This window comes from Chlamydotis macqueenii, chromosome 2 (assembly GCF_036417535.1).
Source record: "Chlamydotis macqueenii isolate bChlMac1 chromosome 2, bChlMac1.mat, whole genome shotgun sequence".
Classification (NCBI taxonomy): domain Eukaryota; kingdom Metazoa; phylum Chordata; class Aves; order Otidiformes; family Otididae; genus Chlamydotis; species Chlamydotis macqueenii.
This window is the reverse complement of record NC_141557.1, coordinates 45,389,225-45,626,607: the sequence shown is the minus strand read 5'-3', so window position 1 is coordinate 45,626,607 and position 237,383 is coordinate 45,389,225. Positions and strand designations below refer to the sequence as shown.

The window sequence follows — 237,383 nt, the reverse complement described above, 5'->3', positions numbered from 1 at the left end:
TGATGACCCAGTGGCTCTTTCAGATATCGTTTTCTGGCCTCAGAGCCACAAGCCTCATTGTGATCTGGAATGCTGTTGGATACTGAGTACAGGGAAATTAAGGTCATCTACAAGTGAGGTTCACTGCATGGAAAGAAGTTTTGCTTGTGTAACTTCAGAGAGCTCAGCTATTCCTCTGCTGGGATGTATGTGCAGCTGGCCTCATGCAGAGATGGTACACATCTGCCAGCATCGCTAGTGCTGTTGTTTTGGCCTCAGGCTAAACCCAGCTTCGAGACCTAAAGCTGTGTGCACCTGTGGTCCAGATCAATGTCCCTTCAGCTTCACACACCTCCACATTTCTGTGTCCCAGGGTCCACCATGCTGCACACACCTCAGACTCCCAGAGACTCTGTGAGATGCAGAGAAATAGTTCTGTTTAGGCGATCGCAGGATTTAATTTTCCCAGCTCAAACTGCATGGGGGGACACGAAACCTTGGAGAAACAAAAGGTATCTTATGATACCCTGACCTGTGCAGAATTAGCCCTGAAGTTTGGGAAAAGACCATTTGTGCTGGCATGGACCTCTAGTTTGTTTTGAAGCTCTTTTGTAAGTAGCTACAGACTCATGAACCTTGTCAAGCAAGTTCTTAGATTTGTCTGTAGAGTCAGTAAGTGGTGGAGCTAGACCTTCAGCTGCCATAAAGCAGTAAAACTTCAGTGAAGGCAGTGAATTTGCACTGATTTACATTGGTATAGCTTATAGGCCACAAGAAGAAGAACCCAGTTTATTCCTGAGAGTGAAAGATGTATTCTGTGGAAAGCAGATACAAGAGCTAATGGTTAGTTTACTTACTAGGAGATCCTTATCATCATATTATTTCAGTCACCCATCCTCCTTTATGGTGTAACAGGATTGATGTGGTTCAGAATGGCACCTATTAACTGTTTTCATTATCTTATTTCTCACTTTTTTTTTCTCCTTTCCCTGGCAGACATTATTCCCAGTCAGGCATATCCAGTGCCGCTGGAGAAGGCTGGACTCTGGTTTTGTACTATCAGTGAGTGAGTTCCTGGCTGATCAGAGAGAACAAACACTGCTCTCACAAAGGTGTCTCCAAATCCTTGGAAGAGACATCCTTTATCTCTGGGAGCATCTTGTGGAAGCAGCCCAAGAAAGACAGATGCGGAGCTGGGTCACACATCATTGCAAGAAGGAATCCAGCAAAGGAGTTTGTCTAAAGAATAAAAGAATTACAGTGAATAAGAGTGATGAGAGCAGGAACAGTATAATTTCACCTAGGCAAACTGAACAGCAAAGACTTCAGCAAAGGCTGATGCTCTTTTAGTGCTGAAAGCTGATGTTATGGTGATGCAGCTAAAGGAACAAGTCATTTCTCCCCTGAAACCAAACAAAATGCTTTAGGCTTCTGCCTGTTTTCATAGCCTCACAATTTTTTCTCTATTTTTAGGAATAGAAGGAGTGCAACAATGCTAGTAACAGTTCATGCATCTGACTGCTGCTATGGGAAATAGATGGAGGGGGAAAGAAGTTGAAGGGCACAGAGAATTTGCCAAACGGTTCCTTGGAAGGTGGCAAATAGCCCGAACAAATCCAACAGAGCTCATACATCCACCTAACTGTATGTTGCATCCTGCCCAAGCACTTAGTCTTTAATTACATGACTGTTTTTATCTTCAGGTGGGAATCCAGTGCTTATCTCTCCCTCTGGATTAGGGAGGGAGGTTTGTGCTGGCCACATACCAATCTCCTCACATGGCTGCAACACAGAGATCAGACCCTTCACACCAGCACAACTCTGTGAGAGCCCTTTAACTTTCCACACCAACTCCAGCCTGGTGTCACCAGTCCCTCCAAAGCCCCCCTTCCCCAGGACTTCCTGGGGAGGAAACACAGAGAAGGTGTCTGTTGACATCTGCCCAAGTAGAGAGTGGTGGGTGAGAAGGACCAGCAAATATCATGGGGACATACATGTTTTGCACAGGTATCAGAGTGGTCTGGCCAGACAAACGGGTGCTGGCAAAGCAAGAAGCAGCTGATAAAGCCAAGTTGTGCAGGTCATTGCAGGTCTGGTAACTCAACAGAGTGAATCTTAGATTCTTCATTTAGGTTAGTGCAAGGAAGCAGGGGGGAGCAATCGTCTGCCCTAGCAGTTGCCTCACCAGGAGAAAATACAGTAAAAATTGTTTAAGTTCTAGCTGTACTTTAGAAAACAGTTGCAATGGTTACTGCTTACCTATTTTGCTAGAGTTTTGTTGTCCCCTGTGACATTAAGCCATCTGATTTCTCTTTGCAAGTTGGGAACATAAACTCACCAAGGACAACAAAATTTAGTAGATCTTTTCCTTGTTTCTGGCTCACACCGTGAGGCTGGATTGCAGCTCTTGTTGTTGCCAGTTGAGTTCTGGCAGATGGGTTACACTTGGAAACTGAGGTTTCCAGGACTAAGCAGCAGCTGAAGAAGGAGTGTGAATACTGAGATTTGGAATCAAGCACTAAATCTTTTGGAAGACATCGCCATTAAAGATTGTCTGTTTCTTTACTGGAGTGGTGTGAGAGGCTGCAAACTTGAAGCTGTTTCCTGGAGACCAGACACAGAGCAAGTCCCCTGCCCAGCTGGTTAAACCCAAGCAGAAGATCCTACAGGCTTTTAAAAGCTCTGTTAGATGACTTACCAGTCTCTTACACAGCTGCTTATTAACTGTTCTTTCCAGTTGCCCATTACTCAGCTAGAAGGAGTCGCATAGAGCCCAGCAGCACAGCTATCAAAAGCAGACCTTCTGTTGCTGGGTGTGCTCAGCAATGTCTTTGTCTATCTACTGTAGTAAGTCCATGAGAACCAGAGTGTGCACTGTCATTCCAAGACAGACTGTTGAGAAAGCACTCAGTATCCTAAAATCAATATAGTTTTGCTAATTCTGGATCATCTAGATCTATTTTGGAAGACATTGTACTGTGAGCATCACACCTCTGTGGGCAATTGAACGTATCAGCAGTGAAGTGTAACAGTTTATAGAGTTCCAACATACCTATGGCAAAAATCTGTTGCATCTACAGCATATTCATGTCAAGACCTCAAGAAATCTGTCCCAGGGTCTGTGAGCAGTGTGGCACTCGAGCAGTGCCGGTGCTGCAGTGCTCTCAGCGTTCCCTTCCGATCTAGCCTGTGGTGCCACCCAGCTGAAGCTATAACTACGTTTCTTTCCAACAGTGGCTTATACTTTCCATGAAAATGAAGCAAAAGGACAAGTAACAAGAATTACCACTTCCCAATTCTGCTGTCTGAAACAGGGGGCAGCAGATAATCTGGCGGATCAGGCACTTGCTTTCTTGAGTCGTTTTGCTTCTCTCAGAGGAAATTGTAAATGTGCTGCCTCAAACCCAGATACCAGTGTGGGAGGAGTGTTTGTGTGTTTTACATCACAAAGAGTCTCCTTGCTTGGGCGCTCAGGAAAAGATGCCTATTGCCTTTCTCCAGGCTAGAGCCACAGAAGGGACTCAAATGCCCATGGTTCAAGAAAGGGCAGGTAGCAGATAAATAGTCTGCTCTGGGCTGCCCCCATTAGTCTGAGGTACATGGAAAGTACAGGCAGCAATGTCTGCAATGCTTAAGGTATAATTTCCAGCCACTGCTCACTTCCCGCACATCCCTATGTCCTGCCCCTCTGATCTGGTAGTCTTTATCCCTGGCTGCAGGAGATGCTTGACCTGTGCTGGGGGTTAGTGACAACTTCAGCTTTCAGAATCTGGTCAAGACCTTGTCTCAAGGAATAGCTGTGCATTCCGGATTTAGTCAGAGTTTCTCAATCTGCCCATGAGCAGTGGGCCTATCCTGGCAAGCTACTACAAATAACCATTTTGGCCTCCACAGTGAGTGCTCCATCCTTTCTGGATGTTTCTGTACAGAGCCAGGGACAGTTGTAGATAGTAGCTGATCTGAATCACTGGAACTAAGACATCAGAAGAAACACTGTCATCTGAATAGACTCAAGCTAATCAATTAATATAAATTAATTTAAGCAGAGAATTAAAACGAGTAGTGAGAAAGTAGTAGGAAACACGTATCTGACTCCAGTTAGTGGCTTTGAAATGCTTTTGAAAGTCTGAGTTATGCACTGGGTGCACATACTACAGATATTGTAGTTAGCAAGGAGACGCTGTGTCTGACAGCTTGTTGGTGGGCAACCACTCAGAGGTCTTTCTGCATGCACCCTGTTGAGACCTGCCTGCCTCTCTCCTTGGTTCTGGGCAAGCTCCGGCATAGCTTCCTGCTCCAGCTGGGAATTGCTTCTCTCCAGAGGATCTGCATCTCTGTGGAAGCATGTTATCACATGCTGTCACCTCTGCACACCTTCCCTTCCCAACATGCCACTGGAGTTTAGGCTTGAATGCTCCTCAGCATGTGGTCTTCTCAAGCAAATCCACAGGTGAGCTCTGTAGGGAGGGGACATGCATGCGAGGATGCTGAAGTGAAGGAGAAGGAGGAAACAATTTCTTGCACCACTGTCATTTCAACTTTGAAAACTTCTTCGGAGTCTCTGGAGAATTAAGCCAATTAAATTGCAATCTGGCAAGCCTACAAGGCATCCCCTCCTTTCAACAGAAGTCCTTTTCTGAGTGACATGAGCTGAGTAAGGGAAGACTACACAGACAGGAGCAGCAGCAAGTTGTTTCTAACTGTGTAACTGCAGTGTTTCCTATTCTTGTGCACCGTCAGTGACAGGCAGTATTTTTTTTTCAGAAGCAAATACACTGAAACTAGAGAAAACTCTGATTTCTACTTTTGCAATCAGATGTGGTAACATCTCTGAACTTTTTTTTCCCCCCGATTACCTAAAAGATACTGTATCAGAATTCAGAAAGATGCAGTCATTCTGCATTTTTTTTTTTGCTTGGAAAAGAAAACAGATATGGTTGACACTCCCAGTGTGATATTCCTTAAGAGTACACCACTCCAATCAGCTAACATTTGCCCAAGCACTTCCAAACACAGAAAAGGCCCTGCTAATGAAAATAACTGCTTATTGCTTGTACTGCTGCATAAAAAACATTTGCAGAGATGCCCAGGAAGCCAGAAAGGCTACTACAGGCTACCACTGTGATATATAGCCTACCCCATATAAGTCCTTTTATTTTACCTGCTGAACTCTGCACTGAGCCAAGCGACTGGAACCTTGTAGTTGCTGCTATTCATACCCATACCAGCACAGGGCTAGAGCTTGTCTTCCACTCTTTGATTTGCAGACCACCAGAGGTTGAGAATCAGTCTCTTCCCTGGTCGTGGTGAAATGTGCCAACTTGAACATGGCTGAAGTCCTTGCCAACCTGTAGGTTTTGGTCTGTGTTTTGTCTCAAGATACAAGAGAGCTTTTAGTACTTGGTATTTTCCCCAACATGAGGAATCAACAAGTCATCTTTCAGCCTTCCACCTTTGTTAAAATAAGCTGCGTGAGCTATGTGTCTTGGTATAAATACTTGAACACCTTCATGGATCTTTTCTACCCCTCTCCATTTTCTTCAAAGGCATTTTCAAAATGAGACCAACAAAATGGTATGCAATACACAAAGGACAGTCAGTCAGTATCTCGCACCTTCCTATTTATGTGTACTAATCCTCCACTTATACCTTAAAAAATTCTGCTAGCAAAGGTTTTATCATGTGACTACATTAAAAATGCTTGTTCAGTTGCTAGCTCATTAGAGGCCCAAGAACCCTTTCAAGGATGATGTGATTCTGCATCCAGTAACTGTAGCCCAGGACTGGGTGCATCTTTCTTCCCACCACAACCCGTTACAAATTGTTGTGCTGTCACATTTTGTCAGCAAAGCAATTAAACTCAATTTCAGACCGCTGATCAAAACACAGAGTGATGCTGGCCTCACACCAACACTTGCAAACCCCACTAGAAAAAAAAAATGGTTGGATGACAATTCCCCACTAACAGGTAGTTTTTGAGCTGTTGGTTAGGCAGGCTGTAAGCCACTTAATAGGTGCTTTAGTGACACTGCAAACTGCTCATTTCTTTGTGCTGCTCAGTACCATCCCCTGTGACTTCTGTAGGATCTCAGGAAATCAATGATGTGGGGTCAGTCTCGGTGGGAATAGAAATTATGCTTGTGCTTTTGAGAGGGGTGGTGGGGGAGCGGGGGGAGGAATACAAACTAATTTATAGTTCAGTATGGAAATGTTTGCTTGTCAAGAGACATTGCCCACCCTACCCTCATATGGGGCCTCCTTTGCCAGTCCCATCTCTGCCCACCCATCTTCTCTAGCCATCCCAAAAGCCATTCCTCCAGTGGCCTGGCAGCTTGCACTTTCCTTTGCTCTGCAAACCAGACTTAGAAAAAAAACTCCATTTACTTCCCATTTTCAGAGCTGCACTGGTTGGTCACCGTGAACCCACAGACTGAAAAATGGCATTGAAAATGATCAGTCTCCACCAAGCCATACCGTGGCAGTGGCCATCTTCCAGTAGCCTGATACTACAAATGTACAGGACCTTGACACGTAATTTCAAGTGCTGAACAAAATTTCTTACTGAGGAAATTAGCTGAGTGGATACCAAACAGAGCTACCCACAGGTCAATAGGCAAAGACACACTGGATGTGTTTCTGAGTCAAACCATGTCTGTGATTAGCTATGACGTACACCCATGTGATTAGCTATGACATACACCCATGCGCAGTGATTGAAGAACTTACTCTCTGCATCTCTTGGCCTATCAAACCCATAAAGTATATCAGACTCTACCCTCATCTTCTAGAGCTCCTGAGTGTAACCCAATTCCTTCATTACCACCTGATTTTCTTGTCTTCTCTCTCTACTGATGACAGCAATCACATTTGTCCGATTCTCCAGTCAGAACCTTTGACTTTCTCTATTGCAAGCATCGCTTTTCTGACTCGCCCCAGCTTTGTCCTTGTGCATGAAATGCTGTTATGTGATAAGCAGTCAGTGCTTCTGTGGGAAAGGAGTGGTGCATGTGGGCTTGCCTGTCCTGATGTATCCCACTGGTTTGCTCTCTTGCCACCTCACTTCTCATTCATTTGTCCAGGCCACCTGTCATAACTTGCTTTTTCACCTCTACACCCTTTGAGATGGCTCTGCTGCCAAATAGGTACAGTGCAGGTGATCCAGCCTCTGGGTAAAACCTTAACACAAAGCTTATTTAACAGGAATCACATCTTAGAGTGCACTGTTTATCCATGGCACCTTTACCAGAATTTCCCTTAATGAAGGAGCTAATATTTCATTGACAACCATTTGCTGAAGAACACGAGCTTCACCCTCACACTGGCAAATCTTAAAACAGAGGAGTAGTTCAAACGGCCTACAGTCAGCCTGCTGCCAGATCAAGGGCTTTATTCTGAATTGAGTTCCAATTCCTCATGGTGCCAACGCAACAAAAGGCACTCAGTTTATTAATATGAAAAGAATAGCTCCTACTTCAGTATATCTTATTATCCCGGGAAGGGAATTCAGGCAGTCTGCTTTATTATGTTTGATGGCTGATATTAAACTCGTCAGACTCAGTTGTAAACTCAGACACATTTAGCAATACCCAGATATTAAAGGAGGCCCAACATTGTGAAATCTCTTATTCACTTTTGATTTGCTGGGTAGGATGAGGAAGATCGCCTTCTCTCCAGTTCTCCCCAGTGCCCTGCTCTAGCTGAAATCAGGTGTCTTAAGGGATGGGCCCTAATGAGGACAGCTATTGGAAACTCGAGGTCAGCCATGTCAGGCCTGTCTGAATTTACAAAAGCTGGCATGTTTATGGTGCTATTGGTACTCAAAAGACTTAACTGCTGTTTTGTTTGAAAGAGAACGTAAAACATCGACAAATACCCATCGGGATCACAGGACTCTCTTATCTCTTCAGAAATGTGTCTCCTTTTCAAGGCTTCCTACCTGCTGAGCAGAGGTATTTGTCCTCATTTACCAGGCTGGGTTTGAGGTCTTCAACTCTCTTCAAGGCATTCTGCCTCTTCCCCTCTTTATCCTCTGCTCATGAGGAGTTGCTGCATCCTCATGCATCCCATTCCCAGAAACAGTTTCCTCATAAATCTTCCACATCATTCCTGGAAACATATCTACTGAGTCTGGAGTGGCTGCATGGCCCAAGTGGAATTAAATATTCCTTCCCACACAACCCACAGAAGATGGAGCGGTGGCACGACTGGCAGCAGTGACCAAGAAGTCAGTGCTCTGCCTGGACAGCCAGCAACTTCTGCAGTACTTCTGCAGGGAAAGCTAAGTGGAAAGCCACAAATCCAAGAGTAAGTGCTCTTTTAGGCAATAAATGCCTAAAACTCACCTCACCACCAAATGAGTTTTTATGTTGCTTCCACAATGAGCATTGAGGCTAGTGGGTTTTAATGGGTGTTTAAAGGGTAAATTGAGGGACAATGACACACAGCATTTGAGCACACAGTGTACTGCTTTCAGGGCTCCGTACCTGCAGGTTAATCACTGCAAGCCCAATTCCCACTGGGAGCACACATATACCCAGCAGGACTGCTGTACTGGTTCCTGAAACAGAAGCCAGGATACAAGCAAATCCGCTGCTGACATACAGAGCATAATTGGAAACCCTCAGCCTAGCTGCTCGCTCATTAATAAAACCAGATTCATAATGTACCTGGCTCCTTCTGCCTGCTCCTGGTCTATAATTAGCAACTTGTGCGTAGGTAGCTGCACTGGTAAATTGCTTCTAGTCTTCAGTGACAGTACCTCGTATCCATGAGAAGGATATGGCAAAGGCACAAGGAATAGGGATAAATGGCTACAATAATGCAGAAAGCCGTTAGCACTAAACAGCAACAATGACCCTTCATATCTCAGTACTAGCTCTTCCTTCATTTGTATGAGTAAATTTGTTGGAATTATGGACAGATGTTACGTGCCGGGAAAGGCAGGCACTGCTCAGCAGTCGAGCAGGCTCCTTTTACACAAGTAGCACTAGTATTGAGTTTTTACCATTTGGGTCCCCAGAAAAAAGCCTGAAAACTGCTGGGCTGGCCCTGGACTGGGGTGCTGGGCTGCACAGATGCGCTCTGCCTGGCTCAGGACTGTTAGGCAGCAGTTCACCTCATCTTCGCCATCTGAACAGGCTGCTCAAGCCTCCTTGCTCTTCGATTCAACAAAATCACACCACTTATGCCCTTGAGAGTGCATTGCCCTTGATCATCTTCTTTCATTGGCTTTCAATGAGACATCCCAGCAGAGACAGTGGCATAGTCTGCCTTGGGAGTTCTGCCGGTGGTAGCATTACCCATGTGAGGTCCCGCATTTGTATCACCGTAGCACCTGCAGTTCTCACAGGAGGAGATGTGACTGAGACTCTTCTTTTGGCCTAAGATCCTGTTGTTACTCATCCCTACGAGGTCCTGCCACTGTGGACCTGAGAGGTGGTTCACACAAGGACATTTGAGCTGCCTCTAGTTAGCGACTGCATGGGGAATAATTTCTCCCTGCTTTTGGGCAGCTTTAAGTGAGTTGGAGCTCTACTGTAGAGAAATAGAAATGTTCATAGGTGTGAGAACATCATTCATTATAATTCATGGGAATTGTCATTAAATCAACACATCCTCAGGTTCTTTAAATCCCTAAATCTGTTGCTGGGAAAAAAAAAATCAAATCTGTCTAGTCTTTTTGATTGCAAATGAATGTATTGAAAGTGTGCCTCGTTCTCTCTGGGAAATCAAAGCCTGTTTGATTGAAGCTCATTTTCACACAATCAGCCGATGCAGCTCACACTTTAGACATTTTCAAATTCTTTTTACTTTTCCAGAAAAAAAAGACATAAATCCTGAAGAAAAGTGTCTTTCTCCAAAGTCATCTGTCCAGGCTTTTACTCTCTTACATTTTTTTTACTGCCAAACTTTTGATTAATAAGATGAAAAATGGTGTATTTTTTTAGATGACAATAATGGGATGACCTTTCTCTTCTGACTATAAATGCAGTAATAAAAAAGTGTTTTGATGGTAAAGAATTAGATAGATAGGTGCTGATAATACAAAAATACTGTAGATTTATTTTGTAAGAATAATGCCTAAATCATGCTTCGCATTTTTCTTATAACCTCTCAGATATTTCATTATGTGTCAAGAGTTCTGAAAATCTTTTCCTTCTTCTGTTAGCTGAAAACCTAGTGCTTTTTCTGCCTTGTGTCTCTGATGTTTTGCTTCACAGTGTCACTTTAGCTGGAATGGTATTTTTGTCTTGCTGCAAAGCATTGCTTGATGCTCGCCTTTCAACCCTAGGAAGAATTCTTATTTGTAATTATTTCAAAAGTTCAAAACTAATTTAAAATGTGGGGAGCACTTGGAAAGTGTAAAAGAAAAGTTCAGATCCTGAAAAGGATAGGAAAGGAAATAGGAGGGGATGTGATAGAAATATAGTTCTGCTATCATTTAAAAGATAGCCATTAATAAATAAAAAGCATAACAATTGATGCAAAGTTTCCAAAAAATTTAAGCTTTATGCCTGTCAAGAGCGTGGAGGAAGAATTTTCTGAAATGTTACAGGGACATGGACATGCAGTACACCAAACTTACGCATGAGAAAGCTTTTTAGAGCCAAACAAATGCAGACAGAAAAAGAGAGAGAAAGAAAGAAAGAAAGAAAAAAAAAAACTACTTCATTTTCTTCATTAAAACCTTGGAGCCCAAAATATTTCATTGAGTTACCAGAAACACCACCAGAGGAAAAGTCGAAAGAGAGACCTGTCAGATTAATGCCTGGTGACAAAACGTATGACATGGAAAGAGACAATCAAAATAAATGGGTATGGTCACAGACATCAACACCAGGCCAGAGCCTTCTGTTGATTCAGGTTAAAATATCCCACAAGTGCTTACCCTTCAGAGCTGAAAAGAGTGAAATTAAGGGAGTGCCTGCAATGTCCCCCAAAACCCACATTTTCTGCCATCTGTCTTCATGGGAACTTCTTTTGCTTTATGGGCAAGTGCTGCTGTAGGTCATTTTTCTGGCATTAAGAAGAAACAAATTACAGGTGCTCCTACTCCCACCAAAGCTGCTTGCTGGGGAGTCCCCACTGCTGCACCATCAAACACTGCAGCTTGTTAGAGCAGGAGGAAAAAATCAGCCTGCGATGCACAGCCCTACAGCCCAGCCAGGTGAAATGGCCAAAGGAAGCTCACTCACCTGAGAAGGGTAGCCTGCTCTCCAGGACTTGGCTGCATTTTACATTTAGTCACGTTATGAACATACAAAACAAATGACAAAGGGGAGGTTGATCTCTTTATAGGACTCTATTTAATCTATGTAAATTTTAATTCCATTTATCTTTTAAGTATGTAAATCTATATTAATTTAGTTCAACTGATTGGACCACCAGGCCATGGCACTGTCACAATCTCCAACTGTTGGAGGTCTTCTCAGACCTCTGAATGACTGTTGCTTCGAAGCTGGGACTTAGAGGCTCTGAAGACCTACCTCTTTTATGAGCAAAACGTCCCTGTGCTGTGTTTTGCTGGGTACTACAGCCCGGCGTTCCCTGCTGTCCTGGAAACCGTGCAGGACTGGGGCTGGCACTGAAAACCAAGCACATGTTTAAACGCGTGATGGATTGAGGGTGCATTTTGTCTGCTTTCATTTGGACCTTCCTGCTGTGTACTGCTCAAAGTAATGCATGTTCATTCAATACGGTGGAAAGTAATCTGAGCAGACATCAGTAAGGATACAATGCTAAAGAGTAACCTCTGAAAAGCCCATCTGCACTGACCCACTGAGGTGGACTGGATTTTCCATACATTGGTAATTAACCAGTATTTCATCCAGTGTAATTTTAATTACCTCACTGATACACAATAATCTATATTTCTGTCAGATTATTCTGAAAACAACTTAAATTTTTAACAATTGTAAAAACATATTTTTTATCCAGAGAGGTAGCAGGCACACAGCAATGGTGCTTTCTCTCATTACATTATTCTTGTGGTCTTTTCCACAAATGCCTGTGTGTCTCTTAGGTATTACTTTTTAATCATCCACCCTTATTACATGTAGTGTTTGCTCCTTTTTCATCTTATAGCACAGAGCCAGAGAGAAGGCAATTAAAATTCAATAATTGTGCCGTGCTTAGACACTCATTAAGTAGTCATTAGGTAGTCTGGAGACTCATTGTCTTCATGAGAGTTCATTTCCTCACTCTCTGTGAATCTCCTCACCCCAGTATTAGCTGGAAACAGCAAGCAAGAGGTGAATGTGAATCCAGAAGGGTTGGTGAGCCTCCTGGCCCAGGCACAAGCACTCTGCTGCCTCCTGGACACCCACCACCTGGGATGCAACAAATCCCTGGGTCTTCTCCAGCAGCACCAGGGGGATGCTCAGGGCTGGGGCTGCTCTGGCTGCCCCTCGTCCTGCCCTGCTCCCTGTCTGGGACCGATGCACCCTGACAGTGATTCTTGTCCTCCTCAGGTGATATAAGGACCACTTTGATGCCCTGGCTCACGCTGGCTTGACTAACACCCCCTCCCAGAAGCACAGCCCCTGGTTGCCAAGATGGTTTGTAGAAGGACGTGCTTCTCAGCAAGAGTAATTGGCAAAATCAGGCCTTTAGGGAGTCAGAAGCATTCGCTGTCAGCACCAGCAGCCAAGCTTCTGCCAAAAGAGCATTCAAAACAAGCAAACTTCATTTTGAGGTGGGAAAAAAAACTTGCTGGCCAAGACAGGGTGGCAAGAATATGCCACGGATTGTCAGATGCATAAAGGCATCAATAAAATAATGTTCACACTCAAAAAATTGTCTTACAAAACAAAAGTAGCAGCCTTTCTTGATTACAAGGATTGCCTCTGGACAAAGAATAACAGCATCTGTTCTCTAAACTCTGTGCATCTTGAGTTTGCTTTGCTTTCTGTCCTTGAGGAGGCAGGGAAGAGAGAGGACAAGACAACTGAGACAGTTCAAGCTAGGAGGCCTCCACAGCAGCTTTTAGGAGCAGTAGTCCACTGGAGCTCATTGAGAGCAGAGGGAGCAAACCCCAATGCATTGTTTAAGACTACCCTCACACTACTGACCCTTTACAGATGCAGTGGTCTCTACCCGAAAAAGGAGACTTTGACATGAAAAAAAATTAAAATAGAATACATATTAGAGATGCTGACGGAAAATAATACAGCCCAAGGGAATATCCACATGCCACGGTACAATAAGGCAGTCCCTGAGGGGTCAGCAAATACCAACGGAGGGAGCAGAGCAATTCACAGATTCCAACCTTCTTCATAGCACTCTGTCACCTCTGCAGCACAAAGGTCTGGCATAGAATCACTTAATGGGTAAATCCACCACCTGCACACTTGCTTGCATGGCCAGAATCTTATTTCATGAAATAATGCATTTCTGTATGAAAACATAGACATATTACAATGCAGATAAAAGAAAACTGGACCCATAGTTGTACGAAACCAGAAGCATTTGCATGTCTTCTCTTCCTCTGACTACTGGACTTGAGGTCAAGGTTTCCTGCTAGGATTTCACTCCTAGTCTCATTCCAGATACTTCAGTGGTCTTCAGAAAGTCATTCATTCTCCCCTCGTTCCCCAACCATTAAGGAGAAGGTGCAAGACAAGTCTGTACATAAATATATTTGCCTTTGCTGTTCCCAGCTCTTCTTATGTGCTTATACCCAGCACATCAGGGTTAAGTTATCATCAAGGCAGTCACGTTCCTGAGCAGTAATGATCAGCAGCCAAATCAGCATCTAGGGACTGTATTTTCATGAGGATTCTACTTACTATAGATAATCATATGCAGAAAACTTTCTGTTGGACCTCTCTCCATTGAAAAACACAAGTTTTCAGAGGTGGCAAAAATAAAGGGTTTTCCGTTTATGGAGTGTTGTGAACACATATTACAAACAAAATATGAAATCAAGTATACCTACATCCCTATTGCAGCTGTCTCCAAATGAACCTTCTGTTTAAGTCTTTCTTCTCTTGCTCAGTAAATTCCTTCAGATAACACTGGTTGCACCTATAGTGCACTGAAAGCTCAGTCTTGGAGTTATCTGTAAGCCTTATCTTGCTATCTCCTACCTTATTTTTACTTCTATATGCTTGATTCTGCATTGCCCCAGGTAGGTGTGAACCTGGAGAGTCAGCAGTTGTTGGGGGTGAGCTCTGGCCATGGCGGCTGCAGGTTTGTGGTCTGGCCCTGAGGACATCTCAGAGCTGGTCTTCACAAGGCAGCACCCACAGAGCTAGGTCCTGTAGGAAGGATGGTCCTTTCCTGCAGGCAGAATTTTCAGATACTGTAAAAATGGAGTAATTCAACTTACAGAGAGGGGACTCTGATGCCTTCTAGGGATTATCTGGCAGGTCAGCCATTTCTAAGAAAAGATCTACTTCTTGCTGGGACAAATATAATTGGTCTGCCTCCTAGTGCAGCTGTGGACAAGACATTGACAGCTCTACTTCCTATCAAAAAATGTAAACGTTCTTTTTCCTTTTGTGGTTCAAGCACCTTTTTACCAGTTTCAATGCCCCAAAGCATTAAACAATTACTCACCTCACTTCCTTTGTTTGCAGTATCTCTACATCAAGTAATACAGCTTGTAGCACTTTTAGGAGAGTCAATAACAAAGCAGCGAGGTTGCTGATGCCTGATACTTCTGAAGCTTTTGGACCTACATATTTGTGTAGGTCAAATGGGACCTTTTATGAAGCCCCATCCACAGCAATCAAATGCCTTTACATTTATTTCCTTATATTTACTTCCAGCAGCTCTGTTGCTTTGTTACTGAAGATACATGATACTAACAACCCTGCTCCTTTATTTCAGATTTCTACTAATGACCACCAGCAATAGGATTTTACTGGAAATGAACTTACTTGTATTTCATATAAATTTTCACATAGGAAATGTATTTCATAGAATAGTTTGGGTTGAAAGGGACCTTTAAAGGTCATCTAGGGACTCAGTCTTTTCTTCATGTTAAGCCCTTTTTCTCCAGAAAGGAGAAAAAACATGAAAATTAAAGTGTATCTGATACAAGATCCGATCTTTTAAGAAGGTTTTTTTTTCTTTCATGGCAAGTTATTCCATTTGTCCAATAGATAATGTAATGAATTTAATCTGTTTCTCTGCCTCAAACATGGCCTTATTAGGTTAGAAAAGTACTCTGCACTTCTCTCTTTGTAGATTGATCTGTTAAAGGAAGAGTAAGGCCTATTAAAAGCCTGACTGGGCTCAACCATTGCTTAATGGACTTTATGGTACAGTGACTGTTTTGTCAAATTCTGCTTTCTTGAGACCTTTTGCTTTTCTAAGGACCTACTGATTTCTAAGGATTCAGTACTTGTCCTGGTTTCAGCAGGGATGGAGCTAATTTCCCTCTCAGTAGCCGGTGTGTTTTGGATTTTGTGTGTGAAGGATGTTGATAAACACACTGATGTTATGAGTTGTTGCTAAAGAGACCAAGGACACTGTCCAGCTTTCCAGATCTCACTGATGTGCAGGTGCGGGAAGCTGGGAGGGATATAGTCAGAATAATTGACCCAAACTGGCCAAAGAGAGTAGTCCATGCCATAAGTGTCATGCTCAGTATATAAGTGGGTGTTGGCTGGAGGTGAGGGGTATCTCTGGCATCCCCTGCTCTCTCCCTTTCAGTCCTTTGCTTGCTGCTCGGTTTCATTTCAGTGATTGCTGCTTGGCATGGGCTGTATTGGTCTTCGGGATATTGGATGGTGAGAAATCATGCATTGTTCATTTTGTATATTTTAGTATCCTTATATTTTGTTATTATTGTAATTTTCCTTTGCTGTTCTAGTAAACTGTCTTCATCTCAACCCACGAGTTTTTCTTTCTTCTCAATTCTGTCCCCTATCCTGCTGGGGAGGGGGAAAGCAAGCAAGAAACTCTGTGGTGACCAGGGCTAAACCACAACAGTACTGGACTTTTTTGTTAACTCAAAATTTACTACTTTCTTTTTATACAAAACTTGACTACAGAAAAACAATTACTATGATAACCATACACCAAGATGATCAGCTGTTACCTTTAATATTCATACCGCTGCACCAAATGCAGCTTCCCCAAGCTCAGCAGAGACAAGTCTATCTGGCACTGCAGCATCAGCCTCTCTACCCCAGGGTGTGTGAGCTGTTCCCTGTCACAATTTTTGATTCATGTGTCTATATACATTTTTGTAAAATCTCCATTGATCTACTTAGTCTGAAATAGTTAGGATCAGTGGAGGCTCTAATCATTTTTAGTCGTAGGCGACCTCAAGAGAAGATCTGATAAGAGATGTGTATGTGTTTGCCCACGCATGCATAATGCAACAAAGGTTTACGATAACAGTATCACACAAAAATAAAGAACAGTATATTGCACATTATCAAGATAATACTAGTATGATGAGAATATTTATATGTTGGAAAACAGAAAAATATGGCAACTGTCTGATAAAACACCTTGTAACTTTTTCTACAGACCTACATGCCCATCTCTGCAACACTAGGGATAGCACACAAAATCCCCACTGAAGGCTGCTGTTGTGCTTTAGCCCTCGTCACCACACAATTGCTCGTTCTCCCTCCTCCTCCCCAATGGAATCAGAGAGAGAACTAGGAAGAAAGGAAAACTTGTAGATTGAGAGGAAGACAGAATACTAGAATAGCAAAAAAAAAAAAAAATTACAATAACAACAAAATACAGGGATACTAAAATATACAGAATGAACAATGCACAATTTTCTCACCACTTGATGTCCCAATGCCTGCCCAGAGCAGCAATCATAGAAATAAAACCAAGCAGCAAGCAAAAGAGTGCGAGAGAGGAATAATCCCCCACCCTCACCAACTCCCACTTATATACTGAGCATGACACTTACGGCATGGACTACTCTCTTTGGCCAATTTGGGTCAATTATTCTGACTATATCCCTCCCAGCTTCCTGCACCTGCACATCAGTGAGATCTGGAAAGCTGGACAGTGTCCTTGGTCTCTTTAGCAACAACTCATAACATCAGTGTGTTTATCAACATCCTTCACACACAAAATCCAAAACACACCGGCTACTGAGAGGGAAATTAGCTCCATCCCTGCTGAAACCAGGACAGCTGCTTACTGTGCAGTTGCACAAATGCAGGAGGCTTTTAAACATTTCTAAAAAAATAAACCAGAAGCCAGCTACTGAAGAGGTTTTAGTGAGCTGCAGAATCAAGTTGAACTCTTGATGCAAACCCTCCCCAGGGTACGGAAGTCAGAATGACAGAAGAAAAATTCATTGGGTTTTATCAGGTTCTGGTGGAGATAGACCTCAATGTTTCTAAAATAAGAGGTGGTCCAGGTCTGGATGATGCAATTTCAAACCCAACAATTTACTGAGAATTTTGGAAGGAATGAGACCTGAAAAATATAGGGTTTTATTGGAAAATGAAAGTAGAGACAAAGGCATGTAATGCAACCTAATGCTTTTCTTGATTCTGTCATAGTTTAGCCCTGCTCAGGATCAAGCTACACAGCCTTTCACCCACTCCCTGCACCCTTCAGGGGGATAGGGAGCAGAGCTGGTAAAGAAAAGAAGGTAAAACTCCTGGGTTGAGACTAAAAAAAAAGTTTAAGAGAAAAACAGAAGAAAAAAAAATAGAGATGAACAACAAACAAAAAACCTCTAATAACAGAAAATACTCAAGCATGTAGTTTACAGTACAATGGCTGATGGTAGATCCTGATGCCCAGCTTCCTCCCAAGTAGCAGGGACCTCCCCTCAGCACCCTCCTCACTGATATACTGAGCATGATGTCACATGGGATGGAACAGCCCTTTGGCCAATTTGGGTAAACTATCCCAGCTGTTGGCTAATTAGTAACCTATCCCAGCTGTGTCCTCCAGCCACAGGGGCCACCAGCTCCAGTTCCTCTCCCAGTGCAGGTGAAAATTGACTCTATCCTAGCCCAAACCAGGACAAACCATCAACAGAAACAGTAATGTAAATATTTCTGCCAAATCCATGGGATTTATCTCTGTGTTTTTACTGCAGTTCAAAGACAAAAAAGTTTCCTGGTGAGTTTAATATATATATACATTGCCTAATTGTGGTTTGATTGATGGGAAAAAAAAAACAAAACAAAAGCGCAGTTTAAAGCATAGAACCAGTGAAGCAGTAACCTCCAGATCCTCACATGACTGGAAGGCCATACTGTAAAAGGCACTGTGATTTCTTTTTCATGTACAACAAGCAAAAGTTCTGTTCATCAGAGAGCAACCATTTCCCTGAGGGTAATGTGCATGGCTAAACCATGTTTTCCAGGCTTTAAGTGTTGTCCTTTAATGATCTCCCTAGTGTTTGAATGCCTTAGAGAGCTTGACCCATTCCTATGCAGCTCTTTTTTCTCGCACACTGCAGGAAAAAAATGTCTGATGAAGTGTTCCTCATTAATAAAAAGGAATTGATTGCTTACACAGGCTGTTTTTGAAGTTTTTGTGATCAATCACTCTGAATCACAGCCAAAGGTTAAGTGCAGTAGTCAAGATTATTTCCCTCTGACATTATTCTCACTATGTGTTAATTACTTATTATTTGCTTTATCAACTTTTTAGTCCCTGTAACATCCAAGCACTTCTCCTATATCTTGGGCTTTGGCACTTCTCTTTTTATATGGTCTTAAATGAAGCCTTGTGCAAAAAAAAAATATGGAAGCAGGTACACAGACACAACATTGAAAAGGATAGGGACTGTGACTACAAGAAGAAGAGGAAAGAAACTGAAACCTAACTGAGAACCTGTGCTTCAAACGATCTCTCCACCTATGGGATCTGAATCATCACACAGAAGAAAAAAAAAAGTTTCCCTTCCTCAGTGAACATCATAGTGGATTTTAGCCTCCAATTTGTAACACTGTGTATTCTGAATAAAAGGTGAAATCAGACATGCCAGAATCTCCTGTTACTTTGAGTTGGAAGTATAATGCCACATCTTCTGTAGCTGGGCACATCCTTTGCTTCCTCAGTTTGTGTTGCTGCTGAGATAGATTTAAGATGGCTCTACTCACCTTTCCCTTTGAGTCTCTTAAAGCATATCACAAAGATTGATCCGTAGCACTGCTTAATTTACTATCAATACCAGTATCCGTAGCTGTAAATAACTCATCTCAAGTCAAAAGCAATTTTTTTTTATATTCATATCATAAATTTATTTTAATTTATTTTATTCAGTCCCTGAGTCCTTTAAGAATTGTGGCACAAAAGCAGGAAACATAAAGATTAGGATAATGGTTCGACGCCTAAAATTAATTTGGTCCACAATTCATTTGAGATTCTTTTATAGATTGTACCACTTTATTGTCTTTTAGTATTTTACACAGATGGATGAAGGAGCTCAGAATGCAGAATACAGAAGGAAGAGGTAGAAGGAAAACATCAGGTGTATAATCAGAGCATGATATGTAGTTGAAATCAGCAAAAGTGTGATGCATATGAAGAAGGGAGCATAAACACTAAGAAAAAACACTGACAGTAACCATGTGAAAACAAAAAAAAAAAATCAGTTTATTGTTCCATCTGTGTACAATGAATTTGATCCAAAACTCTCAGAAGTTGTTGTAAGGGTTCCTATCCAACATACTCAGCTATAGCTCAGGCCTCATGTCTATGTCTCTATACATACACACATGTACAGTGTATGGCCAGACATCTTTCTGCCTCTATGGATATACATAACTACCTCTGTGTATGTGAGCACGCATATATGTATAAAATATACACATATGCATGTATTTTCACAGTTCTTTTGAAAGTCACACAGATTAAATTCAGTCCTTTTGAACAATGAGTAATAATAAGACAACTAGTGGTTGAGTAACCATACATATACATGTATGTTTAAGAGCAAATCTGCCAAAGTACAAAAAAAAAATGGGCTTAAATGTCATGAGGACCAGTTAGCGCAGGAATGAACAGCAGCTGGAGTCTAATCCTGCACCATTTCCATCAGAGGCAGCTTTGCCAGCGATGCTCTGAGTGCAGGACTGATGGCTGGCCAAGGCCCAGGAGAACACCTCTCTATAAAGTACTATGCTACTTTCAGCAGTTTCCTCCAAATACCTCCTGTACTTGCTTGCTGGCCTGAAGAAGGCAGCTCAGCACCTTTGCTCCTCCTTGCCATTTCCAACACTGTTACCAACACAGTTTATAGCTGAAGACGTGCTTCTGAAGCCTGTAGCTGCTCCTCAAAGTACAGAAGCTGGTCCACTTCAAAGCAATCGCTTGCCCTAGAAACCAGTTTCTCCAGATGTCTCCGGATCTCCTCCTCACTGGCATTCTGCCGTCTCGCTCGCTTGAGATAGCTGTACACAGCCTCAAATGCTTCCATTCCTAGCGTCCCAATGGCAGATCTGGGGATAAATATTACATAAAGTCAAGTAAAAGTTAATTCATATTATATATTAATACAAGCAATAAGTAGAACTGATTTTTTTTTCTAAATGTTGTAGCTACCTTTGATTAAAATGACACAATGATGCACATTACTTGTCTGGTAGTACAAGGAACTAAAGTCTCCTTGGGAATTTCTCTATGATTGTTTGTTATACAAAGAGCCCAGAAGCCATAGTGAAGGCATGGGAAGCATGACCGTCATCATTGTTACAAACCAAGTCTCCTCATACCGAATCTGACATACTGTTTTCTCTACAGTAAGCCCAGTATATACACCTGTATTACTGCCTCCGGATTTCATCAAACCAAAAGAAGCAACCCCAGACAGCCATGCATCCGTGGCATTTTATGTGAACAAACCTATTTCAGGATTCATTGTTTTATTTTAGCTTCTATCAAATAACAAGGAAAGCATTGCACAAGCTCAGCATGAGCTAACTGTCACTTTTTCCTTTACCTACAGCACTTTCCTTTTACAAGAAGACAGATCTGTAATTCACCAACAAAGAATACATTCACAGGATCTTAATGTTGATTTTTTAAAAAGATCCATTTGCAAACTGCAAGACAATGAACAGCACTATTTTTCTCTAGAGGCAAACGTCTTTAAATTCATGTATCATAAGCCACAGGTAACACAAAATTTTCCACTCAGTGATGGTTTCATAATATTTTGATAAAAATATCGGAGTAATTTGCCTTCAGCATATCAGAAACAATCTGACTGCTCTGCAGATGTCTGCCACAGGGTTTGTGTTGTTTTCTTTCACTAAACTTTTATACGTTAGAGCAGTTGAGATTTGATGGTCTTTTAGTGTCAGACTTGCACATTTTAGCAGTGATGATGCCCTTCACTTAGTTAGAAAGTGTGCTGGACTAATTGGGATCACCTTACAGGAACACCTAAAAATGTCTTATTTCAGTTACGCAAAGTTTTAGTAAGCAGCCTTTCCTCTTACTAGCATTTTGCTAGGATTTCGAGAGTATTTAGGTGGGACAATCATTCCTTTTTCAGGAGATCCATCCTGGCATGAAAGCCTCTTCAGTAAAGCTTCCCAGCATATCTGGATAAGGTTTCTCTGACAAACTTTCTTTCCATACTAAAATAAACTAATGGTATCTGAGATTCTAATGCTCTCACATATATCTCCAGCATTACACATACTGTGTCTCTAGCATGTTAAAAGATTTGATGCCTTTGCACTTTGCTTGGTGGTAATTCTTTTAGACAAAAAGGAGGTACTAAGGAAGCGAACCGCGGGGAGCAGGCAGGTTTCATGGCCCGCGCCCGGGGCGGAGAGCGGTAGGGAGCCGGGACACGCTCAGCTCGTGGCCACACCAAGGATCGCCCTTTCTGAGCTGTACAGGAGTAGGGAAAGGGATCAGAGTTGTCTCTTGGTGCCACCATTAAAGCTTAGCACTCTAATACTCTGCGTGTGGGTTCAGAGGGAGAACGCACAAGACTTCCCAATGCCAGTTTAAACATAAATCCCTCCATTCTTAAAAAAAAAAATTGCAAAGAATTTTACTTTGTTTCTCAAATTTCATTTGATATTCAAGCATACAATTTCCTCAGCAATACAGAAACACTTCATTAGCATGTAAGAGACTTCTGAAAAATCCTGTTGGTGTATATAGTAGGATCTACTGCTGGTAAAAATGGACAATACACCTAATATGGGGGTTTTTTTTCCCCTAAAGGATATCCTATATGACTGCTCTGATATCAAAAGGAGGCAACATTTCTCACATCACGCCTGCTCCTCGCTTTTCTGCAGCTGGGTCATGCCCAGCTGTGATCCCCCTTCAGCTATACATTACCCCTCCTGCTGGCTCCTGACACAGAGGCAGATTGGGAACCTGGGGCTGAGAAAGCCAGGACCCGGGATCAGAAGCCCTGGCGCCAAGCTGGAATCTCTGCAGGTCCAGACCTGACTCAGTCCTGCTGGCCATAACTAGAAACTGTCCTTTTTTCCTACCAACAGTGCTTTTTAGGGGAAAAGTAAAACTTTTGGAAGTTATTAATTTTCAGACACTGGAAATGTAGGGCTAAATAGAATAGGGATTTTTTTTTTTTTTTTTAGCAAATAACATACATTTCTTCATAAAACTTCACACAAAATATCACAGTATTTCTTTCCGAAGGTTAAAAATGAATACATGAGAAGCTATTTTGAAATCACTGCAACTTCATCAATGCCTTTACTGATTCCTTTCTCCCTCTTAGACAAGTATGTTTAATTTTTTTTTCAATCCTGTCTGTTTAAAGATGAAAAATTAAGCAAACACGTACCTCAGGAGTATTGCCTCTACTAATAAATGTGACCTGCAGACTTGAATCATTTCAGTTAAGCTTGGCAGAGCATGCAAATCAGCTAATCAGTATAATAGCTGATACAACAGAATTAGGGGAAAAGAGTTCCTAGTTTGAAAATTAAGGGGTAGGTAACAAAAATTATAACCTGCTTTTACAAAAGAAGACATCAGGCTCTGTTTGAACTTAAGAGCTGCACTAATGTGAGTCTTCTACTGTACCATGCATTTTCTGTGACGGAGGCAGAAATGTGGGATCTAAGACAGTAAATATCATATAGATGTTACTGAGTGAATCTATCATCCTGATGGAAGGAGGAGGGAAGTGACTTGCTGGAAGGTGAGGTTTGCCTATTGTGGCCCTGATCCTGTGCTGGGGGATAGTTTTCCATCCCTGTGAAGTCCTACAGAGGCACAATTACGTATTTTGCACTGCCCTTCTGTTTACAGCTGCTTCTATTTCACATGAAACCTGGGAGATCTGCATTTACAGTTTTGAAATGGATGAAAGCCTTACCATGAATGTGCTCTGAGAACAAGCACAGAGCTCCCATTTGCATTTCTATTTGGCCTTTTCTTCTGATTTACTGGCATTTCCTCTCTTTGTGTTATCTTATAGCCCACTCACCTACAAACTCACTATTTTCCCCCGAGAAATGAGCCATCACCACTTTGTCAGCCAAGACTACACAGCAAAGGGGATACTTGACATCTGGGATTTCATTACTCTGACAAGCTCTGTGGGCCGGAACCCCATCCCACACTGCCCTAAATTGTTTTTCACTATATTGAAATCAAAGGAGTTACATCAGGCTCTACCAACCAAGGGTCTGACCCAGGATAATATACACCACTGTGCTTAAATGTCATAGCTCAGATTGTTCTTTCTTTTGTTTCCCTGTGGTACAAAGGCCTGGGTTTACAGAGGGATTCATTGCTGGGATTTGAGCACTGTGTTTCCTAACTTTCAAGCACCTTTTTCATGCAATGAAATTAACAGCTCTGCAGTTGAACTCTTAAGTTTCCTCTGTAATGCAGGCACCCCAAAAAGGCATCCACCCAAATCAACAGCCCACCCCAACTGAAGAAAGGCATATCCTAAATCTGACACCTGTCTGGCTTTAGTAAAGTTGGGAATCCCCTCTCTCCACCCAAGACTTGCAGCAATTCAACATCACCACACAAGCACCCAGTTGTCCCCTTTTATCCTCCAGCCCATGGTTAGAGCCATTACCCAGACAGTTGGAAACCTGGGGGTAAAAGGAGATTCAAACCCACACCTCCCAGAGCACCTCCCAGCACCCTTCAGATCAGGGGATGAAGGACTCTTCTTCACCTTCGTTCTAGTTTGTATGAAAGCAGAAATATTGGACCAGAAGAGAATGAGCAATGATGGAGGGTAACTCTGGATAGACTGAGGACCAAGCCCTCCTGGCTGCAGAGAGCAGTCCCAACGCATAGGGCTGAGGGCCTCCATAGCCTGGACGCATGCTGTGACCACCAGCCTACTGACTGGACAGCAAATATTACCAGTTCGCACAGTGTCATCCATGGAAGATGTGGTTTGAAATAAAATACCTCTCACTTCCACCTTTGGGCAGCACACAATCCATGCCTAGAGAAAATTAACTGGAACAAGTCCCAAAGGCAGACAAGTTATCTGATTTGTGGATAATGATGGGGCTTTGGGCAGGAGATAGGAACTTGGTTCTGTCAAGGGTAAGGTGCTTCTGAGTGTGTGAGAAGCAATATGAATATCAGCAAAATCATAGGCACTTACTGCTTTGACTCACTGTCAGCATTAGAGGGGAGCTAAGCAGGAGCCTTGAGAACTGCAATTTTATACACATTTTCAGCGTGCCTGAAAATGTTCCAAGTCATTTAGTGGATCTGGGCCTAAATGAATTTATCAGGCTATCTGGTGATTTGCAGTTGATTTCCTATGCATCAGTGCAAAATTACTAAAATTTGACAGTATAATAATGTTGTGTTCTCAACTAGCTGAGGAAGTTGTAAATCTTTCCCCGGGTGAACAAAGAATTTTCTATTATTCTGCAGGTTTTTATTTTGACTATTCTGCTACTAGCTACGTATTAACATTTCCTTTCCAGTCTGAAGATCAATTACAATACACCTACCTTTATGCAGCACTGACAAAAGCCACAAAACAAGATTAATGCTTAAGTTTGCGCTCCTCCGTGGGCGTTAGCAGCTGGGTTAATATCTCTCAACAGCTTGTCACTGCCTGCCTTGAAGGATAACTATGACACAAATCAGCAGCTAAGCGGGTTTTCAGCTTCTCACTTTCAAATGTCATTCGGTATGATAGCAACAATCATTTAAAACCATCCTGCTCTCCCTCGTCCACCCCCAAAGGGAAGCGGCACTTTTTGCTGGCAAACACCCGGTTTTCACTGGTGCCTCCGGGGAGCTGCGGTGCGGTCCATGCTGGGGAGTAAGGAGAGGCTCCGCAGCTGCCGAGACACCCCGCTCTGCACGAGCCACCACCGAGTACACCATGAAAGTCCCTCTGGATCTCCCATCAGCCATAACATCTCACCTCTGCCATAGCAGGCAGCAAACACACGACTCCTAAGACAACCACAGAAAATTCAGTCATTTCAAAATACTAACGTTATTCACGGCTACCTCTACGTAAACCTTAAAAAAGAAAATTTCTGTACATGGAATATCCATTCCAGTGGGCATTAATTTATCCTTTCGGATGCAGCCAGGCTGCCTGCATCCTACACTAACAAGCATATTGTAAAGTAGGAGGCAAATCTGCCATGATTAGGGCTCACGGGGCATAAAAGCAAGTGCAAGGATCTTTGAAAGAATAATTTCAGCAGATTTCACTAAATTCTGTTCTGTATAGCTCAAGTGTATCCCTATGGAGTCCAGCAGTATTACTTAGGTTTCCCATCAATACATCCAACTTCAATTTGTCCCTGAACATGCTATTTCTAACCATTTATTTATTAACCTTATATTTCTCTTTAAAACACAGTACAATTGTGCCACTTTGGAGCTCACATAAATCCTGGTGAAAAAGATTGTTACATTTATCTCCTGAAATGGCTCTGCAAAAGAATCAGGAAATTACATATCTTTGATCTCATACAAAATATTGTTTTCTAACTGTACCAGAAAATCTTAGGATATCTTCTACAGCATCTCATGGTTCAGTAAACAAACAGGTTTATCTCAGTTACAACACAAAAGGTCCCTTTCCTCTGAAGTTATCTTCCTGTCATTCTGTATGTTGGTATTTCTGACTATGAATGATTAAAACTTCTCTGAAACTTGAAAGAAACTGCTCTGGGTTCAAAACTGCATTTGCAGCAAAGCTTGTCTGTTGCTCTATAAAGACCCTTTGAGATCTGCTAGGAGAAGTGCATTGTAAGTTCCATAATTTATTTTTTTTAGGAACTTATTTCTAAAGGTAGGGCAATACCTTTCTAGTTCTGACAGCTGTTCAATCTTGGGAATGTGAAAAGTATGGCAAAGATTAAGAAAATGGCTTTTTTTTTTTTTAAAAAAAAAAAAGCACAAATTGCAAGAATTATTATATAAAAGATAGTAAAAGAAAATCTGAATTTTAAATATTAGCCCCTACTTTCACCTTCAAGCCTCAGTGGACTTTGACTTTCATCATATTACTGCTGAATGAAAATTTCTTCACTTGAAGACACTATAATAATTTTCATAATTCATCCTTAATTACTTCACAATTTCTGAATTAAAGCACCTTAATTTGATTGCAAACAAAACTCTCTGATGTCCTACTTCAAAGACTAGCAAAATCTAAAGCATATTTAGGACATGTTTTCCCATGAGTTAAGCAGGATCTTATTATTAAAAGCTGTAGATACACAGTTGAAGAAATATCAACAATAACATTCTCCATGCATCTAATTTTCTGGGATAAATGAATTTGTAAAATAGTAATTGAAGCTGACATCTGCTCTTGGATGAAGCGTGAATTAGAATTTAGAGCTGCTAGTTGAATTCTAGCTACTACTAATTTAGAATATAGTTTGTCATAAGAGCAAATATTTTTTTTAATTTTTCCCATAGGAAAAAAAAACAAGTCACAACAAAACATGGTCAGTTAAATCAAACCTGAATATTGCAATTTTTTAAATCTTTACTATATTAACAAATTTACCACTAATACTTAATATGAGAGAGGAAACGAGGTTGCTCTCAGAGCTATTCTTCAGCAGGCAAGACAGGTGAAAATTACACTGCTTAGTGCACATGAAGAATTATCTGAAACACACTTCCCCAGGATGCAGTGCCTTTATACACACTCTGAGATTGATTAGCCTTGCTAAAATTATTGTAAACAACATCCTGGTTTTTAACAGTGTCATGGTGTATGATGAGTCTTTGAAAAGTCACCAGTTTAACTCATTCAGCACCACTGATCAAGATCAAGAAAAAAATTCAAAGCACATTTAATATATACCTGATGCCATCTACTTTGTTTATCGATGCATTTGTTTTAGACAGATCTATCTAAAGAGCAGCACAATATACTGCTGCTTCTTGAATGTGGGCATGCAAGGATACAGTAGTTATCTCTGAAAAGTCAATAATCAGATACAGTTATCAAAGAGTTTAAGAGTAGGAATATAAATCCAATTTATTTTGTTCAGTTGTGTGGTAATTCAGAATTAATGCTGATTTCCTTTTATATGGCTTGAATTTGGGGGAGGTCTATCCTGATTTCAGGTCTCGCACCAAGATGACAGTTAGAAAACTAACAATTTGCCCACCAGAGAAAGGAAAAGATACAGACTTATGCATTTCAATGAAACAATCATCAAATTACATATTTTTGGTCAGCCTGAGCATTGTCTTTAGCCATATTTTATTACATGTTAATATTGGATGTAAAACAATGCATTTCTGAGTTACCAAGAAGTCAGTCCCATCAAAAGCCTATCAACACGTCAAGCATGTCAATGGAGAGATTAATGTAATTATCTGGTATAGAGCTGGACAAATCTTGATGGAAACATCACAAACCCCCACAGTTCATTCGCTAATAAAACCTTCAGCTGGGCTTCTGTACTGTACAGCAGCAGAGGGAGATAAAGCAGCACTCAAGTGCTGAACTATGCTAAATAACCACACGAGGTTATAATAAAAGTAGTAATTCTTTTAAGTAATCAAATCAAAAAGATTATATATGTATGTATATATGTACACATAAAAATATATATTAATACAGACATGAATAACTGTGTAAAGTTTTTGTATATCGAACATTTGGGCTTAGTTCACATCTATATCCACTAGAAGGGACCTGACGGTAGGTGGATTAAGAACATAACTTCTTTCAGGTCCTTTTCCACATCTGTAGCCCTGGAAAAAGTTCATGGCACAAAACATGATTAAGACCAATTCATGTTCTGACAGAGCAATACCATACCACACCATACTGCAGAGGAAGAAAGATCTATGATTTTCAGAAAGGCCTAGAAAGGTTTATGCATTCAGCTTCTCCTGGCTCTTCATCAAAACAAGACAAGCTTTACAGAGCTATTTAGGTATTTAAAGACACAGATAAGAGGTCTAGTCCTTTTATTCTTTTCCTAAAGAATAAACATTTAATACCTAAACACTTTTCAAAATAGGACCCTGGTCATTCCTCTGTCTCAAATTTCTTGGAAAATCAAATAATACTGCCTCTAGCTGCCTGAAAATATGGCATATAAAAGACTAACGAAGATTTCTATTAACATTTACAGAATCATAACAATCATAATACAGTACCTAAATTATTTGTTTCCGTTAGTAGATTCACAGAGATAAAACCCAAGCTTGCTTTGAAACATGACCGAATTGGAAAAATTACCATTAAGCTAAAGTGTATTTTATCAATACTCAGCTCTTCTCTTCAGGATCAAAATTATTTTTCTGCAAAAAAGAAGTTAATGGAATGACATGTTTAAGGTGTTACTTTAAAATTAAGAACAAGGTTAGGCCTTACAAGTACCAGTATCCTCGGGTTTTGTCCCAGTCTCTGGCCATGTCTGGTTACTGTAAACATTGTATAGTTGGTTTGGTATCTCCAAACACTGAAGCCCAACAACTCATGAAAATAAACAGCTCAGCAATGAGGTTCACTGCAGAAGAAGACAGGCCAGTGACACAGCCACCTCCAACGCTGCTGCACACTCAAAAGTGGTGGCTGCTCCCTTTGGAGTGGTGGCAAATGCCGTGGGTTTGGTCTGCTAATCTCTCCTTCACACAAAATAGTTTGCAGGTTGCCCAGGTCTCTGATGTTTTACCCCATGGGCTATTTCACATGATACCAACTCTGCATTGCTCACCTCCTTCCACGTGGGGAATATGGGATGTGTGCCTTAATGACTCACATATACAAAAGAAAGAAATCACCATGTGATGACGGAGAAAAAAACATGGTGAAGGAAAGGAGGAAAAGTACAGATTTTTCATACAGACAAGTACAATATTAGAGCAGCAAGCAGATGAAGACAGAAGCAACATGGGAAATGGTAAATATCAGTAGCCCTGGCAAGGGTTTGGTGAATGCCCTTTGTGTATTCCCTACCTATATTTCTCCCATGTGCCTCTGTAAATCTCCCAATGCTGCATCTAGTAAACACTGTCAAGATTCTTCAAGTGGTTTTGTATTGAAAACAGACTATACAATTAATGTCGTGTGAAAGCATTCTCACATTTGCAAACTATTGACAAAATGAAGGCACTAGAAAACTCAATCTATGTATTATATATGCGCAGCATGAGAAACTAGGGAAATCATGCTTTTGTGCAAAACAAAAAGATGTATTAGTCTAATTCTCCTAATGTTTTGAGTGTTTGGGGATATTTGACATTTTAAAATAAGTGAGTCTATACTTAAAATGTTATGTGTTTTGTTACTGAATAAAAACTCTCTAGTGCTAAAGCAATTATGATGTTACTGTCCACTTCCTAAAAAATCCTTTAAAATTCAGGAAAAAGAAGGGCTCATGAATCTACGACATACAGCTCAGTAGAGAAGCTGAAAAAGTCTGAGTTTTCCTTACATATCTAAGTAAATTCACAAAATCTTATACTGTGAGGTTTGAGCTTGAGGTTCAAGTAACATGCAAAATGAGCACTAGGATGAGCATCCCAAGAAAATACATCAAAGTTGAATTGCACCCTTTTATATGTTAGCTAATAGATACACTCACTCTAGCTACTGATTTTACTCACTTTATTCACTCCAAAGTGCTAAGTAATGCTGCTAAGAACTGCTGAAGTGATGGTGTGGCAGGTGACATACTCTTCCCATCCCCAGATGCCAGATGGAGAGGAGAAGTATAAGCTCCTCAAACAATCTACGACTTGCAAGAAATACAAGTACAGGCAGAAGCAAAGCGAATGGTCACCCAGCCTAACTTTATACACTGACCTTAGCTGGCTGCCACCTTCGGCAGCAGCATGAGGGAAACAAAACTCTTACAGGTAAATTCAGAATAGGAGCCTAAAACATGCGCTCTGAACTATCCTGTGTCTTTCCACAAAGAGGGCCCAGAGAAGTTCATAGGCACCTAGGAAAGGTTGCTAGAATCGGGCTGTGTGAACATCTTCCTGTACAACTACTTCATTCAATGCCTGATTCAGCCAGGTAGCTGAATATTTGTGCCACCGTAAGCACCTGTTGTCTTTCTGAAGACAACAGACTACTTGTGTTTAACGTTATGTCCATGCTGAAGTATTTTGCTGAAATGGGGCCTCAATCTTTGGCATCTTTACAAAGACGACAAATGAAGCATCTAAACATCAGTATTTGTGGCCAGCTTTACACTGAGATACAGCAAATAACCTAGTATTGATTCAATTTAGGCTACATAGCTGGGGGCTTCAAACTGGAGACTACTTCAGAGAAGCCAACACGTTCTGTATTTCAGACTGGTTGAAAATCCAAGAACATTTGAATTAGTGACCTGGGACTTTAATATGTAATTCCATTTTCCATATTCATCGTGGTTGAACAATACATACACACTGTTTTCAAAAGCAAACAAAAAAAAATATATGTAAAACATACTGTTGTCGCCAAATACCTTTCAGTAGCAGCTGTTCAATTGCTACATTGCTCGTAGCTGGCAGGGCAGCACATGAAGATCTATATAATCAGCACGCTCCCGTCTAACAATTAAATTATGGACCACTTGCAACCTTCGCTGGGCTCAGGCATATTGGAATTGCTTGCGAAGAATAAGAGAGGCCCTAAAGCTGAACAGCCACTAAAATTGAAGGCAAACAGCTGTGAAACTCTAAGCACATTGAATGAATACCCTTGACAATTTTAAAGATATCATAATTTCCACCTCATACATACAGAACTTCTGTCCCATTACAGCAGGGAAACAGATTCAACCTGCAAGTATGAAACCTAAGGTTTGTTAATTCAGTTGCCACTGCTTTCTGTGTGATTCTGCACTAATTAGGCGGAAAAGGAGAAGCCACTAGTAATGAGCCATTTCTGGAGAAAACCGGATCTTATCAAGTATTTTCATTCACTTGTTGTATGGAAGCTAGGCAAGGTCTGAATTAATACATGGGATTTTCCAAGATTCACACCTCTCTCCACCTACCACGCTAATCTTGAAGATGTAGTTTGATGCATCTGAATACCCGGGATCACAACTGTTCCTGATGTAAGGATGAAATGCTATGTGCATAAAGTCTGAACGAGAACCAGGATAGTACCCTAGAGAAGCCTTGAAGATTAGGACCCCATGAGGAATTGAGCAGTAGCTTTTAAACTATCATCAGGAAGATATTCACAGGATAACCATCTCCAGAGTGCCTCAGTCCTTTTGGAAGAGAGTGGAACTTTGACTCTTTGGGTGCTCTGAGATTTTGTCTAGTTTTCCCTTCCTGGATTATAACAGTCTGAACCACATAGCTAAGGAAGGCAGAAACAGATGGCCAAGACAACAAAAGAGGCAGCCAGATCTTGCTGTGGAAGGGGCAACAGTATGGACAATGGGAAGAAGATGAATGAAGACCCACAGAAAATGCCTGGGGAGTTAGACCATCAGCTCCAGCTTCAGCCTTGAGGGGGGACTACTACGTCTGCCACAGAGGACTCCTACACTCCTGGAAAGTACTCACTGCCTCGCTTATCTTCATTTCTTCTTAGGCAGGAAAAGCCCAGGATTCATTCACTCCCACTTCCTCTCTCTGTTGTTGCTTTGGGACAACAACGCCGCACAAGCTGGGAGTGTTCACTCACTTCCCCCTGACAGGAGCTGAGAACCAAGTTCCCAGCTTGGTCATGTAAAAGTGGGTTCAACTCCATGTTCTCGGTTAGTTTTACTGCATTCTCACTTCACTTGCTTCTAAAGCAAACAGCAAAACTGAAATACTTCAGACCTTGAAATCTGGGTCTGGAAGGTAAGTATGCGATTATCTTGAAAGAGATTAACAGTAAAAGAAAAAAAAACTCATTGGCTAAGATGTTTAATGTGTTCCTGTAGTGAGCTCATTTGCTCTTAAACAATTAAGAGATGGAGAATGGCCTTTAAGAAGGAGGTATGAGAACGATTGTGACAAGGAAGATGAATATGTAAGTAATATTTTGGCTTAGCCCATGACAATCAAAAAGCTACAGTTATGATATAAGATGTCTTGGGATCAGCAGACAGGAATTACTAGCAGAAAATTGAGTGCTGAATAGAGGCATGTATAAGAGGAAACTTCATGCTCAAAAACATTCCAGGTTCAATACTCTCAAGAATAATGTCCTCTGTTCTTCTGCAAAAAACAGTCATAGCTCAGAGAGTGTCAATAAACTTCCTTACCACGTCTCTTGTCTGTGAGAAGATATCTTATTCCTCATGCATGTTTACATCATGACACCTTCAATATGACAGTCAATGGCAACTAGAAGGTCACTGAGAATTTTTTTTATGGAAATTAAAAAACCCAATTAGCTTTTCTATATTTGTTGCTTTTGTCTTCACCTAAAGTTGCCCTCGATGTCAATAAGAAAACCAGTTTCAGAAGGCTCAGAGCCGGCCCGTAGGAAGGTCCACAAACATCTAATAAAATACTAAATCAAATAATCAGTTTCTTTACTGCAGTCATTAAAAAATGTGCAAACATAATTGTACAAAAAGTCTTCTATACCTTAGGTATTTTTAGAACTACTTATCTTAAATAATATCCAGGGTCTATTCAAAGACTTCAGTATGACCTTTCTTCCTGAATTTTTAAGATAAACTGTACATTCGATGGCAACATCACAAGCACAAGAAGCATATATGCACACTGCTCATGAGTCTAAACGATTAGTGTCATGAGCATTCATAGGAACAGAATAAAAATAGCACCAAATGCCTTTTCTCCGTGACTTCTGAAAGACGACTTTACTTACACTCAGCAGGTGATGATGAAGTCCTTTGCCTGATCATGGTATGCTGCTGTGTGTAAGACTTCAGGGACTGACTAAGAGGTGCTTACTGCTGTGCTAAAGGATTTTAATTTACTTAAAATCTGGGGCATAAAAGCCTTTTCCTTTTACTGACATACATTTTATTGAATTCTAAACTGCATATTAAAGTTCATGGCTATTAAAATGACTCACTGTATATATTCATGGATAACTCCACAAAGGAGCACAGAACACTCTGTACTAAGGTTTTTTTTCCTCATTTCGTACATTTTCGTTTCTCTTTACATTTTCAGGAAAGAGAGAACAAGATACAGATTCTATTCCATAGCTATTCCTTTATTCAAAAACTAGTTTTACTCTGTTAAACACAAATCGTGATTTTACAAAGCCAAGAAATGAATTTTGACTATAGTGCTGAAGAGGCTTCAAGGAGAAGCCTCCATGCCCTGGACTTCTGGGATACAAATACGACATAATATAGGGAGGTGGAATTGTGAATATAGCCAACTGCACCAAACCCCCTAATAAGGCTTGTTCTTTTCCACAAACTTCTGCACACACTTGCCTTATTTCTCACCTTTCCTTTTCCATTTTAGGTCATGAAACCCTGCACAGACTTGCGATGTCAAGCATGCATCATCATAAGACTTTCCACAGGCTTCTGTGCTTCTGCCAGGTTCTTCATTGTGGTCAAATTGTCACTGAGGTGGTCAAAAACTTGGAAAGAAGGGCCTCAGAATAAGATGGAGCAAGCTGAAAAGAAGCTGAAAATCTTTTTCAGCTAGAGAACTAAACAAGTTGGGTCTGTCTCTTTTAATGTAGATTTTTACCTCTTTAGCCTCTTACAATGCGCAGTGCCAAAACTTCTGACATCTTGTAAAGAAGACTTTGACAAACTGTATAGAGCTCAGGGGAACAAAGGGGAATAGATGGTATAGCAATTTGATCTGATTGTGGAAAAAAAAAAAAAGCTTTAGCTTGAGGAGTTGTTTCTGAAGACCAGCGTAGTTCTTTTCTGAGACACACCGTTACAACGTCTCTAGAGGGCAGGATTGGTGGAACTGACATCAGTTTTTCCTCATGCACACCTCTGGTGAAGATAATTTGGCTTTGGATAGCATATGAGAGTAGAGCTTTTCAGACTGAGGCATGTACCAAGTTACTCAGTACCATAGATGGGAACCACAATGAGAATTAGATGGTGGCCACGACAGAAAATAACAAGAAACAGCTTCTCTTGTTTCCTGCATCCAACATGATTCCTCAGCCTAAAATCCCAATATGGGGAATACAAGTCACACAACTCTAATTTATATATTTGCTTGACTTCCCACTGTTAACATGCAAGGCTGGGAAGGAGATAAACTTTGAGGCAGTTAGATCAAGAAATAAAGATTTTTTTTTTTTATCAACACTGCAGAAGATCCCAGTATCAAAATGCTTAGTACTGAAGTAGAAGTTTTTGTGGAGAGAATGAACTCCACTTCAAAGGTAAAGTTAAATCTCTGCTGCTATAAACTTTATAATGAATACTGATACCAAGTATAACAAACTAGAAATTGCTGTCACTGAACTGGGCGATTTTATCATGACTTTTACTGAGAGGACAGTAATTCAAAATGCTGGAACAGAGTGCAATGGGTATTGGAAAGAAGATGCCAGGGAAAATACTCAGGGACTGTAGTGAAGAAAGGTGATGACTGAATCATAAACACTATCAGGCTGTCTATAGGTTAATTCCTGAGCGTTTTTTTACTTAAAAGAGAGAACAAAGGACTCCTACCCACCATTTTCAATAACATCCATGGCTTCCTTCTACATTCCTGTAAGGACTTTTAGCAAAACTTCCCTCTCACATGAATACAGGTATAAAGCCCTGCACAAGAATACAGTAGAAGCTACCTAAATTGGCGCTCTGACAAACAGCAAGTCTCTCTACTGTCAAAGAACGCATTCAGTGCGGCACACTGCGATGACTCAAGCAACAAGCACATCACATCTTGTCAAGCAACTGTCCTGCTGCAGCTGTTTGCAAGCCCACATCACTCACACGTGTCAATTAAAAATGCCTAAAAGGCCTTTTTGCTGTTACAGTCTCCATTATTTTACATGAACTTGCCATTTTTTCAGAACAAATGAAAGACTTTCTTTCATTGTTACTTGTAATGTGTAGGCACAATGCTTACTTTCTGAGCAATTCATGACATGAGAGTCTCCTTCATCAGAATCTATTACTGCTAGCATCTGAAAATGGCCCCAATCTGAAAGCTTCTTACTTCTGTTTCTATAGTGACTTGCTACCTAGACAGATTTCAATGCACTTCCATTTTGTCTCCACTGCTATCCTTTTCTGTTTCCTCATCAGAACTCCAGCTACTCAGGTTTTTTAAGACAAAAAACCCCACATTCTCTCTTTCATTAGAAGCTGTCAACTGTAAGACCCCACCATAAATGTGTGGCTTCCTAAGTAAAATTGAATAGCATTAGATTAAATTATATTAGCCTTGCCTAAGCAGCACTGGATGAAGTATATCACATCACATGAAGTCTGCTGAGGGATGAGTTGAGGGATAAGCAGAGCAGCTGAGGCTTCGTGCATCATTCTCCAGCCAGATGTTCTTCCTTCTTGCCACTGAAAACTCCCCCACTGTGCTCTGTGTGCAGATTGGCCACGTGTAAGACTTTGCAGAGATCTCCTTGTGTATGGAGTATGCTCACTCACTTGTTTCTTAACACCATAACTTCCAAGCAATTAACATACTAACTCAACTTTTACATATTCAGAAAACGACAAGGTCACAGTATGCTTAGGAGAGAGGGCAACAACCTGCATAAATATATTGATAAACTTCTTTAAAATAGCTATTATAGTGCATAAAAGGAGAGCTGTACCTTTATTTACCAAAAAAAAAAAACCCCCAAAAAACCTCAAAACATACTCCTCCCTCCCCAGTTTGTTCTCTTAATTAATGAAACTTGAAAATTGTTCATGGGTGTGGTCTGCTGAAAGCTCTTAAGGTGCCAGTTGGATTGGTCTTTTGCCCTACAGATCAAGCTGACTGTTCTCATTCAGGAATTAAATGACTAGGAAAGTGTTCCAAAACCACAAAGTCCAATGCATTAAATGTCAATTACAGCAGTTAATCAGGCTTTCAATGAACATATCATAGACTCATAGAATAGTTTGGGTTGGAAGGGACCTTTAAAGGTCATCTAGTCCAACCCTCCTGCAAGAAGCTGGGACATCTCCAACCAGATCAGGTTGCTCAGATCCTCATCCAGCCTGGCCTTGAATGTTTCCAGGGATGGGGCATCCACCATCTCTCCGGGCAACCTCTTCCAGTGCTTCACCACCCTCATTGTAAAAAATTTCTTCCTTATATCAAGTCTGAATCTACCTCCTTCTATTTTGAAACCATTACCCCTTGTCCTATCACAACAGGCCCTGATAAAGAGTTTCTCCTCATCTTTCCTATAAGCCCCCTTTAGGTACTGGAAGGCTGCTAAAAGGTCTCCCCGGAGCCTCCTGTTCTGCAGGCTGAACAGCCCCAAATCTCTCAGCCTGTCCTCATAGGAGAGGTGCTCCAGCCCTCTTATCATCTTTGTGATTCTCTGGATCTGCTCCAAGAGGTCCACGTCCTTCTCATGTTAGGGGCTCCAGAGCTGGACGCAGTATGCCTGGTAATTCCCTTGAGTACACAGTGCATTTGGCGCTGTAGTTAGTTTCAAACGGTGATTGGCATCAACGTTGTTGTGGTTGCATTGATTTTCTTTAGGGGATTCACTTAAATAAGTACTAGTATTAACTGTTTGAACTTACTTGTATTCTGATAGCATCCACCATATTGCTGGCACTACCCACTCACACAAGAGAAAACTGCCCTTTTTAAAGAATTTACAACCTGAGATCAGTTGAATGTTGCAACACTGCAAAGAAAATTTGAGTTCAGAAATAATACATAGCATTATGATCAGTACCTAATTTAGAGCACAAAAAAAAATCTTGGAAGGCCAGAAATTACTGAATCAAGATAAAGGCTCACGATACATTAACCAGTACATTTTAGAAAGGAAACACAGATCTTTGTTTTATTAAGACACTGAAATATTTATTAATAAAGCTGTAGGTTCAATGATGCTGAAAGCTATTAGACAATGAGCTTCAAAGGGAGCTGCACATGTGAATTCCTGTCTCATTTGAAAATCTCAGCCAACAGCAATCATGTTTGGTTTAAATCATCATATCATCATGGGAAACAAATCCATTAGTCTTTCGTTCCAGGCAAGAATGAAGTGTGGCTGAGGGAGAAAACGTGGTGGGAACATGGATATCTGCAGGTGATTCATGGGCATGTGCTGAGCTAAGAAAGAAAGCAAAGTTCAGAATGACACCAACAGCAGTGAAGGCAATCTAGATCCTGGAAGGATGACAGTGATTGTGCAGATTACAAGAAAACAATCAGAAGTGACAGTCAACCTTCGTCCTCTGTGGAGGCAAGTAGGAATCCAGTCTGTAAAGAATAACTTATCATCCACTTCTTTTTGTTGAAGGGATTTTTTTGGGTGGGGTAAAAACACATGGCTTGCTTTGCTGTGTCCTGCAGTTTTTTCAAATCCATCCTCTTTGCCTGAATCTTGGTAACATATAGATATGCTACTTACTCCCTCATGCGTTTCAGTCTGGTCTCGGCCATAGTGCTGTTGAGAGCTCTGAATCCCTGGGGCGTCCCTGGAGACACTCCGGTGACAGTCCCTGAGCCTACAAATCAATGCACAGACACATAACCTTATTCATCTTCATACCCTGAGCTCTACTGCAGAGTCAAGGGCAGTCAGAAGGAGAAAGACTATTCCTGTTTCTCACAAGGTAGTGCCACATTAATTAAAGATGAACTAGATTATTAAATGCACATTAAGGGCAACTCCTTTTGGAGGGACAAGTAGCTTTGTAGCTTAAAGGCACCAGAATTGTAACAACAACTTTCCTTCTGTGTAGCATACAGGGAATTACATTAGAACACAAAGCACAATCACTTGAGGAATTGCTGGAACAGTTAAATATTCAAGAAAATGAAATTTGCTTAGACAATATCTATTTTCCTCCATTGTTCTTCTGCTTAATTATAAGAGCAAGAACTTTTTTCCTAATAGGCAAGTCTCTGCTTTAGCTTGATCATTACCATAAACCAAAAGCATTTAACTTACGACATCACTTTCCCCTTCAGATGAAGGTACTGTTTTTATGTATGCATATATACATGTTAAAACATCTCTGCATATGTAAAAACATATATAATGTAAGAAATATACATATACACACATGCACAATCTTTCTGTTTGCAGGCCTCGTGGGCTGTTGCAATATTTAAGGACCTAATGCTCAAAGACTGCTGTGGTATTCATCCCCAGGAATACAGGAGTGCTGAATCACAGAGGACTGTTAGGGTTGTCAGCTCAAATATCCTGCAATTTCATGTTGCCATTCCATCACACAAGCCCTGCTTAGCCTAAGGAATTTGTTTATTTATTGCCCCTATTGCTCTCATTGGAAGACAATTCCAGATTCTCACTGTGACTAAAATATCTCCTCTTCCCTCTCTCTCTTCCCTTCAAAGCTTCTTTATTGACCAGTATACGCTAATTTTTCTCCTGTGCCAGTCCTTTTCTTTGGCTTACTCAGTCCCTCCCTTTTGCATACTCCTTTCATTTCTTTATAACTGGAAAAAGAGATCTTACTTCGCATTTCAGTTTGCTAAGCTGAACAAAGCAGCTATTTTAGCTTCTTCTTGCAAAATATTCAGCTTTAGGATTTCACTTCCCAACAGAGGTGAATACGGATCATGGTGGAACTACATCCTGCATAAATGTGTGGGCTGTGGCTCACAGCACCCAAGTTCTGAACAGATGCAGGAGGGCTCCATATAGCACATGAACAAGCCAAAAGTCACACAAACACGTTAACACAATGCCTTGCCTAAATGAATACACACTCCCCTCCTAGCAGGGATTTTTTAGCTTGTACTCAGCTCAGGTTTAGTTCAGGTTGCCTTAACGTTGATCACATGCAGCCAGACGAGCTTGCAGTGACCTTCCCACCTTCCAGTATAGACACCTCCAAAGAGTATTGAACGCTTCCCTGGAATCCATAATCATGGCCGTCTCAGGAGTTAGGTTCCTGCCTTACACGGTTCTAGATCTTGATTACATAAGGCTGACTACTGAGATTCCAACTTTCTGTCGTGAGGGAGCCTACTGAAGCTCTCACAATAAGTGTCTGCTGGATTCAGAGCTTTGCTGGATTCAGAAGATAGGAAGCCGGCTTGAAGAGAGATCACAGAAGAAATGTATTTCTGACTCCGTTATCTGGCTATGAACAAATGATTTGACTTTTTAAAACATTTTCCTAACTTGTCTTTACACCTAATAGCTAACAGTTGTCTGGTGCTTAAGTATTACAACTGAGGTGTAGTTAATATTGTTTAAAAGATGAAGAATGGCAAGCTCAGTCATTTGAAAAAATTACTAGCAACCAATAAATTCACCCATTGACATAAAACACATTTCCTGATAACTTTCTGTAACACTACACATGCATATCCATACATTTTTGCACAGAGTCTGTAAGCATTCAGTTACCTTAGCAGCCCTGGAAAATTCAGCTGTGCTCAGAGTGGCCCTGAGGAAACCCCAAACGCTGTATAAAGCAACGCTCATGACTTACTGGGTGGCATGCTCCTCTCTGAGTTGGCGTAGAATTAAGGTCCAGATGTGGGGCTTTGGGGCTTTGAAAGCAATAAAAAATGGAAGCCCTGAGCACTCTTAAGAAAGAGTATATTTAACCACAGGCCTCAGCTAAATTCTGGTATTACTATTATTACAGGATATATCACTGTAATAAGAGCTCAGCATACTCTTTCTGTTTAGCGGGTTCAATCTATTTATTGCTACGATATCTCCTTCTCCCCCAACATTTCGTTATTAAAGACATCCTTCTTGTTTTTTCAGGGATTCCAGGCTAAATAATTTGTACTTTGTCTACTTTCCATATTGGCAGCTGGTCAAGCAAAACTTATTCTGTACATGAAACTAGTATCTATCTTCCTCTCCATTTAATATGATTTTCTGGGTACTATGAGGCAGCTGCAGGGACTACAGATTGAAGCATGCTGCAAAGATGTGGTTAGTAATAAAAAATATGACTTCTTACTGCTAAGAGCTTTTCACTTTGCTGCTACAACAAGCCTCAAAAATTTTTCCTGGGGCGATTCATAACCCACGCCAACTTCTAGATCAAAGATATTTTCTTAGAAGCAGTTACTTGACTAATAATGTATTTTGTATGCAGTTTGCCTACCCATACATCAACACAGAACAAGGAACTATGCTTGTTCAAAAAGTGTCCCAATAACTATTTGCAATTTTTGTGCAATATATCACTCTTGATTCATTAAACAAAATCAAATTAAACAAGAGCATTGATTTTTCAAAAACATGTATTGCGGCTTTTTAAACGTATTTCAAAGACAAATACTTTCCCAGCATCTAACCCACTACTGCAGAGAGCAACAGAGGGCAAAAGGACAAAAGATCTGAGTTTATAAAAAATACAAAGTGACCCAACTGCCTCTAACCTTCTCCTCCTTTAGGCTGAGTACATTTAGCAAATTGTTAAAAACAGGTTTTCAAACTTCCTTTCATTTTGCAGTTCTTTCCTGGGGTGTTCCAAATTTTTCAAACTTTATCAGCATGGACTATGTTTTTTTCAAATATACTCGACATGGAACTGTATAACCAACCCAAAACGAATCTTGTACCACACTAAAGCACTGGTATTTACAGTGACTCAGTGGGAACTCTTGAGGAGAAAACTCAGTCACTCCAAAAGTCCTTTTACCCTTCAACACTGAGGTTTATACTAAAGAAACTCCACTTGTGGAAAACAATGCATATTTATTGCATCCACAGCCCTTGCTGACACACACACAAAAAATCTAGTTTTATTCTACTCAGATGTTCTCTAACAGCTGATTGAAATGGCACATAATTTTTTTATGATACCTATAACAATGAAAGACACTACAAGAAATTATGGCCAGGCCCTATTATTACCATGAAATCCACACTGTTTTCAGAAGCAGCCATTATAATGATATTGTAGCTCTGTAGACCAGTGATATGGTATTGCCACCATGAGTTTGCAAGGCTTCAGGCTTTGTCTGAACCTGTCTTGACCTGCCAGGAGCTTTGATTTAATTGCTTAAGCTGTAACAGCAGTTCTTCTGACAACCAGGTAGTTGTGGCTATTGAGTTTTATTTATTTTAGATTTTTTTTTTGTAGCTTAACATTGGAAGAACTTAAAATAGTAAACATTTAAACTTCCTTGGTGATACTAGCATACAATGATAAAATGGACCCTAGCAGATTTATTTTTTATTGTCATTACTTATATTTGTTTGGAACAGATCATACAAACCTAATTACTAACTCAGCTTGGAGAAAGGCTTTAAGTTTCAGCACAGACTACTCAGAGATTTTTTTATTATTAATGCACAATTTAATTCTTTAATATTACAATTTTAAAAGGGATCTTCTTGTTCTTAATACTGAAAGAAAAGGAAGAAGATAAGAGTCTCTTTAATACTAAGATTTTTCAAAAATACCACTGTTTGTCTTTGGCTAACGCTCTAGGTTATTCCCAGAACCCTCATGACAATTCCTCTCTTTCATTAAAATAACAAAATACTGAAGCATAGAGCTAAATTTTGTCCCTATTTCCACTTCTGCGAACTCACTGCAGACAATGACGATGCAAAAATATAGCCAAGTGCAGAATAAGACGACTGTGGGATCTCCATTAGTGTGAAGACAAACCAGATGTGTATGTTCCTTCCTTCAGTCCTAAGGATCTTTTTGACCCAGAAGGTGACCAGATATGATTCAGCGGCTACAAGACTGTGATGGCCACAGCTTTGATTACTCCCTTTCACCCTTTTTCTTCTTTGGTTTTTCTCTTCCTATCAGTCCATGCTCACGAGCAGGGGTGAAACAGAGCTCAGCACTAGAGGAACCTCTACAAGGAGGATTTCCCAGGCTTCCCCTAAATTCTCGTGTCAGGGCCACAAGATAATACTGAGTCGGGTTTATCCTGATTGAATAAGTGTAAATGAGGCAGCTAAACAAAACTGTGGCTCCCGTGGGAGCCTTTGGGAGCTCAGCTGGGCTTTAACGCAACCTACACACAGGCTGCTGCTGGCACAGTTCAAACTGGTGGTCTTCAAGGACTATGACTACATGAACCTCAGTAAATAGCCTTCTTTTATATAAGTTTTCTTTTTAGCTTTTAAGTAGAACACGAGAAACCAGGCTTTCAAACTCTAAATTTATAGGGAGAACTAGCAGAAGATTTTAGGATTAAATTGCAAACTTAAATTCTCAATTATTTTTCCATGCCTGTAATGAAATACTGTAAAATAAAGTAAATAATATCCAACCCTGGATCATCATTTAAAAATAATTTTAAATCTTTATGGTTAACAGTCCTAGAAACTATAAAACAACCTACATATCCTTAAATATTTTTCTCTGGAGAAAAGATGGCAGAAGCCAAGTTTTTAAAAGCTTCTGTTACACGTTCCACACTTCTAACCATCACGCTTTATGGCTCTATTATTTTCTACAGAAGCACTTAACTGTGTATGCCTTTTCTTTTGGCATATTTATAAGTCTCTGCAGTAGATTAAGGAAGCAATTTTCAAGAAGATCACATTTTTTTGAGTTATTTTGTTGCAAAATGGAAATAATTGAACTGTGATGAATATAGACTGCTAATAACTGTTGCTATTACATTTAAAGAAGATATATATCTTACCCAATGAGCTATTATTCAGGACACTCTCCAAATACTTGACCATTGCCTCGATATCACTGTCCTGTAGATAAATGAAATAAGGAATAGCATTAGTGTGAGCACAAGCTTAAATATAAACACCATGTACCAGAGGTATGATCCCACAAACATAAAGGATATCACTTACACCAACGAGCGTCAACCCTACACTACAAGGAGTCTACATTACTCAGGACTTTTTCTATGTTTTCTTCACCTAAAACACGAAGTTTGGGAATGATGTCACATGCAAACAATTATTTACTTCAGATTCCTTGCAGACCACAAGTCTGTAGAACAACCGTGCATGGAGTTTGAAGAAGATATGTTTACTGTAGAGAGTGGTGTGCAATCTCTGAAAATACATCAGCATTATATCATCGGTTAGTCCTGGAATATCTAAAACAATATTACATTGAAAAAGGCAAGTATGTACTTCTTAACTATGCCAAGATTTCTTATGCTTATGATAGCTGCACCCTGCAAATTAATACTTATGTTTCATGTAACTGCATCTATTGACATATCTAGTATCAATGACTAAGTCAAAAAATTTTAATCAAGATATTTTAGCACTTTTCTATTTCAAGTATTCTGTGACAAGACAGATGATTAACAGTTTTGCCGTGATATCTTTCATGTGAAATGCTGTTTGTGTACACAGATGAAATTTAAAGATCTGGCCATTAAGCAACGATTGTGCTCCAGGAAGTAGATCACAATTTTATTAAAGTCCAAGAGAAACCCGGACTCTGACTTTCAAGAACCTGCTGCCATATCACATTTGACAACATAGCATTTCTTGACTATTTAAAACTGAAAGTCAAAAATCAGATTTTTTTTTGCTGTAAAACTTGACAAAAATCTGTATTTTAAAAAGTACTGGGAAGCCTATGGTTTTAAAATTTAAAACATTAGAATAAAAAGAAATAATATTGACCTCAGCTCCTACAATGGACATCTGCTTTATATTTCTCTGTGGTCTTACTCAAAACTCTCATTTTAAGTTTCTCAAACTGAGGAAATGCCAGTATACACTAACAGGATAACAATAATCGTTGGCAATGACTGTTAGCTGGTGCAAGTGATGGATGCGCGTTATCTAACTTCTCATCACTCCAAGTTATTTCATGGGCTTTTGTTTGAAACAGGCTCTGCTATTTTAGCTGATGTTTGCAAGATGGGAATCAGCTTCTTGGTTGGCCATTTCCACTGATAACCCAAAGGCTCATAGGTCTGAAGGAGCTTTTTTTGCCCTTTTGAGGCAGCTTGTGGGGTCCTGGCTGGATAAAGTCAGCACCAGGGTTTCCAGTTCTGCAGCCCATCCAAAGCGCCTGCGTTACCTCAGATGACAAAATTAATCTGAACTTGCTTAACTGGGGCTTTTGCTAGTTAGCAGTAAAGTGCCCAGGAAATGCTACAGACTGCATTACATTTATGTATAAAGATATTGAATTAAGACAGACAATATTACAGATACAATTTCTCTATATTTGTATTTTAAAATGATTAAATTAACCTTTAGGACTTCACTTAAAAGTTATTAAATATTTTTCATTCAAAACTAAAATTTGATATTACTTTTCTGCTAATATAAATTAGTAATTATTTTTATTTTCATTACCACTAACAGTTAACTGAAAATCTATAGACAGACAGACAAAAACATGGTAAATGCTCACATACAATACTAATTCAATTGCTTTAATAAAACCATTTTTCTTTTTTAATGGGATAAAGACTGTAATTCCCAAACCTTTGACTTCTCACACAGGACACCATATTTACTCCAAATCTCACAGAGTTTATTTTTTTCTCATTGCATTGTAAGACAAAAGATCACCACTTTGATCACCACCAGTTTTTGAGGAAACTAGCTGGCTTAACTTGGCTATCTTGAAATAAAATTTCAATGAGAAAGAGAATGTGTTTTTCACACAGTGGTAAATAGTTGAATAAATGGTTAATCAAGTCACACTGAGGGAGAAATTGCCCATGCCTTTTCTCCACTTGAGTTTAGCAATCCAAGATTATTTTAGCTGTTTTATTTAATATGTATTTAATGTATTTCTTTAACGTTATCTTTTTTTTTTGCAGAGAAACCAAAGCTCTACAGAATAGGCAAAGGACTCTGACAGATGCACAGAAGAGAGGCACTCTTAGGTGTAAGAGCCAGCATGGATGAGTGCTTGCACATTTCAAATTCAGAACAAACCAACCCCTTTCTAACAGCAACAGGCGTGTGTTAGGAATGTGTGATAGTGGAGCATTTTTTGGGGTGACAGCACACAGCCCACCCACAGCTGCTGGAGCTATGATAACTTCTGCCAGCTGATTATCTGGCTTGACAATCTCAGAAGTGACCTGGAAATTGAAAATAGGAAGTTGACTTTGTTTTAATGAAGAGGGTGAATTTGCTATTACTGTGACTAAAAGAAAACACAAAGAACAAGGTGACAAACTGCACTAAAAAGCATCCATTAGCATCTCAGCTAAATCAAAGCAAACGAAACCTTCACTGTGTACTAATTTTTAAGATTAAACCTCTCCTAAGCTTCATTTTTTTTTTTAGAATCAGTTTCCATTCTCTTTCATGTTTTCCCCCTAATTAGAAAACATTGTTCCTAGAAAAAAAACATATGGAAAAGAGCCATTGGCTTGAAGAGAAAGAGATCTGGAAAAGTAATTGGCAAATTGCTGCTTGAAATCTGGCAATCTGCACTTCTGCTCCAAAAGAGAGGCACAGAGGACACTAAATTCCAATGCTACAACCAAGATGAGAGGTCCAGATGTGCTCAGAGTCTAAAATTGGTGGTAATTCCGCATTTGCAACCGAACAACGTAGCTGAAAACACACAGGCTGAATTTAAAGATACCAACATGGGGAAAATAGCTGTCTCAGCTCCCATCCTAAACCTTTAAAATTATATCGTTCTAGTGCCTATCTCCACCTTCTTAACTGAAGAGGTGTTGCATCCCACGTAAGGCCACTACTTCTCATTTTGTCTTGACATCTGTGGGAGCCTAATATAGCTTGAACAAATAGCTCAGGTCTCTTTCTACATCATGCGCTCCAATGTGTTGTTCAATTTGATGACTTTTCGGACCCCATGCAACTGCACGAACATCAGAATTTTTTTTAATCATTGTTTGAAGTAATGGGGTCACCAGGGAGCACCACCAGGTGCAGCATTTCTGCACTCTCTGCACAGAAGTAACCAGTAAAGCAATCTTGGCATTGGAAAATGGAGAGATTTGCTCAGATTAGGAAGGTAAATATCTTACAAGTCCTTATCCTGTGTTGCACTAGAATGACTTCTTTATTAGCACACACCTCCAAAAGCTTAATTTATGAAGGTATCTTTGAAGAAAGTGTTTAAGAGTATGAATCCTACATAGAAATAGGAGTAGGAGTTTTTGTATTATAAGTAAATGACTGTAGAAGCAAACCCCTGCTATATACTAGCAAGATCAAATCTATTCTGGTAGGATTTGAAGCTTATTATTAATATCGAGCATGATCCCACCTACCTTTGAGTGGGATTCATCTCACATAACTGTTGACATCCAGAATGAAGATGTCCCATGCATGCTAATAACTGTAGATTGTTTTATAATCGCCAGAGAGACCTCTCAACAGTTTCCATCTATTCTATGTTAAATGTTTACACCAAAATAACATTATTCCGTAAAAATGCTTCCTTACTTCCCCTTACAGTACAGACCTTCCATTCAGTTAGTTCAGACATAGGTGTCCAGATCCGCACAGCTAAGTTCAGTCTGCTTTGACCTCAGACTTACGCAGAATTTTTCACTTGAGAAAGGAAAAATTGAAAATTGTGCTGACTTCCCAAGAAAAAGAAAAGGTGGTTATGTCAATACCCAGAAATGCATTTCTGTTTTATTTAAGGTGCTGGGGTCAACATGAGAAAAAAAACAAAAATAGGCAAGTAGTTTCTTTGATAGAGGAAGTCCTAAAAGGCAAATGGTCACAGTTCCCAGTCAGTTTGTGCAGGGCAGTTCACAGAGGGTTAATGCTCTGTGGGTGCACAGACTGCTGGTAAAGCAAAGCCTCAGGGCCATTGGGGCTGGATTCAGACAAGAGGTGCCAGTGGGACAGCTCTTCCAGCCCACCCTGACAGTTCTTGTAAAATGAGGGAATATCGCTACTCAGATCTGACTGCCAACACCTAATTTATTCTGCATTACTGAGAAATCTAATTTTATCTTCTGCCCTTCATTAATTCTAAGCAGCAGTCTGCCTGTTCAAAAACACTATTGATTGACACTTAATGATACTGTCAATGAAAGTTGAATGAAAATTTTTACAGGCGTTCTAAAAAGGAAAAAAAAATATCTCAAGAGTCTGACGAAAGTCAGCAATAATTTATTTTCAAGAGTATCTTATGGTAGACTTTCTGGGCAACAGAGAGTTTGCATGTCTCTATGTTATGGGTAACATAGACCCAGCAAACTGAAAAAAAAAGCATCGTCTTAGATATTCTACTGATTTACAATTGACTAATAATTTATTTAGACCAGTACCGTATAAACCAATCCTGAATTTTAAAACATCCTGTGTGCTTAGTTTGAAAGCTAGGAGGATATTCCTAGATTAAAGGCAGCTGTTTCTGAGTAAACTTCATATTTAACTGGTGAGAGAATTTCAGGACTCCCTGCCACCATGGTAGAAGTAGAGTTCTGATTTCTCACACATTTCATTTTTGCCTTAAAAACTACATCTTAAAGAAGCTATTAGTTACAAATTTTCAAAAATCAGTACAAGTTATTTATAATTTAGTGAAGAGTATTAGCACACGTGGTTAGTTCCCTAAAATGCAAAAGACATCACACTCTGTTCTGCCAAATTTGCACATGAACTCAGAATGACACATATGACCCTAAACAGAATCAGATAGTACCAGTCAGAGATACTGTATGCAATGCTTTAAGTTGGTGTCCCAGAGGAGAAATTAATTGTTCCTGAATACCTTAGGAAGATCCATTTTCAGAACTGACTTGGGCATTTAAGTTCATTGATTTCACTGAGGCTTGATCACTGGAGACAAGACTCATCTCAGCTCACCCTGAGCAGATCTAAATTAGGTGCCTTTTCCAATAATCTTCAATCTTCTTCACACTGCAATCCCTAAGACTTTCTTGTAGCAGCCTCAACTGATAAAGCTACTTTCACTCTTTCAATAATAAGTTTTCTCTTCATTGACACTTTCTGAGATTCTTGGGAAAGTCTTCAGAATTGCTGAAGTCTTGCAGTTGTTTAGGCTCCTAGACTATTCACACTGTCCTAGAACATATGTCTAATACAGACAGGAAGATGCAGCAACTGGAGGTACCTATCTGTGCCCAGGAATTAGAGCTGGAACTTAGATCTTATGCTTGAAGTATAGATTCAGGTTTAACTTAATTTACCCATAGCTAACCGTTGAGAGAATCCCACTTGGAGTGTTTTACAGTCACAAGGAAGTTTACTGACAACAATCCGCCTTATTACTTTCATGGGAGTATTATCCTTAATCTTGAAGGAATTCAAGAATCTTTCTCATCAATGTCTCAGAAGAATACATACACCTATAATTCATTAATGATATCGATATACATACACGCTCCTAACAAACTCAAATTTCAGTAATGTCAGTAGGACAAAATCTTGGAAAGAGCTTAATTTTCCCATAAGCATCAAGCGTATACTGTTTTCCCAAAGGTCACATATACCTGGTGATTTGTCTTAGAGACCGTCTGTGACACTTCTACATCCTCCTCCTCCTCTTCACTGTCTTCTGAACAGGATTCAAACTCCTCATTATAATATTCTTCTGCAATTTTTGGATCTTCAGGGATTTCTAAAGGCAATTATGAGTTTAAAGTATATAGACAGACAATATGTAAGATGTTAAAAAGATTAAATGGATTTTATATCACCCATGTTATGTCACTAGCAATCCAATCTGTAATTGAAATCAAGGGATAGGTTCTCAGATGACATGATAAGCACTGTTAAAGCTGTCTACGGCAAAAGGTCAGATCTTCATCATATGTAAATTAATGACCTCAAAGGACCTATATTGATTTTGGCTTGAAATCACTGAACCATAGAATACTTCAGGCTGGAAGAGACCTCATGGGATCATCTGGTCAAAGCAGGGTCAGCACTGAATTTAAACCAGCTTTCATGAGCTGAAATTGTGTTTGCTTTTCTCTAACACACATAGCCCGTGGCAAATAAAACTGCTAAGCTAAAACAGAAAATAATACATACAAGGCACATATTTGTGTGTGTGTGTATAACAAAATAGAAGACATTGGTGTAAAGTCAAGCTACATATAGTTGGGTGTCACGCTCTCTCAATTTGTTACTATCCCAAGTTTTAGTAATAGCAGTGAGTGCAATACTAACATAGCCAATGAGCCTATGAAGTACAATAATTGTTATTAAAACTCAACATATTCATCACATCATGAAAGACACCCCAGCCACTCAGTTCCAGGTGCAATCCTGTAGTATTCCTTAAGTAAGGAGTTAGTGAAACAGCTAGAGGTCTGATGCATCTGCTTCGGTGAGCTGTCCTTTCTCACCAGAAGCACCTCAGCTTATGCTGAATTTTAAGCAGAGGCTAGACTGTGGTGACTATTTAAATACAAACCAGAATCCTCACTTTTCTAGACAGTAAGTTGCAAGGCAAAGAGTTGCCCATGGGAGACACGGGTCAGAAGCAGAAGACAAGGGAGCCCAGCTCACCAGCCATCCCACCAGTACCCCTAAGCACTCTCAGAAAGATAGTTCAAGAGCTAACCCCCATGCTCTGATTTTAGGCAGTCCCTTACTGACTTATCAAGATAAGACACACCAAGTCCAGGAACAATATTTTTACGCTAACAGTTTTCAAAAAGAAAATGTTTGGTATCCATCTTTGCCTGATATTATTAAAAGAAATGTTAGTTGAAGACAAAACCAGCTTAATATTCAGCTGTCATAAATCACCACAGTCCTAACTTTAGCTAATGCTGATTTCCACTATTCCCCCCAATTAAGTCTACCACTTTAAAGAAATATAAACTAACTTATCTTAAATATTATTGCATTGAAACAAATTATATTCAATAATATGCCATTAAAAATTCTTAATAGATTTTTTTTTTACTTGTTTCACACAGATAAAAAAAAGAAAGGATTTAAACAAGGGAAGACGATTGAAATCCATTAAAAGACACTGGAGTTTGGGCAGGAAGAATAATTCTAGCCTTTAAGGCATAAGAAAGAGAATCTACGAAAAAAAAAGTGAAAATTTATTTATCTGCAGCACTAAGTGGTTGAAGCTCTCCTGTTGAGATATTATCTCTACTATCTACTATCTCAAGAGTATTTTTAAAAATACTTCCTTTTTTAATAAACTTGATTTACCTTCAAAATGCTGACACATTTTCAGTAAAGTTTCTCTGTTTTAAGATATTTATGGAAGCTGCATAACAGCACCATCCTCCAGTGCTTCAATTTCTAATCCTTCGGGGTTTTATTTTTCACTTTTCTCAGTTTAAAAAAAAAAAAAAAAAAAAAAAAAAAAGATGATCAATGGGGAGAAGAACCCCATCAACCTAAAAACTTTTTCCCACAAAAGAATTTCTTATTGTGTTTAATTGTTTGAGGTCTACAAAGTGCCATTTGACAGAAGAGCCAAACATTTGATTTAAAAAAAAAAAACTTAAATATTATTCCTGTTTAGCATGGGAAGAACACTACTAAATTAAGATACATTTCTTTTTCCAGAGAAAGTGAAGATTATTTTTCCTATTTTGTAGAAAGGCTGTTATTCCTGTGATTAGTATAACTTTATTAGGTTCACCTACATTCTATCTATGTGTATATATGCATTCAAATACATATGAATCAGCCTATTTATTATGTTATAATGCAAATATTGGACTACACTAGTGTTTCCCCAAGTCGTCTTCTCTTCCTACATTCTGTATTTGTTTACCATTGTACTAAAAAAATCAATCCAACCAAACACGGTATCAAAATCAGTCTTTTTACTCATAAATGTAACTTCAAAAAAACCTGCTCTGGCTACACTAATGCTCTATAAATTGTGAGTAGCCCCTGACCAGCCAAAACTGCTGAAGGCTCTGAAATATGTGGCAGGGCTGGCACTGCCTGTATCCCACTTCCATGCCAGCTTTTGCATCCTTGTTAGAATTGCTCGCTTTACCACTTGTGATACTGTTCTGATGGCTATTTATATATGGCCAGTTAATTCGAGCTCAGTAAGACAATTTAAAATGCTAGTTCAGACACTAGAGATCTTCCAGGGTACACAAGTTTACTGGCCCTGATTCAGAAACTATTCCAAGTGACATTTCTGAAAGAAGACAGCATGTCCAGTGGATGGGAACTTGGGATTTAGCTAATATAAGTCTTTAAAACTTCTTTTCTCTTTAAAGAAGGCACCTTCAAAACATCAACACTGTTTGACTAAATGGTTCCAGTAACAGTTCCTTGAGTCCTACTAAGTAGAGCCCACTCCCAGCCATCCATGTGCTACAGATGCAGAGACACATCTCTGGTTCTCTGATGAATTGATCTCAGTACAGAACAGCTTATTTAGTTGAGACCCAGGATCAGCCAAATTTCAAGAACACATAAGCCAGCTTTAGTAGAGTAGATATCATCAATCAATGCAGCGAGCTGTACCTGTGCTGGCCTAGTAAAGTCTAAGTGCAGACAACTTGAGTGAGCTGGTATTATCAGCTCAGGGCAGGCACTGCCAGGGGAGCTTGGGCCTCACGTGCTTCCATTTCCATGTCTGCAGTCCATCCTCCAGAATCTTCCCGTGATCCTGGATATGTCACACACACACCCCCAATTTCCACTAACCACATAGCAAAAGGCCAGTTACCGCCACTATCCCTGAACATTACTGGTGCAGTTGCACACCCCAGCAATGTAGCATAGAAGAAAACTCCTTGGTTTATGCTTTCAGAGGAGTAGTTTTAATTAAAATGTTGATCTTTTGGCTAGGTCTGTTTGACTTTTGTTTACACACCTTTGCAGAGCCTAGCGTAAACTCCAAGGCCAGGATCTTCACCCTGTCCTTTGCTCTGACATGAAATAAAACTTAAGCCTATTTGTGCCTGGAAGGTACTTCGGTAAAATGTGATGCTAGCGAGGTGAACACAGCACTCCTGACCCCGTGCCCAAGCACAGCGGGTCGAGATCACCCCATTCCTTGCATGCGACAAAGTCACCCTGTGCAGCATATGTGTAGTAGGCAGGGACTCTGCTTTCCTCGCATATCCTTGGAAAAGAAAGGTGATGGTGACATCCAATATAAAGGTTTCTAATACTGTGCCAGCTGGTAAAGCGTACAGCCTGATGGCCACAATGCCTCTGTAATATAGCTGTCCCTCAGATACCTGCTCTCCCTCTGATAGAGCACACATATTTGCTCCACATGGAGCACAAAGGAAGGCCTCTACGGCTGCTCCTGCCTCCTCATGCCCCCCCCTCCCCCAATCTGTCAGTTGATCTCTGAAAATACATTGCATTTTATCTAGCCATGCATATTGCACTAAGGCTGGTCATGGTACCTTTTATTTGCTTACAAAGCACTTCATTCAGAACAAACTCAGCTATTGCTGATATATTTCTGAGCGGCTTGGGTGAGGCATTGAGACACTTGATTTGCTATTTGATACTCAAAAGAAAATGAGCTCTGAATAGTAGCATTCTTTTTAGATTTCTTTCTATATATTACCATGACATTAATAGTGGAAGAAAGGGTAGAAACACATTATGTAAAAAAATCATAAAAGCACAGTTATTTCTCAAGACAACAGAAAACAAAGGAATGCAATACTTGTAATATTTTGCTTAAATCCACCAAGAGCTTGTTCTAGGTATCATGGTAATTTGGCAATAAAAACAGTTTTCTCCAAAGAGATGAAAATACTTTGATAAATATCTTTAATTTTCTCTTCCCTTGAAGTCATACTTATAATTGGTGCATTGACGCAGCATTCTCACATTCCAGTGCATGCAGAAGACAATAAGTAAGGCCCCTTTTATTTAAAAAAAGGAGCAGAAAAAAAGAAAACAGAATGGTATAACATATGATCTTTTTTACCACTTGTATTCACAGTAACAAAGTCACACATGGCTCTTAAGGACTACTGTACTTTTTCAATCCCAAGGCTTCATGGCCTATGTGGAAAAAGCAGATTTTATCAACTGTCACTTTGCCATCTTAAGGGAAAAAGTTGTTATAGTTTCACGTAGCTACACCCTTCGGTCTGCACAGTCCTACAGACAGCGAAGTGAGGAGCAAAGCATTCAACTTCTCTGACAAACATGTATTGTCATGAGATATAATGCACTCTTAATGGTATGGAGACATGAACCAAGACACTGAAAAGCAGTGCTATATAGCATCTGTCATGGGCTACCACAACTCTGCTACCACACACTGCCACAGAGAGCTTGAAAAATTAAGGAGAGGCAGGACATGGATACTTGCACTGCTCCCCTTGCAAGGCTTCGTACAGGAGCATCGCTGGGGACTGAGGCAAGAGCAGAGAAAAGCATTCCTCTGCCTTCTGCTTCTGCATTGCGCTGGGCTGCAAGACAGCCCACCAGCACAACTGCACCAATAACTCAGAGGTGCCCCATGTGCTTTCCTTTCTGTGGCAACTCATCAGCGGACTCCAGCTTGATCCCATCCGAGCAGGCACTACCTACCAGAGTAAATGCTGCTGCAGTTCCCAAACTGGGTGGGGAGCTGGAGCACCTAGGTGCAAGGAGAGGAAGGGAGAGTGGGGTCCGTTCAGCCCTAAGAAGGGATGGTAAAGGGGAACACTTATTGCTGTCTATTAATATCTGCTCAGAGGATAAAAGGAAGATGGAGCCAGACTCTTCTCAGAGGTACATGGTAATAGGACAAGAGGCAACAAACACCAGCTGGAATATCATAAATTACAATTTGACATCAGGAAAAAAAAAATACACTTTTACAATGAGAATGACCAAATACTGGAACAGGGCTTAAAGAAGCTGTGGGAGCTCAATCCTTGGAGGTGTTCAAGATGTGACCAGACAGAGCCCTGAGCAACCTGATCTGATCAGACTTGCTCTGAGCAGGGGATTGGACTATAGACTGCCAAATGTCCTTTCCAACCTAAATTATTTCATTATTCTGTGGTTACAAACTTTTTAGAATTACACTAGATCCATTTGTGTGTGTGCACATATTTAAGATACATACTCACAAGCTAAGGAGAAACTTGCCTGTTTCTGTATGCCCCTGCAACACGTACACATCCTCACAAATCACCAGCAAAAGGAGATGGCGAACAGGGCTGGCCAGCACTCTTCAGAAGAGTGCATCAGTTATCACCAAGGGAGAAGACAGAAAGGGATTGCTCCTTTCAAGGGAGAAAACAGAAAGAGCTGAAGCATTGTCGCTAGGAGAGAGGTTTGAAACATAGAGACACGTTTCCCTGAGCTACATAGTCCTGAATGAGAAATTTGACTGCAAAGAAGAGCAAGGGCTCTGCGCCCTTCTGCAGTTCAGGTCAATACTCATATGATTAAGAAAAATAAGATAACTCCATTATTATAATTTAAGTTCATTCATATTGGTTTGGTTTTGTTTTTTTTTTTTTTTTTACAGTTCAAGACAAAAAACTTCAACTTTAAAAGTTTCCATCGAAGAGAATCACCATCCTTTGGTTGGCTCTAGACTAGATACGCACTATTAAGCTCTGAAACTTCATTGTTCAGAAAGTCAGTGGAAGCTTTTGTCTGGCTCTTCTAAACTAGACTGAAAAAGACTCTCAGAAAATGTGTTGTTTAAAAAATGAACTAAGGGATGTAACAGGACTTTTGTGCCCACGAAAGTCTTGTACAATCCTTCTGGCTGAGCACAAAAGGACTATGAAGTCATTAAAAGAATTACCTTCTGACATGGCCATGTACAGCATGGAAGTAAAATAAAATGGGTTGTTCTAAATGAAAACTAGAAATATAACCAAAGTTAAACATTAATATTTTATAATTCTCCTTTTAGCATTTTAGAAAGGAAAAAAATTTCACTTCACTTGTGGGCTTCACTGAGTGATGATTTACCTATTATGAAGTGTCTAGGAAAAACAGAGACAGAGGATGTAAATCAGAGTAGCCTTATGGGGATCTTCTACTACTTGATGTTAGAAATTAAATAGCTAGTTCAAAATATTTTTCCAAGGAGAAATTACCTTTTCTTTAACCAAAATCAAACGTCCAAGAAAAATGGTTTATTTGAAGGTCACAGTTCTTTCCCCAAACCTTCCACCTCCCAGTGTTTTATCAGTATGTACTGAGGCAAAGCATTGGAGGAAGAAAGGAGATGCTAAAAAGAGTTGTTAACAAAAATTAACAGCAAGAAGGAACACTTTCATCTCATTTTTCCCCTAATTTTCTGAGTGGTTTTGTTTGGTTTTTTTTTTCTTCTGATTTTCTAATTGTCGTGTATACAGAAACAGGATCTCTGGCAGGGAGTGACAATTAAGATGGTGCCATGCTGCCTTTCAAGCACAGTTTAAAGTTCAGCAAATCTAAAATTTTTCCAAATATTCAGAAATCCTTTTAAAGTGCTGGATGAATGAAGAGAAAGAGCAATAGACCGATGTAGTCAGTATCAGGGAACACTTAGTGAGTCTTGGAAGCCATTTCCTTTATGCACAAAGAGGCCCTATTATTGTAAATGTTGCCCTATCATTTGCCTAGTTTCCAGCAGGAACAGAGTAAGAGCTGTAAATTAAAGGAAAAACGACCACAAAGCTACCTTACAATATCAATTTAAAAGTACCTTAGTCCTTGAGTTATTGGAAACTTTTTTTGATCAGTCAAAGCATACTTTCAAATAAAAACTCTGATTTCCTGCTGAATCTGGCAGAGATGGCCTGATACTTTCCTTCCCAACGCTGTCATCACACTGAAAGGGAACAACTCCACATCTTAATACAAAAAGTTGCCCCTTAAGACAGTCACTTCCTTCTCCTCAAGATTCAGTTCAAGAACACCGTTTTTAAGACATAAATAGGGGATATTTTCACAATCAGAGCTTACTGAAAGTGCAGAAAACAAATGGGAAAAGTTGAAATCCAAACGTGATGTAAGCAGTTGTGCGCATGAGACTCTGGATGTAGCAAAGATATGAAATACATTTAATTTGGATATAAGCAGTAATACAAGTTATATGTTGGACAAGAACAAAACCAAGTAAATTATTGCAACCAAGTAAATGTAGGAAAAAGTATTGAGATCTTAAATACCTAGATTAAATTAACTGGTGAAAGTAAACGTGTTTGCTAGATTGAAGGGCTCCATGGAGCAGATAAAATAGCAGGAGAACATATATCAAGCTCTTTCATTGCTGTCACTTTATTTCCTCCAGCTAGATATCTGACAGTCACATGCACTGAAAGCTAAACTGGTAGAAACTGCAAACTAATTCAGTATTTACAGTTACTTTCTGAGCAAATTCCATCTCACTTGGAAATGGCTCCAGCTTCTTCCATCACCATATAATTTGGCACAGGTCCCCAGAAATGCTGTTTAGTTTGATAAGTGAGCCAGAAAGCTGCAACTACAGGGTGGACTGGGATTCCTTATTGAGTGTTTTTCAACACCATCCTGTTCACAGATGCTTTGTTTGCAAGTAAATGCCTACTGCATCTTTATTTACATTGGTTTAATCTTGAGTCTAAAATGCACTGTAAAGTTTTATTGCCCTGTAAATAAGACAAGCTGGAATAAAACCTAGTATCTTTCCAAGGCAGATTTAAAACACTGAAATTATCTGAAAGTATCTACTATAGACTAGTATATAGTGGGTTTGGGGTTTTTTGGTGTTTTTTGTTTTTTGTTTTTTTTTTTTACAGATACACTCTTGGTGCATTTGATTCTAATTGCTTCCTAAATTCACACTGTGTTTTGTAAATGTTATTTAACATAATGCTTTGGAAGAAGCAAAGGAGCTTCCCATGCAGGTTTTAAAAAGACTTAGCCAGAAAAATTAGCCAAACTAAACCAATATGAAAAACAGATCAGAAAAAAGTAGGAGCTATAGAGTAACGTAATTTGCTCTCTTCCCATATGTTCAAAGTGTTTGGGATTTTTTAATAACTACCGCGTAAAGACTTTATTCTGCAAGCTTCTCTCTGGAAAGCTGTAAGAGTAAAATTTCTTGTAAGAAGTAAGCCATTAATTTTTGTGAAGCTATGAAAAGATATAAGCAGCTAGGCATACCGAAGAATACAGAGCTTTAGAAAAGATTTCCTGAGGAGGTTATGAGTAGAGTTCTATTCCTGATGGTCCCCAAATAAGCTAAAGCATTTGAGTAAAAACTTAAACATAATGGACAATGCATAGAAACCTCTACATAGAGGTTTCTAAATTACCATAAACACTCAACTCTGAAATGTCATAAAATTCCCAAGAATATCTCTTTAATTTTATGGTTGCCCTCATGGAAGAAGGGTTTAAATGGGGAGCTATAGCCAAAGCAAGAAATCAGCTCTCCAAAGGCAATACTTCTAGGGAAGAACTCCTTAAACAAGAATAATAATGCTTCAGTCAATTAAACAACAACAACAACAAAAAAAAAAGGTACTATGCGAGAGCCTCAGGAGTTTTGTCACCCCGTATGCCAAGGACAAGTGAAGGACTGGTAACTGCAAATGCCAGAACTAAACAGGCAAGTTTCTCTCAGCAAGCATCCCATGGTAACATCTCAGCAAGTAGCAAGTCAGGGAACATGCCTTATCCTGGAAGCACGGTAACCGTGTGAAATGGGAGAACAATGGGTAACCCACAGTAGAAGTTACTCCAACACTGTCTTCTTAACTGGGACAAGTCTTTCTCATTACAAAGGATACTATAACAGTAATGCAGAAAAGTGCTTAGTGCCACTTATAAATATTATGCTGTTCTATTTTGACTTGCCAGACTGAAAAACAAAACAAGACATGATTTTCCTAAATCCCTTCCAGCAGTGTGATTGCCTGCATGTTCATATTTAGGACTATTACTCCATTACCCGATCAGTATGTATAAGTACCATTTTACAGGCACTAAACAAAATACACATGTACAGAGATGCTTAAAGATGTGCTCAGAAACATTACAGGCTTTTATTCTTACAAGATTTAAAAAAAAATACCTTGAAAATCCTTCAACAAAGCTTGTAAAAATAACGGAGTAGAAAAAAATCCCACAATATTTTATAGTGAGTGAACATTTCCTATTTGAAAGTCAACTGAACTTTGCCCACTTGAAATTCAAAGTAGTATATCCATAACTTACAATTAGCAAGGGAAATATAGAAATAATGTATGCAATTACTGTGATGTACTTAGCTATTTTGGAATTGTAATTAAATCAGGGGTTTGCCAGATGTAACGTATCGCAACATAATAAGCTAAGGAATATAACATGTTATAATCCTTGCTGTATAGAGAAATAAAAAGGAATATAATAAGGATCAGAAAGATCATATAATATGTCCCTTTAATTTATATGCCTTTAATTTTTTTACATTCTTTTTCTGCACAAAGCATTTAAATACCACAAGTAGTTAGCTTAAGCTATTTTGCTCATTTAACTTGACCCCTTCCCACACACAAACCTGTCTATTAAGAGCAGAGTAGTAGTTTATGCAGCCCCAGGGCTCTTACAGAAAGGGATGCGAATGCAGGTGAAACCCCAACTAGTAATGTATTGGCAATCTAAAAATGCAAGACAATTTTTTTTTTGTTTGTTTCCCTTAAGTCCAGTGTTGTTTCACTGCATTGTCTTTTTAATTCCAGGCACTTAAGTGCTGCCATGTCCTTAGAAATATGGATGCATTTGTATATATAATTTCTTGAATATTGTTAAGAACAAAAATCTTTCCCAGTCTTGTTTACCATGTCTCATCAGCTGTGAAATTGATATGAATATAAAGTGGCACTTTTAGCCAAGAATGCCAGTGCGTGGCTTTACGTTTTCATGCCCGTTAGACTGTAGCTTGTTGAATTTAATGCTCCTTATGGCTCCTCTAAGAAGTATGGGGTTTTGGTAATGGAGATAGCTTTCAACCCAGTGTCTTTCAACTGTAAAAACTGATACAAGTCAGAAAGATCAAAGATGATGGTAAGGAAATGGTAGGTTTTCTTGCATCCGTAATTGCACTGAGCTCTCTGGAAGCACTTTTAGACACAGTTTATGATTTCGTAGCCAATTTCAAGGCAAGTTCTACTGTAGAAATTTAATCAGAAACCTCGTACGTTTAGCTATTACAGCTGTATAACGGGATTATGCCTTGCTCTTCATGCCTTTTTCAACTGCAAAGACTGAGTTTCTCCACCTAGAGGAGTTTCTATGTAGTAAACTAAGAAACTTCAGATACTCCACAGTAATTTCCCACATGGATAAGTACAATGCACGCTCTGATAAAGGTTTCTCTAGATTCTTTACAAGTATATCCTCACAACTACTGTTTCCTACTTATTAAATATCTCTGCAAACTTAGAGCCAGTCAACAGGAATCAAGTTGTACGCTGAGTTGAGGGGAACTATGCTGTAAAGTCTGGCTTCATTAGAAGATATTGTAACGAAAGCAAAAGGATCTGCACTTTAATAATTAATGTGATGTAGTGACACGGCTGCAATTTTCCATCCTACCTAGCGTAGTCTGTGGTAGCCCACCAAGAAAAGCCACAGTGGTCTAGCAGTACTACAAAATCCATGGAAAAGATGACCCTCAGCATCGGAAACTTCTCTCAATATCCAGTCCCCTGGAAAGATGGGCATCTGCCCTTCTAGTTACTTTTTATATAATCAGAAAAGTAGACTATGAGCTCAACAGAGTTAATTATTAGATGAAGAGGAACTATATTGCTATATTAGAAAGCAATGCATTACTTATATGATGTTTCCGGTAGCTCTTTAGAAGGAGGCCACATCATTAAACATTAAACATCTAATGAACAGCTGGAACAGCCTCGTTCTAGCTGGCACAGGAAGGCACTGATCATATTCATCCATAACATCAAGGCTAGGTGTAGCTCATGGATCTTTTTTTTTTTTTTTAGGTGGTGGTTGATAATTTTTGCTCATGTTCTACAAAATAAATAATTTTACTCCAGCTGCACTCATGATCATACATGGAAATGAGCAGTTAAATATGGACAGTTCTTTGTTATAGCTTTTTTTTTCTTGTAAATGAATTGACCTCTAGTTGCCAGCCCGATAATATAATTTGCCTCATCAATATTTTCACAAAACCGCTACTGAAAGCTAAGTACACACACTGAACACAACTCCAGAAAAATGTACATTGGCATATCTATCCTAGTCCAAATGGAGATATTCTCTACAAAGAAATGGTTCAAGAGGCAGGGTGGGGGAGAAGTGATGTTAACCAATTCATTGAAAGGTAGCTTTTCTTTTTGATGACAATCAGAGAGGATGAATTACTTTTTCCCTAGGTAAGTATCAACAAAAATAGAAAATACAGATATAGGTTTATCCTGATATGTTTTGCATTACCCATTCCTGCTTCAGTGCTTTGATTTGCAAAATATGCTTTTTAATATTCATAAATAATTAATCCATAAAATGAGCTGGAGAAATGTAGCAGAAAAGAAAAAAATCCAAATCAAAATACAAAAGGAATTTACTTATTAAGCATCAGCAGTTTTACCCTGTTCCTTGAGAATAAATGAAGTGTACAGATACACATACATATTTTCAACGCACAAATATTTGTATTTAATACTGACAGGGGCTCAGTGTCTCTGAGTACAATCTCTGTATGAAACTTACTTAGCTCTTTTGTTTCTTGCTTGTACTTGGAGAAACTGGAGATAGCAAAGACATGAACATATCTCTAGCAAAGCAAAACTGTTCCCAGTAGTACAATATATTCTTAACTGCTCTGTCCACCCTAGTTTTAAATTATTTTTATGATGACAGTTCCATAAATTCCTGTACACATAAGATGGAGACATCAACATTTTCCAATGAATATGAAATGCAACTATAAAATATCTTTCCATAAATATCTCATTATCAAAATACAATGTCAGCTGTATTTCCAATTAACAAATCTAAAAAATTGAATGCAGATTAAAACTATTATGTAAAATACTTGCAAATGAGTAAAGTAGTTTTTCATTGGTCTGTATTTACAAAGGTTTACATTTACAAGGCATGCTTTAGTGGTCTAAATAACTGAAACAATACAGTAAGAATATATACAATTCTAATGACACACTCAACATACCTCTTCAGTCATTTACTTAACATGGTTAATAATTATTATTAAAATATTTTTTCTAGCTGACTCTTTCTTAGTAAGTCTGTTGTCTGTCTTTTTAAAAATAAAGGGAACATTTTTTACTCCAGATTGTACGAGTAAAGAGGCAAAACTGTTAAGAAACATAGTAACTTAAGAGAAACAGAAATTTAAAGCACATTTTTAAACCTTCACTAGTGCAAGGAATGTTTCCTACCCATGACTCTCTGAAGATCTCCAGTGTGGAGAAAAGTAACAACCAAAACAAGAAGAGTCCTTTGCTCTAGCATGCATGCAAAACACAGCTAAGTCAAGGAACTGGAGAGACAAAGTCCCAGAACCTGAAGATTTACAGAGATATTCCTTAATAACCCAGTGTGCCTGCCTCCTTATCCTGCTGCCACTGCATGCCAAGAGGATGTCCCATGCTTGTGGGATTATGAGTTCTCACGACCAGCTAGACTGATGTTTTAGGAAAAGACATTTATTTCCCTGCAAGCTCACCCATCACTGCAGAGCAGCTCTGCTGGAGTTAGTACCCACAGCACTGCTTTCCAGAATCTAAAGTGGCGTGCATCACCAATACAAAGCAGGACCAGGACAGTACAACAATATACACTGGGTGACCCTAAGAACGGGAATGATGGAGAAATTTCAAAGAACAGATTCATAAGCTTAAGCATTAAAACCAAAATAAGGTATTGTAAATTGGGAGATAACAGCTTGGAAGCATCTTAAGGAAGGAATAAGGAAGGTTCAGGTATGCTAAAAGTAACCAGTGTTAAAACATATGAGTAATACAGAAGTATTATAGAGAGGTATTACACAGAAGGATATTACTGCTACCTACAAAAAATATGAGGAGAATAAGCAAAAGAAGGAAAAGACCTACTCAAGATGCGAGGGAATAAAGCAATACATCTTAACAATGTTGGCATGAAACAGTCAGAAGTAAATGTAAAGCCAGAAATAAGAAGTTCACAAGCACTGCAATATTTTGGCCCAGGAACAGCTTTCTATGCAGAGAAGCAGTGGGAACTTTTTAGAGTGTATAAAACAGGTCAAATTCTTTAAGAAAGGGGCAGTGCAAGTAGATGCCTATGGCAGCCACAGTCTGGATTGGTGGTCAAACTGATGCTTGTACTTTTTCCATGGAACAGAAGCAAATGAGGAAAGTGGTGGGATTGGTGGACAGGGCTTTCTCTCTAGCAGAGCACCAACAAGAGCCAACATAATGGCTCTGGAATATGTGTGTTTAACACACTGCTTCCTCCCTTGGCTCATTAAACCAAAAATAGCATAACTTGCTATTCACATAACATGACTTGCATTTCACTGCTGCCCACTCCCAGGTTGAAACTGGATCCATTTCTTCTTGAATGTAAGTAACGCAAGCACAGAGGATTTTCAAAGTTATTTCTGTTTGCAAAAGCTCGTGTTTCTTTGATCTCCTCCCTTCCGCAAGTTCTTCATTTTCTGCTGAGGCACGGAGGATGCTGCAGAACATGTGCCCAGAATCCAAGAAGGGAACAGAGAGAAAGGTGACAGCATGCCAAGGTGCTCCAGCCATCGCAAGATGGTCTGCCTCAGCAAGTGACATCTGATCAGCCAGATTTAAAACCCATGCTCTCAATCAGCCCCACAGAACCCAGAAGTGTTCCCAGTCTCTACGAGAAAAGAATAAATCTGCATAGAATAGCTGGACAGCACAGTAAGGAATATGATGTTGAAGAACTAACTGAATTTTTTTTTTATTGTTAAAAAATGGTATTTACATTGCCTGCAACATTTCTCTGTAAAAATATGATTCAGAATGTTTCTTTAAGTTTCTAAAGAAGTTGTTGTACCAACTGCCAACAATCTGGATGAACTCTTTCTGTAATAGATGGAGTTCATCTCAACATCAAAAGCACAGAGTCCACTGAGACCTCTTTCATACTCCAAAAAATAAAACCTGCTTGAAGACTAACAAATTGGTCAGCAATTTGTGACTTCAGACAACTCTTTTAAATGTTCCTCAAGTGCACAGGGGTGCTAATTGGAATGAAAAAAGTTCAGAAGATCATTGCAGATTACATAAAACAAACATGGAGAGAAGCTTAAACTTCCTAGCAAAGTCTACAGCCATTAAATGTTTTTTGCATTGCTGAAAATCATTCACCATGAAGTCCAAAACCCCAAACTGTCATAATGATTTTCATTTGTCTAACTACACTGCCTTGTTTTTCCCAACTTACAGTAAATGTAACTACCACTGCTAAATTTGTATCAAGATGTGATGTTTTTGAAATCACTTACTAAAGCTTTGTGCCTACTTGAGCTTTGTATTTGACACCTTCCCCAATGACACACAATGGTGTTTCATAATGCTTTAGATAATGTTCAGTGAAAGCAGAGTCTAAGGTGTTTTGCTCCCTGTGCCTCTCCTTAACCTTTTAAGAGCCTGGTCTTTCAATCCTCCAAGCCTTGCTCCTCTCTTCTGCTCATGTTGCAAATTTTTTTTAAGAACTGCAAGATACGAGCCAAACACAGTTTGAACTTTCTTCCCTACCTGTTGGGATTGGGGTACTATGCCTAGTTGTTCCCCTACAGCTTTTCCCATTCCTAAGAGGATTTTTTAGGTCTGCCCTGAAGTAACTTAAAGTCTGCTGCTGCTGTGCCTCCTCAGCGTTCATGAACAGACTCTGTCTCCTGCCTTGTCTCCCCTTCCCCAAAACCGTTTTTAATTATTATTTATAACTAGGGAGCTTGTTAGCCTGGTATTTGCTGTCTAACTACTTCTGCTAACCTAGTATGGGTTAGCAAGATTTATTAACATGTAAGACAACTTTACAAAACAACTTTGTAGCCTTGCTTCTAGTTTTCTTGGTTTTTAAGCTGTATAGCCCATTGATCAAGAATCAAGTTATACTGAAAAATCAACAGCTTGAACTGCTTCTACATTTTCAAATATAAAGGTGCCATTAATAACTCACTTAATAATTAGATATGTAGGACATGCATGGTTGCACTGAAATGTTTAAAGAAATGAAGCATATGAATACTGAATAGAGTGAGTAACAGCTTTGACATTAGCCTCAGGAATAACAAGGTATTCACAAAGCAAAGAAGAGAAACCATGTAATTTCTCTTGCCCATCCACAAATTCTTTCTCACAAACCCACCACTTCAATGTCAGAGACTCTGGCAAAAGCAATTAAACACGTACTCAGTTTTGTACAATGGATTGACCCAACTTTCGCATCACAGATATAAATGCATCTAATTTATGTCATTATAGTTTAACAACTTAATGACCTCTAAAGGCAGAAGCATAATTTCTTTCCTTTCAAGCATGTTGTTGTTTCCGTTCCCCTGGTACATCTCCCACCCATACTTATTGCTTTCTCTCAGTCCTCTATTTGCAAGCTTCCCTACCCTCCCCTCAGGATGTACTTCGACCAGCTGGGTTCTCTCCTACACAGCTCATCCCTCTTTATACTGTGAAATAGCAAGCCAACCACGTAGACATAAATGAGGCTACATTGAAAGAAAAAAGCCATTTGCTATTAAAAAAAACCCTCCTCCACCACAAACAAACTGATTTTGATGCCTTTAATTTAATGGTGTATACCTTCACAGACGTAGATAAACCAACACTAAAAGGTAGAGCTATTAAAGAAAAGTAGTTTTCAAACATAAAACTATATTAATGCATACTTGCAAGATTCTCATCTGATTAAAAATCTTTCACCATAATAGTGCTTAGACAGTGATTCTTAAATATTTAAGAGTATGACATTATTCCAGAACACTGTAGAAACAAAACATAAGTGTGCTCTCAAAAATATTTTCCTCATTAAGGACAACATTTCCACTGTCTGACCCATTTTGAAAAGCTTGATTATTTGTTCATCTATCTACAGAAAAGTACATGTTACATAGTACTTCATATTCTTTAGATAGTAGCGAAGTATTTGAGGACAGTATAGATAAGCACAGTTTAAATAGTTTAGATCTGCTTTTCTCATTGTTACAGATTAAAAAAACAGCATGAAAGCATACCAAAAGTGCAAACACTCTGAATTCTGGTATTTATTTTTGCACTGGAGAGATAATTTAGGAAATGGTTTTCTAACACCAGTCATTTCATATGAGCTATTTCCTTCTTAACTCAGCATCTTATCTGGAGAAGGTACGTTCACCTGTCGCCTGTCACCCTGGGAACATAGACCTCCTGCCACGTAACCTTGCTGTACCTCTGCTGTACATGCATCCCGATAGATTATTTTCCTTCTCTCTTTGCAAATTTTTTGACTGCTTTACAAGTCTGAATGCTTTTTATATCACTGTTTCCCCACCACGGATCAACCAGAAGGGACAAAATCAAATCTTGCTTTGTTTATAGGAAGTTTCATTTCAACATCAAATTTTGAATTCTTACCATGGTCTGTAAGTTCAGACATGCTGAGTCGACTTGATGTCTCATTTTCACTTGGTTCATCATGTCCTACAGACACATAGTTGCATGCAACTGGCTGAGAATGAATTAGGGGTTTTGAAGTCTGCTCATCAGATTCCTTAGTCGAACAAAGCAGCATGGAGAAACAGGTACAGTTAGAGCTTTCAGCAGGATCACAATACAATGGTTGCCCTGACCTACACAACTGCTGGGACTCGTATTAGGCAAACACAAAAAAAAAAATCCTAACTTTTTCGTAGATGTTCAGTAGTGACTCAGCCAAGAGCAAAGACAGATTTAACTTTTTTTTTCTCCAGACACAATGGGAAATAGGAAGTAGGCTGCATGCAAAAAAAAAAAGGTAGAAGACAAAGCACTGACCAAAACCTCATTATTTCTGTGATGCTTTCAGTGACTATTTCCAACCTGACACTGTTCTCTCTATGATAAGACATAGTGCTAGAATTGAACAGGCCCATCTTCTGTTGCAGATAGCTTAAAAGCAAAGGACAGCTTACACTGGGAGTCATTCCAAGACTTCATTCTTACTAAAAAGTCAGTTGAAATGTTAATATTCTTAACTGATCCAATGAAAAGAACCCATAGTCATGCCAAATTATTGTTTAAAGGATTACTGTTCTACACTTATCTTGAAAATGAATGCATTTTGAACTCTGATGTCATGCAGACTGTCAGTAAGTACATTTCAGAGAGCAGATATAGATTTAAGGGTGATTTTATAAAAGAAAATTGTGCAATGAATAGAGAGTTTGTCAAACTGTTTCGGAGTAACTGAATGCACTTTCTCTCATCACAGATCCACAGGTTCAGCTAAAGAATCCAGACTTTGACGCATTTCCATATTATCAGTCTTAGAACAGGACTGTGTCTGTAGTGCTAAAGAAAGCACATAGGAAATGGAAAAGTGTTGTACATTGAATGTGCATAAACAAGGCCTCTGAAACAACAGCCCATACTTACATGTAGGACATTGACGTTCAGCTGCTGAAAATTACGAGACCTGAATTCTTGCATTCTTTTGATATTTTCTTGATATTTTTCTTCTGCCAGCTGTCTGTAAATACAGAATACTAGTATTTAGAATGCAATATCAGGGATTTCACTAAAGGATCTTCTAGAAATATATGTGGAAAAGTAAATTCCATAGTCAGACTGCCAGGATGCCAAACGTTCACACATCTACTCAAGTGAGGTTAGTTTTAGTGAACTCACAAAGAGATTTCAGGCCTTATTTCCAAATATTATTATATTTTTCTTTCACAACTTGCATAATATAATTGAGAAATGGCAAACTATTACTCCCAGTCTTTTTTCTTCCAAAGATGTTAAATACTTTGGACTTCATTCCACCATGTAGTCCAGAGACTTTTCCACTGAAGACAGGCACACAACACTTGCATGCTATGAACACTTCACCTGGGGGAGAGTTGGTAACTGCGTTTTTCTGTATGGGACTACTTAAGCCAGGTGCTATATTAAGCAGCTCTTCCAGTTCCCATTACTATATTCCCTTCCCATTCATCTCTAGATTTGCACTGCTGAAAGCAGATCTCAAGTCTGAGAAGGTACTGGTTTTGCACTGTTTCAAATACTTTCAACAAGAGTGAGCTGCCAGTAACCCAGAGCTGCACATAGATTAAAGATTCATGACTGAAAACAAGAGTTGAAGATTAATAAGTTGCTTTTATATTACAAAACGAATATATTTAATTTTGTTGCTGGAAAAATCTAAATAGAAAACACTAAAATGCAAGAAAGTAAAAAAAAAAAATGAAAAGCAAACTAGAACTATCCTGTAATTAGTATTATTTCCTAATGGCCATTCATTTTGAAATAGTGCGAGACAGACTTCCTATTTATAAATTTCATTAAGTGCAAAAATTAGCCTACTATATTACTGAAAACATCATGCAGAAGAGGTGTGGTTTCAATTCAAGGAGATTTTTTTTTTTTAATGAAAATAAATTTACATACCATTGCCTGTATCAAATGCAATGGTGAGCATCAGGCAGACAAAAATGCTGCTCAGATATATTTTCCAAAAGGTGATGAAGGCCTTTATTTTTTTACTTGTAGCCTTTGGCACAAGTAATGCTAGGATGTGATTTTACTAAGCATTTTCACTCAACTGCAATTACTATTGATTTGCAGGTAGACGTAGCTGCAGAACCTCTGAGGCCATAAATTCAGACTTCATGTCACCTCACAATATTTTCCTCTACTAGGACATCATTGCCTTACTGAATTGCTTACTTGCTTTGGCACAACAGGGTCAAGATGCAGATTCTCATGATAAAAAATAATTATTTCCTCTATTACCCTCTCTATATAAATGAGTAAACATTTGTTAATTTACATTGCACTTTTCAAAATTCTTTTCAAGAAAACATTAAAAATTAATTAAAAATGAACGTGGTGCTTTTCTGATTTTCATTCATACCAAATAAAACATTGAGTACTTTTAACTGGGAAAAAACAAAGTGTGTTGTCAAAACAGTATACTCTTTTTATTTAAAAAAAGAATCCATGCATAGACATATAGCCTTCCAGTTGTTTCTCATATTCCACTCAGAAACGGTACTGATACCCTTTCAAATCTCCCCTTTTATTATGTCCTACTGTCCTGGTTCTGGCCAGGATAGAGTTAATATTTACCTGAGCTGGGTGGAGAACTGAAGCTGGTAGCCCCTATGGCTGGGATAGTTAACTAATTAGCTAACAGCTGGGGTTAATTTACCCAAATTAGCCAAAGGGCTATTCCATCCCATCTGACATCATGCTCAGTATATAAGTGAGGAGGGTGCTGAAGGGAGGCCCTCCTAGTTGGAAGAGACTGGATGTAGAGATCTGTTGTGAGCTATTATACTGTATTTGTGTTCCATCACTCTATTGTTTTCTTCTGTCATTACTGTTAAATTTACTTTTTGTTCAATCTCAACCCGCGTGTTTGGTTTTTTTTTTTTTCCTGGTTTTCTTTTGTTTGTCAAATCTCCTCCTATTCTCTCGGAGAGTGGGGGGAGTGAGAGAGAGACTGCGTAGTCTGGTCCCCGTTGGGGCTGAACTACGACAGTTATTTTGGCGCCCAACGTGGGGCTCGAAGGGTTGAGATAATAACAGATCTGACTTTTTTTTCTTTTTTGCTTGAAACAAATTTGTTTATACGTGCTTGTTGTATTGGTTGTCAGTTATTGGTCATGATGTTGCAGTGGTTGGTTATGTTGTTGTATTGTCTACGCTCCTATATGTACTATGTGTTCCCAGTGGTGGTGTTTATCACCTCAGGGAAAATGATGAGAATTATCCTTCTGTTATACTATGCCATATACATCTATGACATGGTGACATCAATGGCCTTAGAGATAAATTGGTATTCCTATGTGGACAGCTTCCCAAATTCTTTCACTTCCAGGGTAGTTAAGCCACTTTTTGAGAACTTTAAAGATCTGGGGGATATTCAAGCCACTATGATGTTGTTGTTATGTATTTTGAATGTGTGCCAAGTCTTGTCTAGAGCTGCAAACCCACTTTTTGGGAATCTCCTCCCGAGATTTACCCTAAGGCAAGATACTAATACGTGGCATGGTGTGAGGGAGAACAAACTGACCTGCAATGTAGGTACTCAAACCCCAGCAACAGGCATTGCAGCTGAATCAGAGGGTGAACCTGTGCTAGTTTCAGTTGCCCCTGTATCCAAGAAGACTTGGAAGCGGAAGTCAGCTCGTTTAGTGAGGGAAGAAGAAGCCCCTTTTAGGACGGAGCAGGAGGAAGAAGAGGAAGGTTTATTTGCTACATGCCTAGGAAGAACTCGGCAGGCAGGCTCTTCCTCAGGGGAAGAACTCCTAAAGGAGACAGTGAGCACCAGATTTCTATCCCTGAGCGAGCTGCGAGACATGCGAAAAGATTTTAGCTGTCATCCTGGGGAGCACATTATCAGCTGGCTGCTGCGGTGCTGGGATAATGGGGCCAATAGCTTGGAATTAGAAGGCAGAGAAGCTAGGCAACTGGGATCCATTTCTAGAGAAGCAAGCATTGACAAAGCAGTTGGAAAAGGGACACAAGCCCTCAGCCTCTGGAGGCGACTCCTGTCAGGTGTGAAGGAGAGGTATCCTTTCAAGGAGGATATAATGTGTCATCCAGGCAAGTGGGCTACCATGGAGAAGGGTATCCAGTACCTGAGGGAATTAGCTGTGCTGGAGATTATTTATGATGACCTGGACAATGATCAGTTACCTAAGGATCCAGATGAAGTCAGGTGCACACGACAAATGTGGCGGAAGTTTGTTCGAAGTGCACCATCATCATATGCCAACTCATTGGCAGTTATGACCTGGAAAGATGGAGAGGAAGAAACAGTGGATGAACTGGCTGGCCGACTCCGGCAGTACGAGGAAAGCCTGTCTTCCTCCCTAAGGGCCTGTGTCTCGGCTGTGGAGAAACTATCCCAGGAGTTCCAGCAATTCAAAGCAGATATGTCCCATTCCCCACCGGTACGGGCCAATATTTCAGCTATTAGGAGTAAACGTTTCCCTGCTCAAGAGAGATGGTTTACGCGGCGAGGTACCCTGTGGTTTACCTTGCGTGACCAAGGAGAGGACATGAGGGAGTGGGATGGGAAGCCTACCTCTGCCCTAGAGGCGCGGGTACGTGAGTTGCGTGGAAAAACCATTGCAAATAGAAGTTCTCCCCGGAAAATTGTTGCACCAGTCTCCAATAGGGAGCGTAGAAGGAATAGCTTTAGTTCTGACCCTCTTGAAGGGACCTCTCATGCATATTTAAAAGAAATGAATAACGAATACTGTGGCCAGGATTAGAGAGGCCCTGCCTTCAGCCAGGTGGAGGAGAGGGATAACAGAGTTTATTGGACTGTGTGGATCCGATGGCCTGGCACGTCAGACCCACAAGAGTACAAAGCTCTAGTGGATACTGGTGCACAATGTACCTTGATGCCATCAAGATATAATGGGGCAGAACCCATTTGTATTTCTGGAGTGACAGGAGGATCCCAACAGCTATCTGTATTGGAGGCTGAAGTGAGCCTGACAGGGAATGAGTGGCAAAAGCACCCCATAGTGACTGGCCCAGATGCTCCATGCATTCTTGGTATAGATTACCTCAGAAGGGGATATTTCAAGGACCCAAAAGGGTATCGGTGGGCTTTTGGTGTAGGTGCTTTAGAGATGGAGGAAATTATACAGTTGTCCACCTTGCCTGGTCTGTCAGAGGATCCTTCTGTTGTGGGGTTGCTGAAGGTTGAAGAACAACAGGTGCCAATTGCTACCACAACTGTGCACCGGCGGCAGTATCACACCAACCGAGACTCCCTGATCCCCATCCATAAGCTGATTCATCAGCTGGAGAGCCAGGGAGTGATCAGCAAGTCCCACTCACCTTTTAACAGTCCCATATGGCCAGTGAGAAAATCAAGTGGAGAGTGGAGGTTAACAGCAGACTATCGTGGCCTGAATGAGGTAACACCACCACTCAGTGCTGCTGTGCCAGACATGTTAGAACTTCAGTAGGAACTGGAATCCAAGGCAGCCAAGTGGTATGCCACCATTGATATTGCCAACGCGTTCTTTTCAATCCCATTGGCACCAGAATGCAGGCCGCAGTTTGCTTTCACTTGGAGGGGCGTCCAGTACACTTGGAATCGACTGCCCCAGGGGTGGAAACACAGCCCCACCATCTGCCATGGGCTGATCCAGACTGTACTGGAAAAGGGTGGCGCTCCAGAGCACCTGCAGTACATTGATGACATCATCGTATGGGGCAACACAGCAGCAGAAGCTTTTCAAAAAGGGGAGAAAATAATTAAAATCCTCCTGAAAGCTGGGCTTGCCATAAAACGATGTAAGGTGAAAGGACCTGCAAGAGAGATACAGTTTTTGGGGATAAAATGGCAAGATGGGCGTCGTCAGATTCCAATAGATATAGTCAACAAAATAACAGCTATGGCTGCACCGACTGACAAAAAGGAAACGCAAGCTTTCCTGGGCGTTGTGGGTTTCTGGAGGATGCATATTCCAAATTATAGTATGATTGTAAGCCCTCTGCATAAAGTCACCCGAAAGAAGAATGATTTTAAATGGGGCCCTGAACAACAGCAGGCTTTTGAACAAATTAAACAAGAAATTGTTCACGCGGTGGCTCTCGGGCCAGTCCGGACAGGGCAAGAGGTAAGAAATGTGCTCTACACCGCAGCTGGGGAGAATGGCCCTACCTGGAGTCTCTGGCAGAAAGCACCAGGGGAAACTCGTGGTCGACCCCTTGGGTTTTGGAGCCGGGGATATAAAGGATCTGAGGCCTGCTATACTCCAACCGAAAAAGAAATCCTGTCGGCATACGAAGGAGTTCGAGCTGCTTCAGAAGTGATTGGTACTGAAGCAGAGCTCATCCTGGCACCCCGACTGCCAGTGCTGGGCTGGATGTTCAAAGGAAGGGTCCCCTCTGTGCATCATGCAACGGATGCTACATGGAGCAAGTGGGTTGCACTACTTACACAGCGGGCCCGAATAGGAAACCCCAATCGCCCAGGCATATTAGAAGTAATTACAGACTGGCCAGAAGGCAAAGATTTTGGAAAGCCACCAGAGGAAGAGGTAACGCGTGCTGAAGAGGCCCCACCATATAACAACCTCCCAGAAAATGAGAAGCAGTATGCCCTATTTACTGATGGGTCCTGTTGTATTGTAGGAAAACATCGGAAGTGGAAAGCTGCTGTGTGGAGTCCTACACGACGAGTTGCAGAAGCTGCTGAAGGCCAAGGTGAATCGAGTCAGTTTGCGGAGGTGAAGGCCATCCAGCTGGCTTTAAACATTGCTGAACGGGAAAAATGGCCTGTGCTCTATCTCTACACTGACTCATGGATGGTGGCAAACGCTCTGTGGGGATGGTTAAAGCAATGGAAGCAGAGCAACTGGCAGCGTCGGGGCAAACCTATCTGGGCTGCCACTCTGTGGCAAGATATTGCTGCCCGGTTAGAGCATCTGGTTGTAAAAGTACGTCACGTAGATGCCCATGTACCCAAGAGTCGGGCCACTGAAGAACATCAAAACAACCAGCAAGTGGATCAAGCTGCTAAAATTGAAGTGGCTCAGGTGGATCTGGACTGGCAGCATAAGGGTGAACTATTTTTAGCTCGGTGGGCCCATGATACCTCAGGCCATCAGGGGAGAGATGCAACATACAAATGGGCTCGTGATCGAGGGGTGGATTTAACCATGGACACTATTGCACAGGTTATCCACGACTGTGAAATATGTGCTGCAATCAAACAAGCCAAGCGGTTAAAGCCTCTGTGGTATGGAGGACGATGGCTGAAGTATAAATATGGACAGGCCTGGCAAATTGATTACATTACACTCCCACAAACTCGCCAAGGCAAGCGCTATGTACTTACAATGGTGGAAGCAACCACTGGATGGCTGGAAACATATCCTGTACCCCATGCCACTGCCCGAAACACCATCCTGGGCCTTGAGAAACAAGTCTTATGGCGACATGGCACTCCAGAAAGAATTGAATCAGACAATGGTACCCACTTCTGAAACAATCTCATAGATACCTGGGCCAGAGAGCATGGCATCGAGTGGGTATACCACATCCCCTATCACGCACCAGCCTCTGGAAAAATTGAAAGGTATAATGGGCTGCTGAAAACAACTCTGAAAGCAATGGGTGGTGGAACCTTCAAAAATTGGGATAAACATTTAGCAAAAGCCACTTGGCTAGTCAACACTCGGGGGTCCACCAATCGAGCTGGCCCTGCCCAATCTGAACTTCTACATACTGTAGAAGGGGATAAAGTCCCTGTGGTGCATGTAAGGAATATACTGGGGAAGACAGTCTGGGTCATTTCTCCCTTGGGCAAAGGCAAACCCATGCATGGGATTGCTTTTGCTCAAGGACCTGGGTGTACTTGGTGGGTAATGCAGGAGGATGGGAAAGTCCGATGTGTACCTCAAGGAGATCTAATTTTAGGTGAAAAGAGCCAATAATTTGAAGTGCTTGATGTCGGTTACTATACAGTACTGTATGTCATTATCTAGCTATTATGTGTCCCTCCTTGCTTCTTCCTGCTCCACGCCCTGAGATACTTATGTTGTGTCAAAAGTATTATAGTAAAATTGTTTATACCAACAAAGAATGAACTTTAATAAAATAGGAAAAATTGCAGCAGTGATGCAACCAGAACTGGCTCTTGCTACTAGCACCTGCCAACAGATCTTCAGTCTCCAGACTATGAACTTGCTAAGTCACTTGCACCAGACAGACTACCTGAGGAAACACTGTGTCATCTGTCCTATGCTGAGAGCCTGTTATGACAGATGGAGCCCAAAGTTATGGACTGGATAAACTCAACAGACCTTTTGAAAGGATGGACCATGGACTAAGAGAGTTACATCTGTGTGTCTGCATACAAGTAGATAAAAGGAAGAAAAATTTGATGATTAATTGGAAAGTGTAGGATCTGGGCATGATGTAGATGGTATGGAATAAGGGGTGGATAATGTCCTGGTTCTGGCCAGGATAGAGTTAATATTTACCTGAGCTGGGTGGAGAACTGAAGCTGGTAGCCCCTATGGCTGGGATAGTTAACTAATTAGCTAACAGCTGGGGTTAATTTACCCAAATTAGCCAAAGGGCTATTCCATCCCATCTGACATCATGCTCAGTATATAAGTGAGGAGGGTGCTGAAGGGAGGCCCTCCTAGTTGGAAGAGACTGGATGTAGAGATCTGTTGTGAGCTATTATACTGTATTTGTGTTCCATCACTCTATTGTTTTCTTCTGTCATTACTGTTAAATTTACTTTTTGTTCAATCTCAACCCGCGTGTTTGGTTTTTTTTTTTTCCTGGTTTTCTTTTATTTGTCAAATCTCCTCCTATTCTCTCGGAGAGTGGGGGGAGTGAGAGAGAGACTGCGTAGTCTGGTCCCCATTGGGGCTGAACTACGACACCTACTCACTTAAGAAAACCTCATAAATCATGAAGCCTTTATAACATGTGCATTACCCCTGTTTGACCATTTGATAAGACTGTCCTCTGAGCTATTAACTTCTACTAGCAAATCTCTTGGGCCAAAACAATTGACAAGAGCTGGATTGTAACCAAATATCCAATTCCTCAGACTGTGCAATCCTTAAAAAAAGAAGTCACTAGAAAAAAAAAAAAATTCTTATTGTAACACATCTGAAAATCTCTCCTGTACTTATTTAATCAGTAACACAGTGCTTAAAGGATCAGTTTTGGGCTAATGTTCTGACTTTTTTTCCCTACATAAACTATTACTGTGATATAACTCATTCAAAATCCCCATTCACTTTGACCAGCTGAAGACCCTTTCTATTTTTATTTTTACCTTGACAGTTCTAACTCTCTCTTTAGACTCTCGGATGGGGAAAACTGCATGGTTAGGGCACAATGCTAATGTTATGCTGAACTTACTTCAACCTCTTTGCTTTCTCATCTGCAGCGTTTAACTTTCTCAGCCTCATGCGTTCCCGCGGTGTCATTTTCTGTACCTCAGACAGTTCCTGCAGAGTTCGCAAATGAACTTTCCTCTGCCTGAAATTGAACATATGCAAACCCATCTTCATATAAAAATGTAAATACCAGTATTTTGATTTGATATTGAAACATAGTGACATTTCAAATGGAATAATTAGAAAGTCACAGGTATTATAACAAACTAAATAGACCTTAGTTTGGAAAGCAAATACCTCTTTTAAATTAAAATATTTAAACTTAGACTTAGATTCGTGAAGAACGTGAATAATTTCAGGTGAGAATGGAAAAAGGTAAGTCAGCTCCTTAAAAGAATAAATGTTGAAGCACGATGAAATATTTACCCTGTCAGGCTTCATTATTGAGCATATTCCAAGTACAAAGGCAGTCTTTTAATGAGAACCACAGAAAAAAGCAGTATCACCCACACATTTTACATTGATTGTTACAAGCTGTCTAGAACAAAAGAGAATATTAATGTGTCTTTAATGACAATTATAATGTTGTCCTCTTGAACTTCTAGTCCTAATCAATAACAACAATTCCCTGGTAAAATGGTTTCCATCATCTCTGAAAGCTGAGCATGAAATACTGATATATGTATCTCAACTGTATTTACCAACATGGGAGAGTAATATCAGAAAAAGGATATTAATCTCAGATTTTTATCTTACATCCTACAGTAATTACAAAAATTAAATCGTAGTTTTCAATGCCTTGGCAGTCATATTTCATTTGCATCACTTTTCCTATTGTTTATACTTAGGATACCAAGTATTCATTTTTGCTTGAGACAAACTCACTTCTGATCATCTAAGAGCCCAGTTTTGTAACCATATAAATTGCAACACTCCTTCTGGACTATCATTTTGAAATCAGGATTTTAATAAATGAGAAGTTTTCATTATGCTTTTTAAATGTTAGCTATAGAGGGAAGTAGTGTAAAGATATGAATATTAGTGTGAAACATAAAAGACTAAGGACAAAGACAAGAGGACCTCAATTATTCATAAGAATGGAACTAACTCATCAAGTATGAATAATGGAGACATATTTCTTGTCCCCTGTAAAAAACTCTAATTTAAATTATAAGAACCTCTTGGGAAAAAAAGCCATTTTTCATCCAAGTAGAAACTGAACTTCTATAGCTTTATGCTTACTTAAGTATTTAAAATTTATGACTTGCATGGGACTGGAATAAAGTCAACCATTAGAGGCCTTTAGTAGAAGAAACTAGACTCAACTATACATGGCAAAAATAATTCCTAGTGAGAAAAAAAAATCATAGATATAAAGTAGCAATGATCAAGGAGAACACCATAACAAGCGGCTCCTTATACACTCACTCAGACTAGAGTACTGCTTCATTACAGGACATATGGGAAATTCACGATGTTTAAATTATTTCTCCTCTACTTTTCTACTCTCTATCATTTTTCAGGTATTTTTATTTCATTTTACCTACCTCTTTAGATTCGTGATTGCAGAAATTATTTCACATTTTGCTTACCAGTAGCAATACAAACAGGTAACAGTCTCATAAATACAATGAAGGTCAAAACAAGATTATGACTTTATGTATATTCCAAACATTTACCCAAAAAGAATCAGACTGCAGCACATTGAAGATAAGTCATACTGAATCTTTTCCTAGGATTTTTTTCTCAAATTGATGACCTGAATTTGAAAATCTCAAGGTAAGTTTCCATACTCAAACAAAACCAGTTGCTATCCATTGCTCCACAATCTTTAGGACCTCTGGACCTCTGCACAGAAGTAGTTGACTTTCTATTTCTTCCTTTCCTTTTAGCAGAAGTATATTAACATAATGTTTGTAGTTAGAACTTGCTCTTCATCTTAGAGACTACAGACTTGCTTTTGAACAAGAATAGTTACAGATTCTCGGATATACATGAATATTCTCCCTATATGCTAGCTCTGGCAATATATGATGTCCATGTGGAAGGTGATAAGACTCAGCACACTCAAAATAATGACAATGGATCAGGGATGGAACATAGTATATGCCACAAATAACAGAAAGTGGTTTTATCAGTCTGTTGTAGAAGCATCGGGATATTTGAAGTCTAGGTATATATTTTGCAGGTAAAAATACTGCTTCCTCAAAGCATCTACAGTCTTTTGGTGCATATAGATAATTTGAAATCCTGTACCTACAAAATAAAGGCATGGCTTAGAAGTTTCTGTAAGATTCTCATACTTCAGGTTTTAATAAGCATTAAGCTCTCAATATAATTCAGAGAGAGTTCGCACAGTATTTGGGCAAGATTTCAGTGCCCCAAAACTATTTAAGGTATATCTCTGAGGAAGAGCTCTGCAGTTAATTATATTTCATTTGAAGAGGCAGGAATCCATACACAGTTAATCGAATCAACTCAAATACAGCAGCCACAGACAAAAGATACATTGAATATTTCCCAGATAGTGCATATCTACCCAATTCTTTTATTTCCAGTGTACTACTAGCAAAGGGTTATTTCTATCAGAAGCAATCACATAGAACAGTAAAGGAGCCAAAAATCTGACAGCAGTTTCAGCCAGCTCCATTTGCTGTTATTTATTAGATAGTTGTTACCAGCCATACAGGTATGATTTATTATTGCATTTCACATCTATGCTTGCAAAGTTCAACGACCTACTTATACTAAAGGTACTTATTTATACCAAAACAGAGAACTTTGGTCTGACAAAAAGACAGATATTCATCTGTCAACAATAGAGAGCAAGAACAGAAGTGACAGGGTGGAAACCCAAACCACAATTTCTAGAGATGAGAGCTTTACAGATACACTTGCAGTAGTTAAACATGGTAAAAAAAAAAGATGTATAGAAGATTTTGCAGTGCTGAATTCCTCTGTCTTTACTCTCCTTTCTTCCTACCACTGGTACTAAGTAACACTTTCTTTAGAAAAGCTGAAGTTGGTCACCTCTCCTGAAGGGATGCTTGCAAGTAGCAGAATTGGCAGCATCTGCAAAATGACCATAGCTGTAAAACTGTGGGTCCTCTCTGAGAGCAGAGGTCACAGAAAACGAAGGGGAAAGGCCTATTCCTCCAAAGGCACTGCTAATTCTGAATTGGAGCACAGGCTTCTTTATTGCTGTTACCTAATAATTCAAAAGAAATTTCAGATAGCTGTTAATCTTGACAGTTATTTAGAGAAAATATGAAGCAGGGATGTCCATTGCATCCATGCAGAATCACAAACTCCTGATTTTGAGTGTGCTAGCTCCTGACAGAGCAAAACCACGTACAGAAACCTCAGGGACAGGAAGCAAAGGGGACGGCCAGGTGCCATTGAAACTGCAGAGCTAATTTACAAAGGCAAGACAAAATTGTATATGTTGACATTTGCTTTAATCATTGCAGCATTGTAATTTAATGCAATTAATTAATTTAATATATATTCAGTGCCTAAAATAGAGATCACGTGCAAAGGCACTACTGATGTGAGAGCCAAGAAACATCACTAGCCTTCATTTCTCACTGTAGTTACAAGACAGATATAACAGATGTATTAGCTGAATATTAGTTTAAGTGTATACACTTTCAGTTCTGTGTCGTTTAGGAAACACAGCTTTCACATTCAATAATTAGTAGATACTCAAACAGCAGCACTATAAATGATCATGACAGAACTAAAATGATGATCTAAACCTTCAAAATGTAAAGATAAAGTAATAATTTACATATGAACTGGTACTAAATTAACATATGCATATACTACACATGCATGTGCAATTTACACAGTTATATAATAAAAATATTTGACCTGCAAATCCTTTTTTTCCCCCATAAGTCTTAATTATGAATCTCACTAATGTTGCTCTTCCGTATTTCTGGGGAATGTGCCCCTTTAATCTCATAATCCTTTGCATTTAACACAAGTGTTTACAACATTAGATTATTTGGCAACACTGTAAATTCATATACTGTTGCCCATAAACCACTTCAAAATACTTACACAGCATCAAAAATGGGAGCAGCTTCTTTCTGCCAGTTAAGTGCCTTGTCATTCACAGTCATGTTTGTGAATTTGCACTGTATATTCTGCAAGGAAATAAAATAGAAGCGATATGAACACTTGAGGTTAAAGCAAACCAGACTCTTCAGCTATTACCCAATACCGTCCTAATGTAAAAACTGACCGAGCAGTTTCCTTTCCCGCCTTCCTAGAAATTCAAGTAATACATACACCGAAGTAGGGACCAAAAAGAGCAAGATGCACTGTTTTTCATGAAATCTAACCAGAGCAGTTTAGAGATTATATGTACCCAGGCCCAAATGATCTGCACTTGTTACACATAAATCCCCATTGTTCTTATTGCTCCTAACCTTTGAAAGGGGACACATTCAGCACGTAAAGTGACAAGGGCTTCATTTCTCACTGCCTTGCTACCTCAGTCATATTTGTAATTTAGCTCTGAAAGTCCTCTGGATTAATGTTCCCATGAACTGCTATCTAATTACCTTTTTTCAACACATTTTCTCTGCCTCCACTCTGCTTTTGCAAAATACATACTCAAACAGTAAGTGTACAGCTATAGTTTTTTCTTACATACCTTTAGCTGTTCATCAATATAAGGGATTTTCAGGATGTCTGCTGCTGCTGGTCTCAGCGAAGGATTCTTATTTAACATGCTGAAACATTAAAAACCAGAAGTCATAATTAAGCAATTTTCCACATTAACTTAAAAACCTGGTAAACAAGAAAATAACATACCTGCACAGCACAGCATTCAGTTTGCTTGGGTATCTATCAGGAAGAGAAGGTGTATCACCTTCTACAATTTTTAATACAACAGACAAAAAATTGTGTCCAGTAAATGCATGGTTCATACAGCACATCTCATATAAAATGCATCCCAGAGACCTTGAAGAACAAAATAATAGGAATAGCATAAATAGTATTTTTGAAAGTAGCATACATGGTGACATTATAGTAAGTAAAATTACAATTGTATGCCCTTTTCTCCTGGGAATATGATATTTCATTATCATGTTATCCTTTTCATCTGAAATAATTCTATTCATATCACAAATTAGTAACTTTATAAATAGGAAACATCATCATTCTATTTCCATAAGTGCAGGCACAACCTTAATTTTATATATATATATATATATATATATATATATATATATGAACAAAATAAAACCCTATTATATGAACTAACTTTTAAGTGTCAATCGTTAAGTTAGGAATGAAGTATTTTAATTAGTGACTGACTGACAAAGTAGTTTAGTAGTGTTTGGACGTAGCATTTTTTTAACTGGTTTTGCAAATTAATTTCTGACAACAAACTGAGGCTAAAATTCAGGTTCAAATTAAATAACGCCAGCTGCAAATAACAGAAGTATCTTCTGGTGTGATTTCACTCATTTGGCTATTCCAAACAGATTCCAAAATTGGTTTGGACTCAAAGAATTCTCAAATTTTAGATGACAGCATTATTTCCTCAAAATTTTATTTGGAGAAGAAAAGACGAAAATGGAACTTACAGATCTGGAGACCTAGCTGAGAACCAATGTCAGTTTTAAATCATTAAAAACTGGGAGGAATGATTAAAAACAAAGAATTTTTAAAGGGTCTCTGTTCTACCATCACCTTATTTGCTGGCTTTTATTTACCAGTCCTTAGGGAGATCATAAAAGATCACCAGGTTGAACATTTTAACCTAAACACTCTCATAATAATTTATAAAATAACTATTAATAACAGTTTGCACTTCAACTGCGTTCTGTCTGACAAATGTTTTTTTAAAAAAAAAAATAGGAGAGTTGAGCTTCCCAGGCTTTGAAGGATGCTCAGGACTCTTTCAGTTTGCAATCAGAACTGAGGGACTCGTACGCGATCAGGGTCATAGAAGACGCTGGTGAGAGCCAGCTACAGGACCAGATCCACCTAAGTAACCAGCTTAAGTATCAGAGCAAGTTTACTCTTAATGTAGTATTTGATTGTGGTATTTATAAATTACAGTAGCAGTATGAAAATAAAGAATAGCAATAATAAGTGGAAGTACATATAGGTGAATGGCTTTGCTGAAAAGGGTATAAACACTATCTTTGAAAGCAAATCACAAATAAAGTTTCAATTACTCGTTTTGGTTAAAGAAGACAAACTGATTCACTTCATCTGGCAATAAAAGAATAAGAGCAAATAAATTTAAATCTGAAACCCAGGCTCTACACATAATGCAAAGAAGGAAGGGAGAGAATAGAGGGGCTCACACACTGGTACTTTTCAAAGCAGTATGTGAAAACAATTAGCAGAACATTTTTGCTAACAACTGCATTTTTGCTAACAACTACTGAGGTACTTAAATAATTGCCTAATTTTTTTAAGACTTAACTGTCAACCGGCTTCCAAACTTCCCAAATCAGTAAGCAGTAACACAGAGATGATGATCTATATTTATGACGTATGTTCAAACTCTGAAACACGATAATTACTACATGGGAAAATACTTAAAAAAAAAAAACCACAAAAAAAACCCCCCCACCCCTGCACACACAGCATCTAAAAGCACCAAACAAAAATGGAAGCCAGCCAGAGGGAAGAAAAAGGAAGGAAAATCCTAACCTGACAGACAGTACTACAACTGCTTTTTGGGGAATCAATCTGTTTCAGAGGCTGCTTGATTCTGGCAGCTAGAAATTGCTTAATGAGCCATTAGGAGCACAGGATTTGCCACATCAGGGAAGCCCATTTATTCATCTCGTTTAGTACTCTGACTACACCTGAGGCTTTGGAGGAAGATGAAAAGAACAGCTAAGGCATTCTGCTGCAGCCGGGGCTGCCAACAGGCTACCCAGGGAAAACCCCATCTGTCCTATCAAAGACAAATAAAGGGAAAAAAAATAAAGAAAAATGAGGGGAAAAGAAAAAAGTTTTTACTGCAAGATACAATTCTTTGAAATGAAATAAATACCTCCTAAGCTGAGAAATGCTGCCCTAGGTCCCAGAGCAAGGCTATTTCTTCCCAGGACAGCTGCCGAGCTGCCATTGCGTGAAGGAGTTACCACCGAGCTTTTGCCTCAAGACTGCATTTCTCAGTTGTGTTCCTACAGTCCTGGGCTAAGCATCTTGTTAGGAGCATATTCAGCAAGAGAAAATTGCTTCCTGATTCCCATAAGCAACCTGCACATGACCCAAACATATCACTTAATTACTTTTATAATCTTAGCTTATATAAGTGCCAGTGTTACAGAATTCTGAAGTGGTCATTAAACTACCCAGCCAGAGCATTTGGTTTGTCGGCTCTCTCTGTTCACGAATAGGTTTGGCAAAGGTCCTAAGCAGCACTTCATTTCAGCAAAACTGATGTATGACCATTTCACATCAAAGCCACTTACACTCAATTGCATCATAAAATGTAGCGTCTGGACAGGCTTCAGTGTATTCTCTACAATGTCGACTGACAGGCCTCTAGCTTCCCCTTCTCAGGAGAAACTGCCCTGAGGTTTTTGGTGATACTTGTTTACATAAGCATTGCTGTCCTTTTAACATCTTCTGATCTTTTGTGTGTTATAGTCCTTCAAACGCTGTAAGATCCAAGGTAGCTTTTAAATTAAACTCCAAAAGCCAGATAATCTAAACGCATATCCCCTTGTGGCCTATATCTCAGCCTGATCATACCTGACGGTCTTAAGAATTTGCTGACTCCAGAGTCTATGAGGAATAGGTACATGCTCATGTGTACCACCACAACTCTCTTGGCCACTGCTTTTCAGGTCTTCACTGCTTTTAGTGCTATTTTTGGTAACTGTCCTACACAAAATTTGGCAGCAAAAAAAAAGAAAAACAACCAAAGCAATTTTTGGATTGTTAATATTAAAGAAAAAGACAAATCGGGGGGAAAGCACAGACAAGCAAGCACAATTAAAATTAAAGTCCCAAGATCCGTGGGGTAGGAAGTCCAATTTACCCAAACCGTACAGACAAACCATCTGTCACAATTTGACAGTACTTGATGGAAGACAGAGGCTACTGGATTTAAATATGACTGTAACATTGCTTTGTCTCTGGAAGACAAAAGGGAAGTTATACCTCTCTTGTAAAGAATTTGCTAAGTCTCTAAGTGAAAAAAAGTACTTAGTTTTTCAATTAAATTATTCTGTTATCGTTTCTGCTTCTGAGATAATTTGTAACATATAATATGCACAAATCCATTGAAAAGTTCCTGGATGGAGTTTGCCTTATATGCTTATAGCTTTGAAAAGAAGAGAAAAATACTAATGCTGATAACTGTTTGCATACATTTTATCTCATCCACTCAGAAACAAAATACAATATAGTTAAAACACCCGCTGCATGGACAGGCACTAAATCTTTGCACTCGAGGACCTATACGGATCATTGGCAGACTCCCAGCCTGTACAGATTTCAGTCTCATCTGAGAAACCTCAAGCTCTCACAGTCAGAAAACCTGCAAAAAACTACAGGTGCAATTCAGCACCAACTACTAGTGCTAGGCAAATTGTGGTAATGTTATTCAGGAGCTGAACAGGGAGACAGTTTCTGCTAGGACGGACAAGAGTGATGCTTAATTCCCAGTATGAAAAAAATCAGGACCTAAACTGATGGGGAACCCTTGTGCCGATGAAATCCTTGTTTTCCAGAGAAAAAGAAAAGAGATCTCTGGGGAAAAGGGAACAGCACCTTTTAGCTTTAGGACCATTTGCAGGAGTTATCATTGACCTGTTTGGTAAGTCTGGGCTTTCTAGGTTGCATGAAGATAATGGAAAGTACAAAGGTATTCCTGTTCAGAAAACCTCAGATAAAAAGTGAGCACTCACCCAATGCATTAGTAAGTAGTCACAACTGCCCTGAATGCACTAAGTATCTGCTTTTAGTTCACTCTTCCCTGGAAAGAAATGTTTTCATTTTGTTTAAACAGTTCTGGGAGTTAGAGGATGCCAGTTCTTTTCAGCCTAATGTCACAGCCTAATGACATGAAGCCCAGGTCTGTTTGGGCTGGAGTGATGATTTTTAGTCACTGCATGGACTGAAATAAAAGCTGATTAAAATTGTTACTTTGTTGGTAGACTTTCATGTAATCCCCCTGGATCTCTGACTGCTTTCTTAATAACATTGCTGATGGATCTCCATCTGCATTTGCGGTGCTGGGGGACCTGTTCTGCCATGATTCTTCAACAGTCTTCGTTGGATGACATTGATGTAATCTGAGTAGATTCTGACCCACTATTTCCTACCAACAATATTTTTTAAAAAAGCCCCGCTCAGATAACAAAATAAAAAACACACACGCCTTGTAAAACAAACAAACTAATAAGCTAAATCAGCCTAAGGCAAAAAGATCTCATATATACACAAAGCACATGTGGACATACAGGGACTGAGTCATACCTGTTGTGTCCCCATAAGTACAGAGACGGTCAGGCATTTTCCAACCAAAGAGTGTTTTATTGGAACATGAACTTAGGCCAAACAAGAAGTCTGGCGGCTTTGTCAGTCACAGAGGTTTGATGAAACTTTTGCCTGGAAGGGTTTGAAAATAACCCAGCTGCTCCTCCTGCACATCAGAGCCAAGGTCTCTGCTCTGTTTGACTCAGACCAGAAATGCTAACTGTGGTCCCTCACACCACCGAGGACCATCTTAGACACCAGGCTACTGCCTATTTTACATGGCTCCCTCTGTGTTCTGTGTTCTACAAACTATAAAATACTCACAGTCCCAGAGAAACAGATTGCAACCATGTCCCACCATGTGACTTCACCTTTCCTGACCATGTCAAAGAAATGCCTTAAAATGAGACACACAGTCTTCACCTTGCTTGACACAAGAATGCAGTGCCATAGCGCTGGTGGCATGGGAACACTGCCTGACCCCCAGCACCAGTGCCAGTCCCACCATGCGGTGCGTAAGGCCAGGAAGGGTCACTAGGACTTCAGCACAGCAGTGCCTCTGTGCTCATGTAAAAGTGAGTCTCAACTGCCAAATGTATGAACACACATCACTTGCTAATCCTCCACCCGTCCTGGCCTCCTGAACGAGTCACTCTCTCAGTTCAGCCGCTGGCGCTGCGCTGACTCTTCTCCATCTGCCAGCTCCTTAGGGGGAAGCACCGAAGCACAGAGGGGTCGGTGAACTCCTGAACTGAGACCAGCTCCGGAGGAAGCTTCTCTCCTGGAAAGGAGAGGAAACCTCAGACTGTGTCATCTGCAAAGGCCTTTTACTGCCTGGCCAGTCCAGGCTCAGGGGTGGCAAGGAAAACATGGATGTCAATTTTAATTTGCCTTCTGTGAATTAAGATTTGGCATAAAGCATGGAATAGCAAAGAACTCCAGCTCTGAAATTTTAACTGAGGACAAAATAAATCCTGCTGCTTCTCTGAGCCTAATTGCAGGACTTCTCCTGTATGTAAAAAACTGTAAAATATGAGGTTTTTCCCATCTATTGACCTCGGGTTATAAAGGATGATATTTTTTTGCAACAGCTGCTGTACTGTGAATATTCAAGCCAGTTTCAGAACATTTCAGTGAACTTGAAAAGCACAATGTCTCCTTAGAGTACATCATTAACGGAGCGTAAATCAAGGTCTTTCTAATGAACAATGATTAACTGGACTGAATAGTGAGGGGACCATGATAATTTAGTGAGACAGCAATAATTGCTTTTTCTAGAAGATACTTTACATTTTCTTACATTTAATATGGGAACACTTGTAACTCTAAATTTTTGTGTGCAATATTTTGAGTCCTGCTAGAGATCAGAAGGACAAGCCTGAAGAGAGAATGTCACTTCAGGTACTCATAAGACTTGAGCAGCTTCTTGATGAGCAACTGAACTTCCTGCAAAGTGGCACAAAGATTTCGTCTCACCTGGAGCCTCCAGAGTGGATTCCCCTGTATGCTCAGGGATCTCTCATGTTTCAGCTCCCATTAAATGGGACAAACGTAAAAAGAAAAAAAAAATCAAACATAACAATTATTAAAATATTAAATGAAGAGATGAAATGATTAATGTATCAATCAAATGTACGAGTCATGGTAATTGACAGGTCCTGATCTCGGCTCAGAATGAGAAGCTCTTTGTGGGCTGGGGGTCTAGTGGGTCCGGACATACTTCCTCCTTAGTGCCCCAAGAAGCTCCTAATGAAGGCAGTTCCAAGCTTGGATGAGTGCTCTGGGTACTGCTTTGGAAAGATTATAGGTATAGCAGAAAGCTAATAGCTAGTGACTTGTTCTAGCTGGCGTGGGAGGCAGGCAAGGCAGGGCCATTTCTGCTATTTTTTAAATTTTGAAAGGGTGATCAACACACCAGCTACAAATATACAGGAGAAAATCTTGCTTTCATTTACTCTGTACAACTTTAACGACTTATATGGATTGACACTTGCAACAATGAATAGAACTTAAATATATAGTTTACATTTCAACTGCAATAAAAGAAATTATTTGCTACAGTAATAGAGCACAAAAGGCAGATTTTCTTGTCTATTTACTTGTTTTGACATACTCTGAAATCTCTTCTCAATATATTTTTATTGACTATATGTATTAACTGGTATTTGTTTTGACACAGATGAACAAGAGAGAATCTGACATCAAATCCATGTCAGTTGAGCTACACAGACCGTGAGATGAGATTCCTGACACATCTGTTGGCTGGATCGAACATTCTAACTGTGAAAAATGGCTGCTGTGAGTTGAAAGTACAGATGACTGTTCTCAACTTTTAGCATTATATCTTACAGTTACAAAAAGGCAGAATTAAGCAGAAACTAGAGTAAATTATCAAGTAACAAATTACGTTCCAGTGGTCAAGTATTTTAAGAAGGAAATTTTCTGATTTTAAATAGTCATAAAAAAGGAACCTTCAGATCAGCATACCTACAGAAACAAACACCTCTTAACAGAAGAAACAAAGAACACTTTATAAGAAAATACTATGACAGAATTTTAAAAACACAATAATTTTCACCATCATCATAAAACACAATGAGATGTTTTAGGACACACATATAAACAAGGTACATATTTTCCCCATTCCAAAAACTATTCTTCAGCTTAGCTTGCAGGAATTCGAGCACATCTAAAGGTTTCCACAAGTCTTGCAACAGATCTCAGGTTCTCAACTTGATTCTTTAATTATCACCTCAGAAGTCTTGATCTCAAGAATTTGCACCAAGTGTAGAACTCACATTTTTCTTTCTGCCTTTGAGCCTTTTATAGAACAGAGTGCCTTTTTGCTTCTCTCCTAACACTGCAGTTATTCTCATTTTCAGCTCCCTTTCCAAGTACTTTGTTCCTTTTTGCATTTGCCAATGTTTTTCAGTTCAGCTCCTAAGAAGGTCCTTCTGCTTCCATCTTAGCCAGAAATCACTCTTTCCTCATCCACTTGGAAGCTTTACATTAAGTTGCTTCTCTCCATTCATCATTCTCAAGATGAGGAAGAAAAAAATTTTCCCCTCCCTAGCAAAACCTGAACTTTGTCTACAGTCACCCTGTGTCATGGCATAGACTGGACCTGAACCTGACTCTACTTTGATATCTCAGATAACCCATAATAATAATAAACTACATGCTTCTTAACACCAAAGAGCACACCTTGCACCTGCAACATATGAGACAAATGTCCTGGAATACTTTTAGTGGAAAGTGTGAGCAGCCTCCTGAGGGAGCCTTTTTAAAAAAAAAGAAAAGTTCCTAAGTAAAGTCAAATGCTGACCTAGAAAATAAATGCCTAGTCCAACTGAAATAGCATGCTGACTACTCACCAAATATCAGATTTTGTGTTATAACCCTGGTGCTTCAGTGCCTCCGGACTCATATAGTATGGTGTCCCAGTAAATGTAGTTGCCAGATCACAGGAACCCATCAAAAGACGAGAAACTCCAAAGTCACCTAAAAGTAACAGCAGAAACAATAATCTACTCATATAAAGTCCACAAATCTGTATTTATTCATACAAATTCTTTGGGTTTATTGTTAGACATGATAGAATGACTGTACATCCAAAAAAACCTGCCAGAATTTTAAAATATGGAAAAAACAATTTTCTGTAATTCTTCAAAATAAAAACACTAGAAAATCATAGAATTATAGAATGATGTAGGTTTGAAGAGGCCTCACAAGGTCATCTGATTCAAATCCCTGACTCAAAGCAAGGCCAACTTCAAAGTTACATGAGGCTGCTCAGGTCCAGGTCCAGTCAAGCTTGGAGCACTCTCAAAGTTGGAGATTTCATTGCTTCTCCAGGCCCCTTTTCCTGTGTCTGACTGTCAAATAAATGTCTAACCACAAATCCAAATTCTACATCAGACATGACTTTATTCAAACTTCCTTATTGACAAAATTTCTGCTAGACTGTTCTATCATACCCAATATATATCTTTAACAAGTATGGAAGTCTCACCAATTTTCAGAAGATTATTTTTCAAAAATATATTTTTGGCTTTCAAATCTCTGTGAAGTATTCGCCTGGAATATAAAAGAAAATTCAACCTCATCCACCTTGAAGTATTCACAGTCACGTATCAAATATCTCAAGTATTTACCTTCATTCCTTTTCAGGAAGGCCAGCCCACCACTGCTACAGTCTAACTCTGTAAGTGACGATGCACAGATTATAGCATTAAGGAGCTTCATATAAACACAGAGGTGCATTCAGACCCATCCACACACAGTAGGAGAGCCTAAGCAGCCAGGATCAGCTGGGATCCCAGGTGGAGAATACAGATACAGGCTTAACATGAGCTGCAGAGGAAGGGAGAAAGGCAAGTCTTCCTATCCGACTCTTCTTAAAAGCATTATGTGTTATTTTATGCCCAGAGAATGAGATATGAGAATGAGATATCTAAAAACAGAATAAGGGATGAGGAAAGCAGCAATAACATTCTCAAAGCTCAGGGAACTCTCCATCAGAGAAAATTAATTACTTGAAAGACAAACATGTATATAGACTAGGCTAGTAGTTCAAACTTTTACAGCAATGGTGTGGAAGATAAAAGAACTTTACAAAGACAGAGATCAAAAGGAGAAAAAAAAAGAACAAAGATTTAACAGACTCATTTTTCCATCAAAAACTGAAACAATATCATAAGCTACACACCATGTGGGGACAAACAACATCTTCTCAATTTCTTGAAATCTTTATGTGACAGTAATTCTCCAGCCCCTTAGGAAAACAAAATATCTCTACAGCATACAAAACATGTTCTCAATTAATTCTTGTTAATAAAGTTTCCAAAAGGGTTCCCTACAATCTCAACTAAATTAAAACTCATCTGCTTTTAAATAGCTTGACAACACACAATATTACCTATCCGCTCTGCTCTGGAGGAGGAGGTTAGAACAGCATTTGGTACATACTGGCTACAGAAACTGTATTTGCTAATACAAATGCAGTAGTCATTCAGCCATTTAGAACATGTAAAGAAAGCAACTTTGCTTTAAGATTCTTGAGATGTGGGGGGGGGGAGGGGAAAACAGACACAGCAATAGCTTTTAATTGTTCTTGAGCAATCCTCAAGTATTATCTCAAATTTTATTGAATTATGAAAGTCTTATGCACTGAGATACTGAAATTATTTCCAAAACAGTTTCCATATTAAGACTGGAAAATACATATTCTACAGCACAATTTAAATAAGCAACATACTTGAAAATAATTTTTACAAGAACATAAAAAAATTGTTAAATTCAATATACTTACATCACAAATGGGAAAAAAATGTGAAAAATAATTACTAGAAGACAGTGTATTACACACGTAGACTGAGCATGAAACAAAAACATTTATATTGTTATGGGACATAAAGAAAATAGTTCTTTATGGTTCTTACAGCAATCTTTCCAGTTTTTGTCCTGAAAGTTATGCTTGCAGAGAAAGGTTTGCACATTGGGAAAAATGAAAGTTTTATTCAGCATGCCTCCACTGATGTTTATAAATAATTTGTTCTCTATCTGGCAACTTTCCTGAGGAACACATGTACACTCATCATACATTACATCAGTAAGGAAATTAAGCTAAGGTGATATTATTATTTCATAAGCCTAATATATACACATAGTTTTATATAACTCGTGTTCTGTTAACTTAGATTCATATAATCTTTCCTTACCACGCATGACACAGAGCCTTTGAAAGAACTTCACTGAGTTAGATTTTTCTTGCATATTGTTGTTGAGCATTGGTGAGATTTAACCTTTTTTTCACTATTATTATTATTATTTTGTATAAATATAACCACAGACTCTTTGAACCTAAAAGGTTCCTGGATGTCTGTGATTTGAATAACAGGTATCTTGAAGTATAAAAACTATCCAGAAAGCTTTCAGTAGAATAATATTTGAAAAGGAGATGAAGAGAAGATGTTTATGTCACATTAGTTTGAATTACAATGCAATGCCAATATAAGCTTGCAACATATTGATTAAAGTCTTATGCACACTATTTGCATTACCAATAATTACAAGATGCTTTTATATATTAATCTGACTAAGAAATACTAGGGGTGATTCTTTGGAATTTTCCATAACAATGTCTCTTGATGCAAGCCACCTTCTTCTGCCAGGATATGGCAGAAGATAAACAAGTTACAAGCTGAAACCTTAACCGAAACAACTACTTTAATTCTAGTAAGAAATAAATATTAAGCCTGCATTGTAAATCCAGTTTAAGACAGAGTGTGACTTTTTGTTGTAGCAAGAGACAGACCGATAAAGGTAACATGAATTAAATGGACTCCAGCAAAACTTAATCTAACTTGACAGTCAGTGAAATAGTTATTGATATTTTGGGTTGAAATTAACACTTAAGGATAGTTTCAAATTTGGCCTACAAATATACCCATACCTGTCTATGTTCTACAGAGTACCTGCTTGCTGTCTCACAGTCGTAAAAGATCAGCACGAAGCACTGAGCAGTGAGCAGCCTCCTTGAATAAAGCTTCCTCTGCAGCATAGTAGCAAATGAATCTGATTGAAGCTGAAGCAGTTTACTGCTGTGAAATATTCAGCAATTAGTTTCTCTTTCCTCTATCTGACAAACTATTTAGAGAAGTAAGAGGTTCTGGGTAAGTCTGAATCCTGTACTAGGGAAGATAATGCAAAATCCAGATGAAGTACTTGGGCAACGCCTGCTATCCTGTAGACTGAAAGCAACAGCTTTGCTTGCGTAAGTGGCAACCTTATAAAAATCTCTTGCGTTGGCATACTGTTCATAAAGTTTAGCAAAGTGATGGATAACGTAATGGTCAGCTTTATTCAAATTGAGGTTAAAAGAATCAATTGCCTGATTGCTGTGGGATCAATCTTGTGCACTGATATGCGATGGGCTACAAGTACGCCAGAGAGACGGGATGATGGCTTCATGCCAACTGTCTTCATCTAGGTAAGACCACTGAGCTATATTGCCACTCCTTTACTTTCATTCTAGATAATTTAGCTTTCAAGTTTAAAATTTAAAAATCCTTCCAATTATGCAAAATAGCCAGTAGATAGTATAACGACCACAAGATATTCATGCCCCCTTTGGGATTTATGAAGCATAAGTAAAAGACAGAATGTCCAATCTGCATAATCTTTATTACCACAGGAAAAGACAAACAATCTGAGGCAGCAAAAAAGTCCTGGTTTAAAATAAGTTTCCAGCATAAGAGTTTTCAAAAAAGCTCAACTAAAGCTGTGTAAGAAAGGCAACCAAGTGAACAGTCTATGTCTAAAACCAGAAATAATAATTTTGCTGCTCTGGAATAAGAACTCCCATCCATAGCAGCTGGATTTTCTAGGGAACGGCATGAAGACATCTAGCCCACAGATAACGAACACCTCAAGCTTTTAATTCTAGGGAAAGGGGTTTTGGTTTTTCTTGCATTAGAACATAGTTCAAAAATACATTACAGTTTTCTTCCATATTAGTACAGAAGAAATCATGTATGACTCCTCTATATATAAACAGAGGGCTGTAACTATGTTTCAATAATTCAAATTAATTTCTGTAAGTAGTTTTAAATTCTTTTAAGGCTAACCTTTTTGATTTAAGCTATTGTTTGGCTCTAAACCAGTAAGGTAAAGATTAAATTTTCTAAGTGCATACAGCCAAATAACACATAATATAATACAGGAAATGCAAATAAAAATAAAACTGTCAAGTCATTTGTACGTGTCTGGAGAGGTGCTATTAAATAGCTATGATTCAAAGAGAGAAAATGAAACACTTTTGAAAATTAAATTGCTGCTTTCACTGGAGAATTAAACTACTTTTCAGGAAACTCTGTAAATTAACATACATATTTACCAAATAAAGTTTATTTATAAGATTTTTTAAAAAATATTTATTTGAGAACAAGTAAAAGATGAGAAAAATAGAGAGAAGAGTAGGCAAAAGGGACCTATAGGAAAACAAGAGATAAAAGAGGCACGAGGAAATACAGAAAATTAAAGACAAAAAGAATAACTTATACAATAGAATAGTTCAGTTGGAAGAGACCTACAATGATTGTCTAGTCCAACTGCACTGTTATTATTATTCTGCATTACTTTGCACAATGCATCCTCTAAACACATTAAAGAAAGGATTTCACCAAAAGTGGACATTCCAGATTACCAAAACTTTTAATGATAAATTGTTAAATTGGAGTTCAAGAAGGGAGGAAAAAAAAAAAACAACACAAAAACCCACCAAAACCACAAACAAAAAACCAAATCCCACACTGTTAGTTTAGTTAAACAGTCAGGATTTTTATTTCCATTTCCCTCTGTCCTTTTGGCCTGAGGTAGATGCTGAAGAGCACAGCATCCCACGAGAGCTCTCCTTGTTGTGCTCCCATCACTGCAGCCTGCGGAAACAGCACTTCATGTGCAAGCCCTAGATACACTGGCATTTAGGAACAAAAACGCTCTTGCATTCTGGACAGCGATTCACTCTGCCCTTTTCCCTCTACACTTTGACACTGTAGGTGGAAAAACTCATTAGACATCTATCAGTTTAGGTCAAATGTATCCCACATACTTAACTTTAGCTCAACTCAGAAATTACTGTTCTTGGTGACAAGTGACTATCTCCACCTACTGCTCTGTTGTAACTCAAGTTCAGGAAGCCAAATTTGGCCCACACCCTGCTGTGAAAGATATATGAAATAGCTACAACAATTTGGTGTTCTCACTTTCAACTCAGTGCATAATAATCTTGTTTTCTGAGTACTCACGCAGGATAGAAAAATATGGATTCTAGTTTACATTCAGCTTGAAAAAAAACCTGAATTCTCATCTCCAGATGAGATGTACATGAACGTAACCTACTCTTCAAACATAAACATCTTCTCCCCCTTGGCTGTATTAATAATTTAGGCTATTATTTTAGGCAGATTAGCTCAACTCCCCAAAACATGCAGGTGATCACAAACATCCTTAGCCTCTGCCAAGATAGTGCTTGCAGCAATGACGTTCTTATTTCTAAAAGTTCAATAGGAATTATTGTCCAACTAGCCCAACTTGGCAGGATGAAAAATCGTGGACTTTTGGGCTACAATGCTCTTTAGAAAGGATTCTCTGTCTTGTTCATTAACGTGACATTTCAGAGCTGCCAATAGGCAAAAGCAACAGGGAGGAGTCAGAGGAAAGGAGAAGATGCTCCTTTAACTTTGGGTTAACTTTGACTGGCTCACTGTTTCTGAAAAGCTGGTAGGAAAGGAGCCTGGTATTCCCATTTGCTCGGCCGTTCCTCCAGCTTTCAGTGTGGGTGGCAGTGTGCTGGGCCTTCTGCTCCTGGCTCAGCAGAGCACTCAGTCGCCCTCATACCATGTTAAATAGTCTCATCTACCTCAAAGGTGACAGCACTGGATGATGTGGGAAGGCGACCAGACAGGCCTCATGCACATGTCCAGCACACTGCCAATGAGGAAACTGTTTAAATCACTGAAGTCAGCCTGCCTAAATCACATTGCAGGCAAGAACTACACCCATGGAGATGACTAGGTAGGTATTCACCTCTATCTACCGCTGCTCAAAATAAGTGTGATCTCCCCACATCACTGAGTGGATGACCTGCAGTATTTTTTTAGGTTAATCTTTGATGTGCTGTTAAAAGTAATGTCTGTTTTCAAAGAATGTATGTATGTAACTTCACTGATTTTAGTGGGAGTACCTCAAGCATATATATTGGATTCTTCACATTAAGTATCTGCAAGACATCCTCGTTGACTCCCTTTGATAAAGCTGACTTTGTTTTAACCTTTTAATCCATTTTCTTCTAACAATATTGAGCTATTTCTGTTGTGCTAAATTTTTCACTTGGCTCTTAGAAAGCGTGTCTAATACTGAAAGACATCTACCACTGCGCTGCTAAAAGATAATAATACACAATGTTCTTGCAGGATACATAATTAATTACACTTTAGGTATATGACATACACTACAGTAGTTTGGTGAACTGGACTTTATAGCGATACAAGACAATCCATACAGTTTCATCTCTGTTTGAATATCGGCAACTAGTCAGTAAGTCTACTCACTCCCCTCCCAAGCTAAATGCTCTCATATGAAATGACTGTACCTTTCATGCATATAGTTGACTCCGAGTAACAACTGTATAAACCAGTCTATTATCTGATTTTGAGTGAATATCTTCCCAGATTCTCTGTACTCTTGAATTTTAAAGTCTAGATCTCCACCCTGAAAAATATCACAACATATTTGTACATTTAAAGTAAGTTTTTAAAATGTCTTCTCCTTCATCGAAGTACAGAACTCCACCTTCTCAGACCTTCAAGCTCCCTACCACGTAGTCTGTAAAAGTTAATGCTTGCACATGAATTCTGAACTCTCCCAACATCAAAAGCATACACAACTGAGGATCAAAATGAGATCAAGCAGTCTAGCTGCATAGAGAAAGTAGGTCAGTTTTCTCTTAGCATTACACAATATCATCAAAGTTGTCACTTCATGCCACCCAACTTCAGACATGTACGTCTGAGCTGGTCACCTCAAACTCCCTTTATAGTTAACACAAAGGAACAGGCACCTGTACAGTGCAATTATCTCTGCCATTAGCTGTCTACCTTAGGAAGGAATGGATCATGTTTAGAAATGCTGTTTCTCTACAAAGGTTTATGATGAAGGCCTACAATGAGTGGCTAATATGTAGACACCTAAATCAAGTAAAATAAATCAGTCTCAATTGGTCCAAATAAGTTTATAAATTTGGGAAAAGCATTTCTACTTAAGTCAAACGTTGCACAGTTAAGAGACACTCTCATTTATGATGCTGAAATAACCATGTCAGCATCAAAGAAACGATGCTGTTCTCTTAAGAATTAAACCAGGGTCTCTTTAATTATGACACTTTGTCCCTCTTCCAAACTCACTTTTGTCAGAAACAAAGCAGAATTAAAGCTTCAAGAATCTGTAGCATGTGTTACTGTAAATATTTCATTAAAACTACACTAGATCTTGAAGTAGGACTAGAAATGGAGTAATATGACACACAGTAGGCAGCAAAAATAAACCAGAAAATACATACAGAAGACAACTACTTAAGTCAGACATTTGGAAAAATCAGTCGAACAGCATGATGAAAGAGGTTTTTGAGGAGATTTATACGAAAACTGTTCATTTTGCTAAAAAATAGACAGATGGTTGTCAGCTGTTTTTTTTATCCAGTTTATAAAATAAATTGATTTTGTCTACAAGAACACACATTAGTGGCAAGCACCGTGTTGAGGTGAGGAATCCCAGACCCAAGAGACTGTGAGTCTCATTGTACTCTAGCGACTAAGTGTCTTACCTCAGGACAGTTTATTCTCCATAAATCATTACTTTTACGTTATATTGCACAAAATCAGAAGTGCACATAGAATACACAAGAAAATAGTTTAACCTGTACAACTGCACCTGTATCACCATTTCCCAGCATCAGCCCTTCCCTTCTCTGCACTGTTGACTCTCAACATTTCACAATCTCTTCAACATTTCTTGATTTTTCTGTTCCCAACACATACTGCTGCTACTAAATAAGCAGGTTCTGTCCTTGAAGATCCATAGATTTCTGTCCTGTACTTTGACCTGAATTTACAGTAATTTCTATGGTTCCTCAGGTTCTAAGTTACAACATTCAAGAGTGAGTGTATTAAAAACAAACAAAAAAAGAAAATATGTTTTGTAATATATGAAAAACGTGTCCCCTGACAATGTCCTGCAATTTTTAATTGAAATGTCTGAATCATCTCATTCACTAGGGAAGGGAACATGGCTGCAGCTCTCCATCTGCCTCCCTGCTGCAGCCCAGAGAGAAGCTCTTCTGGGAACTTGGAGTTCTCAGCAGCTGCTTCCCCTTTGCAGCTCCAAATGTTCAACAGCTTCCCCCCAGTTGCTTGCAGCAGAGCAGAGGAAGGAAAGAAAAAACGTTGCTGAGTACTCTGCTGCTCGGCAACCAGATGGGCTGTGTCTGAGCCTACTCACACACCTTGAAAACAATGACTCACCTATTCCAGACAGCTGCCCCAGACCATCCAGAGCCAACTGTAGCAATAGTCCAAGACTCAGGGGCTGTTCAAACGTGTCAGCTGGCTACTGGCCACAAGAGACTAGGTACTATCCACCTGAGGATAGATGAAGCGCAGCAGGCTCCAATCACCATTTCTCCCTGTCCCAACGTGTCCTCAATCACACTCACAAATTGCCATGAAAAATGCAAAGAAAAGAAATGTAGCACCTATAGAATTAGGCCAGAGGGTACTCTCTTAAGTTGAGGGACATTTTCTTCAAAAGGTCTAACGAGAATAAAAGCAGTTGAATAAAGTGCTACATGTGCCCTCAAGTAACTGCATGGATTTTTACCTTCAGGCAGAGAAGATTGGCCTCAAAGTCCTACAATTAATTTAACCTTGATTTTGTGTCTATAAAAGGAAAACAAAAGCATATCATAAATGATTTGCTGAATGAAATATTGCTGCTGTGAAACTCCGAAGAAGTTTCTTAACCCAATTTTCCTTTTTGGAAGGTCAGTATAATGAGCTTATAAGGAATTTAACAAATTAAGTACATAGGGAGTTTCCAAACTGCAGTTTCTATTTAAAGGTCAAGAGTATCAAATACACCAGTAACTTATTTAAAACAGCTTAGCATGTAGAGCTGATAATGTGAACAGGCACTGATTGCTTTAGTTATTCCATTTACTCAGATTTCTTAGCATTTGTATACTCACATCACAGCTGAGACCACAGGGAAGAGACAGAAGTAATTGAGGGAAAGTACAACTAGCTCTGGTTTATGATGTATTAAAATGATGCAATTTTTAAAGTAACTACTTCGTTAAAACTGTATCTTATTGAAGTCCATTTATGTTACAAAATGAAATCCAAGGATCATGAAGGCATTTATGTTTGAAATATGACTTATCTGACAATGTTTATATTGCCTGTAAGATTTTGGTTCAGGAAAACTGCCAAAGCAGCTCAACAAGAAGATCAAAACAAAATAGATTTTATACTTCTTTTCTATAATTTTGAGTGAATTCAGTTATAATAAAAGATGTTGAGCTGAGCAATGGACACCAACGTTCTCTTTTGTTCACAGCACAGGTACAGCATGGGCCAGCTGCACTGGAGGCTCACTCTATGCTAGTCATGCAAGAATGAACAAAGTACTGTGGCTAATGAACAAGTCACAGTACTTTGGAGAAAACAGAATAAGGCTCAGAGAGTAGTTCTGTTTCCATGCCAACTTAATGTTTATTCTTTATTTTGAGTCTGCCCAAGAGTACCAATTACTGCCAATCTAGTAATTATGCTATGCATGAGAAACTGAATACACTAGACTTCCAAACAAGGATCAGGTAGCAATATATTTTTTTCTTATTCTCAATTTATGCGTGATTTAAACAGACAGCTTTTAAGTAAAAAGATCCAAATTTCACCATATACAAAGGCAGGTTATAGATAAGTACATATGAAAGTATACCTTCTGGAAATACTCCCACTAAAATAGAAAAGAAACTTCATAGCACCAGGCAAAACCTTGATTTATACTTTCCTTGTCTGAACATTAGATCAAATACATCGTAACTGCTTAAATGTGATGATACTACATCATATATACTTTGCAGAAAGAGCCAGAAGCACATGCTAGTGGACCCACTGTCATTCTGGCCTGACCTAGCAGACTCAAAACTGAAAAGATTCAGCTGCATAGCCAACACATCCATTTCTTCCTCCTTCACTTGCCTTGCTCTAATACATTCTCATGTATTTGAGTACACAGCTCCTGGATCCTAGGGTAACTCCACACCAAAGTGTTTTCATGCAGGGTAGTTTACATTGCCTGAATAAAAAAATTTCCAAGGGGTGCTGCAGCAGCTTGTGATTACTATGGTGATTGCTATCATGCTTTTTTAAATTCACCTATAACTTTATTCCAGACCAAACAAACAAACAAACAAACAAACAAAAAGCAGTGGACCAAAGCCACTAGTCTAGCTCTATAATGCCGCTGCAAGAGGCTCATTTATTCCTGTAGGTTTAACTAATCTGGTTTTGGGCCACTTTCTACCACCAGTAGAGAGAAAACGAATCTTAGTGTGTGGGAATATCTGTGCGGTTAGAATAATCCTTCAATTTTGAGCTCTGCATTTCCAAAAGAGTTGGCAATACCAAATTTCACTCAAGTGCAGCTGTCAGACATTCGGGGAATGATGCAAAGAGCTTCTGCACAGGTGTTGAAACAATATGTGAACAAATATTCAGATTGTATAACATAATTTAACATTTAAGATTTAATTTTTTAAAATCCCAGCACTAAATAGGCATTTAATCGTCATCTAAGAAAGCTTCTAAGGAAGCAATGACTGGCAGGAATAGTACTTCTTTAATTATTCACACCAAAGCTGAATGCTTGAAAAAATGTGATTAGTTAATACAAGTCTGATTGGTGGACAGGTAACCCAGTAGTCCAAGTCATTAGCTCCCAAAACATTTCAAATGTCTAGCAGAGCACAACTGAAAAGTCTGCAGTTCCATAAAAAGATTGCTGTATGTAGAACAGATTATATCTTTTAAAACAGCACATCTATATTTAATACAAAGTAGGCACTTGTTTTATATAAACTCTGAAAAAGCTGGCTTAAATCTGTATAAATTCTTATTTTAAAACCTTAAGACAGATTTAATCAAAATGTTTTTAAATCAAATGCTGGAGTAAAAAAAAAGCGGTAGCTATACTACGGTATATCTTGCTTTAATACTTTTCGTATAAACTCTGGTCTTCGACTCACACTATTCTCCACTTCATAAAGCCAATGCTGCTACCAAACTCATCATCCATATGATCAGGGTTGAGCTTCTTGCAATCACTTCCAAATGACAAGCGGGTTTTCCCTTGCTCTTTGACATCAGATGTCATACTCTGCCCCTGTACTCCCAGTTTCACCCTTTCTTACCTAGCAGTCTTACATATGAGGTAAAACCTTTCGGAGTTCACCCACAGATCCAGTAATGTGTCTGCATTTAAGCCTTTCTTGTAATACTGATTTTAGTGAATGAAATTATCTTGTGTTTAAAATTTCCTCTTCTCTGGTTTGTCAAGTGAGCAGGTAACATTGCTTATTTGAAATATGCCTAATAAGTAGCAGGTGATACCACAAGTAAGAAACAAGAATAAAATTGAAATGAAAACGTTAAAGAAAACTGGGCTAGGTTTCTTTTAAGACCCTATTTTAATACACATATTCTGTAAAATTTCTTCAAAGTAACCCACAAGTCTCACCTCACAGTATTCAGTGATAATGCAGAAACTATCTCGCTCCACAAAGCTTGCATAAAATTTGACAATGGCTGGATGGTCTAATTTGGAGAGTAGCTGTGCTTCCAGATTTGCTTCAACTGTTTCATTAGGCTTTAGGTCTCCAACAGATATTTCCTTTAGAACCTTTCTAGAGGAAAACAAGAAATCTTTATATTAATAAAAATAGAAAAATAAAAGATCACATAATGCTCAAAAACCCATCATAACTTCTTTGAATGCAAAATAACAACATTAACCAAGTATTTGGCAACATGAAATGATGAGGCAAATATGAGTAAACAAAGAGGATGCATTAAAATGCAAATACATATGCTAGTCACCACAGCAATTAAGCAACTTTTTAAAAAAATACTATTTTGAAGTATTTTTCCCACTAACTCCCTACTGCGCTGTTTTCTTCATGACATGTTTTCAGTGCTATGGATTCGTGCATAATGATAAATATAAATAAAAAATCAAATCTAAGTCATTTCAAACCTACTCAGAGCATAAGCTCAAGATTCATACATGAAATAAGGAGTAGCAAGAAACGGTTCGGTTTTGCTGCTTCTGCCAAAGTCTCTCCATGCAGGAATGAGAAAAATCATATAGAGGGTAGTATTTCTGTGACTTTTTTTCAGGTGATAAAATCAGGACACCTATTCTTTTTCTAAAGATCAGCCTGCCCTTCACCTGAACACCTAAGTGGAAAGTGCAAATCTGGATTTGTGGCCGAAACCTAATTCTACTGTTTCAAATAACTATATATTTCAGTGTTTAACATTTGTTTTGGGAGGCCCTAGACCCCCTGAAGCTGAAAAAATTAAAGAGATTTTTCATATTCTTCAACATGTGAACATGCCGTAGGATAAATTGTTGTTTGGACTTAGCTCTAAACAGTACCTGGAGTTGGGGAGTTTGCCATCAACTTGTCCTGGAAAAGAAACCCTTAGTGCAGGGCACTATGAGGAAGCATATTTTGCTGAGATCTTCTTGATGAAATATTTTTAAAAGGCATACATCACACACAGGCATGCCATTTCCATCTACTTTACCAGCCACTGAAGAATAGATCATTTGTTATAAGAAAATTCATAAGACAATTTCTTCCTAAATCTCACACATCAGTTTCTGACTAACAATGTATGAATTTTTACATAAGCTTGCCTAATCCCCATCTGGCAGTGTGATGAAAAAAACATGCCATTTGATTTTTCTGCATCTCTACAGACAAGCTTCATACTACGCAGACAGGTAATACCTACTGCAATCTTCTCATCTTCGGTCGACATGGCGACATTATTCCTTCCTTCATATAGATCATGTCACAGAACTGACAAACAGAATGAGTCCTTGTTAAACATCACTTAATACAAGTTTCTTGTATACCCAAGACAGCAATAAAAGCCTGATGTGTTGCTGTGCAGGGATAACTTGTAATCTTAGTCACTCAGTAATTTTGATGCTGTCATCAGATGTCAGAAAACAAGACAGGTGTTTTTCTTATTAAAATTCATTCCCAGAAGAATAAATCAGAAAAATGCACTTTTTGTAAATAAGGTACTGATTTTCTGCTACACAATGCTAATTCATATCCAGAGCTTGAAGTCATTTGCATCTAGAAAGAAAACTTTTGTCATGCAATCAAGATTCAGCATATCTGCATTCCACTGGTGTGGACTGTTTCTGCATATAGATAAGATTGGATTTTACTGTATTTAATATGAAGAAGATAACTGGATACTTCCTGCAAAGGTGTTAATATCTACTTTAGCAAATACACTCAAAAATTTAAAATACATACTTTAAAAACTTTTTATTGATTAAGTATTGACAAAGAAGTTATGTCAGAGTCTCAGAAGTCTCAGAGAAAATGGACAAGTGGCCAGATCTGAAGTGGCTCTTTTCTGATAACTTCAGAAGAAAAACAATAAAGCTAAAAGTCTTCAGTCAGAACTTCACATATGTAAATTAACTACACTTTTCAACACATAAAGCACTCAAAGAAAGCTTAAATTGACTCTACCTTATTTCAGTATTTACACAAGTATTTTCTACCTTCACAGGCAGCTAAAATGGGCACTTTCTGTGATTTACAGGACTCCTAAGATAACTCAAATTTGGCATCCCTGGTGATGTCAAATAGGCTGACAAATCCATAAGCAGACAGTCTTTCTGCGTATCAAAAAAAAAAGGTTAGCAATCATAAGAAACAAAACAATTTTTCTTAGCTAAACAATCCAAACAGTATTTCCCCCCTACTAAGAGAATCCAGCTCTACACCTCAAAGGAGACAAAGTGTTTCTGTTAATGTGATTCAACTTGTATTTTAAGGTTAGATTACAATAAAGAGCACGTTATCACTCCTCATAAGTCAGCTATAGCATTTGTGTATCATCTGCTGAAAATCTGCATGCATTGAACAGTTTAGAAACATTTAGTCAGACTACACAAAGTATTTTAAACAAACCTTTCGAAACATGTGACATGAACTTTTATTATGGACATTGGGAATAACAGACTCTCCTGTTAAGGTTTTGTCAAGACTCCATCTGGAGTATACTGGTCCACCCGGAAGTCAAGTTTTTTCATAAAACTCATCCCTATATTTTCTGCCACTTGGGCTCAAGTATTAAGCAGGACTTTAAGAGTCCAAAGCTATTTGGATAAAGTAAGAAATACTAGATTTAGATGGCACATACAGGAAAATAGATAAAACCTGTAAAATGTGGATGTCCTCCAAATGCAATAATTAAAACTATACCTTTTGACATAATGCTAAAATACATGTACTAATTTAAATTTATTCATTATTACAAATTTCACTTAATTTAGAATACAGACACATAAGCAGATAAGACAAAATGTCAGTGAACACACATCAACTAGAAAACTTTGTTATACAAGGGTTAGCAGATATCTTGAATTTAGATAACCTCTGAATTTTAAACTCTGTGAAAAAAAAGCAACCTAGCCTTACAATTTAATAGTACAAAGACACTTCGAACTTCATCTTGAGCTGAACACAACTGAAAGTGTCTTCTAGTGGACGCATTTGCATCTTAAGAATAAAAAGCACCAGCTGTCACTATTTACACCCATGCTGGAGGAAGCTGGGTCTGGTACAGGTAACAGCAGCCATACCCCTGGCGTGGGAAAATATCACGAGAGATAAGATCACTCCCAAAATACAGAAAGTGTCCTGCCTCCACAGTACCCACGTCTCAGCAGGCTCAAGACTTTCCCCAGGAACACCTTCTGGCTTCCATCAGCAAAACCTTGCCGGCTTGCACTGTCACGCTTTGAAACGCAGCCAGGCCAGCACACCATGTCTGAAAGCGCAATAACGTGGAGCAAATGGGGATAAATAGAGCAAAACTTAAAACAAGAGAAAAAAAAAAATTAAGGTGGAATCCTCCAGGATACAGACACCCAATGGGAATCCCTTTTTGAGCTTTACTAGTGACTGACAATATGCCACAGCAGCTTTTATCTCAGTCTATTTGCACTGACCTAAAAGTAAATGTTTTACAACCCATCTGGTATTTGTTTACATTGATGACATACTTTATTATTATATAATTTGGTTTATAGGATCAGATGCAATTCTTAAGAGAAGACAGTCTTCCTCAAAACACACTCTTTATTGAGTAAACTGCAACATGTATTATTGACTAGGTACATTTGCTCGCTGATAATGAAATAAAAGAAATAGAACTCCTTTAATGTCAAGAATAAATAGGTCAAACTACCACAGAGAGGGTGTGCTCTAGGAAAACATGATCAAAATTTGAAGGTTTTAATTAAATAGAAACTTCATTTTACACATGCAGTCAGTCGTTCAGTTAATTGCAGCCTGACATTAGCAAGAACTACTGGCAGGTAATTAGTGTGCAAAGCTGGGAATTTATCATCCCTTTCAATTTATATTTCCAAGTCATCCTGAATTCAATATGGATAACTGTGGCATAACTCATAACTGTGTACTGTACTTCTATCCACTCTCACCTTTGTAGGACTACCTCTTTATCCTGGCAACTCTGCCGTACAAGGACCCGGTGCAATTCTGCAAGAATGTATCACCTCATACTGGCTCTGTAATCGGATGTGAAACTGGTCATAAACAAGAAAATTAAAAAGAGTGCCTGTCTAATTAATGATGTCTTAAATTCTGTTTATCAAACGGCAAACAGAGAAAGTATGGTACCACAAATGGGGACCAAAACAAAGAACAGGCAACAACCCTCATGCACAAGTCCTGTCTGCACAACAGCTTCCACTGTATTAAAACTGTTTGTTTGGGAAATTCAGTAACAAGGATACCATCTGTATACAAACAAGACGAAGTCACCCATCACTACTGCTTCTTACGGTCAGTTGCTTTGTAGAATATTACACAGTTGATTGGATTCGCACGACAGCCACAGTGTAGTTCTAAAATAATAATTTTAAATTTCTGTTGATAACTTCCACACTAAAAGCATTATATTATTGAAATCTAATTTTTGATACATAGTCCTGACTGTCCCCAACTTAAACTGCCCTTTCTGTACAGTTCACATCTGGATATTATAGATTCCTTTTGATTTGACATTCCACTGTGCACATGAGGTACTCCTCACGTAAAGTAACTTGCCCACTGTCAGGCGTTATTGTTTCCTCACATTTCCTTTCAGACCTCTCACATTTGCACATCCAGCTTTTATTTGCAATTAAGATATTTTACTGATTTTATATGGCACCCTACTGCCTGGAATCTACTTCCCTCACTTAGGCTGGTCTTCTAGATCCATTGTAATTTTCATCTTATTCTTACACATCATACATATAACTATTCTTTTATTAATAATCTTACCAGATTGCTCTACCAGATGTCAGTGACTGGCTTTCCTGCAGTTTACAGGTGAGTATCAAAAATTCAAATAATAACTCTTCGCATTTTATCGATTATATTTGGAGCACCAGTATCTGCATATTCAGATAACGTAAAGATATTCATCCATCTATCACGGAAAGAAGGAGTGGGTGAAACCATAAAACGAAAAAACTCAGTATACACAAATCAGTCCTACCTAGAACTGACACTTGGTTTTAGTTAAGGAAAGAAACACTCACAGTAAATTAAGAGCACTAGATTTCGGTGGGAAAATCAAGAATATTACCACACTTCCAATGAAAAATAAATATTGAGTGCTGTTTGCTATCCCTACTTACATATACATGCATACTCATTAGCCAAAACATTTCAAACCTAAGTATTACTATATAACTTCTAAAATCAAATCTTGGGTTCCTTTTCTCATTCCCATGGCCATTACTATCAGCCAAGCCATAAACACACTTCAATCCTAAGTATTGCTGCACAACTCCTTAAATCAAATGCTGGGCTGCTTCTGTCATCCCCATGGACACCATTGATTTATTAGAAAGCCATAACAATTGTCAAGGATTGTTTTTTCCTATCCTCCAAAATAGCCTATTCACGCTGTTTAGGAACATTCATAAACATCGAAAACTAATCCCTGCATTAACCACTAAGAATTCAATTGCTATATGAGCACTGTAATATCCGTAGATGGATTACATATAATCTCATTTTCTGAATAAGCACTTTAAAGAATTTAACAGCACTTAAATATCTTTGAATGGTGATGAGATTCATAAATTTACAAGTGAAATGGATGATTCACTTTTCATTTCCATCAGCGAGTCACAATTATAGCACCTACAAACAATTTTTGAGATGCCTAGTTTCCAAATGCCCTAACATATGCACGAACACTGAACAGTTCAGCTCATGATGTAAACAGTTTATGGTTATTTGAGAATTAACAGTTCCTAATTAGTATCCCGAAGAAATTAGAATATATTTTCTGGGACAAGATCATGAGAGAGAACACTGTTGAAATAATTTAGCTTCAAGGAATACAGCTTATATCATTTTCTTCTGCACAGAGCAAAATCTCATGTATACAAAGGGGCATACTTCAAATTATTTTTGGTCAACCATATGTGCCAACATTGGGAAAAAAAATAATAATTATAAAGCAAAGCAAAGTACTTGTGTTATCCTCCACAGAATTGAATAAGCCGTATTACTACTGCACAAAAGTATTCATTAATATTATTTATTTAGATATTCACATGTATTTATTCTGAATAATTATTTGGGACACTTTGGGTTGTCATCTACACTGATTAAAATTACAAAATAAAAGTGGACATTGATTGATAAACGAAGACTTTTCCTCTAAAGCCATGTTTTTGAAACCTATAATTTTTTTTCCTCAACAGAAATGAAAAAATAAAATGTAATTACATTTATAGCCTATTCATATATTTCAGCTCTAAATCAAATACTAATTCAGGAAAATTATTAAAAATTATTATAGGGTACGGACTTTCGTAAATGTACTGTAAATGTAAATGTACCTTTTTTTAGCAATACTTTATCTCTACATGTTGCATTATCACCATCTACTGTTCATTCATCCTTTTTTCTACATTCTAGTCTTGTTTAAGAAGGTAATTAAATGTCATGCTGCCACTAAGCTAAACAGAATTTGAGAGAGAAATGTGACAAGGACTAAATAATTTGTTTATTCTCTGTATCTTTGAAGACATAATTTCATCAAACATCAAATCATCTAAACCAGGCATTTCTCCATTGCGATTTCATTACACATACTGGATACATTTCACTGTTAACTGCTCTCTGCTAATTAATGTTCCTTTCAGAAAAAAAAAAAAAAAAAAGAGATACTGTTAGAGAACTCAAAGCTTGGATGCAGCATTTTGTTTTCAAGAATTATAATATGATTAAACACCTCACAATTGCCATATTACATTTCTTCAACTTGCAGCCTTGGGCTACAGCATCTGCCAAAAAGAATTGTGCTTGTACAGGAATTAGTTTCAATTAGAAATGTTGAAGAAAGACCCTCATAGCACCTGATCTATATGAATCAGTTTACAGAAAACAAACAGTTTTGAATAGGAAGCTGTGAAGGGAAACCAGAGATGCTACTCATCACTATAAAAATCCATTCCATAGAAATTCAACTAAAACATTTCCTCATGTAAAATTTAATTGGTTCTTTCCTGAATGTAAATATATTTGTAAGCAGAATTATGTTCCTTTCAATGTTGCAAGGATATTTATGTCAACAGTATTGTCCCTTCAGTGGAACTAATTCCCATAAGTAATTTAAATACTAATTGCTGCAACTTTAATGAGAAAACTCACTCTTCCTACACGCCTCTTTCCAGCAGGCATCTCCTTCAATGTTTATTTCTGCTATGCATGGAATTATCTGTGGTACAAAAAGGGGGTGAAGGGGAAGAAAGAGATAAAAGGACAGTTTATAGTTTTACAAAAGCATATTACTAAATAGTCTACAATCAAAGGCAAAGGGAATCAAGCAATGCTGAGAAAATTAATTGTGCATAACATCCATTGTTAGATAAAAATCTTTTAATACTTTCTAGCCCTCCTGAGTATGATACCATGGTCTTAGAAATCAGTGAAATATGGGCAATTCAAAAATAAAGTAACTACTCAGCAACACTGAAAAGTTATTTTAGAACACATGAAGGGCACACCATGCATGTAAGAGAAACAGTGAACTAGGAATTACATTTACTAATGTGTCATATAAGCACAAAAAAAAAAAAGAAAAATGAAAAAAAAAAAGAAGGAAAAATATACTGACTGTTCAGTAAATCCAGAATTCATTCCACCCACTGCAGCAGTTTTCTTATTACAATTTACTGAACGCAAGAAAGAGCCAGAAGGTCGTTCTGCACAGAAAACCCATGATATCCTTCACTCAAACTTAAGAGAAAACACCTTCCCAACAAGGGTAAAGTGCCACAAGATACAACAGGCATGTTCAAATATTGCAAAAACATACTGTATTTTTGAGGTAGGTGGTCACAGTTTGACCTGAAGTAATAATGCTGTACCCCTCCGTTTTCTTACTAAAGCTAGCTTAATAAACATCAGTTTTAATAAAATGCATGAGACAGAAGTGATCTCAAGGCATATGCTTGATGACAAAATCATTAAATTCTATTTCTGCCATGCAGCTCAAAGAAGCAGTAATTTACCAACAATGCCTTACAGACAATACTCCATTCAATGTTGAAAATAATGCTTGTAAACATTTTGAAAAACAATGAACTTAACCATCAGCACCACTCACTGCCTGTACACAAGATCACAATATGGTGGATGCTGCAGCACTGAGCTCCCAGGAGCCCAGCTCTGTGGGGGATGAGATTTAAAGTAAACTCAAGAAATATTTTCTTTAATGAATTCTACCTACCACTCACATAAATTAAAGACCTAGTTAGAATAGACTCCAGTTAACTAAACAAATCCCATTGAAAATGAAAAAGTAGGCTAGTGAAAGAAAGGCATACTAGAGGACAAGGGTGGAAAAAAAAAAAAAAAAAAAAAAGAAGAAATAAAAAAACCCAGCAACAACAATACCACCAAAGCTCAAAAACATGACTGAGCAGATGTAAAACTTTTATCAAACATGGCTGCAGAGCATTTTCACAGGCACCTGTGTTACACCAGCTGAATGAAAGGTCCTGAGATGTTCCAAGTACTCACTCTTTCATTTGAAATAACCCACAGAATATCAAGTTTTACATTTTTTGAAAATGAGGGAACTAGAAACTTTAACAAAGGAATGGCTTATGCAAAGGCCTGCAGCATGGCTGTAGCTTTAAATTGCCAAATCTATCGCCAGCACGGGCAGTATAAAATCTCACATCGGTGCTCTCTGCTGCTACCCTGCAGCCCTCACTAGAGACTTATTCAGCACAGGGACTTTCCAAACTTTCTTAGACTGAGCTCTAAATAAATTGCTCCAGTGTGAGATGGTCCATTTCTTGGATTGATGTGTGCTATAATCATCAATTCTGTTGTTCTACCAATTTTAGCAGAGCATCCCTCTGCAAAGATGTGCGTGCGTCTCTTTCCATAGCTTTGTGGTAGCTGTGTCTAAGTGTAGCTTTACTGGAGAGAGGAATGCGGAGCTGTAGGAGGCTCTAACGGTAGCGCCTGTCTTCTGTACCTGTGTTGCACTTTGGCATTGTCACATTCTCACTACAAGATAGGTCTGTAGCTCCTTAACTCCATGTGCCAAAGGCTGGTGAGGAGCCCTACAGTGCTGTACTGGGCTGCAGGAAAAGCTGGGTACTGACAGGGATGCAGGAAGTGGGGACTAAAGCATCCTCCCACACAGTCTCCAGTGAGAACTTCTTTGAATGAGCCCAGTGTTATCAAACTGGACTCTGAACCAGTATTGGCCTGCGCTAGAAATTATCTGAAACAATTGTAGCTGCAGCTGCCTACCACAATGGAAATAAAACGTTTACAGTTTCACTTTTTGGCAACTTCCATTTGCAGGTACGCTCTTAAAGTAGGGCACTAGAGCGTCAGCCACCGTTACAGAGGTTTCAGCAAGGACTTTGGCGCTTACTTAGCTAGGTCTCGCCTCCAGTAGCATTGTTCGCAGAATGTGAAAGTCATGCTCAACCACTGGAGTGAAAAGCTCATGAAGGCTAACTTCTTTAGCTGCTCTAGCAAAATCAGTAAGACCTCTCTGTCAATGCTCTTATTACCTCCTATTTGGGGCCAAGAATATCTGTACACCTTAGCAGCAACGGCAGCTCAGTTGACACACAGTAGCCTGAGCCTTAGATGAAGCAGCAGAGGCACCTTTGACTGAACCCAGCAAAAGATGGTTCACTAAGAAAAGCTTACTTAAAATAAGCAGCAATCAGGAAGGTCCTATAAAAAAATCCACCTTTATTCCATTCCCAAGGAGATCATGAATGTCTGTTCACAAATCTAAAATGATCTGATGGATCCTAATTTTAATTTCTAGTTTTTATTATTAAATGAGGGAGAATAATAAAGGAAAAGAGCACAATTAGATGAACATGCACACGACAACTGGCAGGGAGTCATCTGTTACTGTTTTAATCAATCCAGCGTCAAATGAATTGGAATAGCTTCAGAGAAGCAAACAGGCAGCAAACACAGGGATTTAACAACACAGTAATCTGCTGATTGTCGCTCGGATATTCTTTAGATTTTATTTCATTTGTTATAAGAAGTCATAAATAATTGAAAGTCATGTGATAAATTATTCAGCTAAGTGCACAGTTTCCAAGGAATCATAGCATGAGTCTGGATTAATGGTATAAGGCAAGTCACACGCCGAAGTTGAGCTGACACCCCACAATTACCACACACAGGAGCAGTCCAGGGAGTTTGGCACTTCTCAGCGTGTGCTTTCCACCATGGGGACCTATAAGCACCTTGTGAATATTTATGAACTCAAAGTCCCTACTGCCTACTGTGTACTTCAGCTGCTTGCCCATGCATGGTTATGAATTAGTGAAACTTAACCCAGAGCTTCACTTGGCACAATTGATTAGGATATTCATTATCTATAAGCGATAGCACTACCCTTCAAGACTACTCCTGAATGTAAATCTCTACAGACTTTGTCTTTAACCATAATTACCTGTTATAATTAACTGATAAACTGCTCATGGGGACTGGGATTGAAGTGACTGCAGGCATATTACATTTGATGTAAAAATGCTGCTACAATCCTGCTACTTCCTTTATACAAACCAAGTTATCTAATTATTATGGGAGGTCTAGGTCCATGATGTCCAGAAACAAAAGCAAACTCCTTAAAAACTGAGACAGACTTTTGCAAAATCACATGCGAGTCAAGAATCCAGGTAAAAAAAAAATAGCCAAACACCTGCAGACGTCCTTCATTTTGAAGGTGAATTGTAAATTAAAGTAAATTTTCTCTGAATGTACCAGTAAATTAAAAGCTGTAGGAACACTTCATTTACACAAATTCACACAAACTGTTTTCTAGACACAATATTGGAATGCCTTCCTTCTCTTCATCATTAGAGACTGTATTTGAGCAGATCACTGAGATGGCAGAGTTTTATAAGACAGCACTGGCTTGATAACTACTGAGCTGCTAAGTAAGTTTCACTTGTAACTTTGACAATGAAATTGGCATTGTATTCACACATACAGGTGTGACTTGAATTTCCTATCAAGTAAGATCTAATAAGCTTTAAAGCATTTGCATATTATATCTTAGCAAATAAATGAAGGTAGATATTAAAGATTAAGTAAACCAGAAAGTTGCAGAAGAATTAATAGTTTAATTGTGCCACCAGCGTTTCCAATTTTTTCCAACTGTCCTAAGTTCAGTAGCCTTGTCTACCACGGAAAAAATTGCCTGTCTAGCAATCTCAGGAAGTTACCACTACCATTCAGTTTCAACGAAATCTGTTGGAAGAGTAGCAATTTCAAGGATCTTAAGATGACCTTATTTAATCATCTAAGTGGGAAGTGCAAGAGCCTTAGTGACCCCTGGATCTGAAAAGTTACACGTTATTTGAGCTACCAAATGGCCAGTGTATGTATACCAAACATTTACCTGTGCATGTGCTCAGGGACCACCATGGTTTGACCTATATTTTTTCCAACCACTAACTAGGGAATACAGAAGGAAAATACAAATATTGGAGGGATACAAGCAGGAAGGGAGAAGCTACAGCTACAATTACAAGAAGTAAAAGAAAATGGGGGACATTCCAGAAAAAGGAATGTTGTCATAACGTGCGAAAGCAGAGCTTCTTGTGGTAGGATAAGGGGACAGAGGATGCAAGTCTACAGGAAACTAGGCTTCCTTCCTGCCTTGCACAGAACAGCCTGTTTCCAAACTATAGAACTGGCCCCCATGATATTAGGCTCACATGAGGATCGAGCACTACAGTGCAACTAACGGTTCTGCTAAGTTTAGCAAGATCGAGATATCAAGGAATGATTTCTCAAGCAGTGGTTCAGTTATTCTCCTGGCATACCACAGCCTCACTACAAGAACACAGGCAAACTGTTTAACTTCCCTGTTTATTGTCCATTTGCAAACTGGATAAAAATACTTCACAGCTCTGAAAAGTGCTTTCAAGACCCAGAATGGAAAAGGTGCTAAACGCATGCAAAGTCTCCTTCTTTAACAGACAGTATTCCATAGTGGGCATACATGGGTCTAGAGAAGTGACTGAGTAGCACTGTTTGTCCTTTGCTAGTAACATTAAATTACACACATGTAAATTAAAAAAAAATTACACTCGAGTACAACTTCTTTACTGGTGCAACTTTACAAAAGAAAAAGAGGAAAATGAACAAAAATGCATAAGAAGTATTTTTTAGCCAAATTAAAGCTATCATTTTTTCTTCTTAAAAGAGTTAAATTCAGACCCTCTAAAAATTTGTGAAACTCCACTAATGGGCAACTAGAGATGTGCATCCCCATCTAACATACCTAAATTCAGTTCAAACCCTGGAAAAGATTAAAAACCTCAGCAAATATTTGTAGGAGCTACCAATCCATATTTGGACTCTAGTTACCTATTAGCTAAATCAGTTTGCAATTTGATGTAAAGATTTGCCAAAGCTCATTTTAGAGACCACTAGAATGGAAAGACAGTGTCAACATTAAGTAATTCAGTCTCGGTTTCAGTGAATGTACAGTCCCTGGCTCAAAACTAGAATATTTGTAAATATCTAACAGGGAAAATATCAAATAATACACAAACCAAGCCATTCTGCGTAAACTGGAACTAAGAAGCTTGCTTTTGTACAAACATGACTCTTGTGTTTAACTGACTTTAGGGTTTACGATTGTATAAATTCTAACCATAGTTTCTTCCAAAACTGGGGGAAATTGATGCTGTCTCTGCTGTGTGGATTGTCTAGCACATGAGAAATCTCTCCTAGTGAAGAGTCTCCCAGGTTCTGGCCTTTCTCTTTATGAGGGCATTCATTTTGTTCTCTACTGTGCTGTCTCTTTTCACATAAGTTGCAGGAACTTCTATCTTTGAGATATTAAACCCTCAATCATACTTGGTGAGAATCATCTAACAGGATCAAAAGCTCTTGCAGAAGATGTACAGCAGATGGCATAACGTTCTACTCAAACATGGAAGTCAAATGTCACCTTCCCTAGTCATAAATCTAAACCCAAGAACTTGCATTTTTCTTTTTCAAAAATCATTATGAAACTCAGAAAAGTTATTCATCACATGTCTACACAAAGCAGGTATCTCAGTATGAGATAAGTGTGATCCTTAAGTTCAACAGTCAGTCTGAAATAACTCCACGGTGGCATCATCTCACTCCAGAATACTAATCACCGGTTTGGTTTTCTCCCTCTCTACAGTGAATAATAACCTTGGAAAAACATAAAACACAAGCAATACAAGCAGAGGAGCTATTGGTCAGTAAACTTAAATGTGAGTAGAACCTATGAAAGCATACTTAAGAAGATATGATGGCTTGTAACTATTATTTTCTAAAGGATAACAGAGTTCATTGACACAAGATGATGTATTGTATGACTAGAGATCTTCCTGGCTTAGGCATCCAGGTGTTTAGCTATCACTGTAACTGACAGCTCTTTACAGCAGTATAGAATTTTCCAGTTGAGACAGGGTGGAAAGGCAAAATGAAAATGAAAAAGGTTTTCAGAGGCACCTAATAAAAAAGAAGGCAAAACTATAGCAGTCACACAGGACCATGAACATTAAAAGTTACCAAAAAATACAACTTACAAAAAATACAAATTAAGAAGTTAAAGAAACAGGCAAGGAATGTGTCATACAATGCAACACTGAAGAGGGACTTATAGTAAGACCTACATGAGCTACTATATTTCTAGTACTTTATAACATTATTTTTAGAGTATGCAACTCAACTATATCACAGTGGATGTCTCTGATCTAGTACAATCTCAGAAAGTCAGTAATCCTGATCCCATCCATACACAGAACTGGAGATCAGCATGAAGCTGGCATTGCCTGCCTGACATACATGAATAGTTTTATGTTAAATAAGTCTGTTCACTTGAGGCACACCTCAAATGATCAAACCTCTCTTCCTCCTAGCTGAAGCAACTGTGTGCATAATAATTCACTCACCACAGCTAAGATCCTTTAGGGGTAACAAAGTACAACATGTACCCCAAAACAATGTCTAAAATAATGCAAAAGCTTTGCTGAGCATACATGAAATTACATGACAACCATTGTTAGTCTCTTCATTAACTCATTCTGTAGACATTGCGCTAATGGGATACTGAACAAGATATAACCGGACAGCTTCTGTACCAATATCCAAAATGTTATTCCTCTTGGAAATTTCTATTTTTATGATTTATTCCTATGCTCTTTCACGGTGCTTTAGACTACAGAAATTTTCAGGAAACTATCTGTGTCTGAGTTCATGCTGTATATAACATACAACAGAAGCAGTAACCAGTACAGCTCCATAAAAAGTTATTTTCTGATTTGAAAGTAGTGTTGAGAATGTGACTTCTAGTATATTTTACCATCTTAAAACCCCAATATTTTTAAATAGAAGAAAGTATCTACACTTTATCTCATTATGCAACCCGAGCTTTCATGTTCACCCAGGCCACTGTGTTTGTCACCTAATAGTATGAACGTGATAGAAAGTCGGGGGAATCCGTACGCCCAGCTACATTTGAGGGTCAGAAGGAACGAAGAATAACTGTGATACACAAGTACCCTCTAGTGATGAAAGGATGAACTACAGTATTATATTAGCACTTGCTTCTTAAGTTTTGTTGCAACCACAAAAAAAAGACTGATAAAACAAAAAAAAATATATTATTTGATACTCAGCCTCTGTGAAGCTGTAAACTGATGTAGAAGGAAAACATGTGAAAGAATTATGTCTTTGCTGCACATTTATTAAAGCAATATTGCCAAGAATGCATTGCCATAAACAGCAAAAGTGAGGCACAAATTAATCAGAAAAGGCCCTTTTATCATGTAATTGCTGATTAACGTGTCCATCAGTGAGGACCGATAGACACCCATATTTAAAAAAAGACTGGCCGAAAAGCACATTGATAAGATGTTTCACGCTTTAAAAAGTCTCACAAATTTTATTGGATTAAACCAGAAATCTTCACATTTAAATCTCACTTGGTGTAAGCACCAAACTGATAGACAAACACAGTTGTACACAATAGGAAGTGCAGTCAGTAATACATTACCCAGGCATCCAACTTGAAACTCACATACAGAAACGTCAACACTCTGAAAATGTTATTTTGTCTTTATGGATTCAGAATCCTAAAGGGTTTATCAACCAGAGCGATGAGATCTGTCCAAATTCAGGCAGGTTTAAAAAAAAATAGTAAAAAAAATCAAGATTTGTTGGCAATTGAGAAAAAAAAAAAACAAACAGTGCTATCAGTTAGGTATACTGCAAATGGAAATGTGTTTACTGGAATTTCTATAACTATTCCTTCTCAGGTTTCATTCAGACAACTCAATTATAAAAAAAATAGGATATCAACAGAGTTCAGTTTCTTTTGAGATCTCTCCAACAATCTGAGTCCTTATAATGACACAGAATCAATTCCTGACAGCATCCAATTAAGTATTATCAAAAAACTTACCCACAGTACATAAATAAGAAATCATCAGAAATTAAGAGGGAAGTCCATTAAAATACATTGAGAAATTCTGACATTTTCATGCTCCCTTTAAAGGATCCATGCTTTAATGTACCTTTAAATCTAACAAAACATTGTAGAGCTAGAGATTGCAGTAGCTGGACCTGATTAGACTAAGGATTCTCTTTTTCCACATTTTTTTAAAACAAAAACATCATGTTCGTGAAGATGGATAAGTATGGGATGGAAGGCAAATGCCCAGTACTTCTGTAAGTTTTATGAAGAAAGAATTTAAAGAACTTAGTTTATTTATTAAATACAAAGAACTTTAAAATAAACTATAAAATTATATTATACACTCATATTATATATCGACCTAATTATGAAATGACAGCTTATAAATTATAAAGCCTTTAACAAACAATTTTGTTACAAAGAAGAACAGCAAATTTGTGAAACCTGGCACATACCTTTGTCCTGCTTTTTGCCAGGACAATGATAAAATTTACCTCTGTTCTGTCTTTTCCACAGCACATATCTTACAGTAACAACTTGACCAAGGTATGACACTAGGGAATAGGTGAATTACATATATTTTTACTGGTTTTATTATTTGTTATAAAGCTTCAGAGGTGTACATCACTATAGAGATGAGGGTCTGAGATTTTCTATCTACCTCCACTCTGTCTTGCACAAGTAAATTAAAAAGGACTTAGATAAAAGCACAATAAGACAGACATATCTGATAAACTATTTTAAACAAAACCAGGTTCGGCTGGAATGCTGAGTCAGCATAAAGTCTGCCTCTATCTTAGGTCCTCACTAAAGTTAAACAGCTAAGGCTGCAACATAACACCAAACTGAGAGATGAGACACAAATATAAAGAAAACATCTACAATGCAAGAAATATGTTCCAAACATTTTTATTTAATGTATGTGAATGGTTTACTTACAATTCTTCTCCTTGTTTTGCTTTTCTGTCAGAAACCAGATATACACTTCCAAAGCTTCCATTGCCAAGTTTCCTCTGAATAGTGTATCTTCTTGCAATCATAGCATCTGAGGAAGCAGAATTAAATCTGGCAACAGTGACATGCTTAGCAGTTTCTTGAAATTTCAACATTGCTCTGTGTAACAGAAACTACACAAATTTCTCTAGAGTGCAGCTTTCAAATCCTTTTACTCTTCCATGGATGTTCACAGGAAACACTTGAAACAGAAAAAAAAAATCATTTGTCAAAATCATTTAATTTTATGGCAGTGCTTATAGTGTTCAGCTTGCAGCAAAATCCAAAATAAGGGGAATCACTAGTTCGTAAGCTGTAGGCAGCAGACTCCATAAAGAAACTCCAGATAATGTAGATGTGACATAGTTAGCCTTCCTCTAAATGAACCTCAAATTAATTCACTGAACTGATAACACAGGGGAAATGAAATCTAGGTGCTTATACATTAATTTAAAATTTCAAGTGCTTTTTGCAAGGACAGCTACACCCATATCTCACCTGACAGTTCCCCTAGATATGGCACTCTTCCTCACCATCTGTCTTTATACCACCACAGTACCCAACACCAAAAACATCTGCATTTCAGGATACAGTTTCGTGATTTTTGTATATACTGAAGCATCAGTACTCCACACATACTTTGAGTTCACTCCCATAAATAACTACAATGCTGTTTTCTCTGCTCTTTCATTTGCCCCTTAGATTTCACCATCTGTTTCGGTGCTGACCTCACAGCTTCTGCGTGATTCACTAGTATCTTCTGCAAATTACAGCTTCACGGCCACCCACAAGTCTACATGGCTTCCAACAAAATCCAAGTCTTCCAGAAGTTCTTCATTTCTCCTTCGCTGTAATAATTCTTTCTTGACCGACCTTTCTAACAATTGCCTGCAAAGGCACCCTCTAGTGTTTCTACGGCTTTCAGTAACTGAATATGAGTTTAGAATAACTTTGTTTACTCAACCTTCCTCATTCTCAAAGATAAAGGGTAGGTGTTTCACTGCACATAATAAAACAACACTGCTTTCATTACCTTGCCTTTATATAATGCTACCTGCTTTATTTGTGCTTGAGGATCCTGTGGAGCAAACAAATATGTCCCAAGATCATACAATCAGTACAACTGATATTACTATCTATCAGCACTGCCTGCTGCGGTGCAGTGTGCCCACACTGGCTTTGCTCACCACAGCATTTTAACATCAATACAAACACATGAAAATGGGACTTCTTTGTTGTTCAGGAAGAGAAAAAAAGAAATTCCTTAATTTTAAAAGCTGTATAACTGCTGGTTCCAAGTCACTCTCTTCACTTCCTAACAAATGTGGAGCCCAAATGAAGATTATAAATCTATCTTACAACAATTCTGTGTGTGAGTGCAAAAGAACCTAATTTAATACCATCTGCTGAGCTGCTGTCACACTGTCCCAAAGAGCCTGACATTGCAGTATCACTATATCACGAAACATAGCCAAATTTTAATTACTACAAGCCACCTTAACAAAGACACAAATCATGTATGTTTTCTAAACAAAAGCACTCCTGAGATTCTGTTTCTGGATTCTCTTTCAGATAGCAACAGTGACAAAAATTTTAAAACGCAAATGCCAAGCAAAGAATGTCGGCTAGAAAATTACTTCTTCTGTAACTCCAAGTCTGTCTGAAGAAGAATAAATGGATCATGTTGAGGTGTGGGGGAGGGGAGGACAGGAAGATGAACTCCATAAAATATTACATTGCCAGTTCTGGAAAGTTTACATGTTTTTCATCTACTATTCTATTCTGCCAGGAAGTGCCTGGTTTATGGATGCCTTCATAAATTCCAAATAGCATAGTTTTGAAAGATGGAACCTTTAGAAATAACTACACTTACAAAAACTGCTGAGCCACCTATTCCTTTTTTCTGGAGAAGAGTCACTGCTCACCATCAAATTTTCATAATTACTTGTGCACCAGGAATATATCACAATACTTTACACCACTATGCCACACTTGAGATGAAGTAGCTAATTGTCATGCTTTATTTCTAAGCATGCCTCTCACCTGCTACTCTCTATGCTTCAGTTTCCCTGTATATATACCAACAGTAATAACTATATATAACTTTGTGAAATGCTTTGATATCTACTGCTGAATAGTGTTGTAAGTCAGGAGCCAGTGGTGCTGCAGGTACATTTTAACGGCACAGAAAGGCAGATTGCTGAGCCACTGCATTTGAAATAAATACCCTGTAAGAGTCAATGGACTCTAGAGCCTGGCTCAACCATAAGACCGAGTGGTTCTTTGAGAAGTATACAAACTGGCACCCTCACTCAAAACTTTAGCCCAACCTTCCTAGCATTTTTTACCAGGGTCCATCTTCTCCCACTGAGCAGGTACCTCCCAAGCAGCAGTATATCAATTGCTTTTAGTTGTTCAGAACAACTAAAGATAACTCAAAAAAATTAACTCTCCAGCTCCCTTTTCCTCAAAAATCCCAGTACCCTCTACCCGCCTATCCAGTAACACTCTGGTAACAGTTTACGTTCTTAACTTTCTCCCTCACTCTACCCCCTTCCAGAGCCTGGCAGACTGCTGATGCCAAACTAATGCAATTACATTCTCTGGATCATTTTTTTACTTTTTTTTTTTTTCTTTCTTGTCTACAGTCAAGTCTCCTTCCTCTTTTTTTTGTTGTAACCTAACACAAAGTTGTTGGTTAGGGTTTCATAGTTCCACCCACACATGCTAGGCGCACAGCACATCCACGTCTTGCCCGACCTTCCTTTTCTTATATAAGAAAGATACTGGTTTTAATTTCTTTTATGTAATCTTCAGGTTTCCTTAGCAACGCTAACATACTCTTACACTTTCTGCCTCCAAGATAAAACCTTCTTTGCCAATCAAGGTCATTTTCCAACTCTATCAGTTTTTCTTTTTATTTCTTAAGAATCCCTGTGCTACATCAACATTTGCCACCTCCCACCCCTTGCAGTACGAATTCCAGAGTTTTGATATTTAAACTCCAAATGTCCTCAGTATTTACCACCTTGATTTTTTTCCTGCCAATGACTTCACTGGCCTGCTTCTTTAAACTTTCTGAAAATTAAAAAAAAAAAAAGGGGGAGTATAGCGGGTTTTTCTCCTTCATTTAAAAAAAAAATAATTCCTGAACACTAGCTCCATTGTTATTTTCTGCAACATCTTTAAAAACCTAGCCAAGTCTAAAGTAACATCACCTCAGCTGGCACAGCTTTTTATTGCGCCCAGAGAGAAGATAACTAAGAAAGATTTTATTAAGAGTGTCAGTGGCCAAGGAGCTTGCAGGTGATGGTAAAACAAGGTCAAATGTATTTGACTATCAAAGAGGCTAATTAATATCTCCCTGACGCACACTGAGGAAGCTGAGAAGCCCCAGGATAACCTCAGGGATGTCATTACCCTGTTAACACACCGTGCAAGACTCAAAATCCACGCTCCGAGGGCCTGGGGCACACACACACATGGGTATGAGGTGCTCCTGCTTCTCGCAGAAGGGCGAGAGCGGCCTGCTTCCAGCCGGGTCCCCTTCCTCGCCCCTCCGGGGAATGACGGTGCCTCCCGGGACCCCTTTGGGCTCGCCGGCAGGTACGCGACCTCCCCACCGGCTCTCTGCCCCTCCAGCGCCCCCGGCTGCCGGGGCTGCCCGATGGCGAGGACTACCCGGCCCTCAGGATCCACCCCCGGCTCCCCTCTCGGGACGGCCCGAGGCAGGGCGCTGCCAGCCCGGGGCAAAAAGAGGAAGCAACCGCTTCTTCCACAGCCTCCTACCTCGCCCGGCCTCGGGAGCCAAACCGGGCTGCGCGGCGCCAGGCCCGCGTCGGCGGCTCCCGTCGCTAGGAGACGCCGCGGGCGCGCACCGGGAGCCAGTGGGCGGGGAAAGAGGAAAGCGGAGCTCTGATTGGAGGACTCCGCCCTGTCGCTCTGGTTCCGCTTCCGGCGGCGTGGCGCCGGTGCCGGAGGAAGGCGGGGGCTGTCAGCGCCGCCATGGGCGTCCAGGGCCTGACGGGGTTCGTGGAGGAGCGCGGGGCGTTCTTCACCGAGCTGCGGGTGAGGGACACCAAGCTGGTCATCGACGGGAGCAGCCTCTACCACCGGCTGTGCTTCGCTTCCACCGCCGACTTCCGCCACGGCGGCGACTACGGCGCCTTCGCGGCGGCCGTGGGCGAGTTTTTCGGCAGCCTGCGGGCCTGCCGCGTCTCCCCCTTCGTGGTGCTGGACGGCGGGCGCGGCGCCGACGACAGGAAGCTGCCCACCTTGCGGGGCCGAGCCTCCGAGCGGTTGCGGGCGGCCCACGGCCTCTCCCGGGGCGACGGCGGCTGCTTGGTGCCGCTGCTGACCCGTGAGGCCTTCGTGCAGGCGCTGGGCCGGCTGGGCGTCCCCTTCGTGCAGTGCTTCGCCGAAGCCGACCGGGAAATCGCCGGCCTGGCCAACAGCTGGGGCTGCCCCGTCCTTTCCCTCGATAGCGACTTCTGCGTCTTCGACCTGGCGGCCGGTTACTGCCCCCTGAGCCACTTCCAGTGGCAGAGCGTCTGCGCGGGAGAGGGGGAGCGGGGCTGCTACGTTCCCGCTCGCTGCTTCTCGGCGGACAAGTTCTGCAGGCACTTCAGTCCCCTGAACAAGAGCCTGCTCCCTCTCTTCGCCGTCATGAACGGCAACGACTACATCGATCTGGGAGCTCTCGAGTTGTTCTTCAGCAAAGTGCGATTTCCGAGGGGGTGCGCGGCGGGGAAGGGGGGGAAGCACCTCCGACTTCAGGGACTTCTGAACTGGCTGGCACAGTTCGCCGGGCCCACCGAAGCTGTCGAGAGTGTGCTGCAATACCTTAAGAAACACCAGAGAGAAGAAATAAGGGCGCTTCTGTGCGCTTCCATGGAGGATTATACTCCGTCTGACGTGAATCTTGAGGACTTTTTTCAGAATGGGAAGTACGAGTGTGAGGCTGCCAGGAAAGCAGGCTTACCACAGTGGGTACTCGATGCTTTGGCAAAAGGTAAGCTGGCCCCCTTCATCAGCGATGCCCTGATACTAAGAAGTACCTTCCTCCATGTTCAGGTGGAGAACATGCAAAGACCTAGCGCACATAGCACAGCTTTGCCCATTCGACAAGTTATCTATGGACTGCTTCTGAAAGTATCTCAGAATACTCAAGCTGCTTCTCCAAGTAAGCAGACCAACGAGCCGCCAGTTGTATGTGAATTTGACAGACTCCAAAAGACACTTAAAAAAACGTTTGTTCCAGCAGCAAGCCTCCCCACAGATTTTTGTGATGATCATTTTCCTTTGGACAAGTTAATGGAGGTAAATGGTTGTCACAACAGATCATGGTTAACTGTTTCACGAGTGAGAAAACATAGTTGGGACTCGCATTTGCCAAAAGGTCACTAAATGCAATGCCTGAAAAAAAGCCACCTCAATAAGTACTTAATACAGAAGTACCTGCAGGGCTCTGAGCTTGGCCTGTGATACTTAAGAAGCTACATAGATTGCCTTTTCTTCTTCCCTTCCTGCCCCCACCAAAGTGTACCAACATAAGTTATATGAAAAGTTAGTTGTGTGCATATGTAGTACTACCTAAATTTTCCATTCTAAGCCCTTCTTTCAGCCTGTGTACTCTGTTACACTAATACTTGACTTCGTAATTATAGGAAGGAACTCAGTTTCATGAAATTTCTTAGAAAAGTGCGGTTTAACACTACAAAACTTAATTTACATTTGATCAAGCTATGGATGTTTCGGAGCAATGTTCTGAAACAAAATATGACCCATGTTTTTCTACTAAAAATACCATTATTTCATGTATGAATCTTGCAGCTGCCCAGGAATTTTACCTGATGCAAGTACACATCCTGCTAGTGCGGACATCTGCTGCTTGCAGACAGAACAGCACCTGAAAAACAGCTTATAATCGAAGGAAAGTTGTACTAGGTTAGTTCCAGTCACCATTAGCAATTCTATATATTTAAATTCTAACTATTAAGAGTGTAACTCTTGCTGCGAATGGAAAGTGATCTCCCATTCCCAGAGTTATGTAACACAGGTTTTGTATGCAGTAATTTCTGAAACATCTGGAAATACAATCTATTACTTTTAATACTGCATATTTAAGCCACATGCTCTATCCATTCTGGCATTCAGATCAATTTTTAACATATCTGTGTGTGGGCTGTGCTGTATTTTTTTTATCGTTTGCTGGTGGCTATTTCATACAAGAACCAAGTCTGTCGCTACTATGACCATGAAATGCTGCAGATAGCTATGGTTCCCAAGGCCTACATACAGTTTATTTTATTTTACACAGGTTTATTGTTAAAAATCTTTCAAAGGAGCAGTATGCAAACACTTAAGAGTTTGAAAAATTCTGGGTTTGGATTTTAAGAAACATTAATGACACCTTAATTTGGTCTCAGTATGTATGCTGTTTAATGAATTTGAGTTTCCGCTATTTTAGTAACTCCTTACTAAATATATGGGAATTACTAGTTCAACAGAAGGTTAGAAGAAGAAGGGTTATTCTGTTCAGTAGAACGCAAACTGAAATTTCGCCTATTTCAGTTTGCGTTCTACTATGGGGATATCTGCCTAAGAAATAGGCAAAAGCATCCTAATCAAGTTCACAAAGCACTCTAGTTACTATTAAGTAGCCTGCTGCAATTCTGCTGCATGCATTAAGTTATGGACGAAGTTTATAACACCACTTTTTAGAAGGTAAGTAGCACAGCAAATAGGGAACACAGGCTAGGAATTAATACATTGCAGGTAAAAAAGTGCAAGCTTCACACTTAAGATTTCATTGTGACTACAGCTAAGTGTGTTTTCAACATATCAAGAACAGACATCTCCGTTACATCTCTCAAAGCAAGTGTAACTTCTCAGAGGCACAAAATGAAGGGATATATATATATTTGCCATACCAAAGTAATTATAATGCATTATGGTCACAAGATTTTCCAAGCAAGTCAAATTTTACCTAGGAGTTTAAATTAAGTCACCTGATTTGAAGACTCTGAAACCTTTTAAAAATCTAACCTCGGGCAATAATTGTAAAAAATGACATTTATCCTTCTACCTAACAGTTAACTGTGTAGTTTTTTGTGGTGGTTTAGCCCGGATCACCACACAGTTTCTTATTCACCCTGCCCCTACCTAGTGGGACAGGGGAGAGAAATTGGGAAGAAAGGAAAACTCGTGGGTTGAGATAAAAACAGTTTACTGAAAATACTAAAAACTACAAAGCTAACAGGGTATAAGGATATTAATATATACAAAATATACAAAATGAACAATGTACAATTTCTCACCACCCGATGTCCGAATGACCGACGCAGCCCGTCCTGAGCAGCGATCACAGGAACAACACCGAGCAGCAAGCAAAGGGGGAGAGCAAGCTAGCAAGGTAGAGGGAATGATGCCAGCAAGCAAGAGAGAAGAAAAGGATGCCAAGGGTGCCCAAACGGATACCCGACAAGGAAAGAAATAACTGAAAATGATGCCCCCTCCCATGGGCAACCCCCACTTATATACTGAGCATGACGTTTATGGCATGGAATACTCTCTTTGGCCAGTTTGGATCAATTATTCTGTCTGTCTTTTGCCCAGCTTCCCGCATCTGCACGTTAACGAGACTTGGAAAGCCAGACAGTGTCCTTGGTCTCATTAACAACAACTCGTATCATCAGAATGTTTTTATCAACATTCTTCACACACAAAATCCAAAACACACCAGCTACTGAGAAGAAAATTAACTCCATCCCTGCTGAAACCAGGACAGTATCCACCCCTTATTCCATACCATTTACGTCATGCTTATAGATATACACACAGATATCACTATCTCAATCTATGAGCTATCCCTCCAAAGTCTGTTGAGTTAATTTAGTCCATGACTTTGGGCCCCATCTGTGATAGCAGTCTCTCAGGGCAGGAGAGATGGTATGTAGTGTGAAGTTGTTACATACTGCATCTGGAACTCATAGCTGGTACCTCTGGCGTGGCTGGTGTATCACGTCCATGGTCTGCGAGTTGAAGATGTTGATCTCGAGGAAGTTGTTGGTCGCCAGTTCTGACTCCATCACTGCTGCACATCGCTCGGTTTCATCGAAGCTTGTTCTTCACTGTTGAGTGTGATTCTTGCTGCACTACCTCTGATAGAACATAAAAGAACTACAGACATGATTATATACAGTTCAAATTATTGGCTGTTTTCACCTAGAATCAAATCTCCTTGAGGTACACATCGGACTTCCCCATCCTCCCGCATCACCCACCAAGTACATCCAGGTCCTTGAGCGAAAGCAATCCCACGAATGGGTTTGCCTTTGCCCAGAGAAGGAATAACCCAGACTGTTTTCCCCAACATATTCCTTACATGCACCACAGGAACTTTATCACCATCTACAGTATGTAAAAGTTCAGATTGGGCAGGGCCAGCTCGATTGATGGATCCCCGAGTGTTGACTAACCAAGTGGCTTTTGCTAAATGTTTGTCCCAGTTTTTGAAGGTTCCACCACCCATTGCTTTCAGTGTAGTTTTCAGCAGTCCATTGTACCGTTCAATCTTTCCAGAGGCTGGTGCGTGATAGGGGATGTGATATACCCACTCAATGCCATGCTCTTTGGCCCAGGTATCTATGAGGTTGTTTCGGAAATGAGTCCCATTGTCTGACTCTATTCTGTCTGGAGTGCCATGTCGCCAGAGAACTTGCTTCTCAAGGCCCAAGATGGTGTTTCGGGCGGTGGCATGGGGTACAGAATATGTCTCTAGCCACCCAGTGGTTGCTTCTACCATTGTAAGCACATAGCGCTTGCCTTGGCGAGTTTGTGGGAGTGTGATGTAATCAATCTGCCAGGCCTCTCCATATTTGTATTTCAGCCATCGTCCTCCATACCAAAGAGGCTTTAGCCGCTTGGCTTGCTTAATTGCAGCGCATGTCTCACAGTCGTGGATAACCTGTGCAATAGTGTCCATGGTTAAATCCACCCCTCGATCACGAGCCCATTTGTATGTTGCGTCTCTTCCTTGATGACCTGAGGTGTCATGGGCCCACCGAGCTAGAAATAGTTCACCTCTGTGTTGCCAGTCTAAGTCCACTTGGGAAACTTTAATCTTAGCAGCCTGATCCACTTGCTGGTTGTTTTGATGTTCTTCAGTGGCTCGACTCTTGGGTATGTGAGCATCTACGTGACGTACTTTTACAACAAGCTTCTCTAACCGGGCAGCAATATCTTGCCACAGTGCGGCAGCCCAGATGGGTTTGCCTCTGCGCTGCCAGTTGCTCTGTTTCCATTGCTTTAACCACCCCCACAGGGCATTTGCCACCATCCATGAGTCAGTGTAGAGATAGAGCTTTGGCCATTTTTCCCGTTCAGCAATGTCTAAAGCCAGCTGGATGGCTTTCACCTCTGCAAACTGACTTGATTCACCTTGGCCTTCAGTGGCTTCTGCCACTCGTCGTGTAGGACTCCACACAGCAGCTTTCCACTTTCGATGTTTTCCTACAATACGACAGGATCCATCAGTGAACAAAGCATATTGCCTCTCATTTTCTGGGAGGTTGTTGTATGGTGGGGCTTCTTCAGCACGTGTCACCTCTTCCTCTGGCGGCATTCCAAAATCTTTGCCTTCTGGCCAATCTGTGATTACTTCTAAGATTCCTGGGCGATTGGGGTTTCCTATTCGGGCTCGCTGTGTGATCAGTGCAACCCATTTACTCCACGTGGCATCAGTTGCATGATGTGTAGAGGGGACCTTCCCTTTGAACATCCAGCCCAGCACTGGCAATCGTGGTGCCAGAAGGAGCTGTGCTTCAGTACCAATCACTTCTGAAGCAGCTCGAACTCCTTCGTATGCTGCCAGTATCTCTTTTTCAGTTGGAGTATAGCGAGCCTCAGATCCTCTATATCCCCGGCTCCAAAAGCCTAGGGGTCGACCTCGAGTCTCTCCTGATGTTCTCTGCCAGAGACTCCAGGTAGGGCCATTCTCCCCAGCTGCGGTGTAGAGGATGTTTTTCACATCTTGTCCTGTCCGGACTGGCCCAAGGGCTACTGCATGAACAATCTCCTGTTTAATTTGTTCAAAGGCTTGTCGTTGTTCAGGGCCCCATTTAAAATCATTCTTCTTTCGAGTCACTTCATAGAGAGGGCTTACAATCATACTGTAATTTGGAATATGCATTCTCCAGAAACCCACAACACCTAAAAAGGCTTGTGTTTCCTTTTTGTTAGCTGGTGGAGCCATAGCTGTTATTTTGTTGACCACATCCATTGGAATGTGACGACGTCCATCTTGCCACTTTACTCCTAAAAACTGGATCTCTTGTGCAGGCCCCTTGACTTTGCTTTGTTTTATTGCAAAACCGGCTTTCAGAAGGATTTGGATTATTTTCTCCCCTTTCTCAAAAACTTCTTCTGCTGTATTGCCCCATACAATGATGTCATCAATGTATTGCAGATGTTCTGGAGCTCCACCCTTTTCTAATACAGTCTGGATCAGTCCATGGCAAATGGTGGGGCTGTGTTTCCACCCCTGGGGCAGTCGATTCCAGGTATACTGGACACCCCTCCAAGTGAAAGCAAACTGTGGCCTGCATTCTAGTGCCAGAGGAATGGAGAAGAACGCATTGGCAATATCAATGGTGGCATACCACTTGGCTGCTTTTGACTCCAGTTCATACTGAAGTTCTATCATGTCTGGCACGGCAGCACTCATTGGTGGTGTAACCTCATTTAGGCCACGATAGTCCATTGTTAGTCTCCATTCTCCATTAGATTTTCGCACTGGCCATATGGGACTGTTAAAGGGTGAGCGGGACTTGCTGATCACTCCCTGGCTCTCCAGTCGACGAATCAGCTTGAGGATGGGGATTATGGAGTCTCGGTTGGTGCGATATTGCCGCCGGTGCACCGTGGTAGTAGCAATTGGTACCTTTTGTTCTTCAACCTTCAGCTTTCCCACAACGGAAGGGTCCTTTGAAAGTCTGGGCAAGATGGACAGCTGTTTATTTGTCTCCACGGTGGCTATACCAAAAGCCCACCGGTGCCCTTTTGGGTCTTTGAAATACCCACTCCTGAGGTAATCTATACCAAGAATGCATGGAGCATCTGGGCCAGTCACTATGGGGTGCTTTTGCCACTCATTCCCAGTCAAACTTACTTCAGCCTCCAATACAGTCAGCTCTTGGGATCCTCCTGTCACTCCAGAAATACAAATGGGTTGTGCCCCTTTATAGCTTGATGGTATTAGAGTACACTGTGCACCAGTGTCTACTAGAGCTTTATACCTTTGTGGGTCTGATGTGCCAGGCCATTTAATCCATACAGTCCAATAAACTCTGTTGTCCCTCTCCTCCGCCTGGCTGGAGGCAGGGCCCCTCTAGTCCTGTTTGTAATATTTTCTATTCACTTTCTGTGAATATGAATCAGAAGTTCCTTCCATAGGATCAGAGGTGAGATCAGCCCTTCTACGCTGTCTGGGGAACTGCCCACTGGAGACTGGAGCAGCAAATTGCCTGGAAGAACCTCCCTTTGTGATTGTTTTACCTCGCAACTCACGTACACGTGCCTCTAGGGCCGAGGTAGGCTTTCCATCCCACTTCCTCATATCCTCTCCTTGGTCACGCAAGGTAAACCATAGGTCATCTCGTCGGGTGTACCGTCTCCCTTGAGCAGGAGGAGGATGAGGTCTTCTTCTAATAGCTGAGATATTAGTCCGTGCAGGTGGGGAGCAAGAATCTTCAAGTTTCTCACACACCTCAGATAGTTTTTCTAACAGTTTTTCAAACTGGCTTTCAGATTTCTCAGTCAGTCTTTCTATAGCTGAGACACAGGCCCGCATCGGGGAAGAGAGATTGTCTTCATATTGTCGGAGCTGGTTAGCCACTGCACGTACTGGTGGCATCTCATCATCTTTCCAACTCATTGCTGCCAATGAGTTGGCATACGATGATGGTGCACTCTGTACAAATTTCCGCCACATGGGTCGGGTACATTCAATTTCATCTGGATCTACGGATGTCCGTGGGTCATCCAGGTTATGATAAATCAGCTCCCGAACAGCTAATTCCCTCAGAAACTGGATACCTCTCTCCATGGTGGTCCACTTGCTTGGGTGGCATACAATATCTTCCTTAAAGAAATACCTGTCCCTCACACCTGACAGGAGTCGCCTCCAGAGGCTGCAGGCTGCTGACTCTCTTCCAATTGCCCTGTCAATGGCTGCTTCCCTAGACAGAGATCCCAGCTGCCTGGCTTCCCTGCCTTCTAATTCCAGGCTACTGGCCCCTCTGTCCCAGCATCGGAGCAACCAGGTGACAAGTTGCTCACCTTGATTACGGCTGAAATCTTTTCGCATATCTCGCAGCTCACTCAGGGATAGGGATCGGGTGACTACCTCCCCTTCTGTGTCTCCCTGATCATGTGATGGGCCTGGTTCATCATCATCTTTCACTATGCGAACTGATTTTTTGGTATATTTCTTATGTACAGGGGCAACTGATACTGGTGTGGATGATTGGTTTTTCGGTTTCTCTTTGGTACTGCTTGCCGAGGTTTGAGTAGCCACAGTGTCTGGCGTGGGGGCTGAAGTAATCGCAGTGCCCGTAGCAGGGGCTGGGGTAGCTGCAGCACCTGCCGTAGCGGCTGAAGTAGCTGCAGTATTTGTAGCAGCAGTTTGAGTAGCCACAGTGTCTGTTGCGGGGATTGGAGGAGCCATAATACTTTTAAAAAACTGTTTAAACTTCATCAATATCAAGATCTGAGATAGCTGCAAGAGACTTGTCACCATGAACATGGTGGTAGGGGTATAAAGAGGGTATTCAAAATTCTCAAAAGCTGTTGAAATTAGCTTGGTGAGGTGGGGAAAGCTGTAAACAGATGTTCCCCCCGCGGCCTGGCTTCCCGGAACAAAACAACAGGTATAGTTCCAAACAACACCCACAAGATGGCTCCCGAAATACCCGGGTGGAGCTGCCTCTGCCTCCTCGCTCTGCACACTGCCCGCCGCCATTGAGTACAGATATGAAAATGGTCCCGTTACCAGCAATCTCACTAGACAAATCAGTGCCGCATAGCACAGCAGAACGATACCTTTGATCCAACACACATCATTGATAAAGCGTGCACAAACACCGACAAACAGAAAATACGGCAAGTAGGGTGCTATCCAGTACAGCTCTAAAAACAACTGCGAGAACAAATAAAATAACATTGTGCCCAGCGATGACCAAACCGGCTTAATGAACACTTGTAACAAATCTGTTTTCAACACACTGTGTTCAAACCTGTCCTTATCTCAACCCTTCGGGACTGACCGGGGCTTGAACCTTGGATCCTCAGACTAAGGTCCGATGATCTCACGACTGATCTAGTGAGGCCCCTTCCAGCCCCACGTTGGGCGCCAAAAAGACTGTGGTGGTTTAGCCCGGATCACCACACAGTTTCTTATTCACCCTGCCCCTACCTAGTGGGACAGGGGAGAGAAATTGGGAAGAAAGGAAAACTCGTGGGTTGAGATAAAAACAGTTTACTGAAAATACTAAAAACTACAAAGCTAACAGGGTATAAGGATATTAATATATACAAAATATACAAAATGAACAATGTACAATTTCTCACCACCCGATGTCCGAATGACCGACGCAGCCCGTCCTGAGCAGCGATCACAGGAACAACACCGAGCAGCAAGCAAAGGGGGAGAGCAAGCTAGCAAGGTAGAGGGAATGATGCCAGCAAGCAAGAGAGAAGAAAAGGATGCCAAGGGTGCCCAAACGGATACCCGACAAGGAAAGGAATAACTGAAAATGATGCCCCCTCCCATGGGCAACCCCCACTTATATACTGAGCATGACGTTTATGGCATGGAATACTCTCTTTGGCCAGTTTGGATCAATTATTCTGTCTGTCTTTTGCCCAGCTTCCCGCATCTGCACGTTAACGAGACTTGGAAAGCCAGACAGTGTCCTTGGTCTCATTAACAACAACTCGTATCATCAGAATGTTTTTATCAACATTCTTCACACACAAAATCCAAAACACACCAGCTACTGAGAAGAAAATTAACTCCATCCCTGCTGAAACCAGGACATTTTTAAAACTTAAGTAGTATTTTAAGACATATCTCCTGTTCAGAGTATCTGTGAAACAAATACATTTATTGAAAACATGAAGTATTAGCTAGTTTAAACACAAGCTAGTTTGCCTTTTGGAAATGGCTCACAGCAAATAAAGTCTTACCTTTATTTTTCCACTCCAATTTTTTTATTTATTTTCAGGTGCCCATGCCATGCTGTCAGATGCTTTTGCTGGAGACTCTAGGAGTGAAAATGAGTTTCCTAGAATCTATCCCCAGTCACTTACAACTCCCTGTTGCTGTAACGTGTTACTGGATACGTTGTTCAGAACCTAAAGTTAAGCTGCATCAATTGAAGGCTTTACTTCTAATGATAGTATCTGGAGAACTGCACAGGATAACAAATGATCCAGGTATGTCTCCAGATAATACAATTTTAGATATTCAGGTACTATGAAAATCTGTATCATAATTCAGTTTTCTTCCTTTATGGTAAGTTGTCCAAATTTGCATGAATTGGCATTGATTTACGCTGTATGCTGAGATGTCACATTCTTTGCATTGATACAAAGCAGAGAAGCAGTTCTAGCCATCCATTTAACATTTTATGTAGGTAAAAAAGTGCTTTGCCATCTTGTAAAACATGACTTTGCATTTATAAATGCATTCTTTAGGATTAAAAGATTAATTCAGAGTTACAAAAATAAATTAAGCTTAACATACTCATGCATCGAAAGAGAATAACTACTACTGATGCATTCCAATAGACACTTTATTTCTCATTTTTTTTCTAAAATCATCTATACTTAAAAATGCTGCGTTGCTCATGCACCTTTTATCTGCTTGTGCACTGAGAGAATTGAATTTGAAAGTACTAAGTAAGTTATCACACAAATTATTTCAGTAATATTTATGCCTATTAGAGTTATGATGGTATTTCCTCTGGGAATCCTTCATTTAATGGCAAAGATTACACCTGCTAGGGTTCTAGTTTATAGAAACTGGACTGACAGGATTGCCACTTGCTTCCCAAGTGGCAGTGAGATGGAAATCTTGTTTGGAATTGATCCACTCACAGAACAGCATAGAAATTACCTAACAAATAGAATTCCTGATTTTACAATTTCAGATTCTCACAAATATTCATACTAGAATTTTTACTCAACTTCATGCCTTAAAGTTCTGTTTGAGACATTTGAAAACATTACTAATGCTTCAGGAAATGGAACTTGGAGGTTTGAAGACCATTGAAGAACATTGCAGATACCTTTCATCCTGTTCACATCAGAACATTTATTTACATGTCATTTTTTATTTATAACCTAGATCCCACAGTTTTATGTGCTGAAGATGACAGTATTGCATATAACGAATTTCTAAAATGGAAGGAAAAGAAATTGCAAAATAAAGACTTTGATTTAGATGCTGCACACAGTTTTTGCCAGTGGCAGTGCTGTCTTCAGATGGGATTGTATCTCAACCAGCTGCTTTGCACTCCTCTCTCTGAGCCAGACCTAAGTAGGTAAGGATGTTTCAGAGATCTGCTTTCCACACAAGCCCCTGATGGACTGCGTTCCCATGTTTTATAGTCTATGTCAAATTCCTTTGGCCAATTTTACTACATTTGAACTCCCCTCTTTAAAGATATTCATATGGAGAAAAATACTGAGTAGAACAGATATGCTTTAGGAGCCCATTGTTGGATCCTGTTTGTAGTTAAGATCTGTATTTCATTAAGTATCATGCTTCTACCTGTCCTACTGAGGTGTTATTCTAAAATGAGGATTCTCTCCTTCCTTTGAGCAGGCTTTACACTGGGACCCTTGTGCACAGACTGTATCAAGAGCTTAAATCGACACCTTCAGTGGAAAATCTGTTTAGTTTATCTCCAAAAATTACTCAGCTTTATCAGGTTTTGTTAAATATGATGGAGTCAATTGTATCTCCAGACTTCTTTCAGAAGATGACCAAGACCAGATCTGAGTCCTGCAAAAAGAAGAAAGCGTCTAATAAGAGAAAAAAGGCCATCAGGTGTGCAGTACCAGAAACACAGCATTTATGCAATGTTAATAGGTTTGCGTCACTTGGAGTGGATGACTGAAAACATCATTCCTGGAATAACTTCTAATGCCATGCACATGGAAGAAATTACATCAAAATATGTGACCATCAGCTGTTTTCACACAAATTCCTGATTTGATCTTCACCAGCAGCTCTTGCTTCAGGGAATTTTTTAATGTACTTTTTTTGTAACTAACACTCTTATAAAAAAGAGATGCTGTGTAAAAGTTGTGGTGTTGTTTTGTTTTTCTTTAAAGGTATCAGTCTCATTGAAAATGAGAGCAAAGTTGTTCAGCATTTCAAAGCTGGACTATTTTAGAGGAATTCTTTCCCTTAATGCTTACAGTTGGCTATCCTTCCATCTCCCTGAACACTCCCAACTTCTAAAAAATGCAATTTCTACATTGAGTTTGAGGAACACAGTAATTAGTGTCTTACAGACCACATTAAAATGGAAATTGACAAGTTTAAAATAGTGTAGAATTAGTCTTTACAGGTAGAGTATTTGTACTTCTGGGGAGAGCTAGCTTTACTCAGTGACAGCTGCGTAAGTTGTGTTTGCATTCTTAGAGGTACTGAACTTGCTTCAGCTTCTATTCCCTCCCTCTACCCTTTAGTATGAAGTAAGGGTTCAATGCTCACATGCATCCACAAAGCTATCACAGGGTAGCAAGTTTAGGCAGGTTTGCTGATTCAGAGTAATTGTGTACAATTGCCATTAACAAACTGTTGTCACTGGAGTTAACCTCCTTTCTCTAGAGGCTGTACCAAAATTAACACACCTATAACTAAAATTAACTTGCCCTGACGTACACCAAGTTACTTGACAAACCTTTACTATTAACATAATAGTGAAAAACAATTTATTTTTTTTTAAATTCTACATCATAAGTATATTTTAGCGCTTTGTATTAGCTAACTTTCCAGCAAAACTAGTCAATTTACATAAATGCTTTTCTTACAAAACTTGGTTTTCCAGTGTCTTCCCCATTACTACATTTCTTGTTTTTCTCCTCAAGAATCTGTATACCTTTTCTTACATTCAGGAAAATAGTGATTTCCACCTTTAATCATTAAGATTTTGCTCCTTACTTACCAGAATTCAAGCTTGATTCATGCATCATTGTGTGCTCAGTTTTCAGTCCTACTTAATGTCAGCTATCCGACAGCTGCCCACATGAAAGTTCTTGTGACTTAGAGGAAGGATCTGATATCATACAGCTGTGTCTTGATAGTGCCATAATATATTAAGTGAGAACAGATTTATAACATTACACTCATGAGAAAAGTATTTTTGAGATACAGCCTGAGAGAGTAATATTTAACATTTCTTCCAGTACAAGAACTGCTACTTGTTGGATACCTGGAGTACCAGGGGCACTTAGTGAACAATCCAGACCGAATGGAATTGTTATGTTTGTGAGCAGCAGGCCTCAAGGACATCACTGAAGCTGCTTGTGAGAAAGTACTGAAGCCACCTGTGAGAAAGTAATGAAGCTTCCTGTGAGAAAGTAAACGAAGCAACCTTGAGAAGAAGGAAAACAGCTGGCATACGTGACTGGGGGCTGAACGTGAAGCAGGGTGCAGGTGGAGAGAGCCGTGCGCGTGAACATAGAGACTTAACAAATCATATTTTAGCTAGGAGCACGTGCATGATATAGTTAACCAATTAGTAGAGAGCTTGCGCATGATACAGAATTAGAAGGGCTATATTAACTGGGATGTATCAACAATAAATTGGCATTTGCTTGATCATATTGGTCGTCAACAGTGTCCGTTACTTCCGCGTCAACAGCTACTTACTGAACTACCAGCAGGTGAGAGCTACACTCAACCACACAGCAAGTTAGTAGCCCTTTACAATCCACTTCTAAATAGACTTCTATTTTCAGCAGTCTACAAAATCACACTTCTATCAGATGAGACTTTAGTATTTGAAGTTGAAAGGGGTTAAAGCTCTAGATATTACCAATTAAAACTTAAATCCTTAATCATCCAAATTATCCTCTGATCCATTATGATCCCATGTGTTTCATTTTACCAAGCTTGTAGTTCCTTATGGTTTTTAATCATCAGAAACAGTCACATTTAAAACAAGTCTTAAATATAAAAATACAGGCAATCTTTGATTCCACTTTGTTAGCACAGTGAGAAGAGAGATCTTAATTTGCTCTGAATCCCATACTGGAAAAGTGCTGGAGAACATAAATTCTTGAGACTTGCTGAGCAGCAGTTATCTTAGATAGGTCAGAACACTGGGATAAACTCAAATATTCCACTTCTGGATAAAAAGGCTGCTATGATCACATGGCATTTTGAGAATAGCTTTGGCAGTGCTGACTCAATCATTAACAATTACTGGAAATGCGTTCTCAATCAGAATTCAGCTGTTGCCAACAAAATGAAATACCTCATTGCAAACACCAATCCTGTATGCCGAAGAAAATAACTACTGATTCCAGAGTTACTATTCAGAATTTAAACCAAACATTTCAGTTTTTCCCTTTTGAAAACCTATAATGACTCTATCTTCTTCAGAGGAAAAATAAAGGGCTCTTAATAAGAATTCTCTATTTTACGCTTTAATAAGAGCAATTAAATTCCTTGGTTGCTGTCTGTTTTTACTCCACATTAAATGCCTCATTTTTTGTGGCAAAATCCCCAAATTGGTTCAATTGTTCTGGAGAAAGCCCTCTCAAACTAGCGGTTAGGTGGTAATGACCAAAAGTGGAGCCAAAAAATTGCAATGGAATTCAGTCCACACATTTTTCATAAATAATAAGATAGAGCTAGATGAATTACTTGTTATTGTTTCATCTTCCCCTGGAAAACACAGCAAAAATTATTTTGGCCTAGTTAAAGTGAATTGCATTCAATGAAGTTCACCCTGCAAAAACGCAGAATTAATTGTTTGTAAGAGACTGAAATTTTATTTCTTGTCCAGACTGACATACCTTATTCAGAAAGTGAGACTTGTGCTGGGAAAGGGGTACTTCATAACATTTGTTTAAAGACTAAGCAGTAACAATTTGTTGTCTTAGCCTGGAAGTGGTGTTCATCTGCACTTCTGTACTTATTTAGACTTCTGGGACTCCAAGACCAAGTGCAGAGCACAAAGCTGTCAAATCCCACGGAGCATATCAACAAGTTAAGACTGAGTATGTGAAAGGTAGAGTTGCTGTACTTTCTCCGAACCCAAGTTCATTCGAGAGATTCTTCATCAGCATGCACTGCCAATTTTTACTATCAGTCTTTACTGACGAATACTAAGTATTTTATTAATAAGTGTTCTGAAATTGTATTGAAATACTGAACACAATACAACAATACTAAACAACTACAGCCCCATTTGCCAAAGATTGTAATAGTTCAACAGGAGGAACACTGACAAATCTGTTCAACTTCTGAAAGGCAGAACTGCTGGAAATAAAATTTTGCTTGAAGACGAGACCATTTCATTAAGAGGTCATCCTGTTCAGGCCCTACCAGCTCAGTGGTTTACATAGCATCCTGCAGGAAGAGACAAGAGCCATATGCAGCAGTCCTTGCCACAATTAGATCTCCTGCACACTGGTAGTCCAGGTCGTATGTCCATATTGAGAAGGCCCAGGGTCAGCCAGAGCAGTGGATGAATTGCATGTGTAAAGCAGACTCAGTGGTGCACTCATGTCCTGCCCACAGCCCCACTTCCTGACCAAGTCTGCGAATCTCCAGAGGAAAAAAAGAAGAGAACAATTAAAAAAAAAAAATTCTTAGAAGATAAATTAATACAGCACTTTCCAAACTGCCTTGTCTTCCATGAACTCCCCAGAATTTGAGCAGGCATGTGGGGCAAGCCACAGGAGTAAGTGTGGAAATATCCCACTGCCTGTTTACAACATTTCCTCATAAACCGACAGGATGACTGTTGTGACAGCATGGCCCAGAGCCAATAACAATGCTATGCTTTCAGGTTACAGTATGAAAAGCTATACATATGCACATGCTTTCAAGCAAAAGAGATACCATTACATCTCCAAATCCCCATAGAGACCTTAGTCATCCTCTTTTCAAGATTCCCTAGGTGATTATTCCCTGCCTTTCCTCAAGGGATGAGGAGTCCTACTCTGATGAGAAGACACTGATGACAACAGCTCCAAGTCTATTTTGAGGAAAAACAGCATTTCCAATTAGTGAATATTAGAGTATTAGACATTATCATGTACTAAAATACTTTTAACAGACCAATACACACACCTATTATAATGCTTTTCTACCCACAAAAAGTCATTCTGTAGCTTAAATTTTTGTTATGCTACCAGTAAAACATTTATTTTTATGACAAGAAAGAGGAAGGAAAAGTCCAAGCTTCTTTGAAAGAGGGGTGGGGGTTTGTGCCATTAGAGTGAGGATTAGTGCATTCATTTTCTCATTCAATACACTACAAATCATTTCAGTAACAGTAGTGTCTTCTAATCACTCAAGTGATCTAACAGTCATAAGCTAAAGTAAATATGGAACAAGACATGAAACAAAGTTTGTATCTAAAATTTTATCAAAACAAGCATGCTAATCTGGTGTAAATGCCAGCTTCTTTTAAAAGAAAGAGACAACACACATAAGAAAAGCAAACATTTACTTCAAATTGCAGTATAGGCTTTCCAATCACAGAAAAAGAAAAGAAAAACAGTGATCCGACAGCGGTCACATCCTGTGCAAAAAAAAAACTCAGGATACAAAAAAAAACAAACCTGTAGCACAAGGTACTTGAGCCGCTTACACATTGCAGGATAAAGTAAATAAATACAGTAGCTAGAATATGGCACTCTTGTGACAGACTCTAAACCCAGTGGAATGCCTCTGAAATATTTTTTTATCCTTGTATTAGTAGCAAAGTCCCACCACCATAGAAGTAAAATAGTACAATGTTTTAAATAAAAACAAACTAAAATATTTATATCTAAGAGAAGGATTTCACACAGTTATATCTTTTAAGTGCAGAGAATGGGACTTGGGCTTAGATCTTTCTTTAAGTTACCCCCCCCCCCCCCCCCCCCGCCAAAATCCCGTTCAATCTCAAAAGTAAATTTGTGTTTGAGGAAAAATGTTACCAAAGTTGCATAATTTCATTTGTTACTCCCACAGCTGGAAGTTAAATGCTAAACAGTCTTGAAACATGAAGGTTCATCGTTAGCCAGTGAAACAAAGGACTTGTCAAAAGCCCTCAGGATTTCTTTATCCTCCAAATAGTTTTGCTTTTTCCTACATCTTTAGACAGCAATCCCTAAGTTTGCAAACAAAAGAATGCAATATGCATCATACATCAAGAAAAGACGAAGTTGACGAAGAAGAACTTCCACGCTTCTGGATCTTTTCCTTGCTTCTTTCAAACTTCTTTATGATCTCAGTCACTATGCACACAGAGGAAGTGAGTCCCAGAAGAAACAGTAAATCTGGAAAGAGATAATTAGCCTTTTTTAAATTTGCTATTTGAGCCTGAGGGCAGACTTACAAAAGAACAAGACTTGCAAGACTTTCAAATTATCTCCCAATCATTGGGTAAGTTCAGGAGAAATGAAGCAAGAACCCATTTTTGCAGGACCAGAAGATTAACGTGTATTGTTTATACGCAAATCATAAGTACAGGCATAATATTTCAAACTTTCAAAGTATTCCACAACCCTATTTTTATTAGCACCTATGAGAACAAAGAACACTAAACACTAAACTGAACCATAATTAAGTTCATACTGAAAGAATATTAGTATCATCAGAAATGATACTACAATAAAAAGGATCATGTAAAAAATATGCATTTCATTACAATCATTTATCTTTAACTCCAGGAAACCACAGAAATAAACGTAAGTCTTAATGAGGTCAACACCATTATGTATCTATAGCTTCTTAAAATCTTCATGTCTATTTACCCTACAAAGCAGTTAATTATTTAAAAAAGAATCAAGATTTCAAAATAAGGTGTTTATATTTAGAGAAAAAAACTTGATAAATAGCAAGTTTAACAGTGCTTTAAAAACTTCAATAAACTCTATGCTTCATTTTTGCCTGTGTCAATATTTATATTAAAACACCTAATATACAGAAGCATCTAAGAAACTTAAGAACACACTGATCAGTTGTGTCCCAGATGCATTTAAATCATAGCTCCCAAAGAAAATATCTAAAAGGATTTTTTTTTTTCCTAAAAAAGAAGTCAGCAGGCTTTCTATTCCTGTTGTATGCATATAGCCAGAAAGCGCTCTTACAGAACCATCAGCTAATGCATTTACAAATGAATCCTTAACATACAATTTTGAAAAGGGAACTGTTCTTACCCAAGACACTCAGGCTCTCTGTTTGGAAAACCTTCTGAAGTGGAGGAAAATAAATGACCAATAACTGCCCCATTATAGATCCAAGGACGGCATAGCAGAACATTTTGTTACTGCAAAGTCCAATCTCAAACACAGATTTTGACTGTAAAATAAACAACACATTACACTGTGCATATTATCTTAATTATCTAGACAATAAAACAATTCATCACTACAATTTCTTTTCATGAGGACTTTTAGAAACATAAAAAAAAAAAATCACTGTTGACCTTTTAGATAATCCAGAACATATTCTTGATCAGGCTAATTGCATTTTTTCCTCTGGTAAACAGAGTACAAATTTTGTCTTTGTAGTCAACACTCACTTTTGTGCAAGTACAGTGCATTATTAGAAGGTGCCCTCTACACTATAAAGAAGCGTTTTTGTTGACCCTGACAATTCCCATCAGAAAACAGACGGCAAATTAGAGTAAATGTAGAAATCTATACTAGCAATGTACTTTTCTCCAACTAGCACAGAATTTTAGACTTATTCCCTTAAAATAAAAATATAAACAGAAGGAACAGTTTAAGAAATTTTCCTTACCTGAGATCTAGAACTCAAAGCATTGAACATATCAAAAAATACAAAACAGGTGAAAGTCATGGTTGTATCTCGAGGTGTTATTACATTGTCTCTCAACTGCCAACAAAAGAAAAGTAAATGCTTTAGCATGCTTTAAACCTTGCACAACTAAACCAAGTTATTACAATAATTCAAGCTCTACTAGCTAGTAAATGAAAATAAAAGCAACTTCTTTGTCCCAAGCTGATTTATTAAATCATACAGCAAAAATTACGTACCTGCAATTTATAACAATTTGTAATTCCAAGCTGTGATTAAATGAAGCCACTTGCCAAACATTTATTCAAGCACATGGAATACCAAGAATTCTATGATGCACTACCAAAAGTTCAAATCACATATTTCTCTACTGGGAAAAGAAAGTCAAATGGCTGTTTCATAACAGTCTGGCTAGAAGATTTGTACAATTACTTGCAATCAGCCAAGGTTTCCCAAGTAGATTAGGGACCTGGAAAAGTCTGTGTTAAAATAGAGACTGAGGAATAAAACTGTATTCTTCATTTTAATAACTACTTTGAAAATCTTCCTCTGTCACCTGCTAGCTGAATAGATTATTAAATAAGCACAGACAAAACTTGCAACTAAGTTCATATAAATTCCGAATTCCAATTGCTGGTATAAAAAGGACTTATTTTAAATTAGTTTGTTACTGCTTAAGTTTTGTGCTTTTGTCATACCTCTCTCCAGAAGACGAACAGTGTTCCACACACGATAATTATTGAGGAAACCAGTATTTTAACAATCAGGTTTCTGGTCAGAATGCTGTCCTTCAAATTTCTTGGAGGCTTCCGAATAACATCTTTATCCACAGGCTCCACCCCAAGACTTACAATTAAAAGAACACCTTCTATTTTTATCATCATAAAAATAATTCACTGCTTTTAACTTAAGGACTAGATTTTCTGAGTTGAAAGAAAGATTTTAATCTTCTCCCTACAGCCTAAGAATCGTCTCATTCAAACAAGCACATGATATTTTCACTTTCAGAAAAAACTGAGTTGTATGTATTAGTAACAGGCAATATTCTAACACTGCAGTTTGAGAGTCCATAAACGGATTATATCAATCAGTATTTAAATTACCAGATGTTAATTTTAGAGGAAGCTGCAATATTAGTTATGCTCCTCATTTCTGTCGCTGTGATCAACCTAGCTAAAGAATTTACTGCTAGTTCCTTTCCACCTTTCCCTCCACCATCTATCTGCAGAGAAGACGGTCAGAGGAAGAAACCAGAGGAAAGGCAGAATCCTGCATGCAAGTTTCATGGTCATATCCATGGACCTTCAGGTATCCATGCTGCCCTCATAATTATCATTAGATACTAAAGGAAATCAAACTGAATTAACATAGAACTATAGTGGAAACATTGTAATTCAAATAAGAAGTCTGCTGTTTCAGAAACATTGCACTGAAGTTTAACACTTCACAGAGTTGCTTTACGAACAACCATTTTCCTTGCTGAAATAAAAGGACTACAGACCTCTAATGGAATTTAAAGTAGTTACTTACCTTTGAGCTGGAGGTCCATCCATAATAATATTGATCCATAAGATCTGCATGGCATTGAGAGGATTAGGAAAGTTCATTAATGTAGCCAGTGAGATTAAAGTCAGTGCTGCTATACTCCTGTTGAAAGAATCCATTTTTATAACTGTCAGCATAGAACATTTCTGCATATCTACTGATAACTGCTTTGTAATCAACACTTCAACTCTTTCAGAGTAGATAGAGTTTTGACAGTGTGAATCATGACTAACGTAAACCTGACTTTAAGGGTAGAGCGTGAATTCATTTACAATACTCATCTTGGCACAGTCCGTATTTAAAATAGTTTTGTTTTGACAATTAAAAGACAGCAAATTTGCATCTTAAAAACCTCCCCAAACGTTAAGATAACATTTCAGAGTTACCAGTCACCTTCACCTAATTATTTTTAGTGGGGGACTGGGTCCTACACTTTTATTGTGCCAGAAGTGGAACTTCTAAACATGGTTTTGAAAAAAAAACTGCTTTTACACTTTTCATGTAAAGACAACCACTCTGTGCCCCCGTGACTAGTCTGACTAAACAACCAAGGCAAGGTACTACTCAGGCTCCCTAAAAATACTACGCCACCCCTCATCATTAGCAAGATGAGTAGGTTAGGCAAAAAACTGAAAACAGTTTAGCCAGTTGCAAGCTCAGTATTAGAAATCTCTCTAAAAAAGTATGCACTAGTTGCTTTCAGTGCAAGATCAAGTGGTTCCATAACCAACAAGAAGAGAGCAAGGCTTATAATAATTCTGAATTTAGCGCCCTATTGAACCCTATTATGCTCTCCTTGCAAAGATGGACGGAAAAAAAAAAAAAAAAGAAAAAAAAAGGGTAACTCATTCATCAATAACCTGAGGGTAGCAAGCAAGCACACTTTCCTAGAATATCTATGCTTAGCTATTTTTCAGAAGCAGGTTTCTGGTCTTCTACAAAAGCAGGACACTAGTCAAGATTCAAAGTATATGCCGCCACTTACAATTTTTATCCAATTTTTAAGAGGCTGGTGTTTTCTGATTTTTGTTGTGTTAAGGAGAAGTTTTGGTGGGGATTTTTTTTTTTTGCTTTTGGGTTTTTGGGGGGCAGTATTTGGCATTTGCAGGTTTTGGGGTGGGTATTTGGCATTTGTGGGGGTTTTGGTTTTTGGTGGGTTTTTGTGTTTTGTTTTGTTTGGTTGGTTGTTGTTTGGTTGTTTTGTTTGTTTTGTTTTTTTTTTTAAGTTTCTGTAATTTTATTCAATCAGTCTGAAATGCCATGAAGGCTTCAAAAAAAGCACATGAACAACACGGCAAAGAGGAAAACCATATTCCTGAATCCAAATTCAGGAAGATAAACTCACAGAAGTTTTGAAACTAAGGCTTAATGAACTCATCTTCTTATGTACACATTACATAGTTAGCATAGGGATCCTCCTATGAAAGAAAAGGAAGTCAGCTTCACAGAGCTAACTCATTCCACAAACCAGTATATGTATTACAGAGAAACTAACCTCCCATTTCCCTAGTTTTCCTATTTGATATATATGTTCCAGTTAAGGAGGGAAGGACTACTAAGTTCTCCTTTAAACAAAGACCAAAGATAGCTGTGCTGTTTCTCTCAGTAACTGACTTCTCACAACTTAACAGGAAGAACTGTGACAAAGATGTCTGTTTATTGCACTATTTTCTGGTTCTTGAAAAATGAAACAAGCCACTATATACCAAATACTGAAAATTCAGAAGCACAGCATATCAGCATCCTATGTGAAATTTAAAACATTTGTGTGAATTTATGCATCTCCTTCATGATGCTTTGATTCATTCACAATGTAGTTAGAACTTTCTGATATTGTCAACTTTTCAAACTTACGTGCTCAGTTGAAATCTAACAAAGTTTTTAATGTTATTATAAATCCCTTTACCCTCTTCAATTGCAGACCTGCAATTAAAAAGAAAGATTACATCACTAGACAAATAAAACTACTGCCAAAAAAGCTTTAAAAAACCCACAAGAAAGCTATTACTTTAAACAGCAACACTAATGTCAAGAAACAAATGGAGCTGAGGTTCTTGTAACTTTGGCAGTCATGGTTTTTCAACTTGGCTACGAAATTCAACACAACAGTTAATTTTGCAGCTGCTTAACTGAACTTTCAAAATGAAATGTCAATAGTAAAGTCTCTTCCTTGTTGAAGATTCACCATCATCCTTGATAAGACCTTCTAATTCAAGTTAATCTGAAAAAAAAAAAAAAAAAAAAAAAAAAAAACCACAACACATCAAAAACCCACCCAAACCTCACACATACTTTTACAGAACCATAGAAATGTAGCATAACTTTAGAAGATCATGTATTCTTACTATACCAGAAGGAAATATGTACAGACCATCTTTTCAACCTCTAGCATGTGTCACAACTTGCTGTCGTGGTTTTGTTAGTGAGGGGGGGCCTAAGGTGGTAGCTTCTGTAGGAAACTGCTAGAAGTCGCTCCCCTTTGTTCAGGGGACTTGGCCAGGCCTAGGGTGGACCCACTGCTGGCCAAGGCCGAGCCGATTGGTAGCAGAATGTCCCGTGATAACGCCTCTGCGATAACGTATTTAAGAAGGGGAAAACAGAAAAAAAAAAAGAGAGAGAAGAGAAGATGTGAAGAAGCTGAGCGGGGGCAGAGGTGCAGAGGGGGAGGCACAGGCCTCATGGGCCTTGCGGGCCTCACCCTCTGGCCTCTCGCCAGGCAGCCGACTGGGCCCGACTCAGCCCAGCCCAGCTGCAAGAAGTGGAAAGGAGATGAGAAGTGAATTAAGATGATGTAAAAAAGATCCTGAGAGACATCTACCAGCTTGTTGTGAGGAACGGCTGCAGATGCCAAGGTCAGTTCAGAAGGAGGGGGAGGAGTAATGCGGCTCCTGGCCAAGATTCCCCTGCAGCCTGTGGTGACGACCATGGTGGAGCAGGTTGTCCCCCTGCAGCCCATGGAGGTCCACGGAGGAGCAGAGATCCACTTGGAGCCCGTGAAGGACCCCGTACCGGGGGAGGTGGATGCCTGAAGGCAGCTGTGGCCCGTGGAGGGCCCGCTGGGACAGCTGTTCTGAAGGGACTGCACCCGTGGAAGAGATGACCCACGCTGGAGCAGTTCCACGAAGGACTGTGGCCCGTGGGAGGGACCCCACGATGGAGCAGGGGAGGAATGTGAGGAGTTCTTCCCCCGACCATGAAGCAGCAGCGTAAAACAACGTATGATGAACTGACTGCAGCCCCCATTCCCTCTTCCCCCCCCTGTGCCGCTTCGGGGGGGGGAAGGGGGGGAGGTAGTAGAGATAATGTTAAGCTCAGGAAGAGGGAGGGGTGGATGGAGGTTATCTTGTTCTCTGTCTCATTATCCTGCTATTTGTAGTAATAAATGAATAGTTTTCCCCAAGTCGAGTCTGTTTTGCCCGTGACGGTAACTTTAAGGATTTCTCCCTGTCCTTATCTCAAATCTCGAGCCGTTTTTCCTTATATTTTCTCTCCCTGTTCTCTCGGAAGGTGGGGGGAGTGAGAGAGAGACTGCGTAGTCTGGTCCTGATCAGGGCTGAACTACGACACTTGCCTATCACATTATTGCAATTCCAGCAGTAAGAAAAGGTTTCTAATACCTAAGTCAAGTCTACTCTGCTGCAAATAAACCCAATTTCTTTCTTCCATTTCCCCAACAGCCAAGAACAATTAATCAGCATTCCTTTTGTAACTAACAAGCAGATTAAAGGTGTTGGGAGAAGGATGTAAAACTATGGAAGCTTGTACTTTTTTTTTTTCCCCTTCATGTTCACCACTCTTTTTACTCTCCTATTCATAACTTTCCTGATGAAGTGAACAAAACTGGATTCCAGCAAAAGCCTCATCAAGCCCAAGTAAAATTAAGTACTTACCACAGATGTCCTTCCTATGTACTTCTCTGAAAATCTTAAAATTATTCCCTTCTCTCTTTTTCGCAGAACAGCACATTGCTGTTGTCTGAATTACTATGGAAGCCTTTTAGCTCTCAGATCATCTTCTGACATATTGCTCCCTAGGTAATTTTCTTATATTGTACTTCTACATTTCACTTCTTCCCAAGGGTTAGGCACGATACTTTCAGATAACTGAAGTGTTCTGAGATTGATGCATAATTTCAAAATGAAGGCTATCTCGCTAGACAGCAGTCCAGTTTTGCCAACAACCACTACCTTCAAAAGTCAGATGGATTAAATTCACAATAAGATTAGTTGAGCTATGCTCTCTTTGAAGTATACCAAACAAAAATGAACAAGTACCAAATAGCTGGTTACCAGAAGTTCATAACTTATTTTCACTTGTGATATTTAAATATTTTATATTCCTCTCCTTTCTGAAACACCACCACATTTAAAGAGTTGAAGACAAACACAGCACTGTGTAAAACTTTAAAGTCTTGACACGAATGCTCTCTTCCATTTTTATGTAAGATTTATGCTTCTGAAGTTAGAAATTAAATGAACATGAATCCTACTGACAGCTATCAGACTCACAATTTCATCTCAGTTATGTTTCCAAATATACTACTCTCACAATCTACGTGGAGAAGCAGAAATACAGGTTAGCAAAATACATGCACAACTTCCTTTGTTACTTACATCTGATCTATGTACAAGATCAAACTACAAAGGTCTAAATATGTAAATACATTCTTATACTATTATTAACAGACATAAAGAGACAAATGCTTAATTGCCCCTTGTACTATTATACTCCCAGCTCTTTTTAAAACAGTATCATACAGGTAATCACCATGAAGATAATTCTCCTGCCTTAGCTGAGAACTCATTAACAGCTGTTACACTTAAAAGTTATGGGAATTTCTTTTGTTTTTAACGCAAGCAACATTTCATTAAAACTGTATAGCACAAGGTATGTACATAAATGCCACCTACATTATTGTCTGAAAATCATCATCCACGAGGATCATATCTGCTGCCTCTTTACAAACATCTGTTCCAGTTTGTCCCATTGCTACACCAATGTCTGCAGCCTTCAGAGCAACAGCATCATTCACTCCATCTCCTGTCATAGCTACTACTGCACCATTATTTTGCAGTGACTAAATATAAGAAAAGGAAAAGAGCTTAAATCAGGGATTGAAATAACCCATCCTGTAAAATTATTCTAGATACAAGGTTGGTGTGTCATCACTCCACTCCAACTCCCTCCCCATTTTTTTTTTTTTTTTAGAATTTTACAGAAGCTGTCTGTATTTTAATGAATTTTTACACAAGATTTTAGGTTAAAAGTCAGTTCATATATTCAGACAGCCTAAATTTTAAAGATAGAGTATAAAAAAAAAATCTGCCTTTAAGAAAAAGTAAAGAACTCTACAGAAAGAAAGAATATACTGCATTCACATTTTAAAATTATCACCCCTCCTATAATTCTCAATATATTCCGACTGTCTCAATTTGTTTGACTTCCTTCTCCTTAATGTTGCTTCTCTGGTTATTCCAACTGTTACACTGAGTATGTCCCTGTTTGCTACCTTCTTTTGTTAACCTCTGAATGGAAGCATTACCTCAGACACAGCTTGAAATTCATGCCCTTTTGTCCTGTTCTGAGAAGTATAAGAAATATGGTTCTTTCAAGTTCCTAGTCAATTCAACTGCAATGTGACACAAAATCTCAGTCAACCCTCAGCTCTCTGCATAGATGAAAGCACCACGCTGCCTACCAGCAGCTGCCTATCCCTTGTGGGCACTACACATTTTTCTAGGTAGTATTTTCAAATACACTTCACTTTCAACTCAAATGCATTTCCAGTTTCATTTTGACACACTGTGGCACGTTATAATTTAAATAAGGGCACCACAAACAGTATCCATAGCAACAGTCCAGCATTTGAGCCTCTAGTAAGACATACCTTTATAATTTTCAATTTATGTCGGGGACTGGCTCTGTAAAACACTGCAACCTGTTAAAGCACAATGAAGAAGCAATGAGAATCTGAGAAATGTAAAGAACTGCACTAGATTCTATAAAACTAGAGAATAAAAAAAAAAAAAAAAAAAAAAAAAAAAAACCCAAAACATTAAAGGCCAACTGCACTCTTGTTAGCTCCAAATTTGAAGGACCAGTGACCTGTTTTTAATAGAATGAAATTATTCATTCCAGAGAAGACGTGATGTGTTCTGGTAAACAAAGTTGGTGCTACTTATTTCAAGATAGAATATGCAATTTAAAAACTCTCTGAAATTGTGAAGCAACTGAGTTATGATGACTGGCTGCTGGCTTTCCTGACTAAATTCACGCAGGCAATTGCCGTGCTGACTCTATAAATAACGTCCTCTCCCCTTGTCAGCACTAGTGGCAAGCTACTCAGGACATTTCAATTTTACTAGTTTGTGTAGCATATTAGTAACAGATTGCAGCTTTAAAGCTAATTAATAAAGACTCCAGCTGAGAAGGAATAATTATTTTCCAGCATTTTTTGTCTCTGTTCTTCCCTGTGAATCAGAATTTGAGCACATAGAATTTAGTCTTCCATAAACTCCATATTGTTAGCATTCGCATCTATTTTTCCTTTTTAAAAAGGTGGATAAGAATAGAATAGTGAAATGGTTTGGGTTGGAAGGGACCTCTAAAGCTCATCTATTCCAACCCCCCAGCAAGAAGCAGGGTCATCTCCAACCAGATCAGGTTGCTCAGAGCCCCGTCCAACCTGGCCTTGAATGTTTCCAGGGATGGGGCATCCACCACCTCTCTGGGTAACCTGTGCCAGTGTTCCACCACCCTCATTGTAAAAAAAATTTCCCTGATTTCTAGCCTAAGTCTACCTCCCTCTTTTTAAAACCATTATCGCTTGTCCTATTGCATCAGCCTCTGTTAAATTGTTTCTCCCTGTCTTTCTTATAAGCCCCCTTGAGGTACTGGAAGACTGCTATAAGGTCTCCCTGGAGCCTCCTCTTCTCCAGGCTGAACAGCCCCAACTCTCTCAGCCTGTCCTCATAGGAAAGGTGCTCCAGCCCTCTGATCATCTTCGTGGTCCTCCTCTGGACTCAAAAGCCACTTCAGACTGTACATAGCTATCATTTTTATTGGTTGATTTTAAATAATTCCTAATAAGATTTTAAATAAATACCTAGAAAACTAAATGGGTCTCAGGTCAAACATGCACAAAGTAAATTTGTAGCTATTTCAGTTATTTAAGGCAGACAGTCCTTTATTACCAAATAACCCAAAAATTACTATTTGCCATACAATTTTCTAAGTTTGTTTTTGTGAGTCACCAAGAAAAGACACAAAGCTGACATGCACATTTCTTGATTGTAAATACTGGCTTTTGGCTTGCTTACATCAGGCTCAAGCACGCTGCAGTCTAATTTTGCAGTATTTTGCAAACAGAGCAGCATTTTGATGCATATATTTTGCAACACAGCCAAGCCTGAACCTCAATTGCATTTGATTATGCCTTCACGTTTGCAACTCTGACATTGGCTAATACATTCAGTTATTTAATAACTAAAAAGTATTAAGCAGTACCTTAATAAATAGATCCCTTCAAGATTCTCAACCAGTGGCCTCAGATTAAAAATCATTAAAGATACACACAGCTCCTCTTATGAACTACAAAAAGGATGGACTGTCTGAACATGTAAACTGTAAGATTATATATATGAGCTAAGCCACTCAAAGAAATCAAATAGTCTAACAACACAAAAAGGTGATAATGGTCACTGAAAGTGAGAGGTGGCAAAATGAAAGTTCCAAAACAGGCACTGAAAGGTAAAAAACAAATTGAATCACTAAGAGACAAAAGTAATAAAAACACTAAAAAGATAACCACATGAGCTGAAAGAAATGGAGCACAAGTCTTATGAGGAGCGGCTGAGGAAACTGGGATTGTTTAATCTGGAGAAGAGGAGGTTGAGGGGAGACTTCATCGCTCTCTACAACTACCTGAAAGGAGACCGTAGTGAGGGGGGTGTTGGTCTCTTCTCCCAAGTAACTAGTCACAGAACAAGATGAAATGGCCTCAAGCTGTGGCAGGGGAGGTTTAGGTTGGATATTAGGAAGCATTTCTTTATCGAAAGAGTGGTCAGGCACTGGAACAGGCTCCCCAAGGAAGTGGTAGAGTCACCATCCCTGGAGGTGTTCAAAGAACATGTAGATGTGGCACTTCAGGACATGGTTTAGTGGACATGGTGGTGTTAGGCTGGTGGTTGGACCTGATGATCTTGGAGGCCTTTTCCAACCTTAAATATTCTACAATTCTACGAAATAATTTTTCATATGGTCATATGCCAAACCAAAAGATACTTGTTTGATCTGGGATAGCTTCTGTGTTTCTGTACTAAAAGTCTCTAGTAATGTACTGTACCAACTACTTCTATTAGAACCATATTATTTGCATCTCAGAAGTTACATTTCAGCTTTCCACAGGGGGGGAAAAAAAAAAAAAACCAACCAAAAAACCCCCAGATTTATCAATATAAAATAAATCCTTTACTGCATTTCAGTAAGTAGTATATTAAAACAAACCTTTGGTGTTATTTGAGAAAGCTGCTGAATATCCAAATCATCTATTTCTTCTCCAGAGATTGCCTGTGAATTTTTTGAATAGAGTCCTAGTCGATTTGCTGGAAATAAATAATAAAAAAGGTTTCATAGTCATTTACTCTTAAAACTTTAAATATCCAATTTTTTTAAAAAACACACTATTTTCTACAGCATTTCAGATCTGAACATCTTAACACCTCATTGATTCAGAGTACTGGAATCAACTACGTGAACTGGAGTAACAAACACATGCTACAAATTCTACTCTAACCAAATATTTATTTCCTTAGACTTTTTAGGTCTAAAGTTCTATACCTCATTGTGTCAGGTGACATATAAGCACAAGAGCTCAGTTCTCTCTAAAGAATTCAGAGTTCAAAACCAAAAAGACAGAAAATGAAAAATTGCATGCGGAAGACAAGGAAAAAAAGCCCTTTGGGAAAGCATGGCTAGTTTGGGGGTGTACTTTGTGTGCACATTCAACTTTTTCTTCTGTACATAAAGAATTCATATTCTGGCTAAAGTACCTACAGTTTAACATATTATATTGTAAAAGATAAAATTAAGTAATTTTTTCAAATATTTGTTAGCAGTACTTAAGTTTCAAACTTAGTTACATGGACAAAACTGTATTGAATGCTACTGAAGTGCCATATCGATCCTAAATACTCAATGTCATCAGCTATTTCAGTTTCTCCTTGTTGCTGTAAAACAAGCATCCGAAGCTGAGGGTAGGGAGAGTGGTGTTGGGGGTATAAGAACAAGAATCAAATCAAGCATATGTTATAACAAAATACAGTGAAAAAAATACACAAACAGCAAAAGTCACAGATTAATCAAATTTGAGGAATTACATTTTAAGTTGAAGCCAAAGTATCACTTCAAGCTAGGGTTGCTGGGTTTTTGTTTGTTTGTTTTTTAATTTATTTTTTTTTCAAATTCCGCTGTGCCACATCCAACACACCCAACTCACAAATGTTGAAGACTTAATACCTACATTTCATAACAATGAGCTAGGCATTGGCAAAACAGAAAACAAGGGGAAAAATGAAAGGAAGTGGACTATTCATACCAATGGCCACTGCGGTTTCCTGTGAATCTCCAGTAATCATTTTTATTGCAACTCCTGACGTGATAAGTGTAGTAACAGCTTCTTTCACACCAGTCCGTGGAGGATCAATTATTCCCACAAGCCCCAAAAATGTCAGCTGTCCTAACTCAGGACCAGAAGCTAAGGCCAGAACTTTAAGGAGACAAAAAAAAGATATATAAGATTTTAAATTAACATTTACATTAGCATTTAAAACAACTGCTAATACTTGTTTGCAAAAATTAAAACTAATGGCATACAAATATACATCTGCATATTGACCAAAGGCCTCAGTGCTGAAACCATTTTGAGTAGCTTCATTCGTCTCAGTATTCCACTTCAAATTAACCTATGGCAAGAAGATATTCAGAAAGAAATGAGACCTAACTGAACTAGCAGGCTAGCATAAAGAAAAGGGTTAGAATTGCAATTTTTTTTTTTTTTTTTAAACCCTGGTAGCAATGTCTGTTATCCTGAATACTCAGAATAGCCTACTTTATATATATTCCTTTCTTATAAAGAGTATTCTTTTTACCAAACATACATATTCCACGTTTTAAAGATAATTTTCCTATTTGTTCTCAGAATAAAGTGTTTATACTTTCACTGCATGGAAAGAAAACAGTATCTAGCTTTGTGATTTCTCTGTACATGCACAGTCTTCCATGCAAGAGGATGAAAGGGGGGATGAGTTAATGTATTTTTATTTTCTGCTTTGTTGTTTTTTTTTCTTTTAGAGAGGCAAATTTTACTAAGTATATGATGAATATTTTCTGGACTGTCTTTTACAGTAGGAATCTTAATTCTAACACATTTAAAAGATATCAGAGTTGTAAGAGAACCGCAAATTAACTTTTTTTTCAAAACACTACTCTGGATTTTTTTGTTTGTTTGTTTGACAGTGGTCTGAAGCAGACACAAAGAATGATTGTCCAAACAAAACAAGCACAAAAAGATACCACTCCTGGCAGATTCTCTCAGCTTCTAGTAATTTGCATCCTGTGAATTTCCTGAGCCACATAGTACCCCCAATACCTACACATTAAAAGGCTGTGGATGGACCTAACAGCCTAAAGATCTCTTTAGAGAGGCCAAAAAAAGCCAGCCATGTATAATGCTTGCCCAAAATCACCTGCTATCAATCACTTTGTGAAAAATATTTTCAGTTGTATTTAAAAGTCTACACATCTTGTTAATATAAAACATAATCATAGAATCATAGAATGGTTAGAGTTGGAAGGGACCTTCAAAGGTCATCTAGTCCAACCCCCCTGCAAGGAGCAGGGACATCCCTGACTAGATCAGGTTGCTCAGAGCCTCATCCGCCCTGGCCTTGAACGTTTCCAGGGATGGGGCATCCACCACCTCTCTGGGCAACCTGTGCCAGTGTTCTACAACTCGCATTGTAAAAAAAAATTTTTCCTAATTTCCAATCTAAATCTACCCCCCTCTATTTTAAAACCATTACCTCTCGTCCTATTGCAACAGGCCCTACTGAACAGCCTTTCCCCATCTTTCCTGTAGGCCCCCTTGAGGTACTGGAAGACCGCTATCAGGTCTCCCCGGAGCCTCCTCTTCTCCAGGCTGAACAGCCCCAACTCTCTCAGCCTGTCCTCATAAGAGAGGTGCTCCAGCCCTCTGATCGTCTTCGTGGCCCTCCTCTGGGCCTTCTCCAACTGGTCCATGTCCTTCTTGTGCTGGGGGCTCCAGAACTGGACACAGTACTCCAGGTGGGGTCTCACCAGGGCAGAGTAGAGGGGCAGAATCACCTCCCTCGACCTGCTGGCCACGCTTCTCTTGATGCGGCCCAGGATGAGGTTGGCCTTCTGGGCCGCAAGGGCACATTGCCTGCTCATGTTAAGCTTCTCATCCACCAGCACTCCCAAGTCCTTCTCCTCAGGGCTGCTCTCAATCCATTCCCCGCCCAGCCTGTATTTGTGCCTGGGATTGCCATGACCCAGGTGCAGGACCTTGCACTTGGCCTGGTTGAACTTCATGAGGTTGGCACAGGCCCACCTCTCCAGCCTGTCAAGGTCCCTAATGGCATCTTGTGATCTGCAGTCAGCTGTGCTAGCCTAACTCCCAAAGGTGCCAGGACCCAAAGTAATAGAAAAATAAACACATTCACATTTTTAAAAACACACTAAAATCTATAATGAGATATGGAAGCTATTAGGTAGCAATGTACTGTTCAGTTATGGTCGCATGCAAGAGATGTCAGGAACCAGCAGAGCCTTTTCTCACCCTTTGCAATTTAATCATGTTATTATGCAGGCCTTAGGCAACAACACCTGTTTTCCACTCTTCCATTTTAAAAAAAAAACTAAACAACCCAATGGTACTGTTTGAACAAAAAATTCCTAGTGCTTAGGTTTTTTTTAGAAGCAGTGCCATCTTTAAAAAAAAAAAAAAAAAAAATTGTTATTTTGAGACACTGAAACAATCTTACCCCTAAGTCCTGCAGAGCCCATAGATGTCTTCTCTTGCTGATATTGCTCTCGCTGTTGCTGAACAAGAGGTAGGGTCTGCCCCTTACAGTTATATGATGTACAGTACCTAATAACTTGTTCATAAGCACCTTTCATAAAGCAAACTTCAGGTTTGTCCTAAAAGGAAAAAAATTATTGCATGCATGTGTGTATGTATATATAAATATACACATGCACACGTAAGAATGACATGTCTGTTCTTCTCTAAAGAGTCTTCAGAACATAAGGCAAATCAAAGTTACACTTCTAAACCTAAAAATCTGGTTTTTTGATTATTTCTATGCAGTGCATGTTCAAGAGCAGTAATGTCACAAAAGCCAAGCTAATAATCAATATCTCATTTCAGTAGACATCATACACACGAGACACTGCAGGTCACAGTTCACAGACTGTGAGGCCATGTAAAGGGCAGAAATGAAACCTGTACAGAACATTAGACCTGAAAGACATTTAGCTCATCATCTGACCCAGCTGCACAGGCCATTAAACATTACCTGCCACCCCCATACCATGCCTAACAACTCTAACACTATCCAGATAGCTATCTAGCCTTGATGATATCAAGGGACTGAGAACACACCATCTACCACGAGCACAACTCCAATGCTAAATCAACTGATCCTTTCCCTTCCCCCCCTCTTTTATTAGGAATTGCTGCCTCAGCCCCATTTCCAATCACTGATTCTCATCTTCTCTTCCCTGTTTGGCTAAAAAGCTCTATTTTCTCCCTGTGAAGGTATTTATGCACAGTAGCCAAGTACCTCAATCTTTCTGATAGGCTCAGCTGATACAGCTCTAAGTTTCTAATTCCACTGCATTTTCTCAGTTTTTAAATAATTCATGTTCCCTTTAAAACTGTAACCAATTTTTCAACAATCTTTTAAAAATGCTGCAACCAAAACACAGACACAGTAAATTCTTACATGGATGAAACTCATACAGCTATTCCTGCTCACTACTCTTTATACAGACAAGGATAATACAACCGTGTTATCCATATAGATAAAAGGAGTCAAACGCTTTGTTTCCAAAGCAAAGATTTTACTATGATACTCAAATACTGTTAGTAAGCCTTTTATTCGGTCAGAAGTACTAGGAAACTTTCCATAATCCAAGATGAGGTTTGTTTTTGCACATATTCTCTAGAAGGCTCCAGTTATCAGACTGGCAGTGACTATGTCAGTATTTGCGGGGGGAAAAGAAACACCCCACAAAACCAAAAAAACAACAGATTGGTCTGAATGAAATATGAAAAATACGAATATGGATATGCAGATAGGTATATGAAAGCACTACAAGATATATAGGTTTTCTGGTTTTGACCTGTATCTGTGTTTTTAAACAAAACAAATTTTACTATTGAACACCAATGCATCTTCTTGCTCTTGATTCATTATATAGCTATGTAACACTGAAATAGCAGAAGATTGGCAGAATTTCTTTAGATGTTTGAGCAGTGTGGAGAAAGAAGAAAAAACAGCTAGGTATACATTCAAAGTCTCAAATATCAAAATACTTAAAGTAATTTCCCAGTATGCCTTTTATGGAAAAAATTTCTTGTGATTCTTAATCTCCACTTCAGAGATCGAAACTAGAACTGTGTCTATTCTCAAACGGTATTATTCTGAGGACTGTGCACTACTACCAGCCTGCCATAACTTCTGATGTGAAAAATGAGAATATTAAACAAGGTAGATAACCATTCTACAGAGCCAGTGTACAGGGAAACAGTGATTGAAGTTTACCTGCTGCGTTCTGTGAACACATTTAACAGCCATCCATTTTTGTTCTGAGCTGAAGGGATATTCAGCCTTCCTTATGTAGTCTTCCTGGAGTCCATCTAAACCCATCTATATAAAACAGAAGTACTACCACAATGTCAGGACGTCTTTTTTTTTTTTCCAAACAATTATGTGATTTGTTGACTTGTTGAGATATCTTAGTTAACAATCACTACTTCATTTAAAAACATCTCTAAAGTTGCTTTTGAGCACACTACTCCAGTTTAAACAAGCTTCTGACAAAGTAGCAGAACTCAGAAGTTTCTTTCAGGCTTCAGCATAAGTCAGGCAATTTAACACTATATACTATCTTTGATCAAATACTTTATAGATTATGATCATCCAGAAACACAAGTCTTAAAATGGCTAGCAATGTAGCTCTTTTTTGACAAAACAGATGTCTAAAGTCCCAAGACTTTTTTTTTAATCTTAACATCTTCAATGTAATTTATCTGCTAGGAGAGCCTACAAAATTGTAACACAAGGCTGTGGCAAAGTCTGGAGAAGGCAAGTCACTGATTTTAAGTTTGAACGATCGAACCTGAAATAGCTTTTTTTTTTTTTAGTGGTCAGAATCACCCCAACATTTAACATGAAACTAACCATGAAGACTCCAGAAAAAAATGCATTTCACTCTGAATGCTGTTCTCTCTCCACTCCTGATGCAAACTCAGAGCCTTCCATGCTCTACCCAAGTCCAAGAGAAAGTGCTGATCAAAGGATACACAGCAGCAGCCTGCCATAAGCCATTCGCAGTACCTACAGAGCTTCACAACTCCTTCACTACTTCCCTTTCCAGCAACAGATGTTAAAAGACTCCTGTTCTTCTCAGTGTCTATGGGCTTTTGCCAAAATAACATCACTCTAGTCCTTTCCGGTCAAAGACTGGGGACTTAATGAGTCTCAGCAAGAAGACACATACACCAGAGTGTCCACAATTTAAACTACCTATGCCCCATGCTTAAAAGGCACTATAAATGCTGCAGTCACCAGTACATCAGTTATCAACTTCTTATTGCTTCTAGAGAGAACTGGGAAAGAGACAGCACAATCAATATTCAACAGGTAGATTAGCTTGCGGCAGGTAAAATGACAGTACTAGATGCAAAAAGATGAAGATAAAGATTTTACTTCAGTTCTAAATAGTTTTCTCTTATCTTTCAGAATGCCCAAAGACTTTCAACAGTTTAGAAAGACAGGAGATGAACACTTGCAACATAAACCTAGGACCTCCAAAAGAGAAGAAAATGTGAAAAAACCCCAACAAAACAAGATTTCTACACACTGTCCACCCATCAGGAATCCAAAAAGCACCATCAAGTACGCACCTTCATAGCAAGCGCGATTAAAGCCCCTTCTGTTGGCTTCCCCATTAACGTGTTGTTTCTAATCAAAGCATCATTGCACACACAACCAGCCTAAAAGATGAGGAAGAGGAGAAAATAAAACACAAACTAAATGCTATACGTAGCTCTTGTGCTACATCAATTAAAACTCATCTCTCTGTGCCAAGGTCTTACCTCAACAATTTTGCTAATTGATGGGTTGTTATAACCATGAATTACTTCACCATCAAGCATCACTTCTCCAAATCTGTTATAGCCTACTCCAGTAACCTGCAAGACAAACAGCCAAAGGCAGTATGCAATGTAATGTTCACCAGGTTTGTAAACTGTTTTCACTCAGCTTTTTACTATAAACTACAGAAAATCTTTAAAAAGCCATTCATGATAACTGATTTTACTCAGTGTGAATGGACTCTCCTACTCAGTTTCTAATGTAGCAGGTACTGGATTGAAGAGTAAAAATTGAGGGCAAGTACGTTCAATTAAATATATTAGAGACTTTTTTTTTTTTAAAGCAATTTTATTCTTTAGCATAAATAAATGTAGCATATGTTGTTTCCTTACAGTATCAGGCATGCTTTCTTTTTTTCTTCTTTCTTTTGCTTTCTAACTTTTTCCTCCTATTTGTCTTTATTCAGGTTAATAATGCATAGCCCCTGCAGGGGAATGGAAGTACAGAGCAGAGTCCTACTTTCATCCAGTAAGAAGGGGAGCAGGAGGAAAATCATAGTTGAACAGCCTCTCAACTGAGACCTCAGAGAGGTGTTAAGAACAGTAAAATCATATTTTCAGTGCACAAAAACCAGGCATCTCACTAGAATCCTGAAAAAGTGTTCATGTGTACAGCATTAACAGTGAACATATTTTACAGTAATTTCAAGTTATCTTTCCACTAGGAAAAAGGAGCTGATTTGACCCAGATGTAAACAAATTGTGCTAGTAGTAAAGAAAAAGGAATTACAGTATTCTTACAGAATTCCAAGAATACAAAAGTAAATGCCAGGATATATAAGCAAACATAGTTAACTTACTGGAAAGAATAAGAAAAAAAAGCCAGTATTTATGCTTACAAAAGTCTATGACAAGACCCTCTGTTAACTGTAATGTGGAAAAAAACCCCTGATTAAGAAGAGCGTGAGAATTTAAGAACTTGTTTAGAAATGCTCCCATGAAACCACAACCTAGTTCCACACCTTGCTGCTTTTCCATTCCTGCTGCCTTTGCTTCTCTTTTGTGTGCTTACTTCAGTCTTTCCAGCAACTCCCCAACCTCAACCACTGTTTCATGTCCTGCTCCTACTTCCAACCCCATCCATTATGACAAAGCAAGAATGGCAGTACATACTCAGTATGAAGGGCTGACACAATGAACTATCTTTTAGCCAAAAGCTTGATATCCCTATTTTAAATGTTTGTAACATGCAAATTTTATTTTTATGCATCTACAACAGCAAAATAGCCTCAACTTTCCGTACTGAAGAAAAACACAATCTCTCAAGTTGTCTTTGCACTGTACCACAGCATCTGCCTTTTATTGTAACCTAGAGCCGTCAAGAGATTTAAAACCTTAAAATACTATTAAAAAAAAATTTTCTGTAACCAGAAACAACTTGGATAACACACCTCAAAGGCTGCAATACTAAAGGAACTGAAGAACAGAAATAGTTGGAAGTCGAGGAACAGGAGTTTGGTGCAACAAATTTATGCTTTCTTAACTGATGCTTTACCTGCAGTATATTCAAGCACGTTTCAGCTGATACACAAAACAAATAAAAAGGAAAATTAAAATCTAGGAGTCTCACTACATACCTCAGCATGCTGCCCATCTGAAGTAAAAATATGAGTAACAGTCATTTCATTCTTTGTCAGAGTGCCAGTTTTATCTGAACAAATTACATTGCAACAACCTGAAATAACCAATTAATATTTATAAGAAAATGCTTGTTTAGAACAACACAAGTAACTAACAAGAACAAAAGTATTCAACACAAGCAAATTTCTAGAAACACTGCAGCCATCTGTGAAAAAAAATTAGATTTAACAAAGACAGTTGATGTTCAACAATTAATGAAGAGCTGTACAAGGCTCCTCGCAAGTTTGTCCAATAGATTTAAATAAAAATAAAAATAAAAAACCTGAATTCACAACTCACCTGAAATGCTTCCATTCACTACCTCTCCTTAATTTTATTTCACTATCTCAAACTACATTATTGAAATCTGAGTCACAGAACCATTTGGGTTGGAAGGGCCATTTAGTCCAATGCCCCTGCAAGGAGCAGGGACATCTCCAACCAGACCAGGTTGCTCAGAGCCCCGTCCAACCTGGCCTTGAATGATTCCAGGATAAATTGTGACTCCTGGTGAGGACAGCCAAGAGCCTGCTTTACAGCATTCTTCTTTGTCAAATAGTGCAACATCTATTTAACACTAGCCACAACACTTTCGTCACACAAGCGTGACCTACTACTAAACCTGCAAATTTTAATAAGATTGAAAAGATTACAGAAATGAGAAATTTGTATGTGTCTTTTTAACTCAGGAAAAAAAAGTACTTTGAAAGAATGTTGCAGTATCTTGACATTTCTGGACACAATAGCTGGAATTGCAAAAGCAACAGAAAACTTGCAACAGTAATGAAACTCTGCTAGAGGCACTGGAAAAAATACTTCCAATCTTCAAATGCAAAAAGAAAATCAAACGCAGCAGAATTATTTAACTTAGTATTTCTATGTCTTTTCCAGGTCCTGTGCTTTACATGTTTCATGACTGAAACTGCATACAGAATGTTCTTAAGTTTTAACATTTTTAAATTATTTTAAGTTTTAATATGAGCAGCATATCATCCTGAAGGTGCATTATGATTGCAAAGCATTTTCTAATATTCAAATCTGGATTTATTTCTAACTGTCAATATTATTCCTGAATTTACAACAACAACAAAAAAAACTGTTTAAAAAACATTTTATAAGTCTTAATTAACAAGGATATCTTACAGCAAACAAGTGTAAAGAGTACCCCATACACCCAATCACTCATGCAGTTTACCATATTGCTGGTGTGACATGTCCAAAAAATCATATACCTGAATTCTAACTCTCAGCAGAACACATTCAATTTAGAAATGTTTTAAAGATACCACCACATTACTAGCAAAATAAGAATACTTGCTTTATTTTTAGCCATTAGTCATCAATATTTGTGTTTATTTCCTAACATTTATATTAAAACACTATCTTTAGGTTAGTCTAGTCATACCTAAAGTTTCAACAATAGGCAGTTTTTTTACAATAGCCCGTTTCTTCACCATTCTCATCACACCAAGAGCCAGTGTCACTGTTACAACAATCGGGAGTCCTTCAGGGATTGCAGCTACAGCCAAACTGTAATGAAAGTAAATATACAAATCTTGTCTTAGAATGTCATATACGAATACACAGTAATGATGCACTTACACTTCAGAACATTGCTTCTTTAGCTATCTGTTCCAAGCTTAAAAGTGAAAGGAAGCAGTTGCCATTTGATTCTAGCTGTATACCATTCGTTATAAGATATACACTGAAGGCAGTAACAAAACGCAATAACTTAGACATTTCTACTCATTACTTATGCAAAAGTATGAAGAAAAGTTGGGAAGAGGGAGGGAGAAATCAATTGTACATCTGTTTTGCCTACACAAAAAGCTAATTCGTGCTGTGCAAAGCATCCCAGATTGTGAAGAACAAGTGTAGTCAGCACTAAACAGAACTGGGAAATGCCACCACTTCAGGTGATCACTGATCCACAGCTGTCAGTTCCAGATCATGATGTGGCAGCAAGCTAAATGCAGGAATGGCACAGAAGGTCATTTATCAACCAACCAATCTGGTAACAGTCTAAACAAGATCACCATAACTCATTACACAATGCTCAAAGACACAGTTCCCGGTGCTTCCCGCCCCCCCGCCCCGCCCCGTTTCCGCTCCCCAAAAGGGTAAATCTCAGAGTCTGATCCCACCATTCAAAGAATCACTTCTGCCTTACACACTATCCATGTGCAACTCAGCAACTTTTCTAAGAGTATGTCGTTAGATCATCTAAATTCAGCGTTATTCTCTGCAGACAACACCCTGGGATTAAGTTTCCATAATACGCTAGAAAATTAGCTAGTGAACTACATGACACAAGGCTTGTAGTAACTTAGTTTTGTTTGATGCCACTTATAAAATTACATTTACTTTATTTACTCAGTGACGGGAATTCAAACTGTACAACTCTATCATCTGTTTGCAGATGTTCCACAAGACACTCAGAAATTGCTGTAGAAATGCACAGTTTAAGAGATTGACAGGAACATACTGTATCATTAAAAATGAATATGAATTTGCTTTTTCACTGTACAAAGTATATTTTCATTTTGAATTACATATATGAACTTAAAAGTAGAGTCTGTGTGCAAGCATATTATAATATACAGCACTGTCTTTCAGATACTTGCTGTAATGCACGATCTACACTATTTAAAAACATAAATCTTACCTCACACCAATTGTGAACATATCAAGGATATGCTTTCCTTGCAACCAGCCAACCAGCATAATAACTCCTATAAAGAAAACAGTCATCAGGATAGATTAAAAAAAACACATGTACTGTAACCTCATGAAGGCAAGAAGAATTCAAATAGCCAGAATCAAGCTTATCATTGTGCTACATATAAAAATATATTATTCCTTTCACTGTCAAAGCATTATTCCATTAGTATGGCAAAGGTGAAGAAAGCTTCTGCCAGTCAAGTTGCCCAATCATACCAACAGCGAGGTATTCACATATGTACACCTTGCATCAGAATACAAGGCACATTGCAATTTAAAAGGAAGCATTTAGAGGACAAAAAGTAAGTCAGAAAAGTATGTTTGCAGTAAGAAGCAAGTAAATATCCTTATGATGAAAGTTATGTCACATCAGTAACTTTCAGATGACTAGTGGCATGGACTCAAAGTGACTAATAAAATGAGGAGCCAAAATATTTAGGAAAAAAGAGATCAAGCCTTCCATTTTCCCAAGCCTACACGTTAGTTTCAGTTACATAATAATTTGTAATTCTTTTACGTAAATTCTCTTACCTATTATGCCAAAGGAATACAAGGAAAGCTGTTTTCCCAAGAGATCCATGCTCTTCTGCAGAGGTGTCTTTGGAGCCTTGACGAATGGTAAACATGCAGCAGTTAACAAGCACAGGTTAAAAAGCATGAACTGTATCGCATACTATAGATGTGCAAATTTCAAGATGCTGTCAGTGAATAAGATGCAGTTATACTCTATGTTTCCATATGTTTACTTTGTGAAAATAGAATATGTTCCATTCATGTGTAGAATTCAGGAAGATTCAAGAACACTTCAATAAAACTAAAAATGTATTAGAAATATTCTATGGGAGCTTTGTTGCAATGTCTACAGCAAATGTAATACAAAAGGTCATACCAAAGATTTTATTTAAAAAAAAAAAAAAAAAATCATGCTGAATAAAACTATGGAAATATTTTGCCAATCTAGTGCCCTCCCCCCCAAAAAAAAAAGGAAACAGAAAGGAGGTAAAAAAATTTTCATTATGAAAACACAGAAAAGTGGATTTTTACATTGGATGCCAGTAACTAAGTTTTTTCATAGTAATACACGGTAAACTACAGTACAGAAAGCATGGCCAAAAAAAGGAAGAGAGCGTCATTGTAAAATCATCTCTGTTCAACAAGTTACGAAAAAAGTGTGTACACTGTGTATGAGGAAGCTGGTATCGAGTCTGACTCACTCTTGCCTTCAAAGTTTACTTTTAAAATGAGTTAACTGTAATAAAAAGATAAAAAATAACTCTACAATATTCTGATATTTCAGAATGCTGTTGGTGTAGGATGCTCACATAGGATTCTTTTTCTAGGTTTTTTTTCATTAATGATTACATCTTTTACAAAACAAACCTTATAATATTAATCAGACGATCATATTTTCGTCACATATGTATTAAAGTGGATTCCACTTTGGTGACTGGACAGCAGTGTCCCTTGAAAGGTGTAGTAAGGCACCACAGCTAATAACATGAGATCGGTGATGCACTGCTGGCTGACATTTAATGCCCTTAGTTGCTCCATTTTGGCAGATTTCAGAAATGTAAATATCTGGAAAACACGTGCTGTCTATACTATGCTTGATCATGTCCTGACAGCTGGAGACAGACTGTCTCCTTATGATCCCACATTGGTCAGGCAGCCAGAAAAGCAGCTAGAAGGCCCTAGATACACAAAGCACTCAAGAGTCAGAATTCCCATGTGCATCAGTGTACTGCAACAAAGCAAAATCACTGTGGGACTTTGGTATACAAGAGCCAAAGGGAGCTTATAAAAGGTTAAGGCAGAGATCACGAAGCAGCAGGAGACAGATACATAACCCCGAAGTACACTGCTAATCAAGGGAAAACATAGTCCTGTGCATGCAGCACACAAATCTGTCGTACAAATCCCTTTTGCACAAACGTAGTTCCGCTTGAAAAAAAAAAATACACTTCCACAAATTGCAATGAGATTTGTTCCACTGAACAGTTTCAGTATATTATTTTCACAGATAATATTTTCAGGTCAGCTACGAATGTTTTGTTGCATTGAATTCAGTTACTACTTTCATGTTCAAGAGCCAAGATTTGTCTCACTAGAGGAAAGAAAAACACTAAAAGTAATATAATTAAGTTAAACTAAGTTCCTGTGGAATAAATTCAAAGTTTTAATGAATGAAATACACACATACAAAACATACCTTTGCTTCTAAACATTCACTCTTACCTCTTCGGCCTGCATCATTTTGAAAACCTCACCAAATTCAGAGTTTTCTCCTGTTCCAATAACTATCCCCTAAAGAAAAAAAAAATTAAGCCAATACAAATCTGAAGTTTAATCTTCATGTTAGTGGTTGCTGACAACAGTTTTGACTCAAATAGTGGGTAAATGCCATTTAGCCTGCTATGATTTTGCTAGCTTTGTTTATAAAATTAATTCTTGGCACAAGCAGGAAATCTTTTTGCAAAAAACTACTTTGCCTCTGTGAAACAAACTGCTATCCTGTGCACTGCTGAAGTACTTAGTAACTACCAGTCATAAAACTCAAACAGGGTAACACCTATCTAACACTAGCCAAAATCGTATTTTCAGTTACAGATTTTCAAACACGTGAATGTAGTTCTAGAAGCAGAATACCACATCCTAGACGGAAGAGTTTCACATCCTCTGCTCCCTATAAATTTGAGCTCTCCTGGCCCTAGATTAGTTTTCTTTTTAAATCGGTGTCCAATGAGAAAAGCTCCGCAGTGTATCACAGTAAAGTATTCCATACTTCCAATAAAAATTCCTATTTCTATTCCATTTCTACTGTTTCAGAAAATTCAAAATATATGTAGTCATTAAAGTACATTTCTCAATTGATATGTGAACTTTAAAATAAGAATTACCTTCAAATAGTCGAGACATGGAAAACACCCTTTCCTATAAATAATGATTTTACCTTTGCTTTTCCACATCTGACCAGCGTTCCCATGAAAGCAATATTGCTCCTCGAGGTAAGGTCTCCATTGGTTGCTGCTGGCTGAGGAGCTGTAGATTTAGAGCAAGGAGCTGTCTCACCCGTGAGACTGGACTCATCAATAGAAAGGTCCACAGCCTTTGAAAACAAAATACATGGACTACGTAAGAATTATGACAATCTTTTGTAAGTAGTTAAAAGTTTCAATAAAAGTTTCCCAATTTTGACCATTACAAATACATCCAATTTATTAATATGGTAAGAAACAATGTCAATACCAACCATATTTTAAGGATCAACAAAAGCAACAAGCGCTTCTACTGATTATTGCAGCAATGCAACAAGCTCTCACTTAGGAACGGAATTATTCCGAAGTTTTTATCTAGATAGTTGTGAATTCCAAACAGTGACACTTACTACACTTCAGTATTCAGTAGCTATTTTCTCTTCCCCTCTGTCCCACAAAAAAAAAAAGTGACTAAATATTAAAGCAATATTAGGTATATACCTCAAATAACCGTAGATCAGCTGGGACTCTGTCTCCAACTGACAGGCAGACTGTATCACCTGGGACTAAATCTCTCGCAAGTGTATGTTCCACCCTTCCTTCTCGTACACTGTAGGTAAATATACAGAGAATATAAAAACATCTTTTATGGCCTTTTGTCAAATAAAAGCATTCACACTGTTAACAATGCATTGCAGTGTTACTGGTTTCAGCAAAATACTGTTTCTATTTCGCTGCTTGTTTCTTAGAAGTTACATATCAGTAACATCATTTGAAGCAATCAGAAAGGCAACAACGTGGAGTAATATTTAGGCCCATACAACAGTCTTTTAAATGAGCAAAAGCAAAGCACATTCTGTGTCAGCATAACAGCTTGGTATAAAGTTGGTAGGTTCAGTAAAACCTTTTTCTTATTTCAGATTGAATTTAGTATGACTTAATTTAGAACTGAAAAAAACAAACAATTCCATACCAATGGCATTCTGGAGGCACAAGTTTACTAAGCTCTTCAAGAGATTTTTCTGATCTGTACTCCTGCAGAAACATTTGGAAAAAAGAAAAAAAAAGCAGATAATATTTTTAAAACAGGCAAAAGTTAAACAGCAATAAGATATATCTATATGTACTGAAATTTATCTTATTAGTGAAATTCTATTAAAGTAATATTCCAAACAATCAGATAAGAGACGCCCTTCAACAGTTCTATATTAGATACTTTAAAAAGCAAATATGGTCCAAACACTGAAAAATGTACAGATTTAAGAATTTGCCTACATGCATTTCTTCTGAAAGAACAGTAGAGGTCCTTTGCATTTTCCTTCATCTTCAGTGCTCTGTAATACTTGCAGTAATGCTTCTAAACTCAGGGATCAGATACATTATTAAAATTCTACAGTTTAGCAAGTTAGTACCATTAGCCCTGCGAGAACTAAGGTATCATAACTCATCTCTAATTCAATAAACAGGTTACAGAATTAAGGTAAACAAAGATATAGAGCACAGACACAAAGCAATTTTGTTATAGGTACACACTGAGTAAAGCTGAGTACTAATAGAATGAAAATTTTGTTACGACTTAAAAAATTACTTAAAGATAACTACTATTTTTTGTAAAATGTCTGTACAAAATCGAAGCCAGAGCTGCATTTTCAATCTATTTTATATGAAGTTAATTATTTAAAAGTACTTCAACACTACTGTGAGTGCTTCTTTACAAGTACTCTTTTACAGCTGAGTATAATACTCATATAGACACATAAATGTCAATGTAGTTAAAGGAAGACAAACCACACACTTTAGAAAAGGCAAAAGACACGGATGAAAGCACAGAGCTCTTTATTCAACCACTGACAGCACAATGCATCAAGACAACTACTTTGGTCTTACAAACAGAAGAGTTTACATAAAAGCAATAATAATCTTATTTGGACAACAGTTGTCTTACCTGAACGAAGGCAACTGTAACAACAATGAGTATTGCCTGCAAGAAAACAAGAGCAAGTAAGATAAAACAATTCCAAATGGCCAGGAAAGTAAGTGATGGTATTTGGTTTTGCTCAGCCACAGTTATTACTACGTATAACAATATGATTTAGAAATCAACTTTCTCATGCTCAAAATCACCCAGTGTCCCCTGGGTCTGTAATAAAAATGATGCCATTATTTATTTACATCTGTTCTAATGATGTCCAATAACTCAATAACCTGATTTTACTAAAAATGAGATTAATAACTAAATGGTGATTTTGAAGAAAAAAATTCCTCCAGTCCTTGTTTCTAAACTGTAAGCAAGAGACTATAGAGGAGAGATCCATGACAGAAACAGAAAAATCAATATGAATGAAGCAGGAGTAGCATTTGCTATTAATAGAGCAAAGGATAAAGGAACCATGTGTTAACTGCTACAGAGCATCACAGACATGGTTTCATTCAAATAACCAGATAACAGAAAGACTGAGAATAAACTGAAGACTAGAGAAAAGGCAGTAAGCTGAAGAATAGGTCAGGAGCCATAAAATATCCCAGCAAGGAGAACAAGGGGAGGATGAGACTCAGAAACTCTGCCCAAGACTCCCAAGGAGTGAGACAGGACAGTGAATACACCCCAAACAGTCAAGATCCCAAACAACACAAAACAAAAAAATTTTAAAACTGCTTGTTAGAGTAATCCAAGGTAAGTACTATGGCCTCAACAGCAAGCCTTCATAGTCACCTATATCACACACAATTCTGGTCACAACGCTTCAACTAAACATCACGGGGTTTGTAAGCATGTGATGTGACAGTGAGTGAATGAATGAAATCTATTACAGGCAGTAACAAAGATCAATTTTGGGTGAAGTAAGTGTCATCTTGCCCTTCAATACACTCTCAAATTGAGTTTTGTTACATTAATTGGATTGAATTTGTTACTCAAATAGAGTTATTCCACTGATTTCTTGCAGAACCATAACTCAACATCCATTAATTAAGCCTTTAAAGTACACACTGCAAGTACTAAAAAAAATAACCAAATATTACCATTTTGCAAGAGAAAAACTCTCCTGAAGAACTCTTAACCACATCTGCCTTATTTGTGATCCTAACATTAGCCTCACCAACCAAGTACTAGAAAATAACTATAAATATTCCATCTTTCCATGGAATATTTCCATCACAACTACACACGTTTCTTTGGGAAGCATTACTGCCTTCTACTGTTAATGGTATCTGACACAGCTTTGCAGCTCTAGCCTCCCATCCGTCTCTCAGCTTCTGTCTATGTGCAATGGCATCCACCAAGAAGCCAGTATCCTCCAAATGGGAAAAGGTATGGCTGTTTGGTTTGAAATCTTGATCAGTTTCCAGTCCAGATCAAAAGTTTTACAAAACATTTGTATTAGCAGAACTAAAAAGATGGCAAAAGCTGCTCAAGCCAGCATTGTCAGAAAAATACGTCATTGATCTTTAGCAGCAAATTAGTTTTTTTGCTAAGGCTCTGAGCACAAATACACAATCACAGAAAAAAAATTGCACTATCATTTGGAAATGACACAAAACAAATATTCACTAGGTGGAAAAGTGAGCTTTAATAACCACAAGACTATGGTAGCTTAGTCAGAAATTAGAGAACACGACTGATGAACTTTAATTCAACTGCACTTTTTCTCCATATTTTAAGACATCCCTACCAATGTTCACAAGGCCGTTAAAGATTCCTTCTCAGGCTGTAGCACAGAATGCAGAAATTACTACTTGCTGTTTACTAACTGCCCTGTTCCTTTCTCACTGCCTTGCTCAAGTGGATTAGGAAATAGACTGAAGGGTACTAACCAAGGAAAAAACACGAAGTCATTCAACTTCCAGCCACAACAATTAAATACATTTCATAATACAATCATTTACCTAAATCCAACTCACGAACACCACAGACCATTCCAAACTAACACTATACTCAAATTCTAAATAGCATGTTTTTTTTCTTAAAGGAGTCACATAGAATAGTTTTCTTTGGAAGATAAACTTTCTAAAGAACTAGAGGGGTCAAGAGCAAACCTCCAGTTACCTTGAGTTAATTACAAAAGTAAAACTTAACAGAGAGTGCAGGAGTTAGTCAAGAGAAAAAACAGCTAGAACTTGCCTCTGATCATACAGAAATCCCAGTTTTCAGTTATCATCTATTACCCTAAAAAGGTCAAAGGGACTTAAATTTTCTTCTGTGTCATTTGTAGGGACAAATGTTTATCAGTACTTTATTTGCTCACTAGTTTAGCACTCTATTTAACTGCAAACTTCTACAAAAAATAATTATTTCAGCTTCTATCTTCCTTCTGCTATTTCTAGAGAGCTCAGGTTACATTTCTTTTTCATGTTTTAAAAGATTTCATCTTTCAAGCAAATTTGCAAAAGGCTTATGTTAGTTTCAATTTGAAATTAAGGCATAATTTAAGATAAAAATTAACAGAAGATACCAAAATTTGCTCATCAGAACAAATGTCTAAAGACAGATGTTTCAACCATCAGTGAAAGAGTAAAGATGCAAGATGCAGCCAGATAATTATTAGTCCTGGTATGTACTACGGCTACTAGTTAAGAAAAACAAAAAAAACCAAACAAACAAACAAAAAAAACAAAACAAAACAAAAAAAACAACCCCAAATCCAGTCATAAATGTAACAGATTTAATGACAGCATGTATCATTTGATTCTAATGAATTGAATATAACACCTCACATTGGCATTCATGTGATGTTGAAAGCACATGTGGTCACACAGTCTGAAGTACTCTTAGATGATAAAATTTTAGTTCCTTACCACAGTGATACTGACAGCATCATCAAACTGATGCATTAAAACACTGATGACTGCAGATGCCAGGAGAAGCATAATAAGGGGATTTTTAAACTGAAATGAAACAGAACAGTAATTCAGCAATACTCTTGACAGAAAGACCATTTGACAGAAAGACCAAAGCACATCTTATCTCTTTTTGAAACATATTATTCTATAATTAAAATATTTCTAACCTACCAGCGCAAACAAAATATTAGTCTATACAGTTCAGACTTTGAGGGTTTTTTTTTTTTTTTAAATCAAAGACTTTGAATGGACTGTACTCACGACATAACAGGAGAAAACTGTTTCTTACATTTCCAGGTTCATATTTTTAAGACAAAACAAATAGTCTTCTATATTTGTTTATACTGTGTTTAAACACATAAAAAGAAGTCTGAAATATATTCAAGTTGTCCTTGAGGTAACAGGCTGATCCTGTTCCCAGCAACTGATCGGTATCAAGACCGCAATATATTTCATAACTTTCAATTCATGATTTCTTGTTTTACAAGATGCAAGTTTTCCTTTTAGATCATATGCTTTCTTCAGATTTTTAAGGCTAAAATAATACAGGATCTTGCTTCTACGGGACAACTGGTTGCTAACTTTTTTTTCTTTTTGAGAAATCTTACAAGAAAGAATATTCCTACAATTAAATGAAGAACATTCTAAAAGCACACATGATAAGCACATTCAAAGCAAATAAGTATCTTAATAAATCCTACCTAAAATAGAATTGGATAATACGCTTTAGGAGTGCTCTTACGTATCTGACTAATTTAACACTACATATGGGAAAATAAAGCATTAATGCCAGAATGACAGAGGACAGCTAATACGTGATTACGTTCCCACTGCTATCATCAGCAGAGCACCAAGCATCATCTTAGTCACTTCCCAAGTAAAAGTTTTTCTAGAATTAACCATCTATAACTTCAGGATTTACTCTAGAACATAACTGGATTACTGCTCACTTAATGTGCGGGAAAAATTGACCAAAGTATTTAATAGATTTTTCTAATGAATTCATAGTATGTGAAAAGTTGCTGTAAATATCTTATGTAGCTGGAGGGTGGGGGTGAGATGGGATGAAGCAGTGACACTTCACACCATTTTGAGAAGCCCCATGGGCTCATACATAGAGCTCATACATGGGCTCAAAAATAGAATCACATGGATAGGGAAAAAAAAAAATTCACCCTTGACTTTTGCCAGTTCTGCTTAAAACCAGAATCAAGGCTGGCCCCACCTCCACTCTCAGTTCAAAGGCAGAGGTTTTGCTTTTTAAATTTCCTATGTCCATCAAGTTATTCATACTACATATTCCATTTAAATTATAAGCATTTGTGTCTGACCTTAATGCAATTCATGCTCAAGTCTTTGCCTATAGGGAACTATATTCAGCTTCTCCAACCCTCAAGCGAGTTATGAATGGTACTCTTTGGCCAGTTATGAACATATATTCAAGAACAATGTAATGAAAACACTGACACGTACCTTAATAAAGGTTTTCTAAATAGGTAAATTAGATATAAACTATAGAAGTTGCAATTTCCTATTTTACTACAGTTTCCCGACTTCTATCAGAATACGTTCATGTACACTAAAGTTAAGTAATAAAGAGCAAAACTACTCACAAGTATTAAAACCAAAAAGCAGAAAGGACAAAAATTCTAACCTGGGAAATGTATTTTTTCCACAGTGGTTCATCTTCACTAATATCAAATTCATTCCATCCATGGAATGCCCGTCTATGACAAACTTCACAGTTTTTTAAGCCATTCTGAAGATTAGCCTATTAATATACGCAAAGAATAACACAGTCAGTAATTACACTGATAAGCTAGACTTCAAAATAAATTCCAGTACCAAAATATATAGCCTTAGATTATACAAATTTGGCCAACATGAGAAAGACAAGCTTGGTACTAATGTCTGTATGACAGTAAAAGCTAACTATTACTTTAAAACTCAATTTGGCAGTACTTAAAAGATTTAACAAAAAATTCACAGAAGCACTACAGAAGCAGATGCTGTTTCACGTTGCTAAGTGATTCCTGATCTTCCCTGCAGAAAACTCTTCAACAAGCCAAACTGTGGGCATAGTTCAGACTCTTGAGGGTTGTGTCAGGAGTTCAGTTACTCAGCCAAATGACAGCAATAGCTTCAAAGTCTTGAGTTGTCAGTGACCAACATTTATCATCATGTACTCCTCAAGCAGTTAAGCATACAGAAAATGAAAAAAGACCATCTATCATGAAAACTAACCCAGATTCAATGCTTCATAAACCTGTCAATGGGTGGCCTTCTCAATCCTGTTCCTCCACTTAAAATGGAGGCTACCAAAATAAATTAAGGACATTAAGGGTTCCTCAGAGAAATGGAAGCAATAGCTATGAAAAAATAGGACAGAATTTTGTAGGAAGACTGACTCTAGGATTTTTATTAACAAAAAGCAATCTTCAAAGCATACAGAAATTCAAACATTTTCAAGTTGAATCTCATCCACAGTCCAAATACTCAACTTATTTTTGAAAACATTAAGCAATTAGAGCATGTCCAGTAACAATTTAAAAATCAACAAGCTTTTAGAAGTAGACAATAGTTAATATCAAAACGCATGATAATGCGCAGACTTTCAATGACAAGATCTGTCCTTAAGAAACATCAAATTTATTGTTTGGTAACAGCAGCACATTCTTAAAGAGATGCAAAAATAACTTACTTGCAGAATGCTCGCAACTTCATCAACTGGCAATTCACTTGCTTTTTTTGAAGACAGTACAGGAATCATTGTCTCATTGTCACCATCAGGGATTTTTTGAAGACGTGCAACCTAAGAAACAAAACCAAAGGCTGAAGGGAAGGGGAGCACTCACATTTCATTTCAAACAACATATACAAGAGCAATGCAATATTAACTCCATTAAAAGATAGGTTTTTTAATAACCATTTGCACTTCTAAAAAAAAAAAAAAAAAAAAAGTACAATTCAGCTTATTTTCCTGTAGTACCATCTGCAATAATAAAACAAAACGCTGGACATGCAACTGAAGACTAATTTCCGTAACAGTGTGTTAAGTGATGATAAAGATCCTAGCAGTTGAATATATTCATAATCCTTTAGCTCATTATCATCAATACCTGGTCAGAAAGCAATCACTCCAAATAAATTTCACTTCCTACCCCTGCTTTCTGCTCATTAATTAAGGTGGTCTAAGCGGGCCTACTTACATTTTCTTGTACCTAAAGGATAAGTAGCACTAAAAAAATCTCAAATAAGAGCACAGATGCAAATGAAGTCTAAAACTTGACTACAGTACAAAAGCGTTAAGTCAATGCTATAAAAAGTAATGTTTTCCTGTAATTTTAGGAAGTTAAAAGTTTTCTAAACTGCAGAACAGAGCCATAGCAACACTGATCACACAGCTCATCACTGCTTTGATATTTAATGACGCTTCTGAGTTTCTGAATTCCTGCTTATTAAATGAGAAGCTGGAGTGATACTCTTTCTTTCCCCTTGCTATCTTATTGCACTCACAATTAATATCTCCCCCATCTTGCCACACACACACACCCCCCCCCGCCTTAACTGGAAGGCGTCTGACATTGCAACCATGCACACCACAGAAATTGTTTTTCCCATTGTACTTGCACAGAATTTGAATAGACGGTTTTATGTTTTTATAAAAGACAATAATTATTTTTTACCTCCTCTATGGATGTTGAGACTTAAAATATAAGATAAAATACTTCAAGATGACAATATATTTAAAGATTCCAGCATTTTTATGCCCTAAAAAGGTATGACAATCTTAATTTTATATTCTGCACGCTGTTTGTCATGTACTCAAATAGAATAGCTGAGATGAATTCAAGTCAGTATTTGTCCATCTAGCTGCGTACCTAAATAGACTCCACAAAGACTTCATCCCAGGGGCCCAAGGGAACAATGAACAAAGGTGAAAGTGCTACAGCTGGAACTCACGTGCTTTCACTTTCAAGATAAACCCTTGGAAACTCTCTACACTTCCCATGCAGTTCCTAGGGAAACAGTAAACCAACACGACTTGCTCCTTCACGGTAGTTGTAAGAAAGTGGGTCTAGAGACTAAGATGAGAAGCAGGGCACGGCTTTGAGCTCTCAGGCAAGGGGGATGGCAAATGAAAGAACTGCACCTTAACAATGTGTTTAGTGGCCTCCAAAGAGGGGGAGCCTCTTGGACCCCACTCAGCTTTCTGTAGCTTGCAGTCAGTGCGACTGCGCAGCCAGAGCACAGCTCAGCAAGGGCCCAAGAATGAAAGCTCAGCTACGCTCTGCCACAATTCCACCAGCGTTCCCATATTTCATTCCACTGAAAGAGCTTTGTTTTGTTCTTTACCATCATTTTAACGATGCATTTACGCAAAGACTAGAACTGGAAAGTCTGTGGTCAAATTCTTTAGGAATATTACAAAATATGAGACTTAAATATACTTTAGCATTGGTTAGGTACTTATTGAAATCTTAAATATATACACTAATGCAAGTCTTCCTTCAAAAATGAAGGTGAATACACACTATTGTACACTATAAATACAGACATTTACAAAAATTATCTAGCAAGTTATTTCCAAATAGCTTTACACGTTTCAAATTAGACGAGAAATTGAGTCAAAAATATTTCAGCCATGCTTCAAAAAAAATAATGTATTTTTCTTCCTCACCATTTTATATAAAGTATTTTAAAACTACAACTCTCAACATCAGAAGAAAAACAAAATTGTAAGTATAATTCTATTTCTAACAAAGAGTGTCTTTACAAAATCCAACGAGAAAAACCCTTCCACCAACACAGTTACACTATTCTGGACCAGAGGGACAAACATTTGCTCCACAGTCTAAGGTTTCCTACAGAAAATAGCATCATAAGATTCCCTCTCCAAAACAGAACTATATTAAAGCAAATTAAGTCGACTATAATAGCAGCAGAGTGGCAGGTATTTTGGTTAGGAAGAATACAGACATTGTGATTCTAAACCTTACAAAATACTCTTTGGCATATACATGTTCAGCTCTAAAACTTCATCACGGGAGCGGTGCATCCTCATGACCACTCAGTCCTCCACGCGGACAGACAATCCTTAGCTAAATGTATCACTGCTTTTACCAGCATCCATGAAGCAATTGATGCTCACAAGATTCAGTCCCTAGGAAGAAACAGTTTCATTTAAATCTGCCTTGCGGCATTTTCAATATGTATCATGCCTATCTGCAGGCTACGAAAAATAAATCTATTCTGCAATTAAGAATACACCCAGTTATGGATGCTGTTAAGCCTACACATACAAATCACTTCAATTCTCAGGAAATTGCCATTGGAGATGACTTTTCATGGTTTTAAAATTTGTACTCAACTTCCTTTGGATTTTAAACCTTACTTCTCTTCCAGTATTCTTCAATCTCAGTTTCCTAAACCAAACATTCTCCCAGAATTTTGCTACGATTTCTCTCTGAAAAAACACTGTAAAGAATTACTAACTCATGTTCTTTTATTTAAGGTTTCCCGTCCTAAGTACTATCTTTTGATTTTTATTGGAAACAGATACCACAGTCATGGTATTAGCTACCAAACACCAATTTAGGGCTGAAAGCCATTAAGCCTAAGTGCTACTTTAAAACAAACCCACAAAACACATGATTCTGACCAAGATGACTCCACATTCTCAACAAAAATGCTGAGCAACCAAGCTTTCCCAGTAAGAGCAAGCAGAAATGAACTGACAGCCATCACAAATTTTTAGTGCTGAGAAAAATCTTTTTTCCTCTACCAACTGACATGGCCGCTAAACACAAATAACAGTTCCAAAAAGGGATACATAACTGATCATTTCCCTACCATCAACAATCAGGAGTTCAGAAAGTCCAACAACAAGGTTTTTAAGGATATTTTAAGACATTAAATACCCTAAAATGGAAATGTTAAAATGCTCTTAGAGATCAAGCTTTTCCAAATAAATCTTTATTAGTGCAGAAGAACTGTGCGACAACGAAGTCTATTTTGACAAGCTTTTTGTGACAGACTCAAGAAGCCACTGATTTTGAAAGTGTTATCTCTCACTTTTACAAAGAACACTGTACAGGATGCAATGGAAAAATATACAGAGAAAATCTAGTCTAGGATTAGGGAAAAAAAAAAAAAACACCAAAGCTTCGAAGGTCTTTTTATAATCAGCTCCTTTCTCTAGTGCAAAATTACACATTGTAAGATAATTCTGGATGGATTCTCATCTAACTACTCAAAAACCTCTACAATTGGTGTAGGTTAAACTACACTTGTAGATCAGAAATACCTAACACTTCATCACCAATTAAATTCAATTGCTTAGTCAATGAGAAAATGATCACTGTTCCCTTCATCACTACCTTTCAAAATATAAAGTGGATTACACTAACAGATTTACGTCAAAAAAGCTAGTTAGAAAAAGTGCTTGCTATCTGCTGGAACACAATAAGCATATTCGAGCAAATAATTTTGCCTTGACTACGCATTACTTCCACAAAGCAAGAGAAAGATTTCTTACTCAATACTGCAGGCAAGTGCTCTGCAGTACTTTGCACTGCTGCCCAGATCTGCACACTGGAGATCTGGGCTTCTGCAGCACCATTTAGCATATCCAGCAGAAGTCCTCCCCAAAACAACAGTGTTCTGTACTAAAGGAGTCAACCCACATATAATAAGATGTCTTCCCATCCTATGTTGCAATTAATTTTCAAGCATCTATCAGTTGGTATCTTAAAGCAATACAGTATTTAATTGCAGGTCAAGTTTTTATACGGGCTAAGAAATTATACTGGCCTATGCTTCTACATCAGACAGGTAGCACGTACATGATTGCTGAAGTTTTTGCAGCTGTGACTACAGCTTCCCATTCCCTGCTTGCAGCTAACTCTACCCAGGAACAATGAAGCAGGATGCAAACTAACAAAAATTAATAGCTGCCTCAGGAAGGACTTTTCTTGGACCACTTCCAACGTACACACCACCAGATCTAGGTCAAGAAATACCTATGAATCATAACTACGGAACTGTGACCAAAGTATGTTTACCAAAATTAATACAAATTAGTCTAAGGCTTACACTACCAGAAATTCAGAGTTCCCTTTGTTTTTCTCTAAAGAAAAATCTAGTTAATCAGTTAACAGTAATGTCTTACTGTGTCTTCCTCCTCACACACTACAAAATTTTGCCTACCCTCTTTCTACCATGACCAATACCAACCACCACCAACTTACCTCTACCATTCTGTTTCTCAGCTTAGCAGGAACATCCTATTATCAATTAGCAGGGATTACTGAAATTAAGATACTTTAACAATTATTTTTTTAAGGGGAAACTTTACCTCTGCTTGCTCAGATAATGCAAATGGCAGGATCTACAACCTGAGAGGCATCTAAAAATGTAGAACATTCTTATAGCAAAATCTATCTTTACACAAACTTGTGACCAAAACATTTTGATAATTAGCTACTATAAAGTCCTGCAAATGTTACATGCAGTTATTCAATTGACCTACAAGAGCAAAACACAAAGGTGTTAAAACTACTGAGAACAGTAAAAGTGAAAAAAAAGTTTTAAAAAAACAACAAAATTTAAGTTGAGATAATTAAAAGAGAAGTGCCGATTCTTTCTTTGAGAAGTTCCTTCAGAAACCTATGAGACAAGAATGCACCTGGGCTTGGGCACTCTCCTCTTGGAAAGAACTGTTTACCCTACCATACAAGAAGTCTCACTGGCAAACTGCAGGTTAGCAGAGACAGTTCTTGGGAAACACCGCGGCACAACTGGAAATGTAAAAAGATGACTGGAAGCACTGATGTCACAGGCTTTCCAATACTTGCCTCTTAACCATACCTATCACTTTGTTCTGAATCTTCCTCTCCATCTGAACAGCTGATTTGGTCAGTTTGAACCTACCCTATCAGTCCCTGTAAAACCAAAGCCCTTTCAAGCCAACTCAAGTACTACAAAAACCTTCTGACTTGTTTGTAGTGATCAGTCTGTAAGACTACTATTGTACAAGCAGTCAGTGACCCACATCCTCTATCGCGGCTACTGCGCGATTGCTACTGAATCATGCTGTGTCTAATCAATAGTAAAATTAATGAATGCAAGCATAATCAATGTGTAATTAATCAATATGCATTTAATCCTAAATATATGTACACTACATTGTCTTTTCCACTTGAAATATTACATGCACCTGCTCAGGAACTGCAGCTTTATTAATGAGAACGGGGTACCGGAGCGTGTTGGCCAAGGGACACTTCAAAGCCCACATTCCAGATCCAACCGCTGTCAGTGATGGAGGAATCTGTACTGTGCGCAAAACCCTGTAAGAGTCCTGGTGAACTCAGAGGAGACAAGAACTACAGTGTGCTACGCCCAGGCCAGAGATCCATCCAAAGCCATAATCATCTCAGGGTTGCCAGCAATAGAAAAGACAAACAATTTCACAGTTTGCTATCACCTTTTCCGAGTTATTAATAGTCGTCTGCCTTGCAAGTGTCTGTGCCTTTCTTATTGGGATTCCAAAAGAATCAGCACTCCCTCATCCACCATAAGAATTAGCTTCCATTTTTAACTATCTTCCCTGCACTGAAAAAAAAATGATAATGTTCAACAACATAATAAAGGTGTTTCACTGAATACAAAACAAATTGAAACATACAAGCTTCCCACCTCCTGAATTTTCTGTATGATCCAACTAATGCGATGTATACTAAAAGGTTTAGAAAGCTCAGATCCTACTAAGCACATTCTTCTCCAGTTCTGTACAATTCGGAGCCAGGATGGTGGGTGCAGAGGGGTAATAACAGATAGATCAAATGCTGCAGACATCTGTGCACATGGTAACATAATAAAACACCAAGTGCTCACGTCTTCTGTACTGACTGGCATCCTGAAAGCACACAGGGCTAGACATCAACTAGATATCACTGGGCACAGAGGCCCCAGTCTCTACGTGGGTGCACATGGACTTTGGAAATAGTTCCCCCTGGACAAAGACTCTTGGCAGTGAAAGGTATCTTTAAGGAAGAGACTCTACCCAGAATGGAAGTAATCCTATTTTCTGTGAGCTCCATCAGATACAAAGCATCACTGCAAAGTCTTCTACTCATTAGGATATGGTGACTAGAGGTTTTGGTGATCCAGATCTTTTATCACCTTATTGTCCATCTTCAAACTCTCTATTTAAACAGGTCATTCCTCAGCATCATGACTGATTCCACAGCATTGCTTTATAGTAACAACCTTAAAAATACCTATTTCACTAGATGTTTCTGCCATCTTTGCCTCTTCCGTTTGTCTAGAAGGCAAGGTGCTCCTAGAATCTCAATACAAGTCCTAGTCACCAAACAACCACCAAGTGATGACAAGACACAACAAAAAGTCAAGCACACACACATACACACACACACACAAAAAAAAAAGCATGAGGCATGCTCGATAGTTGCAGTAAGTCCTAGACCAACTGCACACTCAGAAGCAAACCTCAGATGCACAGCAGGATTCCAAAAGCAGAGCTAGGGCAGAGAAGAGCATGTGAAGAGCCCTCAGACACTTGTGGAACAAGCAATACCCAAAGTTGGTGGTGACGATGATGCAACTTCCTCATGAAATCCTGCCAGATCTTAACAGGAATTAAATCTCCCAGTGAAATTCACCAAGTTATGCTAACAGAAGAAGCATGTGGAAGTACCTGTGTGTGGTGGATACAGATTTAATAAAATAAAAATCAGTGCAACCAAGTTCACAAACTATAAATGCAGATGAGCTACAAGTTTACCCTGATCATGTAAATTCCATTTTGTACTGGCTTATTCTTGACTTTTGAACTAATTTATCTATATTTTAATGACGTGCAAAAAATTGGAAGTTATATTGAGGAAGGCTTCACCTATACAGACTGCACTGACATGTTGTTTGTACTTCATGTGATTAAATCAGGAAGACTGATTACTTCCTGTATTCTCTGCTAGCAATTTCTCTAATAAGCCTCAAATCTCTCTAAATTTAGATACAAAAAAATACTCAAATATTGGCCAATAAACCCCCGTAACAGAAGGCTCAGAGGAGATGGATAAGGGCAATGCACCCATGAAGCTCAGGAAATAATGTAGCATGTGACTAACCACAGCTGTTGCAAAGAGGCTAACTTTACCTCAACACAATGGGGACAGGAGGGTGGCCTTTGTTTTGGACAAACAACTGCATCAATTGAGTGGATCAACTACTGGTGTAAATGTTTCTCCAAAAGAATGTGAATGTCTGAGTTGCCAGACCAGCATAGGGTATGTGGCTCAGCCCAACAATTGCACTGAACAACTAACAAAATTTTAAAAAGAGCAACAGGCTTGAGCTTTTTTCAACCCACATACTCCTTTCCAGCGACCAGGGATGCCCAGCGTCATCACGGTGAGCATATTATACAGACTGGTAATGGGAATCACACTGGTACTGCAATTTCTATATTTTACTAAGTGTAACTTACAAAATATACTGAAAACAGAGTACAAATGTGTCATTCTGCTAAATCAGAAAACCCACATAACATCAGTATCTTCAAATACACACAGTTGATATTAAACATTACACCATCCATATGTGGCTTCTCTAAAAGAACCTGGTCAGAGAGTATTATACTCTGACAAATACCTTGATGGAAAATAACACTGTTTTTTCAGAGCAACAAGAAAAGGGCCAACACTCAGTCAACACAAACATCCACAACCAATTTGCAAAAAGAATATTTTGCTTGCCACTGCAAAGAGCTGTCCCTTCCCACGCGCAAAAGGTTAAAGTCTGCAGACTAATGAGCCACTTGTTTTCTACCAGGCACTGTTTGCTCAGGAGAAGAAATATTTTTCGAAGGCTTTGGAGTTACTGCCTACTATCTTCATATGAATGGACTCCTTTGGAAAAGTGTGATGATTTTTCACTTCTGGGGAAAACAGCTGCTGCAGCCCTGCATTCTAATATTCAAAGAAATTTGTTTCTATTCAAGAGTATTTTAGTTTAAACATTTTACCAGGAGTTCCCACATCAAAGGAAGTGCACACAGAAAAGTTCTATCTCTAAAAAAGCCAGAAGGAAAGAGAAACACTAATTTGCATTAACAAGTTCTCCTTGCAGAGCAATTTCTATGCTGGGAGGTCACACAGTTTCAGCCCCTTGCTACTGTGTATTATTTCGTAAGACTTTACAGAAAAAGGGTGATACTCAACCTGGCACAGACACCACCTATTAACCAAATAAATACAAATACCCAAATTACAAGAATAACCTGCTAAGTTCCCCAATAAGCCTGCCTTGTATTCAAGTGCTACTTCAGCAGTGCTTAGGACTCTCGCTATGGCCAACAATCAGCCATAATGCAGAACTCTACTCCCTGATACACAACACTTCTGCATTTCTGAGCAACTAAGAAACAGAAATCTGAATACTGGCACCAGTCATCTTAAATCTCAAAGTTTGTCCAATCTTAAAAGGTGTAAAATATTTTAAAAAGAGACCTATCCTGAACCCCATCTACTTCAGGCAGTGTAATAAGGACTAAGACCCTCCATTTAACATCCAACTTACTAACTCTATAGTAGTCTATAAAGCTCAAGAACTATTTTCAAGAACTAAAAATACCTGAGTACTAAAAATATCTTCCAAAAAACCACTTCTCTGAGAAACATCTCCACAACCGAAATGCATCTTACTCTTTCAGGATGTTTCACAATGTTTTCTTTAATTTAAAAAATAGAAAGAAAAGTAGGACATCTAGTTCAACTGAGACTACCAGCACAACAGTAAAGCTGAGCAATTTTCTGTAATCGTAGTACATCTTGCAAGCCTTGTGAATGACAACTGCCTGCTCTCTAGCTAGAGAAAAATCCTTCACAAAAATAGTGATACCTGAACCTGACTCCAGTCCTGTAGCGTTTAGGAATAATGGCAACAAAAATTCAGATTAAACCCCCCAACACCCTGGTCTGTCCAAACCACCTTATCTTCCTTTAGCTCATTTATGTGGTCTAGCGTTGAAACTTAAGAATGCCAACCGTTCAAACTTTGTATTCAACTGCTACAAAAGATTTACCATTTTGACTATTTCTGGATACTCTGGAGAACATGCTATGATGAATTTAAAGCCTGGTTCCTGAAAGCCTTGAGGTAGCATCAGAATTACCAAAAATGCATTGACAAACACATCAGACCAATCTGTATGTGGCTGGCCAAAATATTCAGCTTTGATTCTTCCTGTCAAAAATTAAAAACCTCCTTGAATACTGGAAATTTATGCTTGAACATTTCACACAATCGTCATTACTTATTAATCAGAAGAACAAAAAGATACAGAATGCTAAGCACACACTAAAACTATCAAATCAATGCTAGCACCTTGATGAAAGCAAAGTTTATGCATGAACAGCACTGGGTCAGTTCAGAAACTCGACACCCAAGGAAGAGAGCGCCAACAGCCATTCTCTCACTTGACTCCGAATAGCACATGCCTCTGCCTAAATTCTAATTCACAGAAAGCCTTTTCGAAGTTTAAGGCCAGAAGACTTTGGGTCTAAACACCAGTCATTCACCTTGCCAGAGAGTTGTTAACTTTCTAGACAAAAACATTTAAGCTTAGAAATAAGATCATATGGCTCCTCTCTAATAGTCTGCTTCTATCTCGTAACACTTTGAAGTTCTGAATTTCTCAAAATTAAGGACAGCACTGAACAGCAAACACCAATAAAGAATTTTAGCACCCTGTGATGTACTACTAATGTATCCATGACATGCAGACTTTAACTGCCACATAATTGTATTAAGCAAAAACACCAATAGAAATATCTGCTCAGTATTTATTTGCGTAAAATAATTAACGAAGCTCCAAGACTCATCTTTGACAGCTATGTAGTTACTTCATAATGTGACAAAATAAAATTCTAATTAAAAAAAAAAAACACCTGAACTTAACTGCTTAAACCAGTTCTCAGGACCAAGCTAGTGTCAGTGCCAAATTAAATGCAAACATAATTCACTGCATAATTACTCCACTTACGGTAATAAGCTTCTTATAATTAGTATCAAGAAAGCAGCAACACTGTACTCACCAAGCTGCTTTTTTTTGGTGAATTATGTATGCAGAAAAAAAGTTCTGCAGAAAATTTGTGACTAAAATATTTTTGAAGTCTTTGTAAAAGATTCTGTAGGCTGCACCTGATAACCCATTATCCATTTTATCCTTTCTAATTGTTTAGCATAGAATGTTTACAAAACAAATTACTAGAAACAAATGCTTGTCCCAAATTTATGCCTTGATTATTGTATTTTATTTTCCTTCTTTGCATTGTAACTTTATTATTCCTTCTAGCTTCTACAAACCACACCGTAAATGCCAATTTTATCATCCAGCGTCAATTAGGTACCACATGAACTCTTTCATCAATTCAAAAGCAGGTCTCAACTAAAATCTGCATTTCAACTTTTTCCACTTTTGCAAAATTACACCATGATCTATGGGTGGATTTATACTGAACTGAAGCTACATAAAGAAATTAGTCAAGCTAGTGGTCTGCTTATGCTAAAAGGAGGAGGTTTCGCTCCTTTGTCCCTCACTCATTTCGACATTAACTGGATGCTTCACGAGCCCATTCAACTTCCTAATTCAACAGAAAGCTTCCAACAGGGAGACAGGGGAAAGAAGGGCTGGGCTAACCTTCTGCCAAGCTAGCAAGCCAGCCAAACTCAACAACCAAGACAGCCAACACAACACAGACAACAGGAATGCTGCTGAGAGCAGGATCTTCTTTCAGCAGTAACGAGATCATTTCCTTCAGTCCTACAGAAGAAAATCCCAAGATCACCACACACTTGTCAAACTCTTCACCATAAAAGCAAGTGAAAATGTTTGGTTTCTCTTTTGTTAAATCAGCTACCCTGAGAATTGTGGCATCTTCCTTACATCACTGTTCTTCCTGACTCACTAAGAAGATACTAATACCATAGAAGTTACAAAGCTAGTTAAATAACTAAATACACATTCTGCAACATCTGAACTCAAGTAGCTTCCATGCTAAACTACTTCTCGGTTATGACAGATTAACGCTTCTGATTTATCTCCACAAGAGAAAAAAAAAAAAAAAAAAAAGGAAAGGAGAGACTAAAACTATCTAATGCTCCATCAACCAGTCAAACAACAGATTAAAAGATGATACTGACTGTTCAATTAAAAAGAAAATCTATGTTTCTAACGTAAGACAAGTACTACATTAACTTAGCAGTTATTTAATTTATCAAAGCACTGTTAAAAGATAGGAAGGCATCTACTAGAACTGGTCTTTAGCAAGACTTTCCACTTTTTAAAAGAAGAAAAAAAAAAACAAAAAAACAAAAAAAAAAATCTCTTCTCTCACCTTATTCTCCAAGTTAAGCAGAAGACATGTGACTTTTTTTCCGAACATAAGTGTAAAGTACTGGGTTCTAATTCTCTGCAAGCTGCAGATGGTAAGAAACAGCAACCAATGAATATTAAAATTCTTGTTTCACCTATTATTTTATTAAAAAATAATCTACACGTCAAAAGGAATGTGAATTGCTGTGATAACACCAAGCCCATTTCAGAATTTCTAACATTTTCCAACACAAATTTCATTCTGATTATTTTGGATATTACTTTCACGAAACAACTGATGATGGAAACTCATCATGAAATTTATTAGGAAAGTCAACTGCACTTTAAGCACACGACAAACAAAAACCATTTATTTGTCATCTCAGAATTATGAGAAGAACTAAAACATCTTTTTCAAAAAGAAAAGAATTATTGACTTACATCTGAGTATTTAAGCAATTATCAAAATTATCCTGAAATTAACACTGACAGACTATAGGCTGAAATTAACAGTCATCTTTGAAGATTAGCTGAAATTAACTAAGACTCAAATCAGTGAAGATTAAGGAGGATTTCAGAATCACCACATGATGTTTTTACTACTTATACTAAGTTTTTGTACCAACCTTCTACACGAATTGGAGAAAATCTTTTTGGTTTATAGGTAGAAAAACGTTACTCTGACTTCTTGCATTAGGCACTTAATAATCTGGAAATAAATGCTACAGAAGGCCTTCGTAACAAAATAGCACCCCTATTTAACAATTTGTGGTTGTAATCACAGTCTGACCTCAGAGCAGAGAAGCTCAAAGTTGATACAACCTAAACTGTACTCTTTATTTTTCTACTAAAGGCAGTCTTCCACAAGACAATCCTCAGTAGAACAAAGAGCTTGTCACATTCTAAAAGATGGTGATAAAAGAAAGAAAGAAAAAAAAAAAAACAAAAAAAAAACAAAAACCCAACACACTACACACCAGACTACAATTATAGAAAATTACTTAAAATGGCCCAAAGGCATCAATGGAGAAAACTAAAAATTCCAAAGCCTAGTTTGCACTCAGAGTTGTTTTGTCTATGTAAGTTCTCTTGACTGCCTACAGTTTAAAAAAAATCTCCGCTTACAGCAAGAAGTCGCAAAATCGTATCTTTCCAAACAGAAGTACAAACACCATTCTTCCAAATCACAGTTTTATTGAGCCAAGCAGAAGTCCTCCTACAATCGGAAATTCTCTCGTCCCCATTACCATAAGACATATGAATTTTTGCGGAAGTTTAATCATCCCAACACAAGAGACAGGAACCACGAAGCCTTGGGACAAAACATTAACTAGCTTAGAGTAAACATACAATAGTGCTTATGGAAACTGATTTCACAGGAAAACATCAGTTTTCCCAATCTTGAATATTCATCGAAATACAGGGGAGAAAAATCTGCCATCTCTTCCTCAATATCCAAACTAAGGAGACCTTTCAAACACAAACTTGCAAAACAAAACAAAACTTTAAAAGATATTCTAACTGCAATCTTTGTTCTACAAGATTACAAAGATTCTTCAATTATCTCCCATAGAAAAGACATTAAGGATCCTCTCAAGAGTGCTGAAAAATTCCAATATGAAATCTGCTAGTGTCTAGTAATTTCAAAATGTCAAATAGATACCAAAAATAAGAGCTCAGAAACACCAAGAACACCAAAACAGACAGCAGACAGTTGTAAACATATGTGCCTGTCTGCAGATTCAATTATGACGGGGGGGGGGGGGGGGGGGGGGGGGGGGGGGGGGGCGCGGTATGAGAGCGGAGTAGTAGTAATTCAAATGTTAGGAGAACCAATTCAGCCTTTTTACTCATACTGAAGTCTAGCTTTTCTCCTACCCCTAGAAGCCTACTCCATTTTAAAGCCCTCAAGAAACTACAGCATCTATTTCTGCCTTCAAAATACATATCTGATCATATTTTATTTTTCCCCCAAGATAAAACTTTTTATAAGTTACTTCTATCATACAAATATTACTAATTTTTAAAAACAATTTATTTCTTCTGTAAGAAACTTAAGAAATGCCATCTTTGTGCTAACAGCACTGAGAAGAATTAGAATAGGCCACACTACTACATACAACTGGATTATTATTATATTATATATACATCGATTATATACTATTTATTTGTTAACAGAACTAAAAGGCATTGAAAGTCTTCCTGCCATTTTGACTTTGGCACATAAATGTCAGACAGCGACTTTTTTTTTCATCGCTAAGTGTATTTCCATCCAATGGCATTATATCCGCTTTGCTTCCCCGACTCCCAGTGCTGCTCATTCAAAAAATCTTTTCTTTGCAATGCAGTGACTGAAATGCAGAGGCACTGACACTACTCTGTCAGCTAGCTAGCTTCCCAAAACAAAGATCAATCTTCTAGAAATGTTCCCCCAAATTCCTTCTACCTGACAAGTTCCGTGCTCTTTATTACAAATATTCATTTGGAAGACATGATCAATAGAATTAAGAAAATTCTAACATTATTTTAAAGTTAGAAAAGAGTTCTGAAATGCCACATTATAACAACCCATGTAGTTTCAACATAGGTTGGACATCCCAATTACAGTTTTCCAGTCATGGAAGACAACGGTATTTCAAAACGGAACAATATCTGAACATAGAAAATAATTTAGTTAGTCTACCCCACAAATTCAATCCAGTTCTTAATTCAAGTCAAAATACTAAAAAAGCACCTCTCTTTTCAGAATGGAGTGGGAGGAAAAGGAGCTCCTATGTCTCACGTAACAACCTATAGGAAATCCAGTAGTCACCCAAAAGCCACCATTTAGTATCTTCAAAGAATACTGATGACATAAGGGAAGCGGGAGAATCAACAGTTCCTTTCTTACACATACAGTAATAAAAATAATATATTTCAGAGATATTAAAGACCCAGAGCCAAATAGAAAGGAAAAAAAAAAAACAGTGAAGCTGACAGTCACTATCGCAAATGCAAAAGGGCTTTCAAAGTTCCCAGAGCATAAACTGAAGCTCAACATGGAAAAACTGAAATAACTCCCTGGATTAAGTAATTTCAAAAGCATAGTAGAGCAACTTCTTCCAGCACATAGAGATTACAACTTTATATCAGATCTTACAAGTGCTAGAACTGAAAACTTCAGTGCCACTTTTTAATTAAATTCTGTCCAAGAGAGCAAAGTTGTCATTTTTAAGAACACAGAATACGCACAAAAATATTTCAACACAAAATGCAACTAATGCTTCTCAATTTCACCTTGACAGGTAAAATTTAACAAAATTATATAATCGAAGCAAATACCAAGCAACTAATGCGCAGAAGCCCCTACCTAAATAAAACAAGAGATTTCTATTCCAAGCCCATGCAGCACTGGAACACTCAAGAGATGTTCTGCACATTTGTCAAGAGAGAATAAAATATATCTGATAATTATTTCAACAAGCAGCAGTACAAATAAAGAAAAACGATGGTCTTACAATTCTTAAGCTACAAAATGCAGATCAAAATTCCTACCACGACATTAACACACGAGAGCAACCCTGCAAACCCCTGGGAACGGTAAAACATACACACGCACCAGTAGGAGTGGTCACCAAATTGCATGCAAAAATCCTCTTAGCTCCAATGAAGTCAGTGACTCTGACGAGACCTTTACCTTCATTTTCCATCGAAATTGTACTTGAGCCGACAGTTAACAAAAGTCTTTAGCGACAGCAGCACCGGAGCGGCAGCTGAAAGGCGAAGAGAGAGATGCCCCAAGATCCCAGGCAATCACACTGCCCCCACTTGCAGCAACATCTGCAAGAGAAACCAGCGCTAAAAGAGGGAAAATAATAATAATAAAAAAAAAAAACAACCAACAGCTGAACCCTAGAGATCTCCACCGCCCCTCCATTCAGGCCAGCGAGGAGCAGGCAGAAGCACAGAGGGAGCCCCCAGAGCCCTCGGAGGCCACCAAGGATGAGGATCCGTTGCCCAGCAGCTACAGCGACAGAGAGCAGCGCCGCCGCCTTCCCCGCGCCGCGAACGGCCTCGTCCCGCCCGGGGAGGGGCTCCGCATGGAACAAACGCCCCGCACCTAAAAATAAACCCTCACCTCAAATAACCCCCCCCCGCCCCCCCGCCCGTCCCCGCCGCCCTGCCCGCACCCCGTCTCCTCAGCGGCGGGCGGCAGGGGAGCGGGAGGAGAGAACGAAAGCCGCGGCTCCCAGCAGCTCGGCGGCCCCGGCGCCACTCGCGGCGACCCCCGCCCCGCGGGCTCCTTCAGCCGTCCCGGCCCCGCCCGCTCACCCTGTGGCGCAGGCCGCCGCGGGAAGCGGAGGGGAGGTGATGCGGAGAGGGAAAAGAGGCGCAACCGGCAGCTCCCTCACCGCTGCCTCGCCCCCGCCGCCTGGCCGCGCCTCTCACCGCCCTGGGCAGCGGCAGCAGCAACAGCGGCAGCACGGCCGCATCCCCGCTCCCCTTCCCTCACTTCCGCGGGCGGCGGGGAGAGGCAGCGGACGAGGCGGGGCGCGGCAACGGAAGGGCGGGCGGGCGGATCCCCACACCCACCCCCCCGCCTCCGCATGGGCGCCTGCGCCCCGCGAGTGGCGTGCTCGCTGCCCACGGGAGCCTTAAGGGGTGGCGGGGCGGCCGTTGCGTACCCGCACACGGCGTTAGTCCCGTCAGCCACGAACATAAACGCGTTTGAACGCCCCCGGCATGGCGGCCTACGCCCGCGGTGCCCACCTCAGTGGCGAGGTCTCCTCACCTCCCTGCTCGGGCTGAAGCAGCACGTTACCGAGAGGACGATGGAGCCGTGGGAAGCATTCAACGGCCTGAAGAGCGAGCGAGGAGGAACGGTGCCGTCCGCAGGGCACCGGCGCGGGCTCTGCGTGAGAGCCCGCCGCCGAGCAGAGGAGCCCGGCTCCTGTGCCAGCACCGGGAGCCAACTCCAGGCCCGGGCCCTGGGCTGCTGGTGGGAAAACAATCCCGTTTAAAACTCACTCCCTTCGGAATTCTGCCTTACCGCCCTCCGTGCTGCGTGCCTCTGAAGCAGTTATTTTATGAAAACAAGTTACACACCTGGAGTAGCTGTTGGGTTTAAACTTACAGTATACGCAGGCTAGACTTGCAGTCTGGTTAGTTTGGAATCACCAGACAAATTATCACATTCTTTCAAATGTTAGCAAAAAAAAAAAGTATGAAGACTCAACACAAAAATCTTAAACACTTCAAAAGTGACTACTTTCAAAACCTAGTTTAAGCTACCAATCATGTAACCACCAACCCTTATCCCTAGTTAAGTACTGTGGGGAAAAAAAAAATCTTTACCAATTACATTATTTTTACCTAGATGCCAAAGGAATATTATTTGAAACTGCAGTTCCAATGCTGAGCTCCAAGGCTGGAGAAGTTTTTAAATAAAAGCAATTTCCACTGAGAACATTTTATATTTAAGATACGATGTGCAGCACTAGTAAGAATAAAATGCATTTGGACTTTCAAGATCAAAATCTAATGGAGGCATGCTAATTGTAGGCTTTACACTCCGTTCCTAAAGGAGCATGACAACATGGACCAAGAAATACAATTGTACTGACACATCATGATTAATGACCTGTCACCTTGGCTTTGTTTTTCTTAAGCAGCAGAACAAACCAAAATCAGTCTTTGTCAGTTCATAAGCAGCATTTAACAGAACTAAATTTTAAGCACTTTAATTAAAATCTCATTAAAATCAACCCATAATAGCATGCCTCTTGAATTCCTCAGCTAAACAAGGTCAAGTTAAGGAGCATATGTTCCTCTTTTGAAGCTCTTGAAGATAAATTTGTTTGCGTGCTAAAATAATATATGTTTGTCAATATATTGTGAGAAGTAAAGAAGAATTACAAGTGCTGATTTAATGTATGGGCCCTAGGTATTTGCATTTCAGAAAATAAGATGACTACAAGCAGGTTAATGGTTTGAGGATACCTAATGCAGAATTTCAGACCTGTCCCATATAGTTGCCATGTTACTTAAGTAACTCCGTGGTTACTGCATGAAGTATCCCACTACAAATAGGTAGCACTGTCATTGTAGCAACGACTCCTCTCCAAGATACTGCTTCTGTTAACTTGTTTGTAAGGCAAGCAAAGAACCATGTTGAGCTACTTGTCACACTAGTTATGATGCCTCAATTTCAACACAAAAGTCATTAGGAAAACCATCTAGCAACTTTGTTAAAATAGGTAGCTCTTGCTTTCAATATGAGATGTTACCATTAAATATTAAAACCTTACGTAAATATTTTCCTGAAGGAAAAAAACCCAAAGCCTGTAGGTCCTTATATTGTTTACATCCACAACATTTGGACTTCTTTACACTATGCTATGAGAAGTTTGCAGGAGAAGATTGAAGGGAATTCTTGAACATTACTGAGCTTGTTCACAACTGCAGCTATGGAGATCTAAATAGCAGTGATGAAGTCTACCTACTAAGAAGCATTCTTTATTCACATGTCTCAAAAGAGAAGAAAGTCAAATATAAGTGCTACTGTATAGCAAGAACTAAAAAAAACCCCTTCATTTCTGGGGCTTAATCTCTTCACATTGGTGTACATCTGCCAGTCATACACAGCTGTGATGCTGCCAGGCAGCTGGGAAGAGCCTCTTCTGCATTACACCAGGACTATATCCATCCTTGAAAATTATATTATTGTTCCTACCATACTCTACACCTACAGACAGTGGCTGTTAAATAAACAATGCTCAAAGTGTTTTATCTCCATCTGCTGCTGAATATTGTTTCTTAAAAAGTCCTGACTTCAATGTGAGCTTGATAGAAAAGAGCATTAGGACAGCCCTGATATCTTCAGGAAGCCTCACAGAAGTGTGTGGCACAGGCATTATTTGGCAAAACAAAGCGGCATTATTAGAATATGATTGTAGACATAGTCTGAAATTTTAAAAGGCTTCACTTAAAATAACCAGTGGTAGCCAGTCATACTCACAAATTACAATAATATTTAGTGTACATTTTTTCATCTTGTAAAAAAATCTTGCAATAAAATGCTCATCTGAATATCTAATGAGCAAAGGTGTCTAGCCACAACTGAATCATTCCAGTGAAAAATACATTTACAAATTAGAAGAACAATTACAAATTCAAATATGAAAGGCCAAACCATCTCAAAACTTCAGTTAGAATTTCTTTTTTAAAAATTAGTACTTGAAAGGATATGCAATGCTGACACGTTTTGAGGGAAGAAAAGACTGAACATTCTAGTGGTTGTTAGATCACTATTTTTCTCTTTCTAGTTCACAGACTTGAAAATACTTTCTAAAAACAAGTGAACCAGCTGATAATAGGCTTGCATTTGGGAGAGCAGAGTTTCACGAGCATTCAATGTCAACTTAGGCAGCCCTCAGCCCCAGGCGTTCTCCTTCCCTTTGTGCATTGTCAGGTTTATATGCCACAGCGCACCACTTAAGTGTTCCACATCACCAAAAAAGATCTCCTGTCATCCTGTCACGACATTCCACTCCATTCCCTCCTCATCCTTTTCCTCAGAGGAATCTCCTAATTTACGTGCTGTTGATGCCCAGGTCAGACCTTTCCTTCTGCAAGTGGCCTTCAGTAGCAGGGAGCGACTAGATTATCTCAGAACCACAACCTCAAACTGACCAATGCCTACGTTGATGTGGGAACTGATTCATGCCCAGAGTAACCCAGCAGATCAGTAAATACAGACTTCTCTAACTGAATTAGAAGTGGTTATTCTGGCACAGCCAAGAGGGTAGAACAAGTATGGGCAGCATAAATAGATACTGCAGCTTTCAGTACTTTCTGTGCTCCCCGTAGGCTTTCAGGCCTGAAAAATAGCGATTTTATAATTTTTTTTGGTTGTTTGTTTGAACAGGGAGCTGTAAAAAAGTTTACTTATCTTCTGTGTTATCTAAAGGCAACCCAAAAGGTTGCTTTTAGTTGCCTTTCTACATCTTCAGAAGAATTAAGAACCTCTGGAAGGCTTTGAAAAATTAAAAAGTAACAAATATGTGACATTCCAGGTAGTACCATCAATCAATTGGAAAGAAAGGAAAGAGAATTCAGTCTAATGGCATTAAACAGATAGGCCTTAACCTGCAGCAAGGTTCTATGCAAGCTTAACTTCAAGATTGGCTTAGTCTTCTGGATCACAATCAATTCAACCGCATTTCAACTACTGCCTTGTGCAACAGCACTACCAGAAGTAGTAAAAAGCCAATAAAAATAACAAAAATACCTATTACTGCATGGTTCACAGATCAGAGATCTATTATACAGAATTCTGTTGAAGTCACTTTTCAGATCATAATAGCCCTTGAAATACTTGTTGCTCCAAAGTGAACTTCCAGATCCTTTTAAAGGATCCTGTTAAAGATGCATTTGTTTAAATTATGTCAGTGTTGAGTAATGCTAATGAAATCTACTAAAAATATTGGTAATTTAATGAGAAGTTTATTTATGCATTATCATGAGATAAACATTTTTCCGAATCATAACATAATAACATAATAGTATTTTAATACGGACAGAGCTTTCTATAGTACTTCAGTTTGGGGCAGAAAAGGCTAACGTGATCCCTCTGTCAAAACAGCCTTCTCAACTATTTGCTTACTTTGCTTTAGGTGTAATTCAAACCACCTTCAAGAGGCTGAGCACAAATTCTGGAAGAAGAAATTACCTTCTGGCAAGATGAACTTTCGTTTGATTTAATCTCATTATTTGTTTTCTTTCATCTTGATGTCAAAAACTCACCAGTGCTACTACTGTTCTCTACAGAGTACCTGTATGACTGGAGTCAGGACAGAGGATACATGATAGTGGAACTTCTCATTTACACACTTTAAGTGGCATGTATCCTTTGTAAAGCCTGAATTGCATATTTCTTCCCCACATCCTTTCCATCCACGCTGTTCAACTGATAGCTGATAAAAGCAGTCACCTCATTTCGGAATAGAATTCTCCAGAGGAAAATCCATGGTAATTCTACATAAAGTTTGAATGTTTTTATGTATATATGTGTGTGCGTGTATATATATATATATGTAAAAAAAAATAGTTCACTAAGTTTAAAAGAAGATATGTTACAGTTTTCCCAGAGGAAACAAGTACTCATTTCATTTTTTAAATCTGAGCATGTTAAGATGTAAGAAACATAGCTACATTTTCAAATTACCTTAGCTCAGCCATGTCTTGACACTGCAATTATGCTAATTAAGAAACTTTGGTTTATGGCAGTCTTAAATTACATTTCACTGATTTTTAAAACACCATTAAATTTAACCCTCTCATCCCATCCCTAAATAGCATCCCTCCTAACATTCTACATTCAGACGGGGTGCAGCACCACAGCAGTTTAAGTTGACATAAAATCAGGCTTTTATGATTCTTCTTTTGCCGATACTCAGTTCTGCACTTCCTGTGTGCTGGCCCTGACAGTGTCATCTCTTGGTAACCCAGCGCAGGGACTGATCCAGCCAAGAACAAAGCCTATCTGAAAAAAAAGGTGTTACTGCTGAACGCCCAGAACTGGTACAGGAAGGCAGCGTGGGGCAGTGGCAGGACTATGGGAGCTCCAACCATAAATCAGCTTGAATTGTTGGGAACATACACTCTCAAAGGATTCAAGAAAATCTGGTTTAATCTATCCTTCAGGGAAAGGCTAGATGAATTATTTTTCTGACCATAGCACTTAACAGTTGTCTCAAACCTCTATTTCACATCCTATACTTTTCTTCTTGATAACCTTCCATCCCTTCCATATACTCCAAACTCAACTGCCATTCTCTTCCTTCAGCTGCGTGATTTTGAAAGAGTTAAAAATATTAATTGCATATTTTCCATCGAGGTTTCCCCTCCCTTCATTTAGGGTATAGAGAGCTCTTCAGCTGTTTCTGTTTTACCTTCAGTGATTGTTTTCAAAGCTGACTACTCCAGCAAAAGCTTTGGTACCAAAGTGGAAGCTCTCAGAAGTACCTCTATCCTATCTACTGAGGCTGCACGTTTCCAGAGACAACCGTACTAATTTTGTGAAGTAAAGAGCTAGTTTCCTGTTGCCTGTAAAAGACAGCCAAGAGACAGGTCCGAGGAGATTGTGCTCTATAATCAGAATATGCTGTGAAGCAAGTTACTATTGGAAGCCTTAGCTGAGGCAGGCTACATGCCTTGTTAGGATGTCTAACACCAGACAAAGGCACCGCTCCTCTGCACCCTCAGCTACAGTCATGTTATGGCCTGAGTGTAACAGGAGGTGGAAAACTGCTCCCTAGTCAAGGTTTCCGTCTTGCGGAAGGATTACTGAAACTCATTAAATGGGAAATAAGAGTTCCCCATTTACATTTTCAATATTTCAGTTACATTATAGTAAGATGTCTGTGGTGGAGTATAAAGACCTTTTGACAATGAAGCTATAAACAGTTAAAAAAAACCAGCAGTAGTGAAGGACTTTAGTTTGAATTGATTCGAGGTTAATGTGCCAAGAATTTCAGGAATGCTGCATAAATTACAGACAAGCAATCACGTCAAGTCTCTTGGCACTCAGAAGTTCTTTTTGAAGACTATTCATGGGGGTAAAATGGGGTGAAAGTAATACTCAGTAAGGAGCTGGCAGTTAGTAAACAGATGTTTACGTAGTTATAAGATTTCAGCTCCTGGCAAAAATAAGATAATTTGTTTGATAAAACACTGAAGCATAATATGTTGGACTGTGTAATTTTATTCAGACTCGGAGCCAAAAATTTTATCAAGTGAAAGCATGTGGTCTCTTTTCAGGTTGGGAAAAATTCATTATAAACTTTTGTTTTGCAGGAGAGCTCACATTCCAGTTTCTTTTTTTTTTTTCCAGAATTACTACTATGTGTCTGTAAATGGAAGTCAAATTTTCAGAGGATATTTTCCTCCCTTATGTCTTAACAAAAGTGGTCTGAGGTCACATTTTTAAAGCTGCTAGAGGTTACTGATAAAAGCAATTAATGTTACATGCTTCTATTGCAGCTACGTGCTCTAGCGTAGAAGACCTCTAACCTTTAAGTAATCTGAAGTGGTGAACTGAAAGACTAAATCTGTATTCAGACACATTCTTAATCAACCCCAACAATAAGGCTGCAAGGGGAGGAGTAAAAATTGTACATACAGGTTATGTTACAGAAACTTAGTGAAGTACACTTAGTAAAAATACTCAGATTTAACAAGGTTGTTCTGACCTGGTTCCCTCCCCAGCTACACAAACTTGCGCTAGGACAAAACAGAGGTGGGAGCAAGTGCTCAGGAGTGTTCCCATACCACTGCTGATGAATATCAGACTTCAGCACAAGGGAATTAAAAAACAAACACCCATTTCATGGCAGCACAAAAAGGCTCCTGTCTGCCTTGGAAATAGGTGCTAGAATATTTTCCAGCAACATCACCATCTTCAGCCTAACTCTTAAATTAAATAATAGATCATATACTCAATTCCACACGTGACCAAGGGTTGCATGCAGCCCCAACTGAAATTGGCAGGAGTGGATATGGGAGGGACAGACCCCACGGCTGTATCCTATGAATTGGGAGGGTATATTCCACCATCCTGTTGCAGTAGGAGGGTTAAAAGGGCCCTGAGGTGCCCCTCTCTCTCCCTTCCAGTAAATCAGTGACTAATGTCAGCTGCATTCTGTGCATCCACAACAAGCCAAGAAGCACCAGAGGGGGATTTAATTTAGAAAGAGTTGAAATTTGTACCGTATGCCCTCCTCCCCACCATCTGGCTAATGGGGACATTCTGTACAAATTCAACATGCCAACTGCCTATCCAGAAGGAAAAAGAGAAGTTTCTCTTTCAATAAAAATATTAGGTAGTTCCCATTCCATCTTTAAGGCCCTCCAACATAATCCAGATCTTCTAAAGAGTTCTGAGAATACAACGCTAGTTATAGGCTACAGAAACTGGCAATGATAGATCAGCAAAAGACTTGTTTCCTATGTGAAGTTCGGCTTCAAGTAAATTATAACCCTAAAGATTCTATATACTCTTTGAAAACTGCTCAGAATCTGTTTATATCTAATCTGATACATGATTTCTATCATATCCCTTACATATTTAATATATTTAAGATCAGAATATTATAATATTGTTATATTAAAAGATGTATTAAGGTACTGTTATGAGATCATATTTATCACATCACATATCTTACATTGTATATTTCTATGATTTCTATCATAGCTATGATTTACTTAATCATAAATTTATATGCTTGTATCTACCATTAGGTTATACCTAATCATATATATATCCAGCCATGTATCTATGGCTTATTTAATATGCTGAACTAAAAAGATACCAAGCTGTAAACATTTCTGATTCATAACTCATTGACCTGTGGAAAAATCATCCATCTAGGAAAAAAAAAACAACAAAAACAAACCAAACAATCAAACAGTCGTTGGAAGCCCCTGACATTGTAGGAGCAACATGAATTAATCAGAAGTTACTTATGTATGTACAGCAGTAGGAACCAGAATCTTGATTTTGCTGCTCTTGAAGTTGCAGAACAGGACTGCAAGAGAATTTTATTCAGTAATTATAGATTCCAGTAAACCAGGTCCTTTTTAAGAATTTGTCTTTTATATCTCCCGTAATTTTCACTGCAAATTGTTCTGCTTTTCTGAAACGTTGATCTTTGGTTGTTTACAGCCTCACACCTTCAACATGTGTATACAGTCTGATGCTGTTTTTCACTTCCTAGGAGATTACAAAGGGTTTTAAATCACCTAACCTTAGGGCTGCAGTTTTTCCTGTTTATAAAGTCTGTTATATCCTAAGCCATAGTCTCACTGGAATATCTGAAGAGAGAGCTGGGTTTGAAGAAATTAAGCTTTGCAGCAATTAAGCTATTACATCCTATGGAGTCTAATCAAGATACTACTTCTAGGGTCAGAGTGTGAAGAATGCAGAACTGTAACAGAGAAACTGAAAAATCAGTGAGAAAAAATAAGGTCTATTTTTAGATTTGCCAGAACCTTTAAAATCCCATTTTCTTGTGCAATAAATATGGTGTGTGTGACAAAAGGAAAACTAAAATTTTTTTCCCCAAGTCCTAGGCTACTTAAAGAAGAACATCCATTTTGAAGAAAAGAATAAGTAACTTCAGACATTTCTGCATCTCTTCACATGGTGGCTTCTGATCCCAACTGGAACTTTTTAGCAGGCACTTACCAATGAATTCCAGGTTTACTCCAGGTATATAGGCTTCACAAGCACATATCTTTAAACAAAACTTTTTTTTTTGTTATGTTTACATTATTTTGAACCAGCGTAGTCATTTGTGACAGTACTCCCATTCAACCTTTTAAAACAGTTGTGGCATGACATCCTGTCCTCTTCTGTAAAATTAGTCCTGCTCAAACACAGCGCCTCTTGGAGCACTGTGAAGGAGCAACTACATGACATTTGTTCAGGTTTAAAAGATTCTAACAGCAATGCCAGCACTATCCAAGTGCTATACATAGGATGGTTGCAATTATCCTGTTTTTATGATATGCCTCATTGAAAATATCACACATTTATATGAAAAGCAACCACTACTACTAAGATTGCTGTCACTAATTCGAGTTTCTCCGTTTGTCCTAAGGACTGAGTTCAGGCTGTAGTAACCTATAAGAAACTTCCTGTGGATACAAAGCAAATACCATGAAGATACCATAGCATGAACACCAAAGAAAGGCTACGGCCAAAGCCCAATCCCTATAACACTGCTGGGGTAACAGCGTTTGCGGTTTCTGGGCTTTAATATCTTATTCTTTGATACTACATGCTGGTTCCTAAAACTGCACAATTATGTCAAAGATGTTTGCCTGTGCCAAAAAAAAAAGTTTCTAATCCTTTTAGTTGCATAGAAAAGCTTGAAAGCATGAACCTCAAAACTTGAATAGAAAGCCCAAATGAAATTTCTCTGAGAAGAAATCTGAACTTGAAAGGCTACGTCATTTTTGTAATTGTTGGGACTGACAGTTCTGGAATTTCTAGCATTCAAAAGCATTTTCAACTAGCCTTTTTTTTAATGCCTCTTGTGCATTTCTGCTCTAGTTCATTTTAAAATATGGTAAAAAATAGGGCTGCTATAATCCTGTCTAATTTCCTGGGGAGAACTGTGAATATATACATGTGTTACTGAGTGCACGTGAGCCTAGGACCTCTTCATTGTAACACATTCAGTATATCTGATGGTGTGATAAGTTAGTTTGACAGGGCACAGCTGAATAAATTCAAGTAAGAAAACAGGAATCTCAAGCATCTGTTTTGTTTGACCGTCTCAGAAGTTTAAGTGCTACCTAAATTTTGGTGGGTTTCTTGTCTTTCTGTGGCATTAGAAATGCTCACATGAAGGTTCCGTAAATTAAATCCAATCCATCTGTATCTGGCAGACCTATTCACAGTTTTAAAAGGGAGGAAACAGTGGAATGGAACAGAGAGAATTTTTAATTAAAAACAATGTGTTTCATTTGTACACAAATAAAGCTACAGTAATGGAATATATCTTAGTTTTGAAATCTTTTATCTTGGCCTTCAATCCTTTACATACTTCTGTTTACATACACTGCTCTACCAGTTATTCAAATAATGCTGTAAGAGTCCAGCTTAGTCTGTCTTTAATCTTTAAGCTTTCTATTGCACAGCCAATTCTGTTAAGGTTTTTCATTTCACTAGATTTCAGAAGCAGCAGCTAGCCTGTTCCACTCCCCCTCCTTTCCAAGCAATAGTAGTCAGCAGCAGCCATTCAGTCATGATACTAGCCTAAGTGAAGAACCTGACCACATCTGATTGAGATGATATCAATGTGTCACTGAAATTACCTAAATGAAAAATAGTATTTCAGGAAATGCAATACAATCCTATTTTAAGTGTCAACAATGTAAGAATTCTTCAGCAGATCATCTCAAACTTAGAATCCAAAAAATAAATAAGCATTGACCATTAGATTAATAAGTTTTCAGCTTCTTACAATAAGAATTTGAATAGTCTAAACCATTAGTCAAGAGCTGCCACAGTCCATAATTGGCTAGATAAGTTCTTCAAGATGCTAAGGAAGCACAGCTTCTCTTCACTTTTGTCAAAAAGGCAGAACCTCAGTGTCTTAAGATTAGGATCCTTGTTTAGCATAGTGCTTCCTTTTAAGTGGTTTGTATTTAGTTACTGTTTTCTTATGGCAATAGCCAAACCTGCTCATCTTAAAATGTGTGTATAGAGATAGACATAGTGTATGCCTGAAAAATTGGCTAGTCATGTCTGACACAAAGCAGCGGAGACCCAGCTTATATTTCAACCATAAGATGGTAATTCAGTAAAGATGCTTATCTGAAGGGGCAAAACATCCAAGCTTCAATACCAGTGATCATAATACAAGAAGAATATCTACTTAGGGGAAAAAAAAAAAAAAAGAAGAATCTGCACATTCCTGGAAAACTTCATACAATCCCGACAGGAATTTCTGTGCGACTACAGTAGAGAGTCCAGCATAAAGCCAAATCAGAGCAAATGTGGATTTCTTCTGATGCAGTCTCCCAAATATTGACTCAAATGAGCTTAGAAGAAGCTAATGTGACAAAGAGGATAACTGAGCTACCCATCTCTATTAGAAGATTGTGTTTTCCAAATGAATTTGTGAACTGCACAGAACTGTTAGGACACAAGAATCATTTTGACATGATGGTGTTATGCATAAAATATCAGCCTCAGAGAATCACAAATTATTTCAGATTCTGGACATACTACCCCAGGAATACACAGCAATCAGTTAGTGCTTTTTATGGTTCAAGACAACAAAGAACAGAAGTTAGGAAAAATATTTCATTAGAGAAATGAGTCAAGCCTCTGTTTAACCACAAAAATCATAGCAACTTAGTCATTCAAAGCAAGCAGCACTTTAAACATGTAATCTCAAATTTAACATATGCAATGTTTTTACATACCAAAAAGTATATCACTATTATTAAACAAACTTAACTTGACATGTCTAAAGCCATTATAATGAAATTTTCATTAATAGCTATATAGATTTCTTAGTTGCCCTAGTAGAGAAGTACCATGTCATTTTTAATACCCACATATTTCATAGAGCACTTATACTGGAAACTTGAGGCAGCTACACTAAATGCATCTTTAGATACATAAATCTTTAGAAAAGCAAAACAAAGGAAGACTACAGGTGCCCCCCTCTTTTTTTTTAAACCCAATAGTAGCATTTGGACTACCACAGCCATAATACAAGCATTATCACTGTTCCAACACTGGCAATAATAGAATCATAGAATCATAGAATCACAGAATGGTTAGAGTTGGAAGGGACCTTCAAAGGTCATCTAGTCCAACCCCCCTGCAAGGAGCAGGGACACCCCTGACTAGATCAGGTTGCTCAGAGCCATATCCGGCCTGGCCTTGAACGTTTCCAGGGATGGGGCCTCCACCACCTTTCTGGGCAACCTGTTCCAGTGTTCTATAACTCGCATCGTAAAAATTTTTTTCCTAATTTCTAATCTAAATCTACCCCCCTCTATTTTAAAACCATTACCTCTCGTCCTATTGCAACAGGCCCTACTAAACAGCCTTTCCCCATCTTTCTTGTAGGCCCCCTTGAGGTACTGGAAGACCGCTATCAGGTCTCCCCGGAGCCTCCTCTTCTCCAGGCTGAACAGTCCCAACTCTCTCAGCCTGTCCTCATAAGAGAGGTGCTCCAGCCCTTTTATCATCTTTGTGGCCCTCCTCTGGACCCCCTCCAACTGGTCCATGTCCTTCTTGTGCTGGGGGCTCCAGAACTGGACACAGTACTCCAGGTGGGGTCTCACCAGGGCAGAGTAGAGGGGGAGAATCCCCTCCCTCGACCTGCTGGCCACGCTTCTCTTGATGCGGCCCAGGATGCGGTTGGCCTTCTGGGCCGCAAGGGCGCATTGCCTGCTCATGTTGAGCTTCTCATCCACCAGCACTCCCAAGTCCTTCTCCTCAGGGCTGCTCTCAATCCATTCCCCTCCCAGCCTGTATTTGTGCCTGGGGTTGCCACGACCCAGGTGCAGGACCTTGCACTTGGCCTGGTTGAACTTCATGAGGTTGGCACGGGCCCACCTCTCCAGCCTGTCAAGGTCCCTCTGGATGGCATCTCTCCCTTCCAGCGTGTCGACGGCACCACACAACTTGGTGTTGTCGGCGAACTTGCTGAGGGTGCACTCTATCCCACTGTCCATGTCGCCGACAAAGATGTTGAACAGGGCCGGGCCCAGCACGGACCCCTGAGGGACGCCACTCGTGACCGGTCTCCACATGGACATTGAGCCGTTGACCACCACTCTCTGAGTGCGGCCATCCAGCCAACTCCTTATCCACCGAGTGGTCTGTCCATCAAACCCATGTCTCTCTAGTTTAGAGAGAAGGATGTCATGTGGGACAGTGTCAAAAGCTTTGCACAAGTCCAGGTAGATGATGTCAGTTGCTCGTCCCTTGTCCACCGATGCCGTCACCCCGTCATAGAAGGCCACCAAATTGGTCAGGCACGATCTGCCCTTGGTGAAGCCATGTTGGCTGTCACCAACCACCTCCTTGCTCTCCATGAGCCTTAGCATGGTTTCCAGGAGAATCTGCTCCATGACCTTGCCAGGCACAGAGGTGAGGCTGACCGGCCTGTAGTTATAGATGTCATCTCTCCTATACACACTAAGACAGCATTACTTCCAGCTAGAGGTTAACTTGTGTGTGATGGGAGGAACCTTTAATCTCAGAGCAGAGATCAAGTGCCAGCTATTTCAGCAAAAGCTGCTAGATCTTTTACTGGGTAACATGTCCTGTTCAGATCCTTTAGCTGCATCCTCAGTATCTCATCTCCAGACTGACTAGATGTCCGAAGTCCTTCCCACTGGTAAAAGTTGATTTTTGCAAGAGTCTTAGATTGTCACTTGAGGACATGAAATGTGTCCTTTAAAATGCCTGTAGTCCTGTTATTTCAGGAACTGCTCGTCAAAGCTATGCCAGAGTCAGTCACACTAATATTGGTTGGCATATAATGACTACATTTTCCAAGTCCAACAGTGCCATTTTGATTCAACTAACGTGGATTTTAAAGCTGTGAGGAATTATTTCTGTAATCCAGGCTGACTGTGTATGTAACAGAGAACTTCTGTCTATCAGCTATGCACAAAGACTATAACCTCTATTTCATCTACATAAAGTCTTTTATAAGTACCTCTAACCAAAATTTCAGAGTATGGGCTGACAATATAAATTATTCCAAAGGTTAAATACTGATTGAAGTATGTATCTTATTTCCAATTTGCATGCAGGCTGCAAGCTTTTTCTCCTTGATTAAAGACCCATCCTTTGTGAGCACTGTCTTCCTCAAAATAGTTACTTTGAAATAAGACTTTGACTGTTAAACTGGGCAGAGTTGCCATCTTTGAGGAAAACAAAAGGTAAGGCAAAAGAACAATGCACCACACAAGCAACCATCTGCTAAGCTTTGTTAGGAGACCATCCTCACAAAGAGCACTCTGTTCCTCCTCAGACCTTACAGCAACTTTCAAATCCTGCCAGGTCACAGTTAGGACAGTGATTTGAAGGAAAGACAGCTTGATGCAACTCGGCATAGGTGTCATTATCCAACTCTAATCAAATTAATTTAGAAATCAGTGATTGAACTGTGAACTTGAGAAAGACAAATATGTTTTCATGGCAGGGAATAGCTCTCCCATGACAGGGGAATATTCTGCCTGGTCTCTCCAGCAGACTGGTGTCCTCTGCTTGACTGACTTGTTAACTGACTCAGCTACAGCAGAGAATCAATCACTACCACGTGTCCAAGTCAAGGATTTTCTCGGATATGTTCTCCAGGGTAGGGTTTGGGTTTGTTTTTTTTTAATGCCCAAGAGGTGACAACACTGACTGGAGCTTTTCCAGTGTATGAAGTATTAATGATTGTTTTCCCCTGCACAATGTCTTTGAAGAAATGCTGCTCTTAAAGGCAGTTTTAATAGGGTGCCTCCTCTCTTACCAGTCTTATATGTGTGGGTGTTTCACATCTTTAAGACTCTTCTGTCCATGAGTTCCACGGTTACTGGGGGAGAGGGACAGGTACAGCTCACTTCCTTCAGAAAAGAGGCTAAAAAGGGTTCTGCCCAAGCAGCTGTGTTAATTGCTAAAGTCATACATACTCTCAATGCCAAGCACAATGCACAAATTATTCTGTGCTGCCTCAGTTCTGGACTCCCAGAGCTCATTCGGTGGTTTCCCTAAAGGATCAAATCCCATCTGTTAATGCTCTTGTACAGAAGCTCATTGATGGTATCACTCTTATGCATGAGCTGTTAGCTAGAGAAATTATTTTAGCATTTATCTTGTGGCTGGTGTGTAGCTCAAAAATAAATCTAAAGTAGTACTGGCTGGAGAGGCTGAAAGAAATGTCCATTTACTGCTAGGATTCAGAAGGAAAGCTGGTGGTTTCTCAGCACAAAACAATGGTTCTTCCATTTTCTTTAACATTGGTCAGATGTCCTTTGGAAGCTGATTGTAAAGGAAGAAAAGCATCCTGCAGTTTCTTTCAGGAAAAGGTTTTATCTGGGTCCAACTGGCATTTTCAACAGGAAGTTTAAGTTTTATGACCATGTTTTGGAAAGAGGTAATCTTACAACACTAATGAAAAGCCATTTCCTCAAATGCTAATTCAGGTACACTCAAACTAGCAACAAAGGCAAAATTTATTTCTTGCTTTGCCAAATTAATTGAAAAATTACTTCAAGGAAAGGAGATAACTCTCTCGGCATATACACCATTAAACAAGCCACATACATGCTTTCTGTCGTATTTTATCTAAACAGAGAGGCCTCTTAAACTCCTTGAAATAATAGGCCTGTTATGTTTGACAAGAAAATAACTGGCATGTTTATAGCTATACTACAGCTTTATCAGCAGGAACAAAGTTTTCTGATTTATATACTCAGAAGCGGGGTTGACTGGGATTAGTCGGCCATGTCATTAAAACCACAAATCCATTGCATAGTGACTGAGGAAAACTAATTTACAGGGCTACTCAGCTGCTGTTGCAGGGTTTCTTGCAGTCACTTCCAAGGCTAAAATTCACCGGGCTTTGGATTTTCCAGCCGCCCAAAAGAAGCAGTAACCATATCAAAACGTACATTACATTTTCACCTTCTCTCTAGTGTCTTCCTTTCTATATCTTCTAAGTTCCTTCATTATAATTTTTTTTGGGAGCTTATTTTTTAAGTTATAAGAAAGAAATTCTACTTCATCTGTCAATGACAGTTCCACATCCTAGGGCATCATTTCATTCATTTCCTTACTCAGGCTGAATTAATATTAAATACCTCATACCTTCTAAGAACTTAATAATTTTAATAGAAAAAATTCAATGTATAGAATTAGATAAGAATTACTCTTAAAAAAAAATCATATTCCCATAAGAAATAGCTACACAGGTCTAGATAAAAGCCTCATTTAACTAGAATCACCTCCTAAACTCACCTATACAGTTAAAATGTCACTTACTCTCAAAGAAACTCTACTGTATAACCATAAACCACGTTTTCATACCATTTCTATAAAGCTTGTCAAGAAGCATTCAGATTTTTGTGCTGTAAAACATTCAAGATTGAGTTTAAAAATAGGGGAGAAAATCCTAAAGATCATAAATAATTCCATTATTGGATCATACCGAAACTCCATGAAGTCCATGCTCCTGGGCGTGGTACGTTCAGTGAGGAATGATTCCAGAAGGTGATCCAAGAAAGGAAACATTTAATACACTCCCAGTATGGAAATAGTCTCCCTAAACCACACTGTATACCTGAAGCAAGCAAGTTTATCCTTCTTAGTATAAGTCTGGATGTTCTTATCTATACACGTGTCCTTATAATCTGTTTATCTCTTGGACTTCGTAAGATTCTGTGGTAACTTGCAGAATTTATTGTTTCTGAACAATATTCGTTTATTTTACAGCTTTAGTTCTTACTGAAATATTTGATGTCTAATGCTCTTACTGATGATCAGTTTCTGTAAAATTTCTCAGCGACTGGTAAAGAGGATTTTTAGTTGTCTAGTTTACAGAGTAAAATGTAAGTTATTAAAGAGAGCACGCAAAGCTGACCTCAGACTGAAACCTTACTTTAATGTTGTATTTCGTTTCAAATGTTTGATCAGTGAACAAGTCTCCTAGGATGCGTTATCTTTTCTGGAACATCACAGTGAACAGCAGTTCTTCAACAAGCCTCATTACATCCACTGCATAATATCAGGCAATCAATCACATTCAGTTCATTTTATATTGATAAAGCTTTGTGTCTTGGGACTTACATGCTAATAACCATGTGAATGCTTGTTTTGATTAAATGGATTTCTTCCAGCAATTTGGAGCAGCAGTGCCAGAAGTATATTGCACTGAAGATATTCACATCCTTACACATACAGAATGATTTAGTTTAGCATCAAGTTACAGGTCACTCTCTAAGTCATTCAATCTCACCACTTAATGTTCAAGTTATAACTGATCTATGCATCCTCTGAAGAAGTTCAGCTGTCAAGATAAACCTTGACCAACTCAAAGTTATTAGCCAACTAGCCCTGCACACATCCTCTGCTTGTGATTTTTTGCCTCCATGACTGTACAAGCAGCACTATGAGCCTCAGACAAAAACTGTCTGAATGGAGCATGATGGTAGCACTGTCAGCATGGATCCATCAGCCCTCCTGAGCTTTCATTTAATACCTGTCCAGACCAGTAGTGGGTGAATATTGAGAAAACAACAACAAAAAACCTCTCAAAGAAAAAGCAGTCAGTTGTCTACTGATAATATTTATTAAAAGACATTGAGCTAGTATTAAGCGAAACAATCACAAGGACTTACTCTGATAGATAGAAGAATGTGATCCTCAGAAATAAAAAGCTCAACGCCATGCAGGGCAACCTGCTGAGCTCAACTGCACTTCCCACCCCTGTAAGTGTTTGTAGGGTCAAAGAGGCAAATGTTAGTATTGGGTGAATATCAGCCCTGCCAACATCCAATAAACTCAAGGAGAATGAATATGATGTTTCTTTAAGCATGTAGTGCTTGAGCTGTTGGCCGCTGTAAAAACATTAGGAGTAAGAAAGAAAATAATGACCATCACTGTACCAAAACAGGAAAGGCAGATTTCTTCCCCCCACCCCCCATTATAGCCCTGGTACTTTTTTTCCAAAATAGATCATGTCAAAGGAATGTGCCTTTCTTTGCCTGCTGACCTCTTATTTAGAGAAGTATGCTATTCAACATCATTTAGTGCACAAAGAGCAAAGAAGTTTTAACTGTTTCAAAGGAATGCAGCATTTCAGCTCTTGTTATAGGCTGCTTCTGAATTCCCATCACATAGCTTAATATTGAGCACATATTGGATGAAAAAGAACAGTAGCTCATCAGAGATGGCCCTGTTCCAGACTGACTCCTTCTCTCCCTCCATGCTAAATAGCTTCCATTTCCTTGTGAAAGATAACAGTTCAGTTTTCCTAAGGAAATTCATGTTGCATTTAAGTAAAGAAATCATGATCTACAAAAACATTTAAGAAACTACGTTACAAGCCCTACTGTCAAGAATTCAACCTTATATTTAACACAGATTTACATGACGAAGAGCCCAAACACTGACCAGTCCCTACATCTAATCTCAGACTAAAAAACATCTCTTAGTAGAGACAAAGCCCTTACAGCACAGGGAACAGAAGAGCATAATGTTTATGTCTAGTAGAAGAGTTAAGAGAGGGGAAGCCTGGTTTATTTTATAGGCATATTTAGCAATTCATTTTCTCAAATATACCCCCCTGAGTGTAACAAGGAGATTCAAGCCTATCAAAAGTAAAAGGAAGTTTAGCAATTTCTTCAGCCAGCTAGGATGGAGATGAGTGATTCAAGATGAACTGGAATTACATTGAAAACAGTTCATGACAGCAGTGAAATAGGGATTTTTGTGACTCTCAGCAGACAGGTAATGAATACTTAAAGCTTCACGGTCTCAGACCTCAATTGCTTTAAGCATCCAGTAATTTCCTCAGAATCAAAAATTATTTGTTCTAAGGGCCAATTTTCTCTAAGTCACAAAGCTCTTATAAAAACTTAAATATAGCCATTATTCCTTGATACTGACATTTAGAAAACAGTGCAGCTAAACTTCTGATCCTCTCCCTTTAAGATACAGCCAGGTCACCCACAGGGTCATAACTGAAGGAGGTTCTTTTTTTAATTTGTTTTTACCTTTTCTTGAATCCTCTTGTCTTTCACTGTCGATGCAAATCTCCAAATTGCAGGGATAGGAAGCTTTATTAAATAGGAGAAGACAGACTTATGCAGCAGATTATCCATAATTTAAGCAATTTCTGTTACTGCACAGTTAAAGAGTCTTCCCCGACTGGAGTTTGAGCTCTGAATGCATGTTTTCTGCCTCTTCCCAAAGATCAGTAGTCCTCCACTGTTGCACAATCCTTTTCTGCAGAGCAACTGGTGAAAATCAAAACATCAAATGCGGAGCCTACAACAAATGACCAGTGTTAGAAGTGCCACAAGGGCAGCGCGAGCTGAAAGAACGGAGGGGCAGTTCTCCCAAATGCAAATCATTTCCCTGACAGAACAGCCCCACGTCTGGTGAGAATATTCTGCTGCAAAAAATCAAACAACAGTAACTAGGTCCTGATTTTTCCTACCCCTCTCGCTACAAAGAATAAATCCTAATGCCTCTTAAATCTCATTCAGCTGCAGTAAAGAGGTTATAAAACTGCTGTTTCTAGCATATTCCCCCCTCCTCCTCACGCTGTATTTCACCGGCTGCACTGTCTGATTTCACTTTTGTTTCACACACAATCCTGTTATGTGGATTTCACCCAGATTAATGCTTTCTTTCATTCTCCACTTTCTAAACAGGAACTGCAAGGCACCAGTTACGGGGCATAACAATGTAAGCTCAGATAAAGTTTAGCTTGCAACTGGAGCCTTCTCCTTGGCTTTTCTACCTGCAAGCTCATTTCCTTTCAAGTCATTACATTTCTCTTTCCGTGAGCCCCTCTCTACTTTGCACCTTTGATCAGCAGACAAGCAAAAAGTGTTTGCTTGGCTTTTGTAGTGGATGTAAAAGCAGCAAAGCACATTTCCATCAATTATCATCCTAAATTCTTGAGTTTTAGAGTTATGGATGTTTGGGTTGGTTATATCCTCCTGCTTTGTTGTTGTTGATCTTTTAAGCAGAAAAGTCCCAGAGAGTAGCTGGGTTCTTATTACAGTGAGGCAATTCAGTCCTCACTACAACTCCTCAGCCACTGGAGATTAACTCAAAGTCTTAAGTCTTTGCAAAGGTATATTTCTGTCTATAATAAATTATTTAGAACTTGGCTAATACTACAGAATTTCTCCTGGAGCTATTAAATACAGCTGCCAAAAACTAACCAGCCAGAGCAATGTTATGGGCCTCCTGCACATCAACATCTGTGGGAGGCAAAAGAAATAATTTCTTTACCTTGTCAGCACAGTTTGTAGAAAGTGATCCATGTGGTAGGGAAATAACACTGCTTTGCAGGACTCTTCTTCCACTCATCCCTTCTAGGTCTTACAGCAATGAAAAAGATCTTTTAATGGATCCAGGAAACGATCCAAGACAGATTTTCATGTTTGTTTTCAGCGTTAGCTCATCCCACACTTCTCGCACATATCCTTCCCTTCAGGTTTGGAGGCTTGACACAGGCAACCATTCTGACATTTCATGCTTGGAAAGCTGCCTTCAACAAATCCATTTTGTGTTCCTAAATGACTGTTTGGCTGCTTATGCTTCAGCCCATCTGTTTGGATGGCACAAGGCCTGCTTACAAGGTGAGCTTCCAGTTTCACTTCACTTCCCATGCAGCGATGCCAGCCAATTTTGGGCACTCGGAACAATCCCTCTCCTACCCTTACTTTGGTACAAAGCCCTGCTGAGTCAGAAACACTGCTTCTGTGCTTTATCAAGTTTGTTGGCACTTGTGTGGCTCCAACCACCTGAACAGCAGAGGAAGAAAACTGGAGTTGTCAGCATTGGAAATTGCCAAGTACGCTTGTTGCTGGGAAGCTATGGAAATGTTACGAAGATCAGTGACACATCATAGCACGAGAATTTTAATTGCAAACACTCTGCAAAGCCAGGATCACCGTAAGCAGAAGGACAAGGATAGTAAAACTGAAGACACAAGCCACAGATGTGTACAATTCAAGCAGGTGAAAGCATTGAGCTCCATTTTGCTGTAACAGTTCCTTTAAAATGGACAAATACTAGGACATATTTGTTTTGTATAACCTCTAACTTTCATCTAAGATCAGTGTTATGTTTTATACCATGCACTGAAAAATCACCCCAGGCTGAAGATGCTTCTCTGCAAAGTTCTGAAGTGCACGACCAAGCTCTTCCACAGGAATGGACCACTCTTGGTAGGCTTGTTTCAGGCTGGCCTAACATCAGTGCTTCAGCAGGCATGTGTACACCCACCTCTTGCATGCTGCATATGAGAACTTACTGAGCACAAAGAGAGACAGTGATCCAGATGGCTGGAGCCTCAAAAGTGTAGGAGGACATCATCTGGTTGCTACATAACTTGGCCTTAGCCAATATCAGAATTTTACATTTTCTTTAATAGCCACCTAAATTCCTTATTGAAACAGAGATGAAGCAGTGAAGTATTAAACTGGCTTTCTTAACTAGAAAAACTAGCACTAATAAGAGTAACAGTGGTACATATCACTAATGTTCTCCGCCCCCCTTTTAAGCAAGGAAATAATAAGCCAAAGAAAGCAAAGACAAGCTTTCAACATACCGTATCAGCTGTCAGAATGCTTTAGTTTAAGAGTTTTTGTGAAAAATTCTCTTTTCTCTTGTTTAAAACATGTGACAAAAATTTCCAAACAGGCATTCTGACACCTGAAAGAACAATTTCTTCTTGTTGTGCCCTGTGTTTTAATTAAAGAAATCATCTGGCTTATGCCACAATATATTTAAAAGGAAAAGAAATTTAAACATTTTAGCTTTACCTAGGAATAAACAAAATTTATACTAAAGTAATGATTCATTATGTGTCCCAAGACCAGCAAACATAGACTAAACCCCTCAGCTCTGGCATGGCAACTATCCAGTATCAACAAGAATAGTATTAGCCTATTTGTTCAACTAAATGCATGTAGTATCAGTCAAGGTGAATTTAGACAACTCCTGTCCTGTATTATAAATTTTTTTTATGACAATAATAAAATATATCACTAGCAGCCAAAAACAAACTCCCCACCCTGAAAACACATATAATAATGAGCTGATCAACAAATACAGACTTTGTCATACTCCTCTCTGAAAGCTGCCAGTAGCTGCACAGGTCGCAAGATGTTACTCTTGCTCATCATGAGCTGTTTTGTCATCTTCTCCGGTCATCCCGGCATCTCAGCCAGAGACCTTCATCTTCCAAAACCTTTCATTTCAAAGTTCCTTGGGCCAAGACTTCTCTATCCCACTGAAGCCATGGCTTTTGGATCCTTTAAGCAAATGCATAGAGTGTGTATTGCGTTTTGGGCTTGTGTACTGTCACAGTAAGAATTTGCTTCTTTCTCCGTCTCCCCCCACCTTATTGCTTTAATAAATAACAATAATTCCAGCATAGCTGTTAGTATAAGATTTTCAGCTAATTTAATTTCCTGTTATTATGAGCAGGATATATTAGTTCAATTCTAGTTAAAACTTGATCCAGTTCCTTTTTTTTTATTTTGAATGATGCAAACTCTATTTTCAGTATGCATCACTGACTTAGATTTTCTAAGATTTTAATGAAACAGTGTATTTTTAGTTCCATGTTAAGTTACAGGCTCCACAGTATAAGACAGACATAGTTATACTGGAGCAAGTCCAGCAAAGAGCCACAAAGATGATTAAGAGACTGGAGCATCTGTCATGGGAGGAGAGGCTGAGAGAGTTCGGACTGTTCAGCCCAAAGAAGAGAATGCTCAGGGGGATCTTCTTAATGTGCATAAATACCTGAAAGGGTAGGAATGAAGAAGGAGCCAGACTTCTCAGCAGTGCCCTGTGAAAGGACAGGGGAAGGGCACAAACTGAAATACAGGAAGTTGCATCTAAATATAATTATTTATTTATTAAACCACTGTAATAGCGATGAATCACTGGAACCTGCTCCTCAAAGCTTGTGGAGCCTGCAGCCTTGGAGATATTCAGAACCTTACAATCAGTCCTGAGCAGTCTGCTCTTTCTGAGTCTGCTTTGAGCAAAAGTATTGTACTAGATAATTTCCAGGAGTCCCTTCCAACCTCAGCTGTTCTGCAATTCTGTGAAACTACAAGCTATTACTATAAAAAAAACTTCTGAGCATATGCAAATAGTATAAGTGATTCTACATAAAAATAAGCTTTTTAAAGAAAGAAGATACAGTTTAAAACATGTCACTGGTAAACTGATTCCTAAATTGATAGATTCATTGCTGCTGCAGTGCCACAATAAAATATTTAGTTTTACTGCAAGAAAGTACTTACCTGAGTTTTCATAATGCTTCTCCAACATAATACAGTACTCTTGTGTAGACACATTCACACATATAACTATATATACTACAAGTTTTGTGCAAATAGCTTAGAACTGTTTGACCAGATAACTGCTCTGTAACTCCTTCCCTCTTTAAGGAAGAGTTTGCTTCCCTCTTTTCTTCCTAGAGAAAAATACCAAGTCATGAGAAGCAACTGCCTGCAGTGGTACCCCTGCTTTGCCAGGGCCTCAATCCAGATGAAGTCACTCTTAGAAAAGAAAGACCACAGCTCTAAACAAAGGCTAAAAGCAGCATCCATTTCTCAAAACTTCTTTCCTTGGTTGCATTATTGATGTTCACCAGCCTTCCCCACCAATCAGAAGAATCCAGTTTCATAGCTTGTAGGAAAAGGCTGATAAGATGACAGACAGAGGCCAAAGCTTCTACACTTACGTCCTGCTACATTTTCTATTACCAAAGCAGCTCCCTCCCATTGCATTTTGCCAAGTACAGGAATGCACCAAGAAGCCAGCATCAATGGATCACATGCAGGGTACCTGATGAGGTGCCACATGGCTGAGAGGTGGACTGTCAGCGGAGCACACTGTGCTCACACGCCTCTCAGAGGCTGTGTACACGTGTCCATAAGCTCTGCACCTCTTTCAAAAATTTATTCCTTTACCATCCAACCTTGAGATCATAATTAAAGAGTTTATTTCACGTGGATAAGAGGTTCACGCTTTACACTTGCATTGCCACACTAGAAACACAGAATAGATATCGTTAAGGCCACTGTCCTACAAATGACCTCCCCTGTACTCTCTGAACAGCCAGGAAAGCTATTTGTCTTTTTAAAGCTCCATGCTATTGGGACTTGTGCCCCATTTGTTACCCACTCTCCTAAGTTCTTCTTTGCGTTACCGATCTCTAATCAGCAGCCTTCCATTTTATAAAGTGTCACCCTCTAGTGCATTGTTTAACATTTATCTAAATTAAAATCTCACCCTCTTTAAAATTTGCTTCTTACTCTAAAATCATTTGATCAGTCATTCTGTAGCTACAGCCTAGCCTCTACAAATTTGATCAATGCGTGCTTCATTTTATCTTCCAGATTGCTTAATAGGAACCTTAATTAGTGTTTTCATTAATTAATACCAGGCCCAATACTGATCCAGAGATATCCCATTCGATAGCTCCCTCGCCACTGGTGTTTCACTGTTAATTATTCTGACATTGTAGCCCAGGCAATTCTATATTCATATTACAGGATTATGAAGCAGAGAAGGGCTTTTTTCCTACTGAATTCTTCCTGAAGGAGCTTCCCACCCATAGCAACAAGAAGCCATGGTAGAGCTAGATAACAGAAATCCACCGTGGTTTATTTGTCTACTAAACACATAATATACTGCAGACTATTAACTTTGTCTGAATAGAAGAGATCAACTAATTATTCACACATGTCCCAAAGGAGCATGAAAACATTTTCCCCACTGTACTGATGGACTGTGGGTTAGTTTTAGGATGATTGACAGAGCAGGAGGGCTAGAAAGGCCAGGCTGAAGTCTGACGCTTGTTAACCTGGCAGCCAGCTGAGCTGCTTCTCACCTCTAACACTCTCTCATCCATGGTCCAACACATTAGGTCCCCACAGTCTTGTCTGCCTAACACAATTAATCTTCCTATAGAGTTGTTGCACAGTAACTATCCTCAGATTTGCCTTCAAACACAGGAAATCAGGTAGCCTATCCAAAAACCCATGAAGCTTCCAGACAGCAGAAAATACTTGAGGTGAGGGAGAAGAAGTATTGCAATGAAGGGAGCCTTTTCTCATTAGCCTTTCTTTCCTCAGATACACAAATCTTCCAGCACTGAAGAGGACTCACCTGAATGTTTTCCATCTCTTACTCAGAAGCGTCTTATGCAAAGGCACTTTCACAGGAGGTTTGCCTCAGGTAGAGAGCACTTACAGTACAGTCCTGGTCTTGAATAGGCTCACTTATTTGAGACATAATCAGAAACATAGAAGGTCAGATTATCGAGAAAACCCTCTCTTATTCAAGTACAAGCTTTATTAAAATTGCATACTGGACATCAAGGATGAGATTGCAGATGTACTTAAAAGACTCATTCTTGCTAGGAGCCCCATAAGAGGCTTTAGAAAACTTTTTTTTTTTTTTTTAAATCTTATCAGAAGAGTTATAGTAAGAGCCAGAAGTGCTGCTTGCTTTTGAGATACGTTCCGCTTCTTCACACCTGAACAAGAAGTTCTTTCTCAAACTAAGTGCAATTCCAGCAATTCACCCTTAAAGACTTGGCACTAGCTTTTCAAAATATTTTTCACAGAAGACTAGGGCAAGATAAAATGTAAATTCAACATGCATTCTGCCAGATTTGACGTACAACTTTCTCGTTGAAAGTAAGTAGACACTTCACTAAAGTGGAAGTAGCACCTTCTACTTAGCACTTTGCTCCTCAAACTTGTTGCACAATATACTTTCCTATGTTTCCTTGTGGCTTTATACCTATGCAAAACTTTTTTCTTTCTAAACGTAGCTACCATTCTCAAGATAACAGCTGAGAACCAAAAATGACTAACCTTTTTTCCCATCTCCTCATGGTTTTTATTTCTTCTTTCTTTTCCAAAGCCCTTCCAAATATTCCCCTAGGAACATGTCCCTTGATAAAACTGCTACACACCACAGAAGAAAGGAAGGGGATTGCAATACTGGCTTTTAAGGGTACACCTTGGGGCCCCTTCCTCTCCCTTAAAACATCTTAGCATAGCCTATGGTTTAAGGAGAGTCCTCTTAGGTAATTCTAGATTTTTTTCTCTTGTCTTTGTGAAGATCTCAGATTTGAGGCTGGTGAAGTAACCAAGCAAGGAGAGGAGATATCGTGGGTGCTTGAAATGTGACTTATCCTGGAGTAGAGAATGTGAATCCTGCCAGTGACAGGGTATAAAGGATCTAATTGAAAGCATATGTGTAATTTGAAAGCTGGTGGAGAGTAAGGACCAAGTGCTGAGCACCTGAAACTCCACGTGCAATTACTAGTTCAGCTGCTCAGCATCTACTGAAAAAAACATACCCTACTTTAAAAGTGACTCCATTTTTAAAAGGTCTACCTCTCATGCCAGTTCATTTCTCTATTGATCGGATAGGAAGAAGAATGTGTTGGAAACCTACATACAACTAAAGGGTAAAATCAGCATGATAGTTTAGAATAAAAGCTTGGCCAATAGACTTTGAATTTTCTGTAGCAGATTGGCAAATGGCTAACTTGAAGAATGGTATTTAAAAGTTAAAAGACACTCAGAAAATATATTCTGGAAAACTATGTCTGGTTTAGACTTTATCTGTTTATATATCAAAGGACACTCTCCCTAGCAGCTGCATGTCAATCTGTTCTTTCTGCTTTGTACACACTCTAAAAATTATTTTAGGATTGAATTAGCTGTCAGTTTTGGATAGCCTGGATCTCTAGTGCAGAGGATATACAGCCACTTTAAAGACATCAAGCACTAGGTATTGCTCACATTATGAAGAGATAATCAAAAAAGTATGCCTAGAGAATGAGATGAAGCAGTATTATTTTCTATTTTAGGAACTAAGGATGTGTCTAACTGAGAGCACCCATAGCTAGACGTATCATCATCTCACAAAAAAACAGCTGCAGAAGTGCAAAGATATGAGACAATGGTCATGAATAGTCATACAAAAGCTTTTATATGAAGAAGGATTGAAAAGATGCAAACTGTTTAGAGCAGGCAGGAGACAGACATAGAGGGAAATAAAAGATAGTACAGAAGAACAAGGTACAGCAATGAAGGGCTGAGCTTTTATTTGCTTTTACCCTACACAGGGGAAGAACCAAGCCACAGCACATCTGAAACGCAGGAAATAGGTCTTTTTTATTATTTTATTTTATTTTGAATGAAATAGGAAGTGATAAAATGTGGATTTTTTTTTGGCTGCAGGTCATCTCAGAGGTCAAATGTTACTCAGATTCAAAAGAAGATTGGACAAGTAAGCATATAATGGGAACATTCATTAGAAAGGGTACACCCTGGGATATCAAACTCTATGCTTCAGGGCGTAAGTCCCTCATCAGTTCTAAGGAATTAGAAACCAGACTTTTATAAGCAGTTAATCTGGCAGACAGGGAAAAAGTTGTTAATTTATTTAGAATGCTTTTGACCCAAAACACAAGGGGAGGATATAGACGCAAAAGGAAATATTAATAGAATTAGCAAAAATACAAATGAATCAACATGTGATGACTTACAAGGAAAAACTCCAACTTACTCTTTAGAAAAAGGGATGAAACATCAATTAATCAGCCAGAGAGAAACAGAGCGAGATTCTGAGGTTAGGCCTAGTAAGGTGGAAATATAAGCAGACAGGACACGTGCTCCAAATTTTTGAGTGGAAAAATGCATCACAGTTAAAAAAGGGTGAAAACAGAATTGCGGCATATTGAAGACATGAATAAATTGATTTTATATTAAAAGAAAAATTACAGTGAACCAAATTACAGAGCAGATGCAAGACTAAATGTTTAAAAGCTTTGTTAATGTAAGTTGATGCTTTACTGAGGGAGGCAATTTGTCCAAATGATTTGCTATATGTACTTTCTCAGCCTCTGCCTGGACATGGTTCAATTCTAGCACAGGCGAAAGGTAACATAGAAATGATCCTTCCCCAACAGCACTGAAACTTGTTGACAGGAAAGACTGATGAAACTTGAATTATGTGTTTTATGCACAGAAATGATTATTCATCAGGGCTGTTTGACACTAGCTTCCTTTGACACTGAATTCTTGAGGAAGGAAGGCAGGAAGAGAAAACTTGCCACTGATTTTCTGTCTCATGAGGCAAATTAGATGAACAGATTCCAATTGCAAAGTATGCTGTGTTATTAACTTCTCTCAACTCTGAACACTTGCATATGTTGATAGACAATCCATTGGTAGCTGGAGTGATCTTCTTCATTATCCTAGCTTATGGCTGCAAGTGTGCCATAAGCCATGTTTTAGCCCAGCTCATTTTATTATCTTCTCCTGTTTGAAGTCCAAAGAACCCCATGGCAAACTTCTACAGACCCTGGACAAGACATGTTTTAGTCCTTTTACCATCATTGCTGGAGTTCATTGAGCAGCCATGTCCATACATACCCCTGATCTTTGTGTTTGGCACATAACCTTCAACCTTATAAATTCTTTTAAGAGAATCTCTGTGAAGATGTAACAGAGTTATAATACCCATGGTGCTGTGTGATCAAGCATAATATTACTGTCAGACCTATCACTTTTTCTCCCAGTGTGTGGGACCACATGTACTAGATTCACATGGCAAAGAGGCAACCAGGTGTGTGCCTGTGCCCTGCAGCTAAAGGTGCATAAAAGACAAAGGTGCACAAAACACCAACTTTCATCACTTACTCCATGCTCAATGGTCAATGGATCACAGATTGGGTCAACAACCCAGTCATGGCATAGCAGACCTCAGAGTGGGCTACAGACATTGGTGTGGCACAGCAAAGGATAGGTAGCTGTAAGCCATGGGGGATCTGTGGACCAGGAGGGCATGGCCTCACTAGCCAGAGTCCATCCTGCTGCCCTCGTGGAGGGAGCACGGCAGGCTGGAAGGGGGCAGCCAGGCACAGCCTGGAGACTAGGTCATCAAGCAAGTCCATGGGTGATGAGGCAGGTCCAGGGTCAGGCTGGCAAGCTAGTCCCTGGGTCAGGGTCAGTCCGGCAAGCTAGTCCATGGGGCAGGGTCAGTCCGTGCATCAGCAGGGTCCACAGCCAAGCATGGGCTGTGATGTGGCAGCAATGTAAATTGGTTGGGACCCAAGGAGCCAGAGCCTGAGCCTGAAATCAGATCCTGGGTGAATGAGAAGTGGGGAGGGACCTCACTGACCCCCACCAGCTGTGCCACAGGGCACTAGACTAGCCCTGAGCCCAGACAGCCAAACCCCTACAAGAGTTCAGGGGTGCCCTCAGGGCCCTGACCTCCCCCATTTCTGCCAAACAGAAGGAGTATTGTTGTGTTCTTGTATCACAAGTTACAGTTCTGAGGGTTCTTTTTGTAGGTCCCACCGTTTGCCTTAAGAGATTCATAAGAGAAGCCGTACCTGGTCGGAGTACATGTGCTGATGTCCTGACCTGTCCCAGTTCTGCAACATTACTTCTAAAACTTTCTCTGTAATCCACGGAGTTAGCGAGCATTTCCCAGGTATATGCTGCTCTGAATAAACAAAATACAGTATTTGTATGGTAATTTTATTTTCTGACTGACAAGTTGTGTACTGTTTCTCTATCATGAAAGCTCGATTAAGTCTGGAAACAGCATTTGTGCATATTCGCTGTATTATATCGATCATAATGGGGTCAAAGCCAAGAGAAGGCCTTCTCCATAGGAATGCAAGGTTATAGTGGGAATGCCGAGTCTTCTCTCCGTGATAAATGGCACTGGCACTGTGATTGCTCTGCTCATTTAGTCTCTGGAGGTATCTCTATGCAATAGAATTTTTACTAACATACCCTTTACTTCCCTTTTTAATCAGCTCAATATTTTGGCTGCCAGATTTTACAAAAGCCAAACACATTGTTTCATTTCTTCCCTAAAGTCCTTTTATTACTATCTCTAAGCCTGAAATTTTATATTTACATGTGAACACAGTAGTATCAAATCATTCAAAGCAGCTGATACTTCTATAGCTATACCAGATCAAAGTCTGTTTTCAGTTACCCATAAGAATTCAGCAGTAATTTAGCTACACATATATATATATATATATATATAGTTTTTTTGCTATTTAGAGTGATTCATAAAGGAATTTGACAGATGGAGGAAAGCTAAGAAGGGGAGCTCATTGATACAAGATGCTGTGGGCACCAGAAGTTTATACTCTTAGGGGAGCTAGACAAATACATGCATGAAAAATTCATCTGGGTTGTTACACCTGAAGACACCACTTCTGGTGCAGGAAATCCATGACTGCCAGATTGCTGTAATCTGATGAAAGTACCCCCGTGAAGTGACGGGATGTGCCTGCTCTGTTGTCTCAATGCAATTTCCCTTATCACCTCATGGGAGCTAAGTTCCTATCTTCTTCCTAAGTCTTTGATTCTGCTTTGAATAACAGTCTTTAGACTGACTTTAACAGAAAGCACACTGTACTCCCTGCTGTCAATACAATGTTAGATTCTGTAAATAAATGTATTATGACACACTTAACAAAAAAAATATTAACAGTGCAAGAAAATAACCTTTGCCTAAACTGTCAATTAACTACCTGGGAAGCCTGCCTATAGGAAACATCTGCATTTATTTTAACTATATCAAAATTGGATTCAACAGTACTGAGTTATTTCATTCCCTGAATTAAATGGGTGCACAGAGTGCCCGTTAATGGAAATAAAACAAATGTACTATGTGAGATAGGAGAATCATAGAATCATAAAATGGTTAGGGTTGGAAGGGACCTTCAAAGGTCATCTAGTCCAACCTCCCTGCAAGAAGCAGGGACATCCGCAACTAGATCAGGTTGCTCAGAGCCTCATCCAACCTGGCCTTGAACATTTCCAGGAATGGGGCATCCATCACCTCTCTGGGCAACGTGTGCCAGTGTTCTACCACCCTCAGTGTACAAAATTTTTTCCTAATACCTATTCCAAATCTACCTCCCTCTATTTTAAAACTGTTACCCCTAGTCCTGTCACAACAAGCCCTACTGAACAGCCTTTCCCTATCTTTCTTGTAGGCCCCCTTGAGGTACTGGAAGACCACTATAAGGTCTCCCCGAAGCCTCCTCTTCTCCAGGCTGAACAGCCCCAACTCTTTCAGCCTTTTCTCACAGGAGAGGTGCTCCAGCCCTCTGATCATATTCGTGGCCTCCTCTGGACCCCCTCCAACTGGTCCATGTCCTTCTTGTGTTGGGGGCTCCAGAGCTGGACGCAGTACTCCAGTTGGGGTCTCACCAGAGAGTAGAGGGGGAGAATCACCTCCCTCGACCTGCTGGCCACGGTCCTCTTGATGCAGCCCAGGATGCGGTTGGCCTTCTGGGCCGCAAAGGCGCATTGCCGGCTCATGTTGAGCTTCTCATCTACAAGGTAGAAGGTAGTGGGGATAGAAACAAGCACTTTTGGTGAAAAGGAAAGCAGTCTTTATATCCATTTTTGTGTCTCAGGTAGAGTACTTGTGCATAATTTACCCAATGTATTTGCAAGGAGTTACCTGCTCACAAGACAAGAAGCTCAGGTAGCTGGAAATATGGGCCAAATCTCACCCAAGGATATGAGGTTCTTTAAGTCCCAGTACCCAGTCAGTCTCATAGTGGACACTATGATGAAGTGAACATTGGTATTCTATAAAATGGATTTTGCCAACACTGATTCATTGCATACTGATGATAGAATAGCCATATATAAAAATATTTTCTGCTGGCTGGCCTAGATGCTAACTTTTAAGTATTAAAGGTTTGATAAGTGAGCTATTTGAGCATTTCCACACATAGTGTAGAACACAGACAGAATAGACATGTTTGTCTCCCAGACCTGCTACCTGGACTTTTATTCTTCTGGTTGCCTGCCCTTCTTCCCAGTAAATAACCACTGAGTTACTACAAAATGGTTACACTGACTAGCTGGGATAGTAAACAAACCAGCAGTGCTCTAAGGATCTAATAAATAGTTGCAAGATGCGTCTGTTATTAAACATTTAAAACAAATAATTCCAAATGTCTAGTATTAAATTACAAGATGTTCTTGCTTCCATCTTTCAGCCTCTTGCTATCTACTGCAAAATTACCTCATGTATTTTGTCTAGTGATGAGCACGTACACACAGGTAGTGCAGATGAAGCACAGTTGTAAGAGAAGTGTTTACCATATGCATTTTCTGCAAAAAGCATGAAAACCAAGCCTTACCTCCATTCTTAGATTCAGCTCTGAATCCTCTCTACCAAAAGCTGAAGGAATACTAGAAGGCAGCACAGACATTTTACAAGAGCACTGCACATGTTACATCTTGGCTGCAAATAAAAGGCTCTCATTTCCACAGCTGATATTAAAGCCCTTTTGTATAACTGCAATATTGAATTATAAAATAACATGAAAGTTCAGCCTGGAGGTATGAGAGGACACTTTCCAGTGAATTTCCTCTGATGTAAATCTGGAGTACCTCCAGTAAAGTCATGTCAAGCTTCCAAGCGTTTACACTGGGATACTATAAGGATGCTATTAATGAACACAACCGTAAATTCACAGGAAAACACTTGTCATTCTTGTGATACCACTTTCAAGGTCATAAAACACTGATACAAAAATTCACTTACAATAATATCCTTTTTTCACCAAAAGCATGTGTATTTTCAGAGCTGAAGCACTCCCTCAGTACCTTTTAAGTTCTAAAATGACCACAATAAACAACGATCTGCAACACTCACATGCTCTTCCAGCCAAAGGACAATTCAAACATTTTACCCTAAATATAATTTACCCAATGGCACAATTGTCCCACTGAGTCACTTCTTTTGTCAGGTAAACACAGTACACAAAGACTATCCTATAGAGCAACGTGTCATCAATAAATATTGTCAACAAACAGAGTAATTTTGACTGAAATGAAAAACAGAAATTCCCAGGCAATAGAAAAATATCTTTCCAGGTAAACAATGGGCATATGGTCTCTACTGCCAGGGAAGTCACTCTGAAATTACATTCCTCCCTCTTCAGCATGAAATTCTGATTGTAGTGAAAATAATGGAACTGCCTTTATCGATTTTACTGAGAGAAGGATTCAGCCCTATCTTTTTAAAGCATTAGTCTAGAGCAGCATTTACCAAGTTACTCCGCTTACAGTATCCCTTTGGAGCTTGCAGACAGGTGGGATGTGCTTTGCCCTCACTTCACCTGCAGCCCTCCAGGTTGTGAGTTGGAGTTTGCATCTGGAGCAGCTGAGCTATTGATATAAATTAGCAAATCACAAAATTCAACCCAGCATTAAAAAAGTGGTCTTGCTTCCAGTGAAATGAGTTATCTTCTCATTTCACATGAGATGGTAGGCTAAGGTCAGAGCTCTTACTACCTGTGTAACCACTCCTGAATTTTTCCAAGTCTTCTCAAACTCTCTAACCAATTTAAAGCTTTAACCTTCCACTAGGTAACAGAAGGGACAGGTTGGACAAACCAGTTTCAGTATGCATTATGGCAAGTTCCCCTGAGAGCTTTATCAGCTCTTATTAATGCTTGAGGAGAAGGTTGATAAAAACAGCTGTGCAGAAAGATTAAATATATTTCCCATGCTTACATTTGTACTGACTCGGAGTTCACAAAAACCTCATAAAATATCAGCTGTAAAGCAGTATCTGTGTAGGCTGGTCTTTAAACAGATTACACATCATTTTGTCAATCAGGACCTTTCATCAGGAATAAAATAGGCAGAAGTAAATGAGAATTTATAGACAAATTCCTTCCCTCAGAATTTGCTTTTACAAATATTACACGCAACTACTACAAGAAAGGTCATGGAAGGAATGAAAATTGGATGAATAGACTGCAGATAGTAGCAGAAAACATTTCTGTTTGCCCTGGTAGCTTAACAGTGTGTGTGAATGGACCAGAGGAAAGCAGGGGAGGACCTTGCATCCTCACTGTTACTACTCCAGAGTGAGTGGTGCAAGTTGGATGCCAGGGAACACCTACTTGCAAACACCTACATGTCAAAAAGTTGTAGAAAAAATGGGTAGAAAGGACCTGTAGAAGTTATCTAGTTGGATGCTTCGCAACAGTTTTTCACCACTGGCTCATCGGATCTTAGATGGCACATTTACTGAATTATTTAAAACCCCATATTGTTAGGGAAATATAGAGCCAAATATAAGCAAACGAATGAATGAAAGTGACAGTAAAAAAAGTAAAGCATGAACAATCCCATTTCAGCTCACATGTTGTTTAGTTATACAAGAAAAACTTACGACAAAACCAAATAAGATACATTTTTCTTTGCTTAAAGTTTGGCTTGTCCTTCAACTAAAAAAGGCTGAGAAACATTAACGTAGACTATTGCTCTGTCCTAAATTTTTTGTACATTATGTTTCACAGCATTTGTTTGCTCTGCAACTAAAGACTTTCGGGGATGGAAATTACACAACTTCCATGAGCAACACGTAGACCAATCTAGTGGTCGGCTGAGTTGACTGCGTAATCTGTAGGTCAAAATGTGAGCCCTGTGATTCATTCATCCAGCAATTTCTTAAGAAAATGAAAATAAGAACTTAAAAACTATACGTAACCCACGTTCTTTCATTCTTTGCTGGAAAAGAGCACTCATATTCAGGGAGAATTAAACAAGGAATAGTTAAAAACTAAACAGAAAAGAATGAAATAATGAAAGTCATTAGCTCCTGAGACAGTTTTAATGACCTTACTCAAACCTGCCCTGAAAGTCTGTAGAAATGCTGTGGTACTAGGATGTTAAATCAAATACCCCGGAACTAGCATCATATGATACTATGGCGTTAGAAGATACTATGACACTAGCCTTTCACATTGGCAGATCTTTCTTTACCCGCAAGATCTGAAAGGTGGTTTGACAGTATTATTCTAGTCCCTGTGTGTAGGTATCAGAGAAAAATGAGTGTTGCAGTTGCAAAGCTGGCCGAGCCTGATCAGAAAAGGCTTGGCATGGGAGTAGAAGTGATGCTGTGCCTCAGGAATTAGGAATCACGTGCTCCTGTTAATAGCACATGAAAATGTGCAGCAAAATGTTATAAAACGTGCCTTCTAGTCTTAAGCACAAGCCAAGGCATCCCATTTGATATGCCAGGCCAACATAGGGATCTGTGTGCTGCTGCACAAGAGCTGCCAAGAAGTGCAAATGAAAGCGTGGTACGTAGGAGGTAGGTGCTGCTGGTGAAAAAGCAATTTGCTGTACGGTAATTATTCCTGCAGCAATGCAGTAAAAGTAGAATAAATGGCCACCTCTGAGAGGCAATATTGTGCTATAAAATCAAATCACTTGCTCTCCAGAGAATACAGCTCATCTTGCCTGGTTACCTGAGAAAGTCCATTACTCTTTTTGCTGTATTGTCAAAATCAGCTGTGAAGTTCTTGGCTGCAAGTATCTGGGTTTGAATGTCTAGAGGCTGGGAAGCAGCACGATCAGTGGAGATCTGGAATTCATTCTTCCTTCCCATCTAACGCAGTCTTGGTGCTTTGACTGAAGCAGGCTGTGGAAGATAGAATAATTAGTATAGCTTCAAAATGTATGGTTTTTTGTTGTGTGCACATGAATATGAATTAATAAAACTTTAACATACTTCACTACTGGAAACAAAGCTTTGTTACTCAACGATTCTCTGTATGTAGGTAAGGACAAAGTCTTACTTTTCCTTTTGTATAAAAAAGGAAAATAATTTTCTGTCAGTTTAGCATACTGGACATGAGATGAAAGATAATCAAATGGCTAGTAATTAAGGATAGCTAAAAGGCAAATTATTAGATGTGAATACATTTTTTTTCATATAATTCCCTGAAGCACCCTTCAGTGCAAGGCATCAAGGCTGAACTAAAGGTTGCTCTGCATTCTATGTAACCTTAGTTTGTGAACCTCAATTAACCAAAAATTCTTCTTAAGCAAACAAGTTAATGTCTCCAGGTGCTAATTAATTATATTGAAAATTCCCTCAAGCATCAAATAGCTTGGTTATCTGAAATTGTTCTTTGACCATTTTACAGGTAATCGAGCATATGATACAGTACAGATGTCAGCTTGCTATTTTACCTAGTAACTCCTAAATCAGAAGGAATACTATAGCAGAATTATCTAAAGTTACAGATAAAGTGAAAAGAATTTCTATTTTCAAGACCATGCAGCTCCTAATGACCATTTTAAATTATTCCTTACTCCTCATGAGACGTGTGGCCTACAGAATTACCATGTTAGCATTGACACCGTGGGCTAATTAGATATTATGTGTAACAGCTCAAAAAAGAAAAAGCCTTCTTCCAACATTAATTATTAAGAGGATCGTTTAAAGAACTTTGCACAGCAAACTGTTCTTGTGCACAGTGCTCAGAGGAAGCCAAAGAAACACCAGCATTGCAGATAATTTCTACTCAGCAAGAGAGTTGAGCACTCTGAAAATCAGGATTCTGCTAAAGCTCCGTCTGCAATGGTCACGCATCTCTTTTAGAGAAACACCCGTGTCAAATAGCAATACCCAGGGACCATGACCATTTTGCTGACTTAGCTGAGAAAAGCAATCATCTTCCCTGCCCCAGGAGATGCTGGTGTGGAGACACTTCCCTGCCTGCTGTTCTGAAGAGCAACTACAAATTCCTTCTCTTAGTTGTTGCTCAGGTTTTTATCTGTCAGGATTATACTATTTGTATACAATCGCCGGTATAGTAAAAACCTTTTAACAAGGACATCTCCATGGATGCTAATTTAGCACAATTATACTTAATGACAGTGAAACTACTTAACAGGGATATAGTCACTCAGTGGCACAGGGAGTTAAGTATAAGCAAGCTCTTAAATCAGTGTGAAATGCCAAACTTCACTTCCATCACAAACAGAGATTCCAGTAATAATAAGGAAATAAATGCCAAAGAAAAATGAAATGCTGTGAATAATCTCCTTATGGCTGTAGTTTTACTTCGGTGGGTACTTTATGCCATGACAAGTCTTTTCAGAAGCATTTTTGTCTCTCCTTACCAGGATAGTTGTTTAATTGACTTGGCTGTCTACCAGTTCAGAGGATTCTACCGAATTAACGTTCAGATTTGCTTAGCTTTAGCTAATCAGATGTGCAGGTGTGGTGTTCCTGCAGGTCTTCCACTTAGAAAAACAAAGCTTCTATGTTGCAGAGTGTAGGTTAGAGCAATGAAGAAGGTATGTTGCAGATATTATGCGTTCCTTAGTGTACCAGGCTGCTTTTATTCATTTTAAATTTAATATAACTGTTACAAATCACTATTGAAAGAAATCTACATTTTGTTTACATTAAATTATTATATATGTATAAACTGGATATTTAGATTAAGAAAAATAAAACAAGAAATTAAGAAAAGAAGTCCACATTAAATAAGGGAAAAGTGTCTCAATCATTATTAAAATTGCTTAGCAGCTAGGATGGCTGTTTTTTCCAGCGATAACACCACCACTCCAAATCACTCTAGAAGTAAGGGCACAAACCCAATTTCCCCTTATCCTTGCAGATTATCTTCATGCCACAAAAACAGAGGAAGAGATGTCTACTGGAGAGGGGAAAAAAAAAAAAAAAATTACTTCTCGAAAGGAATTAATTAACAGTTAATGAGTAACTTTACTTTCAGCAGCCCATACGTAATTTCAAGACCTAAAGCCAAACCTGGATGTTCCTGTGGAAATTTTTAGGGTATGCAAGAACAAGATGGTCTTCGTCTTTCTTGAAACACCTATGCCTGCCCCAGGGCACTCAAGACCCTGGGTCTTGTATGGAAAGCGTGAGGGAAGAGGGTTTCTACTGCTATGGCCAAAGATGAAGTGGATGCAGTGCAATAAAACCCTGCCTGGGTGTTTGTCCCCCATTTCTATGGCCATCTTCCTCATGCTCGCTACAGCTCCAAGAAAAAGGCACAAGGTCTGTGCTTGAACACAAACCTTTCCTGCTGAGTTTTCTCCCCACCTTGGCAGTCCTCTGTATTTCTCACTTCTCTGTTTTCAAAGCAGGAGGCTGTGCTGCACGCTCTGCCCTGCATATTCTTGGACAGCTCAGGATAACGAATAACAAAATAGAACCCAATAGAATCCAAATGCAGAAAAAAAATCATTACTAGCAAAGTTTCTACTTTGTGAAGGTGTATTTCAGATAACAAAAATGACTGGGAGAAAGGAGTACATCATCAAGACTTTGGTTTGTGCTTCTTGAACCTCACAGTTCTTTTCTTCTTTCATGATAGATTTTTTGTTTTCCTCTTTTTGGCCACTAAACTCTTCTAGTGAGGATATAGAATTTCCTTCCTAAATAGGGGCATCCTGTCTTTTGGCATTTGTTGGAGTAAACATGCAGGCCCAGCTCTGCATCACTCAGTGAGGCTCTTGATCAGATAATGGCCTGTTATTGTTGGCTACATCACAGAAATAATTTTTTGAAGCACGTCAAGACTAGAAAGTAAACAGCTTTAGCTACAAAGACAGATTGCTGCGTGGTACTGTCTTCAGAGGCAGAACAGGATTATTTTGTAGTCAAGCTCTCCAGTCACTTAGAGTTGCCTGAGAAAAAATTTACACCTTGGCACATCAGCTCCAGAAGCTGTAAAAGTGTAACAGTACTGATGGAAATGTCTTACTTTCTAAAGTACACAGCAAACTGTGTGCATTACTTGAGTAAAAAAAGATTCCAGCCTTCCTGTAGTGACAGGACAGGGGGCAACATTTTAAAACTGAAAGCAGTAAGATTTAGACTGAATATAAGGAAGACATTTTTTATGATGAGAGTGGTGAGACGCTGGAACAGGTTGTCCGGAGAAGTTATGGATGCCCCATCATTTGAAGTGTTCAAGGTCAGGCTGTGTTATGGATGTGTTATGGATGCCCCTGTCTTGGGGTTTTGAGCAACCTGATCTAGTGGAAGGTGTTCCTGCCCATTGCAGAGGGTTGGACTAGATGATCTTTAAAGGTCCCTTCTAACCCAAAGCATTCTATGATTCTCTGATTCTTGTTAGGTAAATCTTATTTCAGAAAACTCTCAGTATGGAAATGCCCCAAAGAAGTAGACAGACATGATTTTCTTGTCTAATACAAAATTATGGAAGGCATATGTACAAAAGAACAGCATGGAGTCTTAATATCAAGTATCTAGGATCTCCTGAATATTTTCTTCAGCTGAGTTTCTGAACTCCCTCCCAAGCTGTTAATAATGTAAAGAATCTCAAATGATGAACACAGTTCATGGGGTTTTTTTTTCAGAAAGAGAAGGTGATTTATTATTTACAAGAAGATCTAGCAAATCAGTACTAGATGCCAGCTCACAGGCAGTTTTGTCCATACTGACAGGTTGCTCAGGGTATATACACCAGTTTTGTTCTTCAGTTTATCCTGGTTTGAGCTTCATTCATAACTGACAACTGCATTTGCCTTTTTATATTTGCAATAAAACACTATGCAAACACATTTTGGGAGTATACGTGCAGCAAATCTTGTATCAACACTGACTGGCTGCCAGATTTGGAGTCGATTCACTGATTAGTTTGAGAGTGATTAATGTGAGTGCTTAATTTAAATCCCTGATTTAAAAACATTTATGGAAGAAGAACTGACAGCATAAATAGCACTTCAAAGTGCTACAACTGTTCCTTCCACAGACTCTGCTTTTGTGAAGTGTGTGGGTAAGGTTTTGCTCAGGTACAACATGCCATAAGGTGATGAAGTTCAGATGCCAAATTTTTCAGCCCTTCTTGCAGTAAGAAATGATAATTGTTAACAGTTTTCTGAGGAAAAAGTGGAAGAAAAAGCACTTGTTTTTTCAACTGAGAGGAACACCTCTACCGCTAAATAGGGTACAAGGGTTACATTTTTTTATATATCTACGCTTGGAATTTCAGCGTGCTGTATGTACACTACTTCTAGTCAGGAAATAACAAGTTAAACTGCAGTTTGGATTCAGATAATAAAAGAAGTTCCTGTAGAGAGTCCAATGGTCTGCTGGCGGAAGCGTTAACTAGACTAGAAGCTTCTCCCAGCACTGTAAAGTCAGACTTGGCACTTTCCCTCTCTGTATACCTCTGACCAATATGCATGGGAAACCCGTAGTCCAGGTCCAGGAATGGCCTTCCAGACTGGTCTGCTGTTCCGACTGCTTTGCAGTCCTCCAGGAGCAGTTCGGGACGGATCCTATGTCATGAACACACTAATAGCCAAATGTCAGGGCTAAAGCTGGAAAAGGAGTTCTTGACACTAGGCCTTGTTTTGAAAGACAACATGAAAAAAAGAAGTCACAGCATTAAAAAAAATGCTCTCTTGCATAGATTATGAAGGAAATAGCCCTAGGAGATCAAATAAATTCAATCATTTCTTTTTATTAGGACACAGCTGTATGCTCCCCCTTGAACAGACTGAATACTTGTCCTCTTGCATCTTTGAACTCATTCAGTTTTGGTTGTTTGCCATGGGATACTGTCATCTGATCCTTCTAAAGCACTTCCTTTCTCAAATTCAAAATCACAGCAGCATTTTAATAGATAAAATAAATTACTGGAAGCTCTCATGTCTTGATTTATGTATATATACAGTCATTGTTTAGTTGACCCTTTCATCTGTTTAAATCTGCCTGGACATGCTGGAAGCAGCCAGTTTTTAACAGAATATGACAAATGCCCAACCGCATTATAGTTTTTTTACCATTCTCCAGCTCCTTTGGGAAAGATATATAAGTTAAATCCAACATGCATGTAACACTGCCCACTACGATCCAACATACTATGTTGCCCAGGAAGATTTCCCAGGTATTTGGAAAGTACGCAGGTCAAAACTGATGTTCTTCTAGGTGAATTTATTTTTGTGAAGTACTTTTGCAGCCCGTAGCAAATTCCATTCTATTTCTTATGGGCATATGCAACATTAACAGTACAAATGTGTTGTGCTGCTCTGCCTATACCTGCCTACAGGTAAGAAAAGAAAATTGCCTCTTTTTCCTATTCAGTATTTCAGACTGCCAAGAAAAGTGAAAAGTTGCAGTAACTACCCATCATGATTTGGAAGAGATTTTCATTGTTTTACAGAAGTCAGGCAACACAGAGCTGACTTAAAGGGGTCAACGTTGACCTGGATTATATTCATATTAACAACTGAAGGGAGAAAACCTTCAGACTTCGTCATTAGTCCCTACAAAGCAGCTCCACCTTCGTTTGAAGTGAATTGAACCCTATGGAGCTGGTATGTAGAATCAGAGAGAATGGACTCCGGTCCTTTATTGCCTTCTGCCAAGGGAAAAAAAATGGATTATAATGTTAATATTTGACTAGCGGGCACATACAATAGTGTAATTTTGCTGGGCTTATTCACTGTTCTTCAAAAACACAAAAAGCACATGTTCTTGTTCCTTAAAAAAAAAAAGAAAGCAAAAAGAAATTGCTCTGTAAAAACTTTTTCTTCATCTTTTGAAATAAGCTCATGGCAATTTGTCTTCATTTACATTGTAAGGGATCTGGCTTGGGTCCTGGAATAGACTGTGGCTCCTTTTAAAACTGAAAAATAGCTCCTAAATACATTGAGTTGCTTTTTGGAATTTATGAAACTGAACAGAAACCTAAAAGCTGGCTACATGTAGTGGTAATGAGGCAATTCTTACATGAGAGAGTTCATTACAGGATCAGCTCATGATGTTTTCCAGCAGCTGGAAAATGGCATCTTTTGCAGGCTGGGAATGAAAAATCTTGCTTTAAAATTATCTTGTGTATACCCCAATACACAGTTCGTTTAAAATGGAAGCATAGCAGAATTCATCTTGCTGCTTCTAAAGCAATAGGCTTTTTACTGAAGGAAGAAAATACCTTCTCCTCATGCAGTGCTGCTGCCCCAGCTGAGCTGCAGCACACGGTGGAGAGTGGGTCTTGCCTGTGCTTTGCTCCTCTGCAAATGTTTTGAGATGGTCAACACTGCTCTTGTAGAGGCAAGGCTGCAAACACAATCACCCCAAAACGTGCAAGTCTCACAGGAAATATTTTCCCTCGAGGTTGCTCTCTACTGCTCTTCAAAGTATTATTTTGCAAAAAAGCTAAGAGGACTGTTTCACTTCATTTGCTAGCCGAATAACATCCCCAAGTTTAAAAGAGACATAAATCAGTTAAAAGCAACAGAAGGACAACAAAACACCCCAGTCAGCCTTTTTAAAGACTGCAGAAGGCCAGCAGACACCTAGAATTGAACCTCTCCAGAGGCATCAATCAATCAAAGTCAGCTGCAGTTTCTCACCAGTTACTGACCTGCCTCCCACAGTTGATGCTGGTGCAGAAGGGCATGGTGGAGAACAAGGGCAAAAGCTGAGTCCCTCTCTTAACCTGAGCACTCAGTTGCCCAGTTGGCTGAGGGAATTGACTGTCATCACTATTTCCCTCCGCTCCAGGTAGGCATTATGCAAGGCTCAGATATGCCTTAGGCACAACGCCACAGAAAACACAGTTGAGGAATCAGAAGGGGTGTGGGGAGAAAACAGAGGTGAACTGTAACCCACAGGGATTTTTAAAAGAAGAGCCTCTAAAAGAAGAAGCTGCGTGTATTTTCTTGCGGAGACTTGAAAACCTTACATTAGGAGCCTTACTGGAGTCAACAGATACGCAGGCTGGGCACAAACAGCACTGTGAGTCAATGCCAGCAGTTATCATCATACTCTTATTTTTTTGTTGTTTCAGAAGAAATAATTATAGGGAACTGCATAAGTTAGGTAATAAGCAATTTTTTTTTTTAATAGGTGGATCACAGGGGCAGAAGTCAAAGAAGCTTGAAAACCCTTGACTGGAAATAGTGTTGAGGAATCACAAAGTAAGATGTTAGACTATTGAACCAAGATATTTTTGGCTTCAGACAGAAGATGTACAAGCAAAAAAAACCCCACAACCAAACAAAAAGAAGCTGGCAGGAAAAGAAACAGGTATCTCAGTTGCAAAGAAGGCCAAACTGTGAGCTAGAAACAGATTGCTGAAGGAAGATACCCAAGTAAGTCAGCCAAGTATTTATTCTGATTTATACCAATGCTTGGCCCAAAGCCCCAAACACTTTAAAATATAATAAAGAAAACAGTAAAAATATGAATGAAAATGCAACTTAAGCTTCAGATTAATTTTATAGCAACTTGAAATTATTGTTGTCTTTTAAAGAGCAACCAGTAATGGTTTGAATTTGAGACAAGTGAAGTCAGTAACAGTAAGCTCTGAATGGGACATGAGAAAGAGACAGAGAGAAAATATCCTCTAATAAACCAAAACCAGCAGCTTTCCTGGTAATTTTTTTTTGTTATTGAGCAAAGAGGCTGCAATTCCTGGCCTACAGCTCAGGCAGGACGTACAGGTTTGGAGCAAGTTCCTGGCTGGATTTTCGCCTCTCTCTGCAAGAATTCAGACTTGCTGGTAGGAGCAATTTCTGTCCTGAAATCCAATCTATAATAGCTCTAAGAGACTATCATGTTGTCATGGCTCAATGAGACCAAAAAAAAAGAATTTCACTGGTGTTTGCAAATAGAGTCACATGGCTGAAAGCCTGGGTATGCACTTCTATACTGGAGAAGATGCAATTTAACACTCATGGACCCAATTTTACCCTCATTATAGGCAACTGAGAACCTCCCAGTGAAGTCAGTGGGCAGAAATCAGACCTCTTACTGTGAGCTGACAGACAAATAATAATCTGCAACATAGGAGAACATGCTTCACCCTGCATGCTAAAAGAGCGATTTTTAATAACTCTATAATATCAGAGGTTATTTAAAAATATAGGAGCAGAGTATTAAGATGCATAAATGACAATGCATCTCTGAGTCTATGATTCTATGATTCTATGATACGAAAAAAAGCCAAGAGCTCAGAAAAGTTGCAAAATCATTTGGCGAACACCCTCCCACTCCTGGGTGCATTAGAGGTGCTTTTCTTGAAACAGTGGAGAGAACAGAGCGAAGGAAAAAAGCCTGAAAATAGGGGAAGGGAAGCAGGGGAAGGAAGTTCTCCAAAGGTGCATCTGCTATTATTTTTAAGACCCTTTTGTTATCACTCGCTTAATTATAACTGGATTTGCTAGAAGAGGATTCTGTTGAGCATTGCAGCACTCGGCCTTGCTCTTTCTAACTCTCTTGCTGCACCCAGAAATGGCAGTGATGTTGCAATCCTTGAAGAATGTGCTCATAAAAGCAGAACCCACAGGGAAGCCCAGTGCATTTCTTTCTGCGCACTTTGTGTGCAAGGCGTGAAACGGTGGTTAATTACCTGCCTCCAGCTGCTCCTTAAAAGCCGAAGAGCTTTTCTTCCTATTTGTATGGCCACAGTAGCCATGGCAGCTGATTATTTATTAGTTGCAGCACACATTAAAGTGGGCTGGGTAAGTAGATTGTGTGGAAGGTGAAGATGTGTGCAAATTTTTATTAAAAAAATAAGCCAAAAATCTGTTTACTGAGAGCAGGTAATGGGAGATGCTAATCAAAACCAGAAACTTCCTTGTATTTTGCCATAAAGAATGACTAACAACTTAATATTGCACTGATGTACGTAATTATGCACTCAAGATGTCTCACTATCCCAGGCATCTGATAATAGATCATTCACGAAAGATGGGCCTGAATCAACCATTTTCCTCTCAAATTTGAATAACCAAAATCTTTGACAATATTAGATGTTGTATTCAGACTGGGATTTAGAGCTGAACACAATCACTGACTCCAGTGAGGCAGAAGGCCCTAGGAGTGGATTTCCCTGCTATTTTAGTGTTTGAGTGAGGACGGGTAAGAGTGGAGGGGAAATGGCACTGCTTGATATCACGGTATAAACATTACCGCCTCTGTCTCTGCCAGGAAGCTCTTATTTAAAGAACAAGATGCAACCATTTTTAATACTGTATGTCCACATGAGGAGATCACGAAGACCAGCAATTCTTGCTCTTTTCTGATGGGGACAAACCCAATATCACAGTGGATGCTCTCACACATGGGTCTGGAGGGCAATTGTCATACCCAGTTATGGGACTGGCCATAACTATTTCACTGCCCTCTTCCCTGACATTCCCATAATTAACACTACTGGCCAACCAGATGCTCCCAGCCCTGTGACACCTTCCCAGATGTTGCCATTCCAATTCTCCTGCCAGTCACGTGCCAGGCAGGCTGACTCTGCTTCACAACTGGGTTATCTCGGTGGGCATTCTCCAAAGTATATCTGTTCTCGAAGAGCTCACACTCATCATTTGTCTTGCAAGGGAGGAATCACATCTAATTTGATGCAGATTTCACAGCAATCAGGACCTGCTTGCTATTCTTTGCTTGGAAATTTTACGTTCAACTCCAGTTCTGTGCTCTTTTGCCTCTAAAATACCACCAAAAGATAGTTTAATACACACATGCATTTGCTCTATCTCTTGGTAAAATTATTTCCAGCTGAGATAGGAACAAGTGTGGCATCGGAAGCCAAAGCCCTGGAAATGGTGAGTTACAATTGTTTTTGGAAAGTCTCCGTTTTCCATAAAATCTGCCGATACAGACTTCCAGAAAGTGCTTAGCTACTCTGTTAGTCCTTCCTAAATGCTGTTCATCATACGAAATAAATAGATGAAACGCACAAAAACCCCTCAGCTTCCAGCAGAGGTCTGCTTGCTTGGAAATCGTTAGGATTTCAGGCGGCTCATGCCCGGGCGGGAGCCCCTGCGCCCCGGGGCGCTGTGAAGGCGGAGGGAGAGCGCTGCCACCCAGCGGCCACCGCGGGGCCGGGCTTAACCCCTAGGCCGGGCTTAACGCCGGGGCTGGGCTCTCTCCCTGGCTCAACATGCAGATTCCCACCTTTTGCAGAGAGGTGGTGGATGCCCCATCCCTGGAAACGTTCAAGGCCAGGTTGGACGGGGCTCTGAGCAACCTGATCTGGTTGGAGATGTCCCTGCTCCTTGCAAGGGGGTTGGACTAGATGACCTTGAAAGGTCCCTTCCAAACCAAACCATTCCATGATTCTATGTTAAGATGAGCTTATTTAGCAGAGGGCTGATATTTTTATTGAAGGACACCTTAAATATGTATTCAGGGAGGCACTGCCTAAGAGCACCCAGGACTTCTAAGGAAGACTAAATAGTCATAGTCTTAAAAAAAAAAAAAAAAAAAAAGAGCATTGGAACTGCCTTAGGCCAAGAAAAGACAAAGACGGCCATTGCCTGACTTGTGGCTAACACAGAAGAGCCATTTCTGAGTCTCAGGCAGAGGAATCAAATGTCAGAAGAGGCAAAATGACACAGGTTAGTCCTGGAGGTTAAAGAGTTACAGAACCTTCACCTGAAGCTCAAAATGGGCTGAAATTTCACCCCGTGAATGTCCATATTTCTGTAATACAAAAAGCAAAGCATTCTTCCTGCTCTACTCTTGCTGCAAGGAAGTGGTTGATAAGCACTATCCACAGCTTACAAGTATATTTAGGGTACTATAAAGCTTAATTTTACAGTTTCCACCTTTCTCTTTTTAATCCCCAAAGATAAAAGCAGCCACAAATGCAGAAGCAAATTGCACTAATATAACCTAACAGTGGGAATATATGCTAGTACGATTTAACTTATGTAGCTTGTGGAGATTTAGATCAGGAATACTAAACTTGATCTGAATGAAACATTAACAGAAAAATGCGTATGAAAGTATCACACACATCTTGATGCTTCCGAGCACATGGTATGGGAGTGCAAGGAGTGACACCTACAACACAATGTGTTAGTGACTGAAATCAACTTTGTTCAAGAAAAATACCACTTTCCTCTTCCATATGGTCTCTCGACGAGTTTTGTGAAATAAATTTTGTACATGCTGCTTTGGTAGAAGCATCCAGGTGCAAGTGATTCTCATTCCAAAACAATCAGCACATGACTAGGGAACATATCTGTCAGTACATTTGTCTGGAGACTAAACTTCAGGCAATTCTCCTGCTTTAGGTGCTTTAAAAAAAGTATTCTATAAACCGGTTTTCTCATCCATTTAAGTCCCTAGGATCACTGCCATATAGCATGTGGTGAAGCCATGCTAAATCATCAGGACAGACTGTAAGAAGCTTTAATAGAGCAGAATGGTGCTGCAGACAGTTTTAAAATGTTTACACATACTAATCAGGGGTAAGATGCACAAATCTTTAATCTCTTTACAAATTAGTAATGAAAACTGACATATTCATAAATGTTTTAAAAGCAAAAAAAAAAAAAATCCAAAACACTGATCATTTAAACAAAAACTTCCCAAGCCCTTTTCAGCAAAACATATAAATTTTGAGTTTCAAAAGCTTCGTTCCTATTCCAAGATGCTTTAGAGTGGAGATTCATATTTTTTTTTTTTTCTCCAAAGCACTTTTGGTTTCAGACAATATTAATACCTGCAGAAGCCCTGGAATTAGTGAAATGGGAGTTTCCTACAGAGTTGTCTCTCCTGGCTGATCAACTCTGGTATCCAACAAGAGCTCATGTTTCCTTGAAGTTCTTCTCACAGCTGAGACATGGAAGATTCATCTGCACTGGGGATTCTTCGTCAGCAAAAACCTGGGAAGTCAGAGCAGGTGCCCTGCCAAGACACCTACAGAGGTTTGGGGTTTTTTTTTGTCTTCCTCCCCTATTTGAAGAAATTTGATTTTTAGAAACTGCATCTCTCTCAACTTTGGCAGAAGTCAAATAGTATGTTCAAGAGTTGGAAGGGACACATACACAAACACCCCAAAGCACAAACAATCTGGCTGAGTGTGATTAATTTGAGCCTTTTATCTAGAGGAGAGCAGGCTAATAAGCATTGCATTAGGTATTCTTGGTCAGTTCTATGCTCCACAAAAACAAAGATTTTAAGCTTGCCAAACAACAGCCCCACTGTTTTTTTCAGGATCTTTTCCTTCATTGCCTAATCTTGCACTAGCACTTGTTGTAGTTCACAGACAGAATTCTTCACACTGTGGCAGACAACCTGCTATTTTTAAACAATGTGCATGGTGACCCTTTCCCACTCATTTGTACATATGGGGTAAATTTGTGGTACTGGGGCAGGAGCTCCATAGGACACAGCACTGACCACAGTGAGTTACCAGGATATTTCCAGTCCTCATCCATTATTGAAATGAGATTACTGGTACCATAACATTTTTGCTTTTCTGTATCTAAACTCAGCTCTCTAGAAGCATCAGAGTTCCTGATGAGATGCATCCACTGGTCCTGAGGGAACGGGCGGATGAAGTTGCCAAGCCGCTGTCCATCATATTTGAGAAGTTGTGGCAGTCTGGTGAGGTTCCCGCTGACTGGAAAAAGGAAAACATAACCCCCATTTTTAAAAAGGGAAATGAGGAAGACCTGGGGAACTACAGGCCAGTCAGTCTCACCTCTGTGCCTGGCAAGGTCATGGAGCAGATCCTCCTGGAAACCATGCTAAAGCACATGGAAAATAAGGAGGTGATTGGTGACAGCCAACACAGCTTCACTAAGGGCAGATCATGCCTGACCAATCTGGTGGCCTTCTACGATGGTGTTACAGCATTAAGGGATAAGGAATGAGCAACTGATGTCATCTACCTGGACTTGTGCAAAGCATTTGACTCTGTCCCACATGACATTCTTCTCTCTAAACTGGAGAGAAATAGATTTGATGGACAGACCACTTGGTGGATAAGGAGTTGGCTGGATGGCCGAACTCAGAGAGTGGTGGTCAATGGCTCAATGTCCAAGTGGAGATCGGTGACGAGTGGCGTTCCTCAGGGGTTGGTATTGAGACTGGCACTGTTTAATATCTTTGTTGGCGACATGGACAGTGGGATAGAGTGCACCCTCAGGAAGTCTGATGACGATACCAAGCTGTGTGGTGCAGTTAACATGCTGGAAGGGAGGGATGCCATCCAGAGGCGCCTTGACAAGCTGGAGAGGTGGGCCTGTGCAAACCTCATGAAGTTCAACCAGGCCAAGTGCAAGGTCCTGCACATGGGTCAGGGAAATCCCAAGCACAAATACAGGCTGGGCGGAGAATGGATCAAGACTAGCCCTGAGGAGAAGGACTTGGGAGTGCTTGTGAACAAGAAGCTCAACATGAGCCGGCAGTGTGCGCTTGCAGCTCAGAAAGACAGCTCCATCCTGGGCTGCATCAAAAGAAGTGTGGCCAGCAGGTCGAGGGAGGTGATTCTCCCCCTCTATCCTGCTCTTGTGACACCCTACCTGGAGTACTGTGTCCAGCTCTGGAGCCCCCAACATAAGGATGTGGACCTGTTGGAGCGAGTCTAGAGCAGGGCCACAAAGATGATGAGAGGACTGGAGCGCCTCTCCTGTGAGGACAGGCTGAGAGAGTTGGGGCTGTTCAGCCTGGAGGAGAGAAGGCTCCAGGGAGACCTTATAGTGGCCTTCCAGTTCTTAAAGGGGGATTATAGGAAAGATGGGGAGAAACTCTTCAGCAGGCTCTGTTGTGAGAGGACAAGGGGTAATGGTTTTAAAATAGGAGATAGATTCAGACTTGATACAAGGAAAAAATTTTTTACAATGAGGGTGGTGGAGCACTGGCACAGGTTGCCTGGAGAGGTGGTGGATGCCCCATCCCTGGAATCATTCAAGGCCAGACTGGACAGGGCTCTGAGCAACCTGATCTGGTTGGAGATGTCCCTGCTCCTTGCAGGGGTCTGGACTAGATGACCTTTGAAGGTCCCTTCCAACCCTAACAATTCTAGACACAATGAAAGGCAAAACAGTTTGCATAGGTACCCGTGGATGTTTGCTTTAGAAGAGCATCAGATTTGGGCAACAAGAAGAAAGATGGCAATGTATTTGGCAGCTTATTTAATTTCCATTAACTTCAGCATGGTCTACAGCCACCACTAAATGTC

At 39.2% G+C, this 237,383-nt stretch overlaps 3 protein-coding genes across 10 annotated transcripts; 1 reads left to right on the top strand and 2 right to left on the bottom strand.

The window, feature by feature from the left end:
- Positions 1 to 19,285: 19,285 nt before the first annotated feature.
- NEK11 (NIMA related kinase 11) lies at positions 19,286 to 120,523 on the bottom strand. The gene is made up of 16 exons (XM_086741593.1): positions 120,452 to 120,523; positions 116,609 to 116,864; positions 100,089 to 100,254; positions 94,885 to 95,003; positions 88,744 to 88,808; positions 88,106 to 88,232; positions 80,085 to 80,234; positions 79,924 to 80,002; positions 79,326 to 79,411; positions 75,283 to 75,402; positions 66,796 to 66,889; positions 65,797 to 65,932; positions 48,778 to 48,905; positions 43,027 to 43,087; positions 37,820 to 37,916; positions 19,286 to 20,369 (listed from the first exon to the last, which is right to left on the bottom strand). Exons 2-16 carry the CDS (start codon positions 116,776 to 116,778, stop codon positions 20,165 to 20,167), a joined length of 1,803 nt encoding a protein of 600 aa, XP_086597719.1. The 5' UTR covers positions 116,779 to 116,864; positions 120,452 to 120,523; the 3' UTR covers positions 19,286 to 20,164.
- Positions 120,524 to 120,643: 120 nt separating this feature from the next.
- ASTE1 (asteroid structure-specific endonuclease 1) lies at positions 120,644 to 133,036 on the top strand. 2 transcript variants are annotated; one of them, XM_086742803.1, is made up of 4 exons: positions 120,644 to 121,981; positions 130,948 to 131,158; positions 132,072 to 132,267; positions 132,552 to 133,036. In XM_086742803.1, the coding sequence occupies exons 1-4, from the start codon at positions 120,668 to 120,670 to the stop codon at positions 132,844 to 132,846; spliced, it is 2,016 nt and encodes a 671-aa protein (XP_086598929.1). In that variant the 5' UTR covers positions 120,644 to 120,667; the 3' UTR covers positions 132,847 to 133,036. The 2 variants fall into 2 exon arrangements, with proteins under 2 accessions (XP_086598929.1, XP_010117675.2); XM_010119373.2 differs by lacking the exon at positions 132,072 to 132,267 and having other exon boundaries at positions 132,552 to 132,801.
- A 4,368-nt stretch (positions 133,037 to 137,404) lies between these two features.
- On the bottom strand, positions 137,405 to 206,693 carry ATP2C1 (ATPase secretory pathway Ca2+ transporting 1). 7 transcript variants are annotated; one of them, XM_086742796.1, is made up of 29 exons: positions 187,594 to 187,773; positions 186,881 to 187,101; positions 183,305 to 183,386; positions 171,586 to 171,696; positions 170,539 to 170,655; positions 168,840 to 168,929; positions 165,991 to 166,026; positions 165,019 to 165,080; positions 164,547 to 164,655; positions 164,021 to 164,176; positions 163,306 to 163,374; positions 161,602 to 161,677; positions 161,015 to 161,081; positions 159,755 to 159,879; positions 158,307 to 158,404; positions 156,673 to 156,768; positions 156,481 to 156,570; positions 155,117 to 155,221; positions 153,332 to 153,488; positions 150,865 to 151,035; positions 149,775 to 149,872; positions 147,157 to 147,207; positions 146,180 to 146,346; positions 143,124 to 143,192; positions 141,255 to 141,371; positions 140,423 to 140,570; positions 139,707 to 139,802; positions 139,121 to 139,262; positions 137,405 to 138,238 (listed from the first exon to the last, which is right to left on the bottom strand). In XM_086742796.1, the coding sequence occupies exons 2-29, from the start codon at positions 186,904 to 186,906 to the stop codon at positions 138,102 to 138,104; spliced, it is 2,868 nt and encodes a 955-aa protein (XP_086598922.1). In that variant the 5' UTR covers positions 186,907 to 187,101; positions 187,594 to 187,773; the 3' UTR covers positions 137,405 to 138,101. The 7 variants fall into 7 exon arrangements, with proteins under 7 accessions (XP_086598922.1, XP_086598924.1, XP_086598927.1 ...); XM_086742798.1 differs by having other exon boundaries at positions 186,959 to 187,101; XM_086742801.1 differs by lacking the exon at positions 183,305 to 183,386.
- Positions 206,694 to 237,383: the final 30,690 nt, after the last annotated feature.

Excerpts from the sequence above, each read along its gene's own strand:
- NEK11 (XM_086741593.1), bottom strand. The coding sequence starts at position 116,778 with ATGTTGAAATTTCAAGAAACTGCTAAGCATGTCACTGTTGCCAGATTT. Across the intron at positions 80,235-88,105 it reads AACACAAAATCTGATATTTG|GTCTCTGGGATGCATTTTAT; the intron begins GTGAGTAGTCAG and ends TTGTTCTTCAAG. Across the intron at positions 65,933-66,795 it reads TGAACGTCAATGTCCTACAT|GAATCTGATGAGCAGACTTC; the intron begins GTAAGTATGGGC and ends TGTTCGACTAAG.
- ASTE1 (XM_086742803.1), top strand. The coding sequence starts at position 120,668 with ATGGGCGTCCAGGGCCTGACGGGGTTCGTGGAGGAGCGCGGGGCGTTC. Across the intron at positions 121,982-130,947 it reads CTTTGGACAAGTTAATGGAG|GTGCCCATGCCATGCTGTCA; the intron begins GTAAATGGTTGT and ends ATTTATTTTCAG. Across the intron at positions 132,268-132,551 it reads TCTGAGCCAGACCTAAGTAG|GCTTTACACTGGGACCCTTG; the intron begins GTAAGGATGTTT and ends TCCTTTGAGCAG.
- ATP2C1 (XM_086742795.1), bottom strand. The coding sequence starts at position 206,673 with ATGGATAATCTGCTGCATAAGTCTGTCTTCTCCTATTTAATAAAGCTT. Across the intron at positions 166,027-168,839 it reads ATGCTGTCAGTATCACTGTG|GCAATACTCATTGTTGTTAC; the intron begins GTAAGGAACTAA and ends GTTTTCTTGCAG. Across the intron at positions 161,082-161,601 it reads GTATTCCTTTGGCATAATAG|GAGTTATTATGCTGGTTGGC; the intron begins GTAAGAGAATTT and ends TTTTCTTTATAG.